The 275,617-nt window shown below is 40.9% G+C and overlaps 12 protein-coding genes across 24 annotated transcripts in view; 5 read left to right on the top strand and 7 right to left on the bottom strand.

The window, feature by feature from the left end:
- The window catches only part of dip2bb (disco-interacting protein 2 homolog Bb), a 40,374-nt gene extending 3,215 nt beyond the window's left edge, over positions 1 to 37,159 (top strand). Inside the window, exons 2-40 of one of the 4 annotated variants that reach the window (XM_068720225.1) lie at positions 10,779 to 10,850; positions 11,555 to 11,707; positions 17,602 to 17,727; positions 17,836 to 18,207; positions 18,468 to 18,614; positions 18,808 to 18,825; positions 19,226 to 19,345; positions 20,090 to 20,287; positions 20,465 to 20,556; positions 20,661 to 20,771; positions 20,865 to 20,988; positions 21,229 to 21,338; positions 21,497 to 21,599; positions 21,696 to 21,760; positions 21,907 to 22,000; positions 22,092 to 22,211; positions 22,310 to 22,424; positions 22,795 to 22,934; positions 24,294 to 24,430; positions 24,539 to 24,619; positions 24,761 to 24,888; positions 25,110 to 25,224; positions 25,519 to 25,720; positions 28,157 to 28,269; positions 28,566 to 28,589; positions 29,083 to 29,163; positions 29,313 to 29,436; positions 29,554 to 29,675; positions 30,287 to 30,398; positions 31,377 to 31,486; positions 31,889 to 32,019; positions 32,121 to 32,289; positions 32,387 to 32,557; positions 32,662 to 32,723; positions 32,916 to 32,973; positions 33,088 to 33,162; positions 33,332 to 33,506; positions 33,709 to 33,832; positions 34,031 to 37,159. In XM_068720225.1, coding sequence (XP_068576326.1) covers positions 10,779 to 10,850; positions 11,555 to 11,707; positions 17,602 to 17,727; positions 17,836 to 18,207; positions 18,468 to 18,614; positions 18,808 to 18,825; positions 19,226 to 19,345; positions 20,090 to 20,287; positions 20,465 to 20,556; positions 20,661 to 20,771; positions 20,865 to 20,988; positions 21,229 to 21,338; positions 21,497 to 21,599; positions 21,696 to 21,760; positions 21,907 to 22,000; positions 22,092 to 22,211; positions 22,310 to 22,424; positions 22,795 to 22,934; positions 24,294 to 24,430; positions 24,539 to 24,619; positions 24,761 to 24,888; positions 25,110 to 25,224; positions 25,519 to 25,720; positions 28,157 to 28,269; positions 28,566 to 28,589; positions 29,083 to 29,163; positions 29,313 to 29,436; positions 29,554 to 29,675; positions 30,287 to 30,398; positions 31,377 to 31,486; positions 31,889 to 32,019; positions 32,121 to 32,289; positions 32,387 to 32,557; positions 32,662 to 32,723; positions 32,916 to 32,973; positions 33,088 to 33,162; positions 33,332 to 33,506; positions 33,709 to 33,832; positions 34,031 to 34,283 — 4,847 coding nt within the window. In that variant the 3' untranslated portion in view covers positions 34,284 to 37,159. The remainder of the gene's footprint in view (positions 1 to 10,778; positions 10,851 to 11,554; positions 11,708 to 17,601; positions 17,728 to 17,835; positions 18,208 to 18,467; positions 18,615 to 18,807; positions 18,826 to 19,225; positions 19,346 to 20,089; positions 20,288 to 20,464; positions 20,557 to 20,660; positions 20,772 to 20,864; positions 20,989 to 21,228; positions 21,339 to 21,496; positions 21,600 to 21,695; positions 21,761 to 21,906; positions 22,001 to 22,091; positions 22,212 to 22,309; positions 22,425 to 22,794; positions 22,935 to 24,293; positions 24,431 to 24,538; positions 24,620 to 24,760; positions 24,889 to 25,109; positions 25,225 to 25,518; positions 25,721 to 28,156; positions 28,270 to 28,565; positions 28,590 to 29,082; positions 29,164 to 29,312; positions 29,437 to 29,553; positions 29,676 to 30,286; positions 30,399 to 31,376; positions 31,487 to 31,888; positions 32,020 to 32,120; positions 32,290 to 32,386; positions 32,558 to 32,661; positions 32,724 to 32,915; positions 32,974 to 33,087; positions 33,163 to 33,331; positions 33,507 to 33,708; positions 33,833 to 34,030) is intronic. The other 3 variants (XM_068720226.1, XM_068720227.1, XM_068720229.1) reach the window with 3 other exon arrangements.
- Positions 37,160 to 37,765: 606 nt separating this feature from the next.
- On the top strand, positions 37,766 to 43,233 carry atf1 (activating transcription factor 1). 2 transcript variants are annotated; one of them, XM_068720230.1, is made up of 8 exons: positions 37,766 to 37,931; positions 38,764 to 38,855; positions 40,103 to 40,225; positions 40,369 to 40,466; positions 40,564 to 40,667; positions 41,097 to 41,279; positions 41,521 to 41,674; positions 42,430 to 43,233. In XM_068720230.1, exons 2-8 carry the CDS (start codon positions 38,769 to 38,771, stop codon positions 42,572 to 42,574), a joined length of 894 nt encoding a protein of 297 aa, XP_068576331.1. In that variant the 5' UTR covers positions 37,766 to 37,931; positions 38,764 to 38,768; the 3' UTR covers positions 42,575 to 43,233. The 2 variants fall into 2 exon arrangements, with proteins under 2 accessions (XP_068576331.1, XP_068576332.1); XM_068720231.1 differs by lacking the exon at positions 37,766 to 37,931 and having other exon boundaries at positions 38,131 to 38,855.
- On the bottom strand, positions 43,122 to 45,263 carry LOC137879485 (thiol S-methyltransferase TMT1A-like). Its single transcript, XM_068720232.1, has 2 exons — positions 44,766 to 45,263; positions 43,122 to 43,727 (listed from the first exon to the last, which is right to left on the bottom strand). Exons 1-2 carry the CDS (start codon positions 45,261 to 45,263, stop codon positions 43,491 to 43,493), a joined length of 735 nt encoding a protein of 244 aa, XP_068576333.1. The 3' UTR covers positions 43,122 to 43,490.
- Positions 45,264 to 45,497: 234 nt separating this feature from the next.
- Positions 45,498 to 47,370, bottom strand: LOC137879630 (thiol S-methyltransferase TMT1A-like). Its single transcript, XM_068720518.1, has 2 exons — positions 46,817 to 47,370; positions 45,498 to 46,109 (listed from the first exon to the last, which is right to left on the bottom strand). Exons 1-2 carry the CDS (start codon positions 47,309 to 47,311, stop codon positions 45,876 to 45,878), a joined length of 729 nt encoding a protein of 242 aa, XP_068576619.1. The 5' UTR covers positions 47,312 to 47,370; the 3' UTR covers positions 45,498 to 45,875.
- Positions 47,371 to 52,599: 5,229 nt separating this feature from the next.
- scn8ab (sodium channel, voltage gated, type VIII, alpha subunit b) lies at positions 52,600 to 104,518 on the top strand. Of its 3 annotated transcripts, none has more exons than XM_068720194.1 (28): positions 52,600 to 52,704; positions 56,734 to 57,071; positions 64,101 to 64,219; positions 64,479 to 64,568; positions 64,659 to 64,787; positions 66,246 to 66,337; positions 69,771 to 69,986; positions 70,203 to 70,266; positions 70,746 to 70,887; positions 71,941 to 72,147; positions 72,230 to 72,511; positions 78,394 to 78,717; positions 80,045 to 80,177; positions 80,665 to 80,903; positions 85,812 to 85,985; positions 86,386 to 86,742; positions 86,873 to 87,046; positions 87,219 to 87,512; positions 88,817 to 88,934; positions 89,117 to 89,271; positions 90,090 to 90,263; positions 94,370 to 94,492; positions 96,516 to 96,800; positions 96,894 to 96,947; positions 97,039 to 97,176; positions 97,658 to 97,762; positions 97,855 to 98,125; positions 98,911 to 104,518. In XM_068720194.1, exons 2-28 carry the CDS (start codon positions 56,790 to 56,792, stop codon positions 100,074 to 100,076), a joined length of 5,907 nt encoding a protein of 1,968 aa, XP_068576295.1. In that variant the 5' UTR covers positions 52,600 to 52,704; positions 56,734 to 56,789; the 3' UTR covers positions 100,077 to 104,518. The 3 variants fall into 3 exon arrangements, with proteins under 3 accessions (XP_068576295.1, XP_068576297.1, XP_068576296.1); XM_068720196.1 differs by lacking the exon at positions 66,246 to 66,337 and adding an exon at positions 65,883 to 65,974; XM_068720195.1 differs by lacking the exon at positions 52,600 to 52,704 and adding an exon at positions 54,943 to 55,034.
- Positions 104,519 to 109,819: 5,301 nt separating this feature from the next.
- si:dkey-195m11.8 (fidgetin-like protein 2) lies at positions 109,820 to 124,256 on the bottom strand. Its single transcript, XM_068720547.1, has 3 exons — positions 124,112 to 124,256; positions 123,111 to 123,340; positions 109,820 to 113,745 (listed from the first exon to the last, which is right to left on the bottom strand). The coding sequence occupies exons 2-3, from the start codon at positions 123,133 to 123,135 to the stop codon at positions 112,580 to 112,582; spliced, it is 1,191 nt and encodes a 396-aa protein (XP_068576648.1). The 5' UTR covers positions 123,136 to 123,340; positions 124,112 to 124,256; the 3' UTR covers positions 109,820 to 112,579.
- Positions 124,257 to 135,123: 10,867 nt separating this feature from the next.
- slc4a8 (solute carrier family 4 member 8) lies at positions 135,124 to 170,980 on the bottom strand. The gene is made up of 25 exons (XM_068720634.1): positions 170,716 to 170,980; positions 153,764 to 153,845; positions 148,707 to 148,859; positions 148,082 to 148,217; positions 146,954 to 147,114; positions 144,657 to 144,833; positions 144,071 to 144,153; positions 143,324 to 143,481; positions 143,140 to 143,227; positions 142,876 to 143,022; positions 142,633 to 142,733; positions 141,903 to 142,077; positions 141,675 to 141,808; positions 141,323 to 141,568; positions 140,963 to 141,068; positions 140,265 to 140,426; positions 140,037 to 140,150; positions 139,777 to 139,938; positions 139,414 to 139,665; positions 139,247 to 139,315; positions 138,564 to 138,737; positions 138,281 to 138,412; positions 138,097 to 138,200; positions 137,732 to 137,837; positions 135,124 to 137,552 (listed from the first exon to the last, which is right to left on the bottom strand). Exons 1-25 carry the CDS (start codon positions 170,758 to 170,760, stop codon positions 137,547 to 137,549), a joined length of 3,273 nt encoding a protein of 1,090 aa, XP_068576735.1. The 5' UTR covers positions 170,761 to 170,980; the 3' UTR covers positions 135,124 to 137,546.
- A 1,555-nt stretch (positions 170,981 to 172,535) lies between these two features.
- ttll3 (tubulin tyrosine ligase-like family, member 3) lies at positions 172,536 to 178,083 on the top strand. The gene is given in 13 exon segments (XM_068720635.1): positions 172,536 to 172,588; positions 172,749 to 172,916; positions 173,011 to 173,129; positions 173,217 to 173,388; positions 173,842 to 173,897; positions 174,065 to 174,193; positions 174,314 to 174,428; positions 174,617 to 174,697; positions 174,773 to 174,953; positions 175,821 to 175,969; positions 176,338 to 176,581; positions 176,742 to 177,177; positions 177,301 to 178,083. Coding segments are annotated over 12 exon segments (2,481 nt in total). The 5' UTR covers positions 172,536 to 172,588; positions 172,749 to 172,900.
- Positions 178,084 to 179,987: 1,904 nt separating this feature from the next.
- On the bottom strand, positions 179,988 to 183,757 carry LOC137879553 (class E basic helix-loop-helix protein 40-like). The gene is made up of 5 exons (XM_068720356.1): positions 183,339 to 183,757; positions 183,151 to 183,214; positions 182,803 to 182,910; positions 182,255 to 182,378; positions 179,988 to 182,051 (listed from the first exon to the last, which is right to left on the bottom strand). The coding sequence occupies exons 1-5, from the start codon at positions 183,407 to 183,409 to the stop codon at positions 181,141 to 181,143; spliced, it is 1,278 nt and encodes a 425-aa protein (XP_068576457.1). The 5' UTR covers positions 183,410 to 183,757; the 3' UTR covers positions 179,988 to 181,140.
- Positions 183,758 to 185,848: 2,091 nt separating this feature from the next.
- LOC137879369 (inositol 1,4,5-trisphosphate-gated calcium channel ITPR1) lies at positions 185,849 to 248,683 on the bottom strand. Of its 5 annotated transcripts, XM_068720016.1 has the most exons (62): positions 248,260 to 248,683; positions 247,187 to 247,312; positions 244,715 to 244,785; positions 236,671 to 236,780; positions 235,945 to 236,031; positions 235,245 to 235,403; positions 234,457 to 234,555; positions 233,610 to 233,693; positions 232,783 to 232,929; positions 232,382 to 232,477; positions 232,062 to 232,106; positions 230,817 to 230,971; positions 229,494 to 229,593; positions 228,267 to 228,427; positions 228,027 to 228,168; positions 227,648 to 227,806; positions 226,878 to 227,050; positions 226,544 to 226,663; positions 226,055 to 226,249; positions 225,647 to 225,898; positions 225,419 to 225,560; positions 225,162 to 225,321; positions 224,881 to 225,071; positions 224,303 to 224,435; positions 224,164 to 224,218; positions 223,913 to 224,078; positions 223,588 to 223,761; positions 223,392 to 223,466; positions 223,149 to 223,286; positions 222,929 to 223,054; positions 222,623 to 222,823; positions 222,273 to 222,524; positions 221,832 to 221,957; positions 221,603 to 221,731; positions 221,290 to 221,307; positions 220,545 to 220,571; positions 220,006 to 220,126; positions 219,608 to 219,792; positions 219,376 to 219,524; positions 219,161 to 219,272; positions 218,507 to 218,542; positions 213,256 to 213,303; positions 211,829 to 211,961; positions 209,922 to 210,109; positions 204,379 to 204,562; positions 203,928 to 204,181; positions 202,994 to 203,194; positions 202,790 to 202,900; positions 202,373 to 202,468; positions 202,099 to 202,242; positions 201,868 to 201,975; positions 201,542 to 201,734; positions 199,413 to 199,535; positions 196,374 to 196,549; positions 194,401 to 194,565; positions 193,533 to 193,722; positions 193,321 to 193,413; positions 191,565 to 191,704; positions 190,426 to 190,591; positions 188,718 to 188,878; positions 187,826 to 187,987; positions 185,849 to 187,134 (listed from the first exon to the last, which is right to left on the bottom strand). In XM_068720016.1, exons 2-62 carry the CDS (start codon positions 247,276 to 247,278, stop codon positions 187,048 to 187,050), a joined length of 8,286 nt encoding a protein of 2,761 aa, XP_068576117.1. In that variant the 5' UTR covers positions 247,279 to 247,312; positions 248,260 to 248,683; the 3' UTR covers positions 185,849 to 187,047. The 5 variants fall into 5 exon arrangements, with proteins under 5 accessions (XP_068576117.1, XP_068576118.1, XP_068576119.1 ...); XM_068720017.1 differs by lacking the exon at positions 221,290 to 221,307; XM_068720018.1 differs by lacking the exons at positions 220,545 to 220,571; positions 221,290 to 221,307.
- A 169-nt stretch (positions 248,684 to 248,852) lies between these two features.
- On the top strand, positions 248,853 to 256,512 carry sumf1 (sulfatase modifying factor 1). Its single transcript, XM_068720026.1, has 9 exons — positions 248,853 to 249,169; positions 251,648 to 251,821; positions 251,989 to 252,063; positions 253,060 to 253,142; positions 253,781 to 253,903; positions 254,009 to 254,123; positions 254,702 to 254,815; positions 254,898 to 254,957; positions 255,804 to 256,512. Exons 1-9 carry the CDS (start codon positions 248,909 to 248,911, stop codon positions 255,903 to 255,905), a joined length of 1,107 nt encoding a protein of 368 aa, XP_068576127.1. The 5' UTR covers positions 248,853 to 248,908; the 3' UTR covers positions 255,906 to 256,512.
- A 483-nt stretch (positions 256,513 to 256,995) lies between these two features.
- On the bottom strand, positions 256,996 to 268,692 carry LOC137879370 (leucine-rich repeat neuronal protein 1-like). Of its 3 annotated transcripts, none has more exons than XM_068720023.1 (2): positions 268,334 to 268,692; positions 256,996 to 260,131 (listed from the first exon to the last, which is right to left on the bottom strand). In XM_068720023.1, exon 2 carries the CDS (start codon positions 259,898 to 259,900, stop codon positions 257,753 to 257,755), a length of 2,148 nt encoding a protein of 715 aa, XP_068576124.1. In that variant the 5' UTR covers positions 259,901 to 260,131; positions 268,334 to 268,692; the 3' UTR covers positions 256,996 to 257,752. The 3 variants fall into 3 exon arrangements, with proteins under 3 accessions (XP_068576124.1, XP_068576126.1, XP_068576125.1); XM_068720025.1 differs by lacking the exon at positions 268,334 to 268,692 and adding an exon at positions 265,028 to 265,347; XM_068720024.1 differs by lacking the exon at positions 268,334 to 268,692 and adding an exon at positions 260,978 to 261,363.
- Positions 268,693 to 275,617: the final 6,925 nt, after the last annotated feature.

Raw genomic sequence — 275,617 nt, 5'->3', positions numbered from 1 at the left:
TGTGTGTGTGTGTGTGTGTGTGTGTGTGTGTGTGTGTGTGTGTGTGTGTGTGTGTGTGTGTGTGTGTGTGTGTGTGTGTGTGTGAGAGAGAGTGAGAGTGAGAGTGTGAGTGTGAGTGTGAGAGAGAGAGAGAGAGAGAGAGAGACTGTAAGAACACAAAGAAAGCCATTGAGGGGATCAAAGACTTGGTGATTGAGCCGGACTGGAATTTGGAGCATTTAACAACAACTGTTTAAGATGCACAGCTCGGGAGTGTGTGGGCATTGTAATGTCTGCAGCTTCTGTGTTTATATTGAGTGTGTGTGTGTGTGACCATGAACAGAGATGATTTGCTTTGTACAGATGCTGCTCACAAAAGACAACAGACAGTGTGTGGCATCGATCATGTGTCTGTCAAGTACCAAAAGTTTGCATTAAAAATATGGTCAGATGGGTAATCTTGTTCACTTATTGTTTAGTCAGATATGTACTGATTTTAATCATAATCTTGCCAATTTTGGACTGTATTTTACTCTGGCAGGTCTGCTTGTGTTTAGACAGCATTCAACATTTGAGAAATCTGACGTCTGCGTCTTGTAGATATAAGGTAGCCGCTACCAACCACCTACATGCACGCACATTCCTTGTAGATTGCTTTACTTTCTACTTTGATCTCACAATCATTATGACAAAAGATAAAATAGTTGGCGCTACAATAATGTGAAGCTGTATTTAGGCACATTGGTGCTTTGAGCTTAATGTCAAAGTCTAAATGTCTACCATGTTCACCTTTTAGTATAGTGTTAGCACGCTCACATTTGCTAAATAGCAGTAAACACAAAGTAGAGTGAAGGCTGATGGGAATGTTAATAAATTGTGAGCGCTAGAGAGCAAGCCAGAGGATCACCAACGTTATTACAATTCATTCTGATGAGAACGTGAATGACTGTACCAAAATGTAATGGCAATCCATCCAATAGTAGTCGACAGAAAGTCTGGTATTGCTGTCTCTAGAGCCATGCCGCTAGCATGGCTAAAACGTATTGGTGTTGAAACTCGGATGTCATATCGGCACTAGTATTGATACATTTAAAACGATGCACAGCCCTACTCCTAATGGTGCGTGCCATCGGCACAGTCCCTATAAATGACTCCTAAATGTATCACATGTCCAGTAAAGCAGACAGTTCTGCACAGATTGCACAGCTACATGTAGTCATTTTCTGTTCTCTGTCCAGGCTGATATGTGGTGTGTGGATTTTCTAGTGACTATAGCATCCATCCCGTCGCCTGTCTGCGATGCTGCTGCTGTGGAGAGGCGGGTTTTCATCTCGGCAGCCTGTTCCACACTGAGAGAGAGAGAGAGAAATGAGAGATTACGGTCCTGCCTGCATCTCTCAATCTAGGTCACAGAGCATCAGGGGGCAACATGCCTGGCTCATTTAGCCTGTGAGTCACAGTGGGCCAGTACTGCTGCTGGGGATCTCTCTCTCTCTCCCACCCACCCTGACACCACCACTGCCTTCGCTCTATCTGTCAGGCTGCCGTTATTCAATACTTTACTTACTGACTGAAAACATTTCCATAAAAAGACCAAAATCTACAATGCATTTGTCCATCTTTCAATATACTGTATGTCAGCTTCACAGCCTCATCTGTGGCATTCAACCTCAAGCCTATTTGTTTGATTTTTCACAATGGTTCACCAACTTATATGTGTCTATATTTATATATATATATATATATATATATATATATATATATATATATATATATATATATATATATATATATATATATATATATATTTGTATATGCATTTGTTGGGGATTTTCAGCTGTGGATTAATATACAGTTAGTGCAGTAGTGAGTATTTATGAAGAGCTGGATGAAGTGGGATCATAGACTAGAGTGTGGTATCAAGAGCTGAAACGATAAGTTAAACAACAAAAAATCGGAAACCAGTTTGATACATTTTTGTGTTATCATTTTCTTAGCACAAATACCTAACATTTGCCAGTTTCAGCTTCTTAATTATGAGGATGTGATGCTTGTCTTTGTCATTGTAAACTGAATATAGTGCTACAGGGATGATGCATTTTTGTAGGCCACCCTGTAAGTTAGCGTCTCATTGGTTCCCTTGACAAAAAGACAGAGAGTAGCTAGTAACTAGTGTTTGGCATGATGACGTTTAGCAGTCCCTTTTTTAAGATGCATAAAAGCTTCAAAATTCACCAGTGGGACTTTTACCAACATATTTTATTTATTATATTATATTTGTTTTGGAAGAAAACTAACTCATTTCCGGGTTCAATGACTCATTTTTACAGCTCTATAGATCTTTGAGTTTGGAAAAATCCTGAAAAATTATAAAGTGGACTTTTCACTGTTTTAGAAAAACACATTTAGAAAACTATTATCAGAAGAATCGATAATGATAATAATTTTTGGTAGTAGCCGTAGTGGGAAATAAGCTACTGTCCATTATAACGAGGGAACATATCAGCCAGTAAACAATGTGGCCCACTGATGCGTTTTTTAAAACTTTTTGGAAAACAGTGGAGGTCTATGGCACAGGAATAAGATATATCAGGCTATGGACACACAGACAAGACTTGTTAGTAGGATCAGTTCATTGCTGGTTTGGATCTTTTCATGGGGTTTGTTGACAATGTGAAAAATGTAAAATATCACCAAATGTCTCCTTTAGGGCTGATGGGCTGGAAAACATTGTGTGTGTGTGTGTGTGTGTGTGTGTGTGTGTGTGCGCGTGCGTGCCTGCGTGCCTGCGTGCCTCCAAGCTTACGCAAGCAGTTATTCACGCATGTGTGTGCACACAGCATTGACAGGGACAGGAAGGAAGCTGATTTAGCCTATCTATTTAAAAGCTCATTAACTGTTGCAGAGGAGATGTACTCTGATCTCAGGCCAGCGCTACAGGCCACAGACTTGATTTTACCCCACAAAAACATGGACACTTCTGCTACCCGTGTCACATGGAAACACAACAGCAGGATTCCCCTTTTTATCTTATGTTTTTGGAAATCAATTACAAGTATTATATAACACCCTGTGTGTCCAATTTCACTGTGCACACACACACACAAACACTGAGGATGCATTGAAGCCTTGTGTACAAAAAAAGACTGAATAATTTAGATGAGACTTGAGCGCACACCTCCGCACATACACGCACTGTCAGCTTGGGAGCTGAACCACCTCACTTTCAAGTTCACAGTGAACTGCAGTTTGGTAATTTGAATCAACCGTCCTCTGATCTATTTGTTTTCTACAGCTTCTAGCTAAAAGAAACACAAATAAATGACAGTGGTGGGTGGGGAAGAGTGAGTAGTGGTAAGGTCACTGTGCTGTTCACTGAATTATTAAAATATGGCCGGTGGAAGTAGCTACAGTCAGACTGCCTAAAACACGTGCTTCAGGCTCTGCCCACCAGTGAGTCAGCTGCCATTTAATCCAGTTGTGTAAATCAACAAGGATCGCAAGTAATGATTATTTCAGTTGTCAGTGCGTTAATATTTCAATAAGTCATATAATCTGTCTGAAACAAATAGTCGAACGAACAAAAATAAATCACAATTTCTTTTTATCAAATAAAAATTCTCTGGTTCCAGCTTCTCGAACTTTAGAATTTTTTTCTTTCTTCAAAATAGTTGTGAATTGAATCATCAACAAAACTGAAGTTGCATTTTGCTCTGGAAAAGTTTGAGGGACATCTTTCATTATTTTCTGATTTGATTACTCTTTCAGTGCTATTGCTAGTTTTATCTTACCAACAGTCCAAAACCCAAATATATATTCAGTTAACAATAAGAATAGAACTGAATCCTCACATATGAGAAGCTGAAACCAGTTAAAGTTTTGCACTTTTACTTGATGAATGACTTCAATGATTTGTTGTAGGGCTGGGCAATAATTATATATCACCATAGCATGTTTTCTGGTAATTCAATAAATAAATAGTCTATATGAAATAACCACATGGTTTTATATACTCTTGTATACAAAACACAAATAAAAAGTGAGTATTTTGTGATTTATTTATCTGATTCCTTTGAAAGACGATGAATTATGATATTGAATTATCGCACAGCCCTAATTTGTTGTTAATTAATTTTCTCTAAATTAACTAGCAAACAGCTTCCTTCTGTAAATGTATTTAATCTCTTTCATTAGTTGCTTCCTAATTCATTTTGGGTGACCTCCCTCATTAAATGGTGCGCGGCCTGTATCGTCACCATGGACTTGCATCTCATGTACCCTCATGTAGCACCACATGGACCCCCACGCCCTGCCCCCAACGCTGCTTACACACACACACACACACACACACACTTTAACTTTGTGAATTCTCCATAAAGCCTTTCCAGATTAGAACGGCCATATGTCGGAGAGGCACATACAGTAACACAATTGAATGCTCTGCTAAGCTGTTAAAACCATTGCAGAGGAAACTCCGACATAACTCATCGACAAGATGTGCTATTCCTCAGGCTGCTTCAAACGTGGTGGAGAAATGTGTTTCTTGCCTGAATTTGGAGGAAAATGCAATGTGTTTATCGTTTGCAGTATCCTAGAAAGCATATAGCATGCGAGTCAAGGCGTTCAGGCGATCCTCATCAACCTATAAAGTCAGAAAATATGTGACCATGTTGTATTTTCTTGATATCTCGATCGGGTGGTAATTCTTTGAACTAATCATAATAAAAGCTACCGATGGAATCCGTCCTGGTAAAAAACTTGTTCTATGATTTAATGAGTTGATGAGGTGGACCACTTTAGTTTTGACGGTGCCCCAACCACAGATCCGTTGACACCTCAGACCTGGAACAAGAACTGATATCATAACCAAGTATTTTTTTTATACTGGACTTTTTGAGGAGGGATTCCTTTTTAAATTTCCTCTCTTGATGTTTCTAACATTTTTTAACTCTTTGCTGTTGTGTTTTTCAAGTTGTTTTTGCGTTGTCTTTATAGAGGGGTTGGTCAGGAACCGTTGCTATTGTCGGCCTGTAACACTGAGACATTGTGTGGAAGTGGGCTTTACAAATAGATTTGACTTGACTTGACTGCAGCATCTGCTCACCAGATCACCTCCAGTGACAGCGACAAACAATAAAGTCTTGATGGTCATAGAAAAACACAAACAATACACGGAATGTTCCTCTGCTTCACGGACATCCATATCTCTTGCTTTACATAATTGCCATGGCCTACTCACAGTGTTTCATACCAGTGTGTAAATCCCACAGGAGAATATGTTATTGTAGGTGTTACGTTGCATTTGTAATAGCCACTAAGTGTTGAAGTGTGTGTGAAGTGTGTCAGCCACGTCAGGTGTGTCAGCCACGCCCTCTTTCATTTTGTCTGCTGTGCAGCGACCGAGAAGAAATATTTGGTAGCAGTAGGTGGAACGGAGGCACTGTCTGAGTCACTCCTTCTTTTCAGTTAACTCACTGCACTCCTTTGCTTTCCTACTTTTTAACACCTGTTGTTACTTCTACTGGCTCTTCAGGCCTGTGTGTGTGTGTGTGTGTGTGTGTGTGTGTGTGTGTGTGTGTGTGTGTGTGTGTGTGTGTGTGTGTGATGTTGTCACTCTTTGTGGGAGGTAAAATGTGTGGAGTGAAACATGAATCACTCTGTTATCTGAGTTGGCCGCACCCTGACTGTTACTCCAGAGGAAGAGAATCACTTGAGACCAGCAGAGAAAGTGTGTGTGTGTGTGTGTGTGTGTGTGTGTGTGTGTGTGTGTGTGTGTGTGTGTGTGTGTGTGTGTGTGTGTGTGTGTGTGTGTGTGTGTGTGCGCGCGCGCGTTTGTGTGTGTGTGTGTGTGTGTGTAATAGGGCTTTAGGCTTTTTTAAAGCACTTCTTTCACTCACCAGTTCCTGTCATACCAGTTTTATCATGTGAGTCAAAATATATGTATATCTTCTCCTTATGAACTTACTGTATGAAAGACTAGTTAGATTAGATGAGATTCAACTTTATTGTCACTGCACAGAGTACAGGTACTTGATGATTGGCCTAACACATACACATTCAGACATAACATATTAAAACATGATTGTTGTGGAACTCAAAATGTTAACTGTGCTGATGTTAGTTTATGCATATTAGATGAGGAGGGATATCAACTGTCAAATAAGAAACCAAAGTATATCACTATGTGAATCCTTAACTCTCATATTGACATGATATTCCACTAATATACTACGATAGCATAATATTCCTGAAATTTCTTTATGGCTTTGGTGTTGGTGTGCCTCCCCAAGATTTTTAGTGGCCCCATCTGGCCGCCCCTAAGAAAAATAACTTGTGCCACTGCAGGTGGAAGGGGGCGGAGTGTCGTGCTGTGGTGATGGGACCTCTCTGTTCATCTACACACATTTTATCTTGAATGAAGAGCTGGAACCAAAGTGTGACATAAGTAGAGTTAAGATTAAAACATGGATGCTAAAGGGGTTGATTAATAAAGATTCCATAAGTTATAAATGTGGTCAACGCCATCGCCCTAAAAGTCACTGACACATTCATCTGCGTGTTCTCATATCGACATGTACTTTGAACCATTGGTTCCTCCACTGATTTTTTTCGCCCGTTAACAAACACACAGCAGGTTTATACATGCATACACACCCACCTGTCATACCACATGCAAATGATTAGAGCTGATCCCAAAGTAGTCAAACCTTTTGGGGGGGGGGGGGGGGGGGGTGCGTGTGAGAGAGATATTATGCATAATTACTCATACAGCATTATAATGTCTAAGTTCAACAATAAATCATGTCAAACATGTTCAGGTGTGTGTTGCGTGTCCTGTAGCTGTGACCAAGGCTGGTTTGTAGTGTGGACACAGTGAGTGGGTGATCTTTGAGGGAGATACTTGGCCTCCTGGTAGGAGGAGGCAGCTGGAAGGACTCAGTAGGGTGTTTGTTCGACAGATAAAATGTACCAGCTCTTAAGGCTACATGAAAATAACACACTGGGACTCATATACACAAATTCAGAGATGTCACTGTACCACACAGAGGCATCCCTTATGTCATTCTTAACCTTTTTAACTAACTTATTACTTTTGTAAGATCTGATTTGGAGCCTAAAGCCGTGTTGTGTGGCGTCTTATCTTCGAACCTTGTTGAAATTGTGGGTTTTTTCTGTGAGATAACAGCTGGTAGTCCCTGGTTTCCCTGAACTATTGTAAGGCGTCTGATCATTTTCAGTGAGCAGGTGTCGACACGTGTTTTAAACTGTTATCCTGAGAAAGCAACTGAGTGAGATATGATGAGGGAGAGGGAAAAAACAGGAGAGAGAATAGAGGTCGGTAGCTAATTACTATTCAGACGGAGTGCCTGTGTGGTAGAAGGAGAGGGAAGTCTTGCTGCAATTCAAATAATCCGAAGCTCGCGAGTGTGAGAGTGTACAGGACTGGGAGAAGACACAGCTTTGATGTTTCTCTCTACACATTGTAGGGAAATAAAACATACGCTCTGAGGTGAAGGAGTCTTCTTCACCAATGCATTTGTCAAACTGAGACGAAAGAGGAGAGCTGTGGCAGCTTCACGCGAAGCCTGTCACATTCGTCACTGGAATGATTTTTGAGTGTGACCTCCACCATCAGGACAGACATGACTGGATCACTGTGAGAAAGTGGGTTTACGAGTGAGGCCCTCCTCACCTCAGCTGAGCCATGCTTTGCCTTTTAAGCAGATCTCTTTGACTGTTTATTTGAGTGTCAATTGTGAGCAGAGAGGAACAGTTTGTAATAATATTAATAAGTCACTGCAAATTATATGTTTTATTTGTAAAGCACTTTTCATGTATAAGATATAGTACTAAAACATGGATATTACAAAGGCTTCTCTCATTAGTCTGATATTCCACTTGCCATATTTGCCACATTTTCATTCCCTGTTAAAAACAATAAAGTCTGGCTACATATTAAAGTAATGTAGACCAAGCGCAGCTGTTCATGAGGTGCTTTTTATGTTCTGCAACTGTAGAATGGAATTATGGTTGAATTAGCAAGCTAGCTAGCTAGCCAGCCCATAAATTAAACAACTAAATGCTTCATCCACACACTGATGTCACAGCTTAGGAAAGTGCATTGCTATTGCCGGATCAGTCATTAGCACAGATTCACCAGATTTTGTGGCAGAAAAAAGAGAGAAATATACTTCTACAGTGCTGTGATTGTAATGCTACACTGCTTACAGAAAGTGTAGCTTTACAATCAAAGTCATCTGCTGCTGCTGGATCTGATGATGCAACCATAAAAAAAACAGATGAATTTAAAATCATCCAGATGGAAGAGTGATTACTTCGAGATTCATTTAATGCCACGACAGCCCCTCCCCCATCACCACCACCTCCCCCCCCCCCCCCCCCCCCCCCTCTCTCTCTCTCTCTCTCTCTCTCTCTCTCTCTCTCTCTCTCTCTCTCTCTCTGTGTGTGTGTGTGTGTGTGTGTGTGTGTGTGTGTGTGTGTGTGTGTGTGTGTGTGTGTGTGTGTGTGTGTACATCTCACTGCAGAGAAACTGCCTGTTCACATGAGCTAAAAATACATCATGTGACTGAGTGAGGCCAACTGTACCGTTCATGCATTACTTATGGAAGTGTTTGCTTTACTTCCTTTTTTTGTGAAAAAAAAAATGTCCCAGAGTAGATATTTTTGTTGGAGTGGGCTCTCAGGCGATATCCCCCAAACATGAGCACTCTCATTTTGTGTCAGCTTGTCTGCAGTTTGTCAGCAGTGAGTTGGTTTAACTGAGTAGATGTTTCAGTGCAGTTTGCTGAAATATTGCTGGGCTGTCTACTCTGCTGTAGAACTGTGACAGATGTAAATATGTTATAATTAAAGCTGAGATGACCAATCAGTGTTGAAATGTTGGATATGGATTTGTTATTTTGTGTTTTCCAAAAGTGAAGATTCCAAGAAAATTGTATTAAAAACTATCAAAAATGTTTTGTTTGATGAATATATGATTTTATTTATATATATTAATTGATAGTGTATATTCACCTTGTTGTGATAAACTGAATATACATGCTCGTACAGGATCAATCTGGTTTATTGCAATTTGGGTCTTATTTTAGTAATTCTATTATCACATAAAATGTAACTCATCATCAACTTAATTGCTGTGATCCGGGAACACAACATTGCAGTTTACATCACAGTTTACAAACCAATTAGTGCTTCAAAGTTGCCATGTGTGAGATATTACTAGAGGCATCGTGTGAAATTTAAATTGAGAGTTCATTCGTGTCTAAACTGTTAGATTGTCTGATTGTTTGACGGCTCGTGTTTTCTGGCCAAAACTAAAAAAATAAAACCCAAGTTGTTAGAACCCAGAATTGTCCCTTATGTTGTGGTGTATTTTTATTAATATCACAACTGGATTCCACTATAACTCCCAGCCCCATGTCTGTCCTGTATGTAGTTGTGTGCTTGGCAGGTGTTCACCTGTGTCAGTGGGCCAAGAAATCCTCATCTAATTTCTACTGTCCAAAGAGTCGACAGCAGCAGCATTCAACCTTTCGTCTCAGCAGCATAATTTTCTAATCAGGGATTAGCTCAGATCTCCAGGAGATGATACAACTACAGAAGAGTCATTGCTGGTCACAAAATGGGATCACCTGCAAATACCATACAGAGTGAAAGCAACCCAGGGTTTTTACATAGACAGTGGTTGGCTTATTTAGTTTTCTGATGATTGTTATTCATTCTGTAAGTCACTGCTAAGTGTCTTCATGATGACGAGGTTTGAGAGCGGCCGGGGCGGACATACTGAATGGATCATTGCTGCTCATCACAGCTATTAGAAAAGTGAGTGCAGGCTCTTTAGATTTTTAGTTTGTGTCTGAAAATGTGACGGCTTTGCCCACAGAGTGGGTCAGTGCATCGCTTCAGGGCCCGCAGAGAAGCTCAGTTGGTCTGTGTTGTGTCTGGTGGGGTGGAGGAAGATGCAGATGGGCTGTCTGCAGGTGGGACATGAGGGGCGTTTGGCTCTTTTACCGCTTATCACCGGAGACCCCTCCTCTTCTGTCCTTTGGATGCACCATGACTCCCCTCTGTCACTTCCTTCTCTGTGCTCTCGTTGTTTTCCCATTTTATCTTATGTGTGTCTCCCACATTTCATGCCCTCAGTTTTCAAGCCTTTCTTTTTTCTCTCTGCATCTCTGAATCATCCCATCTCTTGCCCACCCACGCATTACATTACAGTCATTTTTTTTTTTTACACGCTTCTGTGTATGTTTCCAAATTTAGTCCTGTTTTGTTTTTCTCTTCATGTCATACTTGAAGCTGGAAGAGAGCCACAGCTTTGACGCCCTCAGCCATCTCTGGATTACTGCAACAACTGTGTGCATCCATCTGTGTTTCCATCTTCTCCTTTACAAAGTTGTGTTTGTATTTGACCTGTTTCTCTCCTCTCTGTTGCTCTATCACCATTGTTGTGTTTGAAGATGTGGTGATAGACCGCATTCAAACACATCAGAGAACATAGCTCAGTCCAGGACTGTTATCAATAAACTATTGCCCTAACCAAAGCATTAGTTATTTTTTAGATAGGTCTTTTTATTCTTAAAATTATGCATTTTATCAAGCATATAGTTACTATGTACTGTTATGTAATGCAGAATGGAAATAGACTGCAACTGTATGTTAGTGCGACTGACAATGCGAGTGAACTGATGTTGATTCTGATCCTATCAAATGAAAGTTTGCCTTTACCTCATCAGGACCATCTAGAAGTCACTCATCTTCTCTGTGATCTTTTACAGGTGATATTACACAGAAGGGATATGAGAAGAAAAGGACTAAACTCCTGGCTCCCTACATCATCCATACTCCAGGTAAAAACCCATCAACTCTTCTTTTTTTCCTGGGTTAGCATAATCATTTAAAATATTCCATTGCAGAATTTAGATGTAGATTGTAGTAGATGTTATGTAAATGGGTGTTTCTCTACTATTAATGGCACTGGTGTTGTACATTCAGACCTGATAATGCTCACTGCTGCCTCCTAGTGGAGCCATCTCTCTGCTAATCTCCCCTCATCCCACTGACCGTACAGCACAAATGATAATAAATTGTTAGCTGTATGCAGAATGTTGGAGGCTCCGTTATGTATGTATTGAAGAGTCAAATGGTTGGTTAACCCGGTATGATAATAATACAATTAACATAAGAACAGGAGAGGTAGAAAACAAAATACAAAATGTGCAGCACAGCCTAACCTAAATTCCACAATAATTAAAATCAAAGCCTTATCTATTCCCATACACCAAATCAAACATCCTGTAAAAATTGAGTACAGTATTGTTCTCTCGAAAAAAATTGCAGAAAGTATGCCAAATTGTTCAAAACTCTATTTTTTTTGGCGACTGGGGAATTCCACAGTTTTCTTCAAAATTTCTCTGTACAGTTGATCAAAATGGCGATTTATCCCATTAAGGCAGTGCCTGAGTTAACACTAGCAGAAACAAGACAATAAGCAAGATCCTCATATGTTAATCATACAATTAATGAATGCATGTTTTTTGTGTTTATTTGACAGTTGAGCCACCCCGTCAGAATGACAGGCAGCCTCCCGCTAGCAGCTCCACCTCCAGCCACGCCCCTCCTCCCTCCAGCTCATCCCGTTACCGAGAGCGTCGCTCTCGCAAGACACATCGCAGTGGAGGAACCAGGGACGACCGCTACAGATCAGGTCAGAACTCCAGCATCGAGAAACTACGTTCAGCTCCACTTTTTCCCCAAATGTAAAACACCTGTGATGCACTGAGGACATACACAGAAGTTTCCTCTTATAACTTTGCAGCATTCACATTAGTCCACATCAGCTTCACTAGTTTAGCAGGCCTGCTTTTAAGCTCAGACACTGGGCTGTTTCAAAGGGACCAATTAAAGAAGTGTGTGTGTGTGTGTGTGTGTGTGTGTGTGAGTGTGTGAGTAAGAGCGAGAGAGAGAGAGAAAGACATATGGCAGTTCAGCCCTGCAGCTGGGAAGCCCCTCAGTGAGGACCCCCAGTCTGTGATGTCACTGCCTGGCTATGTGAGAGGAGAACAGAGGGGATACTGATCTGGAGGGGAAAACCTGATGTCGCTGACAGGGATGAAGGAAAACAGAGCAGTAGAGTAGTGGTGAAAGAGCACAGAGCATTATGAAGAGGATGTTAGATGTAATAGTAAATTGTTGGCTTTGTTTTTTTCCTTAATTCTCTCCACTCTGAAACACCCTCACACTCCAGCATGCTACACAGCAGGCTAACAAATCTAAAGTCATAGAAAATCTGACCAGTAACCGAAAATTTTATCAGAATATGTTATTATCTGATTGAAGGATTCAGATGGAGATTGAGGAAGAGAATTCAACACGGAGAGGATTACTGCTTAAAAAATAGATGCAAAATTGAGATTGGGGCAATATATCAAGACTGGACTGATGGAATTGGTGCAGCATTGTCTTAGGCTTTAAAGTGCAGTGTAGAAGTAAAGATTTGCAGGACTGACTGGTTGAAAGAGACAGCTTGGAGGAGAGGAACATAGACCATTGACGAGCGGGATAATGAGCCCTTTTCCATATAATGAGCCATCCATTGTACTATGTTGAATAGTACAGTTTCAAGTGCAGTGAAAGTGCTCCGATAAAGCACTAGGCTGCCTTCAAAGGAAGCAGGAAGGCCTGTCATCATCAGCAAAGTGTCTAAAATCTTTACCTCACTCATTCATTCACTACTACGTCTGGAACAAAAATAAAGAGAGAAGCTGTGGGCTGAACGAGATGTCTGGTCTCCTGACTCCGCTTATTACTGTCTTAAAAGTGTCCCTCATACACGAACCCAGGAAGCTCACAGTCTGTTACACAATCAATGGTTTAGTCTGTGGTAAGCAGTAAATTGAGATTTCAGACACATGAATAATCATCATTTTGCTGCATCCCTCACAAGTTTAGTAAATGATAAATACACTTAATTAATGCAGCTCTAGCTATGGTTCAGGGGGTAGAGCTGCATTAATTAAGCATACCTGTGTTTTTACTACTATCAAAGGGGATGAATTTCATCGTGGTATTTTTTTTAAAAAGCATTTCTATTATTTAGCCTACCCTAATTGATGTAAATGGGGTGGACAAAATAATAGAAACACCTGTCAGCATAACAGCAATACAGCCACAAACTATATTCCCAAAATGATCATTAAGTTGAATAAACTCCTCTCTAAAACCGTTTTGACAAATCTGAACATCATAACCTTCATTAAGGTAGGTTTCTATTGCAGGTCTGTTAGTTTTAGCTTGGTGTACTTTTTCATAAACTATCAATTTGTATTTCAGACACTGAAATGAAATTACAGAAAGTTGTGCAGTAGCTTGCCAATAGGGAATGATTTGAGACACAGCCACAGTCAGCTGGCAGTTAAAACCACAACTCATACTGTGCCTAGCTAGTATAAACCAGCAGGCTACAACACAAAGACCCTGCAGCTCTGTGCGCAGTACTGGAGCTAAATGCTAACCTCAGCATGCTAACATGCTTACAATGACAATGCTAGCATACTGATGTTAAGCAGGTGTAATGATTATCATGTTTTCAATCTGAGCTGTATTTATGCTTAAGCAATTTGGCATGCTAACATGTGCTAATTAGCACTCAACACAAACTACAGCTCTGGTTGATGGGAATGTCATTAGTGTAGCAGGTTTTCGGCTATAAACTGAGAAATCTAACAAATACAAAATTTGACCTGATGGTGGCGCTAGAGGAAAGGTGATCACCGAAGTCTAAGATTCATCCTCCGGGAACTACAGGTGAAACTCAAAAAATTAGAATATCATGCAAAAGTTCATTTATTTCAGTAATTCAACTAAAAAGGTGAAACTAATATATCATATAGACTCATTACATGCAAAGTGAGATATTCCAAGCCTTTATTTCTTATATTTTTGATGATTATGGCTTAAAGCTTATGAAAACCCCAAATTCAAAATCTCAAAAAATTTGAATATTGTGGAAAGGTTCAATATTGTAGGCTCAAAGTGTCACACTCTAATCAACTAATTAATCCAAAACACCTGCAAAGGGTTCCTGAGCCTTTAAATTGTCTCTCAGTATGGTTCAGTAGAATTCACAATCATGGGGAAGACTGCTGACCTGACTGTTGTGCAGAAAACCATCATCGACACCCTCCACAAGGAGGGAAAGCCTCAAAAGGTAATTGGATGTTCTCAAAGTGCTATATCAAAGCACATTAATAGAAAGTTAAGTGGAAGGAAAAAGTGTGGAAGAAAAAGGTGCACAAGCAGCAGGGATGACCGCATCCTGGAGAGGATTGTCAGGAAAAGGCCATTCAAAAGTGTGGGAGAGCTTCACAAGGAGTGGACTGGGGCTGGAGTTGCTGCATCAAGAGCCATCACACACAGACGGATCCTGGACATGGGCTTCACATGTCGTATTCCTCTTGTGAAGCCGCTCCTGAATAACAAACAACGCCAGAAGCGTCTTACCTGGGCTAAAGAAAAAAAGAACTGGTCTGTTGCTCAGTGGTCCAAAGTCCTCTTCTCTGATGAGAGCAAATTTTGCATCTCATTTGGAAACCAAGGTCCCAAAGTCTGGAGGAAGAATGGAGAGGCACACAATCCAAGATGCTTAAAGTCCAGTGTGAAGTTTCCACAGTCAGTGTTGATTTGGGGAGCCATGTCATCTGCTGGTGTTGGTCCACTGTGCTTTATTAAGTCCAGGGTCAACGCAACCGTCTACCAGGAAATTTTAGAGCACTTCATGGTTCCTTCAGCAGACAAGCTTTATGGAGACGCTGACTTTATTTTCCAGCAGGACTTAGCACCTGCCCACACTGCCAAAAGTACCAAAACCTGGTTCAATGACCATGGCATTACTGTGCTTGATTGGCCAGCAAACTCACCTGACCTGAACCCCATAGAGAATCTATGGGGCATCGCCAAGAGAAAGATGAGAGACATGAGACCGAACAATGCAGAAGAGCTGAAGGCTATTGAAGCATCCTGGTCTTCCATAACACCTCAGCAGTGCCACAGGCTGATCGCATCCATGCCACGCCGCATTGAGGCAGTAATTTGTGCAAAAGGGGCCCAAACCAAGTACTGAGTACATATGCATGATTATACTTTTCAGAGGGCCGACATTTCTGTATTTAAAATCCTTTTTTGATTGATTTCATGTAATATTCTAATTTTCTGAGATTTTGAATTTGAGGTTTTCATAAGCTGTAAACCATAATCATCAAAATTATAACAAATAAAGGCTTGAAATATCTTGCTTTGCATGTAATTTGTCTATGTAATATATTAGTTTCACCTTTAAAGTTGAGTTATTGAAATAAATGAACTTTTGCACGATATTCTAATTTTTCGAGTTTCACCTGTATAAATGTGTGTACATGTCAAAATTGATGAGATATTACAGTCAGACAGACAACCAATGCCATCATTGGAGCTACACTGCTAGCATGGCTAAAAAATGGAACGTTTTATAAGAGACCCAGCATAAACACATACTAGTGATAAAATGACAAAACACTGCAACAACAAGGAATTGAAATACTAAAATATTAAAGCAATCATCATTTTATGGCCTGCAGAGAAAGTTACTTTAATTGCCTCTCATAGCCTCCTGCAGTTATTACTTCTCTTAAACAACAGTGTCAGCACTGCGTTCACCAAAATACAATATGACTGGTTTGAGGCTGCTGCCTCTACAGTTACACATTCATGTTTCATATGTGTAATGGTAAACCGAAGAGGTACGTATGAAAGATAATACCAGGTTAAGAGTACATCCACACTACTCCGTTTTCGTTTGGAAACGCATATGTTTTGCTCCGTTTACACTGAGCGTCCACACTACGCCGGGGTTTTCGGGCACCGTAAACGGATAAGTTTAGAAACGATCCCGAAGCCGGATAACTTTGGAAACTCCGGGTAGCGTATTCGTGTGGACGGACGGAAACGCATAAGTTTGGAAACGATGACGTAGACACCCGCGATCGACTACCAGGTTAATTTAACGCGGACAACTGATTACAGGCATTGCTGACCTTGTTGTCTTTACTAGCAGCTGTTGTCCAGTTAAAGTCTGCATGTCTGCGGAGGAAACAGCTGTTATTGTAGCGATCGGTGAGCGGCGTGAGAGAGAGAGAGAGAGAGAGAGAGAGAGAGAGAGAGAGAGAGAAACCCGCAGCGCTGTAACTAACGTTAAGTCTGAAAAATAAAACTTATTAAACTTTCCACGAACTGTATCTGTTTGAGTTTATAGAGGAAGATTTGAGAGAAGATCTTAAGCATCAAACACGTACTTACGATAATTAAAGACTACTTTATTACTCTGGTTGTTTAGTTACAAAATACGACAATCTACTTCCTGTTTATATCGGCGCATGCCCAGTCACGTGATATTCGTTTCCAGGCGTGTAATATGGACGGAGATAATTTCGGAAACGATGGCTGAAACGCCGTGTGGATAGAGATCGTTTTAGTTTGAAAACTCCGTGTCCAAACGAAAACGGAGTAATGTGGATGTAGCCTAAGGCCTTCAGCCGCCCCATACAACAGGAGCCTCCAAACACCCCACTGTACTTATCGCCACAGAGACAGCCCTCATCCTCACAGACATGTGTAAGGAGTCAGCCTCTCCTGACGCCCCTGTGTGAGGGTGGACGATGGCACATTATGAAGATGATTTAGTCCTGAGCAATCTGTTCAACAGAACGAGTTCTGTAATTATGGCCCCTCTGCTGCTGTGTGATGAGCTGTGCTTGATGGTTTATTTAAAAGTGTTGACTGGAAACTGTGTCCCCCGAGTAAATACATGCGTGATTTGTCAGTGAGTGGGCTTTTGTTGCACATGTTTTGTTACGTAGTCTGAATGTGTTCACATGATCCTTTTTAATGTGTCAGTGGGTGTCATCAAGTGAGAGTATCTCTGCACTTATTACAGTGTGTAGGCAAGTGTGTGTGGGTTAAAACACAGCTTGTCTCTCTCATGGTTTCCTCTTTCAGTGGAAAAAACACAGTCATCCTCTTAGGATTTTCTCCTGATATTCTAATGAACTGTTTCTTCATCAACAATATCTCACTGAAACAAACCTTGAATGTTGCTGACTGTCTGGAAAAGAATGAGTCAGAGGTGACCACACTCACCTATGTTGTGATCTTTTGTTTTTTTTAAAGTGGTTTCACCTCAAGTTGTCGTAGGTTGAATGTGTCTATGAGCTGAGAGAAGAGTAACCACTGATGTTTCTTTCTCAGATTATTTAATTTGATTTCTTTCTTTTTTTAAACCAAAAATAATATTACTTTTTCTTCTTATCACAACCTGATTTTCGGCAAAGGCTTTTGGGGTGGCTGATCCCCTTGGTTGGGACCCACTGCTCTGGAGGACTCACAATTAAAATGAAATCATAACACTACTCAAGCAGCAGTTAGGACAATTATTTGTTTTTGGAGTCACTTATCACATACTATGTACTCTTGTTTTCATTGTTTTCTTCATTGTTTCTTTGCTTTGAATCAGATCCAAAGCTGCCATTCCCAACTCAAAGTGTATTTTGTTTTCTGTTGTCTGTGCAGATATCCATACTGAGGCAGTACAAGCTGCCCTGGCTAAACATAAGGAAGAGAAGATGGCACTGCCCATGCCTACCAAACGACGCTCCACTTACGTCCAGTCTCCCATTGAAACCCGCACACCACCAGGTAGGACAGGAAGTCCCCCTGCTCTGCCCTAACAATTTTTGACATTTAGCTAGGAAGATACAGTGCTGAATATTCCTACTTTGGGCTCTTTCTCTTTTTTGCTCTCAGACTCCTCATCAGGATCTGAAGATGAAACGTCTGTGCGCAGGCAGTCATCAGTGGTCCCTCCTCCGCTTATGGTCAATCCCAACCTGCAGAGCCCAGACTCTTGGATCAATCGCACAGTCCAGGGCTCCTCCACCTCCTCCTCGGCCTCCTCCACCTTGTCCCACGGAGAGGCCAAGCCGCAGCCTCAGAGCCAGCCTAAGTCTCAACCTCAGCCTCAGTACAAGCCGCAGTACCAACCACTGTATCAACCTCACTACCAGCCGCAGCACCAGCCTCAGCACCAGCCTCAGCACCAGCCTCAGCCTCAGCACCAGCCTCAGCCCTCAGCCCACACTGCAGCTGTGACGGACATGCTGACTCACAGTCGCATTGGTGAGACACTAATTTATGACTAAGATGTTCGTGGACACCATTTCTGTTATTAGTATGAGTTAATAACACATGTAGCGGCTGTTCAACTGAAAGACTTATACATCCAAAAGAACAATATCTTAAAGTTTTGACTGAAATTAGGTTTTGCTTAGTATTATCCCTGTACTTGTTAATATCCAGTGCCTGGTATTGTAATTAGAAAGCAAGCTGAAAGTTTAGGATGGCATCGTTCAGACTGTTCTCCCTCGCTTCACCTGCAGCCCCCTCAGAAAACAGCGCCCCCCCTCCAGATGTTACAGCTGTGGCCCCCCCATCCAGAGGCCCACGAGTCGACCTAACCTCCAACGCTGTGGTCCGAGGGATGAGCCGTGGACAGAGCCGCTCAAGCATGATGGAGACAGCGGACGGTAACGACTACCCGCATATTATTTTGTATTTCTTTGTGTGTCTTTGCGGGAGTTCGTGTCTGACTCCACTCACAAATCTCTCTTCGAAATAAGTGTTGACCTCCAACCATGACAAATCATTAATCAGACTTTACTGCTTTCTTTTCTTCTTGATCTTTCTCTACCCTGTCGCGTTTATTTGACTGCCTAATAGGAAGAGGTAATATCCAGAGTAAGGAAACACCTTAATGTATAATGTCTGTAGCCTCCTGTGTCTGCTGTTTCACCCTTACTCTCCCCCCTTGTTCTTATTGAATGATTATCAAAATTAATCCTCACGTGTGATCCCAAACCAAAAAAACAACCTTTACCCCAGCTCTCACTGTTTTCCTCGTGTTGTTGCCACCTACGTAAGCTGCTTTTCATTCCCACAAGATATGAAAAGATGCTATTATCAATTCAATCTTCACTAAAGAATACATTTTCTTGTGTAATGGGATGAAGAGCAGCAGACAATGAGATGGTAGGAAGTTTAGATATGTAGTGTTGTGTCACTTGATGTTCAAGCCATTGTGTGTGTGACTGTGTGTTTGTCTCACCACTGCCCCTCTCCGCCTTCATCCACCTTGTAGGAGTTCCTGTGAACAGCAGAGTGTCCACTAAGATCCAGCAGCTGCTCAACACCCTGAAGAGGCCCAAGAGGCCCCCTCTCAGCGAGTTCTTCACTGACGACGCTGAGGAGATCGTTGAAGGTATGCTTCTTCGGGAAACATTTCGACAACAGTGTTCACAAGTGGCCCCTTAAATTTCTACTTAAGTGACTTTGAAGGTTGTTTATATATTTCAAACACTGTACTACATCACATCGTATTTAAAAAATACATTGTGGGTACAACTGACAAGTCAACATTTGTTAAGTGTTTATAAGTTGTAACAAATTGTTTTATTAATGGTTGATAAATTGTTTACTAATGCTTTATAGGTCAATTATAACCCATTGATATGTTAAACTTTTGGGTTGAACTACAAATTAAGTACTATGAAACTTGACCGTATAAGTAATTAGAAAATGCTTCATAATGTGTTATGCTTATCTTATTGTTTAAAGCATTATGAATATTTATGAGTGATTATAACTATATTTTTGCTGTAAGCACATTATAACACATTATAAGTATGTTTATAATGCATTACAGACACGGCGTCATAGAGTCTTACCAAAGTTACCACAAATTATCAGTAGTTTGTTGTGATCTGAAGATTTGGGGATTAAATTGTTTCAACCATTTTCTTTTACGTTTTAGATGATTGAAACAACAGAGAAGAAGACAGATTAGGAAGGACAGAGGAAAGAGAAAGCCAATCAATAGGCTTAATCAGTGAAACCGACTTAGAGTACAGGCCAGCAATGATGTATGGATTGCATTTTATCCTGCTGGCATCCTTGATCAACCTCATTAATCTGTCTCATACATGTTCTGTTGTCTCTCTCACAGTGCCCCAGCCAGACCCCAACACACCCAAGCCAGAGGGCCGTCAGATCATCCCGGTGAAAGGGGAGCCTTTGGGTGTGGTCAGTAATTGGCCCCCAGCCCTGCAGGCAGCGTTGGCCCGTTGGGGGGCCACTCAGGGGAAGAGCCCCGCCCTCACTGCGCTCGACATCACGGGCAAACCGCTCTATACACTGACATATGGTGAGAAACAAGACTCTTGATCTGCTAGAGCTATTTCTTATGAGTTCCTGTTAAGAGCTCATTTGAACAATAGAGAGATGTGTGTACTCTGTGACATGATATTTCTTTTGGCAGTGGTAAGACATATAACCTCCCCTCCTAACTAACCTCCTCCCCGCTCCACCTTCTGTCTGTTAGGGAAGCTGTGGAGTCGCAGCGTGAAGCTGGCGTACACCCTCCTGAACAAGCTGGGCACCAAGAACGAGCAAATCCTCAAACCCGGAGACAAGGTGATCGAGCTGACACACAATTCACACAACAAACAAATGAAGCACAAATGTATACAACGTTTTACAGCACAAGGCGCTGAATGCAAAGTTTAATGTCTTGGTAGGTGGCGCTGGTGTTCCCCAACAGTGACCCTGGTATGTTCTGGGTGGCGTTCTACGGCTGCCTCCTGGCTGAAGTTATACCTGTGCCTATTGAAGTACCACTGTCTCGCAAAGTGAGAAATCCATCAAACATGTTCATTTTGTGAGTACAGTATTTTTTTCTGTTTAACTATGAATGTATTTTTGTGTGTGTGTGGTGTTTTTAGGATGCAGGTATCTGCCAGGTGGGGTTTCTACTTGGTAGCTGTGGTGTTGGTCTGGCTCTGACTAGTGAGATCTGTCTTAAGGGTTTACCCAAAACACCCACTGGGGAAATACTGCAGTTTAAAGGTCAGCTCTTTCATTTATCTTGATAAAAAAAAATGTACTCTTTTATTAAATGTTGATGTAAAAAAATGCAATGGCTAAATCTCAGGTCACCTTCAGACTGTTTGTACAATGTACTATGTGTTTTAATGAAGAAGTGATGATTGTATAACATTTTGAAATGAATACATTCTTTTTGTATTCTGAAGTATAATCCAAGTCCCCTTGATTTTACTTGACTTCACTGATGCCTTTCTCTGATAGGCTGGCCTCGACTAAAGTGGGTGGTGACAGACTCAAAATATCTGACCAAGCCTTCCAAAGACTGGCAGCCGCACATCCCCACTGCCAACACTGACCCTGCATATATAGAGGTAACACAGCTGCTTACTGGTGGGTCAGCTGATTGCATTAACCAGCTTTTAGGGAGATGATATTGTATAATCGGCTGACCTGAATGTTGATAAAGGTAAAGCGTGTTGCGGGTTTGCACAAGTATTCACATGTACTCCCGTGTTTCCTCTCTGTTTAGTACAAGGCGAGTAAAGATGGCACAGTGGTGGGTGTGGCTGTGTCTAAAGTAGCCATGTTGACCCACTGCCAAGCGCTGACCCAGGCCTGCAACTACTGCGAGGGTGAGTGAAGACTCGTCATCGTCCATTACCTGAAGCTTTGCTCATCAACATACTTGTTATGAGTCTGAAGTCACTTGTGTCTTTCTTCACTTTAAGGGGAAACTTTGGTGAATGTCCTGGACTTTAAAAAGGATATGGGCCTGTGGCATGGAGTTCTCACGGTAAGGGTGTGGGGATGCTTTTTACTCTTTCTGTAATTTTAGAACTAAATTTAGTAGAATGAACCAATGTGGGGCTTTGTAATGATGAGAAAAATAATAAGTATTATAATGTATTTGCTGTTTAATCAGGTTTTGTTTGTTTCCAGGCTGTGATGAACAGGATACACACTATCAGTGTTCCCTACGCAGTAATGAAGGCTTGTCCTCTCTCCTGGGTACAGAGGGTCCACATCCACAAAGGTAACACTGCTATCAGTGTGAGTATAGCCATATAAAAGTATTATAATGATAAGTGTTTAACATAACATGACATGCCACTATTCTTGTGCAGCTCGTATAGCTTTGGTGAAGTGCCGTGATCTACACTGGGCCATGATGGCTCATCGGGAACAGAGAGACACCAGTCTGGCGTCATTACGTATGCTGATTGTTGCTGATGGTGCTAACCCCTGTGAGTACTTTGTGACGCTCCAGCTTTGTAAAACGAGGTATTTTCAAACAACACAAATTAGATATAATGCATTGAATTCCCTATCTCTTGCTGTCAAGGGTCGGTGTCTTCTTGTGATGCCTTCCTGAACGTGTTTCAGTCCCACGGGCTGAAACCTGAGGTCATCTGTCCCTGTGCCACCTCCCCTGAGGCTATGACAGTAGCTATACGCAGGTATGTTGACCCGTATTTTATTTTTGTATAGCATTATATTAGAGGAAAAAGACAAACACAAAAGAAGATAGAAACCCCTTCCTTCTTCTAAGTCCCTAGTCCCACCTACCTCCCATTTCATCCTTCTTCCCGTTCCTCATTTCAATTCAAGGCCCACGAAAGGACATTACAATTAATGAAAGACAAAGGAAAAGCATGACACACTGCTTCACTCAAGGTTGATTAAAATGTTTACTGGCGTAGCAGATTGGATGGAGATGAAGACTGTTGTATGTGGTGTTGTACATGGGTGGGTGGGCAGATGGCTAACTGTAAGAACAGATGGGATGGATGGAAATGCTCAAGATTAATTGAACTCTCCCCTGTATAGACCGGGAGTACCGGGCACACCCCTCCCAGCCCGTGCCATTCTTTCCCTGGGCGGCCTGAGCCACGGTGTCATCAGAGTCAACACAGAGGACAAGAACTCCGCCCTGACTGTACAAGACGTGGGACACGTCATGCCTGGAGGTGAGGGTAGAAGGAAAGATAAATGAGTCAAAAGGAAACCATCAAAAACAAATGAAAGAAGAGTGCTTGTGTAAAGAGCTGCCAAAAAATCATTCTTGAGCTACAGTGTGACAGACATTTCAGCCTCAATAAGCAAATATGAATGTCATAGAAAAGATTTATTTGAAATATGTCGGTTGTTTCACTAGAAAGAGTGGTGTGTCACGTAGTCACATCTTGGATTTTTACGCAATCATTTGAACACAGCTACACTTACATTATCTTAAGCATGGACGTAAACCAATTGCAGGAAAATAGTATGCTTTGTAAACCATTAAAAATTAATGTAAAATTAACAGGATTTCTATGATGGTGATGAAGTGTTTTATTACTGTATTTTATCACTGTGTTTTGTGGTCCGGGTCTTTCCTCCAATCAGCACAGCCAGAAGTTAACAGATGTGCATCAATATAAGATATAGGACCAGCTCCTTCCTATCTCCAGGCCATGGTCAAGCCTTACACCCCCGCCCGACCACTTCGCTCTGCTGCCTCGGGGCGATTGGTTGCCCCGTCGCTCAGAGGTCCTGGCGGCCGATCGACCCGGTCACGGCTGTTTTCTGTCCTGGCCCCACAGTGGTGGAATGAACTTCCCACTGACGTCAGGACAGCAGAGTCGCTGCCCATCTTTCGGCGCAGGCTGAAAACCCACCTCTTCAGGAAGTGCTACCCTGAGCCTTCCACTTAGCGCTTATTGCTTTCATACTAGCTTGTTGCACTTATTGTATTTGTACTACTTATAGCACTAACTGTTTTTCTTGTTTCTGCACTGTACTTTGGCTCTGAGTTATGCTCTGCTTCATGCTCTTAGATGCTTGTTTGGAAAAGGAAATGTACTTATGACTTCTGGTGACAAGTAGTTCTTTTGATTACCAATGTTGATGCACTTATTGTAAGTCGCTTTGGATAAAAGCGTCTGCTAAATGACTGTAATGTAATGTAATGTAATGTAATGACCAGATACAAGACTGCAGCAGGCCAGGCACACCTGCTATACATGCAAACCATTTAATGAAATACTGACACTTTAAAATATTCGTGGCACGTATTTACAATACAGAAGAATATGGGACTCACTTTCCATCTCTCCAAAGTTACACAGCTCAGACAATTTATATGCTCCTCCTGAAACCTCAATAGCAAGAGGACGAATACCAGTTTTTAGATGTGCAATTACAGATCTTTGGCTTCTAGACCAGCAAGATTAAACTTTATTGTCCAGCAGGAAAAGGTCATGTAGTCCAAAAAACTGGGCTGAAATGTGCAATGTCAATTTATGCAGTCTATTAGCTGTCTGAATGCGGCCTTTGTGTGTCTCCAGCTCTGATGTGCATTGTTAGGCCAGACGGGCCCCCTCAGCTGTGTAAAACAGATGAGATAGGTGAGATAATAATCAACTCCCGTGCTGGAGGCAACATGTACTACGGCCTGCCTGGGGTCACCAAAAACACCTTTGAGGTATGAAAGTCAAATTACCTTTACAACTCGTCTGTGCTGATACAATCAAACAATTAATTTGTTTCTTTCCGTGGTGTATTTCCATCACTTCTGTGCGGTTGTGTTCAGGTGATACCAGTTAACGCTAATGGAGTTCCCATTGGAGAGATACCATTTGTGCGGTCAGGACTCCTGGGGTTCGTTGGCCCAGTAAGTAGGACCCTTTCATTACAGTACAACATCTGTGGTCACTTGAGCCATCCTGGAAACCATGCTTCTTTCTCTGTCTTTGAATGGGTCTGTATACTTACAGTATAATGACCCCGCTGTGTATCCTCCCGCGACGTACAGGGCAGTCTGATCTTTGTGGTGGGGAAGATCGAGGGTCTGCTGATGGTGAGCGGGCGGAGACACAATGCTGATGACCTGGTGGCCACCGCTCTCGCCGTGGAGCCAGTCAAGACCGTGTACCGTGGGAGGTGAGGAAACCATTAAATTCCTCTTTATACAAAGTGTGAGTGGAAAGATGGTGCTCTGTTGGTAAATTGTGGATTCAAATTCATCACTACTGACACCTGGTGGTACAAGAGAGGAACAGCTGACAAAACAGGGCAACACTGGATGTAATGGTGGCGTTATCTATAGATGTCTGACTCTGAATAGTCTTCAACATTTTTGTGTGTGTTTTTCTGTGTTTCAGGATCGCTGTGTTTTCAGTCACAGTGTTTTATGATGAGAGGGTAGCGATTGTGGCGGAGCAGAGGCCAGACGCCAGCGAAGAGGACAGCTTCCAGTGGATGAGCCGAGTGCTTCAGGTAAATCAGCTCATCATCTTCTGTCACATGCTTTTATTGTGAAGCAGCTTTTGTTCAAGTTACAGGAAACAATATACACATCTTCTTTTGTATTTAAATATGAAAACCAGCCAAACTTTAAAGCACAGTAAATCACTTGTTATTAGTGATAGGTAATAACACTATCATCCAGTGGGTCTGCAATATAGAGACAAAAGCACCATTCTGTCAACCAAGCTCTTTAGTCACCTTCAGTCTTTAAAAAAAATATTTTGTGATATTATTAGTTATTTTGTAAGCAACTGTCCTCTGCAGGCTATCGACAGCATCCACCAGGTTGGCCTCTACTGTCTGGCTCTGGTCCCGGCCAACACCTTACCTAAAACACCCCTGGGTGGCATCCACATCTCTGACACCAAGCAGTTCTTCTTAGATGGCAACCTGCACCCCTGCAACATCCTAATGTGTCCCCATACGTGTGTCACCAACCTGCCCAAGCCCCGCCAGAAGCAGCCCGGTAGGCAACGCTTATCTGCAGATAGAAACCCTGAAGATGAGAGACATTGTTGATGTTCCGCCTGTGAGAGTCAGGCAGGGTTATGAAGTGTTTTGTGAAATTAGAGCGTGGTCAGTAGTGTTACATAAAGCACACATACAGTTGTGGTCAAAAGTTTACATACACTTGTAAAGAACATAATGTCATGGCTCTCTTGAGTTTCCAGTTATTTCTACAACTCTGATTTTTCTCTGATAGAGTGATTGGAACAGATACTTCTTTGTCACAAAAAACATTCATGAAGTTTGGTTCTTTCATGACTTTATTATGGGTTAACAGAAAAAGTGATCAAATCTGCTGGGTCAAAAATATACATACAGCAGTGCTAATATTTGGTTACATGTCCCTTGGCCATTTTCACTTCAATTAGGCGCTTTTGGTAGCCATCCACAAGCTTCTGGCAAGCTTCTCGTTGAATCTTTGACCACTCCTCTTGACAGAATTGGTGCAGTTCAGTTAAATTTGATGGCTTTCTGACATGGACTTGTTTCTTCAGCATTGTCCACATGTTCTCAATGGGATTTAAGTCAGGACTTTGGGAAGGCCATTCTAAAACCCTAATTCTAGCCTGATTTAGCCATTCCATTACCACTTTTGATGTGTGTTTGGGGTCATTGTCCTGTTGGAACACCCAACTGCGCCCAAGACCCAACCTTCGGGCTGATGATTTTAGGTTATCTTGAAGAATTTGAAGGTAATCCTCCTTCTTCATTATCCCATTTACTCTCTGTAAAGCACCAGTTCCATTGGCAGCAAAACAGCCCCACAGCATAATACTACCACCACCGTGCTTGACGGTAGGCATGGTGTTCTTGGGGTTAAAGGCCTCACCTTTTCTCCTCCAAACATATTGCTGGGCATTGTGGCCAAACAGCTCGATTTTTGTTTCGTCTGACCACAGAACTTTCCTCCAGAAGGTCTTATCTTTGTCCATGTGATCAGCAGCAAACTTCAGTCGAGCCTTAAGGTGCCGCTTTTGGAGCAAGGGCTTCCTTCTTGCACGGCAGCCTCTCAGTCCATGGAGATGCAAAACACGCTTGACTGTGGACACTGACACCTGTGTTCCAGCAGCTTCTAATTCTTGGCAGATCTGTTTTTTGGTGGTTCTCGGTTGACTCTTCACCCTCCTGACCAATTTTCTCTCAGCAGCAGGTGATAGCTTGCGTTTTCTTCCTGATCGTGGCAGTGACAAAACAGTGCCATGCACTTTATACTTACAAACAATTGTTTGCACTGTTGCTCTTGGGACCTGCAGCTGCTTTGAAATGGCTCCAAGTGACTTTCCTGACTTGTTCAAGTCAATGATTCGCTTTTTCAGATCCATGCTGAGCTCCTTTGACTTTCCCATTGTAGCGTTTGTGGGCGTTTGTATCTAATGAGCCCTATTTAAATGGCCTCAGAGAAGTCACCAGCTGTAGTCACTCATAATCACTCACAAGAAGTTAAGAGGCCATGCTATGAAGCTCATTTCATTGACACAACTTTCTAAGTCACCAAAATTGCCAATTCATGTTGCTGTATGTATATTTTTGACCCAGCAGATTTTGTCACTTTTTCTGTTAACCCATAATAAAGTCATGAAAGAACCAAACTTCATGAATGTTTTTTGTGACAAAGAAGTATCTGTTTCAATCACTCTATCAGAGAAAAATCAGAGTTGTAGAAATAACTGGAAACTCAAGAGAGCCATGACATTATGTTTTTTACAAGTGTATGTAAACTTTTGACCACAACTGTAACTGAAATTGGGAAAGCAATGTTACTGCCACGTTGGCCTCTGGCTGTGGCAAAGTTCGATGAATGTCACGCAATCGGCATACTTGAGCACAGCCACCATTTAACATCTGTGTGTAACATTCTGACAAGATTACAACTGAGGTTTTCTTGGATGCTTTATTGTGAAATGTGCCTTGTTACGATCATTTGTATTTTTCAATCCTCTTCATATTATTTTCATATTTTTTGCACTCCCATCAGACTGCATAAAATCCAGATAATGAAAAAATTATAAATGTCTTAGCAGAGTTCAAGAAGCCTCAGATTTATACAACGGACTGCCCCTTAACTTTAGGAAAAAAAGTAAAAAATAACAAAAAAAATTAGAAAGGCAAAGATAGAAAGCAAACTAAGCACACATACATAAGAAAATACAGCATAAAATACTGACAACAACAAAACACACAAAATGAGCAGAAAAACTAAGCAATCAATAGACAGCAATCCATTAAAATCAAAGAAATACATAAAAAAAATACAATGAAAAAGAAGAATATATTATTAGACAACATGAATACAATGTGATGACAATTTCCTTTGATCTCTCCTCTTATATATCTCTCTCTCTCTCACACTAAATATTTTTGCTCCATTTCACACTTTACACTGTTCCTCTTGTAGTTGGTGTTGGTCCCGCGTCTGTAATGGTGGGCAACCTGGTGGCAGGGAAAAGGATTGCCCAGGCTACAGGCAGGGACCTCGGCATGATCGAAGACCAGGATCTTGTGCGGAAGGTAGCGTGGCCATAAATACTCTAGCTCTCACTTTCAACCACCCACTAACTCTTTATCTGATTACTTCAAACACATTCCCACTTTCTAAAGAGACACATGCATGTCCTTTAGCATCAGCAAGAAACACAAGATCAGTACCAATGCTCATACTGTGTTATAATGGTGGATAGTTAAGTTTGAAGATTTTCCACTGCCAGTGTAACGATGGTTTAGGCTCAAACAAAGCTCAGTTTTAGAGATGTAAGAAAAAACCTGGACTCTTCTCTCTTTCTGCTCTCATCACTCTCTGGATGTAGCTCTGTATGTGGCCCACTGTGATGGTAAGAATGAAGGCCCCCTTCTGGCATCTTCCCCCACGCCTTTGTTTATTCTTGTCACATTCTTGTATCGTGGTTTTGTTTCGTGTGCTTGTGTTAAAGTGTGACACAAGCAAAGCTTTGCATGTTTATTGTTATTATCTGTGTTACAAGATGCACCTTCTGTAGCTTTCCCTTGTTTTACTGCAAAGGTTTCTTTCACGTCCTAAGTTATTGTTCATTATTTTAAGAGCTGTGTTGGCTCAGAGTATGTAGTGTAAATTATTTGCACGTGGCAAGAGATAATTTATGCCAGACAGCTGTGTACTGAGGTATGCAGTCTCTGAGCCCCACCTTATTTTTGTTTTATATAGGTGTATTAAATTGTTCCATCAGCACTAAACTCCTCCCTGTATAAGCTCTCCATGATCGTGTTTGTAATAATTTATAAAGACTATTAAAGCACAACCTCAGATATACAGTACATACATCTAATTATTATTTCCTTTTATTTCAGCATCAGTATTTGACAGAGGCTCTACAGTGGAGGGCACAGACAGACGCAGACCACGTCCTCTTTGTTCTTCTTAATGCCAAGGTATCAAACTGATCTGTTTATATGCTGAGAAACACATTGTGTATACTTGGACTGCGATGCACAAGTTTGATGATGTTGCTGCATAAATTACTACTTGTGTTGTTGGTGACGTTGTATCCCTGTCTCTGTGTATTACTCCTGTCTTTCAGGGTGTCACAGTGAGCACAGCGACCTGCGTCCAGCTTCACAAGCGAGCGGAGAAGATAGCTGCAGCGCTCACTGAGAAAGGCAGCATCAACACCGGAGAGAACGTAGTTCTGCTTTATCCTCCTGGTGCGTTCTGCTTCTTGCTTCCTGTCTGTGTCTAGCTATTAATCCCCTTACGATTAATTATAGTGAGTTTTCTCTTCTTTTTTTCACTCCACCATTTGTCCTCTATCTTTCTCTCAGGAATTGATTTGATAGCTGCCTTCTACGGCTGTCTTTACGCTGGATGTGTTCCCGTAAATGTCAGACCACCTCACCCTCAGAACCTGGCAGCCACGCTGCCTACTGTCCGCATGATTATTGATGTGAGTGTGTGCTCTTTTGCTCATGCATGTGTCTTATTGCATGCTCGTGGGTTTGTGTGTACTTACATGTGTTTGCATTAATTTAATCCTAGTATTAGGGGTCTTTTCAGTTGTGGTTTATGTGTTAAGATATTATAAGAAATAACTTGGAGACATTGGACATTGAGCCACTTGTGATGACCCTGCTACCTAAAAAAACATGACTGTTATGATCCGTTATGTAATTGAGTAACATTGTTTCTGCAAGGTTAGACCTAAATCTCAACAAACAAAAAAAACACTTCAGTTCACCAAAAATCAGACTAAGGACCTGACCTGAAAATTACATAGACTGAATGTGTCGCTTTTATAAGTTGGATTTTATATTTTGTAACTGTGAAATGTCCCACTTAAAGTCTTAAAAAGGTAAAATGAAGGGATGTTTTGTGTAATGTTTGTGTTTATTCTTAAAAATCAATATTGCATCCGCCTTAAAAATCAGTCGGGCTATGAAAGGTAGATCATGTTATGTGCATTGGTGTATGTGTGATTATGGATGTTTTAATTAGATTACTGGCAATTTGTAGCAGCTTCTCCAATTCAAATGAAACATGCTTATGTTTTGTTCCCAGGTCAGTAAAGCTGCATGTATCCTCACCACTCAAAGTCTCATGAGGACTTTGCGCTCCAAAGAGGCTGCTGCTTCTGTTAACATTAAAACATGGCCAACAATCATTGACACAGGTAAGACAACAAAAGATACAACTTTTTTTCCAGCCGACATTTCGACTCGTCATAGCAGGAAAAGCTCAGGTGTTACATTAACTATGGCTCTGTTCTATAATTGTCCCAGTAAGCCATGACAGTGTGAAGCATCATGACTGAAGCAGCTACATGAAAGTTATCATTAACTTTATTATTTACACCTGTGATTTTTCTACTGCGACACGTCAAAATGTCTTCTGTGAAAATTCTCATGCTCAGGCTAAACTTTACCATGTGTGAATACCATGAGGTCATTTATCAACAGGACTTTGTAATACTCCAAAGTGTTGCAAATTAATTTGATAAAGAAAAAAACCCACTTCTTTTGAAGCCACCATCAGTCCATAGTTCAACATTAACACATATTTTAACCCTAAATACACATTAACTGTGCAGAGTTTCATAACAGATGTTTCGTGAACACTCATGTATTTGTAATAAGACATGACTGTTTTCTTGAATTAAGAATACATGTTTATGGCAGTTGACTTTCTTACTGGTCAAATTCAAAGTAAAAAAGGCTTATCCGTTGCTTGTAGTAGTTGTCATAGTGAATGTAAAGTGAGTCGTGTATAAAGTGCTGTCAGAAGTGTTCGTTATTGTGGACCGTTTGCAGCATTAAGACAAACAGGAAGTGGGGCATTTCTCTGCACTGCTTTCTCCAGTTATTACAGAAATTGTGGTTAGACAAACCTGTGGGTAAATCAGTGCTTGATGCATACTATACGTTTACTTTGTTTTCCTTGAAGTATGTGTGTGTTATCTTCTGTTAAACTTTTAAATGTTAAACAACATTTGAATTGGAATGAGTTGATATTTTACTCTAGTATTATTATTTGAGAGCAATAATTGAGAATATAAAATGCATTTGGTTGGTTTCATTTTGTTGTGTCATTGCTCAATATATTTAATATTTATTTTGTTACCTGTAAAACATGCACTGTCATTTTTTTGCAGATGACCTTCCTCGCCGCCGGCCTCCCCAGATCTACAAGCCGCCCACAGCAGAGATGATTGCTTATCTGGACTTCAGTGTGTCCACTACAGGCATGCTCACTGGGGTCAAGGTGAGACGGATGAGCTTCATTTTTAAATACTGCAGTGTTTGCTCTTGTTCCTAATCTAATAACCTGATGGTATTGCGTATACAGCTGTTGAGCTCCTACTTTAAGGTGTAGAAACACAACAAATGAGGGCTTTCCACACCTTAAAGTGGCTATAATCAATATTTCCAAACAATGTATATTAAATGATAATGTATTGCAAAGCATCGCCAGCAGTGATGAACCTACAGTGATCACATGAATCTGCAGCTCCGCATTCTGCCCTATGCTATATGTTGCACTGTAGCATGTAAAAGTCTTCACAAAGTAGAAGAAGGCAAGCCTGGTTGACAGAAAGAAGTTCATTAGAAAATCATTCCTGGATATGCATAGATAGTCTCTAATATGTCTTCCTGTTTGTTGCAGATCTCTCATGCCGCGGTCAGTGCACTTTGTCGCTCTGTAAAGCTGCAGTGTGAACTGTACTCATCTCGCCAAATAGCCATCTGCCTGGACCCCTACTGTGGTCTGGGCTTCGTCTTGTGGTGCCTCGCAAGGTGCAGTAAACCTACAATACATACATGCTATCTAGTAAGGTTCTCTCTGTTGTGGTGTTCCCCCATCATTCACGTTTTCTCCCTCATGTCTTGTCTTTTAGTGTTTACTCAGGTCACCAATCTGTCCTGATTCCTCCCTTCGAGTTAGAGAGCTGCTTGTCTCTGTGGCTGAGTACGCTCAGTCAGTATCGTATCAGAGACACCTTCTGCTCCTACTCCGTCATGGAGCTCTGCACTAAAGGACTGGGCACTCAGACTGAGTTACTCAAGGTATATATATTATATAAGAGAGAGAGGGAGAGAATCATGAACGATAGATATGTAATATTCCTGAAGGATTTGATTATTTTGTGTGGGTGTGTTTCAGGCCCGTGGTGTGAACCTGTCATGTGTGCGGAGCTGCGTGGTGATAGCAGAGGAACGCCCTCGGCTCGCCCTCTCACACTCCTTCTCAAAGCTGTTTAAGGACATCGGGCTCTCGTCCAGAGCTGTCAGCACTGCTTTTGGTTCACGGGTTAACCTGGCCGTCTGCCTGCAGGTACACCAACCAACTTAACCTGGCTTCACATAGAAATACACTTTGAATTATACCTAGATGAGAGCCAGTGGGACCTGTATGTACCTACTCTTTGTGTGTTACAGGGCACCACTGGTCCGGATCCCTGTACGGTTTATGTAGACATGAAGTCCCTCCGACATGACAGGTAAGAACACATGGATCATTTCAACCGAGATGACAAGTTTAAACGAAGAAGTCGTCAGTGTCCTAAACTGAGCCTTCTAAATTTAAAAAGTATTACATCCGGCCTACTGTTTACAGCAGAGTTTGGGTCTTAGCGGATGTTTCAGAGATAACGTGTGGATTTTAAATTGATTGTATACGTCTTCTTATGTAGAGTGAGGCTGGTGGAGAGAGGAGCGCCTCAGAGTCTTCCTCTAATGGAGTCTGGCAAGGTGAGATGCTTTACATATGTAAACCCATGGATGGTACAAATTCACTCAATTATTATTATTAAGTTAAAAGTGGTGCATGTTACCAGTGTATGACTATTTCTTTTTCATCTACAGATACTGCCAGGTGTTCGGGTGATAATTGTAAATCCAGAGACCAGAGGTCCACTTGGTGACTCTCATCTAGGAGAGGTGAGATGTATATGCTACACAACATGGTGGGTAAAGCCTTGTTCCTTCTGAAACCGAGTTCTGACCCAGTGTGTGTGTGTTTTTTTCTCTCTCTCTCTCTCTCTCTCTCTCTCTCTCTCTCTCTCTCTCTCTCTCTTTCTCTCTCTCTCTCTCTCTCTCTCTCTCTCAGATTTGGGTGAACAGCCCTCACAATGCCAGTGGCTACTACACCATCTACGGAGAAGAGAGTCTTCAGGCCAACCACTTCAACACCAAGCTCAGCTTTGGAGACCCGCAGACCTTATGGGCCAGGACGGGATACTTGGGTTTTGTAAAGAGGACTGAGCTGTTGGAGGCCAACGGGGGTGAGTAGACCCTGACGGAGCTCAAGTCTAGATTTAAAACTAAATAGATTGGACTGAGACAGTCAGTCTTGATGAGTTTATTACGAGGTAGATTATTATCACTTTTTAACAGGAAGCACACTCCTGGCTGCTTACACATTTCCTTTTACTTTGCCTGCATACTTTTCTGGGTGGATTATGTTGCCTGTATTTCTGTTCTCAGATCGGCATGATGCTCTCTTTGTGGTGGGCTCACTGGATGAGACCTTGGAGCTTAGAGGGCTGCGCTACCACCCAACTGACATTGAAATCTCAGTGTCCCGGGCTCACCGCAGTATAGCAGAGAGGTGAAAATGGTCTTGATATACATACCTACCTGACAAAGACTTTACTAATGTTTTTTCGGAAACTACAGTAATATCCACCACTAAAATGCAAACTGCTCCAACGGCACACAGTGATACATACATTTAATTCCACCGTGACGAAAGCGAATACGAAAACTAGTCCTTTTAACATTGCTTCTGGGTTCTTGTTCTTCACAGTGCTGTGTTTACGTGGACCAACTTGCTGGTGGTGGTGTCAGAGCTGTGTGGTTCAGAGCAGGACGCACTGGACCTGGTGCCTCTGATAACCAACGTGGTCCTGGAGGAGCACCACCTCATCGTGGGTGTGGTGGTCATTGTGGACCCCGGCGTTATACCCATCAACTCCAGGGGAGAGAAGCAACGCATGCACCTTCGTGACTCTTTCCTCGCTGACCAGCTGGATCCCATCTATGTCGCTTACAACATGTAAGGGGTTGTGTTGATCTGGGCTTGTTTAGGCATCCACATTTTGGATACTTCTGCATCATCACCCCGACGCTCGACTGCGGCTTTGGCAGAGGGTGAAAAGGAAAAAGCATGAACCACATGTATTGCCACCCAGCCCTGTGTGACACCAGCATATATTGGCCACTGCATGTCTGTGATTGGACCTGCCATGTTTGGAGTTCTTCACTGTGTTTTATAGATAGAATTTTGTAAATGGGACAGAAGCAACGTGTACTGCATACAGCAAAGAAAAAATAAACCCTGTTGCACTTTTTTTATGGAAAGGGTGAAACATACAACAGGACCACTTTTGAAATCATTTCTATGTATAAAAAATTCCATCGTCTTATTAAGTACCTACCACAAACCTCGTAGAATACTTTCCCTTCTGTTTCCATACAAATACCAAGAGCTATTAAACTTGGATCAACAACTTGAAATATTTTTTACACAAACGCATGCCCTGAGCACTTGTCAATTCTCACTACCACGGACGAACAAAAGAGGGCAGATGAAAACAAACCATTATCTCAGTCTGTGTGCATTATTTAGAAAGCTTATTTTGTCCCATGATAATGAAGCCAAAAACTATTTCACAACGTTCCTGCCCTAATATATTTCCTGCCTTATAAAACTTCAGCCATACATTCCTATCTTGGTTTTTAATGAATCTGTTATTAATGGCTGTTTACTCTCCTGTGGTTTTGACTAGTAGTGGAAATCCTGACTGATATCCAAAGGGATCAAACTAAAAGAGGAAAGTGGCCATATTCTGTACTGCACCTATAAAGGCCTGTTGTATTTTAGATACTATGTTACTGTATAGATATATTTTAATTGTATAAATGTATAAATGTTAGACTTGTCTCTCTCAGTTGATGGTTTATGGATAGTTAACCCAGCTGAGGGATTACAATTGTAGCAGAGAGAGGATTGTAAATAAGATTTAACAGTTTTGACAGTACTTTTGAAATGGAATATTAGTTGTATAATGGAGGTTAAAGATAATTAACTTTAAAGCATTGTTAGTCAGGATAGATAGAACATTGCACTTTCTCAAAAATGATCTATTTTATTATAACAATGAGGCATTATAACAAAAGGTTCAGGAGCATCAGGATTCTTGCTTGAAGAGCTTTGAGAGTTTACTAGGAGGACTATCACTGTTAATGACGGGGAACTTTCCTGTCGGCCATTGAAAAAAACCACTTGGCTAAAGACCAATATCATGACTTTTCAGGCTACTGGGTTTTTTTGTAAAAATATTCAAAAATATAAAAAAAATAGGCCCACAACCCTTTATCTAATATCCATTGCCATTGTACTTTGTATCGGTAGACAGTCACACACCTCTCATTTTTGTATTGCAAAATAGAGCTAGTGTTTAAGAGTTTGTCGCTTTCCTTTTCCTTTTCACACTCAAAGTTCATTCGAATTGTAATTTGTATTTGTGCAACTTTGTTAAGAATTACTTTGAATGCTAACAGGATTGTTGTCGGTACTTAAGATGCAAGTCATCATTTATCTGGATACATTTCTTTGTTCTGTCACTGGATTTAAAAGCACTTATAAAGGCAGTTGCAAAGCTGAGCCATATCTGAAACATCCTTGATTGGCAAGTAAAGTAATTGTATAAAAAAGAGTGAAAAAAAGAAAAAATTATAATATTTGCATCAAGATGTATTTGCAAAATGTGTTTGATTTCCTGTTATCTCATGCTTTCCTTGTGCTCCTTGCCATAATTTTTAGGTTATTTGTACTGGATTATACTGTATTTCAGTGATGAACAGTTAATGTAAACATGTAAATAGTATTTGTTAATTTTAGACTTTTGCAATTGTCCCATTATAAGATACAATCATGCCAAACACAATATTGGACAGATGTTTGATCATTAAAGGTAAACAAATATAATCCATTGAATTACTGCACTTTGCACTGGTGGTACTTACAGCAGGTGTCTACTTTGTGGACTAACTATCCCTACTTCATCTTACATTAAATGTGTTACTAATTTTAGATATATAATGCTTGGCATTTGCTTTTGCCCAGTTTAAGTCCACCTAGAGTAAAAACTAATAGCACTTCATCTTAGCTTTTACATTGCATCCTTCGTTTGCAGCAGAACGTTTGCATGATTCTGCCAAGCACAAGAAGAAATCAGCTTGAGGCACAAATGGACTAGATATATATGTATGAAATAATTGTTTATTCAGGGAACAAAACTCATAACACAGGGATGGACCAGGTGGTCCCTTGGTGCAATCTGTGAATAATACCCATAAAATGTAGACTTTTGTCAAAATCAAATCTCCTTGTTATTAAGGCAGACCTAATGAGCAAAAATAGGGGTTACTGACGACCAGTGTCCATATACCATCTACCTGCTTTGCTGGGAAGTCTACAAGGGCTTCTTTTGGTTTCCACTCTTCCGTCAGAGTTGTCACACACTATGCAATCCCAATGAGTGCAATATAATTTCAAAGCTTGCACAGTCTGGTGAAATAACATGATGCTTAAACATTTTGTAATAACTAAGAACAGAGGACTGATGAAATTTAACCGGTAGTGTACTTAAGTCTGGATTAATCTCTCTTGAGCTGTTCTATCTATATTTTGTGTATGCACTCATGGTATGTTGTATATTAATTATTTGGTGAATTCTATACTGCTCCATGAGGGTGTGATCCACTAATGAATATTTAATGTTAGGGAGGTGTTTTAACTCGTATAGTTAAGAAATCAAGGTGGTACACCCCTTCCCATTTTCTCACTTATTTTCTATTTTGGTTTGTTGTACTTTGTTTTATACTTTATGTGAAAGTAATACAGAATAAACAAAACCATGTAATCATTTCAGATGTCCTGATATTCATGAGTTTTGATTATTACACAACTAGCATTCTTACAGTGAAAGCATTTTAAGAATTTGTCATAATAGACAGGAAAGATTTCTTTGTCGCAAAACCCCCATGTATGGCTTGCTGAAAAAGGCTGACAGCTACTTGTAAAATGGGAAATATGAGTCTGAATTTTAAAACACATTTGTTAAAAGATTCGTCTTGTTTCAAGATGAGATGACCAAACACAAGAGGGCAAAATCTGTGACACGAAAATTAGTGTAGATACTACTATGTCAATGTTAAAATATCTTAAGTAAAATCATTCGTAATAACAATAAATAAAAGTATTCACTATGCAGAATGCCCCCAGTGTTATATTATTGGATTATTATTGCAGATGCATCAATGTGGAAGCAGCATTTTAATATTCTAGCAGCTGAAATGAAGACACAGTTACTTATACTTTAAATATAAAGTAGCATATTTTATGTAACAAGTGGGCCTTCGCCACCCTGTCCTTGTACTTCTACCAGTTGCTCAGACTCTTTACCAATCACAAAGCCTAAATAAACTATTACGTAATGCGTCTTTGCCGAGCAGCACCGCCCATTTCCTTTGGGGGGAAAAAAAGTGGTCAGCTATTTTTTTTTAGCTGACATCTTTGTATTTTTAGCCGTTAGCCACTTCTGCTAAGTAACTTTTCAAGGCATTTCTTGCCTCAAAGTATACACACGAAATTGCACGACGTCCACGTTGAGACCAGCAGCAGTTACGCGGTCCTTGAAAAGGTAAATGTTGGCTGGCTTGAGCGGTAATATTGTGTTCGTCTTGCCGTCTGCTCCGCTGTGGCGGTAATGGCGGCTGTTGCTTCGTCAGCTCCTAGCCGTTTTACGAAGAGGGAAGGTGTAGTTAGCTTAATGGCTCCCCGTCTCGCTGACGTCTATTGACGCGGTAACTTGCGTGCCAGTGACAGAGTTGCACATATTTGCTCAACGAGACTAAAGCTCATCCTTCCTGTGAACTAGAGGAACAAAACTCGCCCCGCTTTTAGTTCTTAAAATGTTCTTTTTAACGGTTTAAATTGGTTAACATCCGTTTAAGTGAACGTTAGCTAACGTTAACTAGCAACGCAGATGTTAGCGAGGGCGAACATGCTATAGCACGAGTGACTGAAATGATAACTTTACATTTCAGATGTAGAAATCGGTTAGGATGAAGTCGCCCGCTTAAAATCTTAAAATGTAACATTTAACCCACGAGGGTGAAAAGTTAACAGTATTGACTTTCGGGCCTAGCTGTTTTTCTTAACTCCATGTTATGAGTTAGTTGCATTGGCTAACACGATTGAACCAAAGAGGAAGTCGATTTTGTAGTTAGCTTAAACGCACCCGTTCAAATTTAGAAGAAAGGGTCGGGGAAAAGTATGGATCAGAGCGATATATTGATATCGCTCTGGTCTGTTGCACGTTGTCTGGAAGAGTTGTTTATTATATCAACAAATAGCGCACAGGCCACAGCGGAGTACAGCATGTTATAGGCATGCAGCCACAGACTGTTGTTTTGTTGCATTAGTGCCATTGTAAAGCGGTAATATTGATTTAACTGTTGTTTGTTCCCCAGTTACTATGGAAGAAGTACGGCAGGGCAGCAATGGCACTGAGTTACAGACTACCACCATCACATCCGCTCAGTTCTCACAGATAGCCCAACAGGTAATTAATATGATCTCACAATACTGCAGTTCTTTAATGCCTTTAATGCCTCTGAATCTCTTGTTATGCTAATATACATCTAGTCCATTTTGTTTAGGAATGCTATGCTGAAAGCACACTTAAATGTCTTAAAGTTAGCTTATTAGTAGAGCTACATGTATTTTTATTTAACGCTTGCTGTTATTCAGATGGATCCAAGAAGTTGATCATGAAGAGTTTTTATTTTATCAGCAAAGTTAAAGGTCAACTGAAAATGAAATCATATCTTTAAAAATATCATAAATAATTATCTGCACAATGACACATTAAGTAGCTAAAGTGTTTATTCTCACTATCCAGTACAAATTAAGTCTTTAACTTAATGTATCATCTGCAGTTTCACCTGTCCCTTACCAATTTTGTAATGCAGGCCAAGATTACTGAGTCCATGTTTTAGTGAGACCAGCCTGCTTAATGGAGTCTCACTCCTATGTTGCTGTCTTACTTACTTGTTGATGTATCAGAGGATGTTCCAATTTCTTAGAAAAACAACCTTATGTTCCTGTTTCAGTTCATAGCATCTGATAAGACAGCAGTTCTTAATTTGTATGGATTTGAAGTGTGCTTATAAACTGTAACTGAGGGTATATTAACACATACTGAAATTATATAGAGAGTAAGTTCGTTAAAGTAGAATTTAAATGATCACTTCATCCAAATTACACCTTTTCAACCGTCATGGACTATCATGCAGCTAGTTCTGGTTTTATGAGATACCAGAGATACCATTGATGGGGTAATTCTGTAAAAAAAAAAAAAAATATATATATATATATATATATATATATATATATATAAAACTTAATATGAACTTGTCTTTGCAAAAACAATGTCTTGGTTATTCGAGATAATCGTTAGCCGTCAATGAGAGGAACCCCTTCACAGCGGGGTCCTTAGATCGTCCAGTGTTACCATAAGAGACATTCTTTTTCATTGTATTGGAGTGGTGACAGAAGCATCAGTGGTAGAGCTCAATCCTAGCCGTATAAAACCAAAACCATCTCCATGGCTTGATGCCACAAAAGGTAACTGAAACACAAAAAGTGTTTTGTGTAATTTGGGTGAAATGATGACTCGTTTTAAGCATTTTTTTTTTCTTCTACAGATGAGTTTCAATGAGCTTCTGAACTCACTGCTTTTGTGCACAGAAATTGATGGTAATTGCCACAATAAATATGTTGTGTGGATTTTAAATTGTATTTCTGTAGATGTCACTGGGTGGTGGTTCTGTGGCTGTTGTACAGCTGCCAGGGGGTCAGTTTCAGGTTCAAGGGGTGATCCAGTCTGCGCAGTCGTCGGTCATTCAGTCCCCTCAGATGCAAACTGCACAGGTGAGACCACTTGCTTTCCTTGACACTGTACAATTTCTCAATGTGATTAATTCATCTCCTTAGTTTATTTTTTAAAAACCTTCAATATGCCATTCTGTCCACTTACTCATATGCACTTAGTTAATCCATCTCCCTCTTTCAAGGCCCTGGGTTCAGATAGTGACGATTCACAGGACTCATCGGACAGTGGAGCTGTAGCCCATAATACCAGAGAAATACTGGCGAGGCGGCCTTCATACAGGTAAAAGAAAACAACAACATGTACGCCAGACACATAACAAAAACAGTCTTCAGAAATGAATTCCAATTCAATTGACCTTGCTCCTCTCACTATGCAGAAAAATCCTAAATGAACTGTCTGAGGAAGTAACGGACAGCCAGGTATCCACAGGTGTTACTGTACCCACCACCCAAATCTACCAGACCAGCACCGGCCAGTACAGTACGACCTTTTCTGTTCAATAGTACTTGCATTAAAAATAAGAGTTAGTCATTTGGCCTGTGAAATTGAGAATTTGTTATCAAATGTTGTTAGTCTCTAGACCACAGAATTAATCATAGATAAACATATGTTGAATTTTTTGCAAAGGGAACGTTGGGATAAATGTGATTATGTAACAAAACGTACTGTATGCTTCGTGTTAATATGCTCACAAGAAAATGTGTAGATCAGAAACCAAATTTCTTGTAAAATGGGGGGGGGGGATCCCCAAAAGTAGTTACTAAAAGAGTACTCTGTAGATCTCAGAATTAACCTAGCCAGCTGAAATGTGATGTTCTTGTTTTTGTTTTATTATTTTATTTAATTTTATTTATTTTTTTATAACTTGTGCTTTACCCAATTCTAATGCCAATTTTATGATTATTGTAGTTACTATAAACCCTAATGGCACCATCCAGCTTGCCACTACGGGGTCTGAAGGCATTCAGGGGCTTCAGGCTGTCACCATGGCCAACGCTGGTGGAGCCCAGCAGAACACCACCATCCTTCAGTATGCCCAGACACCTGACGGCCAGCAGATACTGGTGCCCAGTAACCAGGTCGTTGTGCAAGGTAAGCAAAATGTGCTGTTTTAATACAATGAATGAATGTGTGAGAGTGTGTGTGTGTGTGTGTGTGTGTGTGTGTGTGTGTGAGTGAGTGAGTGAGTGTTCACTTAAGATCTCTGGTGTTTTTCATGGGAAATAACACTTTAATGTTATGTTTGTTTATGGTTAAAAAAAATAACAAATTAATGTCTAAACTTCTTAAGTGATGTATCCTGTCAACGTTTGACTGTCATGTCACCCCGCAGGTGCAGGAGGAGAGGTGCAAACATACCAGATCCGCACAGCGCCCGCATCCAGCGCCCTGTCTCAGACTGTAGTCATGACGTCTCCTATGGGGCTGTCTCAGGGCAAGAGTGACGACCCAACAATGAAAAGGGAAATCAGGCTTATGAAAAACAGGTACAGTTTAAGTTTTTGTGATGGTGCAGTTGCCTCCATTACTGGAATTATGTAGAGCTCAGAAACAGGCTAATTAACCTGTGAAAACCTACATAGACCCGTTTGGGTCTTTTTATGGGGGGACAGGGAATCTTTAGAGGGAGATATCAAGTCAACAGTGTGTGCCACATAGAAGTGGTACACATCATCCTAAAGCTGAGATGAAGCTCATGCGTGTGTGTCAAGTTGTTCTACACTGCGTGCACAATTATTAGGCAAGTTGTATTTTTGAGGATTCATTTTATTATTGAACAACTACAGTGCTCTCGGTCAATCCAAAATGTTAATAAACCTCAAACCTGAATATTTAAGAAAGTAAAAGTGAGGTTTTGGCTTTCTAAGGAGAATATCTATGTGTGCACAATTATTGGGCAACTATTAGTGCGCACAATTATTATGCAACTAAATGAATAACTAAAGTTTTCTCATCTCACATGTTTATTTTCATTTTCATAAATCAGGATAGACAGACACTACCAAAACAAGCTTCTCTACAGTGACATCACTAGCGCTTTTTAGAAAAGTTCCACTCACAAAAAAGATGCTGGGTGCAGCCCTTTTTCCTCTAGGCTCTCTCCTCATCGGGAACAACTGAAAAATGTCTTTCTGTAACTTTGATGTATGTAATTTTATGTCGAAGTAGTGAACATACTGTACATTGTGATGTGCTGCAGGTTAATTAATTGCATAATCTAACATTGTTCTCCCTCTTTCAGAGAGGCAGCACGTGAATGTCGACGGAAGAAAAAGGAATATGTGAAATGCCTCGAAAACCGTGTAGCTGTTCTTGAAAACCAAAACAAGACCCTGATTGAAGAACTCAAAACATTAAAGGACCTTTATTGTGTCAAAACAGGATAACCTGTTTGAATCGAGGCTGCGGATTGGGACATAATTTGGGAGCGACTCAGCTCAGCCATTTGGACATGAACAGGGTTTCTGGGAACACTTAATTTCAGGCTGAGATCCTCATGTTTTTTTTACTCTGTTTGATATAAACGTGACAATTGATGGCACTAAGATATACTCGACAAATACATTTTTTTCCACTGCTGTTTTTTAAATTTGCTAACACTATAACATTTATAGTTGTGTACATTTTTAATACTGGGAGGTTCAAAATGGTGAGCTTTAACTTTGAGCCTCAGTTTGTAAATGTATCCCGTGTTTTTAACTTTTTTTTTTTATCCTCTAACAGCATCAGCAGAATGTTGACTGTATAAATCCCACACAGACATAATTCCTGTTTATATTGTGGACCAGCATCTCCCCTCATTTCTCTATAAGGACATGTTACAATCGTCATTCCTATTTGTGCAATGGAATATATAGGATAACAAATGATGACATTGAGTGTGGTTTGTTTGGTTGTTTTTAGGCAGTTACTTAGACAATCAGGGAAAAAAAGCAGTGTCCAGGTAATATTTATTATGTACATCTTGGGAGGGATGGAGGGAAAGAAGAACAAACTGTATGAAATGTTGCTGATTCTGTAAATAAATAAATATATTTTCACTCAATAGATGCAGTGGCTAGTGTATTTTTGTTCAATGTAATTGAAAATGTATAGATTGACATGAAGACTTAATTTGAACTCGGTGTTTTATAACGAATGTTAGCAGTGGAACAATGAAAGTGTTGGCACATGATGGGGCCGAGAGAGAAAACAATCACCATAGTATGGGTTAGCAGCAAAATATCATAGTGACTAATGACTGGGCTAAACTTTCTGAAGCCCATAAGAGGCACAATGATGTCTGCCCATTCTCCCCTGCAGTCATTTAATGGAATATCCCATGATATGTGGTCTTATCAGCCGAGTAACCTCTGGAGCCTCGACATGTTTTAGGTGAAGTTCAGAAAAACCAGCAGCCTCTAGATCTTTCCACGTTGCTCTGGTGATCATGCATCCATCTCCAAGATAGTACCACAGAGGCTCAAACACGTGCTGTAAGAAGTATGTACAGGAGGAGGGATCTGAGACAACATGCTCCAAAAAGTAGAAGGCTCCACCCTGTAAGAGAGAACCAACAACAAGAAAACCAAATCAGGACTGCAGTGCCTGTTATTCGTTAGGACTGTGAAGCAGATGTGTGGGGATTAAGAAGTTAATACTAGAGATGACAATTCACCATTCTGAACTGACTGTGATGGTCATTAAAATGTTTGACACTAAAAACAAACATAGTGCAGACTCCCATAGCCATGTGTGTAATGTAGAAAAACAAGACTCATTTTGCCCTGATAGTCAGATCGGAAATGATTTATGACAGACATCTACAATGACAATAAGTAGCCTAATTTTACCTGATACGTTCTACATACTATCGCTTGAGCAAGGCCGGATTACCAAGCGAACCCTCAGGACCCCAAAAAGCTTCAGATGTTTTTTTTGGACCCGGCAATTTGCAATGTGCAGTAACAACAAAAGGCATAATTTCCTAATGTTGTAGCCTTGTCTTGTAGAAGCGTCCAGTGACAAAATCAAGTTTGAACTTAATTATTTCCACAAACTAACTGACACAGAAATCCTGAGGCCAGGTGGTTTCATTCACTACAAAAAAGCAAGTTTACAGAGACTTCAAGTAGCTTATAATGATGCTATGAGAATTTTACTTAAGAAACTGAGATGGTGTAGTGCAAGTGAAATGTTTGTGGCTACAGGAGTCAATACTTTCCAAACTGTTTTAAGGAATTTAATGTATACACTTATTTGCCGGCGTAATGACTCTGAAAATGTTTGATCAAACATAAGGTTTAGCAGTCCCTGTGGAGGCATTGGTACAGCTGTCTCTTTATAAGGCATTGGTAGGCCTATGTACTTTTATTGTGCACTTGTATGTCATTAAACTTCCTATTTGCAGCTTGTTGTGTGTGCACCAGAACACACAGTACACACACTGCACAGAGGGCGGGAGGAACTAGCTTTTCGTGTTTGTTTTGTGGTCGGGCCCTCCTCTACCAGCCACGTAGCCTATTAATAAATCACCAATGTTCGGGAAACCAGTCATTAACAAAATAGTTCCCATGAAAGCTGCATACCGACACTCACCGTTCTGAGGATGCGTCGGACTTCCTGCAGCACGCACTGCACGTTGATGACCGAGCAGAGAACCAAGGTGCAGACAACAACGTCCACTGACTCGTCCCTCACCGCCTCCATGTCCTCCCCAGACACGACTACAAACGTGTCATAGGTCAAATGCGTGTTCGCGTCCATGCTTAGCCGCAGGTACTTCTCGAAATGCGGGTTGGGGTCGGTGCAGGTCACCGTGCAGCCGTCGGGGTAAAACTTGAAGTTCGCCCCGCTGCCACAGCCGATCTCCAGCAGACGAAGAGTGCCGTCGCTGTTTGCAAATTTGCCCACGTTTCGGAAAAGGTCCCTCTTGGTTTTGTGCATTTTATCGTTGTATGCGAATGTTATGTTGTAGGCAAGCCATGGAAACAAGCGTTTGTACATACCGTACAGGCCCGTGATGTCCATCAGATAGAAGGGTAAAGTCAACATAAAACAAAGCAGTCTGCATAACTTCAAGAGACAAGACGTCATTGTACTCTGAGCCAAGCAACGCGTTAGGGGTATCTAGCTCGAGACTTACAAGATCAAAAGATTACTCTTAATACCTCAGAGATGATGTCTGTGTCTCACCATACGATGGAGCAAATACCCCGCAGAGTGCATGAGGCGCAACTAGGAGAACACTTCCAAGTTGCCCCACATGTTTTAACTTTCTTGTCTGTATCATATCAATACTGGTTTAAAAAGAAAACATGGATCATGTAGCAGGATCAAACTCTTTAATCACCAACATTAGGACTACACAATTAGCTTGATAACAGCAAAAACATATATCATAAGTTATGAATCCAGCAGTAGCACATAAACACAGGACAGATATTGTCTATGGCAGTAACACATTGATTTATCAGTTTTGGAGATGGGAAAAGACAAATAGAAAATCAAACATATTTTTCACTTAAACAGCAAAAAAAATGAGTAATATATAAAAAAGTTTTAGTCAATGTGTTAAAATAATGTGTCTTTACAAATACAAAGACTGAGTGGTTTTTCCATGGCAAAAATAAAATTAGTATTAGACTGACTGGCGTTATTTGTCCCTGGTGGTGATCAATCATATTACAAAAGAGAAGAGAGGATAATTTATTTTACAGCATAACCGACAATGTGCGGTTTGATTGCGAACATCAATGGTGCTTCGATGTGTCTCAGCTTGAGTTCAGAGAAGCCAGCTGCCTCCAGATGTTTCCATGTTTCCCGGATGACCTCACATCCATCCCCAAAGTAGTACCAAAAAGGCTGAAGTACATGCTGGAAGAAGTATGACCAAGTTGAGGGATCTGCAACGACATGCTCTAGGAAAAAGAAGGCTCCACCCTGCACAACAAAGTTTGGTTATGTGTTTACTGTGCAAACTTGTGTTTCCATACTTTTCTCATGTTTTATAATGAATACATTTTGTTGCATGTTATGTTTCCTGAAACAGAGGATCCTTACCACATATACTTGAATATCGACTGAAACTTGACATTATGGATTTAAAGTCTTAGTCTATACTTAATTGAGAGTAGCTCTTGTTTGAGATATGTCATGTTGGCACACAGGTCAAATTTAGCACAGTGTATGCTTGATAAAAGCCTTTGAGAAATCCAGTGGCAACAATTTTACGATTAAATAATTAATACTTTGGCTGGTGCATGTGTAGGGAATCACTTCTCTGCTTTGCTTGTTTTGCTCAATATTTGAATGAAAACAAATACAAACAATTAAAGTAGACTTCTACGCATGTTTCTTAAGCTTAGTTACTTATTTATTCCCACTGGTTAATGATTAGTCCATGAGGTGCACTGCATAACAGCAGCCTCAATAACATGGAAAGCTACGGCTGAAAATAGCCATTTTATGGTGAGAGCATTTACTTCGGGACGAGGATCCCCCAGTCAGAGCTAGCTGATGTGGCCCGGGAAAGGGAAGTTTGGGGTCCCCTGCTTGGAGCTGTTGCCCCCGCGACCCGATCCCGGATAAGCGGACGAAGATGAATGATGAAAAACGAGTGGTTATTTCAGGAGTCACAGATTACTTACTGGTCTCAGCAGGCGACGAACCTCTCGCAGAGTTTGCGGTATGTTGTTGACAGAGCAGAGTACCAGGGTGCAGACAACAACGTCTACCGATTCGCTCTCAACTGACCCCATGTCCTCCCCCGACGCCACCAAAAATCTCTCATATGAGAGCTGGTCATTGTCGACCATGCTTGCCTTCAGATACTTCTGAAAATGAGGATTCGGGTCGGTGCAGATCACCTTGCAACCGGGCGGATAAAACTCAAAATTTGTGCCGGTGCCGCAGCCGATTTCCAAAATTGTGAGCTGCCCACCAGGCTTGTTGAACTCGGAGAGACTGCGAAACAGCTCCTTCTTCTTGTCGTACATTTTCTTGTTGTACATTATAGAGCACCGATAAAAACAGATTGGGAAGAAACGTTTGTATATTGCATACATGCCCATGGCATGGATCAGATGAAGAGGCAAGCATAAGACATTGACGATCAAAGTGCAACATGCCATTAGGAAAGCCATGTTTTTGCTGTTCCAGACCTTCGTGTCAGCCAGCCGAGCGAATTGGACTGACACGCTTGCTGTCAAATTGATAAAGTCTAGCTAAAGTAGGAAGTCCGGTTGAGTTTTCAAAATAAAAGTCGATAAGTAAAGACGCAACTAACGTACCAGCGTGAAATAAGTCGTCATCGGCCATGCTGTAACGTCAGTAGACGATTTCAAGTTAAATCCACCTGTCATTACCAATTCAGTGCGCATTATGCTGTCTTTGTACACCGTGAAATGGGATAATTTCTATAGTTTTAATAACTGTTAGTTTCCGAGTGTTTAACGCTAGCTAACTCAGTGTTTTAGCTAACTAAGCTAACGTTAGCTCCCTGGATGCAGTATGTAACGTTCAGGTCGAGGTAGGTTAACGCTAAGCTAACGCTAACGTTCGTCATCAACACTTTATTGTGTTGGCTCTCTAACGTTAGTTCAGTGTATTGAGTTTTAAGTTCAACAGTAAGTACGCTACATCTTTCAAGTCCTCAACGTTTCAAGAGTAACTGCAGATTCAAACAGGTTTTTTTTTAAAGCTATAAAGTAAATGATATGCAGGTGTTAATATTTAACTACATTTCTTTCCAATTTAATAAAAAATGGCATTTCATGGTTTTAAATGGCTTAAAACGCCATCTATTGTTGTAAGTTATATCAGCTCTAATTTTGCAAGACCAATTTGAGATAGAGTCGACTGTTTGGGATTAATGTCATGACATAATAATGTTATGGTCCTATAGTCAGAAAGACCCCCTCCTCACCACAGCATCTAACGTTAACGTTAGAGTTTTATATTTCTTCAGTAACCACTTTGTAGCATTACAATCATAGCACATCACAATGTTTGCTCTTTTCCATGTAACAAATAAGTAAAAAGCAAAACAAGAATAACAAATTAAATGAAATATACCAAACTGTCAATAAACAAATTATCATAAACAACATAAATTAATAAATATTAGAAAGTAGTCGGGAGAAATACACACATATACCATTCTCCATAACTCAAACGATTAACTTAATATCTATCATATAAACCTTTGTGACAGGTAGCCTATATTACTTTTTTTAATTTCAATTCAAACCTCGGTAATGTGGTAATATTTTTCCGCGTGTGTCCACTTTTAATACTTTATTCCATGGTGGGGACATTTGCAGTGTTACAGCAGGAAAGGGGATTGTGCAATAACAACAAGCATCAGTTAAAAAGGACAAGACAGGTCTGTAATCGATAATTAAACAGTAAAAAGCATATATATCTGAACAGTTGAATTAACATTAGGCCCAAAGGAAATATTTATACGGAACGGACTAATTCATATTGCACATGAAAGAACTGTCAGTTTTTGGTTTGTGATCTACCTGCATTATAGGTGTTGTTAGAATGCACAGGGCAATGTGTAAGGTGCGCTTTTAGTCCATTTACAACGTAATTCCAGTAACGTCCGCGATCGCATCATAATTATTATTATTATTATTATTATTATTATTATTATTATTATTTAAATGTATTTATTGCAAGACAAGAGACATTACATAGACATAACAACAAGAGGACCACAAGAACAGTGAGATACAAAACCGCAAACATCATATAGTCAGTGTATGGAAGAACGATGTGTGTGTGTGTGTGTGTGTGTGTGTGTGTGTGTGTGTGTGTGTGTGTGTGTGTGTGTGTGTGCCTGAGCCTTTTGAAAGGAAAGAAAAAAAACAAAAGAAAGTACATAAATGAGGGCAAATTACATAAATTACAAAATATAACGTCCGGAAAAAATTTAAAAATGAATACGAAGATAACAGCTTCACTTGTACAAGTGGAGCTGTATATAGCCTATTACTTATAATAGGCTATAATATAGATGAATAATATATAGCAACAAAAATAATAATAAATAATAATAATAATATATGTATGCATGTACGTGGGTTTCAATTGGTTGTCAGGCAAAAAAAAGCAACAAAAAAAAAGCAATAATAATGATAATAAATACATACAAATATATATACATACACACACATATATATATATATATATATATATATATATATATATATATATATATATATATATACATACATACATACATATACCTACATGCATCATAATTCATAATTATGTAATGTAGTGAAAAGTATAGTCGGATGCGCTGGGCTCCTCGGTTGTCTTTTCCTAAATCCTTATGAATTCTCCTTCACATCTTTTCTTGACCTCATGAAGTTTTCCAGCGAGGTCAAGGAGAAGGGGTTAGGAATAGACGTTAGGAGGTCATTTTTGGACTTTTCGACCGTAGCCCTCGTCTCATTTGTGGTCTGATGAACTGTCAGATTCAGTGCCCCATGCCATATCAATATTTTTCAACCTACAACCTCATATTTGTCGATGCTATGTTGAGCTTTTTGTCGTACGGAAGTGGCCGTGGTCTCATCCTTCTGCCCCTTGCCCACTTTTTAGCATTTTTTTAAATTATGCAGTGGGTGGACTTAGCCTCAGATCTGGGGCAAAGTTACACTTTATGCAGCATAAGCTGTGTTTTTTGCCATTTGCAGGGTTAAATGTTAAAGGTGCAATGTGTTTAAATTGTTTAAAACATACAAAAAAAATTAACAAACAACATCAACAGAATGTAAAGAGTCTTATTTCAAAGAAGCCTATGTATTGTGTTACAGAGATATCTACTGAAATTAGCCTGCCAGCTATAGCCCCAGTCTGTCCTGTCTTTTTACACTACTTGTATCTTGAGAGTTGCGAGTGAGTCACTGTAGCGTCCAGTCTGCCCTCATCAAAGGATGAAGAAGTAGCGCTGCCCTGAGGGCCTTCAGCTTGCTTCTGCTGCTGCTGGAAGTGAGGTTGATGAGAGCTGTGAGACTGAACCAAACCGTACATTTTCCGGCTGTCGAACTACAACATTGAGCTAAGACAGACTACAAAGGAAGAATTTGGTGATAATTCTTGGTAAAAAATTCAGATAGACAGTATTGAGCATGTTCACATCCATACAAGGGCGCCGGTGTAGGTACCAGATGTGCTTGGCCTGGCAGATTGGGTTGTGGTCCTGCCCTAACAAATGATGTCACACGTTATGATTGGCTGCATGTGGGAAAGACAAAACTGACTCACTGGGGGAGTCTGTGACCCACCCTTACTCTGTTTCTAATCGGCTATACCCTTCCAGGTCGTTGATAAAAACATTAACATTGACAGCCATGATGATAATGCAAAACCACGATACAAACTACAGAGGCCCAGGAGTAGCGCTTTTGTTCCAGGTAGGTTACCTGGTCCAAACAACGGGTAGTTTGTACAATTTTCAAATGTTATTTCATCATTAGATTCCCTTCTGATAACTTTTCAGCTGAGTAATCAATTTTGTAGGTTTCAAATATTGTCAGTTTTACGAAAATTTACTCCGTTTTTGGAGAAAAGAGGCTCCTCAAGACCACAACGAATCCCACCGACCTCCCCTGTGAGATAGCGCCAGGCAGTTGTTAGTCAAGTCAGGGCCCACTCGCAGCAGTGCGTGGACACTGAAGGACAGCCGATAGCAGACACTCTGCTGTGGACACCTCAAACTTTTGATTTGCCATCAATGTTTGTAAAACTGCCAATATTTGAAATCCACACAGTTGATTTTTTGCCTCAAACATCCTCAGAAGTATATGGCTGTAGTCTGACTGACGTCTGATGTCTCTTTGTCCGATTTACAGTACATTCGGCAAAGATTTAATGGGAATGGGGTCATAGGCTATTAAGTATTTCCATTGCTCACTATATTGAAATGCTAAAATGAAAAGTAGCTGAATGAATGAAAATGCATGCCAGCCTTTTGATTTCCTGTAGAGTTTAAGCTGCAGTTCTTAACATTTCCACCAGATAGAGACATTGTTGGGTCAAATTCATAACACCTCCTTTATAAAAACCTCTAACCCTGTATTGTGAAGGGTGGAGGCTTGAGACAAAAGGGTCACAATATATTGAAAGTAATTTCTTTCATTGACTGAATGTGAGCCGTGTGTGCACAACATGTGCTCTGTACTCTGCAAACAAACAAAAAGCTTTCTCTTGCTACTGACAGCAAAATAAATCTGTTATGGTTTAACACAAAAAATTTGCATACAATACAGTCAGCTGAATAATCCAAATCTTTATCATCTGTTTGTTTAAAACAGCATGGTGTGGAGGGAACTATGGTTTGAAAGCTAAGTCGTGTAGGACATGCGTTTATGGGACTGGGCTCACAGGATCCATAGTCATTGTTTTTTGCTTACATCAGAGATCTTATTCTTCAGGGAAATACCAGAATATAGGTAGGATTTAGTCTGTTGTCAGCAGGGGTTTAGTACAAGTGTTTACATAGACAGTTATACGGTGCTTTGAATATGCATGCAGAATCATTTTAATTGTGTTCACTGGGTCTATGCAATGTGGATCTCAATTACAGAAATAGGACCTTTTCCAAAGAAGATATTTTAACATGTCATATTAAAGCAAAGGTTTGACTATTACAATGAGTGAATTTCATTTAGTTGCTTCAGTTTGAGGGTCCTGGTATTGTTCATGCTGGCTCCTTGTCACAGGGACACTTGTATTGAACGCAGCCATCATTCATGTTATCACTAACACCTGTGTTTTTTGCACGTCAGCATGTCTTCTGGAAAATGTGTATATTCCATTTACTTAAAACCAGGTGTACACAGTTCACAATTGGTACAACTTAAATGTCACACATTGGTAAGTGATTGATTTTTAGGTCCACCTAAGGCTGGTTTTAATCAGGAATAAACAATGCAACTTGACCAAACGGCCTCACTGGTTTGTGAGAGATGAAATAACTTTTGAATTCATTATTTTGGTCATGCACCTAGAGCTCTGAAGTCCAATTATTATTACTCACCACACAAATTAAGTGTCAGGAATGTATTTGTTTAGTTAGGCTACCATTGACTTAGTTACATAGAGTCATTATAAGCTCAGAGTCGTCTTTAATGTGTAAAAACTTATATTTCTGATTCTAAAAATAATATGTAGGCTAATTACACTCTAAAATGATTTCCACAGCAGATCAAGATGAAAACAAATATATTGTCAATCGTAATACAAATCCCAACCAGAATATCAATGAGTGTTGTTACATTAACAGTTTTTGTTTTTTTTCTGCTTACGATGCTGCAGTCTCTTGTCCGTTATTGAAACTAAAGGCATTTACCGACACTCCCTAACAATTTGCTGAGAGTCATCAATTATGCAGGGTAGCCGCACGCACTGGGAAGGAAGATAGCAGCAACAATATGGCGACAGCCGCAGTTACTCTCGACTCTTTTCTACATCTGCAGTTCATTGACAGCTGTCTGGATTTCTGTTAATGCGAGAAAAAGTAAGTAGACAATCTGTTTTCTGCTTTGTCCGGTTTTTCGTGTTGTGGGATGGATCGCAGTCCTACTTTGTCGACTGACTGCATCTCAGTGCCGCAGAGCGGTCCCTCTCAGCATCTTTTCCTAGCGTCTGTGGAGGGCTCCTTGCCAGTAGGCTACATGGACAAATATGTGATGCGATGTACCAGGTAGAAGAAGGGAATTATGTTTTCGAAGAGGAAAACGCGGATTTGGGACGCGACGCGGTAGAAAACGGAGAGACGGCAGGTTATTTGGGGTGTTGGCCTGCCGCTGGATTGGAATGACATTTTTACTGTCAGAATGTGAAACATACGCATATGGGATGTATAGAAGTGAGATCACGTCAAACTTCTCTTGAGTGGCGACACCTAGCCTATATTTCCCCATGTGCACGAATAATGCGTCGCTTGCAACATTTCAGCGAGCAATTTCCTCGCTATGCCATTATTTTATAACTATGATAGTTGTACCCCCCACCCCCACCTCTGCGCCCCCTCCCTCTTGTAATTCCGTTGGAGACTGTATTGCGTGAGGAGGTAGGTGCGTCTTTAGTTTGGCAGTCCTCAAACGGGCCGCGCCACCCTTTTCTGGTATTTACACAAAATCGGAGCCATTAAAAACACGTTTTCCCATCGCGGTATTAATCTATAAACCCGCACCACGGGAATCCCCGGGTCTCTGCCGCCTAGACTATCTACACGGGTGTGGTATAGCCTCAAGGCCGTTTTAGTGTCTCTTTTTTTTGCTGTAAATAATTTCACCTTTTTCGGTGTGAAATTGGGATGTGCTGATGTGCTATGTATGGGTCGCTTCGAGTTGAGGCCAGTGATGTGTTGTCAGGACATGGGCTGTGCATTCAACTGACCTACTATGAGTTTGTTAGTGAGAGCATATAGCAGCAGTAAACCACACTGCAGTATTTTAGGCTTTGGCCCTATAGGACAACGGCGCGCCTCGGTATTAAACAGTGGACGTTCCTGGGGACTACATAGGGAACGAATCCCTCTCAGGGAATGAATGGCACTGGCATGACTACACGATGTGAAGGGGAGCGGGTGGTCTTAATCCCGCACGAGGAGAAAGTTCTCATAGAAATAGGAGGAGGTTTTCTTCATGGGTGTTTATCTCTACAGTGGCCTGATGTCCCATGGTTCATCATTTCCACCTTTCTTCCTCACCCCTAGTCTGTCCTTTGAGGAAAAAGAATACACTGAATTGCCATAACTCATCAATATTTCCAGTCAGAACGTTATATATTTACCTTAATTTAACTATGCTCAGGAATAAAGTTGCACCCACCCGTATAGGATATGAAAGGCCTATTCATATATTGACTGCCAAGTTATTCACTTAGTAAATCTTGCGCCTGCTATTCTCGGTGATGTTGGGGATTAGGACTGAGGTGACATCTAGTGACAGGCAGCATTAAAACATCACTGCAGGAGAAGGTGTGTAAGTTATTTACCGACCCATGTGATTCAGAGGCGAGTGCCCTACACACATCCTCCTCACCGCGGCGTCCGGTTAGCTGATGTCAGGTTATCATCACCACGGCGAATAGAGCACAGTAGAATTTTTTTCCCCAGTAAACGGGACGGAGGCCGTGGTCCGTTTGGATGTCTTTCCTCCGCACAGAGGACGCATCATGGTAGCATGTAGCTAAACGCAGCTGAACGGGGACGCTGACCATCTTGTCTTTTTTCCCTGGGAGGCAAATAAGGCTTCCGGAGTTGTTCGTTTTCACGGTCATCAATCCGTTTTTATTTCCGGACCCACTTGACTCGTAACGGATTTCACGGAAACGAGAGCGGTTAAAGGGGCTGCGGGCATTTTGGTGCCGACAATGTGCAGTAATGGAATTCGTTGTTGGCAATTTCTTTTTTTTGTGTAAGAGTGAACCGAGTAGTCTTTCTAAATAAAAAGGTGTTTGTCAGATTGTTGCATTGTATGCTGTGTTGCTCATTTGACATAGTGAGTCAGTGGACACCAAAAGCATTGAGCAACATCTGCAACATTTTGAAGTAGCATCCTCTGGTCGCCTTGTAGTTTTGCTGCCTGTTTTTAGGGTTGTCCCAGTGTAGGCTACATGCACTGCTGGGCATGCTATTGCATCCTGGTTTGAATCACCTTGACGGTAGATCAATTGATGTAGCATTGGTGGAAGGAGACTTGGAGGTTGTGTCGAGGTTGGGTTACTTGAATCGGACTTCGTCCATCTTCTGGATGGCTGTGCTTTTTCTCCAAGATACTGGTCTGTTGGATCTATATCTGCCTGTGGATTTCTTCTGATTTCTGTTTGATATCGCTCCAGGTCTGTACCCATGTCATTGTCTCTGTGTATGTTGCACACACTGACTCATTTTTTATAGTCTAAACTATTACTTGGCTGTCAAATATATTGTATCAAACAGCATGGCCATCAGCCAATTGAGAAATGCATCTGTTGTAGGAGCCTAGAGAGATGCAGTTGATAATGTTATGACAACCTTATTGTTTAAGCAATGAGTCAGAGCCCCAGTGGTTGAATCATTTCCAGTCTTCATGGACTATCTTTTGATCCACTTTAACAGTTTAGAATGCTTAGTTATCAAGCAAGTACAGTAGGACGTAAGACACCAAAATGCACACAGTGTGGCCTGTGTTGGGTGTGCTGTCATATATGATTAACATGGGACGAGTGACATCTGTTTTAATAGGTTTTCATTTTTCTCAAGCCCAACAAAAAAAGGAGCAAGTGAATGGGTTTGTCATAGAACAACAAACACAATTTTGCACATTGTTATGCAACAAACCTAACCCCAACCATTATTTTATTTACCACAAATTCCAGTTACATTAATTTATATTCTTCATCTGTAATGTAGATCAATGGATATGATAAGAAGATGGCCTAAGTAAACTCCAAAACAAATTCAAGCAATGAGCCTTGCTACAACATCAGCTTATTAGGTTCTTATGGTGAACATGTAGCACTAGACTTTTTGCTAACTTATACATATCTGTCTGTTTTACTTGCTTGGCTTAAGATTGTGTGGCACTTTGTCATTTCTGCCCAGGACAGATAGCATTTAATAGCCTGTGTGCTGGGAGCCTCTTTCATACTTATTTTATATCAAAATCAGTCAAGTAGAATAGCTATAGATTTAAGTGTGTGGATATGTATTCTACCAGTCTATTCTATTCTACCAGTTTCAGCACCTTATTTAAGATGAAGCGGTTGTTATCCTGCATATATCTATTGTCAGTGAAAGCTGTTTAGACTAAACCAGAGAGACCTCCATGCTAGAACAATGAGTGTTGCTGTATAGAGCAGCAGAATTTGATGTCTATTCTCAGTGAGACCAGCAGGGCTATCAACACATTCACGTCACATGTAGTTACATTGGGCCATTGTTAGTAACACCATAGACGTTTATAGATAAACATAACTCTAAATGCAACATTTTGGCATGTTCGATAAAAAAGGAAAGTCCTGATAAAGAAAGGAGAGAGTCAGACATATGAGTTTGTTGTGGGATAAAGATCCCATCATTTGTGAGCATTAACACAAGAAGAATAATCATGTCTCCTTGAGAGCAAACAAGGAATTCAAAGCTGTCTACTGTAAGTGCTGGGTAGCTACTTGAGTTTAGCTTTTGGGGATACAGGATCAGCTGTAGTCATTAAGGTTTATGGAGAGCACAGAAATAGTGCCTACTGGCCCATGTTCCAAATGTTTGCATGTTTTCAGCATTATTTTGCTTTGTTTGCGTTCCCTGCCAGAACTAGAAAATTCCCACTGTGAGGCTTTTTAGCAACACTGAACCTGAAAAAGGAAGCAAAGCAACTGGTCTAATATGTAAATCAATTTAATCGTAACTCTTTGTTGACCAGTCAGTATCTTTAATATGACTGCCAGTTTAAATAACTAGATGACATTACTTTTTTCGTTGTTTTATCTATCATTTTTGTTTTTTGATCAGTACCATATTCTCACACGTTCTCACTCTGTGTCCCTCTTGTCCTCTCAGAGCTCGATGTCTGGGATGGAAAACAAATAAAGAGGAAATAGCTGCAGGATGAAAACATGGCCGCACCCATTATTGCAACCCCAGGCCCTCACAGCTTCAAGTATTTCACCCCTGAGTCGCTTGCTAACATCGAGAAGCGTATCAATGAAGAGAAGAACAAGAAGCCACCCAAGCCCAGATCGGACAGTAGTCACCGGGACACGTCTGACGAAAATGAACCCAAGCCCAACCGGGACCTGGAGGCGGGGAAGAGCCTGCCGTTCATCTACGGCGATGTTCCTAAGGGAATGTCGGGCACACCGCTGGAGGATTTGGATCCATACTATGTGAACATGAAAGTGAGTTGTCACAACTGTCTAATGCACCACCCAGTTTCCCCCCCAAACACTGTAGTGAAGAGGCTTAATGTAGTTGAGAGGTTTATGGATGTTGAAAACTTTCACAGATGTATTATTCAGCTGCTATGCTGAGCCATCAAATGTTCATAGTCTTTACCTTTTTCTCATGTGAATTGCAAGCACACCATACACATAGGTAATATGAAATTCACAGGCAAAACAGATTCAGGTTTTATATCAGTTAATTTCAAAATGATTGTAAAGTTATTGTATTTGCTACATAGATAGGGTAATAATAATGCAAAGATGACCTTGAGACATTTAAGAGCTTTTGAGTACTTTTTAGTCACTGCTACAGGGGCTTAGAGACACTCAGTGCATTATTAGATCATATACTAAGGCCTGTGAGTTTCTTGTGTACACTTGTACAACCAAAGAGGAGATGCAGACGGATGTAGTGGCTCTACTCCTGCAACGCTGCAGGGTTTCTGTGGAATGCAGTTGTCGGGGCAGTGGTAATTCTCATAAAGGTTTCTGCAGTGTTGATTAATTATTCTTGTTAATGCAAGATGATGTAACATTATGTTAATGTGCCATCGTTTACCATAGCTAATTCAATTATTTTGTGACAAAACACACGTACAGATGACAAGTGCTATGTCCAACAGTAGGCGTGACTGATGGCTTCCCAGCATGCACTGAGCCAGTGGAATTATTATTATAATTTTATCTATATTGCCACACTGTTATTAGACTTATTTTGAGCTGCTATTATGTTTTGCACATTGTTGTACAAATAATCAATACGAGTAAATGTGAATACACCGCAAGTTACTTTATGCACAATTATTTAGGTTTTCACCTTTTTATTGTAATTATACGATTGTATAAGTTTGCCCCTTGTTAAAGTGTTGCCTCTAAAAGAACAGACATGGTTTGACATTTCTTTGACTGGATAGGATAAGATGATCTGAGCTGTATAAATCTGTCCTCATACTGAACGTTATGACAGACTAACCCACAGAAGCAGGATGGTGATCATGTGACACCTCAGTTTTAAACTCATCCTAAATCCTTAAATCACAGCTAAGCTAATGACACATTTCTAGCAACATGTGCAGCTGTATTATTTCTCTCCACTTTTTAATTTTTTTGGATTTGCTGCAACCATGTTCTCATCAGTAAGTACAGGTAATTGCCTCTAAACAGTTTTTTATCTATAGGACTTTTTGAGTTTGGTGTTTCACAGTACTTTTGGGAGTTTTTGGTGAGAAATATTTGCCATTAGAAAGATATGTGAATACTCGGATTAGCTGGTGCAAAATCTAATGGAATAATTGTGTGATAATGAATAGTTGCTGCAGCAACAAGCAGGGATGTTGTGCCAACATGCCTAAAAAATAATGAGTGTTAAGGTGAGATCCAAAATGGAGTGATGGCGTAGTGGGCTTTTAGCCTGCTAGCTAGTTAGTTTTTCTACTAGTCCTATCTTACCAGATATGTGTATCAATTCAGGTTCTGACTTATCATTAATTCTGCTTAGTCAAGATCTGCTAATCTCATCATACCCATCCATGTGTTGTGTCAGCAAGTTCAATACGACTCACAGGTTAGGACCTCATCATCCCTCTCCATCTTACTATCATTCATGTCAATCAGTTTCCTAATCCACTAATGTATTTGTCCTTCATCAAACCTAAGGAAATGCCTCTAAGTATATTCACGGTTAGGGTCCATTCTTCCTCCACTGTGCTCATCTTTCCAGTCTGCTCGTCTCCTCTACTCGACCGACAGTCATCCTATCGCTCACCATTGCACTGTATGTCAATGAGTGTGTCAGCTGCTGGAAACCTGATCACAGCACTCATGCATCAAAGAGAGGAAGAGGGGGCAGTGGTGAGGAAGAGAAATGCAGCGTTGCAGTTCTTGTTTTCCCCTGTGATCGGGAGAGGACTGCCTGGGCTTTTCAAATGTCTGATGTGATTAGGCAATGTTAAAGCTGCTGTGGTCATACAGGAAGAGCAGAGTGGAAAGGATGGAGGGCATACTAGTGTTTTAGCTGCACCGTGCACGTGGACACATCTGTGCTTAGTTTGTGTGTGTGGAAATACAGTTAAGATGATTCTGCTTGAATTGGCTGCTATGGACAAAAAGCACTATGAACAGCTTTCAGGTTTTGTTGATGCAGAGGCTTTATTCTCCTCCTGAATGTAGCTTTCTGGTGACTTATTACGGGAGTGTGCAGCAGACCAGTCATATCTGCTCAGACTACTGCAGGGCCGCAGCTACTAGTGAGCGCACAAAGGGAGCTCACGGCTCAAGCAGCAGCCTCTGAATATCAGCATATAGCACTGTACACACCATTACATTATGTTCCTGTCCCACCATCTTTGTCTCTGTGTGCGTCTCTGTCCATTACTTTCCTTTTTCCTCTTCCATCCGACACCTCCTTTCCGGCATTCTTTTTTTCAAGGTGTAGTAAATTAGAGGGAGGGCCAGGCTTTAGTGCTCTGTCTGAGTCAACCGTCTCTGATGACACAGCATCCTCCTGTACAGGGTTGAGTGAGGAAGGGATAGGGTGGGGGGTGGAGGGGTTGAGTGTGCTTCCACTGCTAGCCAGGTTGGTGTCAAGAAGGAGGGTGGGGTAAAGAGGGGATAGTGGGGTTTTTGTAGCACAGCTTACAGGTAAAGTAGTGGGACGACGCATTTTTTTGATATGGTATAATATGCTGGGAAATTAGATTGCAGTCATACATATTTTGGTGAGACATTACTGGCTGGGTCCTCACTGCAGTGAGCTTAGTCAGAAGCATGTGAGTTATGTTTTAGGTTATAATGCTAATAGATATTCAACTAAAGTTCCTCATGAGATCTGTGCTGTTTTGTCACAAAGCATCAAAGTTCCACGGTAAACATTGTGGAAGCTGTTGATATTTTTGCGTCTCTGTAAATTGAATCAAGATGCACTTATTCAATACCAGGTGCTCCTTACAGAATGGGCTAAAATCTAGCTAATAGTGTATGTGTGTCATGTTTTCTCTTTCCATTCTGCAAATATGCTTGTGAATCCGGATATGTTCTTAAAAAGATCTGATTTGCTTCTGTTTATGAAGGTAATTTGGGGCTCCAACTGCAATCAATTGAGGAATTGTTTAGTTTATTAAGTATCGTATAGAAGTGATTGTTACAGTTTCCCTGAGCCCTAGATGATGTTTTGAAATGAAAAAGCCCTAAGTTACCTGATATGCCATGATATATTAAAGATGGAAATGAAGCAAATCCATAAACAAGAACCTGGTAACACCAAATGTTTGATCGTTCCACTATCCATATTTTTGGCAATTGTCTAATCTAATCAATTAATTGTTTTTATTAATCATTTTGCCGCAAATTTATTGACATCTTCTATAAGTTTACAGTCAAAATCTGTGAAGTAATAGAGCATTGTCAGTTTCTGTCTGTGCTGCTTGCCTACCCAGTCCTCCTCCTCCCTCCGTCTAACCATCCATCTCAGGTTTGGCTCTCTCCCCTTTGCAGCTCTCTGGCTTTCTGTTCTGCATCACTCTCGCTCCACTCCCTCATCGCTCTCTCTCTCTCTCTTCGGCTTTCGTTGCTGCTGTCCCATACCCCTGCAAGCCCCTCTCCATATCCCTGCTCCACTATTCCTCCTCCTCCTCACACACACACACGGCCACACAAACACACACACACACACACGCCATCCTTGCAGCTGCATTCTGCCTCCTGATTCTTGCATATGTGCCTTTTTCTTTAACGCTCTATGGAGAATTAGGAACATTTTACCAGCTTTGCAGCAAATACGTCTTACAGTGGAGGTTGTTCTGCTGAGTTGTGTATTTATGAATGTGTGTATGGCCAAGTTTGTATGTAAGTATATTTAACTATGTAATTAAATAGGCAGATCAGTGTTACGTGATACGTGTGTGTGACTTCAACAAACCTTGTGTAACATATTGTTTTGTGATCCATTGTACTTATCCACTACTACAGTCACTCTATGTTTATCCATATGAATAGATGCAATTCATCCTCAGTTTCCTTGGCTTACTAGTGCACTACATGGTTGATATGTTGATCCCATTTAAATGTGCGGTGGAAAGCAAAACCTTTAATACAGTCGCAGTAATTTCAAGGTCTCCAATTCACTGCTTTTGTTTTTGAAATTAATTAAACTAGGGAAATAGGTGATTCATCAATTAATGAATCAATGTTAAAAATGTAAACAATCAACAATATTTCATCCAACAGTATGGTGTATGCATTGTTTTCAGTGGTTGGACTACATCTCCGTACAGTTGGGATAACTGTGCCATTTGTACCACAATTAACCCTGATCAGAGCTCATGATGCATACACAGTGGTTTTCTATTCAGTAAGTAAAAACTATACATAAAGGATATGATATAGAATGACTTTTTTTATTACCAGTGATTTCCAGTTAAGTTATTACACGATTCATCTCTGACCACATTGTTTTGCTCATATTCTTAAATTGAAGTAAGACATAAGTGTGTTCAGGAGATCAAAACAATTTTATTTTTCTACTTATTATAGGCATTGGTAGGCTACAGCCCTTTGTTATTGACACAAGAATGGTTTAGTATTTACTTTGTAGTTTCATCCTCTTTATGTCCTTTAGTAAACCTTGTTAAGTTATTCTGTTTATTCAAATACATGTTGTCATTATTTCATTTTAGTCCATTGATGATTGAAATAATTAACTTGTCTTTAATTAGGTTATGATTTAAATTGTGCTGTGAGAACAGCTCATCACAATGAAGCTTTCATTAAGAAAAATTAAAGATTTAGTATTTTACAAACTCTAATGTTTGAACAGTTATCGATTAATGTGGCACAATCAATTAAGGAAATTGCCTGAAATTTGCATCCCTTGTTGTAATTGTGCCAGGTTGCAAAGTTTGCATCAACAGCAGATTTTTCTGTCTCCAAATCGACACAGTACCTTGAGTAAATGAAGCCTCTTTATAGTTGAATTGTAAATATTTATGTATTCTTTTTCACATTTCCATATGCTGTAGAGGATGAAGCATTGAAGCTCAGACTCAATAAGGACTAAGCAGACATGTTTTCTGTAAGGTGTCTATAACATGTTTGTGTCTTCAAATCAGATGTTTTTAAAAACCTCTACAAATCCGAAGCATTTAGCCATGAAATTATTCGTCACATTGATTAACATGTGGAACATATTTATGCATGCTGGGGATCTGTAAAGCGCTAATGAGATATCGCTCATTTCACAGCCTCCTCTTCCATCCACATACTGAATGTGCTCAGTCAGCAAAACATTTGACCTCTAAGAGGCAGATTTACCCTTTGAACATGATTGTAGATCCTGTGTGTTCTGGTATTTGTTGTGTTGATTAAGTAGAGATCATTCTTTCTCCATGTGGCAGGGAAAAATGGGGAAAGGATTTTTAAGTATTGCAGATGCTTTATAGGCAGAAAAGGAGAGGGGAACGGAGGGAGAGAGATAGAGGAGTCCTCCGATGCAGAGAATACATTTTGTCTTTCCCCAGACTGCAGACGCTATTTTTAATTTAATTAGATTTCAGGACACCACTTGTCTCAGGACAGTTGTCGTCGCATCCCCATTTCTTTCTAGTGTTTCCCATGGTCTGAACCAAAATGGTGTGAGTATTTTGCTAGTTGCTGGTGCCATATTCACAATAAAGACCATATGCTTCTATCACGCATGTATGCTCTCCACCAGTGGGTTGCCATCACATTATTATCATTATCATTGTCATTGTAAGAGCAGTGATCATTATACCTGAACATAAAACAGCAAGCAATATAGAGTTGGATTTATGATCTGGTGAACATCATTGTGACAACTTATTTATAAATTGCTGTGTGTTTTTTTTTAATGGATAAACCTAAATTATTTGAAATGTTTTAAAATGTTTACAAAAGCTGTTAACTAATTTGAAATATTTTTTTACAAACAGGATCATGCTATGTCTGTATGTAACCTGTAAATACTGGCAGGTAGCATTATCAGTGGTGTCGTAAATACACATGAGGGGATGTGGCGAAGAAGGAAAAAACAACCTTGCAGTGTAGGCATGCATAACAAACGTGTGGTTTGGATGAGAATCTCAGAGTTGAGAATCCCACTAGTCCATTTGTTTGTAAATGATGCTCATACTTCTCACTCAGACCCCACATTGTCTTTGTCCAAAATTGGGCACAAACATCCACAAACCACACACAGGCACACACAAACAAACACAGTGCTGAAACACACACTGCTGCCTCACCCCAGTGCACAGCCCCACGTGGCCCAGTGCTGTTTATGGGTGGGGAGTGGTTGTTGAGAGCCTAGAGTCAGCAGATCTGCCCCTGATCGATGACAGCATTTGTGGTTCTCTTCCAGTAAGAGCTTTAAACTCGGGCCGAAGAGAAGCATTTGACCACAAAGACGGGAGGGCTTCCCATTCACCTGTCTGCTGCTCAAAGAGCTACTGTCATGGTGAAAAGCTTGCCAGAACAGAGACTCTGTCTGATGCAACCAGAACAGAGGTGTTAACTGTATTCCTGGCTCTCGAATGACTGGCCACAGAGGAAGTGATGTCAGCAGAGTAAAACACAGCCTTGTGTCCTTGTCCCCCTGACTATGATCCCTTATACTTTTTACTCGTTTATCTCGTGTGCTTTGTATAGTATAAGGCCATTACAACCTGAAATAATTTGCTCGCTGTTGTCTCACTGCTATTAGGGTAAAGATTTCAACATGGGTAAAGGGACAGCACAGTGAGCACTTTAATCAAAATGCTATGTTGAAATGGATCACAGTCTCACCTGCATTAGTCCTGTAGTTAGAGTGCCCTATGATTAAGACGTCAAGCTGTAGGCATCATTACAAAAAAAAGAATAGTAGTAATGCAAAGGTTTTCAGACCATGTATGGAAAAGTGTGAAATATAATTAGTTCGGGAAATGTTCTAACTGTCATGTTATCTCTCTCTCTCTCTCTCTCTCTCCACAGACATTTATAGTCATCAACAAAGGGAAAACACTCTTCCGCTTCAGTGCCACGCCCTCCGTGTACATCTTAAGCCCTTTTAATCTACTTAGGCGAATAGCTATTAAGATTTTGATACATTCATATCCTTTTACGTGATTCATTTCTTTGCTTTGAAGTGAATGTAAAACAGTATTTTAAATATTTTTCTGCTGATGTCACAAGTCGTTGGTTAAAAGTAAAATGCACTGTAAGCTCTAAATCACTCTCTTCTCCATGCTCTTCCCTCTTCCTTAAGCTTTACTTCAATACTTAAGTTTGATTTTAGTTGTTGGTGTACTAAAGTGTTTGGGGTGTTATGGGCAGCACTGTTCAAACTTTCCTTGACTTCTGTCCTCTCACGTTATTCAGCATGATCATCATGGCTACGATTTTGACCAACTGTATATTCATGACATTTAGTGACCCCCCAGAGTGGTCCAAACAAGTAGAGTAAGTACTTGTCCATACTTCCCCTCAGTATTCATATCCTCGATTCATGTGCCTGTCAGCGTTTTACTCTCTTCTCTCTTTGTTTTCAAGGTATACCTTCACAGGTATCTATACGTTTGAGTCACTCACAAAAATTGTCGCCCGAGGCTTTGCTATAGATGGGTTCACCTTTCTCAGAGACCCATGGAACTGGCTGGATTTCATGGTCATCTCAATGGCGTAAGTATTTTAACTCATAATTGTTAACAATAAAAGCCTTAAAGAAATTAAAATACAGTAGTTGAAGGCTACATATGACAACTATGATCAAATGTAAACAAGAAAAAGCACAGCAAAAGACAAAAAGCACCAAAAAGGAGATTGCAACATGACAAATAAAAATATCATGACATTTTATCAATTGGATAGAATAAAGTTGTTGGACGTGATTTTGTTATAAGAGATACTAGTTACAACAAAACAGCAGGTAAACCTTGAATGGCAACAGCACTTTCTCTCTGCAGACACTCCTGCTAATTAAACAATACAAGTGTAACTAATCACATGAATAATGACTGCTTTCCATTCAGGCGTGATAACACCAGGGTAATAGTGTGCATGCTGGCTCGCTGGTATGGCATATGAGAACACAAGTTATTAGTGACACCTGTGCTTTTACTTTTATGAAATGAATGTTTTCTGTCAGAAAATTAATTTTCATCAATCAGTCATTTCATTTAAGGTGCAAACATTTCAGATACATATTTTAGTATTCATTAGGATTTGATCATTAACTTACAGATTCTATCATTGTGTAGGTATCATAACATGTCCATCAAACTTTTAATCTCAATAAACTTGTTTTTGCAGTCTGCTGGAGTTCTTTATCAAATTAACAATATAGTGGTATTTTTATTTAAAGATGGACAAAGACAGTGCTCTTATATCTAAAAGCTGCTGTGGGCAACTTTGGAAAAACAAGGAAAAATCGGCACGAGTAAAACCCGAAAAGAATTACAGCAACAAACAAACACACTGTTGTAGATATGCTTTCCTGATTAGGTAATTAAGACTTCAGCAAGGGCTTGCAGAGGCTGAAAACACTCATCAGACATTTTGTCGTGTGTGTTTTTTAATGATTTGTGATGAAATATAAGGTGAATTTGACTAAATAATTCAAAATAGGTTCTAAAAACAATTGCCCAGAGCACCTTCAATCCACATTAGTCCATCATACAATGTTAATAATGCTTATTATATATGATGTAACAATCCATTATTTCTTTCCTCTGTTTGGGATGGCTGCTGAATAATGTTATCTGATCCACCTTGCAGGTATATAACAGAGTTTGTAAACCTAGGCAATGTGTCAGCTCTGCGTACGTTCAGGGTTCTGAGGGCTTTGAAAACAATTTCAGTTATTCCAGGTAAGACAGTCCAGGTTTTTGTGTTTGCGGGTGGGCGAGTCCCGGGGTTGATGTTAGGTGTGGTTTTGTTTCAGTCCCTCTCCTCTCCTCTTCCTCCTTTGTTCTCTTCCCACTGGTCGGACAGGCGTTCTCTCTCTCACCGTGGTGTCCCTTCCTGGTCTTCGATGGTGGTGCTGGTGTCGTGCTCTTGCGCGTACATGCGTGTGTGTTGTTATCGTGTGTGTTGTGTGTCATGGGGTTCTGTTCTGTGTGTCATCCTACCTTGTTACAGATATATAACAGAGTTTGTGGACCTTGGGAATGTCTCGGCGCTGAGAACGTTCAGGGTTCTCCGAGCATTGAAAACAATTTCTGTCATTCCAGGTGAGACTCCCATTTAAACACTAAGGCTGAGCCTACTTTATCTATAACCTGTCTTTATTTCACTGACTTTGTTTTTGTTCTTTTTAAAAAAAAGGATGTTTTAGAATTTCTTCATTTTTTTGTTTTACTTTTGTTTTTATTACGATCAAAAATGGTAGCAATACATTTTTGATAGGCTTAGCAGTCTACTGGCAGTCTTATGGGCTCACATGTCCCATATGGACAGCCAAGCTTATGCAGCACATCAGGATATGCAAGAGCTATCTGTCTGTTCATTTCTTCCCCAAGTTAAATAGAAAAGAATGTCCAAAGCAATGTGATAATATAGGGGTGAAGTTAACATGTTATTTCAGCAGTTGACTTTTAGGATGGTATTATGAAGATGAAACATGAGTAGTTTAAATTTGTCAGTTTTTAAATCTGGTTTGTGTACAGTTTAATTTCACACATTGATCCAAATTGTCATAGTCTATGACCTTGCCTTCTTTTTTCTAAAGACTTTTTGATTCCCTAAGACTGCCAAGCCTAATTTGACAACACATCAACGCTGCATGAAGCTTTGAGACACATGCTTTTACAAGTTTGGCTTTAAGGGGCTTTTCTTTTGGATTCTATCTTTTGGTTTAAAGACTTATTTGATTCAGGCTTCAGATATTATTATTTTTTTCGGAAGATCTTTGTCCATCCTGGAATTTAAAGGGAAACATACATAATCAATAAATATAAATAGGCAAAATTCTGTAAATATGTGTTAGATTCCACACTATTTTTTTTCTAGGGAGCACACAGTGCCACAAGTTTACATTTGCTTATAAAAGATATCCAATTAAAAACAATATGACACTATGAAGTTACTGTATCTCAGCAGATATGCACACACACACACACACACACACACACACACACACACACACACACACACACACACACACACACACAGTCAGTACAGCACAATAAGCTCAGCCTCCAGCATATAGCGCTCAGTTGTGCTCTGGGCTACGCCAGCCTGAGGGCTCACCCTGCACTGCAAGAGCGGGTGAAAGAGGTGCCTGGGATGGGAACGGTTCTTCGGTTAAGGCAAGGTCACCATCACGGTTTACAGACAGGTGATGCTGACACCGAGTCAATTCCTTCAGCCTTGGCGTTTAAATGACCTGCATGCCACCTCTCATTGCCCCCCCCCCCCAGCCACCAACTCTTCCTCACCTGTCCTTTCTTTCTCCTCTTCACTTCCTGCTTCCTTGACTGAGCCTGGTTCTGTGCACTGTTTGTGGTGCTGCTGTGTTCAGTTGATTTGTTGGATGCAGAATAATAATTAACTGCAGCTGGTCAGGAATGTTCTCATAGATGGACACAAGGAGAAAAGGGAAAAAGTAATCCCATGGTACAATTTCTCTTCTCCAGATGGATTCTAAATCCAGTTGCACTCTTAGAAATAAAGCGTCCAAAAGGGTTCTTCCTAGAGGACTGGAGTTCTACGTGAACCGTTTACTTCTGAAAAACACTTTTTGGAAGAAAGGGTTTTGAAGGGTTCTTTGACAGACTTAAGAGTTCAATTGAAAAACGTTTTTAACCAAAGAACCCTTTTTGGAAGAAAGAGTTCTCCATAGACTGTTAAAAGCATGGGTATTAAAAAATCCTCTAAGCCCACACCCCCAAAAAACTATGATTGTGAACCATGATTGTTGTGTTTTGAGCTGCACAACATAAGCCCTTTAAGAGCCTTATTAGGCCCAAGGCTACTGGAGGTGGCTCCCTAACCGAAACAAAAACCATGGTTAAGGTGGAGAAAGATCTCTGGGATATAACAGAGAATTTTATATAAGGGTTCTCGGTAGAACCCTCTGGGTGGGTTTTAGATTAAACCCTTTGAAAATAAAAGGGTTCCAGTTAAGCCCCCTGGGTGGGTTTTTGTTAGCACCCTTAGAAGATGGAAAGTTTCTGAATGGAACCTCCAGAGAGGGTTCTGGGTGGAAGTATTACACCATTGAAGGGTTCTCTGTAGAACTTTTCATAGGGGTTTCTGTTTGGAACCTCTCACTGATGGTTCTATGTACAACCCTTTATGTTGGGTTTAAGGTAGAACCCTCTGAAAGGGTTCCAGGTGCAAACTTTTTCAAAGTTTCTGCTGGGATCCAGAAAGGGTTTTCCTATGAGGACAAGCTGAAGAACCCTTTTTGGTTCTGGTTATCACATTTATTTCTAAGAATGTAGTGCTGTTCTTCCTCAGTGAATAGAAATATTTTCTGAAGTTTATGAAGTAAGTACTGAAAACATGTAAAATGAAAGTGTGTCTTTCTGATGGAAATATCCTGTACAGCTGTAGTTTTTGTTGTGTTGTTATGTGTTTTATGGTGAAAAAACCCTGAATGTGACCTCTATATCTGTGGTTCAACTTGAATGCATCTTGAATGCAACTTGAATCATAGTCAAATCAGTGTGCTATTATTACATACTAGATAATCATGTCTTTGATTTTATTGAATGCTTCTAGAATTATTCTTTTTGTTAAACCATATAGCTAGAAATCTGCTTTCAAGACATACATTCACCAGAGTTTGAATTTGAGAGAGACTACAAAAGTGTTGACATGGTTTGCACGTCTGTTCATGTGATGGCAAGCAGCTAGTTATAGTTTGGATAACGTTTTGTAGTGAGCGTTAATGCAGAATCTATGCACAGCATTTACCCCAGCTACTTTTTTATAGTAGACCTTTGTTGTGGAATATGGTTCTTCTAAAATACAATGCTCAGATCTTTGTAGTTTGGACATACTGTACAGTATTGTAGGCACAAGTGTTTTGTATTTTCTAAAACCTCTGTAAACCTTGCTTTAAATCAACATACATAGCACAAACAAGTAAGACATACAGGATTTTACATAAAAGTAGTGTATACATCAAGTAAATTAATACTCACAAGAACAACATGGCCAGCATCTATCTATTAATTAGATCATTTAATTCAGAGAGCAAAATTCAGATTTCCATCCTGGCAGGAATGACGAGAAGAACATCGACAAGCTCTGTCTGTTTTATTCTCTAAAGAAATGCACGTGACACACTGAGTCAATTTCTGGTGTTGAGGATTGGCAGTGTGGGCGTAGGTGCTTGAGAAATAATTCTAATGTCTGCCAAGTTTAGATTTATATAACAATACAGGATTAGATATGAGTTACCTAACTTAACTTTTTCCGTGCTTGACTTGAGTCAGCTCTGAACTGCAGCTATAAAACCAGCTTATGCACTCTTTTATTTTCTCTATCTGTGTGTTTGTGTGTGTCTGTGTGCATTTGAATTTGTATGATGGTGTGTGTGTATGAGTTTGTCTGTTTTCATGTATGTGCATACATGCACATTTGTGTGTGTGTGTGTGTGTGTGTGTGTGTGTGTGTGTGTTTGTTTGTGTGTGTTTGTTGTTTATTAATTGACAGGCCTGAAGACCATTGTGGGTGCTCTGATCCAGTCTGTGAAGAAGCTGTCGGATGTGATGATCCTGACCGTCTTCTGTCTCAGCGTCTTTGCTCTGATTGGACTGCAGCTCTTTATGGGGAACCTGCGGCAGAAGTGTGTAATCTGGCCAATCAACATTACTGAGCAATATCCGATAAACGGCACCTTTGTCTGGCGCGACTACATCATGAATGACAGTGAGTAATTACCTTGACACTTGATTGAACTAGTTGCACATGATTACATAAATGGGACTAGACATAAAGTGTGTGCATCCTAGTGATTCTTTTCTCTTTGTATTGTTTTGGATTTTAGAAAGATTACATTTTTTTTACTTTGACAGCTCAAGGTAACATATTTTTCCCCAGTGGCTAACACAAATGACTGTTTTTTGTTGTGTTTTTTTTTATAAGGTAATTTCTACATCCTCCCTAATCAGCTTGATGCTCTTCTATGTGGAAATAGTAGTGACTCAGGGTAAGTTAGTGCGCCACTCACTAAGTGCATGCCTCCATATTTATACTTGTTTTCAGCAACTGTCTCCCATTTTTCTGTTGCGCATCTCATTTCAGACTGATGGATCTTCAGGCTACATTAGCTTTTGCAAACTTTACAGCACACAAAAAAATGTTAATAGCATTTAACCAAGAAATTGGGGTTAGTTATACTAACAAAAGCTAATTGTATTATGGGGGGCACTATTTATGAAATAAATCATGAAATATTAAGGTAAATCATATCAATATCCTACTCCTAACAGTGTACATGTAAGCATGCAAGTACAAGCAAACAACAACAAAACACTCTTTTTTTTTTCAGGCCCATTTTCATGGTCCTGTTGTATTTTAGACTGCGAGTGGTGCCTGTATCTGTAACGCCAACTGTGTTGATGCTTAAGTGGCACATTTCCGTCACTTGTTAAGATACAATTTTGTATTCCTGTGTGTTCCTTTCAGACGATGTCCGGAGGGCTTTACATGTATGAAAGCTGGAAGGAACCCCAACTATGGTTACACCAGCTTTGACAGCTTTGGATGGGCTTTCCTCACCCTATTTCGCCTCATGACCCAAGACTTCTGGGAAAATCTATACATGCTGGTAAAGAAGTGTTTTCTAAATTATTCTCTCTTCTCCTTTGTCTCTTATTGGTATGATGTAGATGTAGAACACTTAAGAATTCTGTTCAGTAGTACCAGACAGTAGACATTTGTAATATATCATGTAACCTTAATCACTGACTATTTTTCATTTAGAAATTGCTTTTTACAATTATATTTTTGAATATAAGGATACCTTTTACCTGCCACAGCCAGCATTTATCCTGTGTTTGGCAGGTGGAAGGTGCTAAATTCATTCCCTGGATTACGTTTTGGCCTCATCTTGCAACTGTTTTAGATAGCTATATAAAGCACCTCTAGTCCTACCAAGATAACTAAAACACCCCCTAAGCAGTACTAATGATTTTGTCCTCACTTCCTAAAAAAAAAAAAAATACATCATCATCATCCGAATGGATGAATCAGCAAAGGTGCCTCTCAGCAGCTCTCCCCCATCAGTTAATTTGCCCTCTGGATAAAAGGGAAGGAGGGACAGCTGATCACAAATACTGTGGCTCGGAGTGTGTGAATAGCCACGAGATTTGTGTTTGTCTTTCATGCAGGAAGAAAATAATTTAATTATATACATTTGTTATGAAACAATGAACAAACGTTAATTCATTTTTTGTTGAATGACCTTTAGAACAGTCATGATCTCTGCCAAATGTATTTTTTAAGAGATCACTAAACCAGTATTACATCTGTGCCTTTTTTAATCCTCTCACTTTCTGTTGCTCTTTGGGACACACATGCATGTACAAAATATGCAACATCAGCTCAGATATCTGTAACGTTAAACTCCACTACCATGACATTGTATTAGCATTTATTTCCTCCTCCTCCAGACCTGCACCTACGCAGCTATAATAGATTCACTTGTTTCACTTGTGTTTAAAACTGGGAATACTGGCACTCTAAGGCTTCTTTCCTGTCTGGATGTTTTTCGAGAAAGTCAGGATATATAGAAGCACTAGCAAGGCGGACTTATGTTTTAAAAACATGATTTTTCTATGTTAAATCACTCTAAATCTAACTGTTTGTGTTTGTCTGTCAGACTCTGCGAGCTGCAGGGAAGACCTACATGATCTTCTTTGTGCTGGTCATCTTCGTGGGCTCCTTCTACCTGGTGAATCTCATCTTGGCTGTGGTGGCTATGGCTTATGAGGAGCAGAACCAGGCCACTATTGAGGAGGCGGAGCAGAAAGAGGCTGAATTCAAGGCCATGCTGGAGCAGCTGAAAAGGCAGCAAGAAGAAACACAGGTTGGTCTCACCCTCTCTGACACACATACACCTTTACCTGTTTCATAGTTTAGGGTTATCATGTGTCTTTATTTTCTCTCAGGCTGCCGCCATGGCAACATCTGCAGGCACGGTGTCAGAGGCTGCATTAGAGGATGAAGAAGGAGGGCACTTGTCCCGCAGCTCCTCCGAGGTCTCTAAACTGAGCTCTAAGAGTGCCAAGGAGCGTCGCAATCGCAAGAAAAAATGGCGTCAAAAAGAGCAGGAGAAAGAGAAGGGAGACAGCGAAAAGGTTGTCAAGTCTGAGTCAGACGATGGCAGCAAGAAAAGCACCATTCGTTTCCCAGGAAGCCGGCTGGGGAGGAAGACATCCATTATGAACCAGGTAAAGTTGGCAAAAAAACAAAACTGTACAGTAAATGCAGTCTGCTGTTTGACTTAGCATGTGCAGATACACCTACCAATGTTTTAAAACACATTATTTGCAATGTTACAGGAATTATTGGGTTCAGGTCGATCAACCACACCTTCCCCATGTGACCCAGCTGAGGTAGATCAGGCCTCAGCTTATGCCTAGAAAGAAAGTTAGCTACAGTACGTCCTCTACATGACTCTCTTCTTCTCTTGAGCCACAGCCATCTTGAGGCTCTTTCTGCTGCTTCGGTATTATTGCTGATGGCTTTTCTTTGCCTCCCTCTCTTGATGTTTAGTATGTTGTGAGGTCTGGGCAAAGATTGGGCTGCAAAGCCCCTGCATCCAACTTCATAAGGCAGACCTTACTCTCCAACCATGAGGAACTGCACTTGCTGACCAGTTCCTCGCACTTTGCAAGTTTCCTCTTAGGCACCTTGTCCAAGCAATCTTCTCAAGGGACTGTCTGCTCCAGCTAGATGATTTGTTTGATAGGTCTGACCAGAAAACAATATCTGGTTTCAAAGTAATCACAATATGCTGTTGGAATTTCAGCTGCCTCTCCAGGTATGCAAACCACTTCCAGTCAGGGTCAACATGAATGTTTGTTTAAAGTGAGTCAAATCTGCGCATCCAAAGTTATTTGTTCATGGTTATCAAATAACACTAAAGAGTAAAGTTCATTGTCATGTTGAATTCCTGTTTCTAGGATTATTGAAATGCTAACTTTGTCTTTACCTGCTACCATTTTCTTGCGAGAGCTCAATCTGTACTGCGCTTGTGCAACCTTCAGAGATGAGAAGGAGGAAAGATGGCTTTCTCCTTAGCTACTTCCATCATCAATTCCAGTAAAAAACAATGTGTTTAGTTCTTTTTTTCAGACAAGTGAGTTGCTAGATTGGTGTTTTACTTGCCCCAGGCAATTGGGCTATGCTTATTGTTGAGCCCTGCCAGTCCAGACCAGGATTCTGGTGTAATTTCTCTCTCTCTGGATCTCAGGAGATGTTGGTTGGTCCCCGGCTCTGAGGATGGCCTGGGTAATGACTTTCAAGACCTGGTCATGATGACAGCTGCATCTCCCCTCTGCCAGGGCTTTGGAAAGGCAGCTCAATATGTGTTCCAGGTTTCCCCTTTCCATGCACTGTGGACATGCTGGTGACTCTGCTTTGCCTCTTGTGTGGATGTTTGATTGATTGGGAATCAAATCATATACTGCCTGGACAAAGAACCTGATCCGGTGCAGGTCGGCCTTCCACGACTTAGCCCAGGTCCTTTCACTGCAAAGCATCATTCCATCTTGACTTTGCCCCCTGTTGTTTCATTGCCACCACTCTGCAGGTTTTCTCTTTCTCCACTGCTGCCCTCACCTCCCACAGGTGGTGACACTGGAGGTTGGGAAGGTAACAATTCTTACTAGCCTTGACGCTCTTTGCCGGACCACCTTCTTTGCTTGCCATTTTCTTCCAGTCTTCAACTCAACATCAGCTTTTGTCACTTTTGGGTCTGTTGACTCCCGGCACTGCGGCAGTTCTCTGGTCCGTGCCACCTTGAATTCCTCCTTTGGGGGATCCGTAGCTTCAGATTGTTGCTGTGCTCATAGACTGCTATGCTGCTCAGACTTCTAGGTGGCTCTCCAAGGCTTCAATGGTTGAGGCACTTTGCACACCAGGAGTGGCCACCGGATTCTAAACAGAGTTCCATGTTGGTACAGACATGCATTGACCAGTCTATTGATTTCAGCAAGCCCTGTGCTTTAATAAGATTGTGGATTGGCTGGTTTGAATCTCATCTGGGCTGACATGATCAGCTTCTTAAATCCCTGCAGAATCCATTCACAGCCTGGGATGCATTTTGACGGTCAGTTTCTCCATAAGAGCCCTATATCAATACTTAATATAGACTATAAGTTATATACCTCGATTATTGCAAAAAGGTATGAGCACTTTATAAGTGATATTATAGATGAAGACCAGACAGGCTTCATCAAGGGGCGCCAAACTCAAGATAACATAAGGAGAACCCTACATATAATTGAACATATTAACCATAAAAATATCAATGCAGCCTTAATAAGTCTTGATGCAGAAAAGGCATTTGACAGCTTCAACTGGACATTTCTGTATCAGGTACTTGAGAAATTTGGACTAAATGAAAAAGCTATTCAATGTGTTAAAACACTTTACCAAAATCCAACAGCAAGGATAAAAATAAATAGCAGTCTGACTGATAGTATAGCATTAGAACGGTCTACCAGGCAGGGATGCTGTCTTTCACCGACTTTATTTGTAATTTTTATAGAGCCTCTGGCACAAGCAATTAAGCAGAATAAAGACCTTAAAGAGATAAAGGTCGGTAAAGAAGAACACATCATTGGGCTTTTTGCAGATGATGTGATCTGTTATTTAGAGGACCCTGACACACGCCTCCCTATATTAATTAACCAACTTGAGACGTTCGGCTCTTACTCTGGATATAAATTGAACTTGTCAAAAACAGAGATGTTAACACTGAATTAGAAAACCATCCGAAACTATACAACAAACACTTAACTTAAAATGGAGTTCGAAAAGAATGACATATCTCGGGGTAACTATAACAAAAAGTATTGATGATCTATATAAAGCCAACTATATTAAAGTGGATCAGGACATTAGGAATGATATGGAGAGGTGGGCTGTTCTTCCACTAGATCTCAGTTCACGGATAGACACTATAAAAATGAGCATACTTCCAAGACTCCTCTATTTCTTTCAATCACTACCAATCGAGATCCCTGAGAAACAATTCAGAGCCTGGGATAAAGTTATTTCAAGGTTTATATGGATAGTCAAGTACGAAACATTACAGATTGAAAAACATAAAGGGGGCATGTCATTACCAAACCTTAGGGCATTTTTCCAAGCAGCTCAAATTAGACCAGTAATTTATTGGTGTACCAATGACTATGAAGCAAAATGGAAAAACCTAGAACAATATGTAGAAGGAAGGGAAATTCAAAGCCTTATTGGAGATAGAAATATAGCAAAAGATTTACTTGAGCAGATGGATGTTGTCACCCGATTTACATTAGAGATGTGGTTTAAAGTGGTACGAAAATATGGATTAGAAGAAGAGCTCAGGCTTCTACGATGGATAGCCTATGATAGACATTTTATTCCGGGTACTCTCGAGCTGAGGTTTAAACAATGGATTTCATATGGAATAACAGCAAAATGCACAGTTATTAAAGATGGAAGTGTTGTGAGTTTCCAGGAGTTGAAAGACAAATACTCACTAAATAACCAGGACCACTTCAGATATTTGCAATTAAGGGACTTTTTCAACAGAGAAATAAAGCACAAAATTAACTTGGATGATAGGAGTTTACAACTCAAAGAATAGGAGTTTACAACTCAAAGAAACATAGAATCATATTGACTTTATATCAACATCTGATGGAAAAATTAGGAAATACAACATTTTATGTAAAACTAAAATGGGAACAAGAACTTGGTGTGAATATTACAGAGGATGAATGGTTGAATATCTGGAGGACACAACAGTCTTCAACATCCTTGCATACTTGGAGAGAACATTGTTGGAAGAATATAATCAGTTTCTTTATTACTCCCCAAATTACAAACAAATGTCTGTCTATTGTTCAACCATGCTGGAGGAAATGTGGGGCAGTAAATGTAAACCACTCCCATGTATTTTGGCTATGTCCGGATATAGTACAGTTTTGGGGAAATGTTCATATGGTTATCACCAAAATTCTGGGCTATGATATACCTAAGTCATGTATGTTTCTTTACTTTGGTAATATGACAGATGGTATTGTGTTAAGAGAAGACAGGTATCTAGTGAAAATTCTGCTAGCAGCTAGTGAAAAAACTATTACGAGAGATGGCACAAGATAGAACCACCATCACAAGATGTATGGTTGAAAATTGTGACTGAAATGTATGATATGGAACTGTTAACTCACAGAAGAGGAGCGATGTCGTGAGAAGTGGGACAAATGGACGATGTTTACATAAGAACACCTGAATATTTCTCAGGATTGATCATGCCTTTGAGAGGACAGAACAATCCAGATCCCTTTTTATTTTATTTTTTTTAATTAATTAATTTTTATTTTGTTTTAGTTCTTTTTGTTTTGTTCTTGTACGTATGTGTTCTGTCTGTGGTGAAAAGGCAAATAATAAAGTGTGAAAAAAAGTCCTATCGGTGGTTGGCTACAGCCAGATTTGGTCTTTGGCTTTCGGTATTCTGGCTCTGCTGACTTAGAAATCATGTTCATCACCAGCAAGTTGGATTGCCAACCCATTCTACCCTGGTAGGCGTCTCTCAGAGCTTGTCGCTGTCACGGTTGTCAATAGTAGTGCAGGGGTCGTTTATGAGGTGGGTGCACTACTAGGTAGATGGGATGGTTACTGAGGAGGAAGTGGATATACTCTCCAATATATCCCAACAGTACATAGGTAAGTAAAAAGAGGTGGATATACCCTGTATACCTGTGTATACCCTCCACTACGACACAGCTTTACAATCAGTCTTTCCTAGTCACCACTGAACGGTCAGCTTTGTTTTGTACAAAAAACCTTGTATGCTTCTTGACACATCTTCATCGATGTTCCTGAAATCTACGGATGTTTTGGGTCTCTAAACATACTCCTCCTTCAATTTGACTCAGGTGAGGTTGATCAGGTCTCAGGTTGTGTCTTAATGGCACGTTAGCTACGTCCTCCCCTTGGCTCTCCTCCCACTAGCCACAGCCATCTTAAGGCTCTTTCTGGTGCCTCTTTTGCATTGTAGATAGCTGTTTTCCTCCTCTCTCCCTCAATGACCAACATTTTGAATGTTCTGGATTGAGATCGGGCAGCATTTTTTTCTCCGACTGCCTTGCCTACTACACTCACTGACCAGTTACCCGTCCTACTCAATTTTTCTCTCGAATGTTTTGTCTCACCGATCTTCCCTGGGGTCCGCTCCAGCAAGATGATTTGTTTGACGGCTTCAGACTAGGGCACAATGGCACACAAAGAAACTTAATAAAGTTAATAGCTTTTGTATGTGGCCAGCCCCAATGTCACAATTTGTCCCAAAGACAAATTATGTGAAGAAAGAACATTTTTTATTGTAATGAATGCTTTCTGTAGAACAAAATGGGACAAGCTTTTTAACAGCACTATATTATTAGGATAAAGCAAAACAACTATAGTCCAGATCAAAACATCCCTAAAGCATGCATTGGGCTGAAATTGTGGTCTTTAATTTAATTTAATTTATGAGTTAACAATGTGTTAGAATACTAAGCTTAAACAAGGAGAAAATAACTCAAATTGTTTGTCTTTTTGTTTGGTCAGTTTATTGCTTAAATTGTGTGATGTTCCCATTAGCAATGGATTGATTACTGGATTCTTGTGGTCGTCTTTACAGAATAAAGGGAAAAAATGCATGATTGAGAAGGAAAAGACAATACATTTATGAAAGCATCTTAACTCATTTTGTATAATTTCATTGCTATTTTACAGTGTATTGCAATGATGCAGTTCTCATGTTTTAACAGTGATTGAGCATGGTTACGACAAATGCTCTTCATTCTTCTTATCACTGTTGCAGCTCATCTTGTGATAACACATGGTTGGGTACAAGGGCACTACTGCTAGCCTGTATGTAACACAGGTGATCAGTAATCTGTTTGGTGTGCCTTTATCCTTTTTTGTTCTCTCTGTCCTCTGGTTTAGTTCTTAAGTCTGTGCCCCAGTTGCTCTCTTCACCTTGTCTGTCATTTTTATTTACACATTGCCTAACTCCTGCTGTTTTTAATGACTCCTTAACTCTCTCGCTCTGCATCTGCTTCTCCCTCTTCAGTCACTACTCAGCATCCCAGGCTCTCCCTTTATGTCGCGCCACAACAGCCGCAGCAGCATCTTCAGCTTCAAAGGCCGTTCCAAGGACATGGGTTCAGAAAACGAGTTTGCAGACGACGAGCACAGTACAGTAGAGGAGAGCGAAGACCGTCGAGGCTCACTATTCATCCCTTACCGCCGCAACAGCTACAGTGGCTTCAGCCAAGGCTCATCACGCATCCACCCACTGGCACCCCACTCTGGAGGAAAGAGGAACAGCACGGTGGACTGCAATGGCGTGGTGTCTCTCATCGGCCCTGGGCCCGGCAGACGGCTTCTGCCTGAGGTGAAAATAGATAAGGCAGCCACTGATGACAGTGTAAGGACGTCCATGGGACACCAATACAGTTTAGGCATGATGGTGGTGGCCCCGGTCTCTGCAGCTTCACAACCTCTTCCCCTTGGCTCTAATTAGATCCCTTTTTCTCCACTGAATAACTAGATTCTGTCTTATTATTTCATCTTACACAGACATTTACGCTTCCACCCTGATCTAATACTCTTTTCCACTGCTCCTTTTTTAAACAGCTTTAGAAGGCACTAACCAGCTGAAATATTATCCATGAACTCTATACCTTACCAGCATCATGATGATCATTTCATTGATTAATATATAACAATAATGCAATATGATATCAGCGGCCACTCTCCTAACAATCCTATCAACAAGCTTACCCATATACAGTCATTGTCATTTATTAAAACAATCTAAAATATCAAAACATTTTACAGGTAAAAAAAAACTCACTCCCTACTTTTACTTCTTTGATTTGAGGGGCTTTCCACTTCCAGGCCCACACAGTTTTTTGTTTTTTTATCCCAACTTTTATCTACCCCTCTATATATTTCTGTCTTTTTTGTCATTCTCTTTCTGTCTCCCTCTTTCCTTCTTGTCTTCATTTAGTCTCCACTTTTGAGCCACTGGATGGTGCAAGAACAAATCTGAAACTTTTTTCTATAACAATATATCTCCTCATTCTAGCTAGCATGGTAGACCCCTCTTTTATTCTCAACCACCTGATTTTACTTTTTTGCCTTTCTTAAAATGTAGCATGGTATAGCAGCAAATGATGTCTTGAATTCCCCTGTTCTTGACATGCATGTTATGCATGCTGTTTAATGTTCCTTACTTAAGGGTTGTAGCAATGTTATGCACAGTAAAAGATGAAGGGTTCAGAAACTTTACCAGAAATTCTCAAATGATAGTCAGTACTTCAATAATGGCTGCTTACTAAAATTTAATATAAATGGAAAACAAATCTCAAATAGTTGTTAGTTTCAATAAAGTCCTGGTTCCCTTCTTGGTTGTGGTACATTAAGGCAATTATTTGAGAATTGACTGTATGATTTTGAAGTGTGTTGATATGTCGCAGGAAATGCTTAAATTCAACAAATTAGGTATTTTGGGGGAATATTACATTGTAGAAAATGTTTAATGATCTGATGTGAAAAGTTGCATTCAGCATATTAGGTTTTTCATCTTCTGAGCAGACCTATGGCATCATTCATCATTTAGATAGCTTAAGAGCACGAGTTTTAATGTGTGATGTTTGTGGGAATGCATTCATGTGAGTACTATCTCTGACTGACATTGTGTCTTTCTCTGAGTACAGACTACCGACGTGGAGATTAAGAAGAAGCACTCTGGCTCTCTCATGGTATCTGTGGATCAGCTCAACTCCTCCTTCAAAGAAAAGGACCGAGCCAATAGTCAGATGAGCGTAGTCACCAACACACTCTTAGAGGGTACAGACGTCTCCTTTTGCCTTTTTGAATTTAGACCGTGTACCAAAAAATGATTTGTATTATTCAAATTAATACATCCAATGAGCCTTGCATTTACACGTGTAGTTAAATATGTGTTCTTGTTATACATATGCATGCTGTCGTCATAAGATCTGGATATGGAAATTGCAAGTAGGAAGGCAGTCTGATGTTAACAAACTGATGTCAGCTGTAGTCTGCAATTTGTGGGCAGATTCTGATTCTGAGTTGCATGAGTCTAATTTAATTTTTACCTGGCTGAGATTTGATCACAATTCAAGCCACCTGTGGTCTAGATGTTACACAAGATACTGTTTGCAGTAACCCCTCAACATGATATTTTCATGTTGCAGACAAGGCATCCAGATACCAGAAAGGTTGTGGTAGACACAATACAATTTAAAAAAATCAAAATTATTTTGCTTATCTGGAAAGTTTTGGTTTCTTTTTTCTCCATCTCTTCCTGCAGAGTTGGAGGAGTCTCAGAGGTCCTGTCCTCCCTGTTGGTACAAGTTTGCCAACATCTTCCTCATCTGGGAGTGCTTTCCCATGTGGCTGAAGATCAAGCACATAGTCTACTTGATTGTCATGGACCCATTTGTTGACCTGGCCATCACCATCTGTATTGTCCTCAACACTCTTTTCATGGCCATGGAGCACTACCCCATGACCCCTCAGTTTGAGGGGGTTCTGTCTGTTGGCAACCTGGTGAGAAACTGCAGTTCTTCTTTTGTCCTTTCTTGTACCACTGGCATTTGGTTTTGTAACTGTTTAGGCCTGCATGAACCTCATTCCTCTCTCAGGAGTTACAGAATCACAGCAGGTTTGCCCCACCTACCTGACCTAACCTCAAACCAATACATCAATGCATCATTTGGTATGTGCACTTAAGAATACACACACACACATAGTGTATATAGGACTCTGATGGGGTCTCATTAAAGATTTAGTTCTATTTTATGTAGCCAGCCAGCCTGCTCCCCAAACTCTCATCACGCACACTCAGGTCACTTTCCTGCTTTCATTGCATCCTGCTTACCTCAACTCTACTGACCTCTCTCTCTCTCTCTCTCTCTCTCTCTCTCTCTCTCTCTCTCTCTGTCTCTCTCTCTCTCTCACACTCACTCACTCACTCACTCACTCACTCACTCACTCACTCACTCACTCACTCACACACACACACACACACACACACACACACACACACACACACAAGATAGCAGTCATAGTACAGTTTTTCTCGATTGCTAAGACATATTTCTTGAAACGGTCACCCATTTTCTCAAAACTGTAAACACAAAACCTCATCTTCAAGCACTATTTCCAAAACCTCTGAATCCTCTTGCAAAATGAAACTTTCGCCTCAAAACAGTTTTACCTGTGCTCAAAATCAAACTTTCGCCTCAAAACAGTTTTACCTGTGCTCAAAATCAAACACTGCTCTCAAATCATAAACAAAGTGATCAAAATAATATACACTATCAAGCAGTCAGTAAACAATACACCAATAAATAGAAAACACATTGTTCAAAACATATAGTTCTCAGGGAGAAGTAGGTTTGTAATCTCAAAACAAATTTCATATTTATCCGTCATTGACTTTTGATGAACGAAAACATGTTCTATTACAGTAGCTCAAAATTGATCAGAAATTACTACTCTGCTTTGCTCTTTGCAATTTCTTTTGTTCTTCCTCCTCCTTGTACCCCTATTGTTACAGTACGGTACCCTGCATCTCACAAACGTGTCCTTTGTCTCTGTGATACTGTAATTCTTGTTCTTTGATATGAACCTGCAACCAGTCAAAATCTATTGAGCAGTCAGTACTGTAACAAATAGAAAGCACAATGTTCAAGGCTATACAATTTGTTTATTGTACATTATACAGCCTACAATGCACTGTAGGCCTACTACAGTATACAGTACTACAGTAAAAGGGACACAAATCAAAGGAGTCAACATGTCATCAATGTGCTTCTTCTTGTCTTTGGGCTGGGTCAGGCCAGAGCACTTTGTCAACATCACAAGCAATATTTTCTCTCCTGAGGCAACGGGGGAAGAAGCCTCTAGTGTGCCGTATCCAGCCCTGACATGATTCCTCACCTATATCACCACAGGCTAATTCCATGGCTTGCAGCAGATCTACTCTGGTGTAGGGTTGTCTATCATACACTTTCCATCTCCATGAGGAGAAAAACTCCTCAATCGCATTCAGGAAAGGCGAGTATGGAGGGAGGTACAAGGTCATAAACTGACCATTGATGTTAAACCATTCCCTTACCTGAGCAGCTCGGTGGAAACTGACATTGTCCAACACTATCACATAGGTGGGAATGGGATTCTCATTTAGCTCTTGACCCTGCTGCTCTTGAACCTGCTGCTCAAATAAAATATCTCTGAGATTGGCCAGAAATCTTAGAAGATGCTGGGTGTTATATGGCCCGAGTGTAACATGGTGATGTAGAACACCATGGTTGCTGATAGCAGCACAGATTGTGACATTGCCACCTCGTTGACCAGGGACTTCAACAATGGCCCGCTGTCCAATCACGTTTCGGCCTCTCCTTCTCCTCTTTGTTAGATTGAAGCCTGCCTCATCGACAAAGATTAACTCATGGGGTCTGTCCAAGGATTCCAAGTCAAATATTGTCTGTGTAGGAATACAATATAATGTATGTAGAATTTAGTAAGTTGTACAGAGACAGTGCTATATTGTAGAGTTCAATTAGGCCTACTGTATGTACTTCTGATTCACATACACTGTATGTACTGAAGAGTAATGTCATTCACATAGTATGTGGCAGTACTGTAGACAATCTGGATTACAGTAAATGTGTCTGATTGTACACTTACTTGCACATACTGAGCTCGCAGTTCTTTCACCCTTGGTGAGTTGCGCTCAAAAGGTACTCTGTATACTTGTTTCATTCGCATCCTGTTACGATGGAGGACACGGTCAATTGTGGAAATGCTCACACTGTCGATTCCCTGGAAGTGTGTGTTGTCTTGTATCACTCGTTCCTGTATTTCTCTGAGTCGTATTAAATTATCTTGAAGGACCATGCCCACTATAACGGTCTCTTGCTCCTGAGTGAATATAGCTCTCCTTCCACCTGCATGTGGCAGCCTTGCAGTTCTACAAAAAGTAGATTTGCAGTTACAAAAATTATTCATGCAGTACAATACATACAGTGATGAACTTTACAAATGACTATTGAAACAGCTGCATATAGTGTAGTACAGTAAATTTGCAATTACAAAAATACAGTAGTTTACTGTACCTGTTCTCTTCTGTGAATGTCCTTACTATGGTGGACACAGAAAATCGGCTCAAATTGGGGTGCACTCTAAGTCCTGCTTCCCTCATTGTCAGTCCGTGGACTATAACATGGTCTATGACTGTTGCTCGAATTTCATCAGATATTTCCACTCTTTGTCTTCCTCTTCCTCTTTGTCCTCCTCTTCCTCTTTCTTGCCCTCCTCCTCTTCCTCCTCGTAGCCCACCTCGCATACGCACTTGTCCTCGTCCTCGTCCTCTCACATTATTTCTTCTATCCATTCTCAGACTGTTCTCCTTCCCACCTTCAACCACCTGTTGGCTCTCTGAACTAGCTTATATTGGTTGTGTCACATCATTTGATACAAGTGAAATCAATTTTGAGTGATTGTGTTTAATCAATGACATGTGTTCTCTATTTGTATTTGATTGTTGCCACTTGTGTTTACCAGTATGGATGACATGTGCATTAGAGTGCAGAATGTGTTTTGAGACTGAGAATGTGTTTAGAGTTTTGCTGAAAAGTCTAAGTGAGATCTGCAAATTGTGTTTTACCATGTGAAATAGTTTAAGGTATTGACAACAGACTGCACAAGTAACTAAATGAGTTCAGGCAACTGAGATCTTTGTTCAGCCAATGGGTTTTAGTGTTTTAGCAATTGAGAAAAACTGTAATTGGGCTTGCCACTGATCTGTGCAGGACTAGTTTGGCTGTGTACATACTAACCAGATGTACAGCAAAACTTTTGATTTGTTTGTGCTCTGCCCTTGCTGTCAGATATCACTGTAGCACAGTTGTTTGAGGGTAGCAGAATTGGCACAGTGTCAGTACAGGAAATGAGGTCATAGGGATTGGCATGCTGTCAGGAGTGAAACAGGAACTGAAGTCAGAGAAATCTGTGTGATGGATCATGGTGCAGTATGAATCATTTGGTGTTCTCGGCAGCACTGATTGGATACATGATTATCTGTTGGGTGGACAATATGTCACAGGCTAAAATACTACATTACATTACATTACATTACAGTCATTTAGCAGACGCTTTTATCCAAAGCGACTTACAATAAGTGCATCAACATTGGTAATCAAAAGAACTACTTGTCACCAAAAGTCATAAGTACATTTCCTTTTCCAAACAAGCATCTAAGAGCATGAAGCAGAGCATAACTCAGAGCCAAAGTACAGTGCAGAAACAAGAAAAACAGTTAGTGCTATAAGTAATACATATACAATAAGTGCAACAAGCTAGTATGAATACAATAAGTGCTAAGTGGAAGGCTCAGGGTAGCATTTCCTGAAGAGGTGGGTTTTCAGCCTGCGCCGAAAGATGGGCAGCGACTGCTGTCCTGACGTCAGTGGGAAGTTCATTCCACCACTGGGGGGCCAGGACAGAAAACAGCCGTGACCGGGTCGATCGGCCGCAGGGACCTCTGAGCAACGGGGCAACCAATCGCCCCGAGGCAGCAGAGCGAAGTGGTCGGGCAGGGGTGTAAGGCTTGACCATGGCCTGGAGATAGGAAGGAGCTGTTCCTTTCACTGCCCTGTAGGCTAGCACCAGAGTCTTAAACTGGATGCGAGCTCTTACAGGTAGCCAGCTCCATACAAGTTCTGCTGGAACATAGTGCCACTATGCCATGACCATCCCCTGTCAGAGGAGTCTTCACTCTAAGTAAATCCCAATACATTTTTAATCAGCAATACATCAAGTAAAATGCAATGTAAGAAAGACATTTTTTTCATTCTGCACTGAATTTTCTTCTAGAATAAGGAAAGGATTTGAAATTTCTCAGTTTTTTATGTTTGCCATTAGTGCCATTATGGCATTATTATTGGGACTTTCTAAAGTAATATGAAAGATTCAATAACTGATGTCAAATACAAAATTTCTAATTTTACAAGTCAGTCTAATGAAACAAAACTGCGTCATCCGATACTGCTTCTGTTACTTTCTAGAAACCAGTGTATCTTCAATGGTAACGTCATGCTGCACTAGCATGCTGCTGTAATCCTGTAAATTTCCCCACTGCGGGACTAATAAAGGATTATCTTATTTTATCTTATCTTAGTAGATGTAGTTAGTCCAACAAATAAAGCACTCATAAATCTCACTGAAATGCCATTGTTTAACACTTAAAATTCATCGCTCACTGTATACACCCATATCATCCGGTTTCATCATGAAATACATCACAAAATTTCATGGAACCAATTTAAATTACATTTTGTGTTAAAATTGTAAATTTGATCCCAAATGTATAGAGCGGTTGAGATGTGTATCCCATTTTTGTTCAAAAAGAAAAACCATAAACTTCATGTGATATTCTGTGTGTGTCCACAGGTTTTCACAGGCATCTTTGCTGGGGAGATGTTTGCCAAGCTGGTTGCCATGGATCCCTATTACTACTTCCAGGAAGGCTGGAACTGCTTTGATGGCTTCATTGTGACTCTGAGTTTAGTTGAGCTAGGACTGGCTGATGTGGAAGGTCTGTCAGTGCTCAGGTCATTCCGATTGGTGAGTGGAAGAGGGTAGATACAGGAATGTAAGCATTTATTTACTTCTTATGGCCCTCATGTACAGTCAAAAAAGATTGGTTATTAAAATATGTATCTTTTAACTGTCACATGACATGATTTCTATTATTATTATGAAATTTCTCTCTTTAATACTCCAAATCAAGGCTGATTTTAAGCCTTGAAATAACTTCTAAAACTAGTAAACCATCACTGCGTTTGTAAAACTGTAAACCCTCTTAATGTCTATATCTTGTGCTTGTGCTGTACCAAATGGCATACACATGTTGGCAGTCCGTACATTTGCTTCACATGATCTTTTCAAATTAAATTTAAATTTTTTGATCATTGTCCCAATATGAATAACTGTGTAATAATCTTGTGTCCTGTTCCTCTTTTAGTTAAGAGTGTTCAAACTAGCCAAATCGTGGCCCACCCTCAACATGCTGATCAAGATCATTGGTAACTCAGTGGGAGCTCTGGGTAATCTGACCCTTGTGCTGGCCATCATCGTCTTCATCTTTGCCGTGGTGGGCATGCAGCTGTTTGGCAAAAGCTACAAGGACTGTGTGTGTAAGATCGCCCTGACCTGTGAACTGCCCCGCTGGCACATGCATGACTTCTTCCACTCCTTCCTGATTGTCTTCAGAGTGTTGTGTGGGGAATGGATTGAGACCATGTGGGACTGTATGGAGGTGGCTGGACAAACCATGTGCCTCACCGTCTTCATGATGGTCATGGTCATTGGAAACCTGGTGGTAAGCAAAGACAAAGATAACATAGTGTAGATGCTATTGGATGATAGTAGCCCACTGTAGTTTCCCAGTTGTTAACCATCCATTTAATGTGAGTGCATGGGTTCCATCTTTTGTGGTGTTTGTTTTTGAGGTGCTGAACCTGTTCCTGGCCTTGCTGCTGAGCTCATTCAGTGCAGACAACCTCGCAGCCACAGATGATGATGGTGAGCCCAACAACCTCCAGCTTGCGGTTGCCCGTATTAAGATAGGGATTGCCTGGTTCAAGGCTAACATGCGGATCTTCGTGGCAACAGTGCTCAAGAAGGTACCACCTAATTAAACATCTATATGCATGACCAATTCTTGGTTGTTTTATAACTTGAACTATATCTGATGTTATATGAATGTATGTTTTAGTCAGAGTTCTATTAATGATGGTATTCTTGTTTTCTAGTAACCTTTTTTTGTTTGTTCTATTTTCTCGCTCTGGCAAGCAGCCTGAAGAGGATGAACAGAAGCCTCTGGATGAAATGTACGAAAAGAAGCTCAACTGCATTGCAAACCACACAGTAGACATCAACCGTGAGCTGGACTATGCTAAAAATGGCAATGGCACCACCAGTGGCATTGGGAGCAGTGTGGGAAAGTATATGATTGATGAGGACTACATGTCCTTCATCCACAACCCCAACCTCACTGTCTGTGTTCCTATCGCTGTTGGCGAGTCAGACTTTGAAAACCTTAACACGGAAGACTTCAGCAGTGAATCGGATGTGGAGAACAGTAAAGATGTAAGTAGGAATGACTGGTAAGAGTATGAGAATGGAGGAGAGTTGTTAGCAGAGAGATGGCAGTGATGATGTCCTTGCTTAAGAGTTTGATGATCGTTTGAGTAAATTATTGCTTGAAGAAGGGAGAGAGATATACCACTGCTGTGATATTCCCTGTATTTAATAACTCATTTACCAGTTTAGTAATGTAGCTTTTCAATTTAGATCTTAACATTATCTAAACAAAAACCACAATATAGTTATATAGTTTACCAAAAAGGTGACTTAATCGTGTAATATAAAGTGATGTAATAAGTCAGAGGAAAATGTCTGTTTGTTAGGTTTGTGCCCATGTGGCATCTTTTGATCCATTAAGCAGAACGGCTCTGAGCTGCCACACTGAAGTCATTTAGTTTACTTGACATTTCAGAACATCCATTTAGACATAAGAGCTGTAACACTGAGCCTGAGTGCTGACCCTACAGACAGACAGAGACAAAGTCCTGACGAGACAACAGACAGAGGAACATACTGTATAATATGAATGTGGGAGAAGGGTTAGCCAGACCCAAAGCATGTACAGAAGTCTGCTGCGTGGGTCACCTTGACCTGGTTTGTAGTAGGAAGAAAGGAGATAATGCAGCAGCATTACTACTGTACCTGCACAAGGTCCATATTCTACAGGGCTCCCTCAACCAACCACACAACAATCTTCCCTGCACCACAGCTAGCCCCGGGGTACACTGCAGGGAGTAGCCACAGACAGCGCTGCTAACAGCCAATCAGAATAACAGGGATCCATCTGGCTGTTTGGTAGAGAGAAATAGAAGAGAGAGGGAGCAGAAGAGAGTGTGAATGCGGTGAATTAAATTGGCTGCAATTGTTTGTGTTTACTTTATTGCAATAAGTCTTGTGTGCTGAACTGACTCTTTTTTTTGAGTCATACAAACATTTGTTTCATTCTTTCATCACAAATAAATGAATCCTTCATCACCGAAGAATATATTTATGCATGTATAAGAATGACCATCAATAACAGCGCAATCAATCACTGGTCAAGTTGAATTACTTCCTTCTGAATCTGTTAATAACTCTGCATAATAGGCGGTGGCAGAGGGAAGACCTAGCTACACTATATGGCTACAACATGTATACCTCCAGCAATAAATCATGACATACATATAAACCCAAAGGGGCATTAATGTAATGGCTATACTGACACTGAGCCATGTCCATATGCTTTCAGCATCTCACTGCTGAGCCTGTAATGTTCAGAGAGAAAATCAGAGGTTGAAGTGATCTCGTTGGTCCTCTGTTTGTCCTAGCTTGATGACACCAGTTCGTCTGAGGGTAGCACAATAGATATCAAGCCTGATGTGGAGGAGGTTGCAGTGGTGGAGGTAGTGGAGGAGTATGTTGACCCAGAAGCCTGCTGGACAGAGGGTAGGTGGTGTTTATTATCTGACTTTGTGGTAAATAATAACAATGAACAAACAATAATTATTATTAACATTATACATACTTTATTAATGCCACTGTGACACATTTTGCATTGTGTCCTTGGTAGTATAATGCATCCGTCTCTTCTGTTTATATCAGCTGTTGTGTTTTTATCTGTCATACAGAATGTATTGCCAAATACCAGTGCTGTGATGTTCCCATCACTCACGGCTGGGGGAAACACTGGTGGTTCTTGAGGAAGACCTGCTACCTGATTGTAGAACACAACTGGTTTGAAACCCTCATCATCTTCATGATCCTGCTCAGCAGTGGAGCCCTGGTAGGAGCACAAATGCACACGGGTGTTTCTACTTTTGTATACACTCATAAACATCATACTAATTCCACTACTAGGGCTTCTAATTATTATTATGAAGCGCATATCAAAACAAAGGTACTCAGTACTTAACAAAAGTATGATACATTTAGGAGATAACATAAATAAATAAAACATGTGTGTGCATTCATTTAGAGAAAGCAAACCTCATATGGATGTGCACGAGCAAGATTATCTCTTGCTTTTCTTTTGCAACTGCTCTTGATATGATTGCTGCTAATGGACATCAAAGTGCTGTAATGCACCAGCCTTTCAACCAGCAGAATCTAGCTTAGGTTTGCAGCTTTCTGTCGGGGGAAGGCCTGTGGCCAAATCAAAACACTTATGTGGTGGAGAATGGATACAGGCAATGGAGAATGGAAGAGCTGTGGGAATGATCAGTCTTGTTTGACTTGATGAAAATTTCCTTTATCATCTATTTTTCCTTACTATGTAATCAACTCTTTCTATGAAAAGGTAAACAAAGTTTATAAGCTGCTTTACAAAATATAACACAAGTAAAGATGTTTTTGAACTATAAAAAGCCAAGTCTGCGATTCTTCAGTAAAATAAAAAAAAAACGATAATAGTATTGGTTGATAAAGATGTCATGCAAATTTTCATACCGTTTTTATCAGTTTAGTAGAAATCAAACATCCAACAAACACTGTGAGGTGTGGCTTACCACACAGTTGACTCAATTGCAACATCAACATGTGTAATGTTCATGGTAAATGCTGAAAAAGCTATTGTCCATGTGTTGACTCTGTGCTGTTCTTTAGGCCTTTGAAGACGTGTACATTGAGCAGAGGAAGACAGTCAAGATCATTCTGGAGTATGCTGATCGGGTTTTCACCTATATCTTCATCCTGGAGATGTTGCTGAAATGGGTGGCCTATGGCTTTGTCAAGTACTTCACTAATGCCTGGTGTTGGTTAGACTTCTTCATTGTGGATGTAAGTACACTTGCAAACCATTTTGTTGTATACTAAACTAGTAGTGCAACAAAACAATTTAGATATTGGTTCAACTTTAAATGTCACTTGAAAATGGCATTGGTATTGAGTCAGTATGGTTTAGAAACACCAGTGCGCACAGAAAAAGTGGAAATATAGTATGATATTACTGGTAAATTGATAAGAGGGCTATATTTCCTTATAGCGTTCTGATTCAGTTTTCTAGCCTACCATTACCAGGGTGCCACTTGAAATTTTGGACCCCATAAAGGCAGCACAACAGCAGCCTTGACACAGTAAATAAATATATATAGACCATGGTAGATTTCAGCGCTCCTGTCTAGCTCTGGACTGCTGAGTCATTCAGTGTTTTCCCAACTGACAATTACTATTGAGCACATATGGTCGGTCCTTTTCTGTCATTTAAGTGTGATGAGTCTCTCCCTTGAATTTCTATCTTTGTCTATATTTGAGAAAGAAAAATACGCATTACATGGTATGCTTTAAGGCCACATGAAATGGGGTCCTTAATTCCTTAAATTACAGCCAGATCGACTTTGGCAAGCTAAGCAAATTGTAGAAAATCACGGTATGGTAACCAATCAAGTGTGATGCTCATTAAATACAGCTGCTGACATAAAGCTCACTTTAGACGTAGCTTCTGCTCTGATTTGTGTCATTTGTAAAACTAAACTGTGTACAGTAGCAGTAGCAAGCACTGAACTGCATTTGGATTGACAGCATGATTGATCTTTCCACAAGCAGCTAATTGTGGGAGGTGTTAGTGGTGCCTGTCAGCTTTGCCAAGTTCTGTCTGGCTGTGCCCTTAATGTGATATATTTCCTGTTGAAACAGGAAATTACGTTGGGAAGTAAAACAGCTCAAGTTAAGTGTAAAAGCAAGCCAAGGGTTAACAATAGTAAGGCAGTGGGTGAGCACCAGGGCAGAATTTTATGTTCATACCTACCAGTGCACAACGATGCCACCATGAAATATTCTAGAAAGTCACTTTTTCAGGAACTTAAAGGCATCATTTTATGGTGTGGTAGCACCATAGACTGAAGAAGACTAGGCACATGTGAAAATGATTTAAGTCCAGAGACTTTTGAGTATACAGCATAGCCCACTATTGTGTGTGCAATTCCCAAGTAAAAATAATTGTGCCGTACTATATAGTGTACTCAAATTATGCCACCATGCAAAAAGTAAAGAGTAGTGAATAAGTGATGGTTGCTACCCTGTATCGTGCATGACCTAAACAATGTCTAAATTGTTTCTTGACATACAATTTCCCTACAGTTTAGAAAACTAGTGAACAATTTCAAAAACAGACTCTGACTTTTTTTCTTGTAATTCATATTCTTTCCTCATAATATTGAATTTAATCTGAGATTTTTTTCTTGTTGTACTAATCCTTTTATATGTATTTGATAATATGATTTATGTTGTGCTAAGTCATGTATCTGTTGGTAAGTCGTCCATTATCCCTAGACCACCAATTTTCCATTGTTCTTCACTGTGAGGCGCCAGTCTGTCCGTGATTCAATATTAACATCCTTTGTCACATGATAAGGAGGCACTAATGTATGTTGTGCTTCCTGATGGTTTTCTGAACTTGTCTTTTGGTCTGTACCAATACCCACACTTGCGGTATTTAGGAGTTGCCAAGTGCCTACTTGTGTGATGTGTTTCCTGTGACTCCAACAGTGCCACAGTGCCGGTTAAGACCACAAGCATGAGGGAGTTTATCAGAGCTCACCTGGACACACTTGATGAAAGAAGACATCCTGTGGCTTTTACTAATACATGGCTCAATTAAGCTCAGATGCTTTGTGTTTTTATGTAATTTTCCACATGATGACCAAATAGATATGGATCAACCATACAGTATTACGGTTACATTCAGATGACAGTAAAACACCTCACAGGAGCTGAGAGGGGTAATGCAATTAATAAATCAAATAAACCAAGTTATCTTAAAGCAACTAGGTCTACTATTCATAAAAGAGACATTTTATTGTGAATGGTTTATTGATAACATTTTTTACATTTCTCAAAAAATATTGATTAAAGAATGATAGTCTATTTAATATTTATTCTTACAATGTAAATTATTCAACATTATTTTATCAGTCTCAATCTGAAGAATAGATTGGTCATTCTAAACGATAATCAGGGATAAATTCAAGAGTTTCTACCATAATTGTGCAGTATTTCATTGACATGAAAAATGTCCAGCATGTTACAAACTCCTTTTTCTTTGTGTCTGCTGATTGTTGCCTGTCCTAAAACAATCTTAAAGGCAAGACTGGTATTGCGCAGTAAACCATGATGAATTGTGGGGTAAACGGGCCCTAAGTGGAACTAGGAAAAGAGTGCATCAAGTGTGTGTTGCCATTTTTCAAACATAGGACATGCTTGCTCACTACCTAGGGCTGAAAATGCTTGTTTATCCTGAGGGAGCACTGAAGAAATTACTTTGGGTCATTAAACTTAAAAAGGGTTTATCCCCTCAAGAACAAGCCTGTGTTCAGAAAATGAAATGAAAATCTAGCAGTTAGTAGGAGATTGTGTTGTTGACTTTGTGGGCCGATGGTGGCAGCACAACAGGAAAGCTTTATCCTTTTGGGAGTGTGAAAGTGCTCAGTAAATTTATTAAACAACTGTCCGGTAGAGTTCTGTATTTATTCAGAGCAAGTGACAATTTTGGCTTGCTAGAAGCCTTAGAGCAGTGGTTGTTAAAGCCTGATTTTTAAACGTAACTGTTCATTGAAATTATGCATTTTAATTTAACTTTTCTAGTTATGTGAATTCTTGAGAACATTTAGACATAATCTATCTTTATAAAGTTTAATTTAGTCTAACATTTACTCAAAAACATCTGGATTCATCCTCAGGAGACCATGAATGTGGAGAATTAATATAAACCTTCACAGAAATCTGGCCATTAGTTTTCCAAATACTAGGGATGTACCGATCCGACTTCTTCAGTCCCAAATAAGCTGTACAAATGTACTAAATTGTTATTTATTATTAAAAAATTACAAGCTTGGTATAAAAAAATAATAGGACATAAAGTAATTAACCTTCAACCTGTGTGAGATGGCTTCTCTCTTCTGAAATAGAAATGCAGACATCTTATTTCTCCCATTTATTGTAAGAAATCTAATTCATAGATATAACTTGTAATTGAGGAGAGATGAGTCAAGTTCTCCAGGTTATGTGGTTGTATCCAGTTCTTGTCAAACCCCTTCCTCTTTTCTCCAATAAAAAACCTCAAATATGCAGAAATCTCCATATATTCTACAGTTAATTGGCCCGTGTGTTATGCAGATATCTTATCCTGACTTTCCATCTCTACCCTAATATTGACGTGTCCTCTCTCTCACAGCAGGTGCCTATAACTGTGTCTCTCTTTAAGTTAAGAGAGACATTGCAGCTGTCGAGAGGGACTGAGGGGTCGGTGGTTGAGGGTTCAGGGTAAGGTTTGTGTGCTGTGTTGGGACTTGTACTTTCACAGGTTATCCTTTCTCTTCTAACCCTGAAAGTTGTCCTCAACCTTCTGCGTTTTCTCTTCCCCTCTTTAAGTAAGATGCTCTCTGGTGTGGAAACTGTACTGTTTTGTACTGTGTACTGTGTGTATATGATTGTGTCACATTGATTTAGTGTTTGTGAATACATCTCTCCTCTAATTTTTCCCTTTGTTTGACTCTTTATCTTCTCTCCCTCTCACTGTGTCAACCACAAGTTTCTTTCCAGGTGTGCTTACTGTGCTGTTAAGCTGGTTATCAAGCTAGACTGGCTTGCCAAACTAAACCAAACACAAACATAAGCAAACAAACACATAAATAAGAAAAATGAAAGCTTGGGTCATGTGCACTTTATTGACCTTTGTCTATTGTAGTAACCCCTGTTTAACCTTATGTAGATACATATACTTACACATATAAAACTTATATATGTACTTATATATATCTCTATATAACCGTTCAGCATCTTTACAGTATATATAGGGCCCACCTTTCTCTCTTTATCCCCTCTAACTATGTGGGTCCTCTCTTCCTTTCCCTTTGTCTCCCACTCTCCTTCTGTCCCTATCTGTGTAGGTGTCTATAGTCAGCCTTATAGCTAATGCGTTGGGCTACTCCGATCTAGGCCCGATTAAATCACTCAGGACACTGAGGGCCTTGAGACCCCTCAGGGCCCTGTCACGTTTTGAAGGGATGAGGGTAAGATCTAAGATACCAGACAGCTGGTCCTTCTGCATGCCGATTAAGTAAAAGCATCAACGCATGCTTGAGATGGCAAAACAGAATTTTTTTTTAAATGTTGCTGAAGGGAAATTTTTTAGGTAAAAGCTTTTATTAATTAGAAGCTTTTTGCATGGATGCAGATCATCTCAGATGGTCATAATACATCTGATTTGATTTATCATATTTCATTTCATATTTTATGAATTTAGTACAATGTTATGGCAATTTGCAGTGATTTATCCATTGAAAATATTAATATAACACCTTAAAAATCTCTGCCATGCCTTATGATACACTAGACCATTACAGGGATTATGTCCTGAATGATGCAACCCCTTATGATAATTACTCAGCTCTGAAGTGTTCAGTACCAGCTGAGATAACAACTAGAGGTTGGTATGAACCATCACACAAAACCGAGTCGCTGGACATTGTTAATGAAGACTGATGTTATCCAATCTGAGCAAGCCTGTTAGTGTTTCTGAGCCACAGAGCCCAGTTGTCATGTGATAGACAAACAAATTGATATATAAATCTGTGCATAGGGTAAATTTAACTGTGTGTGCGTTTTTATTTTATAGTTTTTCAGTATGCACACATTTCATTAATCCTTGACCACTTGTAAAGTTTCCAGGTCAACTATTTTGATCTCTGTAATGAGCTGAGAAAGATGTACATTCTTTCTACTATGATAGTTAGGTGATCATTATTTGTTATTGGTTGGATCAGCCTCTGGTTGTTGCTGGGCAGAAAAGCAAATATTTTTAGTTCCCAAGCTCAGCTCCCTCTGACTGTTGCTCTGCCTCAAGTGTCCTGTTATTTGATCTTACCTCAGTTTGGCTTTGGCATTGTCACACTGGAAGATCAACAAACTTCTGGTTGCATACCCCCCCCCCCTCCCCCCCCCCCCCCCCCCCCCCTCGCCATCCTTGCTCACCACTTCTCAGTGACTGTCATTACCATGATTTTCATTATCATCATTTTGCAACAGCTATATTGAATGATCATATTAATGCTTTGTCCATATTATTAGGCAGAAATCTGAAATTGAACACATTTTTAAATTTGATGTTTGCTTATATAGATATGGTTTATTTGGCTTTTTGTTACCATTGCACCTCTGTTTTTGGAAATGCACATTCAAGTGGCTTAAGCTAATAGCTTTATCTCCTCCATCACACACTGCATCAGTGCAGACTAGTTTATAAAAGTCACAATCATATGTAATATGATGGCAATATTTGGCAATATATGGCAATATTTGTAACCCTGTAGCAGTAACACAGTCATAGTTTGGGAATACTCAGCAATATATGTTTTCTTTACGTTGAATAACAAATTCACTTATCACCAAGTGCATTATTAGTCATGTTAGCTTTGCAGATCTAACTTAGAATACATACACATTGCCATTGTCTAAAATTAGTTGTTGACATTCTAGAACATATATATAGATATATAGATAAATGCAATATTTGAAGTTAAAGAATGATGCATTTTCTAGGGATATAACAATATATCGTGATATTGTGATACAAAAATGGATATATAATTGGTATGTGGAGATGAAAATGGATCACAATTATTACAGTAATACCAGTAGTACATTGGTAACTAGATATTTTTATTTTTCAGTTTTATTTTGCGTAGATAAAGATCTTTTTGTAAAAAAGCATCCTTAGTATTATTCTTTTTTTAATCGATTCTATTCATATTTTGCTCAACACTGATTAGGAATAATAAAATAAAAAATCTGAGTCACCATTTGACACATTTAGTTTTCACTCCAACTTGCTAAATGAATGCATCAAACCATGACTATTTTATTATGATGAGCTTCATCTTGTTCCAAGAAAAATGAACACACCTACAGCCTCTAGTGGAAGGAAAGAATGTGCATTTCTATATATGTGACTGTTGATATTCTTATGTGTGAACAACTCAGCCGTTGTGTGATTGCCAAGTTACAGCGGCTCTGTTGTCTTGCTGTTCTCTTCAGGTTGTGGTGAATGCCTTGGTGGGTGCAATTCCCTCCATCATGAATGTGCTGCTGGTGTGTCTCATCTTCTGGCTCATCTTCAGCATCATGGGTGTCAATCTGTTTGCTGGAAAGTATTACTACTGTTACAATGAGACAGCTGAGGAGAACTTCCTCCCTGATGATGTCAACAACAAAACAGAGTGTTTGGCACTCATTCAATCAAACTTTACTGAAGTCAGATGGAAAAACGTCAAGATCAATTTTGACAATGTTGGTGCGGGATACCTGGCACTCCTGCAAGTGGTGAGAAACTTTTCTGTCACTTCACATTTGTTTATCTCTGTTGAGTGTTTATAAATAGCCTGTTTTCTCACGCAATGTCTGCCCACCAAACAGGCAACATTTAAAGGCTGGATGGACATTATGTACGCAGCAATAGATTCTAGAAAGGTACGCTTTTTGCAGTTTTAAAGTCAGACTTTCATATCAACATGTAGTAGTGCAGTTTTCTAAAAAAAAAAAATCTTTTGTCACTTTACAGGTGGAGGACCAGCCTATCTATGAGGACAACTTGTACATGTACATCTACTTTGTCATCTTCATCATCTTCGGCTCATTCTTCACCTTAAACCTCTTCATTGGTGTCATCATTGACAACTTCAACCAACAAAAGAAAAAGATAAGATTTATTTTCCTCACTTTCACTTTAAGAGAACAAGCTACTTTGTAGATTATTTATAAGGAATAGTTTAGGAAAATATGCTTATTTGCTTTCTAGATGTCAGATGAGAAGATCAATACCACTTTCATTTCTGTCAATTAAATAGGAAGCTCTGCCAGGTAGTTTAGCATAAAGACTGGAAACAAGGGAACCACAGAGCCAGGTTAGCTATTTCACTGTTTCCAGTCTAAGCTAGGCAACCTGGCACCTGGTAGTAGCTTCACATTTACTGTTCGAGAGTGGTGAATGATAGCAATAAAGTGAGTAAGCATATTTCCCCAAAATGTTGAATTATTACATTAGGCAAATACATTAACATTTTTTGTATTGCTGTTCTCAAAATACAGTCACATGAAACTTTTAACTGTATCTGGATTAGTACTTGAATGAGAGGTCTAAATCCTTGCAAATTGTAACCAAATTGTTTTTGTCCCTTCACTTTGGAGGTCAAGACATCTTCATGACGGAAGAGCAGAAGAAATACTACAATGCCATGAAGAAACTGGGGTCAAAGAAGCCACAAAAACCAATACCCAGGCCTCAGGTAAATATTGTTTTGCAAGGTTTGTATTTCTAAATTTCAAAAGATTAAGAAAATGACTCCAAATATCCCTCCTTCCCTCCTTTTCTCCTCAGAACAACTTCCAGGGCATGGTGTTTGACTTTGTGACACAGCAGGTGTTCGACATCTCCATCATGATCCTCATCTGCCTTAACATGGTCACCATGATGGTGGAGACAGACGATCAGACAGAGGACACAGAGGTTGTGCTTTACTGGGTCAACTTCATCTTCATTGTGGTCTTCACTTGCGAGTTTGTATTGAAGCTCTTTGCACTGCGTCACTACTACTTCACCAACGGCTGGAACATCTTCGACGTGGTTGTGGTCATCCTTTCAATTGTGGGCAAGTATTTAAAAAATGGCTATTTATGAACAGCAAAAGAAGTGTGAGGCTGCTTAATTGGAATTAGCTCACATCATGCCCATATTAATAGGCTTTAAGAGTAAAGTACACACAGCCGGTTTCAAGGGTCACTTCCCCAAAAATGGAAGACATTTTGTCACTTTCCTCAAGTGGTATGAAGCCATGCAGTTCATTTTAGTTCTGAAATATCTATCTCTTAGTTTCTGGTGATACCCCTTTACAATCTACAGAGCTCAAAAACAGACAAAACTAAAAAGTTATCACATGAGTTAAAAATGTCTTAACAATGAATAAAGTTCATAAATTCAGTTTAAGGGAAATGTTTAAAGCTTTGTATTTATTTTACACGTAATTATACTTATTAAACAGACAATATTATTTGTGAATGTATTAAGTTATGTTTTTGACTCGTCTGATAACCTCTTTCTGCTTTTTGACAGATTTTAGGTTCCATGAACAGCAATGTGTTTATCCAGAAACAATGTTCTCCATTACTCTGGATTATATACAAACTTAACTGTGAACAGTTTTGATTGAAACTTTCAAACAAAATAACTATCCCCTATATAAACAGTTTATAGTGTGTTCTTTGGTTCTCCTGATTTGTTTCACAATTTGCAGAAAAACTATGAATGTGCTGTTCTTGTTTGTAGGCGTAGTAGTGCGATGTGTATTAAGTAAAGCAGCGAGTGATTCAGTAATAAAATTGCGTATATTTTAACCAAATGTATGCTGTTTCTCTTTTTGCTCCCTTTCAACTTCAGGAATGTTTCTGGCTGACCTGATTGAGAAGTACTTTGTGTCACCGACACTCTTCAGGGTGATTCGTCTGGCTCGTATTGGCAGAATCCTGCGTCTCATCAAGGGAGCCAAAGGAATAAGAACTCTACTGTTTGCCCTGATGATGTCACTTCCTGCCTTGTTCAACATTGGCCTACTACTTTTCCTGGTTATGTTCATTTTCTCCATCTTTGGCATGTCCAACTTTGGCTATGTGAGACACGGGGCTGGAATTGATGACATGTACAACTTTGAGACCTTCGGCAACAGTATGATAATCCTGTTTATGATCACGACGTCAGCTGGCTGGGACGGCCTGCTACTGCCCATTCTTAACTACCCTCCTGACTGCGACCCCTTACTGGAGAATTCTGGCACACCCGCCACAGGAAACTGTGGGAACCCTTCTGTGGGAATCTTCTTCTTTGTTATGTACATCATCATTTCATTCCTTATTGTGGTCAACATGTACATCGCCATCATCCTGGAGAACTTCAGCGTGGCCACAGAGGAGAGTGCCGACCCACTCAGTGAGGACGACTTTGAGACCTTTTATGAGATTTGGGAGAAGTTTGACCCTGATGCTTCCCAGTTCATCACCTATTCCAAGCTTTCTGACTTTGCTGATGCACTTGAACACCCACTCCGAGTCCCCAAGCCCAACACCGTTGAACTGATCGCCATGGACATGCCTATGGTGAGTGGCGACCGCATCCACTGCCTGGACATCCTGTTTGCCTTCACTAAGCGCGTGCTGGGTGACAGTGGTGAGTTGGACATGTTGAGGCAACAAATGGAGGAGCGTTTTGTGGCTGCCAATCCCTCCAAGGTCTCTTATGAGCCAATCACCACCACTCTGAGGCGCAAGCAGGAGGATGTGTCATCCAGAATCATTCAAAGGTCCTACCGTTCTTACCTGGCTAGGCGAGGTTTTGTCTGTAAGCGCAAATCAGCCAATAACAAAGCGGAGAATGGCGGGAACAATCAGGAACAAGAAAAGAAGGAGGGCACTCCCTCAACTGCCTCCCTTCCCTCTTATGACAGTGTAACCAAACCTGACAAGGAGAAAGAGGATGACAACAATGAGGGCAAGGGAGGGAGGAAAGAGAAAGGAAGAAACCAAAAAGACATCAAGGAATCTAAATGTTAGAGTTGGAATAATAATCACAGTAATAACAACAAAATTATAATAATGTAACTTCAAGCAAAGCGAGAGGAAACTCACCCACACAGATGTACAGATTATTTCATTTGCAAGTCAGAAAAAAATAATACTCAATAATTTTGTTTACAGACTTCATTCTTATATTGATGCAGAGGGAAGCCGCTTGGTATGTTACAGCTTGAAGACTCTTGAACTTCAATCAAACCAAACATAATCAGCATACTGTGTGACACTGTTGTATCTAGACTACTGATCTTAACAAAAGGGAATGAAAAACAGACAAGGAAATGTCTTTGTCTGCTGAAAGGCAGATTGCTTACTTTACCACTGGTCTACAGATAAGACAAGGAACTCTACATCAAGAGGTACAATGAAAAAACACTAAAGGAATTCAGCGCCTGGACGCGAGTAATGGATTCCTATGGAAGACAGTGTTGTGAAGGAAAAACAAGGATGCTGCTTGTTGCTGAAGAATTGTCCGCTTAAAGCAGCCAATGAGTGCTTCTGTGTCATTTAGTACTGAAATGTATAGAGGAGCAAAATGACACACTCACTCTATAAGAGCAAACAGAAGGATGACTGGTGAGTGAAAGACACAAATGACAGAGAGCGTTGGAAGTACTTTTCCGTTTTATTAAAGCTAGAAATTGTTCATTTGAGCAGCAAAAATGCAAACAGACAAAAAAGAACAATATTCAACATTTTGCCCATGTCACTTAACTCTTCTACTCATTTTATCTTTGTTATACCCACATCAAAATGCTTTTTTTACATGGGCTTTCACACCAATTGGTTAAGGGTCTGTTTATTATGGGGTCAACTCGGGCCAAGGGCTTACATTTACTCAGAAAGATTTCCAAACAAATACATAAATAATTGTGCTTGTTCAATGCATAGAAATGACTTGCATGATGGCATGTTTTGATCAGAAATCTTGCATGAATTATCATAGTCCACAAGACACTAATACTCAGACCACAACAGTGGCTCGACTGTAAGATTGAGACTGTCAAAATTTGAAAGCTCAGAGTTCAGAGTAATTTGTTTAACAAAGATAAGGGATATTGGGGTTGATAATCTAAAATGGATCAGAATTTCTGTCTCATTACTCAACACATTTCAAATGTTTAAATTGTAGCCTCTATAGACAGAAGAATGGAATATGCTGGTCAAAAATGTCACCATAGTGGATCAGTGGGTGAAATCCAAACAAGTTATTTGCTGCTCTGGAGATTTTGAGTGTGTAAGATGTGGTAACGGATGTCTGTGTGTTTCATGGGACTTAAATGTTTGTTAATTTGGACTGAATTGTTTTCAAGGGCACAACACTTTGAAACTAAACTGCTTATATTTATAATTTGTATGCACCTATGTAATGTTTCATACCATCTGCCTTTAGTTTTGTGTGAGCGGGCATTTTGGAAGTCCTACTGTCGGTTATAAGTGGTTTGTGGGGATTTCACAGGTATGGCAAACTCCTATTTCTGATGTTTCTCTATCGGTGGTTAGACCTTTCTGGAAGGGCTGAGAAGATTCTTGATTATTATATAATTTGATGTCATGTAGCTTATTTACATGTGTGTGGGTTTTTTTTCATTATCTGATCTAATTTTCATGTTTTGGTTGGTAATGAGTCTTACTTTACACACTTTTATAAGCCACATCCAAGATGAAGTTGAGGGAAACAGTTTTGTTTTTGGAACATATTTGGCGGGCGTTAGTAGTATCCTATTTTAATGAGAAACAGAAAATAATGAATGGGTAATGAGAACATTGTGTGTGGAGAAGCCAAAGAGATCTGCCTTGTTATCCCTTGTTGCCCTTTGTCCATGGAGTGGGATTGGGATTGGGTGAAGTATGCCCTGCCCATTCAGTTTTTTCACTGTCATTATTAGACAGAGAGACCCTAGAAATGTATGCAATGCTTGAAAAATTCATCCCTTTTTCTCAGGAGATATTATAGATGTACTATTATGAGCTCTGCAACAAAATGCAAGTGAATGTGATGGGAGTATTTATGAAATCATGTTTTACTCTTTTGTGTTTTATGCCATGTTGATGGACAATGATCTTGGCTGGCTGCCTTAACTTGGCAGCCGCCCGGTCAGGGGCCAGTTTGGCGCTTCCTGCTAATGACGCTTAGAATTATAGGGCTAGAAGCATCTCAGTGAAAAAGCAACATTTCGCTCGCTTGTAAAGGCAGCGTTTATATTGATAGCAGATAACATTTGTGGATAAGTCATTATGGACTGTAGTCTGGTCTCAATTAATTTCGATAAAATTCTAATGTTCACCCCCGATAGCAATCACAGATATAGGAAACACTGTGAGGAGATGTCATGAGAGTGAATTGGGATATGTTGGTTTGAGCAGCACACTTAATTCTCTCCGAAGCAGAAGTGGCATACTCAGAGGAAAGGCCCCAGATTTCAGTATTGGACAACAACAAGTGCTCTGAGCCTCTCATTTGCCATTTTTTCGTCATATTGCTCTAATGCATAACAAATACCAAATAACCAACAGAGCACTGGATGCATTCTAATGGTACTGTGAGCCTAAGCACCACACCACAGCTTTTGCACTTCCTGTTGTGCAGTGATGTCACTTCCTGTTTATGAATAACTCCCTCATCCGTTCTCAAGTTCTATGGTCCAGTTGCTGCATGAGATCTCCAAAATCAGTGTGGGTGTTACCTTGAACCAAATAAAACTCTGAATGATAAGCATAAAAGCAACTGCCGTCCATTTTCTCCTAGATCACCATGGATGTACAGATGCGTATTACAGAAAGAAACCTAAAAAATAGACACACATACATCCATTCGGGAAAAAAATAAATAATAATAACAGTTCAGGCTATGTTCTATATGGCACAAAGTGCAAAAGCGAAGAATGGACTTTCTAAGAAACTATAAATAATGTAATATATTATTTTATTTTAACAGCATGTGTAGTTTTTTGTAAATACAGGATTACTTAAAAAACTACAGCTATTAATCTAACACTAAATATTAATAACCGTAAATAGAATGGCTTCCAGCTGACACCCCTTGTCACTTGTTAGGCTGTGACACATTTGTTAGATGGAGTAGATTTTTTTTTTGTCACTTTTCACAAAAAAGAGGGGAGTAAGCGAAAAAAAACTATATTAAAAAGCAGAATTGTATTTAAAACTGTATAAATCAATACATACAGAGCTATATTACATATATATATATATATATATATATTATATATATATATATATATATATATATATATATATTTGACTATATATATATATATATATAAAGTATATATACTCTCCTGTCCACTCCTTGCATTGAGGTGATACCAGAACCACAGAGTGTAACTGATCATGCTTCTTTCTTTGTGTGGTATGGTCAGAGAATAACCAAAACTCTGGTCTGCCCAGGACTTCTGCATACTGGGTACCAGCGTACAAGGCATGGTGTTGTACTGGCTGCTTGCTGAGAATTGTGGAGCCTGCCTTGGTGAGAGGATTGCACTACCAGCATACCCTTTTGTACATGTGTGAAGATGTCTTGCCCCTAGTTTCCTATATTGTACATACATGGATAATACAGACACGGACAGACACACAGACACACACACACCCACAACCACACACACACAACCACACAAACACACACACACACTCATAGCCTTTAACAGGCAACCTGGTTAACCAGTGTGCCCCAGTATGAGCCACAGCTCAATTTGTGTCAATATTTTGCTCGTTTCAGCTCTAACCCTCTTCCATGTTTCCCCTTAACACACTGCTGCAGTTTGGAGTTGATTTTTAATTTTGCTGTCACTTTCAATATGATATATCTAATGATTTAAGGGTTAGTTGTCTTAACTGTCTGTGTGTTTGTTTATGGTGCAATCTCTTAACGGCACGTGCCTTTTTAGCTTCCTATTTAGTCTGTCAATAAAATCAGCAATGAGGATCTCAAAACCCATGGGAATTAATCAAAACGGAGCACGATAGAAGCGATGTATTGAGTTCAAAATTAACTTGTAAGCTGAAAACTCACCACCTAGATTAGACTGTCTGGACTAACATCTTGTAGAGTCATGTAGTACAAGTGCTCTCTCTGTGTGTTCTGTTTACCGGCTCTTGGGCTAGTAAAGGGAACAGCTTGCCTTCTGTTTTTCATTCTGTTCATTTTCCAAATGTTGGTTTACCGATCGGTATATGAGGCCATTCTTTTGTAGCATGACTGAGATAAATTTCTTTTCTTTCCTGAAAATAGGCTAACTGAAAAAAAAAATCTTTTGACTGTCATTATCTCTTGCCACTAATACAGTCAGAGAGAGGACGTGTGTTGCACAACCACATGGGACGATTAATGAGAATCAGTGAAAGAATATCTTCATTTGAGCACGAATCTATTTCCAAACAATAAAGCAGCCTTCCAGTTACGCCTCTGGCTGGTGTCGTTTTTGGTTAATAAATATGACTGTCACTTTATCGTGCAGAATATGTTCCACCATGTCTTGCAATGGATGTTTTTGGTGCTGCTTAACCACCTCATTTCCTGTGATAACTGGGAGTTTAAATGTTTAAGATTTTGAAGCAATATGGTACACAATGCCGCTCTAAAAACGTGATTTTGTCTGTGTTTTTATTTGCCAATATTCACTAAAATTGCTTGTTTGGATTGCAAACATGGCAGAGAAAATGTTTGAAAGCTACACAGGACAGGGAGGGACAGAGACAAAGCAGCAAAAGGTTTGGCAACAATAACACGATATACTTAAAAAATGCCTCGATCACATTGTCTCTGTTCATGTTTTAACAATACTTGAATACGATTTTTTGTTTGAGTTGATGTGGTTGGGTGTGTCATGGTGCAACAGCACTCAAATGACTATTAAAGCAAGTGTGTGTGTGTGTGTGCGTGTGTGTGTTTGTGTGTGTTTGAATGTGTATGTGCATGTGTGTTTCTTTCCTTTCTTCTCCCCCTCCTCTGTGTGTACGTGCGTGTGCGTGTGTAAGGTGGCGCACTGAATGAGGGAAGGCGCAGGGAAGGGAGGGGGGGAGTAAGCAGAGACAGCACTGCAGTGCAGATAGATGAATGCAGTGGCCTGGGCTGAGTCAGCAGCATGTTCCCAATAGGCTCAGACTGTACAGTGCACTGTATAGCACCCTCCTTAACCATAGCAAGCAAGCAGAGGGAAAGCGAGGAGCTACAGCAGCAAGATGAAAAGTAAATGAGAACAATGAACACAGGCACACAGTAGAAAGCTAGTGTGTTGCTATGGATTTATCCTTCACCTCCTACCTGCAGTGCTGCATGCGTTTGAAGCGCATCACATTGTTTTGTGCAGTTTGATATCTGTATCTTACACTGTGTAATCATAGGAGTCTAAAATATTGATAAATGCAACTGTTCATTACTATTGCTCTAAAAAGAATTTGAGATGATTATAAAACATTTATTTAATTTTATTTATGTGTAGGAATTGTTGATTTATTTGTACTCTACATTTCTAATTGTGTGGCTCTCCTCAAAAGACACCATAAAAATGTCACATATATTCTGCAATACACACATACTTTGTCTTTTTCCCCTATAGGTTTCTGTCCTCCTTGCATCCATCTGAACAGCAGGACTTTGTTGCAGTAGTGGTACATGGATTAAGTAGGACGTTGGTGTGATCTGCCGGGCTGTCTGAGCAAGTTTGTGTGAGGGAGGGAGGGAGACAGAGGGAAGACAGTGTAAGGGATACAAAGAGAGGGAGATTGTCTTTAAGGAATCAATAACATGTAACCTGCAGTATTGTTGTGATCAAGCATCTGGGTGAGGTTGTGGTTGTTCACATTCTGTGTCAGGTCTGCTCCGCCATGCAGAAGATGAGAGGAACAACAGAGGTGCATAGATCAAATATATAAATACACGTAGACCTAGTTTCACTCACTGTGTAAAGAGGGAATGGGCCTGACATTGTCTTGAGTTCAACAGTTCTCACAAAGTTCTCACATAGAACTATGTGTGGATGATCAAGCGTAAGTTTCCACATATATTACCTAGCTGAGAAAGGAATTAAAATTAATTCCATTTAGTCAAATTGGAATCAAAAGCTGTGATAGATTCATGCTGATGTATCTCTGGTTTGGCCCTCGATGCCACCACTGCCCCATCCCTCATAGAGCATAGCCCTCTCTGCTCCTGTAGGGTTGGGATTTGTGTTATTCATCCCTGCCGCTGAAAGTATCTGCAGATATCACAGCCTTTATCTACTGTTTATTGCTGTATCCCCTCCAGCAGACAGTGAAGCGCCTCAAAATACTTCTAACAGCTATCTAACACCCTCTAGTGGGACTTGAAGGAAATAACCCAAGACAATGTATCACTTCCACATGTTAAAGGGTTAGTTCACATTTTTCAACAGATGGTACTGAGTTCCTTATTAATGTGGTGGTGGTGGTATGGTGAATTAGACTGAAATGCTACTGGCTTCTTGTTGGGTTTTTAGTGATTAGATCTAATCAACAGTAATTTAATAATACAAATAGGCTACCTGTAGACTCTCACATGTGACCGGTTAGTCGGTTTCTTATCGACATTCGCGGTCCACCGCCGACTTCCGGTCCTCAAGTACCCGATGTAACAGTCATCATCACTGGCCAGGAAGGGTTTGAAATGACCGCGCCAACTGGTAACGACTTTATATCGTCAAAATATTACCAGTAAAGTTTACAAAGCTAAATGTTGACCTAAATTGTTGTTATTGCCACATATTATTATTGCTTCCAGTTTAGACCATGGAGTCTCGAGCTTGCCTCTCCTTTCCACAGTAACTCTGCTAACGGTTGCCCGATGTAGACTACCTGCTTAGCAACGTTACATCATGATTTAGTAATGAGGAAAAGAAGTGTTCAAATACAGAGAGGCATTGTTTGAATGTAGTATAGTCATGAGGAACATTTGAGCTAATTCAAACGTGACTGTATCTGAGTTTATGTCTGCTACTAAGACCAATTGTGAAATGTGCTGCTGTAAAGATGTTTCTCAACAGCATGGCCAACAAATGTAAAGAAGGATGAGGTCATCCTTTTCTTGATAATGATTGCTTTCAACAAAAGTGGAGCACAAAGTGCTCAAGTGCTTGTAGCCTACTTTACTTGTACTTAAGTGTTTTGAGGTATGTGTACTCAAGCATTTCCATATAAGGTGCATTAAATTCCACCCATTAGCCTCTGCATATGCTAGAAGTAACTTTACAGATTCAGATTTTAAAATGATACATGGTCGTTAAACTACCAAACAGGAGTCTACTTTAACAGGGTTGGAGATTAGCACAGGCCACCAGCCAAATGCTGGGACAATATGCAAGTGGTTGCTTAATTTGTTTCAGTCACCAGCCAAAAAAAAGCAATGTTATCTATTAGGTGGATGGTACAATGTGAACATTCACCATTTGCAGGTGGACATAGAAGTTCACTCTGCACCTGGTGGACAATAAAAGTTAATTTATAACCCTGGTATAAAAGTAGATTAAATAAGCAACCGTCTATACCAACTACAACAATATAAGTTTGCGTTCATGTGAATAATACCGCAATAATGTGAAAATAAAAGTATAACAGTGATGGGGCCATTATCTTTGCTTAAAGACCACTTTTACATGTGATGCTTCAAATACATTTTGCTGATAATAATTTTAATGGAGTAGCTTTATAGATTTTATTTTTTATATTTTACTTAATTAAAGGATCTGAATGCTTCTTCCACCACTGCCTCTCCCGCCCAAAAGTTTGAACCTCACTTTAAGTTTGTCCTTAGTTGACTCAAGAGCACATGGAAACAAATACTACTGCGTTTTACAGACTTTGCAGTACCATCCACCCCAGAGCCGGACACACTGACATTTCCCCTCCGCCTGAAGAACGAGTTCTGAACACCAGTCAGCAACAGTACGGTATCACCACCGGGTAAGATCCTGAAACATCAGGGTGACAGTGTTGTCTTAATGAATGAACATGTATTATAGTGCATAGTCCACAGTATATTAAGTAGATACCAATTGTGTAATGCTTTCTTATCCTTATACTTTCTTTGTACAAACGCCTACAGTGTAAACTGTGCTGGCCTTTGCAGAGTAAGAGCCCTATTTGGAAAGACATCACTCTTTTAAAATGGACCTAAACCCAGCCTAGAAGTGACAAGAGGAAAACAGAGTGGAGGCACAAAAGACAGCATCTTGAAATTGAAAAGTAAAAGACAAACAAAGCCTGGAAGCCTAAAAGCAGTAAGTCCTGTTTCATTCAATTAATTATAATGTGTTTAACCAACGTCTGTGCTGATTGTTTGTAAAATGCCTTCATACTCCATCAATAGGTTCTTAATTAAAGGCTTATGAAATCGTATTTATAATCATCTTCACTATATTTTGTAAGTGACTTTGAAACACTGTTTCTGTTAGTTTTTGATAAGTTATAAAATACAATGGGGTATTTCTTAGTAAGACCCTGCAGGTGTCACTGTTATTCTTGTTATCGGGCACTTGTGCGCCAGCTGCTGCTGCTATTGTTTGTGTGAGTTGGAGAAGAAATTAATGTAATTGTTAAACAGGCAGAGACAATGTATTTTGGCAGAGGGACCATAATTGATTCCACAGGTTGAATGAATTGCATTTAAAGATAAACGTTGCCATTTAACACAGTTACTTTTTGATGGTTTTCTGAGCTGGTTGCTCAGAATGAGAAGTGAGTCTGGCTCTGGGCAGCTGCTGAGGTTAGTAGATGGGAATAGAATCTTAGCAAAAGGTTTAAATATGGATGGCTGGTTTATTGTCTGCAGCCAGTGCCAGGAATGTGGTTTAAGGTTTATTTAAGATGCCTGGACTTTAGTCATCATTATAGTTAAAGATACGTTTTATGTAAAACAGTTTTGTGAAATACTTTGGACATTGCAGCAGGGCTAGATTCACTGTGGATAAAAGGACAAAAGTTTCGGACATCTTTCACACGCGAGCGCATGCCCTCCGCCCTCCAGACAATAAAGCTGTGGATAGGGGGTGGTGTCCAGGGGAAGAGGGTCAGCATCTTCTCTGCTCTTCCTGTCCTTTTATTCTATGCTCTTTTGAGCTTCTAATTGGGTCTTATCATAACATGGATGGCCTTCTTATTCCTCACCAGTTTGAAATGAGTGTGAAATAACTGCTCCATTTAAATCCAAGTAAAAATGTGTAATTGTTCATTTATTATGGAAAATTCTACACCTATTATTTGTTGAATTATGTTCAGCTGATCTGCTGTCTACTGAGTAAAAGACTCTAGATTAATTAATTGGAATTAATTGTACCGTTTGAATATAATTAGTGCCAAATTACATGGCTCTTTCTGGGAAACCTCAGAGGAAATTATTAGGAAAATGTCATAAATATATGGACCAGTAAAATAAAGCATTACCAAGAATTGAAATTAGCCATCAAAGATAGTACCCTAGGATTATCACTGGTTGAAAATACAAATAGTGAAACAGATTCCTCCTAAAAACTAAAATAATACCTCTCTTGACAGAAAATGTGGGTATGGATATTGGGTTTGCTACTATCATGCTGCCATATGAAGTTGGACATGGTCAGAATATTTGTAAAGAGAAAACCTTTTGGAACAAACAAAGTATATTTTAGTGAATAATAACGACACTCAAACCTTTAACATTCACAGACAAAAAGACAAAAAGTCAAGGTTTTTTTGTTGTTGTTGTGATATCTTCATTTTTATGATGCAACAGTCTTTAGTGAGGTAGACTTTAACAGGTTAAAAATTTGAAACATTGCTCCTTAAACTGGCAAGTGAAATGACATGAAATAAATATTTCCATGTACAATGTTTTCAAAATGAGGTAGAAATGGTTACAGAGAATGTACAAGATACAACAAAAGTACAACTGAGTTAAGAAGATAACACTGAAATGCCATTTTCCATCAGTTGGACTAATTCAACTCCACTTACTTCAATGAATCAGAGTTACACCAAGAAACAGCAAATACTGTTGTTGCAGTGTGAAAGTTAATGTAGATCACATTTTTAGTTTGACATTGAAGAGCATCTAATTGTTGTAGCTAAGCGCTTAAATACTTTTAAAATCTGGGGGTAAGAGTACATTATTATTTGTGTAACACCTTTTTTCTGTATTTTATTCTCCAGCATAATTTGAAGCTAAATCTTTGTGTGATGCGTTTTTTTATTTTCGTTCAGTGAGTTAAATTTCACAAATGTGTTTACATTTCCAAATTAAAATACTTTTTCAGACTAAATCTGAAGCGGAATTACACTCTAAATCTTTCTATTTATGGGGATCCACTCTCTGGGCATGCTTTTGGTTAAGAGTTTGGTTTTGTTTAATTTTGCAAAAGAGATATTTGTATGGCACAACCTATGTACGGATAGCATAGTGTAGCAACAAAGCTACAACACTGAAAAAAAAGATTTACAGTTGTAACTCTACATATTTTCTGATAGTGCACATACATTTTAAACCTCTCCCTTCTTCATGGTGTCAATTTATGTTTGAGCTCAAATCAAGCTGATTAGTTGTTGACACTGTGTCAAGCGGTTTTAAAATACTGATATTGAAAAATGGAGATTAAACACTTTATTAAGACATTTATTAAACATACCTACTATAGAGCATATACTGTAATATGTGTATATCTTGATATGTCAAAAGTTGTTAATCAGGAGTGCTTTATTTTGACAGTTTGTCCACAAACACTGTTTCCCCACTGCTAACTACACTAACACTTAACATGTCATTAATTTTTCCACCAAAACCACCAAATAAGAGAATTACATCTATACATGAAGAAAATATGTTTCATATATCTAAAAACATCATTGATGTACAATATGGCATGTATTGTCCTTTTTAAGAAAAATATCTGAATTACATTCAACATTTCAGGCCTTGGTACAAAAACCTCAAGTTTTATTTTCCCAGAGCTAAGAAGCAGTGTGTGTGTGTGTGTGTGTGTGTGTTTGTACATGTTTTCTACTGTTAGTATCAAGGCCTTGTAAGTTCATTGTTTCCCTGAAGTGTTCAGAGTATGTTTTGCTCTTAATAAAAGCCATGGCTCCGTTTTCATCTTGCTCCATAAAGCTCCCTACAAACACCCGAAGGTAATAACATACATTCTTATTTCATCATTCTGAGGTAACAATATTCTTCCTGAGTATTCAATAACACGACTATAAATCATCCTATTCAGAGGCAAAAGTAAAGAGAATGCATATCTTAAAAAAAGTAAATCCCGTAGCAGACAAGCAGGTAAATCTTCATAAAGAATGTCATTTTAAAATTGCGGTCCTCTCAGTCTGGGCTGTGCATCCAAACAGAAGTAACAAACAGGCTTATGGACCTTTACACAGTTTACTCTGAGTGAATTTTAGCAGAATGCAGACTTAAGCATAGCATTTTGTTTTTTGGTTGTTCTGTTGATTTGTGTAGTCATTATTTCTTGTAATAGTTTGAATCTTAAATGTGTGAGCTGCACCATTATTCGCAGATACTTTCCTGTTAGTTTTAGGATCAACAAACATAGAAGTAAACAACACGCTTTGAAGATGATCTGAATATACTCTTATGCTGTCATGGTATGAATGCTAAATACATTTTTAAATGAACATAAAATCTTAGATTATTTCCCTACTCTTTCTTTACATCAAAACAATTTTAAAGGGCGGCTTCGTGTATACTATGTAATCATTTGATAAGCAGCTTGTTATGTATAAACAGGACAAATACAAAAGTTGTTCAGCAAGGAAAAGTGTTGAGAACAAGAAGCAGGACACTGGGATAGAATAAGATGAAGAACATGAAAAGAAGGGGTTAAGGAAACTGAAAAAAGTCAAGAATGAGTAAAGGTAGGGGGAAAGCGAGGGATGAGCAGGGAAACATTCATTTCTCGAGGCCAAGTGACACACCAAGCCTTGGAGTCAGCTGTGTAAAGTAGCAGTGATTGTGCTGAAGTAGTATGGTCGTCTCACCATTTCAGTTATTGCTTTCCTTACTTTTTGGTCGGTAATGATTTTTTGTGGTATGGTAGAACGTATTGCAGTCAAAGGCCTTTTTCATACATAATGGCCACAAATAATTACACCAACTTTTACAACAGTAACATTGCAGGTGCAGTGCTGCTGCCGCAGTAGCCAAAGGAAATAAATAGGATCCTGAGAGAAACAGACACTCATACATTTAGACTGTCTTAACGCTATCTATGTAGAGAATGCCTCAACCTCACCCCTAAGACTTACCTCAACCTTAGAGGGCAAAATGCCCCTGTGAATCTTTGGAAAAACATGAATAGTGAACATTTTAAAGATGCACAAGAAATACCAGACTTGTGCCCTTTTGTTGTTCAAAAGTGAAATAAAAACCTTTCATTGACTATCCAATTTTGTTTACCCAAAAAGAACCCTGCTTGGTTTTCAAAGGGCGAGCGAATCCTCTCAAATGCCGACCAGTGCTGTCAGCGCCCTGCAGTGGGGTCTTCAGGTCGTGTGTGCGATGCAGGTATCTTCATAGACATTCTCTGTTGCTGAGGGAAGGTGTGCTCCGCTGATGCGCTCTCTCCTGCTAGGCCTGATGGTGGGCTGAAGTCCCCTGCCCCGCCGTAAGGGGGTGACATCATGGGCTTTCCAGATTTGTAGGCCTGCGGGTCTGAGGTGGAGCCGCTCATATCATAGCCATTGCCGTGCCCGTTGCCGTGACCTTTGCTATGACTGTTTCCATGGCCGTTGCCATACTTTCTGTAGCGTGATCCCTCCACCTCTGCTCCCTCCTGTCCATCCTCTGCCATCTCAAAGGCCTTGCGTTTCAGTGGTACGCCTCCCTCAGAGCTCCCTCCAAGGCTGTGAGATGGGTAGCTGTAACTGCCCCCCACCATGGTGGGCCTAGGGGCCAGAGGAGTGGGGGCACTAATCCCGGGGGGCAGGTAGGAGGCACTGGGGTGGCTGTATCCAGAGGACAGGCTGGTTTGGGGGTAGCACCCTGGAGGGTAGTTGTAGATAGGAGTGCTAGCGCTGTAGCTGGGCACTAGAGTGGGCGCGGCCTGCAATGTGTGTAGAGGGGCAGGGGGAAGTGCTGCGCTGGGCTGAGGGCAGTATCCTGAAGACAGGTAGGTGCTGTTGTAGGCAGGAGGGTATTCCTGAGATGACGGGGCATTGCAGGAGCCAGCACCACTGTAGCCCGGCTCAGACGCCAAGTTACTGCTGACTACTGTCACACTTCCTGTGGCTGGGATGCCCACAGATGCAGAGCCTACCTTGGTGCCGGTTAATGCCTCCAGTCCAGGGTAGCACTCCATGCCCTGACCCAGAGCCCATGGCTCAGATTCAGTTTTTAGGAAAGCTCCAGGCTCTGAGTAGGCCCCTGTAGGAGGGCGTTCATAGGACAGCTCCAACCCTGAGTACTTCTCGGCGTAGCGTTTGAGCAGAGAAGAAGCAGTTAAGGCTGATATGTCATCACTGGCCCACGGGTAACCTGCAGGGGCATAGCCTCGGCGGCCAGCTGTAGCGTAGGGGTCGTGTTTGTGGGCAGACGGTGGTGAAGTGGTAGAGGTGACATCTAGGTGCTGCTCAGGCCACTGAGATAAGGGGGCGGTGTGCTCCGGGGACCAGTGCATCTTCAACAGACCTGACAGAAACAAGACCAAAGCTGAATTAGTCCACACAATCTCAAAATCATGTTTCAACTATATGTAGCATTTTGTCTGGACCAGATATTTGAGGTATTTCGCCTCTTCTGTCCTCCAAAATTCACAGGCAGGTTAAGAGTCGGGCATCATGAATGTCTGCCCTCATAATCGCAAAGGCTAGCTGACCCTTATCCAGAATCATGTCAATGCTTAGCCCTTTGCTCTTCTACACGGTCTCATATAGGCAGAGGACAACTGCTCTAATCTGTATGTGAAGCCGGCAACATAGCCCCCAGCCTGGTCTCCACAGCGATAAGCTTCTATCAGCCCGCAAGCTGCCCTCTACCTTTGCCTCACTCACATTAGGGCCATTGTTGTCTCTCTATGACTCTCTTAGTCCACAAAGCCACCCCCTCCGAGCGTGTGATCTAATTCAGCCCAATCCTCAGGGGTCTGCTGGACGGGGAATAGGAGGTGTGTGTGTGTGTGTGTGTGTGTGTGTGTGGGGGGGGGGGGGGGGGGGGTAGTTTTTCATTATACTACACAGAGAGACTGGATCACTATATCTATGAACATTATTACAAGTGCACTGACTAATTGAGAAGTCAAAAAAGTCTGAATTTGTTTCATGTGCCATGTGTTTATTATTCATTATACATGAACATTTACACAAACAAGTAGTCCACTGGTTTAGTGGTTGTGGCTTTGATTGGCTTTTGCAGGCCTTTTCTTTTTGAACTGGCATTAGGCTGACATTCCAGGCATTGCAGAGTATTATTAAACTGTCCCAACCACAGGCCTGAGCCAGAGGGGTTTCCCTATAACAGCAACGCACAGAGTAAAAAGTTACTGCCTCAGTTTCACCGACAGGGATGGACAAATAATGCCTCTGTCAGTATGCTTTTTTAAAAATATGTTTCAGTAAATTAGCACCAATATCGTGATATATTTTCTTGTGATATTTGGAGATAAATGTATCTTTCCTAGCTCTTCTGATTTCTGGCCTTTTGCCTTCTATGGATCAGACTCTAGTTTTTTACACACTGTCATTTCAGTTGTACAGAAGTATAATTACGTCATGACTTTTGATTAAAAGAGGTATATTAATTTACTATTTATTTTTTAAAATAATCTTTCGAAGCATGTTTTCCACTTCAGTTTGACAGATAACAGCATATACACCATAGATTATTGTCTTGCATTCATAGGAATCGTGTTGTGGTAGTCTTGTAATTTAACCTTTGATTTAAGACTAGGGTTGCAAGTAACAATTATTTTCATTGTTTATAATCTGCCATTAATTCATCAGTAATCTACAGATCATGGTTGCATTACTAAGTGGGTCTACTGAGCACAGGGTTAGGGAGCCCCTAAGCCCTCTAACCCCTAACCGCAGTGCCTACTGTGAAGCAACTGTTTTGAAGATTTGTCATTACAGGCAGAGCCAAAGGGTTCAGGCATTCACTTCAATATCAGAGCCCCAAGAAGTTATTCTGAAAAACTTGAAGGAATAAACTAAAGAGGCCATAACAACATCTTCAGAGGGTTTTCATCCCCTCACGTCTCCTGTAATTATTAAGGCCTTTTCCTCTGTATGAACACCAACATCTCTTCCTGACAGTGGAGATAAATGAGTTGTATTTAGCATTCTAACATAAACATTACTGTGAGGAACATTTAACTGGTCTCAATTTAATACCGATGCCTCTATGTGACCTGCATAAGTGAATGAGACCATCAGCGAGAAGACTGGCAATTCTATATCATAATATTATTATTATTCTTAATGCTTGTTATCAGTGCCACCAGGTCAGATTCAGCAGATTAAATCATGCAAGTTCACCAGAAATTTCTTCAGCTCAGACTCTGCAGCGAACCAACGATAAAATTGACTCGAATGTCAATGAACATACAGTTGTGGTCAAAAGTTTACATACACTTGTAAAGAACATAATGTCATGGCTCTCTTGAGTTTCCCCATTATTTCTACAACTCTGATTTTTCTCTGATAGAGTGATTGGAACAGATACTTCTTTGTCACAAAAAACATTCATGAAGTTTGGTTCTTTCATGACTTTATTATGGGTTAACAGAAAAAGTGATCAAATCTGCTGGGTCAAAAATATACATACAGCAGTGCTAATATTTGGTTACATGTCCCTTGGCCACTTTCACTTCAATTAGGCGCTTTTGGTAGCCATCCACAAGCTTCTGGCAAGCTTCTCGTTGAATCTTTGACCACTCCTCTTGACAGAATTGGTGCAGTTCAGTTAAATTTGATGGCTTTCTGACATGGACTTGTTTCTTCAGCATTGTCCACATGTTCTCAATGGGATTTTAAGTCAGGACTTTGGGAAGGCCATTCTAAAACCCTAATTCTAGCCTGATTTAGCCATTCCATTACCACTTTTGATGTGTGTTTGGGGTCATTGTCCTGTTGGAACACCCAACTGCGCCCAAGACCCAACCTTCGGGCTGATGATTTTAGGTTATCTTGAAGAATTTGAAGGTAATCCTCCTTCTTCATTATCCCATTTACTCTCTGTAAAGCACCAGTTCCATTGGCAGCAAAACAGCCCCACAGCATAATACTACCACCACCGTGCTTGACGGTAGGCATGGTGTTCTTGGGGTTAAAGGCCTCACCTTTTCTCCTCCAAACATATTGCTGGGCATTGTGGCCAAACAGCTCGATTTTTGTTTCGTCTGACCACAGAACTTTCCTCCAGAAGGTCTTATCTTTGTCCATGTGATCAGCAGCAAACTTCAGTCGAGCCTTAAGGTGCCGCTTTTGGAGCAAGGGCTTCCTTCTTGCACGGCAGCCTCTCAGTCCATGGAGATGCAAAACACGCTTGACTGTGGACACTGACACCTGTGTTCCAGCAGCTTCTAATTCTTGGCAGATCTGCTTTTTGGTGGTCCTCCTGACCAATTTTCTCTCAGCAGCAGGTGATAGCTTGCGTTTTCTTCCTGATCGTGACAGTGACAAAACAGTGCCATGCACTTTATACTTACAAACAATAGTTTGCACTGTTGCTCTTGGGACCTGCAGCTGCTTTGAAATGGCTCCAAGTGACTTTCCTGACTTGTTCAAGTCAATGATTCGCTTTTTCAGATCCATGCTGAGCTCCTTTGACTTTCCCATTGTAGCGTTTGTGGGCGTTTGTATCCAATGAGCCCTATTTAAATGGCCTCAGAGAAGTCACCAGCTGTAGTCACTCATAATCACTCACAAGAAGTTAAGAGGCCATGCTATGAAGCTCATTTCATTGACACAACTTTCTAAGTCACCAAAATTGCTAATTCATGTTGCTGTATGTATATTTTTGACCCAGCAGATTTTGTCACTTTTTCTGTTAACCCATAATAAAGTCATGAAAGAACCAAACTTCATGAATGTTTTTTGTGACAAAGAAGTATCTGTTCCAATCACTCTATCAGAGAAAAATCAGAGTTGTAGAAATAACTGGAAACTCAAGAGAGCCATGACATTATGTTCTTTACAAGTGTATGTAAACTTTTGACCACAACTGTATACCAAACACCAGAATTTAATCTACGGAAATAACAAAACAAATTACATTCATTAACTCTTCTTTGTTGAAGTTCAAGAAGTAAGTTAAGTTTGTTCATTTAAAAAAAATAAATCTACGAGTAAACATTGCAAATGTCTCATTGCAAATTTTCTCAAATTGCAGTGCATTCCTTTGCATGGAATGGAAGATGAGACGCTGAAAACAATTATGTGCACAACAGTTGTGTTCAGTGAGAACGATGTGAATGTAGTATTGCAGTAAATGACTCCTTCTAATTTGAACAGAAGTTCGCTCATTAAGAATCAGTCTGCAGCTATTTACAGACTTCAGCTAAATACATATATTAATTTAGTTAGAAATGTGTTAATATATAAATGGTTTTGCAGACTTACAGAACATTAATCTACGATGTGAAGTCCGTCCTGTGGTCTTGTTGCAGTATTTACACACTCATTTGAATCCTGGTATCATTCATGCGGAGAGATAAAGGGTCGTCAGACTGATGCTCACTGGTCATGCTGATTGCAGGCATGAGCCAAACGTTTGCCGCTTTGCCTACAATCTACTCATCTCACCCCGTCTTTACCCGGCGGTTTATAATCTATCCGAGACATATTAGAGCACAGTAATCTAATGTGCCTGGAATCCTCATCAAAATGCAGCGAAGGAATGTGAAAACTGAGGATCATTCTGAGATCAGACGATGGAATAGTGAACTGCAGGGTCTTGACGCGTTAAGAACCAGACCGATAAAACCAGACTAATGAAGGATTAGAGCACACAAGGCTTGTGGGAGTGTCAGTGCTCTGAGACAATTGTGGACAAGAATTAAAGAAGCATCACCACTGGTGAGCTTACTCCTGTGTTGGCTGTAAGCCTGTTACTTTGATGAAGGCTTTATTTCAAAGCGATGCAACAAAACAATTGTTTTACTTGATTGTTCAATGGTTTTTGAAATATTTATAGACATTATGTAAGCAGTTACAAATACATATGGCAACAAAATAAGATAAAAGCAGGAGTGACTTCTTCAAAGAAAAGAAATGTTTAATTCTTACATCTAGGCAAATCTAGATACAAGTATGTATAGTTGCTCTACTTAATAATATGTATATGTATAAGTATTGTACTGCAGCTGCTCTCTGTATCAGACCATTACTTTGCATTACTATTATATTCACTTTGGCAAATACTCACTCATTATACTCGCAAAGATAGTCTTAGTTCTGAAACCTAGACTGCTTCTTAAAACGTTTTTTTCTAAACATTTAAACACTACCATGTTTACCGGGAATTTCTGCGACAGATTAAACCCTCTTAATGTTAACAAGTGCTGTAGCATCAGACATCTGCGTTAAAGTACGGATGTTGGGGAGCAGGGTTTAGGTACTAGGAGGGACGACTGAGAGAGCCCTTAACCCTAATCTAGCAAGTCATATTGGCTCGGGGCTTGGAAACACCCCTTCATTCTTGGCCATGCTTGGCTTACCAAGAAACAAAGATGAGTACTAAGCCGGCTTGGTACTCTGACAGCTTTCCTTAATCATTGTGATTATCATACTGTTGACCAACACCAGTGTTTCCTCTTTGTCCTGCAGCAGTTTGGTTACTGGATAAGATGGAGAAGACTCTGACTGTAGGCTCTGATTGTTCATTGCTCTACAGAGGTGCCACTTCTGATGTTAAGTGATGTTGCACCATGCATCTAAAGATACCTTTTAGTCAAATGTCACTGTAATGAAGATTAACATACAATGTACGGTTGACTTATTAGCACAGAGGGAAAAAAAATACAGAGACATTACCTACACCCCCATAAATTTCTGTTCTCTGCTGTGTTCAATATGTTTCAAACCAATTGAAACACTTTGTCATGATGGCGTTACACTGCATGTGTAATGCCCTACGCTCAGACAAGCAATGCATCTAGAGAGCATGCGGTGGGAGCTTTCTCTCATTTAAATGAATGAGAATGCCTAATCATTTGTACCTATGCACACAAGTTAGACACCATATGTGTAGCTTAGGTGAGTTGACACTTTGATGGAGATGTATAATTCAGTCTCACGTCTCTGTTCAATACCCAAAAGATACAGATACTGTACATTATGTTGTGAGTGAAGCTTGAATAACAAGTTTCACAGTAGGAACTTTTGCGATTATGTATTTTTTTGTACAAGATGTATGTTTATGTACTCTCAAATAAATTTGTTCACGTATATACCAGTAACATTTTTGGTGAAGAGAATCTTTCCATTTTCAAAATGACTTTGCAAGATAAAAAGTAACCAATTTGTGTAGCATTATTGAGAAGAGCAAGATTACATCAGAAGAGGAGATGGCCGGTGAGAGCACTGAACGTGTTGAGGCAAGAGGGGATCAAGCATAACGAGGTTAGAGGGAAATACTAACATCCCAAGCAGACCAATCCTGCAGACACTACATGTAGTTTTATATAAATGAGGTTAGAGGTTGATGTAAGCAAACCAAAAGAAACACCACAGTAAGCTACAGTGCAGCTGCCATGTAACTTAAACTCAAGTGTGTGTGTAATTAATTGTCCCGACACAAGCAAGTATCCTTTTAATCTACCCAGAGCAGGAAGTAAGGTAAAATGACAGCGTCGTAGTAAACTTTTCCTCCTCTCTCCTAATCAAGAACTATAAATGGTTGCTACACCAAACAGCAAAATGTGCAGTATATGTGCACTAGTGTGTAAAGCAGGCAGTAAAGTGCTTGTAAGCAGGAGCCTGATCCACATAATAAAGGTAAGTAATAAAGATGGGCTGAGTGTAACTCTCCCAGCTCTCAGTTGAGCTGACAACAACCTCCACTAACACCAGTTTCAATGCCCTGGCCATCACTACTTTTTGTAATTTTCTTCTTGTTGTCATTGATAGGATGTGAAATAAATTCATCGAATGGTTTTCTCTTTCAAGGAAACACAATTATGCAAGTCATGGATGTTTTCTGTGTGTCAGTGGAGGCTAGCTTGACTCGTGGTCCACTGCATGGTCAGTATGAGTAATTAGGGGTTAATTAGATGAAAGTACGTGTGGGGGAAGGGGCTGACGGGAATGGGGATTTGGGGGTTGTGAGGCATCAGAGGTGGCTTGCTGGGGAAACATAAAATCACCCTTCTGGAGCTGAACGGTCCTCTTTTAGAGCTTTTTACTCCACTCACAGTAAACAAAGAATTACATTTCCTGAAGATGGACAGACACTCAGAAATACACACAGCAAGATGCGCACACAGGCTCAAGCAAACTCCAGTGTTGTGCTTTTTGTGCCGTGTTTATCTCCAGCTGGCCAACAGGCAGAGGAGCTCTTGGTCATCTATCAGTTGAGTCAGGCTGCTGGAATGCTAGGAATCTAACCTGAGATCTATTTACAAAGCACATATCCTCTCCATACACTCAGCACACACTGTCCACTCTCAGGCTAAAGAAAGGGAGGGAGAGAACATGCTTACTTACAGTGCTGATAAATGACCCTATCGGCTGTTTGCACATTATTGGGCGATTTGTATTAGTTAGAGTTAATTCACACCAATGCTTGTAAGATCAATACAGAACACATCAGTGGAGAAATGAGATATGAATGTGGAGTGTGTCAAGATTCTTGTAGAAATAGACAATGGACAAGATTCTTGTAGAAATGGACAATGGACAAGATTCTTGTAGAAATGGACAATGGACTTCACACAGTCACATATCTATCACACACACACACACACACACACACACACACACACAAACACACACACACACACACACACGGTACAGCTCTCTGTGTCTTCCTTGCGTACAGAGTAAGTGAGGGTTAGATTGTTATGTAAGCAGTTACCATAGTATAAACGCTGAACAGTGTGAAGGAGGTTCTGCTGAGGAGAATACCCTCCCTCTCCCTCCTCTTTTCCCTTCCCCCTTTTCTCCAGATCTGCACGTTCCACCAGGCTGTCAGCCAATCAACTACTGTACCATATCTGATTCAAGTTGTACACATCTCTAACCTACAATATGTTTCTAACTACAAATCACATAACAATTCAAGTCAGAATGCGGCTTTTGACGCTCAAACAGACACATCACACATATTCACCTCAAAGCACTACTGAGAAACTATTTTACTTTGAATCATTTTGATGCTCCTTTTCCTCTCATTTCATTTTGTTTTTTACTTTTCTCTTACTCAGATTTTGACCCCCATTGTCTTCCTTTCTTGAGTCTCGCTCTTTCTCTCTGTTCTGTAGGAAAGACAGGGCCGTGTGTCCGAGCCTGTGTGGTCAGTGTTCCCCTCCCCCACTCCTTTAGCTCACACACATGTGGCAGAGGGTGGCCTGGCCCCTCTTTGCTTATTGTGTCCACTCATATATCAGGCTGCAGCTGACCAGTCCCTCCTCACGTCCCCTCCATCTGCCCTTCACTTTGCTCTTTCTCTGTCATTTTACCCCCAGCAGCAGCACAGGTCTTTACTATAACACCTAATGAGGATCTAAGGTGTGCTACAATTTGCTTAACAAGCTGTGATGATTGCTATGGAGGACTAATGTGTGTGTGTGTGTGTGTGTGTGTGTGTGTGTGTGTGTGTGTGTGTGTGTGAATGGAGGGTGATGTTTATTTGTCCCTCTATACAGGACTAATGAGTAGCTGCTGACACCAGGTTACTAACGATCTGGCTTTCATTCACAAAATCGTTTCACCCTGGTAACTGGCGGCTAAAAAGGGCTAAAACTGCTAATCATCATTATAGACAGAGACCATAATGAGGTGTAGCTGATTGTGATTTTATGTTTACTAGTTTGAGAGAGAGTGAGTGTGTGTGTGTGTGTGTGTGTGTGTGTGTGTGTGTGTGTGTGTGTGTGTGTGTGTGTGCGCGGTGAGGTTTAATTTGAGTAGTTGTGGTTGTAAAAATAAATGCTTCATAGGATTGTGTGTATTTAACGTTTCTGTGGGAAGAAATTTAACGTGACGCTGTGAGTCTTTTTCAGGGAGGAATGTGACAGATGTACGTTACGAAAACCTCTGTCCGCTCACAAAACTCCCTCGTTTTCAGTTTTCCAGTTTTTGTCTTTATGCACCTATATGTAGCTCTTTAGAAGAGTAAAACCTATAAGTAAATTCCTGTTGCATTATTCCAATCAGGTTAGCGTTGTAATCCCGTTAAAGCTTGCCCTAATCAATAGCCCAGTCAATCAATATAAGCATATTCATCAGCCTGGATAGCAACCTCTCACATACACAAGTGAGGCCTATACTGCGATGTGTCACAGAGATTTGTGTGATTTAATCTGCCTATACACACTAATGTTCGACACATTGAAAATGTCTTCCACTTTAGATAAAGATACCGTAAGAGTGTCCCCAAAATATCAAGGAAAAATAGTGCTATTATTGTTTGAAAATTAGTATAAACAACATTTTATGTATCTTTCATTCATAAAGAAAAGCTCTGAATACGATCAACTGCTCCACTGCACTCCTTCACTATGTCCATGCTGCTCTTTGACAGACAACGGTGCCTTGGCAAATTGTTACTATACTATATTTACATGGAGGGGCTGAAAAAACAGCGACTGAACACTTTCTGTGAAATTCCTCAATGCAAAGCCTGCAGATTCAGCTGTTAAAGCCATTAGCATATCTTCTCAAAATGACTTCTCAGAGACCCCCCAGCCCCTCGCTTCCCTCTACTGAGACAGGAGATGAGTCCTGAACAAAAGAGGAGCCCACAGAAGAAGAAGAAGTTGTACAGAAAAACATACAATGCCATACAACACATTAGTCCAAGCATTAAAGAATAAAAAGGAAAAAGCAGTGCAGACTTACTGTATGGGGTGACAGGACTGAGCATTCTGCAGCCCCGGCCCCAGGTGAAGAGGAGAGGACCAGGTCCACTTGGTGCTAGTGAGGGCCCAGCTGCATGCTGCGGGTCCTCCTCGGACTACTGCTTCCCCTGCTGCTGGTGGTTGTGTGGCGGTTGGCTCGGCTAGTGACTGGCCTCTTGGACCCCTCCATGGTTCATTTCACAGCTCAACACTGCTCTGACACGCTACCAACTGAAAAGCACACACATGCAAGTGTCAGAGCCACAAGACACAGTGAATAAGAAGAGGATGTTTAGTTCAATAGCAGCCATTAAAAGCCCAGGCGTAGGGACATTTTGAGAAAATTATAAATGTTTAAAGTATTGCATTGATTACATCTTGAATGCAATATCTGTATTAAAAATACTATATTGTAAAAATTACTTTTGGGAAGACACTTGCAGAAAGCAACAGATATTGAGTTTCTCATGCGCTCACTTTTGCTTTCCTCAGTATTTCTATCTGTTTATGTGTACGCACGTGTGTGAGCCACCGATCAAGACAGAGTTTGAAGCTAAATGCCCTGACAGAGAGAGGGGGCTTTTACCCTCTGACCACAGAAACCGCACGGCCAGCGGAGACTTTACTAATTCTTTGAAGCCACCCATGTTTCAACACAAACACTACAAACCACCACAACAGGAAGAGGAACTTTGTACTCTCTCTCTGCAGAGCAAGGAAGCTATCATGTCTAACATAGAATACTTGAGGGTTAAAAACTGAAGAATGAGTGTAGTAACGGAGAGTGCATAGACATGTAACCTGGTTTGACATATAGAGTACAAACTACTGCATGTGCAGTGGAGTAAGCAGCACATAAAAGAGGGCATATCACACATAAAGAGGGAATAGAGAGCATTTAGAATGACAGGAATGTGCAAGAAGTCGCAGAGACATTGTCATTACTGTTGAAAGGAGATAAAAGCTAAATCTTTTTCAGCAAGTGAGTACATTTTTACTGACCTGATCATGCCTGGATTTGCTTGATGAGTGGTTCAATTTGGAAAGTAATCCACTATTCCTCAAAGTACAACAGGGGAGCCCACGTAAATGTGTATGTGTGAGTCTTGTATGTGTGTGTGTGTGTGTGTGTGTGTGTGTGTGTGTGTGAGGCTTGTTCTCTCTTCTGGGACCCTATCCTTCTCTCCTACACTCCCTCGCTCACCCTCCAGCTCCCTTCTCCCTCCCCCTCTTGCTCTCCCTCGCCCAGTGACAACAGAGCAGCACATACATCCCCTCCCCCAACCATGCCTCCCCTCCCCCTCCTCCTTCTCCCTGTCTTTTGTTAAAACTATTTCAGCAGGAAGGGAGAGAGAGGGAAAAAGTGACCAATCATGCAGTGTCAGAGCAGAGCCTGTTTCCCCCTGCTGTGTGTGTGTGTGTGTGTGTGTGTGTATGTACATGAATTTTTTGCATGTGTGCATTTTGTGTATGATCTTATTTGCACGTGTGTGTGCTTTTTCTTTATTGTAGTCCTTCAGTGTGATGAATGAGCATGTGGGTTGCACGCTACTGAAAAATAGTGAATTTTCTCCTTCACTGATCACATGAGAAGTTCAGTTATTGTCAATGACTTCTATTGATCTGGTACATTGATCTTAGTGGTGTTGGGAGGGTGGAGTTGAAACAACCATGTCAATATTACCTAATTCTTGTGGTACCCCATCCCCCCCTCACACACACACACACACACACACACACACACACACACACACACACACACTAGCCTACACACATGCATGGGCAACAGTAAATGACCTCCACATTGGCCTCAACCCTTTGACTAAGAAGTGGGTACATTTTTTCACCTTCTTCCCATTTATCAATAGCTGATATACTCACGTTGCTTTTATATAATTTTCTTTCCAGGGGCTCATTTAAATAGTTCACTTCAGTCCCTATTTTGCTCCCCAGTCCCTGATACATATAGAAACACAGCTGTGGTTCTGCATTTAGAGTTATGGAGTAGGCAGGACAAGCTGGGCCACTCCTCATGTTACTACGCTGTAAACACTCAAGGCCCTGCTGGACACATTGCTTCTGCTGTGGGCCCTAAACACACACACACACACACGCACGCACGCACGCACGCACGCACGCACGCACGCACACACACACACGCACGCACGCACGCACGCATGCACACACACACACACACACACACACACACACACACACACACACACACACACACACACACAGGCACATGTTTGACATGTGTGAGCTGTGTTTCAGAAGGTGGACTTTCACAGCTCAAACTGTAGCTTTCTTTTCATTTTATTGGACTGTAATTGCATGACTATGATTACAAAGCGAGTTTTAACCCTCGTCTTCACACCAACCTTACAGTTGTTGGTGATTGCAGTCTTTCTGATTTATGGAGATAAAGTCATCATCTGAGTACCATGAGTTAATTTTTTGTCAATAAAGCAGTGGAGGTTGAGGTTTGTTACAAGACCTTTCATCAGGTGAGGAGTAATGGCTAGTGCAGCGCTCAGCTCTTTCTCCCTTACCTGCTTTGCTGACGGACACTGAAAAAAAGCCACGCTGTTTTTTTGCAGGCCAGGAAACAATACATCTAAACAATTCCAAATGTGCTGTGGGGGCTTTTCTTTTCATCCCAGATAAAGTAGGCTGTTTGATACAAATTCACTGCAGAGGTGAAGCCCCCAGATGTGTCTCTTGTTATGTCAGCAACACCTCCCCATCTACCCAAGACTATTCACGTACACTGAGCCTGCAGGTGCCGGTGTAAACGGGAAGTAGATTGGTTGCTTTGTTACAGAAAATACGTGCTTGATGCTTAAGACCTTCCTCTAAAATCTTCCTCTATATATTAAAACAGACTAGTTTCATGGAAAGTTTTATTTTTCAAACTTAGTTACAAGGCAGCAGGTCTTGCTCTCTCTCTCTCTCTCTCTCTCTCTCTCTCACACACACACATCAAATATGCTTTAAACACACTTACAAATCAATGTTTTACTAGATTATGGTTCAGTAACTTTGGTCTCTCACTCGTTTCACTTGTCTGTTCTCTAACTTGCAGCTCTGCTGGTGGCTTTATTCCCTGTCGTACTGGAGATAATTTATGCTTTTGTTCATTTACAGTTTCTGTGTCGACTTCACAATAGTTGTGCAGAACAAAATAAACATTAATAAGAAAAGGAAAGTCCTCCATTTTGTGTCCAACACCCTCCTCAAAGCCGCAAACCATGACTTCAAACGCCGCTCGCGAATCTGACAGCTTGCTTCCTCTGCATGTCGGCAGTAGTAGAATTATAAAATTCAGAATTTAACTGCACAACAGCTGCTAGTATAGACAACAAGGTTAGAAATGTCTGTAATCCAAGAACCAATCAAGTAGAGAATGCAGGTGTCTACTTCATCGTTTTATAACATTTTGTAACCCCCGAGTTTTCAAACTTATCTGGCTTCTGGTAACACTTCTAAACTCCTTCATTTTCGGTGCTCTAAGACTCCAGAGTAGTGTGGCCGCTCAGTGCAAACGTAACAAAAGATATGCGTTTTAAAATGGAAACGTAGTAGTGCAGATGTAGCCTGAGACGAGCAGAGGGACAAAGGGCATAGTGTGTGCTAATGACAGGCAAAGAGAACGGTGAGGCTATCAACCGGGTTGGAGAGCAAGTTTACTGGCAAAGACAGAGGAGAGACATTCCCCTACCCACTACTGGAATAGATATAACACACAGGGAGACAGATTTTCACACATACACATAACGGCAATGCTGGAAACTGGACATGGTAACTCTACACGGGGGTCCCTTTGGCCCTGTAGGTGGGATAGGTCACATGATAGCACCCCAGAGAAGCTCAGCTGTTTGCCACTCTAATTCCGTCTCAAGCAGCTGAGCACTGACCCACTGCTCCACTGAACTGAACTGTTATTATCATAACCTGCAAGCTATGTTTCGTCTTTGCAAGACATCTTTCTCTTGCTGCATGCTATCATGTAATACCTCAAGAAAGAAGGAAAAAAAGCTCATCATTGTAGGAGATTCAGTTTAGCTAGTTTAAATGAAACTTTATGATCAAATATGATAATTGTCTGAGTGTGTGTGTTTGTGTACTTGGATGTATAGGAAGAGGGAATGTGGTTCATTGGGGGAAAAAAAGGTTCATTCCTTCAAAACTGCTTTTGTAGCTCAAGAGTTAAATAACTGGATGACAACTTTCATTCCCATATGCCCAAGCATGTTCACATGTACGGGGGTGGCGAGAGAGGGAGAGAGAGAGAGAGAGAGAGAGAGAGAGAGAGAGAGAGAGAGAGAGAGAGAGAGAGAGAGAGAGAGAGAGAGAGAGAAGAGAGAGAGAGAGAGAGAGAGAGAGAGAGAGAGAGAGAGAAAGAGAGAGAGAGAGAGAAAGAAAGAGAGAGAGGGAGAGAGATAGGGCAAAACAGGAACAGGAAATCTTTGGAAAAAGAACAGGAAATGTGTGTATTGTCTCCCATAGGCAATGACACTGTCAACAAAGTACTGGACTTGTACTTAATGGATAATATCTGGTGTTATTTTATATGTTTCTGTCTGTCAACACATTTCACCAAAACTAACTAAGGTTAAACAGAAAACTATTTATCCCTTATTTTTTCTGAAATAATTGAATGATGCAACCCTGGATGTTATTTACAAAAAAAATAAAAGATGTTGGATTTTTTTTCTTTATCCTAGTTATCTAATTATTAATAATTGCCTGTGTGTTATTCCTCTGTGCCGTAGAGCTCCCCTGTTGTTAAAAACACACCAGTGTGTCACACAGTTGCACTGGGTAACATGGGTACACGTCGATCTGCCACATATACTCACTAGAGCACCAAATGTGCATTAATCTGCGGTTGAAAATAGTCCCTAACAAATGATCCATTTACTTCTGTTTGAGTTACATTTGCTAAAACAGTGAAATCATAGAACACTTTTTTATTTTAATTTTTTTATTTTATTCAACTACAAATGTGTGACCTGATTTTAAAGATGTACGTCTTCAGGAACGAATGGGCTTGGGTCTGAGTGTGACAGGGTAAGAAGGTCAGAGTATTGAGAGACAGATTAATGCATTGCGAATTTTATTCTTTTCATGGGTTTTGTTAGAATTCATTCATGTGCTGTATACAAGCACTTTTACACAAATAAACTGGAGAAAGCACTGCACATGCACATAGGAGGATACAGGTATACCGATAGTATGCTATTATTCTTAGTAATGCTGATGTTTTTGTTGTTGCCTTTTCTAGGAAACATGATATTGAATTGAATCCACATCCTTAAGAAAATCAATAAGACAGAGTTGAAAAGCACATTGGCACACACACACACACACACACACACACACACACACACACACACACACACACACACACACACCAGCAAAGGTGTATGCACACACTAACTCATCATGTGTCCAATATTTTCATCAAGTGCAGAATGTCAATTAGCCAGCCTCATATTTAGCAGACTGAAGGCTATGTATTTTCAAAGTTAAATAACAGGTAACTGTCCACTAAAAGCTTTAACTGGTGTGTAATTTTCTTTAAAAATGGCAATAAAGCATAAAGAGCAATGCTGTGCAGGAAAATGTGAACAAAGAGGATTTTTATCCACATGTTTTTTTTAATTTACAAAACAGTTGAAACATCACCCAAGAAAACTTACTGCATGCACACACACACACACACACACACACACACACACACACACACACACACACACACACACACACACACACACACACACACATATGTGCTCTCCCTCTCACAAACACACCACACACAGATGCAGTGCAGTGCTCCATGTTAGAGTGGCTTATTGTTCTCTAGTATAGAGAACACAATATCCAAGTCTAGTAATAGAGGTTAGATTAATTGCTGACAAATCTGTATTCAGCAGTTCCCTTTCTCTCTGCTTGACAGATTTATGACAGAGATTGATGGAGGGGAGGGCCGAGCTGAGAGCCGCCCCTGTTCAGTGAGAAAAGAGGACAACAGCTCAGTAAGTCAAATAGAAACATAGAAAAGGAAAAGAAGACAAACAGAATTATTTGTATGGATCTTACACATGACCAACAATTATGTATTTGAGTTTGTAGGAGGCATACACTGTCAAATATTATATATTATATTGTTGTAACTAGAAAAATGTCCTCCCAAAATTATTGTTTATAATTTTGTTCCTTTCAGACTCAATATGTTAAATGTTAGAGTTAAAACATTTTCAAGTCATATTTTTAAATTAGTAATTTATATTTAGTAAATTTAGTAATAATATTAACAATGGCTCTGTTATATTCAAGCATTCCAATTTCACACCAAACATGTTTTTAAAAGAAAGGTGTAAAGTGAGGAGTACAATGTATTTTTCCACATTGATGCCTAACAAAGAATGTAAAAAGAAAAAACCTGATTATTTTAAAAAATGTAATAAGAGACAAGCACCATTCGAACTTCCATAACTCTATTTATATCTCAGGCAAGACTGACTCCATACATGGACACTTCATGTTGGTTTTAAAACCCTTTGACGTTCAAACTATTTTTCCTATTTTGGTCTGCCTGGTCTCCTTTGTAATATTGTATGTATAACCTCAGAACTGTGATACATAATGTTATTTTCTTTTTTTCAGGAGAAATTGGGCTATCAGAATATGAATGCCACAGTGTTTTCACATGGATGTATAAATGGTTGAATTACCATGAATACAAAAGAAAAAAAAATGGAAATCAAATATCAGATATTATTGAAATCACACATTTTAAGATCTTCAGCTTTTGAAATTTGCTCTTTTAGGCCATGGTGATCAGGGGAACAAAATAAACATTGTAGCTAACACAGATCAAAAAACTATTTACATTACAGAAGCCAAATAAGATGTAACTTGCAATAATATCCAAGTGCAAATGATAATCTACACATTATTCATTACACTCACAATATTGTAATTATTATTTTGGTTTGCTGTCCAAACATACCAGATCTACATAATACTATGATGGGGTGGGTGTCATGTTATTCCATTGTTCTTGGCCTCTGAGATCAGCACTGTTGTGCACACATGACCAGTCAGCAACACAGCCTCTGATTTGTCGACAGACTCGACCCAATGCATTATGGGATAAATCTTGCCCTCACTAGGCTTCAGCTAACAAAAACAAAAACAACAGAGAAAACATGAATTACTGGATTAACCATTTTTACAAAGCTTCTTAAAAAAACACTGTTGTTCAATGCTAGATTACAAAGCTCCAGGAAGGGACACAATCGCACTGCAGCTGACGTTTCATATGAAGCTTCCATTGAACATTTTAAAAGTGGGGTTAATCTGCTAAATAAATGAACTCACAGTTTAGTTATTACGCCTACTCTCAATGCCACTGTCAAGTTTCTTCCCAGTCGACATTTCCCGTTGTTGATATTTTGAAACTAAAAATAGGTTGTAATGATTCAAAGCAACAGTATTGATTTGGGTGGAATTTTAAGGACTTGTGGTGCTGATGAAACCACCTTGTTTTTTCAGTTCTGTGGTTTCAGGTGAGTAACTATGAGTAACTATCCTAGCACGATACGAGTGACGCCGTTTTTCTGCACCATGCCTATGAGCCTGGACGATGGGTGGAACCAGATTCAGTTCAAACTGGCAGACTTCACCAGGAGGGCCTATGGAAACAATTGCGTTGACACGCTGCGTGTACAGGTTAGTGCACAGAGACGGACTAGGAACCAGATGTCTCCAGATGCACTTGTGTGACTGTAGATCCTCATTTCTGATGCTAATTTCTGAACTGTTTTCCTCTCAGATCCACGTTAACTGTTGAATAAAGAGAGTGTATTTCTCAGACAGACTGTACTCAGAGGACGAGCTCCCAGCTGAGTTTAAACTCTACCTGCCTGTCGAACCAGGAAGCAAAGGTGAAACGTGACACACAAATATACACAACATATAACCACACAGTTAATAGGGGAATGAATCTTTTACTCAATTTCTATTCTTGGGGTCACAATTCAAAATCGATTCACAATTCAAAACGATTCCAGATTCAACATCAATTCTCAATTCAGTACATGGGGGTGCTAATTTCAGGATGAACTCCAGTCCACTGTGCGCTAATAAATGCGGTGTGACAAATTATGGTTTTAAAGCAGAATAAAGTGTGTCAACGATTATGACATTGTTATATTTGAAAAAGTTTTATCAACCGATTGCATGTAAACACACAAAGGCAAAATGTAACATTTATTCATGCTAAACTTACACAAATATACACTTTTCTTCACGTATTTCTCAATTCTCATTGACTTCAAAAATATAATGATTACTTATAAGTTATATTAAAAAATTATCGTAAACACTTCAGATGCCTATTGCTGCTACTGTGGAAAGTTTACACTAACGTTATTGAAGTAATATATAGAATATAATTAAAATAAATAAATTTGGTGGTCTTCTCCCAGGACCATGAATTAATAGTTAGATATCAATAACATCATTAAACTCCGCAATACTCAGTGAACAGCGACGTCTCCAGAGCACAACGCTGGCTACGGCTTTAGTGCTGTACCAACTGTTGGTTAATGCAGTATTTGGCTATCATAGGCCTATGCTAGTTCTCCAGTGAGGCGCAATGACTGGCAGAATACACTGTGCAGTCCACTAGACAATCAGAACTCAGCTCTAACAATAATGTCTGCACATTACAGGGATGTTACATATGGGAATACAATTAAATAAGTGGTTTAGAAAGTGGATTGGATTTTTAGAAGGTTGCCTTACACTCGTTCCTTTGTGTGTTTGTTTTTTTCAAAGATTTTATGTGTATTAATATGATGAACTTTGTAATTTTCAATGTATGAGTTTTGAGTGTTGGCCTGTGTTGCTCTCTGCACAATAAAGCTTTTTATGGACTCATCTGTCCTCAAAGTTTTCAATGCTGACTGTAGTACATTCATTTAACTATATGTTGCATCACATAATCATTCAAAAGCAACTAAACATAGTTCAACTTAAAGATGCATCTTCAGCATTTCATACTCATATTCCAAGAGCAGACAGTGCAGCAATAATATGGAAACAGCAAGTGCTACAAAAACACAAAAAGAACTGGGAGATGCAACAAATCCTCAGAAGAATTTTGATAGTCTCGTCTCAAGCTGTGGTGGTGAAACTTCTCATGTTAAACTGCAGAGGTCAACACTCTGTCACTTTATATTTTCTTTTTACTTTTTGGCACTTTGTTATGGCACATAATACTCAACTTTTTTTGGTGTACAATAGGTCATACTATACAATTACATTTTTACAACATTTTATGGCATATTATACTATGCTATGATATATATTTTTTGCTTTTTATGGCCATAATATGACATTTTTTAGGTATTTTATGGAAGGCTATAGCAAGACATTTGTCATTACATTCCATGGCATATGATTCCATTACTTTTTTGGTAATTTTATGGCATACAATGCCGTGATATTTTTTTCGACATTTTTATGGGATGCTATGCTAGGACATTTTTTACAACACTTAATACCTTAAAAATGAAATTGAAATTGCCAAAAAATCATATCGTTTGCACCGTTGTATGAGGATACGTTGCGCTATTAACTGACTCAGTGACCATGTTTGTTCGTGCGGCCCATCTGACTGACCACAAAATTCCCAAGAAATTCCAGTTTGTTCTGTTATTTTCCTTCAGTCTCTCTCTTTTTACATATCGTCCTCCATGAACAGGTTTGTAAGTTTTCTTTTAATTTATTTGGTATTTGTAAATGTATTATGAATTTACCAATTGCTGCACACAATCTTGAATCAGCTCAGACTGTACGTTAAAGAAGTAAGTAGTACATTCACACCACAAATTACTGCTATTCATTTAGCATTTTGTGACAGTCCTGCAGAAAAAAAACATACATTCCTATCTGCATGTCAGCTCCAGTTGGCTCTTCAACTTTCCTTCACAAAAACCACAGGACCTTTACATGAACACAAAGGATTTCTTTGAATGCTTAAGTCTTAGAACAGAGACATTAAGGCCAGGGTCCCTCCTCAGCTGATTGGTCCTTTAAAAAAAAGCCAGCTAAAATATCCTATCCAGCCCCCTCCTTCCACCTGATGTAATAGCCAACAGCTCCTCTCATTGGTCAAGGCCACAGCCCACCAGCTGTTTGTAATAAGGAGCATTTGGGAGTTAGGATCACATGACACCCTCAAGGCACACATGCACACATAGATATATACATACAGGGTGCAGTGCATCTTTAACCTCGTACCCTTCCCACAGGCTACTCCTTTGCAGTCAGAATCACCTCCAGATGTGCACACTGTGTTCTCACCTTAGGATAAAAAAAACGGGGGTGGGGCACAAGGAGGGGGGGAGGGCAATGAAAATGGAAACAGCTCCAAGAGATTGTGAGTAAGGTAAAAGAGTGTGGTTAATCCCCAGAATCCGGGGCTGGGGTCAGTGTTTGTCTTTCTTAAAATTATGATATAGTCTTAAATTGAACTAGTAGGAGGACAAAGTCCTCATAATCTACTTGAAAGAATTGTGACTCTGCTGCCACCTAGTGGACCAAGTCATTCAATATACATTAAAGCTTGAACAAGTAAACACATCTCTTACTGTCTAATCAAATGATATACCCAAAACAGACATGATGCAATAAGTAAAACAATAGTTCAGTTAATTTCAGCTGTACTTATTTATTTTCCATTTTCCATAATCAAAATTAAATTACATATACATATAAAACATGTAGAATTATTTTGCTCAAGACTGATCATTCAGTGGTTGAATAGACAAGGCGTTGGTCTTTTTATGGCTCCAAGACTATAAGATTAAGGTTACTGCAGTACAGGTGCTCTCCTCCCTGAAAGCCTCCCGCTTTCTAACATCTCGTCCTCTCTTTCATCCTTTTCTTTTTCTGTCACCCTGACTTTCTCCTTGAAACAGACACACGTTTTTTTCTATTCATTGGAATTACATAGCTTCACAGTAGTTTTTACTACATTTTACTACATGTCAAAATGAAGTAGGAATTCTGGCAGGAGAGAATTTGAAACACGAGTCTCTTGCTGTGCGACAAAGAAATTATACAAAATCGGACAGTCAGGATGAAGTTTTCTCAAGCAACCCGTGCCTCATTAATGGCTTTTAAAAGGTGTAAGGTGATCAAAAGTAAAAAAATAAATAAAAAATGACAACACAACAGGAAGTGGTCATGTGTTCTATGATGTTATACTCACATTCATTGAAATGTATGACTCTCTCGGTCATATGTACTGTATATGCAGTAAACCTACAGTATATAACTGTATGTTTACCATACATTCAAATATACATTAATGATTTGAAAATCAAGTTGAAGACACATGATGCTCATCAAAATTATTTGAACTATTGCTGAATAGTTAAGTTCTTTTGTGAAAGCACTTCTACAGTCATTGGATGTTCAAAAGTGTTCCCACAATTTGGTCTAGATCTCTAAATGTACACATTATTAGTTTGACCTTACTCATATGAACTAGAATATATTTATTTACACAATGAATAATATTTAGTCATGCCATTTTTAGTTTAGTTATGGGTCCTTGGACACAAAGAATATTCACATTCAAAAGTCAAAGTAGAGGTACATGACAGCAAACACAATGTACAATACTTTCATACGCGTCTTGGAATAGGTATTACTGCATGTGATGTTACAGAAACAGACTACTGTACTTGTGCACTTTTAAGTCACTTGAATAGAAATTATGTGTACTATGGATGATGTAGCCGTGAAAATTGTAATAAAACAACATTGATTGATATTTAACTGGACAGTAAGTCAAGGAGTTTATAGATTTTAAACATGACTAAATGAATGACTTTTAATTAATAATTTATTCCTATTCTCACCTAATAGTAAAGATCCATCTACAAATGAATAGTGAGACCAGCCGGGACCTTTGTTACATGTTATCCTCTCTCTCTCTCTCTCTCTCTCTCTCTCTCTCTCTCTCTCTCTCTCTCTCTCTCTCTCTCTCTCTCTCTCTCTCTCTCTCTCTCAGTTCCTGTTACCTTGCTATCAAAAATAAAGGCATAAATGATTGAATTAAAAAAATAATATTAAGAATGAGTCTGTTCCTTTTCATGTCCAATTTGGAAGCAATCAATAATTGATTTATGAGCAGTTTAAAGGCTCTCTAGGTCCTCGAGGACAAGAGTGTGACATCCGTGGTTTAAAAGACTCCTGATGTCTCCCATCAGAGCTCTTCGCTCTCTTTGAAATAACTTTTGAAGGTATATTATTCATGTCCTGCGTTATTCAGCCTTCCTCTTAGCTCATCTCTCTTATTACAGTATATACAGAAAGTAAAGAGAACACATTGTAATTTTATATCTAAAAATAATTAAATGTAATAAATTATTGTAAAATTATTTAATTGCGCAATAGACTTTTTAAAAAAAAAATCTATCACAAATTCCTTATCTACAGAAAGTGCAACTACAGATGTGTTGTGAAGGTCATTCTTTCACAACATAATCTCTCTGCTTCCTTTGGCTCTCTGAGATTTCACTCTAATAACTAAAAATGAGGTGGAGCACATTACTGTTGAACCTTGTTTATCCAAACTGAAAAATACGTATCCCTTTAATTGAGTGTAAGATTAGTTTTTTTGGCATATGTAAAGTGTTCTAGGCTTCAAATATTAGACTTTCCTGAACCATCACATGGGGAGGATAACAAATGTTGCACTGGCACAAAAAAATAATCCATAATTTGGATTTGGGGTAAATTATTGCTTAAAAGAAAGTCCTGCAGTCCCCCTTTCCTGATACTCAAAGACTCTCTCTCTCTCTCTCTCTCTCTCTCTCTCTCTCTCTCTCTCTCTCTCTCTCTCTCTCGCTTGCACGCACACGCGCGCACACACACACACACACACACACACACACACACACACACACACACACACACACACACACACACACACACACACACTCACACACACACCATTTCTCTGCTCTGGTTTCCCCTGAACTGACGTCATCCAAAGTGCCTTGCAGGATCATCTATGAACTCATCTGAGGTAAAGAAATAAGACACAGTACTAACACATGACAAATATTCTGTAGAACAACCTCTACCGTACACAACCATTAGTTCAAAGACAAACGTCCATAAAGGGAAAAAGATTACACCTTAAAAAAAACGCGTTATTGATGCCGCTGCTTCAACTGAAGTGGGTCTTCTAACATTTACAGTTTTCAGTTTACATCATCACACAAAACTGACACAAAGTTCTATGTTCCAAAATAGGATTTGTCTATGTATTACTGAACCTGCAATGTATTTTTAAAAGAACCTGGTTTGATTTAAAGGAGCATTTACTCTCCAGCGTGAAGTCCAGCTAAGTGTACAGTGGCCTTTGAAACCTGGGTGCTAATGCTAATGCTGCTCCAAATCTGCTGGATGTGTAAAAAAGCAACTGTTTGCTAATTACAGACAATGACAAACAACCAACAGTTGTGTCCCATGAGTTAAAAACAAACCATCCAGATTTTTGGCTGACATTTTTGGAGATAGACAGACCAGTGACACTAAATTACTGACTGTCTAACTGTCGTGGTGTGAGGCTGTTTGAAATGTTACATCTAAATTAGTTTTGATTAAAGTCATGGCTTTCAGGTGTGAATCAGCAAATGTCATCGCATCTCAGTAAAATTACCATGGTTGCCAGCAGCTGTCACAGTGTCTACCATTATTTACTGTCACTGTGGCTGGAACAGGATGTGTTTCTAGATCACATTATTAGATACAAATTAATTAAAACTGAACTATTTGATGCTCACGGGTGAATTCTGCTGTAGAAGAGAATGCCTTAAAGTTTCATCCTTTATATCATCCTTCAATCTCACAACTAAGATGGAAAGCCAAAGGCTAAGGTACAGGCCAGAACTTATCACAAAGGGCTTTCATCCCTGACTGGTTTAGTAGAAAGCTTCAAGTAGAAGATGATGGTTGAGACCAGGGTTTTCTAAACTGGTTAACTGGTCAAAACAAAATGAATGTTGCTGAGGTTGGAGCTAGTTTATAGTCAAGGGATCAGAGTTGGAATTAGTTTAGTTTTTATTTAAAACAAATACGCTTTAAAAAATATTTATATTCCTCGCAAAGATAAAAGTGCATGTGTATGTCTATCTATGTGCATGTCTCTACGTACTCTTTGTCTGTATGCTTGTGGACAGTATTATGTGTTGCACTTAGCTGGTTGAAATCATCAAGACCTTTTTCTCTAAGCACTGAAGTGGCTGACAGTCAAAACAGCCAAATCGCAGTGTCCTGTGGTCCAGAACTACAGTGTGTCAGGACTGCAGACATCTTTTACTCGTCTATGAATGCAATCCCTTCAATCCTGCAGAGAAAAACACACAAACCCAGAATTAACATAGCACGGAGCACAGTTTGGCTGCCCTCAATTTTCAATTACCAATCATTGCAACAATAGCGCAACACAAAAGAAGTGAGTGACATCAATGTGCAGCAGGAATATTTCCAGGTAACGGGGTGAGGAAAAAGAGGGTATGGCCTTGCCTTCTTAGCAGCTACAGGACAAATGTCCTTTTGATTGGAGTTGAGGGATTTCCACACGGTGGTTTTAGACATTTCATCAGATATATTAATATCAGAGGGGTCACACCTGAGGAGCAGGGAGAGGAAAAGGAGGGTGAGAGCAGAAAGAAGAGTGTTGGGAGTAAGTTGGGGCTTAGGGAGAGGTCTCAGTGTGTTAGTATTCACATGGTGCAATTGACAGCAGATCACAACACACCAAACAAGACAAGCGTGCATATAGATTGACAGGAAAGTGAAGCATTTCTCTCATAATCTTACCACTCTGATTATCTGATGTCCATCCTGTCCATTTGAGTGTGTGTGGGGGTTCATGTGTGTGTGCTCACCTGGGGTCATGTGCTTTGAGGGTCTGAACGGGCTTGCTACTCTCCATGGGAATCTGAACAGCAGTTGTATCTTCCTTCATTGTACTGAGCATAATCTGTGATTCCTACAAGACACAAATGTGCAGTCAATAGATGCATGTTTATTTATTTTCATCTGTGTATTTAAAGATTCCATTCAGACTACCTCTTCTATCGATTTGGAGGCATCATCAAGGTTTTTTTTCTTCCACTCAGGCATTAAGTCATCCAGGTAACTTAGCTCTCGGTCGGAGAAACAGCAGTCCAGCAGTTTGCGAACAAAAACCAGAGCCAGCACCTTCAGGCAGAAGAGGAAAAAGTGTTTTAAATGGCAGACATTTGGAAAGAGAGAGAGAGAGAGAGAGAGAGAGAGAGAGAGAGAGAGAGAGAAGAGAGAGAGAGAGAGAGAGAGAGCGAGAGAGAGAGGAGGTTGGCGGTTGCCAGCTCACCATCATTGGGAAGACGATAGCGGCAGGTGAGGTCTTAATGAACCAGAGCAGAAGCAGACAGGTGAGCTGTGTCAGAGTGAACAGGTGCACTTTCCTCAAGGGGACGTGACGCAGGTAGATGAAGTCTGGCTGGTGCTTTGCCGGCATGCCGAACAACTTTAGGCGGTCAAAGAACTGAGAAGTGACCGCAGTTGGTGGAGAAGTTAGAGACAAAGAGGGAAAAGGAGAGAGATGAATTAATGAGAGCAGAGAAGGAAAACAGGTGGTGAATATGGCAAGAGAGAGAAAGTGTTTATGAATGATGAATTTAGTTGGATTAGTCTGACAATCAACTGTCAGGCCTCACTGAAATGGAACGGAATTAATTAGATCAGGAGAGGGCATCACAGAGACAGCCAAATTAAAAAGATGGAGAGGGCATAAGAATAACCTCAACATTTTGTATTTGAATGACTCCCAGCTGAAGCAATAGGTATGAATATAGTAAACGTTTAACACATATGTGTTCATTGCATCTTGCAAATTATTCACAAGTTCCAGACTGTAAAAAACACTACAACACACTACATTACAACTTGGGGGTGCAAAAGTCAGACATGTTCTAATTGTACTACAGTGGCTTTATTGTAAATATTTTTATTTTACAATAAAGGATATTGTTCCTGTGTCACATTTCACGTTACCTGTATGCCTTTTAATGAAGAGACTCCCATGTAAAGGAAAACACCATACAGCACTGGCATAGGAATGAACTGGAAAAAAAAACAAATATATCAATGATCTTTGATGACAAACATTATCAAAAATATCCCAGCCAGAGGAGGACAGTATTATAGCTTGTCTGACTGACCTGCAGAGCTCCAGTCATGAATACAGAGCAGCCCATGAGCAGGAAGATGACCAGGCCAGTGAGCCTCTGTTCCCTGATGCCCAGGAAGCGAGGCTGCTCTCCTGGAGCCGAGCTTTCTGACTCCAGCTTCAGGCTGTTGACATGAGAGATGGACAGCACCGTGGCTGCTACGAACCAGGGCAAGCCCATGATGGAGCACACCGCCAGCATCACTCCGACGATGAGCAGGTCCAGGTGGTACCCACAGCCCTTCTGGCAAACCAGAGAGAAGGGCATTTACGTACACGTATAACTGAGCTACAGTCTGCAGCTCACCAGCTTCAGTTGGAAGCAACAGTGCAAGGCAGATGTATATTGTCTTACCAGCAGTTTGTGCTCTTTGCGGTTGATGATGACGGCAGTTATCTGTTGGTCCATGAAGATGAGGATGGTGCACAGAAGAGCAGGAATAGTTGCAGCCAGGACTGTCCACCATGGATTGCGTCCTATTGGATTGATCAACCAACCTCGGTCATCTCTGGTAGGCTGGAAGATCACAATAGAGAGGAGTGAGGCCATGATTCAAACATGAGCATGTGGTGATCATATTAAGGTCCGCACTATAACCATTAATTCCTCTATACCTGGAATTTGCTGGGCACCTTCAACTTCTGGGAGGGCACTCCAATGATATAATCAAGCAGAACCATAACGGCAATGGTGAGAAACACTGCAAAGTCACTGATCATGGATCGCACCTGGGCATGAGAGATAACAACACCAAGAGATCGGTGGTTACTAATGTGGCATGTCAGGTTGCTGAATATCTGGTGACACCTTTGCTTAGCGAGCAGTCATATACGTCTAATTACCTTGGTGGGGAAATAACGACTTGTCTTGAATTCTTTGAGGAACGCAGACATGAAGAAAGTTGAGAAGAACAAGATGGTGGACCAGAAGAGAACATCTGGGGTGTAGGGGCCATGGTGGCCACATGCTGTCCCAACAAAGTGGCCCTGCTGACTGATACACTCCTGTAGAGATTTACAGATCAGTTACATTAGAGCAAAATTGCCTGAGTTGACTCTAGTAAAAATAGATCAAAAGACTGTTTTATCTAAATGATCTGCTGGACAAGAAGGAGTCTACAAAGCTTAAAGAAACAAGACAAGATTTTGGTGTGCTGACCTTATGTTTTCATGCTTTTAATGGTTTTATGTGAAGCACTTTGAATTACCTTGTTGTTGAAATGTGCTATACAAATAAACTTGCCTTATTCAGTTATACACACAGCAGTGAAAGGTTAATCAATTAAATGTCCTTGTCAGTGTTTGCAAAGGTCCTTAAGAGAGGCGAGCTGCCCACGGGAAGGTGAGTGGGTTAGTTGAATGTTAACAAAAGTAAACCTGTTGGAGCAAAAGCAGTGTGTGCTCATGTGGAAGTTACACTGAGATTAGGTGTCAGAGTGTGTGTGTGTGTGTGTGTATGTGTGTGTGTGTGTGTGTGTGTGTGTGTGTGTGTGTGTGTGTGTGTGTGTGTGTGTGTGTGTGTTTCCACATAGTTACATTACCTTGACAGTAAGGTTGGACCAGGGTACTTCAGCTGCCGTGATGTTTCTTGCACTCCACAGTTGTAAGGTTTTATTACTGGGGTTATCAGGCTCTGCACACCTACAGCTACAGAGAATAGACAGCACAACACAGATTTAAAAAACTGGGCTTGCAGGCTTTTATCACTAAAATTAGGCCAGACATGAAGGGAACAGCAATCTAGGATGTGATCTGAAGGCTTGTAGAGGAGAGCAAAAACGTGGAGAGAACAAAGGTGAAGAGAGGCTTGTAGAGAGAACAACAGCTGTATATTCTTAAAGGACAACAAACAATGAAAAATCTGCCATATGAGCCAGCAAAGTAAAAATTGTATTACTCACTACGCCAGCGTGAGTTTGTCTAGATCACTGTTTGGATTGTAGGGGTAGACTTCTCCCAGGTGGATTAGCTTCTCCAAGGCCTCGTAGATGAAGATGAGGCAGATTAGGGCGGCAAAGGCCTCCTCTGTGAACCGAGTTATGTAGCACACCAGAGAGCTCGCATCAGTGGCAACCAGAATAAAACACAGCACGGCCGTCCACAGGCCGATGCAAGTCCTCAGAGACAGATAGGACAGGTTAGAGTCCCTGATGTGAAAAGAGAAGAGAAGAATACAGGGAATACATAACTAGTTAACCAACGACTATGGTGGTAATGATACAAATGTCACAGACAGGTTGTTGTAATACATACTTGCAGAACTTGTAGAGGATTTTCTCAAAAACCAGCACAGGACCTGTGCTGCCCAGAATGGTGAGAGGCTGACCAGCAAACACAGAGTAGGCTACTCCAGTCATAGACGCACCGAGTAAGGACTCTATGGCACTCTACAACACATGGTGGAAATACAGAGTACTGTATTCATAATCTTCCAATCACACTGCAGTATGTTACTGTGTCTGAGTGTGTTTGTGCCCTTACGATGCGTCCCTCTGTCGCCTCCCCCAGCAGTCCTCCAAAGGTGATGACAGGAGACATGCAGGCACAGTAGAGAAAGAGGAAGGAGGCCACACACTGGAGGCTAAGACCATCCTTAAAGTCACTCAGATAGAACGGAGCTTTCCTCTTGATGTCCAGTATCAGACCACCAAACAACCTGATCACGACACACAGCAAAAAAAGAGAGACGCGGAAGTTTAGAACACAATCTGGTGAAGAAATAGGTACTGTATGTAGAGATATAATATCAAGCTGACACACCCAAGTATCCTAGAGTACAATTCTACATCACTGCATCAAGGTTTAAAAACAAGAGTTTCAGTGATCTTTGAGAAATAAAAGGAAGAGTGTTTTGGTGCATGTTTTTTTCTTTTAGGCTATCACACTTGGGTTGTCACTTTCTTATCCCACGCCAGCTCCTCACAAATCAAATATTAGATTCTTTAGCCCCAGCAACTGACAAACTGGAGAGTGCTAACTCACCCCAGGCTTCTACATATCCCTTCAGTAAACAAAACAGGTGCTAAATCCATGTTCTCCACAGGCTGTTTTGAAGACAGCATGTCTGTCTACATCTATGTTATATCCCAGTTGTGGGGATAAAATATATTTATTTTTTAAACCTGAATTTGTCTAATGTATTAACCTTGTATTATAGAAGTCATTACTGAAGCAACAAGCCTGTGTAATTAACCTGCAGATGACAGCTCACCTTCCAGTTCTCTGTAGCTCTGGTCCGTGGTGCTCAGCATGTAGTTCTTCCTCTACCTGGCAGGTTGTGCCATTAGGGACTCCTGGCATCTTTCTCTTGTCCTGCAGGTACCCAATACCAGGCCAGGAACAGACAAATATAAAAAAAGCTCAACATTTACATACATATACACCCACTCTTGGTTGCATCTAAGTTCTAGCTAAAATTCAAACCTTAAGAGTAAATCTCATCACAGCTGTGTACCTGAGAGGGGACACTCTTTGGGGGCTCAATGCGGATGGAGGGGTCCCACTCTCCTGGTGGGAGAACCGTCACCTGGTCTAGAAACTCATCTATCCCAGCCAGCAGGTCACTTCTGTCCTTTGCCTTGTAGGCTACATCATGGAAGATCTGGTCCAGACAAAAGTGAGGGCAGCTTAACTGCCTGCCATTGCAATACAGATGTTGGGATTTGATTTGTTCTGTGAAAGTTTCTTAGTTAGATTTGACTTGGCAGAGCTTTCTTACTTCATCTGTCATGATGGTCGCCATAGAGCGCCCAATTTCATGGTATTGCTGAGCTTTTCCATCTTGGCCCAGGAGAATGAAGAGGAACCTGATATTTGTCAGCAGATGATTTAGAGTATATCAAGCATTCCCTGATTACTGAATTGACATTTGATTTCATGACTTAACCATTGTGGCTGTCTACCTGGTAGGTATGGGGACCTCAGTGAGTCCGGTGAGCAGCACAGCAGGGGAGAGGCGGACAAAGGCCACAATGGGCCTCTCCAGGAAGTCCAGTTCTCCTACCAATACATTGGAGGCCTCTGCACCCTCTGGGATCTTCTTCATAAAGTGCATGTCAACCTGGGGAGACAAGTCAGAAGTTAACATCAGTTAAGAATACAAAAAAGACTTAATTCCAGTGGTGCACTGAGATTCTTGCATCCTGTAACTTCAGAACTAACAATACATGTCTTTAACGTACATAAAGCTGTCCCACCACAGGTGCAGCCAAATGCCAGAGAACCTAGCTAGCATTTCAGTGCTCGGGATATTAAACTGTACAGATATGCACTAAAATCCCTGTTGAAAATTAATGGCTAAATGGAAGCTTTCATCTTTGCCCTTTGTGGCTGTACTTAACAGTCTTGAAGTGATGAGCTGCTGCTGTGGGATGCACTTTGAACAAATGTAGTTCTCCTATTGTTTTCTAGGGGGCACTGTGTGACCTAATTGTTGACAGCACAGTGCACCAAACATTGATTAAAGAATGCAGGGTGCTACAAGACATGTATAGAAGAAATATACAAGCAAAAAACACTGCTGTTGTCCGAAGTGTTAATCCACCCTTTTTTGTATTCAAGTTCTATTGTGATCTTCACAACATCTACCAGTCAACGTAAACTGTGCACTGAATGAACTGCAGCACATTAATGACAGCATGCTTATTTACTTTGCTTGTTTGAGTGGTGTCCTGTCCACCACCATTCTTGGCGGGTTCTGTAGCTGCCGGAGGCTGGGGAGATGTGGCTGACCCTGCCAGACAGTAAGAGTGTGTGTATGTGTGTTTGAGAGAGAGAGAGAGAGAGAGCGAGAGAGAGAGAGAATCCGAGTTAGTGCAAATATCTATTGGCCTGCCAAGTGCAAAGTAAAAAAAGGCCAGTATGGCTTAGCCGCCAATATATCGGCCATTTGTTCAGAAACAGGCTTTGTTTGGCAGTCAGTTTCTGAAAGCATTAAATGTCACTGCTTAGGAAATCATGCTTTTGTATGTGTCTGTCTGTTACTTAGTCTTGTTGCTTTTAGTCTCCTCATGTCTACTTTTATTCCCTACTAGTTTTTCTACATCCATCATTCTGATAAAAAAAAATCTTAAATCTTACGTAATTATAATAAGTAATTATAAGTCAACTCATATTTCTAAGACTTTCTGTTTCTGTAGATGTACAAAAGTAATTATAGTTTAAATCCATGATAGTGGATTTTTACATGAGTCATACCAAGAAATGAACTGTGATAACGAAATGTTTGTCACCCACCTATCAGATGGGTTTCTGACTGTTTGCGGGTTCCCTCAGCGATGGAGCGCACGATGGGCATCAGGTTCTTCTTCTTCTCATTCTGGTGGTGGTGTCTCTTCAGCAGAGCCTCACGCACCTTCACTCTCACACTGTCGTCCAGCTCATGGGACGCCTCCTGGTGGTCCAGCACCATGTCTGCAACACACAAACAAAGAAACACGCATGATAAGTACAATAACTTATTTTCTCAAAGATATACAAATATTGATTTCAGAGAGCCACATTCCAATTGAGAGAGAGACATCTGATTACCATTTTAAAGCAATACATTTTTTTGCATTGGACAGCAAGATTTCTTTGAGGCTTATTGCATTGGATTTAGTAAAGAATAAACAAATCCCTTGGTCCAATCTGTGCTATTTTGACCAGAACTCCAATCCATTTATGATCAATACAAATTCAATTAAAGATCAATTAAGATTCCCTGTGCTCCAACTACAGAGCCTTCCTTGAACTATGACATATTTGCTTTTTTCATTTTTTTCGGTTTAATTTCTGTCGTTAAAATGTAAAGACACGGTGCTGATAAGAAAGTGCCTGTTGGAGGTGGTCAGTCAATATGTGGCGAACATATCAGGTCATGTGGGACTGCAGAGAATAATCACCATCTCTTTATCCCTCTCACCCCTTCTGCTCTCCTCCCTTCCAAGTCTTTTCTATTTCACTTGCTGAGTCAGCACCAGCTCTTTCCTTCCTTATTTCCTTCCCTCCTCTACACTCAATCAAAGTGTCTGCCTGACACACACATACAAACACACACACACACACACACACACACACACACACACACACACACACACACACACACACACACACACACACACACACACACACACACACTCTCACACACACACTAGCAGTGCCAACATTAATTCTGAGCACGCTTCAAGACCAGCAATAATATGTGACGCTCAGCACCAGTATAATCAGTAAGGACGGTGACAAGAGAACCACCTGAAATTAAATCAAAACACACAAATGCTACATCTAACGTAGCCTCCACGCACACTGGATGGATCACTTCCCCTCTAATTTAATACTACATCAACAGCTCTGCCTCCTCCGGTGTATTACTTGACTGGTGACCATCAGTTACTCATACGATAATGAGATACATTCAATAATACCTGGCATAGGCATTTTATGCTACTTCAAGCATTTCCTATTACATTATCTTGGTCTCAGTTTTTGCCACACTTTCAAAATCAAACAAGTAAAGAAATAAATAACGTTTTTGTCTCCATCTTGTCTACCATCTTGGCTACTCTTGTTGAGTCCAGGTGCTGCTGGCAGGAGTCACATGGACAAGAGAGGGAAGTGAGAAGAGCGCTGGAGAGCTGGAGAAGAGGAATTATTGCAGGCAACAAGGTAAATCATGGTCATAATATGACCATGAGGAAGACTGATTGATAGGGAGCCTTGAACCATGTGATATTTTGTATGTGTGTATGTACATGTACTGTACAAGTGCGTCTGTTTGGTGCATGGACAAGAACGTGAAACCTAAAATTGAATTGCAGAAGCATTCAGCTAACCAATTTGCACTTGTCATTTGTGCATTTGTTTAGTTTTGTGTGTTTGTGGGTGGATGTTTGCATTTTTATATAAATCATTTGTTTATGTCAGTTTTTAAAACTGGGGTCATTCACGTACATGAACAGTTCTTATCCAAACGTGTTTCTGCATGCAAATTACAGGTGCGTAGTTATTGCATACTTGCATGCAAATGAGCTTGAACTGTGTAGGCAGCAGCATTATGTCATTATAGAGTTCAATGCAAATCAGGTTCAATAGAAGTTCAGCTGCAGTATTTTAGGAAAGCACAACCACAGAAAAACCATGCAGCTTAAGTCTTTACAGCCACTGGTGAACTGTAAGTATGGAATGACACTTGACATTGTTGTGCTTGTTTATGTTTACATCTCAAGACAGTCATCCAGGCTTTGCTATAATTGATAGTTGAGTCTGTGTGTGTCTGTTTGTATTTAATTTCTGCATTAAGCACGATGATAAAGCCCCCTGCAGACATGTACTGTAGGTGTGTCTCTCCTCCCTTAGTTAGGAGGATAAATCGATTTGTAGAAGACTTCCAGCGGGCATTTCAGCTGAGATATGGAGCCTGTTTTATATCAATGAATGTAATAGTTGCTCAAGGACAAGACCTGTTTATTCAGACAGAGCTTGCCTTTTTCTCTCGGAATAGATAACGCTCTGGTACTGAGATAAGAATGCATGTCAGTTAGAAAAATTGTCACCTGCAATCTCTTCGATGCTGTCAGCGTGCATGTCAAGCAACACGCTGCCATTGATGATGCAACTGCGGAGCTCAAACAGGCTGTGGAGGGAAAGAGTTGCGACATAGGGCTTGCTCCACCTCTCCCCTCCATCCTCCACGTCTTCCTCAAACTTCAGCCACCTGCGAGGTAAAGACAGGCGAGAAGTTTGCAAGTAGGAGCAAGTGTGAAGTGATTTTACTTTTTTCTTTTGAATTCTGCTCATCAAATTTCCTACAACTTAAAAATGCTCCTAAATTAAAGAGAGCTCAAGAGGTTTCTTAAAAGTAGGGTTGGTAATCTTCTTCTAAAACATTTTTGATATTTTTGTTGAAATTCTCATTACATCCAGACAGCAATCATTAAAACAAATACTCAAAAAAAGAGAAACAAATCTGGTATCTGAGATATATACATACATATATTATTCAATCCCTTGTTTATGAATTAATATTTTTTATTAGAAATATTTTAGATTGTCTCCCATGTTAAATGCTAATGATGACATTTAGGATTTCACAAAAATAAAATTAACCTTTTGAAAAAGCACAAATTATTGTCACTGATTGGCTTCTCATGCATGATTAATAACTTGTTGCTCTTAAATGGTTACTCCTACACTTCACTGTAAGTAGGAGTGAGTTGCTTGATGAATGTGTCTTAAGAACTTTTTACTCTCATGTTGGGTCTTTAGAGCATTTTAAGTGCAATTCTTAGAGTTTTAATCACTACAGGCCCACATCAATGCAGACAGGAAGGATGGAGTAGTAGATTATAAAATAATATGTTTTCCCATCACAAACACATCATGGTACGTTGTGGTTTCGCCATTCCCTCCCAGGAAAGATGCTTTTGACATAAATATCCACACAATATGAGGGAAAGTGAGATCTAGCATGACCAGCATGAATGAGATCACAGCAGTGTTTTGCTTCTCTCTTTGGAGCTTTTCCCTTTGAGAAAACGGACCAAAAAATGATCCACTAAGTTTTAATATAACTATCGCTTGCACACATCTCTCTTCGTAACAATACAGCTGTAGAGCTGCTGGGCTGTCAGAAGCTTTATTGCCAAGCATTGTTGCTAAAAGCTCCCAGGGGAAATCCTGACCTGGCTGTTTCCTTCCACTCAGCATCCTTGCCATCCTTCACACAGATCTCATCCAGCTCAGTGAACAGCTCGTGGGCCACATGTTCAGCATCCTCCTCTGTGCCCAGAATGAACTGGACACGCTGGGACGGCGTGTCTGATGAAGGGAGATAATGTGAGGGAGTAATGAGAGGTGAACAGTGGTTATTTCACAAACACACAACACTGCTTACTTTGTCATAGACACCTTTTAAATGACTACTGGGTCCACACACACACAAACACTCTCACACACGCACACACAAACACACACAAATCTACCTAAGCACATACACACACACATACAACATGCTGACTAGTCCATGCTCATTGCTAGCTAATTAGTGGGCTTGTCAATTTAAGCCTGGGGTGCTGTATGTGTGTGTGCAAGTGTGTGAAGTGCCCACAGTATTGATAAGCTTTGTTTAACAACTACCTCCTCTCTGGTGGATGCGCAAGTAAGCGTGCATGTTCTACACTGAGCCATGACAATATAACAAATACGAATTTCTTTGACTGAGAAATCACTGGATGCGCCTAAAGAAACATTGGATTTGAAAAGTAAAAGACACTGTCAGCAAAGAAGAAGAGGTTTTGTGTGTGTTACCATGACTGGAAGTGGCCGTCTCACTTTCCTCGCTTTGCTGTGTTGCGATGCTTCCCGCCCTTCTGTCTCTCTTGCGGTGGCGAGAGCCGTGAGCCTTGTGGTGACGATGGCTCTGCCTGGGCATCCGAACCCCCACAAACAGAGCCCTGTGGCCTGAAAAAGAGGCGAGACAAGATTTTACTTTCATCACTGAGTAACAGTTCTATTTCATCCTTACTGACCGCCAGAGGCAGTGTTTAACACTGGATATCTTCTGTCTCGCGCATGCGCAGGTCGAGTCTTTATATCAACAAAGTCACCTGTGACCTCGGATGACCCCCGTCGTCTATAAGTCTATCAGTCCTTTTTCATCTTCTTGCTACGCAGGCTAGCTACCGTGGTAGTAGAAGCTTAAAGCGAAAATTCTTTGTCTATGATCAAGACATATTAGAGTTTGTCGCGGTAGCCTTGTGACCACCGGTAGGAATTGCGGATCTCCGCCCTCCAAAGGCTGCGACAAGCTGTCCCTCTCCCTGCTCCCATTCGGACTCTCCCTCTCCCCACAGGTGTTCACAAGGTGCGTTGCTGCTGCCCTTTCCCCCCTGTAATCACAGGGCATGAAAATACTGCCGTACTTGGACGATTGGCTGATCTGTGCACCATCCCGTCTTCAGGCAGCACAGGACACTGCTCGCCTTCTCTCTCACGTGGCCCGGTGGGGCCTCAGGGTGAACATGGAGAAGAGCTCTCTGACCCCTTCCCAGAGCATAACCTTCATTGGTGTGGCCCTGGATGCAGCCACTATGAGTGCCTGTCCGTCACCCCAGTGTGTGGACGACATCCTTCACAGTCTCTTCTCCTTCCGAGGGGGCAGGCGGTTGCCCTACATTCTTTTTCTCCGCCTATTGGGCAAACTGACAGCTGCCTCAGCTGTCGTTCCCTTAGGTTTGCTGTCACTGCACCCCCTGCAGAGATGATTGAACAGCCTTCACTTGGACGCCAAGTTGCACAGACACAGGGCAATAGTAGTAGCAAAACAGTGCCTACTCGCTCTATCCCCATGGAGGGAGAGAGCATATCTTGCAAACGGTGTCCCCATGGGCTCGGTCCCATTCTACCGAGAGGTGGTCACAACAGATGCCTGCCTCTCAGGATGGGGTGCAGTGTGGCAGAACAGGACTGCTCGGGGGCAGTGGTCTGCTCAAGACCGCATGGAGCATGTCAACGTTCTAGAGCTACGGGCTGTGCACCTAGCGCTCAAACATTTTCTGCCAAACTTGAGGGGAAAGCATGTGCTTGTCCGGTCGGACAACACCTCTGCTGTGTTCCACAAAAACCATCAAGGGGGTACCAGATCCCTAAAGTTACTACGGGTATCCCGTACCCTTCTGACTTGGGCTGCCCCTCGCCTTACCAGCCTTCGGGCAATGTACCTGCCAGGAGAGCGGAACCAGGTCGCAGATTTCCTGTCCCGTCACAAGCCTCCACCGGCGGAGTGGCGGCTTCATCCAGACGTGCTACAGAACATCTGGGGTCTCTTCGGCAGGGCAGAGATGGATCTCTTTGCCTCGGAGATGTTGACCCAATGCCCCCACTGGTTCTCACACGTGGCCAGAAGGGCTTCTTTATGCCTTTCCACCGTTCCCTCTGATCTTGCCAACGCTTCTCAGAGTTCTTCAACAGGGTCACAGACTCTTGCTAGTGGCCCCCCTGTGGCCAGCCAGGACTTGGTTCTCCCTACTGCACAGACTCTGCTGCAGGACACCCTGGCGCCTCCCCGACAGGAGGGACCTCCTGTCGCAACTAGGAGGTCGGATTTGGCATCCCGATCCCAGCCGCCTCTAACTATGGGTCTGGCTGCTGTAGGGCCCGACCGGCTGCTGACTGGCTGCATAGAACCAGTCAGAAGAACTATCCTGAATGCCAGGGCACCATCTACCCGTCTGCATTACGAAAACAGATGGAGGCTGTTTTCTGACTGGTGTGCAGTTCGGAACAAGGACCCAGTACAGTGCCCCGTGCCCGCTGTACTTGAGTTTCTGCAGTCCCTCCTAGATAAGGGCCGGTCTCCCTCTACCCTGATGGTATACGTGGCGGCTATTTCGTGGCAACATGCTATGGTCAACAATGACACAGTGGGGAGCCACAGACTGGTGTCCCTCTTCCTAAGAGAAGTTCTGCGATTGCGTCCCCCGAACGCCTTGAGGGCCCCTGCATGGGACCAACATTTTGTATTGGACACCCTATGCTTCCCGCCTTTTGAACCCCTGGCACAGGCGGAACTGAGATGGCTGGTGACCAAAATGTTTTTTCTCCTTGCCATCACTTCAGCTAAATGTGTAGGCGAGCTGCATGCCCTGTCGGTGAGTGAATCTTGTCTGAAGTGGAACTCGGATGGCTCGGGGGTTACTTTGTGGCCTAATGCAGCGTTTCTCCCAAAGGTGCTGACACGCTCGCATATCAACCAGCCTATCCAGGTTGCGCAGTTTGACCCCCCATCAGGAGAGGAGAGGTCAAGGCTGCTGTGCCCAGTGCGGGCCCTCAGAATTTATGTGGAAGCCACCGTGTGCATACAGCGGTCGGAGCAGCTCTTTGTCTGTTATGGTGGGCCTAAGAAGGGCTGTGCTCTTTCAAAACAGCGCCTGTCCCACTGGATAGTGGAGGCCATTGCCTATGCATACAAGGCGACCGACCGTGCTCTCCCATCCGGAGTGAAGGGCCACTCTACCAGGAGTGTCTCCACGTCATGGGCAGCCCTGAGAGGTGTGCCTGTGGAGGATATATGTACTGCGGCCTCATGGGCATCTCCGAGCCAACAGAGTCAACATTGCCACCCCTCACCCACTGGGGAGGGTTCTTTGGCCAAGTTCCTCTGCCTGAGCTATACAAGGTAGATACTTGTGATTCCTCGTGACTCTGTTGATATAAGTCATCCAGTGTTAAACACTGCCTCTGGCGGTCAGTAAGGATGAAATAGAATGAAAGTTATGAATGTAACTACGGTTCTATGAATCCTGGATGAATGCCAGAGTTCTTGGTCACGTGGAATCCCATGAGCTCGCGAGAAGATTCCGTAGGACTGATCTCAGGATGACACCGGAACTTATAGATGATGGGGGGTCATCCGAGGTCACAGGTGACTTTGTTGATATAAAGACTTGACCGCGAGAAGATATCCAGTGATAAACACTGCCTCTGGCGGTCATCCAGGATTCATAGAACTGTAATTACATTCGTAACTTTAGTTTTATACAGATACTTAGTGTCATGATTTATTGTAAAATAAATATGTAAACATTTGAGCTGTTCGATGTGTTCCTAAACTGTGTAAATGTAAATAAAGAAATCTCACAATGAACGTTTCGGCAAGTTATCTTGCAACTTAAACATCACGCCTGTCATTTTTAACTTTGGCTTTGAGAATGTTAAGAGTGTTTTTTGTTTTTTTGTTATTTTTATTTAATCAGATCACGTCTTCAATTTTGGGCTGTACCTTTGAAAATGTTTGTGTTTTTGAACACATTCTTTTCATTCTAATTCTTGGCAACTTCCAAGGAACAAAACCTGGTAAACCCGTTGTTATCATCACATTTTGTTACCTTTACATTTTGTCTGTTGTCTGTATCCTGTACTTTTTTGTTGTTGCTATGCTTTCCTTCTGTTAATTTGGCAGTTGACTGCAGTTTGTCCCATATACTTCCAAAGATGTTTGTTTAATGACATATTACCCCCAAAGCCTCCTCTGGATAGATGGTGTATTCATTATCTATCTTCAACTCTATTCCCCTCCACCAGACAAGGAGACAAAATAACATCGCCATATTCTCAAGACACCTCACACTGTAAACTATCTACACACCAGCCCCACAAGAAGAATGATAGAAGTTACTTAATCATGCTGAACATCTTGCTCGTCATATGGTTTGGGCTGATAAAATATACATGACCTACAGTAAGTGGTCTTAGAAGATCTGCTGTTGGCTGAGTGAGGCCAGGTCACCAGTGATGTGGTGTAAGGTAATTAACTGTAGAGCAAACTGTCATTAAGCAGGTACAACTTTGAAATATAGGTACTTTTCTTAAATATGTATACGTTGTTTAAGATGCCATACTTCTGCTCCACTACATTTCAAAGTGGTATACATGTACTGCACTCTTTACTCCACTCCTTTTAGGCAATTCGATGAATGCAGTTACATTACAAACTAGAAAAGTGCACTCAGTAGAGAGCAGATCTCCCCCAGGCATGTCTGCAATGACCACTGTTTTAATACAAACCACAATTGCTCGCCCTGCATCAGATTAGCAAAATTAAATACTAGCTGTCGCCCTGCCGATATGAGAGTACACGCCACGTTGTAGTCAGTGAGTGGTTGAATTTGTCATTTGCTAAGCCATGGTGAACACATTATCGTTCCTGGTATGATGGGTTGGGAAGTAGTTGTTGATCACTTGTGGCCCCATACCAGTCGGTTAAGGAAAGTGAGGAGTCAGCAGTTAAGTATAAAACATTCAATAAAACATGTTTTTAAAAATGGTGAACCCCTGCTATGTATTTTCTCCAGCTGAATTGCAAACTGCAGTTGTGAATGTTGTTGGTAACACACTGGGCACAAGGAACAATAAAATGCACTGTGCAATGTTAGAAGAAAACTACTTCAGTAATACTACTAGGATTACTGTCATTGCTAATAATAATAAACACAAATTTGTTGTCGAGTTTGCAGTTTTTTTTCTGTGTCTCTGACATACTGGTCAATTGGAAACCTTATCACCCAAAGGTGAAGGTTGAATGGCATGGGAGTGCGTAAGATAACAATAAAAAGAGAAAACATATTCTATTCAATCATGGCATTTAATAACAATAACACGATTTTGTGAAAAGACATCATTCTTCATAAATTATAATCTTATCTTTTGATAAATGCTGCTCCACAAACCCGCATATCTGACCCAGGGCAATAGCAAGAAACAAAAGCTTATCTCATCAAAACCATTTGAAACATTCACATAAATATTCTATACTGAAGGAGTTTAAGTAAAGGGTTTGACAGTATTTCCCACTGCATGCTACTCACCTTCTAGTTCCTCTTTCTCATAGTGGATGTTCAGTACTGAGCTGGTCCCTCCCTGGTCTACCACCACCTCCTCATCTGGCCTCTGATGGATACACACAAAGACACATGTAAATATAATGCCACTGTTCTTTTTAGGAATATTCAGTGCCGATTACAAGTTTCTTTACAATGGCCTTTGTGTCCAGCAGCCAAATTGTTCTTATGGAAAAAGTTCAACTTTGTAGAAAACCTTCAGCCCTTCAAGATCGGTCTGTGAAAAGGTCATTATATACAGAAGTGTCCTGTTAAAGACAAACTACTCACACAGTAACAGAGCCACTAATTGGCCAAACTGGCAACAGCTTTTCAACAACGCGCATCAAATTCCAGACAGTCTATTCTCAGATCGTCTGGCACAGACACCCAGAGAAGGACAGGCAGGCGGCACACAAACACAAACACACACACACACACACACACACATGCCAGAGTTAAGCAGAGCATGAGTCAGTTGGGAAATGTGCTAGGCTCTAATATCGAGGAGGAATCAAATCAAATCAAATCAAATTAGCAGAGAGCCACATCCATCAGGGTTGCTGCTGTGGGGAGACTGCCGCAGGATGTCACTGTGTTTTACTATCCCAGCCATGAGGCGTTCGCAGAAACAGTGGTGTTTGCAGAGGCAAGTGTTATCCATGGTCATATATTGGTCCTATGCTAATGAGGACAGAGTGCTGTGGGAACCTCTACTGTGGCTCTGGAAGTCTGTGCTGCTGCAGCGTCTCTATTTTCAGGATCTATCTTCATCCCTCTAGCGCAAGTGAGAGTAAACAGTAAATCTTTCATTTCTAATCTGTGTAACCTCCCACATGCTGTTAAAGACGGCGAGTGTGTACCACAGCACCAAAGTATGCAACCCTTTGTTTTCTGGTCTAACCTTTGACACAGATAGGATGGATGGTATACACACATCTGGATGCCGGATGCGACATTACCCATGTGAACATAAAGTGTGTGAGCATAGTATATAAAAGCTGGCTTCAGTCATTAGAATCAATATCAAAAATCTATAAACAAATGCAAACAGTTGATGGAGATGCTCACAGGCACACTGGTATATAAATGCAGCTCTCTACATAATAGATGCTTCCGCCCACTCTGAACACACAATCTCTACGTACTGGATGTGTTTCCAAGAGTGTGTGAGGGTGGCGAAGACAGAATTTGTTACAGAAGATTGAAATATCCGCCATGTGGCAAAACTGACACCCACTCTTCAAAAAATGATTAACAGTGTAGAGTGTTGACCTTACATGAAAAAAAAAATAATCAGTTTGGAAATGAAATATTTTTAATGACAGAGAATGGAGAGATAAATGTCACAAAGGAGGATTAGCTACATAAGATTGTTACTGTTCAACAATTAAACTCATAGTTAGCTTACAGTTGTGCCTGTAAAATATATATGTGTATATATTTGTTATGTGCTTGGGTGTCTGTCAAAAGATGGATGTGTAAATAATGACAGACCATTCAATTAGTGTCACTTTCAGGGTTAAAACTGAGGCGCAAATACTGTGATCCACAGTCTCTGTCATGCCGTCTTTGCAGAGGAAGAGCGCGCGGTGATTTTTCTTAGTTCTCCTGGGGTTTGGCTGATAAAAGACTAGGCACAGTTTATTGACAAAAAAATACCTCTTTTGAATCATGCTGGTTTCCGCCTGCAGTTAGGAAATGTGATAAATGGGAAAGGTGCTGTGTGTGTGTGTGTGTGTGTGTGTGTGTGTGTGTGTGTGTGTGTGTGTGTGTGTGTGTGTGTGTGTGTTGTATTTCAGACTGTATTTACACTAACACTAAAGTCCCTAAGCTGTTTCTTCATATTCACAGTCTCATTCTTTTAGCCTCTCATGCTACTAAAACACAACAGCTAAGCATATTAACACTAGATTGTGATAAGAAAAACAAATTAACATGCAGTGTACAGACATAAATGTCGTACCTGATTAAAAGCAAGAAATCAAAGCAAAACATCTTCCTGTATTGCTTTTTTTTTTTATACCAAGCGCTATAATATTAGTACTTATAATTCACACAACAGTTTAAAACAGCTTTGGGATCCCAAGACATACACTTAATTCACAGGTGTGGGTGGCCTGGCGTTGCCTTCCTGCCTTCCTGCCTTCTTTCTCCACCATATCAGTGCTATGTGATTTCATTTTTCTTTCCATGACTGAGCACTTCTTAATCCGGAGACAATTCCGTCCTTGTAAAAAATAAGGCCACTTAATTAAGAAGTCATGCTTGAGCCAAACCCTGAATGTGACTCATGGTTTTATAATTATGATTATGCAAGAGATGGTACTGCGGTGACAGAAAAAGAAGGCTTTTGTGTGTATATACATCAAAGTGCCCCTAAGCAAGGCTCTAAACCAGCACTTGATTTAGAATATAAACCATGCTATGAGAAATGTCTTCTTCATATAAACCAATCTCGTCGTTCTGTTTGTCTGCGTGTTCTTTGCATATCTCGACAATCTCATCCTACTTCACACTTGGCGAATGTATTGCTGAGGAGCCAGGGGAGTGCTGTGTTGAATATGGTCAAATTTGGACATGTGACACGTTCACTATTAATAAACTATGAATAAACAATTCACTTACAACACTAATAATGTCATTTCACCAAACGTTTCTGACCGTGAGACATTGCGTGTGTTTTTCAGCTGTGGATTTAGTGATTTTTGGGCCCATGCAAACGCCATCTTCCTTTACTTTTCACCCTATCTGTAACTGGGAATGTTGGTACTGGCAAAATTAAAAGAGGTACTCAAATTTTTTTTTCTTTAAGATTATTTTTGGGGCTTTTATTGTCTTTTGATGATAGAACCTGGAAGATGACAGGAAACGGATGAGATAGAGGGGATGACACACGGTAAAGGGTCGCCAAACGTTATTGAACCCAGGCCACTGCCAAGGACCCAGCCAGTAGAGTATGCTCTACCTATTTCCTCCTCCTTCAAAGTACAAAGTAAGTACATTGAGTGAGAATAGTAACATAATTCAATATTTTTCATATATAAACATCATAATAAATCTAAAGCTATTAAAGACTATTAGTTAGAGGGGCCCAGGTTGAGTAGCTGCAACTTGAGAGTGTGACGCAACTATGTCATGGCAGGAAACACAGTGTCGAGTGTGACATTGTATGAGCGGTTGCAAGCAGCAGCACCACATTTCACCAGTCTTTGTAAATAACAATGATTACCCAATCACTCTGCTTGGTTAGACTACTGTTGTGAAGTGTTGACACCAAACATTTCTCCTTTCTGTCATTCTTAGAAAAGACTATGACAAACTTAAAAAACTGTACGGGGTGAAGTGTAGCACCACAATGTCCAAGTCATTATTACAGACTTTACTCTTATAGGTAGAGTAAAACCACTGAAAGAAATGTTCCAGAGGTAGAAGAAGAATCATACAGAAGTACACAACATTTTATGTTCACAAGGTCAATGGAACAACTGACTTCTTGGGGGCAGCAAAGTTTTGAACACATTGACATATCATCACTTTTTAAGCTGATATGGTGAGCGTGTTAGCAAACAGTTTCACTCTTTTAGCTCTGTTTTTGAACTGCGTAGGGAAATATCTGGCTCTTTAGCTACTAAATGCTCCACTAGTTCACCATCTAGTGGCTTACAGTGTCTTGTCTGTCATTTGGTGCAGAGCAGGTAGTGTACAGTGAGTTTCTTTCTTGCTGAAAACATCTGCCTGCTGCAGCCTAATCGACACTATGAGAGCAGTAAGTATGAAACATACCATAAAGTTGCTAAACAATGAGCTTAATGCGATAAAGCTCTGTAAAGTCAAGTGGAGCTGCAGATTCAGGTGATGATTGTTGATTATAGCTCTTTAAAAAAGCAAACAATCCTGTGCATTCCAACCCTGGGTGAATCTCTTCCTGCTCTCACATATAATCCTGATTCTCACACACACACACACACACACACACACACACACACACACACACACACACACACACACAGATAGTGTTATCAGTCAGTGCAGCTGTGGCTGGTGAATTAGGGCTGCTATGCAGTGTGTGGGTTTGGGCTCAGGCTGGAGGCAGTTGGGTCCATTAGAACTGGAGCTTTACCAAACATACAGACACACAAGAGAGAAAGGATGAGAGAGAGACTCTAAAAGCTCTTTGCCCCAGAAAGCATTGTAGATCATCAGATCATCAATTAGTTTGGATCCATATGGTGCACCCACACACAAACAGAAATAAGAGGAAAATCAACTCCTCATTCAATTACAAATTAACTACAGAGTGGGTGGATTTTTTTTCCAGAGAACGACGTAACAGAAAAAAGAATCTTCTTTTAGGTCATCTTTATCAGATTACACTACTGTGTTGTCAATGCCATGGATATGATTGTCCTTCTCCTGAGTCCAAGCTCTCCATAACACAATATGACTCACAGCCAGTAGTCACAGTTCACCTTCTTCTTAATGGCGAATGCATGCAGGTATGTGTTTTTCAACAGGTTAATGGTTCCCTGTTGTTCATACCTCACCTCCCTTGTGTCACATTATGTGCTTCAGCTAATTAAAACCTCACATGGCACTCAAAGTTTAGATTGCTCTCTCTCTGTGGGTGAGCACATCTGTGACCCTCAAAGCATGCATGTGTGCGTGATTATCCACTGACAGGGCACAGCATTTGTGATTTGCTGCCTGTTTCTATCACCTGGCAACAGTCCCTTTTTTCTCCACTCTTGTCCTCAAGCTTCAGATCACTCACAGTGCTTGGGAGGGTTTATGACTCAAAATAATTTTCCACACAGATTACTGCCACTGCACCATAGAGGCGGCTCACAACTAGCCCCAAAATGGCTGCCTGTCCTTGAGTTTCCGTCCTCTACAAGCATAACAGTGTTAACCACCCGTGGGAAACGCATTGGAACTGCCTCGTGGTTGGATATGAGAAAAGAAGCACATTATAGTGCCTGAGGATACTGTCATGTGAATTTACAAAAGGAAAAAAATAAACATTACAGTTTAAGAGCACTATATTCTAACTCTTTGATATTTTGCTTCAGTTAAGTTTTGGTTTAGTGGCACGTTGCATGGCCCCAAAATATTCAGTTTGCCCCTTCAGATTGTTCCACAGTGATGCTATGATAGGGTTCAAATTTTCAAGTCTGTCATAAAATAATAATCCGTTGCCCGTATGAGCATAGAAACAGTTTTTCCTTACTTAACTAATTCCTCCTGTTCGTAATGGGCATTAAAAGATCCATTTCCAATGCTCTTTCAATGTATGTGATGGGGGACAAAATTCACAGTGCTCGTTTCATGTAAAAAAATATGTGGCATCAAAGCAAGTGGGTATTTTCCAAAGTTACAGTGGTTTTAGAATGAAATTCCCTCTTTGTGTTTCCACAGACAGCTTTGCTTTTTGAGCTGTGGTGGAGAAACAAGGGAATTTTGTGCTAAAAAGACTGCTCATATAAGCTTTAGATAAACTTTGGAATGTATAGCACAAAAGAAGGATTTTGTCCCACATCACTTGGAAGCATATTAGGAATGGTTCTTTTAATAGCTAATATGTCCAGGAGGAATGATTAGGCTACAGCAAGCAAAAAACATTTACATGTTTATGTGTGCACCTATTTCTTTAACTTACCTATCATTGACCCTATCTTTGAAATGTTTTGTCTATAATGACACATTTTCACATTATTTAGTTATTGATGATAATCTAACATAAACTAATCCTCCTATGAATGCACAATGCCTTAAAGCACCCCAATCTATTGTCACAGCATGTAAAGGCCAAAAATAGAGAGATGCTATCACTCACCTACGTTTGATAACTAAACAAAAACAAGATGAATTTTCTGGCAGGGCAGATTGTCCCAGAAAGACGCTAGATTCCCAGAGCAGAATAAGCTACATCAGTCGCACACAGTGTCCTACTTTTGATGCTGATAAACCTCCAATTGATGCAGAAAGTGACTGTGGACACACACAGGTTCATTCATTGGTTTGATATGTAGAAACTGTAAGTTAACAATCACCTATAGCATGTAAAGAAGGGAAATCCTCATACATTCTCAGACTACTCCTGTATGACCAAAACATTTTTTTCCTGAGAGACTTTGCTGCTCAGGAAACCAATCCAGGTGTTGTTGTCAGTGAGCAGTTAATTCTTACAGTTAAAAATTCCTCAGAGGTAGAACAAGTTGGGTTGTTTTTGGCAATAACTTCAGGCAAAATCAGAAGGTAATGTCAAAGTGCATTACAGTGAAACCGATTGAACTGGTCATCGCCCTGAACAAATAGAGCAGCAATGATTTGCATCCCGGTCTCCGGACTAAGAGGGGCAATCAATGTGCTGCGCCAAAATGTCCTCTCACTCTATCAGGACTGTGAGGGAGCTGTGAGAGGAGCTTCAGAGGGCTGATATGAAGATGTTTGAAAATTAGAGGGACAACACACATGACAGACACCGTGTAGTCTGGCTAAGAAAGAAGCAGGAATTATTTATTATTTTGAATGGTACCGTAGATAACTAAAAGTGCATCATGATTCAGCAGCCCAGTGTGGGCTTCCAAGTCATTCGAGATGTCTGTCACTGGTGACTCAACTGACTGTTACGATGATCTCTTTCGTTCTAACAAAGCACTTGTTGAACATTTGTTTCTGTTTCAGTCCATGGAACCCCCCCCCCCCCCACCCCTTCCCCTTTGGAGGCTGACCCCTCGCTCCTCCCTTCCCAGAAGCACCCTGAACTGACAGCAGGGACACAGATCTTGACTCAGACAACTGGGCCTGTCACTTCCAGACCAGACGGCTTCGTGTCTGAGAGGCATTGTTGGTGCTCGCCGCCAAAGCAGCAGGCTACCTCTGCCCCTTCATTGCACCATCACTAATCTGCTGTAGAGACATGTGACGGTGCTTCACTCAGAGGAGGGGTTATCATGAATGGATGAAAGGAAGAGGTACTGGTGAATAAGTGAACTAAGAGAGGAGAGAGCTGCAGGAGATAGGATGAAAGGGGCGGTTGTTTTGACTGCTTCAGCCCACGGGTAGCATGAGTCATACACACCTTTTTTTTGCCACACATACATTTCTGCCTCTCCACAGCCCTCGCTCTCTAATTGTTTTCTTTACAGACGGATTACTGCAGCCTTAGTTAGTTTAGTGGGTGAATGACGATACAGTATAATTTTAACCAATTTTGGAGTTACACTTTGCAAAATATGTTGTTAAATTGAAACCATAAATTGTTAAAGAATATTCTCAATCAAAAACAAAAACTCTCTTAACTGCATGTGTCTGGATGATTCTCTGGTCATACCTAAAACACACATGTGAAATGCAACTAGACCTACTGTTTGAAGACTTTTGTTAACTCATATTAGTTCTGGTGGGGAGTTTAAACTCAAAGCAAACTAAACAAATCCCGTTAAATGGTGGCTTTGGTCATATGTCGCATTACTATAAACATTTCAAACATCATTTGGAGTATTGAGTACTTTAAAAGATTAACTTTCTCAGACTGATTACATTAGAAGGACTCTTTGTAAAAAACTACAGTATTGCTCTTTAAAATACACAATTATTCATCAGATAGGTGACTATGGATCACTCTCCAAAATGGAATCCAAACTGATTAAAATGAAAGCTTGGGAGGAATACCGAACAGCTACTGTAAAGATCTGAACTCTTGTGTAGGGGGGGTCAAATTTATGAAGCAGAGTGTCATAAATTATTACAAAACTGGAAAGAGAGTCACAGTCTTACAGTATCGGGGCTGATAGTGACACCATGAAAATTTTTTTTTATTTTCCCTCACATCTCTGATTTTGTGCTCTTCACATTTGACTCACTAATAGTACAGCATCGCATAGTCATAGCATTGTACTATGGAATGTGGTTGTGTCTCTGTGCCTGGTTTTGTTGTTTGTATTACTCTTTGATTTCCAAGCATCTCTGTATGGTTATAAAAATCAGTGTAAGAATCAGTGGTGTAACTGAAGAAGTTGTCTTCTATCAATGCAGTGCTCCTCTATGGTGCATGTATACATTTGGCATCAATGGGACTGTAAAGTGCTCAATTCAAACTGAAAATTAAGAGGCTGTCCTGAATGTAACTGTGTACCTGTACTTGAGAAAATGCAGTGTTAGTCAGATTATCACATTGTGAAGGGTGTCAGTAATTCAGTGAACAGTGTCCAACAGTTTCCGAATGATTACATCCAAAGTGTAATATTGACTGTCACCTTCGGAGTTAAGAAGCAGCAGCTTGGCATTAGATGTATTTGCATAAACATTAGCTCTCTTGGGGTTTGTTTTGTATCAGTGACGTGTGGTGAGGTTCATGGCTGGTGAGGCACTGACACTACATCAATCAGATTTACACATATATGAACCCAATAGAGTAGCTTACATCACCATTCAATTGGCAGCTTGCACATTGACTACTGGTTGTTTTTCATATCAGCATTATTTACACACACATATGTAAGGTACATATTTGATTCCACCGGGAGCGTTTCAGAAGCAGAGCGCTCGCGGGCGCCACCCGCGAAAATCGTGAGATTCCGCGATAATGTGTGTAACAACCACGGATGTATAAAGAGAACAACAAACACATAAAAGGTTACTTTACCTGTCCGACGTTGAATTGCTGTTGATTTGGTCATATTTCCTTGTTTTTGAGACATTTTTAAACTTGGATACGTCACACCTGTATGTCAAGTTGGGTTTTTGTCCTGTCTCCACGTTTGTTTTGTGACTTCCTGTTTTATTTTGGAAATTAACTCTCCTCTCGTTTCAGGTTCCTTGCCCTTCCTCATGTGTCACCAGTCTGATTGTCTTCCCTGATTCCTGATTGTCTCCACCTGCTCCCCCACTTCCCTCATGTGTACTTATAGTCTGCGTCTCCCTTTGTCCTGTGCCAGTGTGTCATGTCCTTTTGCCTTGCACACCCGCCTCATGATATTAGCAAATCCAAGCCTGAGTATTGTCTATCCCGTTCTTGTTCCTTGTTTCTTGTTTCTAGTTTCTTCTGTAAGAGCGACCTTGTTTTGCCTTTTGCCATTTTGATCATCCAGCTCTTTGAGTAGAATCAGAGCTTTTTTATTTGTAGCATTTTACCTTCCTTGCGAAGTGATTTTTGGTTTGGCTTTTGCCGTTTTTACTTTACTGCCCTTTGAGTTAAATCGGAGTTTTTTAGTTCTGCTTTGTGAGTTTGTTTTCCTGCCTCGCTAAAAGAGGCTTTGTTTCCAGGGATTTTCCTGAGTCTTTTTGTTGTAAATAAAAGATCGTCAGTTGAACCTTAACATCTGCGTCCGAGTCCTCATCCAGAGTTCCCTCCGTGACAGTACACACTGGCCAGAATGGACTCGGCAGATAAGGACCAGCTGACTACGGCGCTGCGCACTCAAGCCTCAAGGCTGGCGCAGCATGAGGAGCTGGTGGCTGGCCTCGATCGAGGAGTCAGGGGACTAGCTCAAAGCCAGGAGGGGTTTAAGGCCACCATGACCACGCAGGTGGGACTTCTCAGCACCCAGGTGGAACAGATCCTCACCCTCCTCTCCACAAACCCAGCCGCTGCTCCCGAGCAACCTCCCACGCCTTCTGAGCCCTCCCCCGTAGCCACACATGCTGATGCATGCACCAGGCTGGCACCCCCGGAACGATACTCTGGGACCATCGGACAAAGTAGGTCATTCATCATTGAATGCGAAATGCACTTTGAACACTCTCCTCTTCACTTTCACACAGAAAGATCCAAGGTCGCCTTCATGATGTCTCATCTCACGGGAAGGGCCAAGGCGTGGGCCACCGCTGAGTGGGCCAGGAATTCGGCAATCTGTGCTTCGCCTAAGAGGTTTGCCGACGCTCTCAAACTCGTCTTTGACCCTGTGGCGACAGACCGAGAAAGGGCTCGGGAGCTCAGCCGGATAAAACAGGGAGGCGAGCCTGTTTGTGATTACACCATTCGCTTTCGCACCTTGGCGACGGAGAGCGGGTGGAACACCACGGCCCTATACGATGTTTTTCTGAAAGGACTTTCAGATCCGATCCAGAACCTTTTGGTCCCATTGGACCTCCCTCCGGACCTCGATTCCCTCATCGCCCTCGCCATCCGCACAGACAACCGGCTGCGGGAACGGAGGCGGCAGCGCGGGTCCAGGTCGACAGCCACGGCACCTGATTATTCAGCGGCTCTCTGGCACGCCGCATCACGTCGGACCTCTCCTGAGCAACGTTCAGGACCTCCCGCCGGAGGAGAAGAAGAGCCCATGCAGATGGGAAGGGCCCGGCTCTCTCAAGAGGAACGGCAGCAGCGCTATCAGGAGGGCAGGTGCTTTTACTGTGGCGAACATGGTCACCTCATCACCGCTTGCCCCGTGAAGGCCAACCTGTTGGTGAGTCATGTCACAACAGTTACTCTCACCCCACGACGATTAACCACAGTGAAGATTAAATACCACAATGAAGACCTTGAGATGGGAGCACTGATTGACTCAGGGGCAGATGAGAGTCTAATCGACTGGGGTTTAGCGCGGAGACTGGGGCTTCGGGTTAACCCACTGAGTAAGCCTGTTAAGGCGAGCGCGCTCAATGGAAGCGCATTGTTCACCATAACACACGTTACCGAACCAGCAGATCTTCACATCGCCGATCATTGGGAGCATATAAGACTGTATCTTATACACTCGCCTCTGCACCATCTCATCCTCGGGTTTCCGTGGCTAATTCGCCACAACCCACACATAGATTGGCTCACCGGGGACATTCTGGCATGGGGGGAGAGTTGTAGGAACAAATGTCGGGAATCACAGCCCCAAGAGAAGAACCCTACTCTCAACAGTGTCTTCACTCACTCTATCACAGACTCGGAGACCACCGATCTGACCAAGGTTCCAAGCTGCTACCATCATCTCGCAGAGGTTTTTAGTAAAAGCAAAGCCACAGCCCTACCACCTCATCGCGCATTTGACTGCGCCATTGATCTCCTGCCCGGTTCCACCATCCCGAAGGGCCGTCTTTATTCGGTTTCTGGGCCTGAGAGGCAGGCCATGAAAGACTATATCGAGTCGTCTCTGAGAGCAGGTTTGATCCGACCTTCCTCATCCCCAGCAGGGGCTGGTTTCTTCTTTGTGGGGAAAAAAGGATGGAACTCTTCGCCCCTGCATTGACTATAGCCCACTCAACGAAATCACTGTTAAGAACAGATATCCCCTTCCCCTCATGTCTACAGTATTCAACCAGCTTCAACAGGCACAGATTTTCACCAAACTGGACTTACGCAATGCTTATCATCTGGTTCGCATTAGGGAAGGGGATGAGTGGAAGACAGGATTCAACACGCCATCTGGACATTACGAATATCTGGTCATGCCTTTTGGTCTCACCAACGCCCCAGCAGTTTTCCAGACGATGATAAATGACGTGTTGAGAGAATTCTTAGATCATTTTGTATATGTTTATATTGATGACATTCTGATTTATTCCCCCGACCTAGACACTCATAAGAATCATGTTGAACTCGTCTTGCAACGTCTCCTAGACCATGGGTTATACGTTAAAGCAGAAAAGAGTGAATTTCATGCCAATACCGTCTCCTTCCTGGGCTTTATCGTAGCCCCTGGAAGGGTTCAGATGGACCCGGCTAAAGTAAGCGCTGTAGCCGAATGGCCAACACCTGATAACCGCAAAAAAGTGCAGCAATTCCTCGGTTTTGCCAACTTTTATAGGCGGTTTATCAGAGGCTTCAGCGCGACAGCAGCTCCGCTCCATGCTCTCACTTCTCTGCAGGTACCGTTTCACTGGTCCGCCGACGCGGACGCAGCCTTCCGAGAGCTTAAGCGGCGGTTCACCACAGCACCCATCCTCACGCTCCCTGATCCCGCTCGCCAGTTCGTGGTGGAGATGGACGCCTCTAATGATGGGATCGGGGCCATTCTCTCCCAGCGAGCAGAGTTGGATAACAAGCTTCACCCCTGTGCTTTCCTATCACGACGACTGACAGCAGCGGAACGGAAGTACGATGTGGGAGATCGTGAGCTGCTGGCGGTGAAGGTGGCGCTGGAGGAGTGGCGACACTGGCTTGAGGGGGCACAGCACCCGTTTCTGGTTTGGACAGACCACAAGAACCTGCAGTATATTAAGAAAGCTAAACGTTTAAATTCTCGCCAAGCCCGCTGGTCTTTGTTTTTTAACCGCTTTGATTTTTCCCTATCCTACAGACCGGGGTCAAAGAATACCAAGCCTGACGCCCTGTCCCGTCTTTTCAGCCCCGAGCCTGTGGCCATGGAACCTGAGCCCATCCTTCCACTTAACTGTGTGGTTGGAGCGGTTACCTGGCCCATAGAAACTGAGGTGAAGCAGGCTAACGGTGAGACCCCTCCACCTTGTGGGTGCCCAGATAATCGTCTGTTTGTCCCCGTTAATCTGCGCCCACAGGTGATCCACTGGGCTCACTCGTCCTTGCTCACCTGCCATCCGGGCGTACGTCGGACCATGTTCGCCATCACGCAGAGGTTCTGGTGGCCGTCCATGGAGCCGGAGGTCCGGGAGTACGTTGAGGCATGTTCCGTCTGCGCCAGGAACATGAACTCCTCCAGAACCCGCGTAGGCTTGCTGCAGCCGCTGCCCATTCCGTCCCGGCCGTGGGCAGAAATTTCTATGGACTTTGTCACGGGGCTCCCGATCTCCAAGGGTAACACCACGGTTTTGACCGTGGTGGACAGATTCTCTAAAATGGCACATTTTCTAGCCTTGCCCAAGTTGCCGTCAGCTAAAGAGACAGCTGACATTATGATGAACAATGTGTTTAGGATCCACGGATTCCCCCAAGACATTGTGTCGGCTCGGGGGCCCCAATTCGTCTCGCGGTTCTGGAAGGAGTTCTGTAAGCTCATTGGAGCCACCGCTAGCCTCACATCTGGGTACCATCCTGAGGCTAACGGCCAGACGGAGCGCCTCAACCAACAGCTGGAAACCGGCCTTCGGTGCCTGGTGGCCCAGAATCCTGCGTCATGGAGCCAACACCTGACATGGGTCGAGTACGCCCATAACTCCCTTCCCACCTCCGCCACTGGTATGTCTCCCTTCCATTGTGTGTTTGGTTACCAACCCCCTGTTTTTCCCGAGTCCGAACCAGAGGTGTCTGTGCCCTCCGCCCATGCCTCAGTCCGTCGCTGCCGCCGCATCTGGGCAGCAGCACGCCAGACACTAATCCGACAGGGGGACAGAGTAAAGAGAGCAGCAGACCGCAGGAGGAGACCGGCGCCTGCATATCGGCCCGGCCAGCGAGTATGGCTCGCGGCCAAGGAACTACCCTTACAGGTAGAATCACGGAAGCTGGCTCCACGTTTTGTCGGCCCGTTCCCCATCTCGAGGATCATCAACCCAGCAGCTGTGCGCCTCCGCCTGCCCCGGTCCCTCAGGGTACATCCCACATTTCACGTCAGCAAGATCAAGCCAGTCAGGGAGAGCGCCATGATGCCGAACCCCAAGCCACCCCCGCCTCCTCGAATGATCGAAGGGGGGCCTGTCTACACGGTGAAGAAATTGTTGGCAGTACGTAAGCGGGGCCGGGGCAGGCAGTTCCTCGTGGACTGGGAGGGATACGGCCCAGAGGAACGACAATGGGTTTCGCCTAGCCTCATAGTCGACCCGGCTCTCATTCGGGACTTTTATAGAGATCACCCGGACATTCCAAGGCCGTCTGGTGTTCGGCCTTAGGGGGGGGGGTAATGTCACACCTGTATGTCAAGTTGGGTTTTTGTCCTGTCTCCACGTTTGTTTTGTGACTTCCTGTTTTATTTTGGAAATTAACTCTCCTCTCGTTTCAGGTTCCTTGCCCTTCCTCATGTGTCACCAGTCTGATTGTCTTCCCTGATTCCTGATTGTCTCCACCTGCTCCCCCACTTCCCTCATGTGTACTTATAGTCTGCGTCTCCCCTTGTCCTGTGCCAGTGTGTCATGTCCTTTTGCCTTGCACACCCGCCTCATGATATCAGCAAATCCAAGCCTGAGTATTGTCTATCCCGTTCTTGTTCCTCGTTTCTTGTTTCTAGTTTCTTCTGTAAGAGCGACCTTGTTTTGCCTTTTGCCATTTTGATCATCCAGCTCTTTGAGTAGAATCAGAGCTTTTTTATTTGTAGCATTTTACCTTCCTTGCGAAGTGATTTTTGGTTTGGCTTTTGCCGTTTTTACTTTACTGCCCTTTGAGTTAAATCGGAGTTTTTTAGTTCTGCTTTGTGAGTTTGTTTTCCTGCCTCGCTAAAAGAGGCTTTGTTTCCAGGGATTTTCCTGAGTCTTTTTGTTGTAAATAAAAGATCGTCAGTTGAACCTTAACATCTGCGTCCGAGTCCTCATCCAGAGTTCCCTCCGTGACAGGATATATAATTTTACATTTTTGTGGTCAAAGCAAAATATAAGAAGAAGAGAAGTGTTGAAGAAGAGCAATGACAGAACAAGCATAAACCCGACCCGTGGGCTCTCGCATGCCCTCTTCTTTGAGGTAGAGGTACTGTTTGCCTCTTTGTGCTTTTTCACTGCGGTTTAATATCAGATCAGCAACACTAAATATGTTCTACACAGACGTGAAATACATTACATATTCTATGTAAGGAAAGGACATATAATAAAGTGTCTACAGATGTTACAGTGGTGACAAACAATGAGAAAGCAAAAGGCACGCGCTCAACCCAGTTTGTGAGGGATTGCGCAATCTGAGGTGAGGCACAGCTCGTCGCTGCCTCACCTCACTGTCTCCTCTGTTTGAACAGGACATGTGAGTTATTACATATTAAGTATTTTGAAAGTCTAGTTTAGATTCCTTTGCTGCTTTATAAACAGTTGCCAGCCAACAGTGTGTGCTTCATAACTATCTAGCGTGCGCCAGGGTCTGTCATACTAACTTGCCCATTGCACATTGGACTTGCTCATGCTGCAGATCTTAACACCGGAGGTGAAAACTAATTACAGTATTTACTTAAGAACCTATGGAAAGCAGAGGTACTAGTACTTTATGGAGTTACATTACGTGTGATGGCACATTTTGAGCACAGCAAAAAATTTAATTCAAGCACATAAGAGAAATAATTTGTCACACTAAGTTAACCACATAAGTGCACAATGATAAGCACTGTAACAAACATGTTGAGCTCAAAATAGATTTTTGTACAAAATATAATCTTTTGCTTGCAAAAAATATTTTTCTGTGCTCAAAATGTCCCATTTCACCAAAGGGATGAAGCACAGATTCAAGTCCATGAAAATGTGTGCAGTTTTTTAACTGTACTTCTTTAGAAATACAACAATATATTTTGGACAGTTGGTCAGACAAAACAAGGAATTTGAAGAGATCACCTTCAGTTTTGGGATTTTGTGATGACTTTTTGTCAGTAATTACTGACATTTTATAGAGCAAATGAGTAATCTAAAAATAAAATTTTAAGAAGAATTGATAATGGTGTCCTGTACTTACGAAAGCAAAGGGCCACCTGTATCCCCAGCAACATTACGGCTGCAAAGTGCTGCTTACAAATCAACACATAAAGAATGTAACACTCTGGATAGGTGTACTTCAGCATTGGCACCGTAAGTGGATTTTTGAACACAGAACTTTTACTTATAAGCTGAGTATTTATACATCTTCATAGTGCTGTTTTTACTCAAGCGAATTATCAAATTTCCCACTACTTGGGACACCTCAGCAACGCTTTTGGCAAACATTTCAACTGGCTTCAGGTGGGGAGAATGGAAAAGATCCCAGTCCATGCTGACTGACCAGACTGTCACAGAAATAGTGGAGGGACAAACTTACAAGTTTCCTGTAGTGACAGTTAACTGGCATAACCCTAATGTTTGAAGAGTGAGCTTCCCAGGCAATTTCCCCTGCCTGTCAGACAGCTGTCTAATCATATAAGAGACTTCCCAGCTCACCTCTGGTCCTCTTCCATCTGTCTCCTGCCCCGAGACCGGATGTTATTATATATCACCATAATGGCATGACGCTGGGATACTGCATGCATGTTAAAATCAAGCTTCAAACATTACTGTGTGTCAGCTTCAACAGCCAGGTGTGCTCACTTGTTAATTTGTTCACTGCTTTCTCCTTTCCCTCCAACTCACCAGCTGACCCGGGATGTGATAATGAATCACACATCAACAAGACAGTAAGGATGATGTTTACCCTCAAAACCTCACTTGACTGCAGGCTTTCCTCCCCCTGCAGCCAGGATTGGCTAATAACGCACATGTATGAAAGTAGAAGCTGATCAGCACTGTGTGGTACACGGTGTAAGGATGGCGTCAAGGTCATTTGAGGGTAACTGAGAAAATGATACGCTGTGAAAGCAAAGAGCCATCTGAAAACCCAGCAAACTGTCCCGTTCCTGTTATTCCTCTCACTTCAGGACGGTCAGTTGACATTTGAATGCGGTTACAATACATCGGTATCTAATCAATAATCTGCAGCAATCGTCGTGGCAGGAACACAAATGTATGTGTGCTTCAGGAACAGCCAACATATAACTCAGTTAATCGCAATGTCATATACGCTCACCGAATTACTGCACGTGTTAGCGTCCCAACATATCAGTATCAACAACATCCTCTGCACAAAGCGTCATTCTGCAGGGTAAGAAACCTAATACAACTTAGTATCGAGGGAGAACGTTAGTCCGCTTATAGCTACAAGAAAAATGTGCAAATTTAAAACACTGCCGCATTCTAGGACATGCATGGGGAAATACAACAGGGGCAAAGAAAACGGACAGGATCATTTCTGTCATTAAATAGTTCCTGAAATATGACAAATTATGAATTTCTATTGAAGAATTTTAAACTGAGGGCTACAGTTGTTGGAGCTTGAGTACAGGCAGGTCTGTGCCAAAGCACCGCTCCATGCATTAGACATTTAAAGGGCACTTTACCTGGTAGCTCAGGATGCTCTCAGGGTCGTTGACGGGCGTGCTCATGGCTTTTGGGTTAACCTGCTCAGTGTTCACGAAGTATACAGGTGAGACTTGCTCAGGGGGCGATCAGCCACTCGGCGCTGTCTTAGGACCTTTTGAAGAAGCGGTCACGAGTTGGCAACAGCAGCTGCTTCTGTTTCCGCAGACATGGTGAGATTAAACATCTCTTCCTGATGAGGAAATCGGTGAAAAGCGTAATTTTGCCCTCCCCGTGTTATGATGATTTCCCGTCGGCGCTTCCACCTCCCCTCCCTCCTGTCCTGGCTGTGGGAGCAAGATGCAGAGCATCGCTGCAGCATCAGCCAATCAGAGCGCAGAGGCACACAACGGGCTGCAACGCACTGCTGCTACCCAACACAATAAACCAAGACAATTAGCTTGTAAAGGTACGTTGCTATGCACAATGTCCAGTTTAGCAGCTTCTCACATTCCAGCTCCTAAAATGTGCTGGATATGAACATTGTGTACAGCGTTGGTGTCCCTTCTTCTTTTTTACTCGTAACACGTCTCTGCATCCACAACGCTATCCGAATCATTAGAACCATGCTGACAAAACTTTATCTTGCCCTATTTTTATTTTCTTTGGTTAGGTCCTACTTATTTTATTTGGTGGACAAAAGACGTTGCAGAAGACGTACTTAGAGTAGGTAGAATACCACAGTTCAAAAATACTCCATTACAAGTAACAGTCCTGCAATCAAACATTTACAAGAGTAAAAGTAGAAGAACATTAGCCACAAAATATTCTTCAACTGTATATTGAATAATGGTATAAAAAAATCAGAGGTTTATGTTATTAATAATAATAATTATATTACATTACATTACATTACATTATATTATGTAAATGAAATGACGACATAGTCTTCAGTAAAGTAATACATGCAAAGTGAGCTGTGCGCACATAAAATGAAAGAGAGAACAGCGACATTATTGATTTTGTAACACACTAGTACCGTAACCAGAAACCCTTGGATGCCATCTTGTGGAAAAGTAAAGCACCAAAAATGTATGTTTGTAATAATCCATATAGGCTACATGACGTAAAACGTGTTTGACAGAATGACGTTGATACAGGCGTTTATCTAAGATGCAGGGCAGGTAGTTTTTCTTAAACCTCTGCTGATTGTCACTTGTATTCAACAATTTGAAATTAAGCAACCTTCACATTGGCCTCAGCATGAACTCTATTGGTCAAAACAAGGTGAGGCTGTTCACCTGTCAAACTGCTGCAATGTCAAACACTTGGTTGGATTTAGCTCAGCAGGTTTCAATAAGTGTCTACACATATGAATGTGTATCGCTTGGCCTAATGCTTCATTCATGTCGCTACACGTGTAAGCCACACTGGAACTGACAGCGTCAGATGGAGTGAGTGATCCACGTTCTTCAACGCATGCTTACAGGCGGTAGAATTTTCATCACCCCGCACGCAGCGTCCTGTTTCTCCATGGGTACGGTTGTTGTGGAAACTTTAAACATTCTAGTAGGAGCATGCACGGTTGTTATGGGAACGCTCTGTGGGAGCGTGAAGGAAGCAGGACTGAACGAGTTTATGGGCAGAGTGGTCGGGTCACTGACAACGTTAGGTTTGTATAATAATGCTCGAAGTAAAATGTCGGCTGCTTTTGTTTGAGATGTATTTTACGCGCAGTTGTTATGTCTGACAGCTGTTGTAGATGTCATACAGAGAGCTGGTCCGTAAGTCGTTCAACGTGGATAAAGCCTAAGCCTACTGTTGACGTGTTTACAAACCTATACATGCTTTTTTAAATGTTGTGCATGTACTGCGTGTTGGTCCGTGTGTGCGCGCGCGCCTTTGTGGGAATGGGTATGTCAATGAGAAGCTATGACAGCCTCAGTCAGCTCTGTCCAGATTTAGATGCCTGCTTGACCCAAATTATATCCTTCTTCAGTATAGCTACAAAGGCAAAGTAGGTGCAACAAACCATACAGTTTGTGTTATGTTTTCTCTGTTTATTCCTCAACAGCAGAGGACACCTTTCTATCTATCTATCTATCTATCTATCTATCTATCTATCTATCTATCTATCTATCTATCTATCTATCTATCTGTCTGTCTGTCAGAACTGAATACTGTATGCTGGTCAGCTGAAGAGAGAAATATATATATATCAGTAACATGCAACAAATGCCAGGTAAGTGAATAGAGATCTGCTTATTCAAATACATGCACATGTGTTGTGCACACAGTAACTTTACACTGAAATTTGACCACGCGGTTTGTCTCAGTGTTACAATCCACAGTGGCTCCAGTGGAGGGAGGGTTACGTCGCAGTGTGCCAAGCCTGCCAGCGATCAAGCCAGACAGGCTAAAAGCGGCTAAAATGCTAGTGGCAAAAGCAGTGAAGGTGATTATATCTGCAGCCTAGATGTCACTGTAAGAACTCTACATTTTCATGTGACCCTTTTACTGTCTCTCTTCCACTCATTCTCAGCTGAGGAAAGTGTTTTCAGTGCAGGGACCCTACCCTGTGATCCGTGCTGCCTTATGGGCCAGAGGGTGGGTGGAACGTTGTTTGCCCCATCCTGTCCAGAGAGCAACTCATTGCCATGGCAACGAGGAGGAGGATGGTGGTGATGATGGTGCTGTCAGTGCTGATGTTACTGGTGAGACAATGGAGGACACCTTCCTAACAGCCACCTTATTAGACATTTATGGAAAAAACAAGATGAAGTGTCCATGCAACTAATGCGACTGAAATCTCACTATAGGCTCAAAGAAAAAATGTCTGTATAAGTGATTGAGATACAGGGACAAGACTGGATGTGTATTGTGAGACAGTGCACACAGTATTACTGACAAAGTGTCAATCAATCATATTCTGTCGGTTCATTCACTTAAAGATTGTGCAAAAGATCAGAAATACGCTCCGTTTAGTCAGAGCTAAAAGTGCAGGAGGGGCTAGCGTGTATATACATGTGTAATTGAAGCACTAGTTTAGATGGAAACATGATACATTGTGTGACACCAACCTATAACAAAGACCAGTACCCTCTCAACACACCCCTCTACTCATATAAGTCTGCATGCACGCACACTCTTTCCTTTTCTCTTTCCAGAGAGAGTGGATGAAGGCGAGAAAAAGGAGAACCTTGATGACATGTATGACCTCATGGTAAGATAATGATCTAGTGAACCAACATGACACTGACATCCTGCACAGTCCGGAAGCAATCGAATGTGCTAACTGTTTTTCTTGCATTACTTCATTCCCATGTGTATTTTTTCATCACACTGTGTATTCTAGCTCAGCCCCAACTGAATTTCTCTAACCTTTTTTAGTCTCGCCTGGTTCGAAATGAAACAACATATTTCCACTGGACAACACGTCGGGATTACATAGACTGTCGCTCCTTACGGAATGACCAAATGACCAACCACTATGCAAATTCTGGGACATTTACTACCAAGGTCTCAACCCTTAAGAGGTTCTAATGTTTGTCTGGCAAAAATACAAGCTTAAACTTTAGCCATAGGTACAGCAAGTACTCTCTATCTCCTACAGTATGTATATATGTTGGTTTCTTTCAGGTGGGGCTCTGTGTGAACCTGCGTAACCTTCAGTGGTTTGATACAGCAGATCCTGATACCTTCTTCCCAAGATGCTACAGGCTTGGAGCAGAGGATGAAAAGCAGGCATTTATAGGTCTGCTGTACGGCTCTATAACACACATCCAAAGTTTTGCTCTATCAAAGATGCAAAGATAATGCACAGAGTAACAAGTGGAGTAATCACAACAGCTGTCTTAGTTTTATTCGTGATACATAATCAACAAAACTACTTGCCCTTTCTCTCTTTCTTGAGATCTCGTTCTGTTTTCTATGACGATGAAGAGGATTTCAGGAAGACAGCATGCACCAGCCTGCTGCAGCATGTGGTTGAGACAAGTAGATGGAGAAGAGATAGAGCAGAGGGTGAGGAACAAAACGTCCCAAACAGATGTGACCTGGCCATGATTCTATGACACGAAATCTTGTTTTTCTCTACAGAGTTGGATAATGTGGAGCATCGTTTTGTTGGTCCAGGAATGATCGACATGGCTTTGCACGTGTGTCAAGAGTTTCTCAATGTTTTAGAGCACGGCGACATTGATGTTTCTGTAGAAACACCACCCTCAGTGGAGGAACAGCATTGGGCAGAGTTTCTGCAAGACTACTACATGGTTGTGCAGTAAGTATGTTTTCTGGGAGCTTCCTGGGTTTGCTAGAATGATCCTTCTTAGGTTACATAAAATTTCTCTGCAATAGTGACAGCCCAAGTCAGTTTATCAAATGAATAACGGTCATTAAAAAAAGTAAAACTCACTCTAAATGTATCTTGAAGAAGTTATTATTAGATGAGGTTCAGAACTGATTATATATTATTTTACATACCGTACATATATATATACATGGATTTTTATAACACTATATAATTCATGTTAGACTCAGATTGGGGTTAAATAGATATATAGAGTCAGTTGGATTTACGGTTTGCATTAAAAAAGACTTCACTCGAATGATGTTCCAGTTCCACACCACTATTTATACAAATACCATATAATTAACACGATACCGCATGCTATTATTTATAGTGCACTATTTTGACGATTGGTATACAGGACATTGATATAGATCTGCTGTATACACATGTATGCAAACCGATGTTAAGCTACACCATCAGAGCATTCCTGCCTATTTTAAATCTAAAAAAATAAGTAAATATAAAGCTACGCTGCCTTTCCTTTTCTTCTGAACTGCTGGGTGGATTTGTTGCCTCACAGTCGGTCAACAGTGAGTAGCTCCTCCAGCTCCCTTGTGTGTTGCACTGGACAATAATGTCCACGAACATCACACTCAGAAATTAAGTGGTTTTAATATTCATTGGTTGGTATTTTTAATGTCAAATTTTGCAATTTTTTCCACTGGGAATATACAGTATGTATATGTATATGCACTGTATATTGCATAATTACTTTCTGGAGTAAAGCATAATGGTAAGATTTAGTGAATCTGCACATTAATAAACTCAATCTGTGAGTGTAATGTTTGTGTGTAGTGAAGGTGCACTGATCAGGTGTAGCAGTGTGTTTGTGGAGCGCTGCCAGGCCACTTTAATCAGACTGCAGAAGGCTTGCCCTCAGCTGGATACCGATGGACTGAATAACATCTGGATTATCAAACCAGGTGCCAAGTCAAGAGGACGAGGTGAGGTTTAAAAAAAAAAAAAAATGACAGTGACATGAACATCTTATATATCACTCTTTTACTTTCTCTGGACACAATACTAAAAACAATATTGAAAAGAACTATTTGTGTCATAAATATTATGATTGCAACATGAACCGTGATATACAGATGTCACTATTGCTTAATTATTCTACATTTAATTGGGAAAACTAAAATGATGATGCCTACAATTTCTCTTGTAGCCTCTGTATGACCAAGGAAAGTTAGCCTGCTATTTGTATAGAAGGTCGTCAGAAACACCATGTCCTCTTAGTTTGATGCAGTTTTGATTTGTTTAAGCCAATTGTGTTTCCTTTGTCCTTTTCCATGTCACCTCAACCACCCAGGTATTATGTGTATAAATCGCCTGGAGGAGATTTTGGCACTTGTGGACGGTGACAGAGCCCTGACTAAAGAGAGTAAGTGGGTGGTTCAGAAATACCTTGAACGTCCTCTGTTGGTCCATGGCACCAAGTTTGACCTCCGTCAGTGGTTCCTCATCACCGACTGGAACCCTCTGACTGTCTGGTTCTACAGAGAGTGCTACCTGCGATTCTCCACTCAACCATACTCAACAAAAACTCTGGACAGGTCAGACAGTGGGTCAGACCAAAGAGAAAAATAAATGATTTACTTGCACTTGAACGTTCCTGTATCTTGTATCTAGAATGATTTGTGGAGGGATTGATTAAATACTTCAAGTAGACTAAATGTACTAATTTCATTGAAAATACTTCGTTATTTTCCTCAGCTCAGTCCACCTGTGCAACAACTCCATCCAGAAGCACTTTCAGCCATCCTGTGACCGCCATCCAGGAGTGCCTGAGGACAATATGTGGTCCTGCTCTCAGTTTAGGGCTTATCTGCAGCGGCAGGGCCGTGGGGCAGAGTGGGAGTCAGTGGTGGTCACGGGCATGCAGCAAGCAGTGGTCCATGCCCTGCAGACAGCCCAAGACCTGGTCGAGCCCCGCAAGGCGAGCTTTGAGCTCTACGGAGCCGACTTTATGTTAGGCAGAGATCTGAAGCCTTGGCTTCTGGAAATCAACGCTAGTCAGACTATGGCCTGCTCCACAGCTGTGACCGCTCGCCTCTGCCCTGCTGTGCAGCTGGACACACTGAGGGTTGTGCTGGACAGACGGACTGATCCTAGTGCTTACACAGGAGGCTTCCAGCTAATCTTCAAACAGGTTGGCATATATTTACAGATCATGCCTAGAGATAATAGGTGTTCATTTCCAGAGGAATTACTCTGATTAATAGAGGTTACACTAAAAGCATTTATTTGTGTCTTACTTTTTACACCCTCCCAGGCTGCAGTTGAAGTTCCTCAGTATGTGGGAGTGAACCTGCTGGTGGAAGGAGCCCCCATAAGGCGATCCAGACATCTACTTCATAGACAAACTGTTTCTAACCCAACTCTCGTCATGCAGTTCCCACTGGACCAGTCGTCAGAAAAGGTTGAAACGACACGTAAACCATCAGGTCGGAGGTCCTACGCAGTCTCCACTTTTTGCCAATCAGGCAAGGAGAACCGAGCTGCTGGAGAGAAAAAGAGACAGCTGACATCAACATCTTCTAAGAGGGAACCTGAGGAGAGAGCAGATGTCCAGAATACCTCTTGTGTTCGCAGGTCCTGTTGCAGTCTGGCATGTGAACAGCCTTTGGTGGTACACACTGAACCTCAGAGGAAAGTGCAACATTTGGGTTTGAGTCTTGGTGCCAACGGGGCAACTCTGGTCCCACGGAGCCTTTCCTTTTCCCACAGCCCTCCTCACAGCATGTCAGATTGCAAATCTCAGACCAACCCAGGCCATGGATCACACATCTCCAGATCCTTCTTTCCCCAGAGAGCTTTTGAGCTCCAACATAGGACTCCTAACCGGGGCTTTCCTTCACTCCAGTGTCCCCTTCCTACCCTGGAGGTCTTTAGCTTGCAACCAAACATTGTGGCTGGAACCACTGCCTGTCGTAATCCAAATTTGTCCTCTCAGCCCAGTGTCCATAGGCATCAGTTATTCCTCTGCTCTCGAAGGCAAAGCATGGATAAATTTAAATAAGAGTGCACAGGGGAACATAAAAATCTGCGGTATTGAGTGTCAAACATGCTGGAGCCTGATGAACAACACATTAAATATTATGTTAACATACCATAAATTTCAGTTGTAAATTTGAATTATGTTTTAGTTTGGCTGACTAGAATCTAAATATATCTATATGATTTACAATTATGTTATGAATGTAACAGCAATCAATACTGTGTTGAAGTTTATTTGTATTAAAACAAACAAACATGTGTGTGTGCTTATATATATATATATATATATATATATATATATATATATATATATATATATATATATATATATATATATATATATATATATATATATATATATAATGACGTCTGGGATGGCAAAATGAGGTGACCTTTTTATTTATTTACTTTTCTGTTTATTTATTGGTTTATTTGATAAGGGACAGTGCACATTATTAAAAACATTTCTGAGTTAGTCAAGAGGCTATTTTTTATATGTAGTCCCAAATATTAGTCCAAGTACATGCTTTTACTGTATTTATATCTGCCAATATTTCCAAATAAAAAAAATATTAATAAAAACAAACAAACAAACAGAATATCTGTCCAGTATGGCAGATATTCCAAGGTGACTGGGCGAAAAATACTATAACAAAATGACCACTGGTTCCATTTTCTGCAGATAAATAATCAGATTTATCTTAACAGGATATAGGTATTATAAATGGCCAGCAGATGGCAACAAAGGCTCAATGATCTAACTGCATGTTTATGCCAAAGAGGGACTTAAAAGGAAAGAGCTGTCAGTTCTTATCCAGATGTTGCCACACATTCAGCAACACCTGGTATTTGGTCTTTTAGCCTCTTTTTAAACATAAAGACAACATACATTTCCTGAATAACTTCGACATCAATACACACTCACCTGCCACTTATTTGACAAATAAAAAGTTATTGTCAACATTTCTTTTAAACAAAATAAGTCTTGGTGTTTTTATTGAGCTCCATGACTTGAAATAAACTACTGAAATTGGCAAATCGTAACATATATAATTATAAGATTGGCAGAAATAGAAACAGACAGGAAACAATGGGGAAGGGAGACAGGTATGACATGCAACAAAGGTCAAACACCGGAGATGTTGTGGTTATGCATCTTAACCACTAGGCCTCCAGGTCCCAACTACTGAAATGAGTATTAAAAGCACTATTTAATAATAGTAAATGATTAAACTGGCTGTAATAATGTGTTTACTACAGCTTTAAAAGGAACTAATGCCATTTATTGTGCTTTTACGTCAGTTTCAGGACCAAACAAACACTCCTAAAACCCATAAATGATAGTGGAAACAATAATATAAGGTTTAAGAGTTTGTGGTGATAGAAATGTAGAAATCTGCCACACAAGCTGTGTTGATTGTAAGTGCAATCACATAGATAAAAATAATGTGATTGGGGTAATTAGTAGCATTTGTTGAAATGTATGTGTTTGTAGTGCGGGGAGTGTAGTTCCAGAAAGAGATCTCGCAATTCTGGTACAATAACATTTCATATAAAATCATGGAGCCAATAAAAAAAAAAAAAAATGTCTCCCTGTCAAGGCTGTTAACAAGAAGCAGATGGATCCTGATGATTGCCTCAGGAGCTGAACTGAAACTGTTTACACTCACGTGTATTTACTTGTTGTATTATTAGTAGGCACATACGGTTAACCAGCAGGAGAGTCAGGCAACAGATCTGCCATTACATAAGTGTTCCTGGTGACGTGAATGTTGTTGCACTGTAAAAGAATGGATTGCATTTCATTGCTAGAGTCTGTCTGTCTGTCTGTCGCGCACACACACACACACACACACACACACACACACACACACACACACACACACACACACACACACACACACACACACACACACACACACACACACACACTTCTCTTTCATATACATACAGTCCAGGCAATTTTCCACGGGAAAAAAATACTTTATTAATACACTTATATAATGTATACCAACATTTATAGACAAAATATGTACATCAAAACATCTTTCATGTAGGTCCCAAAATATAAAATCTCAAGTACCTCTTTCTATAGAAAACTAGTCTTCTGGTAAAACTTTTACATTCAACTTCTCTCCTCCTCACTCCTTTGACTCCAGTATTCATACGTAGTACAGAGAATAAACATCTGAGATTTATCAGCTTTTCACAAGTAAAAGGCAACAGCAAGAACAAACACCAGGTTTGACTTGAGCAGAAAAAGATGTTGAGTATGCAGACCAGGTCCAGCACAGTGCTACAGTTTGTACACAGTTTTTTGAGTACACAACGTACAATTGTCCGCACTCTGCCCACCTTCTATCTCTCCGGACAGACAGAGTGCGAGAACAGGTATCAAAAATAGAAATGTACAAGAAGGCTATGAACAATAATTACAGGAAATCCATCTGAACTGTCTGGTTTGTCAATGAAAAACCAGACTTCTCATTCAGTGTGGTCATGTGGTGGCCCATTCCTTCATCCATGCATTGGGGTGTACCTTTACTCTGGTCTGTACTCACTTGAGGAAACCCTTGTGTCTTATGGTGTCAGTCATCATAGTGTCTGGTTCTATGGGCATTCCCAGTGATGAGCGTAATGGTGACTTAAAGGACATGGGCAACAAACTTTGGGTGAAAAATTACCTCTAACATCTGGTGCAACACTTTCTAAAGTACAAAGATGACATGTCTCTATTGCAGCTACAAGATGCATCAGTCATTGGTGTTTAAACTTTAACAGCAGCTTCTAAAACGTATCTTTCTTTACATTCAACCAAGTGTGTGTGTTGGTGTGTATGCAGGGAAGGTCCAGTTTATATGATACATTTGCACTGAGTAATACCACTGAGTATTTAACATTCAACCAGAGCTTTGCATCCTTCAAGTGTGGTCGGATGTTGCTCTCTCCTCCATCTCCTCTTGATCATTTCTACAAGTCCTCCAGTTTGCTGTTTGACCTCCAGGCTGAGGAACAGAGAACGGGAATGAGGATGGGTTATGGAAAGGCTCAGTCATGTTTTCATTCCTACTACTGTCTCTACTCCTGGGTAGATCACCTCTTCACCCCTTTTCTCTCAGTCTTTGGTTTCCTGGTTGAGGGGTGGTACCTGCTTTAATGCCTGAAGGAGGGCAGGGGAGTCCATGGGGGTCTGAGATATGGCTGGGGCTGGAGAGCCTCCCCTAGGAGACAACAGTAGCTGAGGTGGAGGCGGTCTTTCGCTGGGCATGGTGGGTGCAGTGCCTCCCATGCCAGGGTAGAGCATGGGCATGGCCCCGGGGTACCAGCATTTCTCCAGCATTGGCAGGTAGGCTGCAGCAGAAGGTGGAATGAGGTAGAAAGGCATGCAGAGGGGATGTGGAGGAGTTGGACGGTTGGGGGATACGCTCATGTAACTGCCGTAACCGCTAGAGGACGATGATGTTGATGATTCTCCTCCTGAGTCCTCTGACGACTCCACACGGGGGCGCTTGTGGCACGGCTCGTCCTCCTCTTGTTTGATAGCGGAGCCCTGCCTCTCGCCGAGTGCTCGCTTCAGATGGCTCTCATGACCGTAGTAATCTGGACGTCCCAGTTGTGTCCCAGATTCAGTCTTCTCCAGCTCTCCACCATAGCCGCTGTCTGTATCCGTATCACTGCCACTCTGCTCACTGCTCGTTGGAGCGTGCGCCCGCTGGATGACGGGCACACAGTTCCTCCCATAGCCTTCGCTGGGTTTAGGGGGCAAGCCGGTGGGCATCTCCTTGTGAGGTTGGTGCTGGTGGTAGGCAGGGATTTCTTCAGGTTGAGGGCTGGGAGGAGTGCGAGGTCGGAGCGGACTTTGCAGCACCTCTGCCGCTAACTTGTGAAGGTAACTGATCACATGGGATGGCGCAAAATCTCCATCAGTTTCATGATTGCCTAGATACTGAAGCATCTCCTTGGCACAAATGTGGAAGCCAGAGCGAAACATCTCCTCTGACTTCTCCTGGTTGACAGCAGGCTGATCTGTAAAGACAACAAGAAACCACACAGTCAGAAATGCTGCAGTTTGAAATGTTCCAACAACTACAGTATTTGCCTTTAGTTCTGCACAATCCCTTCATTGTGTATTCATCTTGGTAATTTGCTCGCTGTCCAACAAAACCATCCTGCTGCACGTGCATATTTGTGTGTGCAGCACGTGTGTGTGCGAGTGATCTGCAGCTCACCAATTTGCATGCCGTTCTGCAGAGCAAGGATCTTCTGCTGCTGCTGCTCCAGAAGAGAGGTGAGGGCTTTCACATGCTTGAGCGTAAGCTCTAAAACCACAGCCTTCTCCAGATGGCCCAGAGTCTGTGGGAAAAACACACAGTCAGCAAATCCTCACCTCTTATATAAAGACACAGAAACTACGCTGTACTGCTCATGTTCACAGGATCACATCATCAAAACTCTACAACAGCAGCCATAAAGGCAAAAGTAATCAATTAGATATATTCAATTTGATATGGGATCATATGCATTTCATAAATATTACGCAGTCTGGAGTATCAATTTGATTGCAAGATCTTGTTTTATTGAGTATTGAATTGAATTTTTTAAATCCCCAGTTTAAACAAAGGCACATGACACACGTCCTCTTCAGTGTGAGCCGTCATTCACTGACTGCTGACGCACTCAGCACAGAGGATGTAATGCCACCTAACAGCCACTCGATGGTGCATGCCACTCAATACAGTGAATCCCATTTTCCCTCCCAGCCACAGCATGAATTTACCGTGAGTTTCAGGTGCTCTGGTAATAAATCTTTCAACTGAGCGATGCACTCGTTTATCCGGTCACGCCTTTTCTTCTCAATAAGTCTGTGAGGCAGCTTGTAGGTTTCCTGGAAGAATAAACAGCATTGTTGGTTAAATTCAGCTGATCCTAGAGCACACATATATAGCTCTTTATGATCAGAGGCAGTCACTCCGACAGGGAGGACTCCAGGAGTTATGTCATAGCAGAAATGCGGTCAACCATTTATGGTACTACAGGACTACTGCTAACTTAATTCCTTCCTTGTAGTTTACACCCTTTAATTAAAAGATGTGGTTATAACTGAACAAGTAAAATAATAACGGACCTTGCTCTCCTCCCCTCTCTTCATTCCTCGCCTGGGTTTATAAACATACATCGGGAAATCCATCCTAAAGAAATACAAAAAGAGAGGATAGTTAAGTGTGGGGTAATGGTTTGGTGAAGCTATAGATACAGAATATGAACAGCATATTAAGTGCGTTTGAGGAAAGCATTTTTCAAAGTATAACTTACCCCTGCAAGTCCGACAGATCAGCCTGGTGTTTAGACAGAGGAGGTGGTTGCGCGCTTGGGATTCGCTCCATTATTTTCAATCCAGTAAACACAAAGTAAATTCGAGGTACTTCTCCAATATAGTTACAATTAAAAACGCATTTATTTACGCGTGATAAAATGTTGAGAGGGAAAAACAAGCATTTAGTAAAATACACTGAAATGCCAGAAGAAACAGTTTCGATTTGTATTCATTCCGCAGGTTTGAAAAGGCAAATAGTCGCACTGATGTAAATAGTTTCAAGTTAGTCCCTGCAATTTCCACGCTGTGGCCCTGCCGCAGAAGGAAGGTAACCCTCTTGGTGGCGCGTTGGGAAAGTGGGGGGAGGACAGAGCTACGAGTTAAATAAACCCTCTGACTCTCCGCTCCGCCTGACCTACCTCTGTCACATGAGGCTCACGTGTTAAACGGCGCTGTATCCTCGGCGGAGGGACGGCCCACTTTCTACCGATAAGGAGCCTCAGTGGGCTGACGGCGGCGGACGTCAGACCGGAGGGCGGCGCGTGTCCTATCTCGTGTACCACCATGCTGAAGTGTATTGAAACAAGCCTGTAAGCGCCACGGCGCAGGGAACGTGCTTGCAACAGGCCTGAGGCACGAGAGTCGAGTGGGTATATGCCCACTGCCAATGACAATGATATACAATAATATAATTAAAATACTATAGTAGGATATACCTGTACAATTAATATCCAGCAGGATTATTATAGAGCAGTGATGCTCCAAAATTTCATCAAGTGCATTTAAGTCATTTTGTAACTGAGGTTTGCTTTTAAAGTTTTACACTGACAATCTCATTGAGTTAAAGTTAGTCTAGATTCTTGCAAAACATAATAATAATAACCGATAATACACAACATTCAGCAGTGTATTCTATTGACCGTTGCCTGCAGCAGGCAGGTGGCCTCTGGTATAAACATTGCGGTCACTGCGGGAGAACCACGTGCACCTAAGCGTGGACGAGTGTGTGCAGTGGGTTTGTTGTCAGGCGATGCCGACTGTCACGTTGGTCTCCTCATGGCCCCGGCAGCCTGCTGAGCGCGCAGGGCATATCCAGCTCATCCAGCACACGGCAGCTGCTGCACCTGTCTGCTGCAGGCTATAAGCACAGGTCACACATGTAGGCCTACACCTTTTGTTAAACGCTGACTTTCATTAATTTCCTTTTGCAAGTGAAAAGGTGCATAAAAACAGAACTTTTGCATTGATATTTTGGTTACATATTTTTTTTAAATCAAAAATGTATTTGTAATCACAAGTAAGCTTGAAGTGCTATTTAGATCATTTTGGCAACTCACACACAATTTACTAGAGATAAATGTTGTATTTATTGGCTGATTTTTAAGGTTTTCTCACCTCACTAATAGGAGCTCAATCATTAAGACTGTCCATCTATTTTCTCTGACAAAAACTAGCAAGGAAAGCAGCAGCTGTCACAGCTCTTTTCACAACCTCAGATCTATCAGCCTTGACATTTTCATAAACAGATTTTTCATAGTTTCAGAAAAAGTAGTATCTTTCACAGCAACACTGTCCTATTCAACAAACGACCAAAAGGTCTGTTAGAAAACTCATGGAGTGTAATAAATTAAATACAAATGGGGAAGGCAGTAGGATTCAGTAATTACAATATTACTTTAACAGTGGTCACAGTGATGTAGCTTTAATTTAATAACAACCATGTAATGCCCCTTGGGCGGTTAATGCAAATGTAACAATTTAATACTGAATTTAATCTTGATATAAATCCTGATTATGGCACATTTGTTTCAGTTCACTTGTAGATCTTGAAATTGTTTTCAGCATGAAGCTAAAAAAGGTATTTTTATTTTTTAACAAGAAGTTTTTCATAATGTTAAAATGTATGCTGATAACATGTCCAACAAGCTTGAGCAATTCTAACAATATTGTATTTACTTATCTGATATATACTGACACTGACAAATGGCAAGATGTTTGAATGCTAATGTTGTCAAAAGTGTTACAGTAGGCTATTAAAAAATATAGGTGATGACATTCTCATTAGGTGCAAAGTGTACGTTTGTTATAATATAGTGTCAGTCTTTAGAAAATAAAGCAGTTTTACAATTTAAAAATTCTACATCTGCTCCATCTGTGCTATGATAAAATCCCAAAAGGTCAAATTAAAACAAAAAATTTGCAACGCCTGTATTTGCTCAACATGCATACATCCTCATGCAACATGGTTATACGACAAGTGTACTTCCTCATTTGTAGAGGACCACAGATAACAGAGTTCATCTGCCGGCAATCCCCAAATTGACTTCCTTTCTCTCTTTCATCTGACTGGACCACGTTAGAAGCATGACACCCCCCTAGTTGTCAACGAATAAGCAGGCAGACAGATAATAACATGCAAACATCCTCATTACCTTTAGTTGCGCATATGTTCTGGTCTTTTCCTCGACTTCCATACTGATGTAGATACTGTTTAACACTCATTAACAGATTATTTTACACACTTGTTTATTTAAATAGACTCCAAGAATGTAATGTACAATTCAGACACAAACCATCTATTAGTAGAAAAGTTCAGTTTGGTCAAGCAGCACTTCAAATGACTAATCTAATATTTGTTTCACCTCACAGACTCTCAAACACTTAGCCATTCTCAAGTCGGTCTTCTACAAAGTGATTAAACAATTATTTGAGTGCTACAGAAAATATCACTGTTTTATGATTAAATGGAAGAAAAAAAGATTACATAATTCAGTGCAGGATAAATCTAATTGAACTAACGTTCTAACATTTCTCCCAAATTCAATTAAGTTTGGTTCACATTATGCTTCCAATGTAACTCCATATCACTACTATCATTAAGGACAACATGGAACCAGCTTCAGAGTGAAGCAGTCACATGATTTGCTCCTTCTCCACAGTAGCTCCATATGGTTTGTTATAAAAAGATTACTTTCTAGTATTCATTTTCTCAAAAACCTTTTTAATCTAAAGTGTCCTGGACTACGTAGAACCTTCATTTGAGATTGCAAAAAATGTGAAAGTGATAATGAATGGGAAAAAAAACTGTATAGATTTTACATTAGCATAAATAGACTTATAAAATCAAATACCAGTTCCCAAAAATAGTTAATTCTTATTTAGAGATTGCATATCAGTAAGTATTCCTATTGCTGTCAGACAAAAGCAAAATGTGTTGTAGAGGTCATACAAACCTTCAAATACACATGTGACCTGAGTTTGCTGGAGCAACACTGAGGATTAAAACCTCAATAAAAGGCCACTTGAGAGCAATACCCCCTTAGGAACAATGTCTGAACTTTGGTATGCTGTCAGTCTGGTACAATGCTGAAGGCATTCAGGGTAATAAAGCCGAAGTCAGTGTTTTCATCTACTAAACCCACAGGACTGGCTTGTCAGGTCCCGAGGCACTTGGTGCACACTCCACCCACACAGACACATCCACTCTACAGGCCGCCAGTAACGTACTCAGATAACTTTCACTTCACACAGACACTCAGAAGCACGCATGTTCTAGAAACACTTATTGTAGGAGTTTCTGGTGAAGTATACAGTCAGACATCGACCTAAATAAATACTGGAGATGGACATGATTTGGCATTCTCCTGTATAACATATGGCGCACTGACAGAAATGCTAAGGCACTGGTGATACTGTCCCCAAGGGCCCTCAGGCAGGCTGCTGGGGATTGATGTTCATGTGAGGGGGATGACCAAGAAGACCAATTCGTTGCTTCTGCTTCCTCTGCTCTGTCATCTGCAAGTGGGAAAAAAAAGTAGTTTAAAGAAGACTTGCAAGCATGAAAACAAAGCAGGCTTTAAACAAATACACAAAAAACCTAAGTGTAAGAATGAAAAGTTGTCAGTTAGTGAGCTTTAGGGGTGCTGGTAGATGTGTTTTGTTACCAGTAGTTTCCTATTTACTGTACGGACACAACGGACAGTAAACGGACAGTAAACGCTGAGTAAACGGACTCAGCTAAAACTCGGCAAGAAAACAATTAAGTGTATTTCCACGAGGCAAAAGTGTGTTCCTTAAGTGTTTTTAACCTTTTCAAAGGACAGCTGTCATTGCATAATGAGACTAAGTATGGTGCATTTTTAACTTGTGCATGAACAAACCCATTCCAAGGAAGAGAGGAGCAGCAAATACTGAAATAAACTACTTTAGGTATTACCTTAGGCTGTCTGAGTCACCAGTTCCATAATGGCAATTGTACAACAGTAAGCAACCAATCCCCAATAACTCTTCCCATGTTATTGTTCATTATAATGTGGTGGTCCTGAGTAATTACAGAATCAAGGTGCAGGTTGTCGATAACCTCCCAATGGCTGAACAAAACAGTCTCAGAAAAGCTATCCGGTTCAAACGGAGGGAAAATAAAAATAAATCATGGGTGATAAACTACAAACTGAGGGTGTGCATGGTTTACTGTCACATGATCTACCTGTTCCTTGAGCTCAGTCAGCTGTCCAGACAGGTTGGAAACCAGCCTCATGGTCGACTCGAGCTTCTCCTGCAGGTTCCTGATTTCATTTTGCTCCCCCTCGGCATCGCTGCTCACCAGTGACATGGCGCGCATCCGTGGGAACCAGTCCAGGTTGTGCTCCTGTGGTCGACCAAGCATATTAGCCACTGGCTTTTGTACATTTACTAGGAGTTAATAAAGCTAAATTATGTCAAAAAAGTAATAGGTAATTCTAACAGGTAGGTGCTACCGTTTGTCAATGGAGTGCTTACATCTGAACTCCAAATGATGCTGGGCTACGGTCTGTTTTTTGAAGAAACTTGTTTGCATGGTATCATTGCCACAGGAGTAACAGTAAAACACCTCAGACTGAGCACCTTATGTAGTACAATGGAAATCCCAGTGAACTGACCATTGATTCCTTTTCATGCTTTGGTCAGTTTAAGGGTTAGACTGCAACTAATATACCGTCTTGTACTGCAAAAAAAATTCTATCAATCTATCTATTCCTGTTTGTCTGCACCAGTCTGTTTATGTCATTTAATGTGCATGACCAGCATATCTGTCAATTAAGATTAGAAAAGAGGAACACATTACTGTATTAAGATGTGTGAATCGTGCCTGTACATGTTTACAAGTCTGACTCAGTAGAATAACCTGATGAAGTCTACTTGATCATAGTTACTCTGCTAAAAACGTGACGCCCATTTTACTGCTCTTTCACTCAGGATTGCTGCACCAGACTATAATCTACTCCAAGACAGCATGCTCGAATGATAATTGTAACCCATTTCAGGGAAAAAAGTAAGCCTGCACTGAGAACGTGGATCCGGATGTGTGCTTTCAGGGTGTGTCTGTGCTTTTTATTTACCTTGATCATCTCAGCTACGTAGCTCTCGGGGCCTGTGTATTCAGTGGAGTCCTTAACTTTTACCAGCACAATAAAAAACAGGTAGTGCCACATGTTGTGCTCCTCTTTGAAGTGTTCCTCAAAAGTCACCGTCTTGTTGTCAAACTTGTCCCGCTCCAGGCCTAGAGAGGGGCAATAACACACATTATTTATGGTACAAAGTTACAGCATTTTTAAGAACAAACAGGAGCCTTTATTACACTAGTATGTTTCGCAATGACATTGGGGAAGGGAACATTCCACTTTGCGTGCTAGAATAACTGCCTCTGCCTATCAGTCAAGTTGCAGTTTGCATCCAAAATGTCACCACTTCTTTCCCGTTTTCTATAAAAGATGGAGAGTGAGGTTGAGCCTGATTCCCTGAACAGAAATTATTTTAGCTACAGTTAAAAAACAAACCTGCACAGGAAGTTAATGATGTAAATCAATTGCTGGCTACAGAACTGAAGACCTGAAAACCAATGCAAGATTGAAAGAAAGATCGATGGTTTATAAAACAGAGCTGGAGGATGGAGAGCCACTTAAGCCTGCGGAGGTCGGCTGCTAATCTCTGCATCTCCTGTTCCCTTGTGGTTCTTGTGGAAACCATAGAGACGGCAGCTCCCCCTGGGCCCTGGCCTTCTTTAAAATGAGTGAGTCAGAGCTGATGGTTGGCTGGGTGACGAACTGTTCTTATTCCATATGCTTACCACTTGTCCTGAGTGCATGACCCAACTTACGCACGCACACACTCGGTCACCTACAGCATGTACTGCTGGGCTCACACACATGTACGGTACAGTTGCGCACACACTCCGTAGCGTGTACTTTTTTTTGGGCACTCACGCATATAATGGACATATAAGGAAATGCAGATGCCCCTACAGAAAGGGTCAGAGTATGGGTAATCTATGAAGTTGCACAACACATATGGCGTGAAAATTAAATTTGTGCTTGTGAGTGAGAGGGAGAAAATGTCTGGGTGTGTGAGACAGACATGAATTATGGAGGCGAGCAGAGCAGTGGCAGGAAGCTCTCATGACTCAGCCTTCTTTGGAACTACAGCTAAGTGAAAAAGAGGGAGAGGGAGGGGGAGGGCCTGCAACAAACTACATGCACCTTAACAGAGATACCAGAAACCACAAACACACCAAGAAATCAAACACTCTGAAAGGGGATTTTGGGACTTTACCGAGTGACATGAGCTGGATTGTGGAAGAGTACTAATGACGCACAGTCTTTGAAACACAGAGCACATCCAACAACAGAGCACTACCGGGCTGGCAGGGTGCCCTGATGATTACAGAAGTAATTCTGGCACTGCAAAGTTAGAGGGTTGATTGCCATGACAATATCATTCATAAAATATTCTAGCACAAGCGGCAGCAGAGAGAGCTGTGCCACATACAATAAAAGTGGGAGTGACACATTAGCAGTAAATATATGAGTATATAGTACAGTATATATATGTATTGCTTATTTTGTGTGTACAACAACAAGAAAAACTGGAGTGTAACCTTTTTAAGCAAAGACAAATATTCAATCAATTATTAAATTCATAATACATTTTCAGGTGATTGACTAATTGATTAAACAATTAAAAGTTTAAGCACTAGTCACCATGTAGCAACTGAAAAAAGACATTAGGGAACCAACGACTGCTCTCTAAACAGATGAAGAGCAGTCTCACCGCAGATGAAGCAAGTAGTCTTCAGGACTTCTTCTTTCTTCTGTTTTTCACTCCTCAGGTCAGCAAAGGTGTCGATGATTACGCCAAAGATGAGGTTGAGGACAATGATGATGACCATGAAGAAGAACAGCAGATCGTATATCACTCTGGCTGCAAACAATGGCTCCTACGAACGGAACAGAAACACAGCAATAACTTCTGTACAGGAAGTGTTCAGAGGTAGTGACTAGAAAATGACATAGTAATTATTAACTTTATTTTGACAATAGAGAACAATTAAGAGTACATTTAAGATGAGATTTTACTGTATTGTGGAGGGCTAATGTAGAAAGATTGTCCCATTTAAATGTATGACCCAAAGGCAGGTCTTCACATAAACATATGTGTAGGATGTTATGAGTTTAAAACGAGGTTAACCTTCATCATCATGGATGTTAATGGAAACACAAGGCCACAGGTGAAACCTGCCAGATGCTACAGTAACAGAGCCGGCAGAAAGCCGGTCAACCTGATGCAGCCTGTTTCTGTCTAGGTAGGACACAGACAAATGTTGATTTTACATCATTAGCCAATGGACTTTAATGTCTACATACTGTGCTGGAAGTACATTGGTGAATTTCATTCCCTCATTTTCCATTTTTAGTTAATCCTTTAAAAGTAATCATCACCAGCCTAATGCAGTGACACACTCAAACATATGTAGGACAAGCTTGCTTTGAAGCAACAATGTACTGAGCCACTCTTCCACCCATTGTGATGTTGTGGGTTGAATATGTGACTTTTTGGCCTGAGTTGCATTGTGTTGTGAATATGTGAGGTGGATAGTCACATCCTCTTTTGACATCATTAGTGGTTGAGCCTGAATTCGGTGGAAATCTATCTTGAGTTTTAACTCTGACACAAGGCGGAGGTTGTACAGCTGCAAGGAAACATTGTGAAACCTCCATTTCTTATTAAAAACAAGTTCAGCACACAGTGGGCTTGCAGCCAGCTCACATGACCCTCGCTGCGCATGCACACACACACACACACACACACACACACACACACACACACACACACACACACACACACACACACACACACACACACACACACACACAGTTTTGTAAGGTGCCTATCTTCCGAGTTGCACATACCTCTTTAGAAGGCTTGCGGAGTACATCCCCTACACCTCCTCCACTCCTCAAGCCATGACTCAGCACAGTAACGATACACATAAGTAGAGAGTCGCACGTCCGCTCCATGTTGCTGTCCTCCTCACCTCCATTCCCCAAATCTGAAGAAGCAGAGAGGAAAGCTTAAATCTAATGATTTCAGAGGCTGTAAAAAGTTACTTCTTTTTAAGGTGTATATTAGTTTACAGACCTTCATAAACAGCCCTGCAGCACCAGAGAACGCCGTTTACACTGAAATGCTTTATGAACTGGTATACCAGGGTAATTAGGACCACTAGGACTAATACTTTTAGGTTAATATAACATCAAACTGTAGCTCATAATACTTATTAAACTAAGTCATGTGACCCAAAGACATTATGCAGGGAAATTTACATTTAAAATAAATGAATAGCATGAAGTACCACTTCAGAAACTCATATTTCTTAAAAGAAATGTAAAATCAAAAGTAATTCAATTTATTTCCATCATAAGTTGTAAAACAATTGTTCTGAATCACCATCATCATATAGGTAGTAATGAGTGTAACACTAAAGTCATTTTTATGATTTAATGGTTTGCGTATAAGACACTATATTTTATTTTCCATTAAAATATCATAAACATCTCCTGCCATATTCATGATGAATTGAGCACATTATGGCATTTGATGAGATTATATTGTGCTTGTAATGTTCATACATAGTATAGACTTACTGTATGATAAACAATCTAAGTAAACTATTAACTTGTTTTGAAATACTCTCTGAATATAAATAAATATTAGACATCTGTTTTAAGAGTAGGATTTGATAGCCTTGTAGTCAGAGTGTAAATACGGTATCATCTGCTATTTTAATATCCTTGGTGTAGTTACAGAACTTAATATCTGTTGGAACCTTGTTTACATGTTTTGGTTCACAGTGTGACGCAGTTAGTCAAAGCAGAAGTGTTTTTGTTTAGATGGAACGTGACAACAGCTTTGGTTGAACTTGTGAGTCAGACAGAAAAACAAAGATCAACATTTCTGAAAGATTTATCTATTTATTTATTTATTTGATAAAGTTTATAGTTAATTGACGAATAACCTCTGACCCAGTCAAATGGTGGTCCCCTGCTAACTGTGTTTATTACTGGCCAAATCATTTTATAGTTTTTATGACTTGGCTGATGGCCATGGTAATAAAACACACTCTTATTACTGAATAAATTGGGTCACATGTTGATGTCATATGAGGGCCAGTGAGGTCACATGAGAATTGTTTGGCAGTTATGTGACAGTCAATGGAGTCACATGAATGAAATTGTGAACTGGTGTGAAGCTGCAGAACAGAAGGAAACTGCAAAAACAGCCAACAATTTTCCTTTCACTTGTTTTTTGCCTCAAGAGGTTAAGGATGATTTCCAAATATTTCAACTCCACAATAAATTATTTCCAGTTCTCCACTTCTCTTAGACATTACCATGGACAATTCCTACGTGAACCACTTCTCTAGTGGACCATTAGTCTAGAAACTTTGACCCCAGGCTTTTCTAACCCTGCAATGAAAATTAACCACATTATAAACTGAGTTTGTTGTTATCACAAGTTTTGATTGACGACAAGTAAATCACAGAACAACACAGCATTCAAATAACTGACTAATGGAGTGATTTGTTTTTAATGATTGAAATATTTAGCTAAAACACATTTCTTAAGCTAAACCCATATAAAACCCAGTGTTGCAGTTCACATTACCTTGCTGCAGGGCTTCTGTGGTGCAATTCTCATCAATCCCTCCCGGACACATTCCTGCAGACAGAAACTCACTGGCCAGACCGGCTCCATTTTCTAGAGAGTAGGAACGAATGCTGCATAAGTTTTCTTGTCTTTTCAAAATGAAAACCTACATTCTGTGATCTTTAAGGCTGTTTGTCAAAAATGATTGAAAGACAGGAGTCTGCCCTCACTCAGAGTTGTGTTGGGGATACGATCCACCTCCAGGATGAAGTCGTCTTTGAAGAAAATGTAGCCAACGATGGAGAACAGGTAGACCAAGATAAGAGCCAGCACAGCGGTGAGCACGATGGAGCGTCCATTACGAGTAACACTCTTGATTACATTCAGCAAGGTTTCTTCTCTGTATACCAGGTCAAACAGCTACAGAGGCAACACACATGTTATGAAACAAAAAGGATAAATATCTAAAAATAGGTTCATGTGAAGTGACTTAAGGACGCAAGTAGTGCATTCATTTAGGTTACATACTACCATCCTCTACATACAGTGAGGCCAGTGTTTGATACAAGGTGAATGTGAGGTTACACAAGAAAGTACAAGTGGCAAGAAACAAATAGGTGTTGGATTAAATTTGCTTGCATTTTGCGGCTTTTTTTCTATTACGCTGAATCCTCAGTTTTCTCTGTCCGACATGAATTGCATGATTTTTCAGCATCTTGTTAATAAAAAATATGGAAATATGTTGCACTGCCTCTGCAGAGGAGCTGCTTAGGCCTGTGTGAATGGAAAACTTTTCAGTTTTTGCATTTTCAGTCTGACACATTATAAAGCAGACCTGAGGCAGTTAACACTTCCACAACAAGAAAAAGACAGAAACACCATTAACTTAAAGCACAATATAAGGCATCTTCTGGCAAGTAGGATATGTCCGTGAATGTACCAAAATGGGAAGCTAAAGCTACATTCAGAGAGACAAGTAATATTTTACTCATGGTTTTATTTAAAACCTGCTGCCCTTTAGAGTAGGTTTGTGTGACTGTTTTGGCAAAGCATCTGTTCTTAGCATCTGTGTGTATTCACAAGGTGTGTTTCTCTCACCAGCAGACTGTAGAAAAAGACATGGACAAACACCCCCAGAGAGCAGATGATGAGGTAAAGGAGGTGGTAGAGGAACTCAAAGTCAAACACCATGGCTCTGTAACCCCGTGTGAAGGTTCCTCGGTTCCCCACGAAACTTATCAGGAAGATGATTTTATTACACACCTGGAAGATTAAGTCAATGTCTCTTTAGTTATAAAATAATGGATAATCAACAATTAATAATTAAAATATTGGAAAGTCAAGGGGTTTGGGACAAATACACAAAATGCTGCACATGGTGGGTGTGGCTTTTCAAGGTAAATGAGGACACATATCGTATGTTTACATGCACATAAGTAACCTGGTTATCATTTGCTTTCTGCAGTAACTTGGTTTCTTAAAAGGTCATTTAAACCAAACATGAGGGAAAGGGATTAACAAAAACCCGGTTAACACGGCCTCTGTGGATAAACCTGAATTCTTGGTCATGTATACACTTAAGCAAGTTTGTGAAAAGGTTTTCTATTTTCTTTTAACAACAGTGCATGTACATAATCAATTTTAATAATGAAATCTTCTGTCTGACTAAAAATATAACTGAAACTATTGGTGGTTATTTGAAAAATCCACACAGCTGCAAAGAAAAAGAAAAGAAAACACATTGTTCAAAAATGTCACACACACAATCAGGGAGACATCTGACTACTGACCAGCTGCATGTAAACTAGATTTTAGAGCAACCAGGTTACTGCAGTCCATGGTAACGTGTACTCTGATATCCTGCATTAACTTGATCTCTCTCAATAACCCGGTTTCTTTTGTACAGCTAAACGTAGCGATTGAGGAGCGAGATAATCAAGGTGTGTGCAAGACTTTATTTTGCGTGTGTGTTTAAGAGCACATCTAGAAAATCTCTAGCGGGTGCAGGGGTTGTGTCGCTCTCTCTAGGGTTCAGTGACGCACTTCACACCCCATAGCGCAGCTAGGCGCTGCCAAGGAGAAGTGTGGGGCCAGGGGGCAACACCACAGGCAGACGGTGCACCGGCCTGCCAAGTGGGCATGAGTGTGAGTGAGAGTTGAAAGAAGAACTGGAACTAGTGCGGTGGAGGTTTCTCAGCACGTGAAAGTACATACCCAGTTCGTGTGAATGGGGAAATAGAAATGGTCTTTAACATTTCTCTGGGGAAAATGACAAACTGCACAAACACACCATTTTACACAGGAAGATAACAATTAAAGGGTTAGTTCACTCAAAATAAAAACATTTTACTCGCCTTTAGCAGCCATGCAGATAGTTTTGACAAAATTTGTCCAGATTTTCAGATATTCTGAGATTTCTGCTCCTACTCCAATACAATGGAGGGGAATGAATTTCATCAGAGGTGCTCACACACGGTCAGTTCTCATAGGGACTAGGCACGTCTGTAGATACTAGTTCCAATACAGACTGTCTAACAAAGTCTTTGGAGTATCCAGGGACACTGTTTCTGGAAAAACACTTTATTGTTAATTTATTCAATTACATTTTTTAATTCTTTGAGCACCTCAAAACAAAATTCTAGTGCTGCAAATTAGAATTGGTATCATTGTGGATTTTCTCAATTAATTTTGAGTGCATGAAATGTTGAAAAATAGGAAGAACAAGCTAACACACAGAGTCCAAGGTGGCATATTTCAGTTGCAATAATGATATGACAAAATAAAAAAGCACAAAATCCTCACATTTCAGAAGCTGGAAACAGAGAACATTTGACAGGATGATTGAAAAATTAAACTATTAATTGATTATGAAAATAGTTGCTGGTACATTTTCTTTGGATCAGTTAATTAACTAATTGTTTCAGCTCTACAAAATTCCATTTCCATCCCTTGAATTTGAGTGGCAACACAAATTTCAGAGACAGATATCTCAACAGCCCGGGGAATTAAACCACAACTAACTGCGCGACTGGTAATTTGGGTGAACTGACCATTTAAAGCAGACTACTCACATTGAAGGCACCCAGAAGGAAGAGGGTGGGCTCCAGGCCAACAGAGAAGATGAGACGGAGGATGGTGATAATGACGAGGGCACGAATGCCCAGCGGTTGGGGCATGATGATTACAATGACCAGTGTTGCCAAGACTCCCATCCACAGCAGGGCAGAAAGGTGGGGATCCAGCATACCTGCAGAAGATAAATGCAGGTATTGCTACAATTGCTGTATTTGACAAGCCTGTAACATAGTGAATTGGTCATACATGGAATCTTAATGTATCATGTTGCGAGGATTACAGTGCAGCTAAAAAAAAAGAGGCCTTGTCTGGATTTGAACTGTTCTGTCTCACAGGCAGGCCTTGGGCCTTCATTAGTGAGATTTTGAACTCAAAGAGAGCCAGTTACATAACACCCAAAAGTATATGACATACTTTTTTTTTGTATACGTGTGCTTTAAGCTTTGGTGAGAGCCTACCTTATGCTTCCCTTGATCCCAAGGTAAATCCAGGATTAGTGTCCTAGACAGGGGTTTCATGTGGCAACAAATCACTCAGGCTAAAACCCTGGATCAGGTTTGATCAGCCTAAAAAATGAGGCCACACCCAACCTTCTGCCTCTGTTAATGACCCCCTTTCTTAAAGGGCTAACATGTGGGCAAGTGTCTATGTTAGTAAGCATTCTATGAGCACTGGTCATTGAGTACTCAGAGAACATAGAAAAGGAAAATAAATGAATCTGTTGATAATAGAAAAGGTAGAAAAAGATCATGAGAAAATGGTGAAAGACAAAGAAAAAGGAAAATGGGGCAGAACTGCAAGGATTGAGAAAAAGTTGTAGTGAATGAGAAGGCAGAAGGAGAGTACTGCAGGTAAGGGAGCCCTCCTTCCCTCCCCTACTTCCTTGACTATCTCTCTCTCCTTCCCTTCCTCCAGATTTCTCTCCCGCCCAATCCCTGTGGAGATCACATGACAGGTGCCACTTACATAACAGCCATCTCTAAAAATACCTCAGCTGAAAGATTCATGAGGAATGGGCCGGGGGCAACACACAGCTCCAGTGATGTGGCAGACTGACAACAGTGGTGCATACGTGCACTCACTAACTGTCTCGCTACCTTGCACTTGCGTTTTTATGTGCAGATGGATAATTGTGTGCAACTGTCTGTAAAATCAACAGTTGAGAAGGCTGCAAGCATGCACTGTCAGTGCGTGAGCATCTGTTGAGTTGATTGGTGCTAACCAAAGCTATTTGTCAAAAGGCAAAACACACTGACCTAGATCCCCTTCTCTTATAACCCTCATTCTAAAGCCCCAAGCAAAGGAGGGAGGAAAGGGAGAGCAATGTCTGTCTGTCTGTCTGTCTGTCTGTGAGTAAGAGAGAGAGAAGGCAGGGGCCCAAAGCCATAAAGTGGCTGTTAAAGCTGGCCAAAGGTATGCTGGAGTCTCACGTGATGTCTTGCACACAAAAAGAATTCCAGTGTAGAGGAGAACCAGTCAGACCTTTAGTCATGTGCACTTTAGTCGTGCACTCAGTGTTTTACAACTTAAATGTATGATTGTATGAAATATTGAATGAATGAACTATACAACTGCTGTATACAACACTAGCAAAACACAACAATTAACACCAAATACATGTTTTTCTACTTCATTACAAAATTAATAAAATACTGCATTTTGTGTAACCTAGCATGGCTCACAATGTCAACAGATAAGTTGACAAGATGTAAAACATCTGTAAAAAGATTTATGCACCCTTGTTCATTGGTACATTTGGAAATCTTTTTTTTGAGGGTTTAAAACGACAGTGACATTGGTATTGTATTCACCTTGTAAGTCTGTGTGTCAGTCATCATGTCAAAATGTGTCCTGGAGACACCTACTGTACCAGGAACTACCACAGAGGCGGTCTATACACACTACTGGTGTGTAGTTGAGATCAAAATGTAGGCAGAGTTCGAAGATAGCTGTGGTCTGAGCAAGCGATCTGGCAGTAGGGGGGTAGGATGTGGGAACTCTATGCCCCTTGTCCGATGTGGTTGCGGCTAGTGTGATCCCATCGCAAGATGGTCTCCAGTATTATGTGATATTCTTACATTTGCGTTCTTATTCTCATATCTTCTAAATAAATGTAAAGGGATACGGTAATTTACATTAGCAAACTTCGTCATTTTGATTACAACACACTCTTTACATGAATCTATGTAGCATGGAGCCGTTTAAGATCAAAAATCACGAGGAGGATTTTGTAGCTGAATAGTCTGCCTCGTTTGACAAATAAAACATGATGCAAGTCTTTTCTTGATCACCTGATAATGTTGTGTAAGATTTTGTTCTTCCTGAGCCAATGTAAGCTTTGTTGATGGGACTTTAAAGGACACAGGGCGCTCCTCTATTTATTGTGGTCTTCTTAGTACTGAAAGTCAAATATGAGCTCAGGCTTTGAGTTGAGGATAGTCTGTGTGGGTGTGTCCTAAACAAAGGTAGAGGGCTTACTTAATTTCTAGTTGTATATTGAGGCCTTCTTACTGTCTACAGAAAATAGTGCTACAATTTCAATATAGCTCATCATTGTAGGAAATCCCCTCTATCTATTCTTTTCCCATCTTTTCAAAAAGCCATGCCAGTGCAGGCTGTGATATGTAATAGGCTGTTTGTAGCAGAAATAAAAACATGTCAGCAAGCCACTTTGTTCCTGTTTTGCATATTTGATGTCATGTCCTTTGTTTACCATGGTTTTAAAAATAGTCTGTATGCAACAACAGTGCATTACATACACATGTGCCGCTTATATGCTGCATCAATACAGAATCAACATGCATGAGCAAATTCATGACAGGAAGAGTACATGTTATGTATGCACGAAAGAGGACCAGGACTAAGCTGATAACTACTTCCCAGGAAAAAGCATACAAATGATTCAAAATGGTTGAGCCACTGGAAAGGTGAAGTGAGATCTTACACTAATGTTAGAGACAGGATGTAAGCATGGTTAGGGTTCCGTTTTAAAAAGCCTGTTCTCACACTCACATGTCTTGTCATATGCAACTGACCTGCATGTACACCCTCCAGGGGGTAGAAGAAGCACACCAGCAGGTTCATAAGCACAGCCAGGTTGAAGGAGACGTTACTCCACACCGACATGTTTCTGGAGCACCAGTACAGCACTGGTTGGGCTGGGGGGGTAAAGTGAGACATTTTCTTTTTCAAATTTGATCACGCACAATATGATTTAGATTCGCAAAGTCAGCAAATTGTCCAACCAACAGTTTAAAAGTAAAAGATGATCAATTCAAATGATATAAAACACAGAAAGGTGGCAAATTCTCACATTTAGACAACTAGGACCAATATTTGATAATAATTATGAAAAAGTAATGAATTAAACCATAAATCAATGATCAAAAATGTTTAACAAAACTTCTGTTGAATAACTGTTGAGTTAACTAATTGTTTCAGCACTAAATTGATAATTACATACCCAAGTTGCTGATTGTAAGAACTTGTGAGAATTGAGCTCAGTTCTCCCTCCTCATACAGGAAATAATGTTACAGAAAGTAATAGGAGGACAAAAATCACAGAAAACATAGACAAAACATAAACCAGCCAACATTGTTAATGTTTGTTGACATGTTGATAGTGAAAAGTAAATTTAAAAAGGTCCAAATGAAGGAAAAGACCCTAAAATATGCCACTTTGACCTTTCACACACAATCTGACTTTTAGTAGAATATTTTCTGGAAGTGGAAAAGAGAAACAGAATCAGGGACTTTTCTCTGTCCATTGCCTCTTCTGGGTGAGAGACGAAATATGGCTTTGTGTGGGTATGTAGTTTTGTACATGGATTAGAAATGTGACCGAGTGTGGGTGCCGGTGCGCAAGCACGCTCTCAGTTGTGATTCATAAGGTTAATGTACAAATGTTTCACAACTCAAAGAATGTGGAAAGCCCCTGTCTGCTTTTAGACAGTGGAAACATGCATAGACATAGCACGAGTACATACACAGGGTGACAATGTTAGCCCTGCTGTCGAGTTGGGGATACGCTTCCATTTTCCATACCCGCTTAGAGGTCTATCCCCGCATGCATTGGGCAAGAGGCGGGTTACACCGTGGACATATCGCCAGTCTGTCAGCGGTACGCGTAATCACACGACAACAACCTTCACGCCCACAGTTAACTTGGACTTTCACGATTCACCTAACCTGCATGTCTTTGGACTGAGGGAGGAAACATGCAAACTCCACACAGAAAGGACCGTCTGGCTGATGGTAATCATTGAGCCACTATGTCGCTACCAATTTGGGAATCTTTATCACATTAATGAAGAATGAAGTTAATTTTAAAAGAAAAAGGCAGTGGAGTTGTGCACACTATCATCTGATTAGCCTCTTAAGAGATGACTCTTAAATCAGTCACACTTCTTGAGACGATAAAGTGGTAAAGATAACCCAACAAGTTCACTAAATAATAATACTGTTGCTTCTCACTGCTCCACCAGCTGTGTGCACAGACTACTCCCTCCACCCCTGTCATCACCTATTGTAGTTTCCCATTAAGATTATTGTCAATGGCATCTCTGGTCTGAAGCATTGGGTAAACTGTTGAAACAATTAAGACGATGGAGCCAATAAACAAAAATGAATCAACAACAGTTTTAGCAATTGTTTGACTAATTTATCAAGCAAAATGCAATTGCTTCCACCTTCTCAAATGTGAGAATTTGCTGGTTGTGATAGTTTTTTAAATTGATATATTCAATATAAAGATATTGAATATCTTTACCAGTTTAGTTAATCAAACTAAATAAGAAATCATGTCATGCTGGGTTGAGTTTTGTGATGTTTTGTATGTGATCACTATTTTCTGATCTAAATATAGAATGAACGATTAATTATATTATTAATTACTTTATTAGCACTAATAATAATGATCATTGTGAATTTAATTAAGATTATCCAATATCTCATTGGGGAGCTTTGACGTGTATTTGCAATTCTCACCAAGTCTTTCAATTAATGCTTCAATTAATTGTGTAGCACCTATAGAAGAGTTTATTCAGCCAAATTCAGGTGAATGATGAAACTCTGTGAATAATCATTTATTTGTACAAAGGTTGTCCTGTATCATTTGACATAATTGACCACTACATGCACTACACATGCTCCAACTTGACCCCACCTCTGAGTTTCTTCTGCCAGTTCATCTCATTAAAGAGGTCCTCTGCACTCAGGAAGAAGTCGTTGATCTTGCTGCCCTGCTCGTCTCTCTCTGTGGTGAAGTAGACTCGCAGCTTTGACTCGGAGGTCAGGAACTCACAGATGTTGGGCACGGGGAACACTATCTCCTCCATGGTGCGGTCCTGGCGCACAATCTGAATAGAGACACACCGTCACCTTGGCATCTGTAGGTCAACATTGTTGTATACTTGCAAGGAAATTGTCACAAAATATTGTAAATGTGTGAAATTCTACTACAGACTAGTGACAAGGTTTGCATGTTATGACCTCTATCTGAGCGGTGTGTTTGGCGTAGAACTCCAAGGCCTCATCTCCCTCTCCACTGGCCCCTCCTGGCTTTAACATCATAGACAGCTCCTTATTATGACGTGCCAACTGTAAGGAGGAACACAGCCAAGAAGTGAGCGTGCCACTCAAAAACAACAACATGGATAATGTGTGTGTCTCATCATATTCCTTTATAAATAGAGTAATTGATTCATGAGAGAAAAAGCAGACCTGGTGAGCTAAAATGTAGATGTTGTGTCCAACATTTCTGGGGGAAGCAGCATCATGTTCTTCCTCTTCGCCGTTATCATCCTCCTCCTTTGTGTCCTCAAATTCTACCTCTCCCTGTAGATAGGCTTTCTTTATCACTTCCACCTGGACGGGGACACACACGAACACAACTCCGTGCTCTATGATACTGAGTAGCTAAGGCAATAGCTCAGTTGTATTTGAAATGTAAAAAGCAACCGTGAAAAGGACAAGATGCACAACATCATCTCCTCACCAGCTCTTTCGGCCTCATGTTGTACAGGATCCTCTCTGAGTTCTCACTGTCGTGACGGCTCTCCATGATTGCAAGCAGCAACTTGGATGCATTGTTCTGAGAGTGACAAAAGAGACAGAGCAGGCAGAGGAAAAAAAAAAGCTCCAATATAAGAACTTAAACTCAGTTTCTACATCCAAGGAAAACAGACAGAAACCCGGGTGCTCTAGAAAAAAGCACTCTGCAGTTATTTGTCTTGGCAGGCAAGCACAAAGGTTACTTTAACTCAGACAAATGAATGCCCAGCTCTTATACTTTTAGTGATATTCCATCCTGCTGTGAAAGGAAAGTATTGCACAGTTGTTTTTTCTAATTTTCGGCCGAAGACCCTAAACCCACATCGAAAGGTATAGATTCTTCCTATGAAGCCTTCCTCACCTTGAGCTCCAAAACCAGGTCCATCCGCTTTTTCCCAAGTGGGTTGATGTCATTGAGGATCAGGGCGATTATGATATCAATTCCATTGGACTCGTGTGTGGCAATGCAATTCTGAATGACATTTAAAAAATACAATTATGAAAAAGACGGAAAGTGCCCTCGTACAGTCACAGAGCTCCCCTCTGGCATAGTCTCTTTCAGTACCTGGTTTTCATGGCAGGGGCCTTGGCAGTACTCTGTTAGACTCTCCAGAGTTTGGTTGATGAGGGCTACATTCTTCTCGTTGATGTACAGTCCCAGTAGACCGAGACCCCCTGTGGTGCTGCCGCAAATACAGTCCAAGAACTGAAGAGTCTCACACACAAGGTTGTAGTTGTTCTTGTTGTTTTGACAGCGAAGAAAGTTCTGAGGAGATGAAAGTGGTTGGGTTTGTGTGACTGGGACTGACAGAACTGGATACAAACCAAAAATAAACCAAACAGTAAATTGTTTAGCTACAAATTAACATTCTGTCATTTACAAATCACTCCTCTGTTAGTCAGAACTCAGAAATACGGATGCTAACTCGCTCTCTTTGGTCTTCTTAAAACTTCCACTGTTTTAGCCTTCATCTGAACTGTTGAACTTGACTTTTTCCATCAGAAACGTGCCAACAGTCACTGGGCATGAATTTTTGCAGGATAGTGTGCTGTAAATCTTTCCAGGTTCCTTTCACCGACAGGAACCTAACTTCTTAAATTCTAATAAAAGCAATCTTAGTGCTGAAAAAGTCAGAAATAACCAGGAACATTTTTTAGACCCACAAAATACAAAAGAGGCTAACAGGATATGTCCTCATAAAAACTAAAGTACAGAGTGTTACACAGAAAAAAGCAGCTAATGAATAATTTTCTATTCCTGAAAGTAAGTAATCTAGAGGAATGTTAGTTCCAAATTTTTAAAGGTGTGCCAGAGAAGCCATTTCCATAGCCTAAAGAAGTCAGGCCTGGCCTCTCATACAAATGACAATGGTGATTAAGGGATTTAGCATTGGTAATAAAACCATGAGACCCGTGTTTTAAACCTGCAGCGAAGATGCAAAAGAATGCATGGATAAGATAATCTAATGGATATCTGTTTGAAAATCAGTCTGTCCCACCTGAAGGTCCCGGTTGTGATTCTCACAAAGCAGCTGGAGGAAGCGAAGGATGGGCTGCATGATAACAATTACAAAACTCATTTCTCCCTCGTCCTGGTTCTTGTCCCCAGTGCTGGGTTGGCCATCGGCTGAGTTGAAGTGCTCCTCAGGGTCCGCTTCACGCCGGTATGAGTTAAAGGCCTTCTTGGTAGCAGTCGAGGCCTCTAATAGCTGCTCTCTCACATCCTCCGTCATGACCACCGCTGAGTCTCTAGCTAAACAGAGACAGGCACCAAACAGGGACTATGAAATCAGTCGAAACCCACAGAAATCCTCTTTCTACTCTGGATTTGCAAACAAAGTTTAATCATCTAGGATATACAGTATATGTAGCTCGTCTTAGCATCCTTTGTTGGTAATAACCTGTAACAACGTAAATTCATACTTCAGATCATAGTATGTAATCTCTGACCTTTTTTGCGTACAGGGACGTCTTTGTCCTGGCTGTCATCATCTCTCTTTCTGTTTCCCAGGTCGCTGGTATTTACCGTCACCGTGGCTTTGATCTCCAGCTGGGCCAGCTTCATACGGTCGTAGAAAACCCTAAAGAACTTTTCGGATTTCTTGTCTTCTGTCAGACGGCAAAAGAACGAACGCTGGACACAGAACAGGGAAAAAAAACAGAGATTGTGGATCTTATGGTCTGCTTAATGCAATTTTGATAATCGATTAATCGTGTCAATCATTCTCCAAGCAAAAACACAAGCTCCTCTGGTTCCAACATCTCAATGTGAAGATTTGCTGGCTGCCTTTCTCTATTTCATACCATTTTATAGACAAAAAGAACTACAACTGATTAATCGCTTGTCGAAATAGTCATTAGTTTCAGCCCTAATATAAATTACCACATGCATTACATAATCAAATTTGTATTATGACACTGATAAGTTATCTTGAGTGCAGTGAACTAAGGTCAAGACATGAACATGATCTTGGGACAGGAAACATAGACTTTAAGGTCTGTTTGTTTAAAATTCATTGTCTGTCTGTGTACACATTTTCTATCACATATGGGGCAAACGATCTTGACTGAACCTTCACAAAACATTATCTAACTATAGTGAAGCAAGTCTGGATTTACTACTATGGGAGGGTTTAAACACTGCAGTTATGGCTGTAGAATGGGGTCATGCAAAATTGGAACACTTTCGAGCCTGTGAACGCAATGCCTACACCATGTTTCAGGGACAGGGCTGTTGTTTTGATTATGTAATCTGCTGCAGCCTATGGAAAGGCTTCGACGAGCAGAAGCAGTCTCATTAAACTTACGTGGTGAAAAGTGACACGAGAGGGAGAAGCCTGGCCTACTTACACAGATAGAGAAACAGAGTTTGGGGGGGACTGGGAAAAATTAGCTAGCGGCGAAAGACAGACACCAAAGAGGGAATAAGGGAGTAAAAAAGGGTGAAAAAAAGCAGATGATTGAGAGAGGGGAAATGGGAGCAAGAGATAGTAAGGGAATGTTATCAGACAGTATCTAGGCCAGCGCTCAAAGTTGTTACATAACCATCTGTCTTTTCAGGTTAGATGTAAAACTGGGCTACTAGAGAAAACAAATAAATGAAAGTCACAAGGAAAGCGTTCAGCAAAATGGACAAAACAAGCCTCGCTTCTACTACTTCAAAGAGACTGTGAGGGTGTTTTTACACGCATTGAAATTTAATGTTAAACACACGGCTAAATCTTTTCATTCCAAATTGAGAATCGCGACAAGCCAATTAAGTAGCCAAACAAGACAGCGTATGCAGCTTATTAACAGAACACAGAGCTAACAGTTTTTCTACTGCATTGTGTTGCTTCCATAAGAAACAATGACATAACTGTGTGCTTGTGCGCCAAAGCAGATTCCTGAGCCTCACTGTGCCCCACCCCGGCCCTCCACCACGGAGCAGAAGCCCTCCCGCACGTACACACTCTGCCAACACTAAGGAAAGAGGAGATAGCAGTGCGGGGAGGGGTGTGTGTGTGTGTGTGTGTGTGTGTCTCTGTATGGGGGGGGGGCGCATGACGCAATTAACAACTTGATGACAGAGTAGAGAGTGCAGGGATGAGGATTAGCTGCACCACTGGCAAAACACTCACAGCTCACAACTCACAGCATGCCTGAGGAGGGAGGTGATGGTCATTCCTGCCTGTCTGTCTGTCTCTGCTCACATAACAGTGTCCTCCTACAGGCCACTAAAATGTGGGCCTGCAGGGGGGGCTGAGGCATGAGGGCCAGGTTAACACACATGGATTGGACCAGAGCAAACAGAGAGAAGCCCCCCTACCCTTTACCATTACATAACTCGCACAGACAAACAAACACACTTGTACAGTACAAGCACACACAAGCATGGAGAGTGCATACGCTAATACACCCGCCAACTTTTACACTCACAAAACTAGGTCAGCTGTCTCCGGCATAGGCACATGCCAATTTTGAGAGGACACACCCACATATCACACATACAGTATTAGATCTCCCTAAGTCTCTGTGAATGCCACATTCATTGTTATGTAACATCACATTAATTTTCTACAGTCTATCCTTTTAATAATGTTGCAGTCCTCGAGACAAAGACTCTAGGGATCCTACATACAGGTGACTACTCGGCCCATAAGTCGGAAGTTCAGCATCAAGTTGTTGCATATTTTTGTCTGAACCTGAAATGTCTCTGGGATATCCCAGGTGAGAGATACTGCATTCAGTCTCAGTGAGCAGTTGGGCTCACAGTGCAGGGTTGGCAGGACTAGCACCATGCCAGCAGGGGTATTTTATCTCATGGATCAGGGTTAGCTGAGCTATTATGTTTCACTGTGGTAGAGGTGAGCTTGTTTGATTGATGGTGGTTGGGAGGTCAACGTATTGGTCATATTAGAGTTATTACTTATTGTGTCCAATGTTGAAAGTCTATACCTGCAGCAGCAAACTTAAAGAGAATTTTTTTAAAACCGTCTGTTTCTAAGAACTGAACTGAGTTTAGTGGATTGAGTGAGTCACTGAAACAAAGACAGAGCCTTGTACATGAAGCTGGAACACTGCAATGAAGAAAAAACACCACAGAAAACTTTCATTTGATTGATTTTTTGAGAATTATATGTGAGGCTGCATCTTAAAATGAATGAATCACAAATGAAAACCTAAACTTTCACGTCTAACCACAATGCTGCTTCTGTAGTGTTTTTCGATGCTGGTCTTTACACACCCGATGACAAAATCTGTGCAGCCTCATCAAGACACCATCTGTGTTTTGATATCACTGGAAAAGCAAGGACAAGAGCAGCGTGGGGAGGGATGACGTTATGGATGAAGTAACACATGGTGGTCAAGGAGAGAATGGAATAAAAGTAAGTGAGGATGAAGGAGAGAGAGAGGAGCATCTTAGCCCCCTACAGTGTTGGGTAAACACAGTGTCTGTCTGTATCCATGGCGACAAACCCTGAGTGGAATGAGACAAAGAGGAGTGTGAGGGGGGGGGGACAACACTGAAAAACAAGGTCATCACGCTTTCCCTTCTCCCCTTCCGTTCCGCCACTTGGCATCAACAAAGGGATGTTATGTAACAGCTATTTATACTCGCGCTCCCTTTCCCTCTCACCATCCCTCTCATGTCAGGCAGCACCACATGCAAACCAAATGCTGCTCTGTTCTCCTCCAAGTCCTTTTCCTCCTTTCCTTTGTCTCTTCCTTTTTTTCCCTCAAAGCAGCCACCTCTCTCTTTATTTTTCCACCTGAAAGAGAGATGGTTTACTGCATTGTGTTGCTTTTGCAATATCGGTTAAATGCACCTGCAATGCAAGACTTATTTGGAGAGAAACAAAACAGCATGCCATGAGGTTACACAACAGATGGCCGACGAGTGAAATGTCACAAGCTGCAATGTCACAACACAATTTACAGCTGTTTTGAGCTCTCTCATAACTGTCACAGAGGAGCTGGCATGCACCAGAAATAAAGAGGAGCGACGAGGAGCCAACAAGTCCAGAAAGCATTAAAATGCACTTACACTTAGGAAATTGTCCAGTAACTCAAACAACACAAATATGTGTACTATGTGGCACGTTTCTAGCACTGCATACAGAGTAGGTTGCCCCAAAAGAAACCTCCCTTTTCAGAACAAACTTAAGAATGCACGGGTGAGAGCAGCTCCAGTTTCTCCTCAATCCCCTCTGTGTTTCCCCGTCCCTCCCCCCTCTCTCCCCACTGCCCCAGTTCCGGAGGCCCAGTATGACCCAGTTTGGGCCGGCAAGAGAGCGCAAGGGAGCGGGAGAGGCTGGTATGTTTTGTAGGCTGAGACATTCCTCATTGTTCATTCACACAGGGCTTATGTAACGCAGACGGATCACGTGACGTAGCTCTGCAGCAGCCGTGGGAAGCCAAAGCATTATCTTCGCCACAGTGGCTTCCTTGCTCTAATCTGATTATGCAAGCCCCGTGCCTACACAACAACACACAGACGGAGGGACAGATGGAAAGACAGGGGGATCAACAGACAGAGCTACAGACAGACAGGGATATCAACAGACAGAGCTGCAGACAGACGGAAAGACAGGGAGATTAACAGACAGACAGACAGGCCAACAGGCAGAGCTACAGACAGACGGAAAGGCAGGGAGATCAACAGACAGACAGAAAGGCCAACGGGCAGAGTTACAGACAGACGGAAAGACAGGGAGATCAACAGACAGAGCTACAGACTGACGGAAAGACAGGGAGATCAGCAGACATAGCTACAGACAGGTGGAAAGACAGGGAGATCAGCAGACATAGCTACAGACAGGTGGAAAGACAGGGGGATCAACAAACATAGCTACAGACAGGTGGAAAGACAGGGGGATCAACAGACAGAGCCACAGACAGATGGAAAGACAGGGAGATTAACCGACAGAGCTACAGACAGATGGAAAGACAGAGAGATCAACAGACAGAGCTACAGATAGGCGTAAAGAAAAGGAGATCAACAGACAGAGCTACAGGCAGATGGAAAGACAGGGAGATTATCGACAGAGCTACAGACAGATGTAAAGACAGGGAGATCAGCAGACATAGCTACAGACAGATGGAAAGACAGTGAGATCAACAGAGAGATCAACAGACATAGCTGCAGAGAGATGGAAAGACGAGGTAAACAGACGGAGCTACAGACATATGGAAATACGAGATCAACAGACAGATGAAAAGACGCTGAGATCAACAGACACAGCTACAGATAGATGGAAAGACATGGGGATCAACAGACAGAGCCACAGACAGGTGGAAAGTCGGGGAGATCAACAGACAAAGCTACAGACAGATGGAAAGACGAGGAGATTGACAGACAAAGCTACAGACAGATGGAAAGACGAGGAGATTGACAGACAAAGCTACAGACAGATGGAAAGATGAGGAGATTGACAGACAAAGCTACAGACAGATGGACATGAAAAAGAGGCAAATTGAAATAGAGGTGTTAGAGTGGCTCAGGTTAAAGCAAATAGGGAAATAACAGTAACTTAAATCGCCTAAGGCACACATCAGCCCAGAGTGAGAAAATTAAGAATATTTTATAATATACTAATCTACAAACTACGGACTTGATTAGCAGCTGGCATGGACTTTTAGCCAAATGATGGTGTGCTAGATATGAGGGGGAGGAGATATGTGCAGCTATGGTGGCCCAGTGACCCACATACTGTCGATCCTCTTGTAATAAAAACCATCCATGGGACGTTGTATTTTTTTCACTGACCAAATCTAAAGATGCACTGCGCGATAAGCTGAGCCTTTACATAGATAACTGCCCATGAACTTTAAAACACTGCAGATCAGTTACAGTAAGTGAAATGGGTAAGTGTCATTTGTATTATTTTACAATAATATAGATTCAAACATGTAGCAGTTGAGTTTTTCAAAGTTAGACAGTTGACCCAAGGATGTCCCTTCAGTTTCCACTTTCCACACGTGTATGGTAAGAGATTCAGGGGTTAACTAACCTGGATGGTGGTGTTTCCACCCTCCAGCAATGCAATAGCCAGGAGGATGCTTTCTTGGAAAACTCGGTCACTAGTGGTGTTCATGATGAGGTCAATGACCAGGTCAGAGGCTCCCTCTTTGTCCAAGTGACACTGTACCTCTGCCAGGCTCATTTCCGCACGACTCAGCCCCCCAGGACCCCCTAATGCTGCAGAGACAGAGAGACAGGCCAGATCAGAATCACATGCATCAGGTATACGGTTTATGAGATTAATAATTTCCAATCATTGTTCCATAAGAAAATCCATTTAAAACAGGAGCTAAAAACGTAATTGTAACTTGCAGGTATATTCAACAAAGAAATTTGCCAAAAAATGCCCACACAATAATCCTGAGTGAGACATGTGTTCATGTTTTTAACAACCCAACGGTACAATGAATGGGGAAAAAAAATCATCTTACTCTTACTTTAGTAATACAGTAGTTGCTACCATCTTACTTTTCAATATCTACAAATGCAGAGGCCTGATACGCTTTATCTACATCTTTATCTAAATATATAATCATTGTTTTAGCTTGCCCCTTTGACTTGAGGCTTTCCCCTTCATTTAATACAAAATAAGTATAATAATAACTATATAATTCTATAATCAAAAAAAAATCACTAAATATATACTCTAGTTTATTTTGTGTTTTTCTTTAATATTTGGTACATTAAACTGCAAAGCTTGATATTGAAATTTGACACAATATTGCACATAGAAACCTAAAATTAAAAGAAGAAAAAGATAGCACTCCTTTAATCATACAATAAATGGATCCATGTTAACGTATGGGACAGATTTTTTGGCACATGCAAAGTCCAAAATCATTTACTTAAAATAGGCCAGATTTCTAACTGTGATGCTAACCCTGTGCTAATTAGTGTAGCTGTACAGTGTTGTGTAGTTCATTGCTCATGACTTTGCCTGCACATTTCCCCTCCGAGGCCTCATCTTCAGGCTACATATGGAATTCTCAGCCTGGCTCTTGTTTCTGCAACAGGTGCAAAGGCTGTTTTCACGGGAGTAGCAGACTGTCACCTAGCAACAGTCAAAAGTGGATCATTCAAGGGGAGGGATATATTTCCTGTGATCAGTTTTCCCAACATCTTGGTGCACATGGGAAAGATGGTGAACCGAGAACCATTGGTGATTTTCTGTATCTTTGAGTTTAGTTAAAAATACAACATCTGGCTCATTCATCTCAACTGTACATTACACATTATATTCATACAACATAGTGTCACACCCATGTTACATTGAATGTGAAAACACTGCCTTTCACGCCACAGCAGACAGCAAGCCGTTCTGGTTACGAGGTTAATATGGAAGCACTGAATTTACATAAAAAAACCCTCACAGCTCATACCATTGGCACCAACATGTCCTCCAAAATCTACATGCAGATAAAATGTTACATCATACATATCAGAACCAAACACTCAAATAGGAGAAACACTGCACAGAGAATCAGTATTCAGTATTTTGACTGCAGATAGTTACACAATAACCCCATTATCAGGCAGTGATAAGAGTGTTGGTGCTCTGCGTGCTCAAAGGGCGGCTCACAGTGCAACTCTGGAGCTGATAACCGGCTCAGGGCCAGACAGATGGAGTCCCATCCTAATATAACATTATAGAGAGAACATTGCTTTACTATGACTTCAGGGGCAGAACACATTTTGGCAAACCAAAAAGTAAGGTTTATCTAGACTGCCCCCTGATAGTAGTTGTAGTCATTACTGGCAGCAAAGTCATGCATCTCTTTGGCGGAGGCCTCTGGTTAATGCTTCACAGAAACATCAGCTTAATTAGAGATGGCCTTGTGTTGAATTAACAACCAACTTCTGTCTTCGGTATCAAAAGCTGAGCAACAGCTGTCCCACCTGATTGATTTTTGCCGGGTCCTGCTGGACTGAGGGGGCCATTGCTAAATGACGTCAGGCTGTCCCTCCTCCCACCACTTCGATAAAAGTTGCCATAGTAACGATTCACCAGAATCTGTCTCAGTGCCTCGCCCTACGAGAGGGAAAGAAAGGGAAGAATGTAATGACGTGCTGTCAGCAACAGGGAGAGAGATGTTGTATAACAGGGATAACATGCATCATCAGTGATAATGTCTGCATTTTAGAAGCACATAAAGACACCGAAACAGACCCCAGAAAATGATAACGACCGTGCTCTGTAACACACAGTTATGGAGAAACTGTCAACATTTCATTTAAATATTGAATTAAAAGAGAATTGCCACATTTCTATGCAGACATAACCTGAAGTTTATATCATTCATCACCCACACAGCCGACACTGTTACGTTTAACAGCAGCAGCGGTGACCCTATGCAGTTACAATGTGAGGTCCTGGTGTCCACCGAGACAGACCTGGGGCCAGCCCTCCCACACTGTGACTCATCCACTGGTGAGCCGTCAGCAGCACGACTTTGTCGTTGTTATGGCAACCGCAGCCCATAGCTACCTGCCAGACCTCTCGTGGGATAAAGTGAAAGAAATGAGAGCGAGAGTGTGTGATCATGTTCAAATCATTGTCAACTGTGGGTGGTCCGTGATAGACGACAGCAGCGTTATGTAAGCTCCGCTGCCACAGTTATGCTCTGGAGGTAGGTATAGGTAGTAGGTGTGAAGGACGATATTCTTATGATTTTATTAGTTAGTCAACTGTATGTATTGTGTGTACCGCATGGTATGATCAGCTGTAGTCAGAAGATCTCACTGGAGAATACTGCTCTTTCACTGAAGTCTTGAGTCATGAACCAAATCCTTATGGTGTCCTGTCATCTAAATTGTTGGCACAAATCTGGCCTGTATCTAGAATGAACAATTTACTGAAACCAGCAAGCACATTTTGAATCATGTTGTCTTTGTGGATTACTACCCTCCTGAAACAAATGCAAGGCTGTGAATAATATGAGAACTGAATTTAATAAACATCTGAACAGCTGTTGAACATACCTGCTTACTAAATAATCTTCTTCTCTTGGAGATGATAATTATATATTGATTAGCTCCAATCAATATTTTTAATCTGGAATATCAATATTAGAGCTTGCCTCTTTAATGGAAAAACCTGACGCTTGAGAAATTTGGTTATTAAAATAGTTTTCTTTTCCTTCCTTCAGTTAAACAGTAGTTAGGTGGTTTGGTGTCACTTAAAGCAGGGAAGGGGAGTGATTAGAAACACAAAAAGCGGGGGAAAAAAGGCACAAAAAGGGAATTTTAAAAACTTGATATCTCACTCTGAATCTCGGAAGTATTGAGGTTTTAAGTTAAGCTGCCATGCTGTTGCAAGTACCTACCCTCTTCTGGTCCTCCAACAACTTCTCAGGCTGGTTCTGATCCAGCTGCTGGGTGCAGTGAGGAGTGTGAGCACAGTGGTCCAACAGATACAAACACAGGGTTAGTATTCATGCAGGCAATTGTCAGGTGAATAACCAAATCGTGAGCTTTAAGTGGCAATGCAAAGGTCTGCTCGGTGTGAATTGTCATGCATTTACTGCAATGTTAGAAACCAGAGAAGCATTATGGTTGTGGCGGTTTTAGACAGGGCAGACAGGAGACGTTTACAAGGTTGACGATTAATACCATGTTAATTTGATGATTTTATTTTTTCTTGTGTTTTTATCCCCTTATGAGTCACTGGCTTTTTTTCCTTAACTTTAGTTAATTATAAATTTTCAAATTGCTGTCTTAGAGTGAGTTAGGGAAATATACTTATTTGCGGTTATTCGGTTGGCTTAGCTTAAAAAAGAAACCAGTATTTCTAAAGTTCCCTGATTAACATGTCATCTAAATTTCTTTAATCCTTACAAACACTGAAGTGTAAAAATGGTAAATGTGTTCTTTTTTTCTTAGCCGGTCACAGTGACTCCCGAGTCTCTGTAGTCACGATGGCGATAAGACTCCAGAAAGTCAACAAAGATAATAAGCTCATTTTCCAAAATGTCAAACTTTTCTTTTAATATTTAAGGAAAACTGAGGAAAAAGCTGAAATCAAACTGGAACTGTCACTTGAAGTCAGGAATGAGTAAACACCAGGTGGAAGGTTCTTGTTTTAAGCCATGTTGAGCAAGACAAAAAGCACAATAATCAAAGCTGGACCCCTGAGATCTGGTGTTTTTCTTTTTCTTTCCTTAATGGTTCACGCAAACAACAGGAATTCAGGTTTGACACCATGTTGCAGTATCCAATTTCACTGCATCCATGCACAGTAATCACCAAGGGTAAAAGGAAACTGGTAAAAGGCAATGTTCTACATAAATTGTTATGTAAAAAGACACACAAGGAGGGACGGGCGAGAAGAGAGGATTGGCGAGGGGCGATGGGGTTAGAGTTACATAATCACACCAAAAGGAACCAGGTCACTAAATCAGTGACACAGAGCTGCTTACAGTAGCCATCTGTCACCAAAAACACAGAGGGCAAGTGGCAGAGCAAGTGAAAGACAGAGAGGGTGAGAGAGAGAGAATAACAAACACAGTAGGATTAAATAACTTTGACAGTTGTTGACTAGTCTCTCTCTGTCAGTCAGGGTCACAGGCATGACGTACTGAATGGATGCATATTCAGAGGGTGGTGACTGTTGCTTCTGTATGCACCAGATATGGTAAGTTACCTTTATTTATATAACGTCATGACTCTGCTGTGTACTTTTTGGAGGTGTGAACTTGAGCCAAGTCAGTCAGACTCAAGTCACATAACCATAGCTGGCCCTCACCAATTTGTTCCCCGAGACAAGATTTGAGCTAATTCCACCACCAATCACACTGACATCAAAAATTGCATTGCTTTGTCTTTGGGATTAAGTTATACCGATGAAGCTGTATTCCTCAAAATTATGTAGTGAGAAGTTCCCCAAACACCTGAAAAGTCTTTCCAACTACTGAATTTAAGATGGGAGTAACTGACATTAACTCTAGATATTTATTTGCTATTAGGGTGATGCTGCGGGCAACCCAGAAAATAGGGCCTATTTAATAGGCTACATGGTTATGTTGATGTTGGCTTTTTTGTAATATTTTGAAATAATAGTATAAAAATATCATTAGTGAAAACTTGTTTTCACTTAAATTTGTTTTTCTTTTCTCATTTAGGGTGCCCACTGGCATTCTTCTACACCATCTATGCCAAGGGCTGACTCTAAAATTTAATTAAAATTAACAAAAATTTCCTTGGAATCTAGCCTTTTCACTTAACCTGACATGTTAAGTTCCCCTAGACCAAATATTTTTTTAAAAGATGCAACTGGACGACGTTCAGTGAGGCCGTTGAAGAGAAAGGAACAATAAGGCTCACCTAAAGTGGTGTCTAAAAACACCCCTCGCTCGAACAACTGACAGCCATGCTTGATAGTTAAATAAGTTAATCCGTGAACTGACAAAAAACAAAATAAAGGGCCTGAACATGACAGCACACGCTACATATAGGTTCCTCAAACAGTACAGTCAAAAGCCGCAGTACAGGCTGGGCCTTACTTATAGAATCCCCTGCACAAAAACAACAGCTTCCATGGCCCCCAGCACGACAAAGAACATCTTCAAAAGGGTAGTGAGACAGAGCGAGAATGTGAAAGTGACAGACATAGTCACAGTGTGAAAGAAGAAAGGGAAAATGAAGAGTAGACTATCATAAACACTTTAGAATACTCAATATTCAAATGACATTTCAGCACATATACATATACACATACATACATACATATATATATATATATATATGTATATATATATATATGTATATATATATATGTATATATATATATATATATATATATATATATATATATATATATATATATATATATATATATATATATATATATATATATGTATATATATATATATATATATATATATATATATATATATATACACACACACACACACACACACACACACACACACACACTGTATATAATATCTAATAGTTCCAGTACTTTTGTTGACAAGCAAAACTCATCAGCTTTGTACTTGTCTTCAAGTATTGACCTGAGACATGACATGATTTTTTTGTGTCAGGACTTCAAACTCACTTTTGACAAGCACAACAATTGCTTTGATCCTGCCTAAAGACAACTTGGTAGGGCAGAGTTCAGCAGCAGGTCAGGGAGCCATATACTGGAAGAGCAACATCTTCGACAAGTCTGTGGACATGGCCTCACTGTCACAACTTCAAAACACAAAGCAATATGCTGATCAGAGTATGTAAGTGCAACTAATCGTCCCCGGTCTGACCACAGACACCACAGGGTAACCCCTCATAGCTGCCACATCCGCCTTAACTATAGTGCATTCCACCAAACTGGAAACTCCCCAGGGCAAACCCCTGATCAGTCTCACACCTCACACACACACACACACACACACACACACACACACACACACACACACACACACACACACACACACACACACACAATCTACTTTTTGTTTCGGTGTTTTTTCTGAAAGTGCGTAAATAAATATGTTTTTTCGTCAGGCTGAGAGTGAGTCGTGTTTAAACCAGTGGTGAATGACATTAACGCCGGGGTTTACCACTCGGCTGCTTGTTATGCAGAGTAAGTTAAAAGACTGCTTCAGAATTTACATGGCAATTGATCTATATCTACACCAGCGCCGTAAAATTATTTTCTGTCTTGATCAGATTGGGCAAAGCATCGATGTGAGTGTTGTAGAAAATATGTCAGGGGGGATATAAAAGTGTGCCGGTCTTAAAATCTAAAAGATTTTTCTTCTTATTTCATCCATCGACAAGCTTGCCAAGGGCCGAGGCAGGGAGGTGAAAGGGATGAAACATGACTTAATAACAACATGGAGGGCTTGCATAACTGCTTTGACTGTAGACCACACACACACACACACACACACACTTGAGGCAAGGTGAAGAGGGGAGCCAGCACTGTGTATCATGAACTTTCGTCTTACATAACTCCAACAGCCAAAGAGCAACACATTTAGCTGATAATCAACTCTCTGACATTCAGCTACGGTGCGGTATGCATGCATTGGGGAGGTCAAAAATGCATCCCATGCTTTCTCAATTTAAAAAAAAAAAATGCTTTGATAATAACTCATTATACAGAATACTATTTTATTAACCTTCTTCATGTGACCCCAACAATTTCACTATCAATCATATACTATCATGCTTTACTCAAAAGGGTGACAGAAGAGACAACAGCCAGCTACACACATTCATATCACACCTACACAAACACTCACAGCCAACCCTATTAAGTTTACACAGCGTGGGTGTGTGTTTGCATCCATGTGAGAAAAGTTGTGAATGAAAGTGGGGAGTATAAATTTGGAGTAGTTGATAAATTGTGTCACAATGATTTAGCGGTTGCCAAAAGGGGAAAAAGAGAAGAGAAATATTAAGATTGGCACATGTGGTGGGGAGAGGAGCAGGTTTCCACTCAACTGACACTCTGCTTTTCATTTGTAGACAGACGGAGATACAACGTTTAACAGGTGTGTGTAGGGATCATCTCCCTCTCACAATCCCCCCCACCCCCATGATTGCAACTGACATTTACACACACACACACACACACACACACACACACACACACACACACACACACACACACACACACACACACACACAGAGTGTGGGTAAACAGCTCCTCCACACTTCTTTTATTGGCAATTACTGCTGAAGGTCACACATCAGCAGAGGGGCTGGGTTCCAGGAAAAAAAAAAAAGCCGGTTCTTATGTAACCTCAGCCCAGAGTTGGCAGGGGCCCAGGAATCGTGCAGCTCTCAGGCAAAGTAAAACTAGGACACAGCCTCAATGACTGCCACAGCTCCTCACAGTCATGCACATACACAGCACGCACAGTCACAGTGCCTCCCATTGGCACCTACGGGAGATGCAGGGGAAACACCCTTCAAAAAGCGGAGCATTGTCAAGACACGATAAAAAAACTATGATGACCTCACCTTTTTGTAAAAAAACAGACACCAACAGTTTTCCCTCAAATATTGGAAACATATATGGAATGTCCCACTATATATTATTGAGTCTCTATTATTGTGTCTTTTTTTTTTATATGCTTATATTTATTTTTTCACATTTGTTCTCTGTTTTTATGCTGTGTGTTTAAGTGTAAAATAAAAAGGCATCAGTATTAAACTGGAATTGATGTTAAAATATACAGTAAATAAGTCCTAAGTTGACTTGTACTTGATGTGGTGCTTACAGCGGCAGAAAGTAGGGCATGTAAATGCAGCACTGGCAGTTTGCCCAGACAGTGAGTGACTCACCTTGGAACCTGGAATAACACAACTCTGTTGAGCAACATGCAGTCAGCCACAGCACACATCTCCCTACCCCCCCTCTTTCACACAGTTTTCAGTTGATCTACACACCGGTTTATGGCAGGAATCAACGCACCACTATTTGTTACCAGCTGTGCCTAGAGCCTCCACCACCTACAACACACAGCCACAGCAGCTGCTACAGGACTATTGAAGAACAACTACTAGTGTTACACAGAAAGCAGCTCAAGGAAACAAGAGCATGAGTAGAAGAAAAAGAGAAACAACCTTAGGCATATCCATCTCATCATCAAAGGCCCTGAGCTGAAAAAGAACAGAGGGTTTAAGGGGTTAGATAACAACACAGGCAGAAGAAAGCTTAAGCAGAGGTCATTGATACAGCATGACATGTAAGACATATGAGTTAAAATTGTGGATATTAGCCACAGTGAGCAGAATTGGTGAAGTGTCATACAGTGGTGAGTGCAGTGAGTAAGTGACCAGTCCTGCCTTACTGACTACAGAGGTGACTGTGACAGGAAGAACAAACCAATTCCCTTCAAAATAAGGGTACTCACTGGGTGCGTGGCACAGTGATGCAGTAAAATTATATACAACTACACCTACATGGATACATAATTTAATCACATAACATATTGTATAGATCTCATATTGCTGTTTCTATGTGAAACCTTCCAACTCAATCTTTGATCATGTGTTTCTTCTATTTATAGTTCCTGCAAAGTTAATATCTATCTCTGATCAGAAATCCAATGTATGCCCCAGCTTCAAAATCCCCCCCCAAAAAATCAAACCTGCAATATATTTTCTACAACTGCATTAATGCATTTCATACAGCACATTATACAGTAAATGCACACTTACACGGTGCACATGAGGTACATCACCCCACCATGTCTGCGATTTTGCAGCTTCTCCTACCTTCTCTCCATAACCACGGTCTTTTGTCATCATTTCTCTCAGTGTTTGTAGAACTTTGATGCACAGTCTCTCCTCATTTTCCTCCAGCAGCTGCTTAGTATGTTTGATCAGCCTGCACGAGCACATTACTTCATAAGTCTAATTTATAATGAGAACACTTACTCATATGCCAATAATAGACATATTATGCTGAAGAAGATATTTACAGTACTTACTTGCATATGAAACCTCCGCTCTCACACTTCTTACGCGAGTCTGTGTTTTCGGGGAAGAGCAGCTCGGGCCGATGCAGCACGTCCACCAGAACTGACAACTCAGCCTGGACCAACGGCCGCAGACGGTCCTCGAGAGCTGACACAATGTCCTACAGTGCAGAAAAAGACACGTCCTTACTACTTGAACAATTTGACACACATCAGTAAGTGCAAATGCTCACAAATACTGTACCTGCAGCCTCTCAATGATGTTCCTGTAGTCCCGTGAAGCGGTCACCACAGAGTCCCTGCGGGCAGCATTGCGCGCAGAAAGTCTCCAGCTCATGGCTGTCTTCTGGACAATGTTGTTGGATTTCACAAACAGGTTGTTCACCTGGTTGTCCAGGTCCACAGGGATGGCTATTGCTCTGCCTTTGGCTGGCGGGTACACACAGAGATGCACACAATTAGCATGTGAAGATAAATCAGCTCCAGTAACTGTGCTCAAAACTCTCTCCTTACTAGTAAATGTGATAAATAAGCATGACTCAAAATACAAACTGTTAAACCAACTGTAGATGGTGGACTGATCTAGACATTAAAAGTAAGGGCTTGTGAGAGAGGCGTCGACATAAGTGAGAAGGATCTTACCAACATCAGAGAGCACCTTGATGCAGTTCTCAACAGAACCCTTCTGGACTGGGACCAACCAGTTACAATGGTAGACCCTGAATACTGCCTGCAACAGCTGCACAAAGACTGGCTGCCTGGTCTGAGAAGAGGATGCAAGAAAAAAAGCGTTTGAGCATGTAGATTATCATATTCATCTATCTGGACTATCTGCTCTAGTCTTTAAAGAAAGAAACAGGTCCCTCGACAACATGTAAGATATGCATCTGTCATTTACAGTGCAGCACCAACAATCTGGACCAGCGGCTTTGTCTTTTAATAAAACAAACATACACCTCTCCACACAGTGATGTAGATTAGCTTGTGTGACAGCACATGTAGTCAGAACAGCATGCTGACTCAGTGATGGTTTGTTACTTAAACAGGAGACCCTGAGCAGACATACTTCCAAACTTAATCCACTTAAAATCAGTTCCCTCTCAAAATACTCACACATACAAAAATACCGAATTTTCTCTCACACCCAACTCTGTGTTTTATCCACTGAATTGAACAAATACCTGAAATATTTTCCCCAACAGAGAGGCCTGCAGCAGAGGATACAAGCAGTGAAGACATAAAGCCTGCATGCATCACAAATATACATCCAAATACATTGCTATACATTTCAGAGACAGCTGTCATTACTGGAGACATGTTAAGTGCTCTATAATACAAAGCTTTGAATCGTAAAACAATGTGATATTTGTAAAAAGTGTAAGACGATAGTCCAAAAATGTTTCTTTTGTAATTGCATCAGAGTTGACCAAAAGGATTGCCATTATTTTACTGCTCAAAAAGCACTGAAAATATATATTTTGTGAATTAAAAACAATTTCTGTGAAACTGTGACAGTTTGCTTAAATTGAAAAAGAGAGCACTTTGTATGTATGTCCAAAGGAAATGATTAATCATCACAACAGGATGCTAACAACCACAATCACGACTAACTGGTCTTAACTTTGTAATGTCTGATTAGCTCTTCAGGATCATGACTAACATTACTCTGATAAACACAAACGAATGGGAAGAGAAAGAGAGCATTCATTCTCCTTCAACTCTCGCAATTATGTTAATCAGATGAAAAAGAATTCTGAGAAACTCCATGGAAGCATTGATTTGACCACTAAGGAAGCACTTAACGTGAAAACACTGCAGTGTTAGTAATCTTAAAGTTAGACTTTTGAATAAGGGGTTTCTCTGGAGAGTCATTATATTTGATTATAATTATATGGGGTACCTAATACATATTCTATTTGTACTTACATTATTTCTGATGGACACCTACAGCATGACACACAGTGTGTACAGTGAGGTTAGCAGCTATTTACATGTAGATATTAAGAGACAGGACACATTTCAGACATACTGTATACTTCTGAGATCATGACAAGTCTATAGGTAAAGTTCATAGCAACAGGTTTCCATTACACCTGCAATCGTCAACGTGCATAGAATGCAACACTGCATGTGTGACTGACACTCAAACTACAGAAAATGAATACTGGATTCATTTTCATTCACTCAGCACTTTCCAGCTATTGTATACGCTTTTTTTCTTGCTTGCAGGTTTACATACCTGCAGGCTGGTGCTCTGGTCAGAGAAAGGTGAGCTGAAGAAAGTCGTTACGATGCTCATGACCGTCTCCGTCACATATCGCTCCAGAATGATGTCGGCATGCTTACGGTCGCTTGTATTGTTGCACACCTGTAAACATTAAAAGAATTACATAATTGCTTGTGTTTTACCAATCCTCATTTCCTAAGTGAGGTAAAAAGTTGCCATAGAGCCTCCCGGTGTTGCTTACTCTACAAATGTCAACCAGGAAGTTCTCAAAGAGTTTCCACATGTGGTTAGAGGTGTAGATCTCCTTCATTTCCACCTCGGTGTCCACATAGCAGTGGTTCAGGAAGTTGATATAGGCGATCTTCACCTGAGACATTAGGAAAAAGGTCAATGTTATAATGTGGTGCAGGTCAAGGATGGTTGGCATTCAAACAAAACAAAACAATACCAGTGGAAAAATGATCACACAAAGCGTCATTGATGCACAAAACTTTTGAAAGAAACAACATTTTTTCATTGGTAACAGAATAATTAAAAGCGTGAAATATAGCTGCATTGAGAATTGTTTTGTAAGCCTCTGTATAAAAGAGTGCTTCCTGCATCTGCTCCATAACTGGCTTGTTGTTTTCTCATACAGTTGTTGTCAAAGTCTCAGCATGGCTCAGTCTGAAGCTAATCTCACCTCAGGGATGCAGTCCTCATGGGTCACCACCCGCACTATGTCATCCAGTGGTAACAGGCTGTTACACTTGATCTCTGTGTAGACATTCTTGCCCTCAGTGCAAACAGCCAACAGCTCCACCAAGTGTATGTGGTACATCAGAGGACTGTTCTCATCCATGCGGTCCCGCTCTGATCGCATCATCTGGACCAGTGTCTGGAAGGAGGCGCGGTCATTATAGAAGACCAGAACATCTTCGCCAGCATTCACCAGCTGTAGGAAGAAACCAATATACACGATTACATCAGTATATCAGGAGACGTAGCAGTAGCATAGTTCAAACATTAAAAAGGTGATTAACAAGGCATGACCTCTGCCATGACGATGTCCTGACACTTTTTGATGAATTTATTCTCTGCTTTGACAATAGTCTGAAGGAACTTCAGGTACTGGACATTGCGTCCATGTGTTTCGATGCAGTGGACAAAGTGCTGAACCACGCGCTCATTGATCTCACTGCACAGCTGGAAGTTGTTCATGAAGATATGCTGCATGGTGATGGCTTCTAAAATCTGAACAAAAGAAGAAAAAAGAGAGGAGCACCAGAACACAATAATGTTGTTTAAAAAGTAACACTGTGGATATTAAGTGGTGTGTCGTCTGTTAGGACTGCTCACCCCTGGGTTGAGAAAAAGATTGATGTGCTTGTGCAGCAGGGCTTGGTTCTGCTGGTTTCCTGCACAGAAATTCTGTAAAAACTGGTGGGCTAGCTTCATGATATCCTGCATACGCAAATCTTCTCCCTGGAGGGGAAATGGCTGATGTGAAGGTTTGTCCACTTTACGCACGCACAAAAAGCATGCCATTGAACATTTTACTGAGAGTGATGATTAATACCTTCTCGTAGGGAATCTGTAGGAGCTCAAGGACGACAGCATGCGCCCCCATGTTCCTTAGCAGCCTCTGCTGCTGTTTCTTGCTCTTCCTACCTGACAAACCTTCTTGGACACACAGCCTGCTGAGCCGCAGCAGGATCTGATGAAGAAGGAAGAAAATGGGAGGGGGTGAGGTATGTGGAAAAATATTTGCTACATAGGCAGATAAGAGCTCGTTAACTATACTTATAAGTGAGATAGTTACCTCCTTTACCACCCTGTAGTTGTAACTGCTGGTGCTTTCTGCTTTCTTTGGTTTGTCTGTGCCCCCTGAATCTCCCTACAAGGTTCACCAGAGACAATACATCAGAGAAAAGGTCTTACTCCAGTAAAGATAGTGTTAGTGGCGAAAGGCTTTTAAGTGTCTATGTGTGGTTCTTTTGGTGTCAAATATAATGCACCCTTTTATTCTCTTGGTCAGTGGAGAGTCCCTCTCCCCCATCCATGCCCTCGTCTGGCCCCTGCCTCTTGTACACCCAGAGCTCAGACTTTTCTACAATAGAGCGCAACTGGTCCAGGTCTGACTTTATCTGCTTGTAATTTTCCACATCTTGGCTGGTGACCAGCAGCTGGACCTGTGAACACATATAGTATGTTACAACATAAAGAACAGAGCAGAAAAACGGCCAGATGATGCTGATCCCACATGCATTTTTGTTTGTATGTATGTTAAAATTGTATGGTTTTAGTTTCTTCCATTGTGAGCTGTAGCTGTAAACTGCATACCTGCTTAAAAGCCTGCAAGACCTCCTGCCTTTGGCTGAAGTGCCTAAAGAGTAGGTGGAGGGCTCTGGACACCAGAGGAGGATAGTCATGCATGGTCAAGTGGAGAAGGACCCTCAAGAATGTACGGCCACCATGATCGTCCAGGTCCAGTGGAGTGTTTTCTTCACTAGACACACAGAGCACACACTGATGTGTAAAAACATCTTCTTTCTTGTATTTTGTGACTTTTCCTTTATTGAAACTGGGATTACCTTCCACCAAATATCCCCTCAGCCTGCTCTTCTATGTTCTCAAAATCCAAAGCTCCTGGAATAAAAAAACATATTCGTAATCAACAAATTTCATTGGCCCCACATTTGTATAATATGCAGCAACTGATGTTACCCTGACCTGGCATGTTGTTAGGTCCTTCCACTGCTCCAGTTATAGATAATTCACTCTGAGAGTTACTCTCATCAAACTCCCTCTTAAATATAGACAGCAGACAGGAGATCCTGTAGTCCAGGCGGACATTCAAGATGAACTGCAGGGCAGGACAAAAAGTTGTGTGCAAAGTTTTTAGAGGATAGAGGGACTGTGTATGCACTGTATGTGTACAGTAATGTGATCTATGCTTGTACATGCCTTTAAGTTTAAATTAGGGCTGAAACTAACAATTATTTTCATTGTTGACTATTTTCTTGATTAATAGATTAGTTGTCTGGTCTATAAAATATCAGAAAATTGTGAAAAGTGTCGATCAGTGTTTCCCAAAGCCCAAGATGGCATCCTCAAATGCCATCTTTGTCTACAACTCAAAGATATTCAGTTTACTATAGAGGAGTAAAGAAACCAGAAAATGTTCACATCAAAAAAGCTGAAAGCAGAGAACTTAAACCGATTACTCAAACCGATTAATCCCTTATGAAAATAGTTGGTGATTCATTTAATAGTTGACACCTAATCGATTGATAGTCGCAGATCCTCACCTGCAGGATCTCAATGATCTTTAGTTTGGTGTCCATGACCAATATGTCCTGTTTCTCAGGCTCAGTTTGGGTCTTGACTGTGACTCCATTGGAGCTGGTGTTTGAAGTTGTGGGTAGGAAGCCCCCTCCTCTTAGGACCACTTGGGACATCAGCTCTCCTACACCATGGATGGACCTCATCACATTGCTGCCTGGAAACAAGCACACATTCATAAATACAGACATCAACTTCATGTCCATGAGATATTTGGTCCTCCACTGACCAACCGTGATGTTCATACCTTTACTCTCTTCTTCTTCTTCTTTGTCCATCTTGTTAAAAGGGAACATTGTGCTCACATGGACACAGTCTAAAATAGCCAGCAGGATCTTGGTTAGTCTCAGCAGGTCACTGAAGTTGTAGAAACCAAAATAAATCAGGTTCCTGGCCAGATTCACCACCTAAACATGGAAGATAGATCATTCAAATAGGTTTTCGGGTTTTACCATTAAAATGTGACATGAGTGGGATAAGATATCAAGAATGTGCCAAACTGACCTCAAAGGTCAGCTTGTTCTTCTCTTTATCTGCAAAAGGGAAGCTCTGACACACCACGTCTCTCAAGTAGTTCTCAACAAACTCCATAGTCAGACAGAATCGCTCCTTAATTTCATCTTTAGATGTACCATCATTGTCGTAGCTACAGTAAGACAACAAAAAAAGAATTGGATAAATCTACAATATACAAAATACTCTACATTGAACAACATTTATTCATTTACTCACTCATCAATGGCAATCTCTGAGGGGATTTCAGACCAGAGTCGAGCGTATTTGACAGGTGTAACCTGCTCCTGAGGATCACGATCTACATGCATGTGCAGCATCATGCGGCAGAAGGAGGCACGCAGATCATAGGGCAGGTCTTCATCTGACATGCATCGCAAGATCAGGTCCACATCCAGCTGGCCAGAGATCTTGTTGATTGCCAGGTACTGGCGGTCCAAACACATCCTGGCAAACAGGTTCAGCTGGTACCTATTGCAGCACAAACACACTGTAATGTAACGACTTACATTTGAAACAGCAAAATGCTTTTTTTTACGTTTTACGTTCACCACATTGCTGCCTCTGTGCCGGATCAATGTTCTCCTTTCTCCCAGACAACCACATAAAAAATAGAACAGTAACTACCTGTAATAACTGATCACCTCCTGGTCCTCCTTCTGGCCCTCCTTGGCATCCTGAGCCAGCTCCCTAATGCTTTTACTGCGGATCTCTTTATTGCTGTCTTTCCAAAACAACCACACCTCCTCCTCATCTTCCTCTGACTCCACAGAGTTCTCCCCGAGCGGCGCTCCCTCGATCTCAAATCTCGACAGTACGAGTCTGCAGGAAAAGGGGATTTTTTTGTGTTTAAAGGCTGATGGAAATAAATGAGTAAGCTTTTTTGACAATTTTAAAATAAAAACATACAATGATTTCCAATGTAATTGCTGTCACCTTCAGAAGCTGTAACAAAAAGGATGCTATAGAGATGATTCAGCTCATTAATATATCATGACTACCGTTTTCATTATTGATTAGTCTTCTTCAAGAACTCGATGCCTTCAAATTAGTGCATGTTGGCATTAAGAGGAGAATAGGACAGAAGTATGTGAAGGCAGAGGGGGGTCTACTCACTTAGTTTCTATGAGGATGTCTGCGTTGACTGGATCCAGCACTGCGTTACAGATGAGCTCCTGTGTCACAGGGATGGACTTATTCATTGACACACACAAGTCTGACAGGTAGTCCAGGAACCTGGACACACACAAGATATGCAAAATTCAGTCATCCATGACATAAACAACAATTCAAGATCACATTTACATATAAGTACATATACACAAATATATAAATATAAAAGTTCTCACCTAATTATAATATTAATACATTATCTTGAAATTAATTTTCTCTTTGATTCTGCCTATTTACCCAGTTGATTGTGTTTATACAGACAGACGCGCACACAAACCTTGGCTCACGGTTCTTGCGGACCAGGCTAACAAACGTGTCGATCTCTGCAGCAGTGATATGTTTCTCCAGCAGCTTGCGGTTATTATGGAGCAGAGCTGTGATTGTGTCCTCAGCCAAGACATCATAGCCAATCTGTTTCTGCATGAAGCGAAACTGTTTGGCGATGTACTCCTGCGGAACAGACAGAGACAAGCAGTCTAACCATACACAAACCAAAACAAGATAGCACAGACTCACTGTGAAAAATGTCATTATTAACTTTACATTCTCCAGGGGGACCAAGAGGCATAACGTTGTTATGTCTATATCCATTACTTATATTGACTGAGGCCATTTTGGTCCTTGTTCATCTGTGTGCGGGAAGACAGAGCACGTTCACAAGAACCAGGCTGCCTCTTCCTTCAACATAATTAAATGACCCTTCTAACAATTACACTCTAATGTGCTTAAGAGAAATTGATTTTTCTTGGGAATTGGGAATGTTGTATTTCACATTGATAAGCATTTGTTATAGGATGTGCTCGAATCACTGTGTGGCTTTGTATCACAGACAATTTGATTAAGGGCTGAGCGTTGCAAAATGCACAGGACATTCAGCTATCTCTGTATAATATCAGAGCTGCTACGGAGCAAAGGCCTCTTTCACTTGCTATTAAACTTAATCAAGGGATTTTGGAAAGCACCTTCGCACAAACTCCAGCAGCACGTAGACCATGTCACACAGTGCTGGTGCTCATAAAACAGGCTTTCAGGCCTGACCAATTGTACCTGGTTCTTGCGGTAGTCCTGCTGAGAGTGACGCAAAACACGGTAACACAGGCGGCAGATGTGTCTGAAGGGGGCATGACGCTGATCAGCCAGCTCCTCCAGTCGCAGCATTGGGCCGTCCCCGCTGTCTGTGAATGGAGCCTGCAGCAGCTTGAAGATCTGAATGTGAGGATAACGTTACAAATGTAACCATACTGAATGAAAACCCCAAAAAACATGCTGATACAGATAGCAGGCCTGACAACTGTGCCCGTTTGAGTCGTGATAAAGATTTGAGGTTATGTGGCGTTCAGTGAGGTTCAAACAAGTTCACGTTCAACGGAAAACGTAATCTAAAGAATGTGTTAAAAATGTTACATTCACTGTATGAAGGAATTACCTGTTTGAGAATATTCTGTTCTCTCATGAGTTTCTGTCGTTCCCTGTTGGGTTTGTTGACCATGATCTCTAGAACATCCTGTCCGTTGTTAGGGATATCCACCACAAAGAACACCAAATCCTCCAGTAGCTTGGTAACGGCTCTGATTGTACATACAAAAGAGAGCGACAAAGCCATAACACACAACTATCTTGTTTCTTGATAGAATATGTCAATCTGGCACCACTATGCATTGTATACCTCCTCTCATTCTGTGTGATGGTTCCTTTTTCCAGCTTTCCAGCAATAGAGGCTAGCACTTTACTGGCATCGTTGGCAAAGTCAAGGTCTCTCACTTCAGCAGGGGAGACGGGCACAATGGCAAATGCCTCTTTGTCCTCTTTCAGTGCCGAGGTGCCGATCTTGAATCAGAAAAGAAATCTACAACTTTGTCATCAATCGATATGATATATTTTTTAGTACTTAGAATTGGTCTCTGGGCCCACTTTCGATTCCTTCCGAAATACTCTAGAAACCCATAACTACAATTGTACGTTTACTGCGAAAAAAAACATAATGTAATGTAAAAAAGCGATTAGTTGCTGCTACTTTTTTTTACCGGTGTTGGACTATGGTGATCTTCGTATGGTGGACACAGCTTACCATGCTTCACTGCGGTTCATTACCAATTGTAAAGCTCTGACTCACCACTGTGAGTTATACTCTCGGGTAGGATGGCCCGCTTTGGCCACCCGTAGGCTCTGTCATTGGTACACCTTAATTTATAAGGCAATCCTTGGTCTGCTCCCAAACTACCTGTGTGTCTTCATCATGCAGAAACGTGTCGGACAATACTCCTTGCGTTCTCAGGACTTCTTTATGCTCACTGTCCCAAATGCCAGAACGGAAATGGGAAAAAGGGCTTTTGTGTACTCTGCACCCTCATCATGGAATATGTTGCAGAATGATTTAAAATTCAAAGAACTGATACCACTTACTGCTTTTAAATCTAAAATGAAAGAAATAGAGGCAGGTTCCCAAAAATGTCAATGTTTTTTAAATTAACTCGGTTTCGTCACTGTCTCTTAACTTTTAGTTTCTTTTAACTTGTCTTGTTCTGTGTTTTCTGTCTGTAACTATGTGTTTCTTATGTTGCTGCCTGTCTTGGCCAGGTCTCCCTTGAAAAAGAGATTTTTAAATCTCAATGGGACTCTCCTGGTTAAATAAAGGTTTAAATAAATAATAATACAAATATAAAGGAAACTTAATATTCAATTCTGAAACACTTCCATAACTTCACAGCAGGGAAGAAGAGGTTTGCACAGAAGGTATTTCAACAGTTAGTTTAGATTTTTATCACTGGAAATTTGGTAATTCAAAAATGTTCATGAACCCATAATTTCTCCTCAGCATCATGCACAGAGTCAATTGTGTTCACAGTTTATTAGATATACTGTTGCATATTAGTGCGAATGAACAGTCACTCACGCGCAGCATGACAGGCTTTTCCTCCTCCTTGTCAATTGGTTGGTTGGTGCTGTGAACCCATGTGTTTGTGCACAGGTGCCTGAGGCGCACATAGGAGTTCCTGAAAAAGCATTTTAATATTTTTGATTGATGATAGTTGATAATGTTTGAAATTACAAACAGCAACAATATTCTTAGGCATCCCTGAATTTTTTTTTTGTAAATTACAATATAAAGCAAAAATATTGCTTGGACTCAGGGACCTCATGTTCGAAAAATAAATTAAAATGCTGCAAAAGTGCCCCATATGTCGCTAAATAGGCAAGAAAACATGATAAAAGTGCCCTTCCACTGGAAAAAAGTGAAGTAGTGCACTAATGGGCGCCATTTAAATCTTTATTATTTTCACTGTCTGCACAACTCATAAACATGTTGCAAGAAAGGAACACACACATGATGAAACTGGGTATGGCTCATCAACTTTTCATGTTTAAATCTGATTAAAGAGACCAAATATTTCTTGCTTTCATTGGTTAGAACAAAATTAAATTTGTTTGTGCTTAAATTTAAGTCTTAAATTAATTTGTAATTAATTTGTTGTTCGTTCTTAAAAATACTAAATCATTCAATTCCTGTCCAATACCTGCAGGTTATGATGGAGACCACAAAATCTTAAATTTAAGTTCTAAGTTTTTAGACAAAAGATAATATGATGGTCTGTAACATTTCCTTCACACGCCTCTTCAGCAGACCGACTGATCACAATAACCCATTCAAGATACACAACAAGCACAACAACTTTTATGTCAAGTTCTAACAAGACATGCTCACATGAACACATCGCACACATTGTCGTTTATAATCATTTATATTATAATTAATTATAATATAATTATTACTATTATATAATTACAATTATTTGTCACTGATGCAAAAGAAATCCATCTTTCCCACAAACACATTCGTTCATGCACAAACAAGGATCATGCCGGAAAATTTGTTTGTCGCAATTTATTAGTATCAATATCTTTATCTGCGTAACCACTATGAAAAAGATCTCTACCTGTCAGACCAGCATGATACTGTCTACTGTGAGTAACTGTGAGTAACACTAAGTCACACTCTCTTACATTACATTAACACACACATACTCCTTCCATGGTTTATTGTTCTGCAAATATAATAAGATGACTGAATCTACAGCGGAAGTCCCCCGACTTATAATGTGTCTGCTTTTGCTTTTCGGTGGAAAGAGTGATGCACCAGGGAATGGACCTCCTCTATGTAACACATGTCTGTGCAGGTCGAAAACACTTCCCCACTTTTACGTTACGGCATTCCTACCTGGGTACCAGTGAGTCTCCTCCTCTTAATGTCGTAGGGTCAAGCTCAAATATGGAAGAGATGTCATTCCCATCAGGTACAGACACAAGGGTGTACATAACTTTGTCCTGGACATGTCTCAAACGGGCTCTTAAGGTTTCTTGCTCTGAGTCCAGCTGGAGGGAAAAGTTAAATAAATAAGCAAATTATCTGTCTCATTTGTGTCAAGATCAATAAGAGTGAACCAGTGACAGGGTTAACTACAGTATAACTGAGGATAGATTTCTAAGTTCAAAGACCCCTTTTCTCAAAAAAGCATAACTTTCTTTTTCTTTTGCAAGTTGAACCAGATAAATGTAACAGTCTTTATTCAGTTAGCCAATAGTGGTGGCCAGAAAAGACTTACCTAAATGACATCATCAAATCAGTCAGAGCTTTAAATGTATTTCCTGCTAGGTTTGTTTAGTTGAGTCCTGTTTTTAAGGCTCAACTATAATGAAAAAAGTCATCACAATAAATAAGGGCCAATTTTATGTTGCCTCGTACCTCCGCCATACTCAGTCAACAGGCCATACTTCAGATGCTTTGGTTATATTTTTAAGTTGTCTTTTTGGTTGTTTTTTACTGTAATAGCAAGGCAATAAACTCAGGAGCAGACAGTGTGAGATGGTTCTCTTGTCACTACCTGGTCAGCAGATGTGAACAGCCTCACGTTGACCATAACAACCAACTCAGTGAGCCATGGCAAACAACTAAAACACAAACCAGGAAGATACATTCACAGTGAAAGGCTTCCATCTGCTGGTGACAGAGAAGTAATACGACCTCAAGCTGCAAAAATACATTTCAGCCATACTGCTGGAAATACTAGTACCTGCTACAGTAGCTGTACAGCTTTCACACTTCACAGGACATTTACTCTCTTGAGCTACACAGACTATATTTTAAGTTTGTTTGAAGGCAGTTTAAGCCAGGTGAGTTTCACCAGTGAGTAAACTAGCAACATAGTGTAAATAATACATATAGTCACTATGGTTACTTGCATTTTACTGACACCTTGGCTTTTCAACGGTAGTTAAAATATTTTCTGGAACTGGGTCTGAGGTGTCCTGATATATTGTGTAATCTGCCACCCAATCAGAAACAAGTAATTTCCTGCTCATAGTGTTAAACCAACAAGTTAAGTTAGGAAACCAATAATGGACAAACATGCTGACATATAAATGTTGCCCACTATAAACAAGTCTTGGCTCGTGGCTCACTTACTGAGGAGCGGTACTCCAGGCACTCCTCTTCATACTCTGGATTCACCTGCAAAAAGACAAAGTGGTTCACCACTCAGAGTATATTTGTTTAATTTAATATTGTTTTCTGTAATATCCATGTATCGTAAATTTAATTTTGATCTGTTGTTCCCTGGTGTTAGAGGCTGCTTTACAGTGACAGCGTTTTTTTATTAGTATAAATGCAGCCAAAATTGCAATAGAAATATCTAAAATATAATCAAAATACATATTGACAGTATTTGATTTTCTCAATGTTACCCGGTTCTAAACACAGTTACATAGCATCTGTGCTCCACTGACCTCTGCAGCCAGGTAGTGTCCAGTAGCCAGGTGTTTGAATCGGAACAGGCTGTTCCAGTAGCCTGCCCCCCCTCGACATGGATCATGCTGTACAACCTGATACCAGAACAAACAGCAGTAACATATTACACTTATGCATAGGGTGACATTTATTTAACAGGTGCTGTGGACTTAATTACCCGATATGCTGTAAAGTAAATGATGAGAAACGTATAAATGGTTTCCCTACAAAACTGGAGAAAACTGACAAAAAATGTATAATAATAATAATAAGAAGAAGAATAATCCAGCAAGGCTTACTTTATGTTTACTGGTAGTTATACTTTTACTTTATTTCAACACCATACTGTACATTATATACCACAATCAGTAAAACCAGCTCTGAATATATTCTTCCTCACCTCTATTTCCCAAAGGGCTTTGCTGCTGGTTGCCGAGGTAGCTGACTGCCGTCCAGTAGTGCGAAGAAAAACATATTGTTTTTTTCTGTGATCATCACAGGTGAGGAATTTCTCCTGCTCTGCATGAAATAACCGTACCACATCTCCCTGGAGAGAGGGAGAACATGTGTTACTGACAAAAATAATCTGCTGAACCTTAAAACCAAATAATTACCCAAAATTAAAAATAAATTATATATCTATATACTCTATTTCAAATTCCACAAGATGCAATTCTCCGATTGAATTTACAAAATAATTAAGATCTCATCCCATCAATGTGGGCTGACACCAGTTTTACTACTTCATATGTTCCAGAAGTGCCCCAAAATGAATTTAATGTATTCACAATTTTGCCAAATATTTTGATGAGACCATTAGACCTACTGTAGTTGTGGCTATTTGTGGTGTTATAGCTCCTAATGTAGTGTTGTTGAATAACCAACGAAACAAAATCTCATCTGAAAGCACATACTGTACACAAATAATACTGAACTGAAAACAAACAAAGCAACCCGCCCACTCAGCTATGATGAGGGACATTATACAACACCTCTTGTAAGAAAATGAAGTAGATGTAAGTGAGTTTTATAAATGTTGGAAAGAAACATAATAGACCTTTGCTAGTATTATATTTCCCCTTGTTTTCCCTATATTGTTTTACTGGACTTTCCATTTATTGTATGAATGTTTATACATATATTGTTTTAGATATAAATGTGTTATGTACCAAGTTTACTTATTACCAACATAATAAAAGATTTTTTTTTTTGCTTGTAGCTACAAACCCCTTTTAGGATGATCTCTTGATTGTCGCCCCATTTCATAAACAAGACAATCTTCCAGCTGGTGTTACAGTTGACCGAGTTCACCTGAAAAACAAACAATCAGAGCTCGACGTGACTGCAGGTATAATCTCCTTGCAGCACACAACGACCATGGCAAGATTAAATTGTTTTATTGGAGTTTAATTTTTTCCTCAGTACCTGCTGAGACAAAATCATGGATGACTTTTTTTTAAGAGAGGCTAAGAGCACAAAAGTGTGTCAAAAGATTGATACAATGCCTAATAAAATAAAAAAAGAGTGTATACAAAATAAATCCACCTTGACTGTGCCACAGTCAAGGCAGCAGAAAGAACGGTTTAAGAACTTTACCATGTCTGTCTACTTCACGTACTTGCACGGAGAAGTATAATAAGTTGAACATTGAAAAATGTGTAACTTCTTTCCTTTGTTAAGTTGCCACTTGATGTCATAAACATCAATGATTTGAACATAAACATATCTTTAAACTGCTGGTAGAGCCATTAATAAAAATGCATGACTCACGCTTGGTAAACAGGAAAAATTGCACAACTGTCCCAAAACAGACCACACTGTTAGGCACTTTGATAAAATACGTTGTTAGTAGCTGAGAGCAGTTTAATTGTATGAGAGAGAAACAGGACGACCTTCCAAATGGCCCAGTCCTTAACTGTGCTAAATTTAGAAGGCATGAAAACAATGTCATAGTGTTTCACATCAGACAGCTAATAACCAAGCAGTGGTTATCAGAAAAAAGCTATGATTAGTTTCCAACACTCCCACAGAAACATCTGAGGAGTGACGAGGAGTTGCAACAGCTCAGCCAAACCTCATTGCATCCTGGATTATCCACTAGCTGGTGTGTGCTGGCATGGAGCGGCTGACCGGCATTCACTGGGTTAAGGACCACTTTGTCCCCGATCACCACCTGCAATCACACGCAAAAACAGACACAACAAAATACAAATATGTTAATATATAGAGGAATGTACTAAACATTGAATCTGTAATGGTTCAGAGAGCATCAGTAATTATTTGCATGCTACTGTCCCTGTGTCTTTTGTCAGCAGGGATGGAGTGCCTCCAATTTTAGTTTTTATCCAAGGCCTTCTACTTAGGCCTTGTGCCATGCCTAATTTGAGAGGAGTTTAGCAGAGAAGCCCGGTCTCGGCTGTGGTTCATTTTGTCCTTGGGCACCAGCCCACTACTTCCTGCTTGAGGGAAGACGAGCTGGTGTCAACAAGAGCTTTGTGATCAGATAAAGACCAATTGGGGGCTGGCACAGGTCCATCCAGGGATATATGTGATCAGTGAGAGGCCTCACATTGAGGCTTTGGTAAAGAGGACTTGTGTTCTTGAGGTCTGGACCTTTATTCTGCAGTCTTAACCTTATCATACTCATTTACTGCTGTATATATAAATGAGCAATTTAGAGCATTTTAAAAAGAGAAGTGGCCTACTGCTACTATATTTAAAAATGTACACATATTTTAAAATGTAAAATATGTATCATCCCAGGCATGATTTCATCCTTTGCTTTGCCTGACGTTGATGACACACAGCATGGTGATTTCCACAATGCACCCCTCCCACAGACGTCTACATATGATGACTCACACTGTCCCCGATGGAGCGTAGTTTGTAGAATGGCTGGATGTAGAACCAGGAGCCCTCATTTCCAGCGGTGTCCAACATCACCCTCATGGCATTCTTCTCTAACAGTGCAGGCAGACGTTTGTTCACTGTCAGGTATTTGTTGCTCTTCAGGTGGAGGAGCTGAGCAGAAAAAAATCAAGATAACACAAATACAAACAAACAGACATGCAGAAATGTGAGGTAAGAAGTAAGTGCTTCTAAAAGTGTACTGCCTTGAAGAAAGCAGCTTGTATTTAGGGCACTCGTAGAAACTAACTGCCATAAGGGTTATTTAGTAAACCAATGTCACACAGGTAAGATAAATCCAAACAAGGACATGCCTGCAGAACTTTCTTACTCAAAGTTACTGTGAGGAACTCTTAACTGGTTATGAAACAGTCTCAATTTAATACTGATGCCTCTATATGACCTACATAACTAAACAAGACCATCAGCGAGAAGATTGTCTATTTCTTTGTAGTTATTTTTTATGCTTGTCATCGGGACCACCGGGTCGAATTCCAGCATGTTCATATTTCAAATTTAAGATAAGAGGTGAGATTAAATCACCTCCATGTCCATGTCAGAGCCATCTTAGTTTAATCAAAAAAAATGTTGCAGTCTAAACAAATCTTATCTGAATAAATACCAAGAAGATGATGACCATTTCAGAGGAACAAACCTGAATGACATTCCCGTACTGGATTACTGTTCCAAGCAGCTTTTTGTTTTCAGAGTCATTTTGCTTTTTCTCCAAGTCAGCTGCATGCTGGAATGCAGAATGAGATAAAAAAGGAATATAAAAGTAATTAATTCTCACACCCACTAACTGCAACATTGTTCATTGATAACAGTTATACACAGTGATGTGGTCAGAAGTAATCCGATGGGTTAGCAGCTAACAAAAAGTATAAGAAAGTTTGTTAGCCAAAAGCATAAGCTTCAAGAGAGGTTCAACCAAAACTTCTGGCTCAGGCCTCCATGGAAACACAGGAAAGATTGCGGCCTTTCATTTTATGACTGAGTGGTCAGATAGCAGATTGCTTTAAATGGTATTGTATCAAAGCAGAAAGAGAGAAAGTAGATTGTAGAGGGCAGAAAGGTAGGACAGTAGGAGGGAAATGTCTATAAAAGGACTTTAAGAGCAGGTTTCAAAGTTATTATGTATATTTGCTGAGGTAAAATTTTAAACTGTAGTCCAGAGTGAACATCTCTACACATTCACTGTGCAGCTTGGCATTCAGTTTCGACCAAATCTACCATTTCAATTTGAAGATCAAAATCTACACTTCTGAAAATGTGCCCGTCTCTTTACCCTGTGAGTCCCGACGACAGGTCTGTATGTGGTGTTAGTGCACCAGTGTGTAGTGTGACTGAAGGGAGGGGAACATGTTGTCACTTCACTTACATGGAGCTTGTTGAGCAGCACCGTGTCCGTGTTCCCTCCAGGCTTCGCCGCTTTCCAGAACTGCTTCTGGGCAGAGTAGCGGTTCATGGGACACAGTCTGAACAGACAGTCTAGAAAGAGAGAAAAAAATACAAAGACGAAGATGCATGGATAGAGATTAGTACAGAGAAAAAAAAAGAGACAGAGGAAGACAGATTGAGAAGTATTATGTTGATGCACTGTTGTGAATGAAGCCTGAAGATGTCGGTGCTACAGTGTGGGAGACGAGTCACAGCAACAGCTTAGTTGCTAAAACAAGACTATACAAGATGTTCAATAAACATAGATGAAAAATACACAACAGGCTTAACTTAATGAATGACCACTCTCTCACATGTCAAATGGTGTATTTAAAGACCTCATAACCAAACAGTATAAACACACTATTTTCACTCACACACACACACACACACACACACACACAATCCACAATCTAAGTTCACAATGAAAAGTGTGTGTGTGTGTGTGTGTGTGTGTGTGTGTGTGTGTGTGTGTGTGTGTGCTTGCCCTTTAAACAGATATTCACTATTCTCCTGAATGGCTTTGTCTGCCTCGGGGAGGAGTAATGAGGGACAGGAAAGCATGTGTTTGTGTTTGTGTTCATGTGTGTGTGTGCACTCGGCCATATATACAAGTATAGTAATATGTAGTTACATCCTGTGGTTAGACTAAGGGAGAGCACACAATAACCTGTGTGTGTGTGTGTGTTTTGATTTGACACAGTATAAATCATGGTTAGTCAAAGTCCGTAACTGCAGCAACCATGAGACGATACTGTCGTCAGCAAGACTCTGATTATGCTGCTCATTTTCATAGATACCGTAGAAACTAGCCAGCAGGGAAAACATTCCCTCAATTTGCATGTGGACACAGTTCTAGAATAACAGAGTTCCTCTTCTGTCCCAGAGGACTTCCTCTTCTGTATCAAGCTGCATAACGAGTGCAACTGAAGCACACAGACACTTTTACCCGTGGCTGAAAGTTTAGTATCGCTTACGGTTAACCAGAGCACATTAACTACAATGACAATTTCCCCCACAGAGTTAAACTTCTGCCCGTCAGCGACTCCTCCCTCCGAGTCCTGACTTTCCTCTGACTTCATCTCTCATCAGACCAAAGCTCTCTATTCTGAGAGGGCGAAAAGAGAAGAAAAAAAGAACAATCCGTCCATCCTTCCCCCTTTCTCTCTCTCTCTGTCCTCCTGCTATAGCCGCAGTAACATGACCAAATAAGGCCAGCCAAGAGAAGGGGAGTGGGATGACAGAGGGAGAGAAAAGAGGGTGGGGACTCCCTAGCTTCTCCCCTCCATATTCTGTCATCCCTCCTTCTACTTTCAGAATTCCTCAAACCATTTCACACACCACCCGCTCCCTCCCAGTTAATAGCCTATATCTTGTAAATCTTTACCCCCCCCCCCCCCCCCCTCCGTCTTTCAGGCCTTCATCAGATATGGTTTACTTTAGTCTGACCTTAAATACAGCTACAACAACAGGGAACAGGAAGTGAAAGAGAAATGAGAAATACAGGAAGACAGTGAAAGAATGTAAAACAGAGAGAGGGCATACAGAGGGTGATTTCATTTACTTTGCTGAGTAAATGCATTTTAGTGCGTCCCACATATGTTCACACAAGTAGTTGAAACTCAAGTTAATTTACACCAGAACTGGATCAAACTAGCATGTGTAAACACCAAATGCCAACATTGCCCTTCTCTCTCCACTACCTCTATCAAATTATAGCATACAATGCTCAGAAAACAATCTAAAAAGAAAAATGAACACACACGTACACTAGGAGGTTTTGTCTATCAAGTGAGCTTTCCTATCATTTGACGCAGCCGTTTCATCAAACTCTAACACACAATCACAGCTGCAATATGAGTTCAATGTCTGACAGATGATCAGCCGGCACTGAACGTTTGCCTTTAATCCTAGTCAGCTGGGAGAGAAAACATGTCAGTTCAGTGAAACTGAAATGTGGGTTGAGAATTCCTTCTGGGATCACTGGGCAGCAGAAGTGGTGGGGTTGGTCCAGAGGGCAGAAAACTCGAATGATTCATTAACATTCCTCCAACTTTAAACAGTCTTATTTTACCGGAACCCCCACCCCATAAACATCAGGTTGAGCACTCAAATATCTATTTGAGTTCATAAACAAAGAACATCTTTGATAGTAGCTGCCCCACATGCTCTTACAAATGCTGACCTGAAATGATGTGCATGATGAAAACTATAAACATTACAAGTGTTTTTTGTATGTCTTTTGTCTTTTAGGGCAAGTCACAAACATTTTAAGGAAATTGCAAGCAAAGTTTTTTAGGCCTCAATATGCCTATCTATGTTTATAGTCTTTTCATTGCATAGGCCTACAGATAAAAGGGGCACTCAACCAATTTCACATAGACAAACTGTATAATGTCTTCTGTGTCTCTGGAGGGAGTCTGAGAAAATAATCCTGATGATGTCATCATCACTGAGTTGCTTTGTGGCTAATGTAGCATCAAACGTTTTTTTGGAACTTGACCCAAAAAGTTGTTTTCCACCTGTGCCACATACATTAGGATGTCCAGCGTATGAAACACAGTACCAGTAAGGAGTGTCTGCTTGAAGTTACTATAAGGATTTTTTAACTGGTTATGAAATGTTCTCAATTTGATACTGATGCCTCTTTATGACCTACTTAAGTAAACGAGAACAACAGCGAGAAGATTTGATTATTTCTATATAGTTATTCTTAACGCGTGCCATCGGGTCAGGTTCACCAGAAACTCCTCCAGCTTAAGACTCCAGTAGAGCCTGCAGGGCCTATGGCAGCCTGATCTGGATCGAGATAGACCCAGATCAGGCGGGAGGTAAGAGATCAGTGCCCGTCAGCAGCGTCTCTTCTTCCGGCCAGAAGCAGAGCTTTGCCTTGCTGCTCCACTGGTCCCCGCTTGAAGCAAACACAGACACCATGCTACTGGAGACCCAGGCCATATTGCTGGGCCCGCTGAAGGGACGGGAGGGATGCGAGAACCACAATCAGGGCTTACCCTGCTGCAGTAGAAAAAAAAAAGAAGAAAAAAGGGGTTTTCTAAAGGGAATCTGGTACTTGAAACACTTCCACTTTTGTTCACAGAGACTGCCAAAATTAACACAATATGAAAGTCGTGCATAGTAGCTTTAGAGCAAAAGTTTGAAATTTTGCAAAAAGTGAAGTAATAAGATCGACTCTCTTACTCTAATGTCTGTCTGTTCATTATGAAACTACAGCCAGCAGCCAGTTTGCTTGGGAATAAAAGGCCTGGCTCTTTCTGAGGGTAAGATAATTCACCTTCCAGCACTGGTAAAGCACACTAATTATCAGGTTATGTCTAATTTGTTTAATGCATTAAATAGCTGTTCATGGGTGGTTATGGAGACCCATTTTATTTTTTCTTGCTCTGCAGTCAGGTCAGCTTTTCAGGGAGTCCAAGTCAAGTCTCAAGTACTCATTTTTTGTGACATAAGTATGACTTAAATGTTTGGATGGAGCTTTAAATTAGTTAGTAGCTTAGACCTTGTCTTTCAGTGGTATGCATGCAATACTGCTTTGAGTGGTCTTGTACAAGGCCTGCAGACGACTCAGAGAGATCACTAACACCAGCTCTTTCAACAAAAAGCTAATAAAAGAAATCCTGCAGTCACTGACAAACTTCACCAGATATAAGAGGATCAGGAGGAAGATGCTTGTAGCCAGGGCGACCACAAAAACTACTGAGCCGATGTTAAGTCAACAGAGATGATTTACTGAACCTGTGGGGCAGTTATTATTAGAGCATATAATAATAATCCGATATTGTAAGAGGAGCAACAACACACACGACAACTTTCAATTAGATCATCTGTGAGACAACACAGGGCTGCATAATTCACAATGGTACACAACTTTATATGGTCATGGTTTCAAGTGCAGAACAAGTAAAGATCCTGAAATTCAAATTTGGATCTCATCGACATTGTCTGCTATCCTGATATAAAAGCAGCGACACAAAAATCCTGACGTGCAAATTACGAAAAAGTCATCAGTGTTCAAACACGAGCAGGGAGGCCTGCTGTTACCTCTGCAATACAGAAACACTTCTTCTATTCGGTGTTAAATCAACAATGATCTGGCTTGTATAAGAACTTCCAAGGTTCTTATCCTGTTGAAGATATCATAGAGGAAGCAACTAATCACCTAGTAGTGCATCTAAGACAATAAATGGGTCTACTGACAACAGCTTCCCTGTTTCCTGCAATACCTTTTCTCTCGCAATAGACAGGAATGCAATATATGTGGTTATAGAGGAAGGGACTAAAGAAAAAAAACTGTTCCTGGTGTTTATCTCAGATGAACCACCTAACTAGTCTGCAGTGTGTCTCTGACAGTGGTTTGGGCTGACAACGGACGGGGGTGGCAAGGAGTAAATGCTTCAAGGTTTATGAGGTTTAAATGTGTTTTTCTCTTTAAGATTTTGTATATGCATACCTATAATGTTCACCTTCTAAAAAAATAAACAAAATAAGCCAATTACCAACATTATAATACTAAGTTGCATAGAGCTTGGATATTTATTGTTATTTTTGTTATTATTAATTGACTGCTTTATACATTTTGCAACAATAAACCACTCAGACAAAGTATGTTATATTAATATGTGAACATACCACAAACAAAAGCAGGGATGGTGATTAATGATTCAGTAAAGGACAATTAAAAGCGGATGACAATTTACACCGTCACGTCATGACAGAACCGAAAGAGCTGCCACCATCAGCAGTATGTCAGTATGTCAAACATATAAAACCACAAATTATCCAAAAGAGGATTATTTTAAACAACTAATAAAAAGTGTATTTTCTGCTTACACTGAGTGTGTATAGGTTAGTGTGTGTGATGACAATTCAAATACTGTGCGAGTGAAATACAAAGCAAGGCTCCTGATGTCTCAGCGTATGCATACAGACTACATGAGTGAGAGTGTGATTTTGTGGAGGGTGCTTGTGTTTACATTCGGAGGAAATGTTATGCATACCTCAGCAATGACAAAATAAAGCCTTGCATGTGGACATGGCTATTCTGGCCTTGAGCCCTTATAGCGTCCACTAAGGAGGATTATCTCTGCACAACTCTCTCACTCTCAAACACCGGAGGAGGCGTCCCAAACGAGGAGGAAAAGATGACGGTTTGCTCTACCAGAGGACACTGAGGACTCAAATTAGAAGTTCCCAAAGAAGTTTGAAGAAATAAATACAGATATGCAAGTACAGTTAACTGTATTTGAGGATGTTTAAACAAGGAAAAACCTGTTTTCTTGTTTGGTTGTAGATATGTTTTACACATCTGTGGCAAGTTCAAGTCTGTAAGGCAAATACTGAATACATAAACAACGTTCTCAAAGTAAACTATTTTATTGATAAATTAGAGCATGTGAATAAATGATGAGGTGTAATATCTACAGACTTCAAAAGAAAATCTCACATGACTTCCTCGCCTGACTATGACTTGGCTTTTCTGTGTATTGTGAGCACTCATTGCAAACAGTATGTAAACATCTGAAACATGATTCCTCATCCACACAGTGGACACACTACTAACGAAATTTAACTAGAAAAACAAAAAGCCCAGAATAAAAGTGACCACATCAGAGCAATCGAATCATCAAAGAGGCTTAGAAGCACCAAATTTCCAACACTTATCAAATCAATAACAATACTTGTCAAATATGTATTATCTATAATCAAATGGATCCACGCAACCCATCACCACCACACATGACTTGGTATAGAACAAACCGAATGCCAAGACATAACAATCACTTAAGATTATTTCCCATAATGCAACCAAAAGCATATTCATTAGATCCTCCATTCCCGTTAAAGGAGACATCTCTGAAACTCCACACCTCCACTTTGTGTCGCAGGCTTTCAGTTATAAATGTTGCAGTCTCCAGGTCCAGGCTGAGATACGACTGATGAAATCATCAAGCATTAACTTTGTCAAACTCGATGAAGCTCAATCAGAGCCGCAGACATTACACAACAAGTTTAACATGCTGAGTAGTACTCCCCATGATAAGTATACTGCCATGCATGTGTAAAATAAAGGAGCTGGTTACTGTCCCTAAAAATGTCGATCTCTTATTACATTACAGACTATATGGCTTCACTGTAACCTCTTCTAGTTATCCTTGTCCATATGATCCTATAGTACCCATCTTCAAATCTGGTAGACATCCAGAGACCTCTCACAGTGACATGAAAGCCTCTTCTGGTCAAGACCAGCTGACATGGTAAAGGACTTACCAACGTGTTGTAGAGACATGCTGTTACAATTACAAATACATCTCTTGAACACACCGCTTCAGCCACAATTTCATTTTTGTGTGTATTTGTTGCCCAAATATTGAAAAACACCTCAATTAAAAATGGCAAATCGAAACTTCTACAACATCTCTACAATATCCTGCCATAATTTAAAGACATTCAGTGCACTGCACTGGGTCAGATTGAGAACAGGACTTTTACTTTGAGTGAACTGTACCTTTTGATGAGTTTTATAAGTGAGTCGAGGGAAAACAGAGTGTGGGAGGATGAAAGATTAAAGGGGACAACGTACTTAGTGAAACCCTTCCTGCATAAGTGAGCCAATAGGCAATAGGCACATGTTTGCTGCTGAAATTAGTCATACAAAAAACAATGAGTTTGGATAGTGCATGATATAAACTCCCTCTAGTCCCATACAGTAAATACAAACATGCTGTCAAAGTCCATGTGAGTTAATCTACATCTAATGGTTTCAGAGCCCTTTTACAGCAGAGACAGACAAACACAATGACTGCACACTGTAGATTTTTATGCTTGTATGACGATGACCGATGTAGATCATAGTTTGGATGGAAAGAGAGACGTTGGAAAAGTATATGAAACTTATTCTCACCCCTTGGTCCAGGTCTATGGAATAAACTTGACAGTTGACAGAAATACACAAAGCAACAAAGACTGAGAGCAAAAGGCTCGTCCTTCTTGTTGCTGCAGGAGGTGGAGGTTTCAGTCTGCAGCCGGTGTTTATCGTGGTGACAATAATTGTCTCTAGGGGGTGATAACCTGTCCTGGTACACCAGAGAGCCACTGAAGAAGCGGTGTGGGCACTGCTCAGATCAAAGCCTTCAACTTTCTAAATACGATGCAATCATTATACTCTAGCGACAGCAGATAGCATCCTAAATGCAAAGCGTGAGCATGCCTGTGTGGAATGCTCACTCTCCATCAAGCTTCAAAGTCAAACTGATACAACACTTTGAAGTCAAGCTGCCTGACATCGCAAACTCCAATGGATTTGACAGATCTTCAGCCAATAAAAAATTAAAATAAAACTATCTATTAACCATAATTTACCCACCAAAAGTCCAATAATGTTGCATTTTTGGATTAGAATATTCAGCAGTGACCAAAAAAACAAATGCAGTTTTTATATTTTGTACCATAAAATATACCACACAAGCCTTCAATACCCTGATATTATCTGTTCAATGTCGGGCCAGGCCTCTCCACAGAGATATAAACCTCCAGCCTGAGAACCGAGGGTCATGAGTTCCACTTCCTGTATGGGAGCTAATAATAGCAGGTTCATCCAAAGAGGCATCTCAAGGGTTTTGTTTAAAAAAGCAGCTTTTCAAGCGTGTCGTTTTCTAACAAATCAACATCTGAGCTGATTCTCTATCAGCCTCTACCTCCACAAGGGAAGTGTGCACACACAGCTATAAAGACATGAGTGGATGCATAAGCATGCACGCTCAACAAGCACACACACACACACACACCATTAACATTGTCAACGACAGTCCTGTTTGAAGTCCAGTGGGCAGATATATTGTGGCTGTCACCAAAGAAACACAGCATAACACATTCAGCAGCGTCTCTCTCACAGAGCCAGCATAAACAGACAGCAGTTCGTGATGATGTCAGGCCTCAGGAGGACGAGGGGAGTCAACTGGGTTTCTTACCTCGGAACTTCTTAGGAGGGTTGTTGAGGTCTCCGGCGTCAGGTTGGACAACACAGCGGTCATCCACCAAGCTGTGTATATAAAAACACATAATAACATTAATATCAGAGTTATGCGTTCCAAAAGTCTGTGCATTTTATTTAACATCTTGTTAACATTCACGTATAAGTAGTTTAAATATATTAGACACATTAATTATAAAGTACAGTTGCAAGTTATGATGATGTTTTTGTTATTTACTCTTGAGCTGAAACAACTAGTCGACAAACAACATAAGAACATCAACTGCAAAAAAGAAAATCAAATAATCTTAATCTGTTCATTAGTCATTTTCTTTGGCAAAAATGCTAAAGATTGTCAAATGTCTTTCTTTGCATTTCATGATAGTAAACTGAAATTTAAAGATATCACCTTGGCTTTGACTCTGGAAAACTGTGAGGTGTGATAGACCAGACAATGAGTCAAGAAAGTAATATTCAAAAAAGCAGAATATTTAAGAAATAATGATTTTTTTTACTGTAGTGGTACCCCTAAATTACTCATCTCTGAATTATTTTTTGATAATAATCCAATGTAAACACAATTCTAAAATGTGATTTAATTAACAACAATATCAAACAAAAAATAAATTTAAGAAAGCGAGGATCTCAATATTAAAAAAAAGCTTCAAGTATTACTAAAACTACTAAATTGATCAATGATTTGACGAACAAATGAATGAATCAATAAGCCAACATTTTCATCAGTGAAGCACCATTGAAAACATTTATGGAGATGTCTTGAGATTGTAATTTTACTTGGGTATATGAGCTACTGTATGCCACTGCATCTGTTTTACTGAGACCTCTTGCATAGCTGCAGAATAAATACTCCTTTGATGCTCGACACAATAATGAAATCATTCTGGATTAGATGACCTGTGGGCAGGCGGGAATGTCTGGTGACAAATTTGACTTTTACTGGCTTAGAATAACACTCGGCTGGACACAGGCCAAATCCCACATCCATTTCAGGCCTTTTCCCGGGAATGTCTGCAGTTGTCCAAACAGACCTGTCTACTGCTCCAGTCTATACACCTCAAGGAACAAGGCTGCAGACTTGGATAAAAAGTGAGAAAATATCTGGGAGTGTTCAGAAGAAATCAAACAGCATGTGTGTGCCGTCAACTGCATTAGCAGACTATGCACATCATTTTCTAATCCAGCGAGTAATTAACACCAGTCAAAAAAGGTCCTGTTGCAGGCTCATTGTACTAAACAGGATTTTTAACATTTTTAACCTCACAGACATCTCTCTCCAGTTACAAAACAGGAGCTGGGAACACTGCTCAGCTGGAGAAGTTATAGAACTTTCTTTCATCAAGGTGCCACCTGCCCATCAGGACCATCTAAACATACAGTACATACCAATTCATACACCGCAAGCCTGGGGGAGCAATTTGGGGTTAAGTGTCTTGCATCGATATGGACTAGGGGAGCCGGGGATCGAACCGCCAATCCTCTGACCGAAGGACGACCCTGCTCTACCACTGAGCCCCTATGTGCACTCGTATGTGTGAGTGTCTGTACGTGGGAAACACAGGAACTTGAGAAAGGCCGCAATGTCTCTATAGTGTCTTTGCTGGAGGTCATTCCATAATTCATGAGAAGAAGGGGGCCACCGGACACTGAGCTGAGTCCTGATAGCATTAGAGATGCTAGACACAATATACGGCACCTTAATATAAATATATTGTAGTTTCTACCAGCAATACATTAATGCAACCTTACTTTCTGTTTACATTCACAACAGAAGAGGAAATGCAACAAGTGCGAGTCATTATGTTATAAGTTAAGACCAATATATCAATGCTCTAGGCCATGTATGTGATCAATATGCATCTTACATGGAAAAAATCAGAACTGCTTTTATTGTGTTTCAAATATGAGGTAGAACTAATGCACAAAAACAACAACATTGCTGCGACTGTGTGGGTGATGGAGTGGCTTGTAAAAAGAGGTTTACCATTAACATTGTACACAGCATCACTCGGATATTTTTCCTCCAAAGCTGCCCTCCACACCCACTCGTGTCACTCTCACAAACACACACACGCACTTTATCATTAACTGGGCATTTACCACCCCTGTATTTCCTTTTCTCCCAACACTATCAGTGGTGGGGTCAGCTATTGCCTAAAATGCAAACTTGCATCTATGTATCTCTCCTTAGCTTCTTAATCCCATCACGTCACTGGCGGTGGGAAGGGATGCCCAAAATACATGCAAACGTTCATCAGGCACACACAAACACATAATCCAATGAAAATGCCATTTCTGATAGCACCAAAATTTAGTTCTCATTAAATCAAATGTTCTATAAAAAAAAAGCGAACAGTCGCTACTTGTGTGACTTCCTCAGCTTGCAGTATAACAGAGAAAAGTGTGAAGCAGGCCCACACACATAATGTTCGGCCAGCGAGAATGGACATACCCCAGGGTGCTGATGAAACCATTGGTGGATCCTTCTGCGTACATGGAGCAGATGTCCCCGATGTGTAGGAAGCTTGACATCTTGTCCGACATGTTTGACACACACACACACACACGCAGGGAACAACTACAGCAGAGGAAAGGAGAACAAATTAGTCATATAGTCCCAATGTCAGACGAGCTCTCAAGTCTAAAGAGCAGCAGAAGCATCCTTGTGTTGAATTCAGTGAAGATATTACCTGTAATGTTTGTGATAATGATCTACAATTACATTTATTCAGCTTCAGATATGCAACACCATCAGTGGATTCTCATAATTACCTGCGACAACAATCAGTTTGCATTTGCATTTATGAATATCCACACACACAAATCTATGTAGCCAATGAGTTACCAGTGAGGTGGCAGTGCAATATTAAAAAGAAAGGGTTCCCTGAGAGGTTGCGACAAAACACTGATGCCACTCTCTACCTGCAAGAATTTGCATAGAAGCTGCAGGGAAATTCTGTGACGCCACTGTTACCTGTTTGTGTTGTGGCTAAGGGCTGGACCGTTAATGAGTAGGAGCTGCAGCTACCAGGAAGGTGTGTGCACCTGCAACAGGTCATCGCCGCTGAAGCTGATATGTGGGCACTACAGGTCCACTACACTCAAGTTATCTGCTTGTTTCTGAGGCACTGCCTCGATAAATCATTTAAACTATTGGTGGGCGCTTTGTCTGTTGCTCACCTAAAATAATGGCGTAAATCACGTTATTTGGTCAAGTACACAGAAGTGCACATCTTCCTCACAAGCCCGTTTATCTGACCAATAAAACGCACATGAAACTTGAGAAAACGCGTTTAATGGTGGGCTGTCATTTGATGCGGCATCCGCAATCACACTGTTTCACACTAATCCGAAATTATCATCGGACTCGTATCCGTGATTGTTTTTGGTCCCTGTTGTGTAAACGACGACATCATGATGAGATGTGAGCATTTTGTTAACCATTTAAGGAGAGCGAACCTAATATTTTGTTTCTCTCCGCTACGAGAGGAGATAGAAAAGAGGATGGTAAACTTTAAACTTTACCTCGGCCGTGGTTAACGCTCGGGTGTTCAGCTTTCTCTGGACGACATGACTGTGGCTCTCCTCTTCACCGCCGAGCCGAGGGGGAGATCCAGCCTCCAGCAGCTGTTACAATCCAGTTATTTACGTCAACTCTTTCACCTTTCCGCGGCCGTCGGTGCTCCGGGGCTGTGTTCGCTGAGGCAGGCAGCACACTGGTTCGGCTGAGCTACCTGGCTCGCTGCCACTTCTTCTTCTTCTCAAACGGCCGTAGTGTTGAAAGCTGGGAAATGATGTCCATGTAGTACCATCCCACCACCAGGGGAATCCACGATGTGTTATCACTCACACCGTGGAGCATTCATTTTTACGGTGCAAAAAAAAAAAGTTGTTATTTGATATAAACGTTCAAACACATGTTTGGTTTTGTTTGAACAATTACTTGAATGGTATTTTAAGGGGTGTTATTTTATTTACATCAAAACATGCATCTGCAATATTTGCAATCCCTAAATAGAATTTGCATTGTAACAATATTCTTTTAACAGAAATTAACAGATATTCACTTCGGGCAGGAAAGAGTTACATTGCACGCAGCTGACTGACCACGTGACTTTGCGGAAGTGAGAGAGTATCAACAAAATGAGCAGCTCTTGATCCGCGTCCTGCAAGAATGGTGCGCTGTTTTGCTTTGTTTTTCGTCTTTGCTTGTGTGAACAGAGTGTTGTATATTCAGGGTTCATGCGGGGCTCAGTCGGAGCCCACCGTCCCGCAGGGAGCAGCGGGCTGCGGCTGTGACAAGCTGAAGAGAGACGCTGCTGTGGAGCATGTGGAGGACAGGACAGTTTCTGCAGAGCCTGCTAACAAATACTCAAGAGGCACTAATGAAAGGTCGCCCGAGGCTCAGGGAGATGAGAAGAAAACGCAGAGTCAGGTAATCCATCACTGCCGTCCTTTTTTGACTTTGTTGGACAGTTCACAGTAGAGCAGACGTGCGACAAAGGTCCTTTCTCAATTAATCACCAGGGGATCCTGAAATGGTGTCCAATATCATTTATACCTCAACTGAAAGATAAGGTACAAAGATGGATGATAACACCCGTTTCAGTCTGGGCAACATGACCATCACGATTTAAGTCATTTCATATTTAATATATGTATAACAATATATATCACTATATAGCACGTTTTCTGGTAATTCAATAGTCTATAAGTGAATTAAATACTTGACAAATGAAAAGTACTGAGTATTTGTGTTTTATTTCTTTATTAGGAACTTACAATTAACATCAACCGTTTCAAGTGAAATTATAGGGAAAAAATAATATTACCAGCTAATCACTGACTATGTTTACATGCATGAACAAAAGTAGAGTAGTAGTAGTAGAGTAATCAGATTGCACCAACAGTTTGATTTAACTACACTGGGGTATTCCTATAGGCAGAATTCTTATCAAATCCGATTTTGTAAGATATTTGAGTTGGTATGTGCTTGTTACTGTCAATTTAGATGACGCCATTGTGTATGACAATATCTGTACATATGACTTCATCACGATAACATCCTGCTGAAATACGATAATTTATCACATTGAATTAATGCCCAGTCATCATTTCAGACCACATTAGATAAACAAAACATGCATTTTCAAATAAAACTTGAAAAAAAGGATTATCTGATCTCTTTAATTATTGACATCTTGCACATAAGGGACTCTCCAAACAAGTTCCCATTTCCATCAGTCAGACAGCAGGCTGATTTAGTATCACTTGCCTCGCTGAACTGCCCTTAAACAAAGACACGGAAACCGTCAACTGCGCAGTTTTGCACTGCAAATCAGTTGTTCAACTCTTCTCACAACACATTCTCAGCTACCGAATATGAATATCCCTCTTTAGTTCTTCCTCATTCCAAGTGGGCCATGGGATGCGGAATAACAACATATTTTGCAGCTGTGACATCAGTAATAACTACAGGCTTATTTCACGCTATATACTTAACTTGGATAGGAAGAGATAGTTTAAAATCTGTAAACTTTTCTTTCAAGACTACCATGGTAGTTCTATTTCCTTGTTAGCAACAAATTACTCTCAGCATGAACTAAAAAATGTGCTTTATGTTACAGTGTCCTTCAACAACCTCCATCAAATCAAATTTTTTTTTGGCTTTGGTCAAGGTCATAATTTCGTAAAACTTGTGCAATCGTGTCACAGGCATGAATGACAAACTGTCGCAACACATTTAATTTCTGTTGGAAATGTGAAAATTCAGTTGAAGTCAGAAGCGCTCTGTCGCATGCTCATATAGTGACAGCTTCTTCTACTCTACTACTGTTAGCTTCTGTACACTTACTAACTTATTCTTTTATGCCATAATCAAGTATACTTAATAATAATAATGAACACCTAAATGCTATTAACCACTCGTACAGAATTACATTAACACATATTACTATAATTGTATTTTCCTTTCCCAGTGTACTTACAGTAATGACAATTGAAAAAAAAATACTGTTTTAAGTCTAAATGTGTAAATGTGATGTTACCGGATGGTCTTTTAGTTTAGCTAGCAGATTTAATTTTTCCAACGCCCCTCATTTTAACATTTACAGCTACGATCAAATTCAATGTCTCTGCGTGTTACACCTACGAACTAAAGCTACTGATCCGCGACTGACGACCTAGTGTGATGCATAAAGGGAGAGCGCCATCTACTGGTAACGATGTTCTTAGCAGGAATAACACAACCATACATCCCAGTAAAAGCCCTAATACAGAGTAATCATGGGTTCCGAGATTGAATACAGAGTGACAAAGGTATGTTGTTGAGACCTTAGCTTTGACTGAATTAAAAAAAATATCACCTGTGCCAACCAACATTGGCTGACGGGCCCTACACAATACGCAGTTGATGTAATGTAGGGAACATTCTGATGCCACTATGTAGGACAAGTTGACAATTCAGCCATGTTCTAAAAAGCAGCATTAATGCTGCATTTAAATAGCACAAATATGTAAATAGCCATCTGTCAATGTGATATCATCTATGAAAACAAATTGACCTAATATTGATCTCCTCTCCTAGGGTGTTTTTTTTGTTGTTATTTAATACATTTACTGATTTTATTTTATTTCTAAATGTGTTATATTACCCTTATATAGCTCTTGATATTATTTCAAACATAGTATCTACAACAAAAAATAAAAACTATATATATGGCCTTTGATTGTGCTTCTGGGGTTTATTGTGCAGCCTAGTGATCTGACTATCTTTGCACCTGGAATAGATTAAGTTTCCATTAAAGTTTCTTATTGCTTTTCATTTTGTCACCTTCCTCAAACTTAAGAGGCTCATAGAACCACCTTTCTGCACGAGGAAAAAAACAAAAAAAAGTTTTTTTCTTCCATACAGATGGTGCTGATTTCTGGAGGACAGTTCCTGATGGGAACAGACAATCCAGGCATCCCTGCAGATGGTGAGGGACCTCAGAGGCTGGTGCATGTTGACTCTTTCTACATGGACATCCAGGAAGTCACTAACCAACAGTTCCAGAGCTTTGTAAATGCCACAGGATACATTACTGAGGTATATATGTAAAGATTAAACCGCAAGCTATATTTTTGAATTCATTACAAATGTATTTAATCAATCAAACCAATCACTATGAAAGCAAATCTGCAGCAGTGGTTATTTCAGTGTCACAAGGTTAATAGGCATCATTGCTCAAAACGTTTTTGACCTCATGCTTTCAGGCAGAGAAATTTGGAGACTCATTTGTATTCGAGGGGATTTTGAGCGAGAGTGTGAAAAACCAAATCACCCAAGCAGTAAGTATAAATAATCAACTGTTGCCATACCTGTACAACTCACTTCTTTATGCCACACCAGTGTGAAGCATTGTAAGTGCCATGATTATTGGCCTCAGCCTTTTAGAGCCCTGTAGAAACGCTTCCAAAATGTGTACACGTTGATAGTTGTTCTTCATCAGGATACACACACACACGTACACACACGTACACATCACACATACCACACACAAACCACACACAACCATGAAATTGTTCACAGATTTATTGCTCACTCTTTGAGGCTGCCTTGGACATTTTTACCAACTTGAGGCCAGGGGGAGAAGTTTACATGACTTTTCTGCTTCCTGCTCTTAGAGGCTGTCTGTCTGTCTGTCTGTCTGTATATCATTTGAATGTTGTTACTTCTTGTTGTTACATTTATTTCCAAACAATAACAAAAACAATCTAATAAAATAAACATTCCTCAGTTGTGATGAAATTGCACGTGAGCGGTGTGAGGAGAAGAAAGACGATGTTTGTGTAATGTGTAAGAAAATGCAATTTTGTTATTAATATTGATATTATTATTATGTCCTCCCACCATGATTTTGACATCTTTACAATAATATTTGTGTACTAATCTTTATCTGGAAAACCTGTCAGCCTGTGGTTGCACATATTTTCGTCTTTATATAGACACAGAGACACTTCTGTTGTTTAAGAGTCTTGAGAATGTTCACAGATTCGTTGTGAGAGACCTGAGGACAACAGGCCTCCCACAGACGAAAGCCAGACATCAGGGAACTTGCTGCTTCATCTCAGCTGTCATGTGCAGCCTGATCATGTGGCTGAGAAGGCGCTGTGTACCCATTAGTGTGGCAATACTGGAAACCATTAGTATAATTGCAATTCTTCATGCCAAACACCATTCTAGATGAACCCTGAATTATGTGTGGGAGAGAGAAAATGGAATGAAGAGTATGAAAGAAGCATAATATCAGTCAGTAACCATTGTTTATGTCACTTTGTTTTTAGGTGGCTGCTGCCCCCTGGTGGCTTCCAGTGAAAGGGGCCAACTGGAGACACCCTGATGGTCCAGACTCCATCATCACAGACATGTAGAAAGATGCCACATACAAGAAACCCCCAAATACCCAATTTTACCTGTTGTTTTTATTTATTGTCCCCCTGTTCGATAGTGTTTAAAACCTCATTATAAATAATACTTATATATGTGATACAAAATAATAGTATTCTACACACATTAAAACACTGAACACTTACCAATCCTATATTGACGATGAAGACACAAAATATAAAGCATACTTGCATATTAATTGACGCACTTAACCACCTATACATCCAACAGGACAAACTTCCATCCAACACGTATCTGTCAAACTGAAAAACTACAAAATCAAACAAGCAAATATACTACTTACGCCGCTGATTGGTTCCTGATATGCTCGTACACATGCTCTCCAATGAAATTGTTGGGGTTTCTGTGCCTATATGTGGACTGCAAGTATTCTCAACACTCGCCACTGCAATTTTTAAAACATTTGTCAGTGAAAGTTTGGACAAAACCTACTTGATTAGTCTAACGCAGACTGCTGTAGTCAAAAGGCATTTTTACACAGAACAACTGTAGGTTTTGTTCCTCTTTTATTTCATTATGTCAGTTCTTTATTTTGGCAAAGCAAACTGATAAATCAAATACAAGCTCAGTCATTAACTTTAAACCTGTTTTTTGTAGTCTGGACCATCCTGTTCTACATGTGTCCTGGGCGGATGCAGTAGCCTACTGCTCCTGGGCCAACAGGAGACTTCCTACAGAGGCAGAATGGGAGTACGCCTGCAGGGGGGGCCTTAAAGACAGGTACGATATTTACTCATTATGTGACTGTAAAATAAGCCAAAGTGCTTGCGTATGTGAAAGGTTTTGTCACATGTCAATTTCCTGACATACTGCCCCTGTATGTAGACTTTATCCCTGGGGAAACAAGTTGAACCCTAAAGGACAACACTACGCCAACCTCTGGCAGGGGGATTTTCCCAACCATAACTCTGCAGAGGACGGATACATCAAAACTTCACCGGTAAGAAAATGATAGATGGAGAGATGCCGTTGTTATGGGTGTGTTAAAGGTGCATCATGATTCAGGTTAGGGAGGAATTGGGTGACTGTGATCATGAGCCATTGCCACAAAACTGGAAACATGTTTATAATTGAGCCACTGTCTATAGAATCGGCAAGAAATGAAAGGTGCTGGAGATAAGGGCTCATTTTAAGAAGCGGATAATATATAATATTGAACCAATCTCTTTCTCTACGGGGGGGGGGGCTTTAAAGCCCAGCTTTAGAGGTATACCAATCATGAATATATGCACTTAAGAGTATGAGTTGCTTAAGTGCAGTGCATCTTTCTGATCACACTAGCTGAAAATACAGGGATGTTGATGCCTCACTGATTATAATAACACAAATGTTACATGTTTTTTTGTATTACTATCTCATTTCAGCAGCAATGCATGTTGGGCAATAGAAAAAACAATAGAGAAAAACAGATGGGACCACCTGTAAATCCAGATTGAACACTAAATGATTTGTTTTTGTCAGTAAGTTCTTGGAAGTTCCCTCAGAATCACATGCTCATTCTGGCAAACACAAATACAGGTGAAGTCGTTTCCCGCCAATGCTTTTGGTCTGTATGACATGGCCGGGAATGCATGGGAATGGACCTCAGACTGGTGGACTGTGCATCACACCACAGATCAACAACACAACCCAGTAAGAACACAAGGCCTCTGAGCTTTTGAGTTGTCCATGTTTAGTTTTTGCCCTGATATCTGATCATTTCTGTCTCTTTCAGACGGGTCCTCCGTCAGGCACAGACAAGGTGAAGAAGGGAGGCTCTTACATGTGCCACAAGGTAAAAAAGACAACCAATATTATGCTCTATAGCACAAAAGCACAAAATCAAGATCAACATCTAAAATATTTAACATGAAACTAGAGATTGTCTACTGGCATATTTGAACTGGTAAAATAGCTCACTGGGTGGTTAGATTTTATGGGCAGTTAAGTCTTTTGTGATGTGAGCGGATCAGTGAAAACAAAATAGTTTTAGCTGGTTGTGCAAACCTGTTTCATAGCAAGTATTGGATCCAGTCAACAACAGCTCTGACATCAGCATTTCCAAAGGGAGAAGAGGAGCTCTCTATTGCTCTCTAATTGTTTAATTACAAAGGGGAAATATCGCCTCTCTCTTATTCTCTCTTTTCTTCTGGAATGTGAAGTCGTTTCTGTGCTCGTGAATATTCAGTCGCTGTTGTTCAGTGGCTCTGTTTGTTCTGAATTTAAGTGTGAAATGGAGAGGACAAGAAAACTCATGTTAATGCATATAGTATATTTACTTTATCTCCAAAACCATTTTAGCCGCCTACTGGATACCATTCCAGTTTGCTTACCATAAGCATTGGTTGCCATGGGAATGTGACTGATTGGATGCAAAATAAGTCCTCGGCACAAAGGTCTAGTTTGTTTCATATGAATAAACCATGTGAAGGAGGAGAGGACAACAGTCAGCCAGGCTTAGTGAATGTGCACAAACAGGTGTAGGAGCAGGATGATCAAAGAAGAAATCAGAAATAAAGTGGTGGCTCTATGATTGTCTTCCTTATGTTTTTTTTTTAAGTATACTGTAACAAAGCAGTTTCCGTTGCTGAGAAAATGAATTCCACAGTAAATTTCACTGTTTTTTCCCCCCCTTCTTCAGTCTTACTGTTACAGATACCGATGTGAAGCCCGTAGCCAGAACACTCCGGACAGCGCAGCCTCTAATCTCGGTTTCCGCTGTGTCTCTCAGAGGCAACAGTGACCTGAACCGGTCGTCTTAAACACAGGGTTCCAGTTGCTCTCTTACACCAGTGTTGGTTGTGGAGTAAACCAAGGACAGGAATTTAATATGTGCCATCTTACTGATGGGAAGTTGAAAATGTCTTCCATTCCAGCAGATATTCCCAGAAATGTAAAATTGTCTAACTTTTTTTTACAAGAAATTATTAGAAAAAGCAGTTTTTTCTACATCTGTTCTTTTTACGCCTTTGAGCACCAGTGGAGAGAGCACTGAATAACTCAGCATCTTGTAAATGTAAAAAAAAATCTCTGCAAGCAGTTGTACAAGTTGTCATTATCAACAAAAAGGTTGGCTGAGCTACAGACTAAAAGTCTATGTAAACTATACAGCCAATGTAAAATTACACTGTGGATTTGCTAGATTATTGTAAATTATTGTAATTTTTACAATCACTGATAAATCTGTCACAAATGGGATCATAACCAATTCCATTCTTCTTTTCTTTGTGTGTTCTAATTAGTTAAGTCAATGACTTCCTGATTTTTCTTTCTTTCAAGATTTTAGGTTTACATTGTTTGTAATGTCCGTGGCCTGAACATGACTTAATAAAAAGCATTTATTGGCTTAATGTGACTCAAATTTTACACTGAATGTGTGTGTAAAACTTTAGGTTTAGTTAATTGATGCTAAACCTCAAGGTGCTACTTTGCTATTACTCTGTGTTTTATCATTACTGACCTATATGACAACCATTTAAAGGTTTATTATGTAGTTAAAGTGTAGCATCCACCAGAGGGCAGCACATGCTCTAATATCTATACATCTGTCTGTCTATTGGTCTCCAGAGTGAATGTACAGTATGTGTTTCTTGCATACGCATATTGAGAAGTTAAGCTGACAGAGTATAAGCTCTGTCAGAAACGATGATTCAGGGCAGTGAGCACTGTGATGGTGTGAAGCTGATTCAGACAGTTATGAGTTTAAGTTCTTCAAAGACATGCGATTAAGACTCCAACCAACAGCATGTATCACTGGGAAGTAAAAGTGCCAGCCTGAAACAACAGAATAATAATATAGATTAGAACTGGAATTGAAAAAAAGACCAACTGTCTGCAAAAGAACCAAACAGTATTTATTGTAACTTCTTCAGCATACAGATCGCATGTGAAAATAATAAAATAAGCAATTAGCAAAAAAGTCTAGCAAAATAAGTGAGTAAACAGGGAAAGGGTCAAAAGGTTTCTAATGCACCTTAGTAAAAAGACTCAAAATGTTTTAGCAAACATTTATATTTCTAGCATTAACATCACATTTATCAGTAAACTACTAATCCTATTCTCTTGCAATTTAAATCAGAATCAAGGTATAGTTGATACAACGTTACTGCACAATTGCTAACATTCAGTAGACAGTTTAACAAGTCTAAACCCCACTGTCAGCTTTTAACTGAAGTTTATACAAACTCCATTATCTATCAGTGCACAACAGATTAACTGTTTTACAAAACAGAGAAAGAAACACTTATTGCTACTACTGCTGCAAGAAGACCATCGGACCCTGCTGCTGTATTATTTACCCAAAAGAAAGTGTATCAAAAATGCACCACGGAAACAACAGCATAGCAACTAAGACAAGCTGGAGGCTAAATACAGCTTCCATCGTGGAAAGTCCAAAACAATTAAAAGATAGTAAGAATCAAACAAAGGCGATACGCTATACTAATACAAATCCAGTCCTTGATCACTCTGCCTCTTATTAGCAAAGCTAAGAATACAAAAAAACATTTGCAACTTCGACTTTTGCACCAAAATGGCAAAAGTGTGTCTTTTGTGCTGCTGGAGAGGTAGCCAGGCCTCCTTAGTGAGTCCTCACCACATGTAATAACTGCGTGTGGTGTCAACAGGAGAGGGTTTTCCCTCTGCACTGCAGTCTTTGTCCTTCTCCCCATCAACCTCCCACAGGTTGATGAGCGGAGGGTAAAGCTCATTCAGGGGGATGGAGGAGGTCTTCAGCATGTATTTCTTCAGAGAGTGGTGGTAGTTTTTTCTCTTCCACCTGCGAGCTATGTAGACGCCCACAGTGGCCAGGCTGAGGAAAGCCAGCGTTGATGCCATGACAGCCAGCACAGCCGCACTTGGGTGCTGGTCTGACAGGTCCAGGGCGAAGGTAGCGCTACGTGTTGTCACATTAACACACGACTTGTGTGTCTGCAGGTGGATGTTGGAGACAGTGAGGCACACCTCATACTCTGTGGCAGGTTGAAGGTGTGTAAGGTTGTACTCATGGACGTCTACGGGGACCCGAGCAGTGTAGGTGATGTGCGGGTTGTCAATCTTCATGGTAGCTGAGGCCCACTTCAGGTTGGAGGACATGATGTTAGAATTGATTTTCCAGGAGACCAGGATGGAGTGCGACTCGGTCTGCTTGACGTAGATTTTCATCACCTCGGCACTGTCGAGTAGGGTGCCATTCACACGGATGGTGGCGACCCGTGTGTCAGCTCCTTCTGTATTCTGGGCCACACAGGTGTAACGACCAGAATCCTCCACCTGAACATGAGACAGCCGCAGGGTCCCCTCATTGTTCAAGTGGTACCGCTCTGAAACAGAGTCCGTTGTGATTTTGCTACCAAGAGGAGTCACCCAGTAGATCTCAGGCTCTGGCTCAGCCATGGCCCTGCAGTCGAGACTGACACTCATGCCCAGCTCGAGGTTCAAGTGGCTCTGGAAGGTGTTGTGGGATATGAGGGGCAGGCATTGCTCCGGGGACTCCAGCAGCCTTAGCTCTCGAACCCGCTGGCCTCTGAGTTCTGGTGGGGAGGTGCAGAGCATGGCCAAGGGCTCCATGAAGCGCACGGTGGTCCTGTTAGAGCTCATCCACTGAATGACACAGTCGCAACGCAATGGGTTGCTATGCAGACTGATTTCCCGCAGATTAGGCAACGCCTCCACAGTGTGCTGGTAAAGGGCAGTGAGGGCATTATTGTTGAGCATCAGGCTCTCCAAAGAGGACATGTCCCGAAAAGCCAACCTATGCACATAAGACAGCTTAGGGTTGTTGGTGGCCTCCAGCTTTGTCAGCTCTGGTAGGTTGTCCAGAGCATAACGGTCAATTGACGCTAACTCCATCATATTGTTGATGCCCAATTCCTTCAGACGTAACATGTTCCTGAAATCTCCTTCCTGGATTTTGTGAACTGGATTCTTGTTCAAATCCAAGAATTTCAAATTGGGAACTCTTTGAAGGGCCAGTTGAGGGATTCTGACTAATTTGTTGTCATAGAAAGAAATGCTTTCAAGGCTATCCAAACCTACAAAAGCATTTGCTGGAACGTCAGTGAGGTCCATGCCAGCCAGGACCAGACTCCTCAGGCTTCCGAGAGGCTTAAAGTTCATGTCTAGGAGGCCAATAACTGGGTTCTCCCCAATCATGAGGATCTCAAGGTTAGGTGTTTCTTCAAACCAGCGGCTGTCTATGACATGGAGCCTGTTGGAGTTCAGATGAAGGCGCAGCAGGCTGTCCATGCCTGCAAATGCCCGAGGTGAGATGGCGCTTATCTGGTTGTGGTTAATGTAGAGCTCCTGGAGGTTGGAGAGGTTTCCAAGGCAGTGGTCTGGTAGCTGGCTAATCTGGTTCTCCTCTAGATGCAGGGTGGTCAAGTGGTTCATGCTTGTGAGGCCCACAGCTTCCACAGTGCTGAAATTGTTCTGGGATAGGTCCAACTCTGTCAAATTGAACAGCGCCTCCAGCTCTCCACTGGTGTGAGAGATGGCGTTACTTTGGAGCAGTAACACTTGAGTATCCGCGGATAGGTTGGTAGGGATGTGCATGAGCCTCAAGTCATTGCAATCCACCGTGGTTGCCTCCTTGTAGGTCGACTGGGGCGTGAACCAAGGGCGGATCTCGCAAACACACAAATGTGGACATTCTTTGCCATATACGGGTGCCAGAAAGGACAAAAACAATCCCATACACAGCCAGAGTAGCGGAGGCCACGGCTGCAAACTGAGCACCATCTTGTCTACTCTGTCAGCTCACACAAAGCTTAGATGAGAGCTTCTTCAGAAAGGCTTGGAGGGAACGTTCATGAGCATTAGTCTTCTTCACTGCTCGCTGAATGCTGTAGGCACTTTCTACATTGGTGATTTCTAATACAGGAGAAAGCCAGGGCAGAAGATCATCTGGTCCAAACTTGACCTCTGCTGATTGTTTTGTTTGTTCTCACTTCCTCACCTTGAGGTTTGACCCTAATAAAAGACAGAAAGCAAGTACAATGTTAAAGCCTGTAACTTATTTGATTATCAGTTTGCAAAAACGTACTGAATAAGATGAACAGAAAAACAGCTGAATAGAGAGTGTGAAAAAGTAAGAGCGACATATTTGGTTTCCTTGGAAGGGTAACAAATGAGGCAAGTGGCAGTTTTCCACAGTGCCACCCCGCAGATATTTAGGGGACTAAGTTGTCGTGTCCAACAGGGCAGAATATATCTGTCAAATTTGTCTTTTTGCCCAGCTCTTGTGTAGACATTCATTCCCTACCTTTTAATGAGCTCCTACACAGCCAGACACAGTTTGAAAATAAGAATAAGTTTGAGAAGTTACTTTTGGATCTTGACATAAAATTGAGTGAGGCCATGCATGTAAAAAAAAAAAATACTTTTAACCTCTTCGAGACGAGCGCCCCCGCCGGTGGGGGCAACGCATGCATCCAAAAATGAATCCACTCATAACGTGCACTCATCAGTAACGAATATAATGATGCCGCATACCTGCTCAAACTGCAGCTCCTGCGCTACAAAGTCATCTCAGCTGTTTGTACAAACTCCAAACACAACATATGACAAAGCTACGTATAATACCAAGTATCACAATCTATATAGCGCCACCTAGGCAGTCCCACTCACCACATTTATGCCAATAACGTTTTGAAAAATGAATTCAATGCTAACACCCGTTAGCTCCGGAGATCGCTAGCGACCAGACGGCAGCCGCCATTTTGTCACATTCCGCTACGATACAGCCTCGCAGTATACTTAAAACAAAGCCATCATCATAATCCGCATAATCAATCACATCATAAACCAGCTCCTTACTTTGAGATGTTTTGCAGCAAAAAAAAAAATGAATCCATTCATGTTTACTGTCTATCTGCGCAGCTCATCATCCATACTCATCCTCAATGTGAATTCAAAGCTGGCGCTGCCTTCATGTGCCTCATGTGCTGCTAGCAGAAGGGGCAGAGTTATATGTCTTAGCAAATCGGATTTGAGAAATTTGACACTCGGGTAGTTTTTATTTTATGATTGGCTAACGGATTCTGTCATTCAAAGTCATGTTGGGTTGTTTCAACAGAGCAGGCTGTGACGCGTCTATGGAACGTTCATTGGGTCAAATCGGCCCTTCAAACGGTCTGAAAGGCTTTGGAGGGTAAAAAAACTGGAATTCAGATGATAAAATCCCATGGATGACAAACATTAACAGTCTCAGAGAGGATCCAGGCTCTCAAAATGATTCCAACCTGCTGCATATGGATAGATTGAACACTATTAGTGATAAAAGAAGTGAAATATATAATTATATACTATATAAAATTACAATGAAACAGCTGGAACAAAATTACATTTTGGTTGACCTCGTTTGACCTCTCCGTACTAGATCAAGATGTACTAGATAAAGCTTCATTTTATCAAAGTAAAAATTAGTTTAGAGACCCTCAACATATAGTTCTATGATCTGGGAGAGCTGGAAAGCTTGGACCTACATGATTTCTAATAAAGAAATATCCTGAAATTGCTTTTTTTTTCCATTCTAAAATTTGAATTTTCAATTTGTGCTGTGTTACATCTTAATCTACTCTTAACCAGTAACATATATACTGATATTTACACATATCAACACATCTCACAAGTGTTGTTACTGCCAAAAGTATTAAAATAGCCCTTACAGTTGCAACGCTACACTCATTATCGTATGGGCATGCTATTTTCGAGCTGAGGGCCTAAAAATCGGTCTAGGGTCCAAGAGGTTTTTAAACCATTATGCCATTCGCTTGGCCATTCTCTGTTTAATGAGTGAAAATTTCTGGCACTATTTCTTCATGTAAAGATAGCTATAATTTGGATATTCCATCACCAAAAATGTTAATTTACCTTTGAACACCATGAACTAGCGGATAAAGTGAAGCAAAGTTTTGGACTGTTTTTCTCATTATCTAAGATGATTGGGTTGATATTAGCTCTGCTTCCCTGATGTATTGCGTATCTGTCTCCTCAGAGATTACCAACATGTTTTGCGCTCTTGTGCCAGGTAGATTATCTCCATACCAGCTTGGTACCAGTGATCCTCTTGAACGAGTGTGTGGTGTAGGCACAGCCGGCAGCTCTGGCTGTGAGCCCATTACACAACAGGCTTAATAAACAGGGAGTGTGTGCTCTTCACTGTTAATCACTCACTACTTATGATACAGGCCCATGGGAAGCAGTCATACACATGTGAAATGAATTAAGCATTTTTTAAGAGTCAAAGCTGCTACTGATTCATGCACACCATACTATTCCAGGTTTGGTCAAAGTGAGACAAGCAGAGAGCGATTGGAGGGGACTGACATGCTGGGCCCCCAAAGGAATTGTTATATTTTACACTTTTGCTCTCTTTTTGTCGATTTCATGACACTAACTCCCAGAAACGTCTGTAAGGATGAAAGGTACTAACTCAGTTTTCACAAGAAGATAGGATATCATGAGCAATGGGGATGAAGAATCAGTCATCAGTTTCTTTGAACAAATCCATAAATATGTATATTAAACTCTTGTGTGATCAAAAACATATGTAATGACTAAACATTCCTGCCAGTGCAGGCATGACTTTGTCAGCATGTGTGTGTGCGTGAGTGTGTGTGTGTAAGTGAGTAATTGTGAGTGATGAGCGAGCTGTCAAAAGTGCCAATTATTAAAATAAACAACCAAAATGAATATTCAGCTTCTTCTTTACATTAGCAAGAGAGAAAAACAGAGAGACTGTTGACTTTCTCTCACTCACTAAACATCACAGTGTCGGCTTCTAGCTTGACTCACACTCTTAAATTCACATTTATCCTCATAAATATAGTGACATTGAGCATCCAATGTGTGTGTGTGTGTGTGTGTGCAACAGAGAGCGATAGTAGGGTGTATTTTGTTTGACATAAAAACTGCCAAGTTTCTCCAGTATTAACATACAACAGATACACATGTTTTTCCTCTCCTGCTGTCTGTTCGTGCCTTGCAATGTGTTGACACCTCCTCACAGTTTCTTTTCCACATTTGCAAGTACAATAGTATAAAAGCACCTCAACAAATACAAAATGGAACACAGAAACTTTAAGCGTTTAAGCATGACAGCGCATCCATGTTTCTTTCTTTTTAAGTAAAAACACATATGGTGTCTGCTATCAGGTGGCCTCTCTTTAAAATGACCCGGTCAGACTGATTCTCTTAGTGTGACTGAAGTGTGGCAGCAGAGACCTCAACCTTCTTTTGGCTCTATTCATAGATTCTAACTGCTGAACATGTGGCTCCTCTTTCTACCTTTAATCATCCATCATTCAGTTTCTCAAATAATCCATTCCAATGTCTTTCAATTAAACTACGATCTACTGTGGCTTGGAATATAGAGATTAACTTGGGGATACATTTGTCTGTCCTCTCTCTTCCCCCATGTGTTACACTGCTCGGGTATTAAATTGGAGGAGACAGGCGGAGTAATCACTGCTTTCATGCTGAGCCCATAAAACTCAGACACCTGGCACCAGGTTTCTGGCAGACTGGCAGCACTATGGGGCTCTGCATCCGTTCCCACCTTCCTCTCACTGTGTGTACGTGCCGACCTTTTTGACCCAAGGAAGCTCTGCTGAGCACATATGCTCTTTTTTACTGATGGCTTTCTTCATAATCACTGCAGTATACAAATTCATACTTACAAGCTGCCCAGTAGACCCACATATTGCCTAATGTTGGCCACAGACCAGCTCCACTGAAGTGGTTGTAGTTAACTGTTGTGTTTAACCCACAAAATGCCTGACCATTTGTATATCAATTACTTACCCTGAGTAAGCCTGCGCAAGTGTTAGACTGATTTGTGTTTTAAATAGTTATGTTTTAGTGAAGATGCATGTGTCCGGTAGTAGTGAGCATACGACTGGATAAATGAGACTTGGATTATACTGCACGAGTTGTGTGAGAGTTTGTTAGCGGATGTTTTGAAATAGTTTTAAAGTTATTTCATCGAGACTCTTCATCGTTTTTTTTTCTTTGCTCGACTTTTTTGTGTAACGTATTCCTTTAAAGATACCTCTGAGTTTTACGGGAAAGCTTTGCAAAGCACATACATGACCTCTCACCGACTTCCCACCTGTTTGCTTTGCCACTCGGCTACAGTGTGTGTGGGATAGGTTTCCATATAGGCTATACCGAGACATCTCCATCTCACATGATTTACTTTGTGCAGCAAATAGCTTTCATGCAGATGACATACTATGTATCCATGTGTTTAAAGACACTTTTAAAGCACACTCCATCCATCCATTTCCTACACAGCATCTATCATATATCTGAATCAACACACATATTTATTGATTGCCCCAACTCATTCACAATAAATTTTTCACCTTTTGAGTGTCATCTCCTACAGTACAGTACAGCACCTCTGACTTCCAATTTCACAAAGTGGTTTAAAACCGATAGATGTAAAAACAAACTGATGCATACTGTAAATGCATTTGGTAATGTCTGTGTGTATGTGTGCTAGAAGGACTACATTATTTAGATCAAATAAAACAAAAGATTAATGTCATGATAAGGGCAAACGGTGGGAAACTGATTACTTTTCATACAGTATGTATAAACACTGCAGCCATTTCCCATCTCCACAATGCCAAAAAATACACATTTGGTTTCCCCTCACATGCTGTGAGATGCATGCATATGCAGACCACTGGAAGGAGGCAGAAAAAAATCCCTCAACAGCTTGGGATTATCCAGTTGACTGTCTGAATTGAAGCCTCCAGCAGGAGGGATTTACTCTCTTTGCTCACCCAATCCTTATGAGGCTTTAATCTAAGCACACATTACACATTTAAAACACACACGTCGTCTCCAAATACACACCTAGTAGCTGATGTTTCCACTGGAGGATCACTGACCCTGATGTTTCCAACATGACAGCGAGATATAATTGTGGGACATAATGAGCTTTGTCTTCTTCATGTTAAGGCCTCATAAATCCAGTTATAAGACAGGATCTCTGCACAATACAGGGAGCAATGAAGACAATCAGAGTCACTTAAGAAACAAAGACCTGCAGTGCAGTCAGATGCGAGGACCATTCCTCTTTAGATCTGTGAAATGTTGGTGTTTGTGTGTGCAGGCGGCAGTCATTGTTTACAGAGCAAGATGTAAAAAAAGACAATTTGCTTTGAAGGACTTGTTAAAAGGATGTCTCTAAGGTTGGTCTGAGGACATATCGTTCTACTTGATTTTACACCTTCTAAGAGATGCAATGCTGCTAATACTACATTTCACCATGTGCCACTGGTGCTGCCGGGAGGGACCTCACTTGATAGCACACACTGCATCATTTTTCATAGGAGGCTTTGCTTTTACCCCCTCTATTTCTAAGGCCCTTTTCACTGGGTGCAAAAAGTAAGCAGTGTTTCTGAATCAGCAGCCGCACAACAGGCTCTCAGACATGCCATCCCCATAGCAACGGCTATGCCACGGGCATGTCTGTTTCATAACCAAATGAGAAGACATGAGTAGAGCTATCAGTGCCATCAGGCAGCTAAAGGAACATGTCAGTGAGAATTGCTACTGGTGTGAAACCATATGATAAAACAACAGTAAGCACAACCATTTAATGCACAAATGCTCAGAAGTCTGTATCAGCATACAACACATTGTAATAATGTATTTCTAGATTTCTACACTGAAGCGGCAGTATTTCTAGACAATCAGAGCTATCATGTGGTGCTGGGAAGCTGAGTGGTGCTGCCTGATGTTTTCTCCATGTCTCCACTGTGCTGGCCTGCCTCAGAGACATCCTGTTTCTGCTCCATTAGTATGCAAGTGTCTCACTTCACATCACACAGGGCTCCGTTGCAGCTGCTGATGGCAGAGGTGTAGAGTCGAGGAGGAGTAGGATGCCTGTCCACTCAGTCAGAGAGACGAGAGAAAGTAAGGAGGGAGAGGATGAAGAGCTTTGCTTCCTTTAATTGGAAGGCCACAGGAGGAAATTGATGAACTGAAAACGCAGCAGAGCTGAAGGTACAATGAGAAAATTCAAAACAACGTATGGAATTAAATAAATGTATGCTCCACACTTTTACAATGTCTCTTCAGACTGCATTAAGGTTTAAAAGTCACAGCATGGCAAATTGTCTCTGAATTTCTGCTTACTGCAAATCCATATGGTAGCTTTATTTCCCCGTGGAACTGAGATGGATCTTGAAACAATTTTTCTTCGCTGGCGCTCAATTGTTTCTCCCTGATTATGCCCTCATCGTCCCCCTCCACTTCATCTATCCTTACAGTTGCAATGTCTGTGAAAAGCCAATTTGTTGGCATTGGAGCATCAATCAATCACACTGACGGGGCAGGTCTCTAATCTCAGGGGAATCACTATTTGAAACAATGCAGAGGTCAAGGAAGATTAACTTGCACAGTTCAAACTGGCTTTTAAATCCCAAAAGATTCTGTCATTAATAATGCTTTTAAAATGGATTTTCATAAAGGGCACAATAGCATAAGTGGGAATGTGATTTTTTTAACGAGTTTTTACCAGGTTTTTGTTCAACTTTAACTTTTATATTGCATGATCACCTCCAAAAACGTTAAAGTTTCTTACAACCTGTCTATTTAAAATTAAAGTTTATTTTCAGTTTATGGACATAACAGCTGATTCAGTCATAACATCTTGACTAAACCTTACAATGGCCTGTCCTGTTTCCATGTTTCCCTTCAGATCATGCTCACAAAGGGAGAAGGTCAAGCTGTTACACCCTTGTCTCCACTGCTGTGGGAACCCCAGCACTGACACATGCTACAGAGTTAGGCCCTGTGGCTCACAATGGCTTGTACCCAAATATGCACAGACACACCAAGACGTGTCTTTGTTTTGGCAGGTTCTCACACTCCTCATTACCAGCTGAGGAGATACGTCACTGTGCCTTGTGAAGATTGGGGGAAGGTGCCATGGCCTCCTATACATATCATTGGCTCATTGGATGACATCTGTATCAATTGTCTGCTTTTACTCCCAAGACAAAGTAAACACAAGCTGTGTGGTTGCGGTTTCCAGAAAACAAGCATGCAAATCATGCAGTGCCTAATTTTCTTCCTTTCCTAATTAAACATATGTGATAACCTATCTACCACAGTGTACTGATATTGGTGATTCTTTGTGGTGTTAGTGGTCTTAGTAACAGGTGCTGCTGTGCAGCAGCTGAAACAACAGAGCCCATCGACAAAGGTGACCCTAACAATACACACTCCCCCTGCTTTCTCCAACTTCTGAGTAGAAACCCTGGAACCATGTCTCTGTCTACTGTGTCTTCATTTCAGACATCTGCCAATTTCCTGAGTCTTAGGCAAATAGGTTTGATGGAGCACATTAGCCCATTGCTGCTACTCAGCTGTTTCAGCAGCACTCTGCACTGGCGAGTGATGCTGCAGTTTGTGTAAATGTTACACTTCACTGTTAGTTGAACCTGGTGTCACAGTGTAGTGAAATGTCAGGGCTGCTGGTAAGACTGCAGTTTTAATAATGAGCCCTTTAGAGACTCAGAGTTCACATTAATGCTTGGCTTTTCATGGCTAGTTAGTAAGTATGAGCAGAGAATGTCTCTAAATAGTATCACATGATTGCAATGCACGGATTGTATTTGTTGATATGTTTTGTTTTTGTTTCCTTTGATCATCAGTTCAAATTTTTCATAAATTGTCTCGACTTGAGAAAGGTTCATAATACTGTGTATCGATGCACTGCAGAGTACAGTGTCCTTGCAGATCTAATACTTCTATACATTTTATTGATAAGACTGACCCGACGCACACATAGCAGATAAATGATGAGAATACATAAATAAATATACTCAACTTTTCGGATCAATCTTCTGTCTTTATAAAAATCTTTGTTTGTTGAAGCACTACCATTCCTATTTGCGGTGATAACATGCGCTGCAGGAGGACCCACGCCACGGAGAGAGAACGCGTTATTGTTCCATTTCATCTTTGTTGATCCGTGCATTTCTTAAAATTCAATGATGACTTCATCTTTACGAGTTTAACACTCGTTCACACTTTCTAGACAGGACGGATACCCCCTTTCTACCGAGCAGGAAATGAAGAACAGATCAGTTGCTATATTTCATAAACATATGTATCACAATTTCAGCAAAATAAACACATTGCTCTCACCTCTGAAGCGCTGTATCCTCCTGCTGCAGGCTACTGTATCTGACCCATGCAGTATCCGCAGCTCCAAGATGATGCGCGAGGGGTTGAAGATTATGTGTCAGAATGAAAACAATCAGCGTTGTTAACGAGGACGAATCTTATCGGTGGAAAACACCCCCGTGGTTGGAATATCTGCCCTGATCTCCAGCGCTGGAGACGCGGTGGTACTTCAGAAGTGGAAAAGCTGCATGCGGCGCACAGCTTCCAGTGACGAGCAGCTGCCTGGTGCAGGTCAGCTCAACTGAAACGCGTCTGACACCAACAGCGGTGCCCAAACAGGCAACCTCACCATCTGTTCTGTCATCATCACAAACCATGGGAACAAAAAAAAAGTCCCACCCTACCGGCCACAAGCTGCGAGTTTTGTGGTGAATGTGCTGGATGAACCAATAGGCAGCCCTCTGCACCGATGAGAGCTCATTGTTCGAATGTTTCTGTTGCTGACCTCTTTAAAATGTGTTTCTGTCGTCGCTCCTCACGTCAACATAAGTGAAATGTATTCATCAGTTAGGAAAAGGCTTGTTTGAGGGGAGGACATCACAAGACTTTTTTAGTGCCATGGACACAGTTGATATAAATTTTAATGACTTGCTAATTAATAATTTATATAATTATGGTAATGAAATGGACGTTAAAGTGGATCATGTGAGTCTCTCTCATTCTCTATGTGTCACACGTATACAAACATTTGCACACAGGAGTCATGTTGGAAGGAAGTCTTTTCTCTCAGAAGTGTCACTTGTTTGGATTCTTACTCTCCCTCCTCCCCCTCCCCCTCCCTCCCTCTGTAAGGGGAGCAGTGAAAATGACAACGTTTCATCATTTGCTGTTTGAGCTGCTGCTTTGGGAGCTGCCTGACAGGTTCATCATCCATAGCTACAAGAAGAGACGTGATCAACTCTGTGTTGAGACAAGAAAGTGTTGCATGCAGATGCCACATGCATGTTTTGGCTGTTCATGCTGGAATTAATCAGAATCAGAAACAGCATTATTGGCCTATCGTGCACAAACAAGGAATTTGACCCATTTTCTGCATCTCTCATAATGTACTAACACAAAAATGGAAATAACAGCTGGGGTCAAGAACAACAAAGCTGAACAGATAAGCAATTTTAAACAAAACAAATGAACAAATACATTCTGAAGGAATGAATATACATGATTATAATATAAATTAAGAATTCTATGTACTGTATATACAGTGTGTGAGATTGACAGTGACAGATTAAATGTATGTATTAAGCAACACGTTGTGCTTTTAAAACTAAAATTATAATCTATAAAGGCAGCATTTGATATTTTGGTGTTAGTGGGTTATTGACAGTGTATGACTAATCCTAAGTGTTCAGAGAGACGGCCTGTGGGAAGCAGAAAAGTAACATTTTTGACTGAAGATCCAGTAACATTTTTGTCATTTCAGTGTTTCTCTCTTCTATAAATTCTACTCAGACGGCCTGTGCAGGTTCATATGATGTTCCACAGAAAGTTCTCATGTGTTTGTGTTGTTCATCAGGCAGAAATTAATCTAGAAAACTATGAAGCTTGAACACATTTATGCAGTTGCCTCATTAATGAAATGCATGAAGAGTAAACAGCTTTATGCATTTAGCCTAAAGGTTGCTTCTGAACACAAACAGCCAAACATTAAAAGGTTCAGCAAAACAGACTGCTGACAGCTTTGAGTAAAAAAGGGTTTAATAGGCAACAGTAACTGATTTATTTACATTTTTGATTGTTTATGACATTAACTGTACTAAATTCTCTGTAATGCACCACCTTCAACCTTAGTCTAGTAGGGCCAAACTGTAATGTATGCTATAATATTTAACTACAAATGGAAATCAAGTTATTGTAACCTTCTACACTCTATGATCTGAAATATTTTCATCACACGGTACAGTGTAACACAGAGTTTAAAAAACACTTAAAACCACCTGTTTGAAGAATTCCTTTTTTGAGATTATTATGGGCGTTTGAGAGATTATGGTAATCTGATTTTAAATGTTTTACTTCAAATTAAGGATTTAGTGCTGACTGACTGCATGGAGCAAATATAGAATAAAGCCTTTCTAAATACAAACACATTAGTGAAATGTAATTCATTTTGCTGGAGGCCAACTGGAACTCGTTCAAAGAATTTTTTGGTATCCGAAAACTGCACTGTGGGAGCCTCTTGTGTCGTTGTGCCACCACAGAGAGCTCAAAGTTGATTCAGCAATCACCCTGTGTGTTAGTTGTAACCGGCAAAACCTAATTTCCCACCATTAACCTGCAGTGCTTGTGGTGTGGTTGCTATGGCAACAACTCCCTCCCAGGAAAGGCGATGCAGCATATCCACCGGTTTATTAGATCTCTGATCACACAGCTCGCTCCAAATGGCCATCTGGGAAAACACACAGAAACGTATGCCCCCTGTTTTACCTTTCGCAAGTCTTCTCATCCTTTTGCTGCTTTATACTCCACTGAGCAGATGTAAGGTATGTCAGTTTTCTCGTTGGTGCTTGTTTTCGGTCATTTGACGGGTAGAATATTAAATGAGAAGTGTTGAGGAGTGATGGGATGAATGTTTGAAAAAAAGAACAAGTAGGCAAAGACACACACAGACACGATCACTGAAAGTGAACTGGTGATGCCGCCATCTTTACCAGAAGCATTTGTCTGAGTCCACCCACAGTTAATGTGGGATAAGTTAAATAATGTCTATCAGAGCAAAAGAGGACAGAGGATTTTGTTTGTAAGATAAATGTTTTAGTTTTTAATTTAGATTTTGGTGATTAGATAAAATCTGATCTTAACTGGCATTAATATGAACAGCTTGATGCTGTCTACAGCTGTAACTAGAGCAGATGCCTGCCTCTGAACATGTAACGCGTTTGTCACCTTGTTGTGACATTATGTTACTAGCACATTATTCCTGGTACCATCACTACCTTCTGCCAGGCTAGAGCAAACACTGCTGACAAACTGCAGATGTGTCACGTTCACACACGCACACACACACACACACACACACACACACACACACACACACACACACACACACACACACACACCCACATGCTTGTGTGTACATGACAAACACTGTCACTCTCAAGAACAAAGTGACAGTTCCAATTTTATTTCAATTTCCTTTTCCCTAACCTAATACCATGCTTGTCATGGTCGAAATCTCTGTCTGTGTCTCCCCTCATCAACTGTAGAATGATAAACAAATAAAGCATGTGCTAGCTGGTGGACACAGAAACAGAAACACGGTACAATATGCAGCACAACAATAGCACAAACTACAGCCTCAGAAAATCCCCTCTGAGTTGAGTCAGCACCATGCTCAACACAAATTGAACATTATGAGCTTCACTGTGGTTGAATTTATTGCAGGGCTGTTATATGGGATTGCAATGGAGTGTTCAGGTGGTAGGCTACTTATATTGTTTACCATCTAGCTTTCACCTGTCTTAGAAAGAAATAGTTTTAAGACATTTTGGGGAATACACTTATTTCCTTTCTTGCTGAGAGATGAGAAAATCAATGTTTCTCTCGTGTCGCTAACTAAGCTACAGACAGGAGATGATTAGCATAAGGCCTGAAAACAGCTTGTCTTGCTCTTTCCAAATGTAACAAAATCGACTTCCCAGCTCCTCTAAAGCTCACTAATTAACACGTTATATCTCATTTGGTTGACAACAAGTTGTATCTGCGGGTTGTGTGTCTTGCTGTGAGGCTGCCAGACAACCAGTGAGGACTCCCGTATCCGCGCACATATTCCCCATTAACACCATCATTTTTTTCACGTTTTTTTGTATGTAAGGAATAACATTAATGATCTTTAGAGATCTTTAGAGGTGCTGGTAGGCCAGCTGTTTCCAGTCTTTATGTGATGCTAAGATAACCGTCTTCATGTTGTAGTTCATATTTAATGGTCAAACATGACAGTGGTATAAATCTTCTCATCTAATTCCCGGAAAAGAAAGGGAATAAAAAAAAATAAAAAAATGTCAAACTATTACTTTAAGTATTTTCTTACACATCACTCTAATAAGATGCCTTGAATTCCCCTGCATAGTACAATTAATAAGGTGTGAAGATTTGTCTAATTAAACGAACATATTCCGAACAATGTGCAGCTGCAGAAGACGAAGAGGTTTGATATCAGATGAGGTTAAACTTCAAATTTGCCCAAACAGTGGTGACAGTGTCAGCTACGGGCCAGTTTTAGAGAGAAGGGGTTTGAGAAGGTCTGGAACCAGGATGAGCCACATATATGTGAATTTTGAAAGATTACTTTTCTAGAGTATGTTAAGTTTTAATTTAAAGTTTTAATGTGTTAATCATCATAGAATAATCATTATAGAAATGTAAGGCAGTGCTCTTCCACTGGCATTGACTGTTTACATCTAGTGGCACTGCCAACGGCTCAAGGTGAGCGTGAGTGGGAAACGTCTCATCTGAATTGGTCTTAATAGCCACCGAGGTGATGAGGTCCTGAGTCCTGTTACACATGTCACTTTGCATTAGTGTCCACATTAGAGCCTGCCACTCCGCAACCAATAAGAGGCACTTAACAACAAAATCAAGAGATCCCTTTATAATTGCTCCTGAGCAAAGCAATTTAGCAGCGGCTCTTGGGGATTGACTTTCATTTGGATTTGTCAAACACAGGCCTTGCTTGATTTGTTTTGGCCCAATCGAAATCAAAATAGTTTCTGAAATGTGTGTGTGTGTGTGTCTGTCTGTATAAGTGTGTATGTGAGGAAGCCGTTTGTACTTATTCGCTTTTTGCAAAAAATATTAATAAAAGTAATTGTTCTTGGGTGTACCGCCCAGAAAAGAATAGTACTCAATAATGGCCTTGTGTTAATTAATTTTATTAATCCATCTTTCTTATGTTCCCATGTTAAAAACATGAACCAGAAAAGTTTTTTCTTCCTTTCACAAAAAGAAACCCAGACCATCAATATTTAATTGACATGTGGCATCCATAGCTCACTGATGTTTGCAAAGGAGGAGAAGAGAATTGTTTTAATTAGTCTACTAATTTTGTGGGGGGTTTTAAACTACAGATTTCAGACACAGCTGGGAAAACATTATTTTCCATGCAATCTTTTGCAAAGTATGACAGCACAGAGTTAAAGATGTCTTTACCATCTGCGTCTCATGATTAAATAATTATCAACAGTATGTTAGGACCATGAAACCATACCGACTGCGTTGAGGAACGGGCTCAAATGGTGCTTCAGATTACCACTTTGGAACTGGGCCTTTATTCAAAAAGGAATTCATATTAAATTTACTTTGATGCCATTTGCAATATTTTCCCACGAAAAGGAAAACTCATCTTCATCATGTTTTGTTTTGTGAAATAGTCAGTAGTGATCACAAAATTATATGCTTATTGTGTGTCTGTGTGCTTCATAACTGGTAGAACAAGCATACCTAGGGCATAATTGTATTAACCTTTTATGGTTGCATGGCTTTTCAAATTTGTCCAATACTAAATATGACGACTAAATACCTGCAAAATGAACAACATTGCTATCTCCCTCAGCTGTAGTTTGTGTTGAGCATTTGTGCTAATTGACAAACATGCTAGCTCACTAAGCTTATGTCTCAATTTGGATACTTCCATTACAATTCCATATACTGTGTACACTTTACTTGCGTAGTGCATGAATTTTGACAGGGTGTTGAATGTGTGTGAATTATCGGCTTACCGCAAAATTTGACCACTTCTTTTTCGTCTTTTTTTAATTGCAAATTGCAACTAGACAGAGCATTACCACCAACATTTGACCGCAGTTGTTGCTCACCAAAATATTTGCCGACTTACATCTGGCGTTCACTGGAGCAATCGCAACCACTGCAGATTCTTCTGACACCATATTTTCAAGTTTGGTGGTTCCTCTTCTTCCGATGGTGACCATTGAGAGTTTTCATCCAGCATTCCACACTAAAGTTTTTGACCGTTATGAGTACACCATCCAGTTAATTATAGCGTGTTGCATTTTGTCATACTTATCAGTGTAGATGCTCTCAACATAGCAAGTGTAAACTACGGAAGAGCACAAATTGAGAAACAGCATAAGATGGTGAAAATAGACATTACACCTGCTTAACATAAAGCATGTGCGCATTGTCATTGTGAGCATATTAGCATGCCGATTTAAGCATTTAGCTCAAAGCACCACTATATCAAAGTACCGTCTCACACATCAGCTTGCATTGCTGGAGCCTAGTCTTGTCAGCATTGATAAAGCTAAACTCTTTCTTCAAGAGCAGAGATACACTGCATGCTTAAAATGAATAATTTGCATTATATTATACACCAGTAAGATTAAAAAATATATTTCATAGTTATTAAACCTACCTGCTTAAGCACAGTAAGTGTTTGCAGCTCAGGACTCTAGATCGGAACAGGTAGAATTGTGTATACGTGTTTGATTAGTGGGGGACATTTTTTTTGTCTGCTGTTTTTTGAGCTCAAACAGAAAAAAGAGAAGTCGGTGTCTCTCCCCATCCTCCATCCTTATCCCTCCTTGTTCACGCCTTCCTTTCCTGCACCAGCTGAACAAAGACAACTGCTCTTTGTTAGCTACATGCTCTGTCTGAGACTTGGAGTCAGAATGTGTCTCTTTACTGATGCTGCCGGTATAGAGATAGTGGCACTGCTGCTGATGTGTGTCTATGTGTGTGTGTGTGTGTGTGTGTGTGTGTGTGTGTGTGTGTGTGTTTACCTGTCTATGGGCAGCTGAGATGGGGGGAGGATATAATCCTGAAGATAATGTTAGGTCTTGTGCCCACTGGTGTTCTGTTTAGAGCATCAGCGCCTTTTTTCAGATATTTTCAATAGAGACAGAATGCGTGTGGAGCTGAAGCAGCTGTCTTTGTAAAAGTGCTTTTCACAGCACCTTTTCTTGTTCAAAACACTCCTCGTTTTTGTTCTGCTGCTCTCGGTGCTTCAACTTGAAAATATCTCAGATTTTGAAAGAAGAAACACTGCACTTTTCCTGTCAGAGGATGAGATGTTGTCAAAGATGCAGTACTCACGCGCAGCACTTTTGTTTACCCTCAATCCACCAAAGCACTTCATCCCAGCAGCCAGCTAATGCTTATTTGCAAGAAGAAGAAAAAGATGGCCAGTGAGCACAAGGTTTAGCTTTGGGTTAAATGACCGGGTTGTTCCACATGGGAAGAAGCAAGGTGAATAAGTACACGTTGGAGTGATTAAGGATAGGATTTGCATTGGGA

This window comes from Cebidichthys violaceus, unplaced genomic scaffold (genome assembly GCF_023349555.1).
Source record: "Cebidichthys violaceus isolate CVI_PGR_0920_01 unplaced genomic scaffold, fCebVio1.0.p SCAF_25, whole genome shotgun sequence".
Lineage (NCBI taxonomy): Eukaryota > Metazoa > Chordata > Actinopteri > Perciformes > Stichaeidae > Cebidichthys > Cebidichthys violaceus.
This window is presented reverse-complemented; position numbering and strand designations above follow the sequence as displayed.

Coding starts and splice junctions, on each gene's coding strand:
- scn8ab (XM_068720194.1), top strand. CDS start 56,790: ATGGCCGCACCCATTATTGCAACCCCAGGCCCTCACAGCTTCAAGTAT. Junction 57,072..64,100: donor CATACTATGTGAACATGAAA/GTGAGTTGTCAC, acceptor CTCTCTCCACAG/ACATTTATAGTCATCAACAA. Junction 87,513..88,816: donor ATGTGGAGAACAGTAAAGAT/GTAAGTAGGAAT, acceptor TGTTTGTCCTAG/CTTGATGACACCAGTTCGTC.
- slc4a8 (XM_068720634.1), bottom strand. CDS start 170,760: ATGAGCACGCCCGTCAACGACCCTGAGAGCATCCTGAGCTACCAG. Junction 144,154..144,656: donor GTCAGAAACCCATCTGATAG/GTGGGTGACAAA, acceptor ACTGTCTGGCAG/GGTCAGCCACATCTCCCCAG. Junction 139,666..139,776: donor GCAAAGAGCACAAACTGCTG/GTAAGACAATAT, acceptor CTGGTTTGCCAG/AAGGGCTGTGGGTACCACCT.
- LOC137879630 (XM_068720518.1), bottom strand. CDS start 47,311: ATGGCTTTCCTAATGGCATGTTGCACTTTGATCGTCAATGTCTTATGC. Junction 46,110..46,816: donor TTCGTCGCCTGCTGAGACCA/GTAAGTAATCTG, acceptor TTTGTTGTGCAG/GGTGGAGCCTTCTTTTTCCT.
- LOC137879485 (XM_068720232.1), bottom strand. CDS start 45,263: ATGACGTCTTGTCTCTTGAAGTTATGCAGACTGCTTTGTTTTATGTTG. Junction 43,728..44,765: donor TCCGACGCATCCTCAGAACG/GTGAGTGTCGGT, acceptor TCTCTCTTACAG/GGTGGAGCCTTCTACTTTTT.
- LOC137879369 (XM_068720016.1), bottom strand. CDS start 247,278: ATGTCGGACAAGATGTCAAGCTTCCTACACATCGGGGACATCTGCTCC. Junction 224,436..224,880: donor AGATCATTGAGATCCTGCAG/GTGAGGATCTGC, acceptor CCTGCCCTGCAG/TTCATCTTGAATGTCCGCCT. Junction 221,958..222,272: donor ATGAGGACTGCATCCCTGAG/GTGAGATTAGCT, acceptor CTAATGTCTCAG/GTGAAGATCGCCTATATCAA.
- si:dkey-195m11.8 (XM_068720547.1), bottom strand. CDS start 123,135: ATGCTCAGTCCTGTCACCCCATACA. Junction 113,746..123,110: donor CAGTCCTGTCACCCCATACA/GTAAGTCTGCAC, acceptor TGTTTCTGTCAG/GTCTGTTGAAGATGCACTGG.
- LOC137879370 (XM_068720023.1), bottom strand. CDS start 259,900: ATGGTGCTCAGTTTGCAGCCGTGGCCTCCGCTACTCTGGCTGTGTATG.
- atf1 (XM_068720230.1), top strand. CDS start 38,769: ATGGAAGAAGTACGGCAGGGCAGCAATGGCACTGAGTTACAGACTACC. Junction 38,856..40,102: donor TCTCACAGATAGCCCAACAG/GTAATTAATATG, acceptor GTATTTCTGTAG/ATGTCACTGGGTGGTGGTTC. Junction 41,280..41,520: donor TAACCAGGTCGTTGTGCAAG/GTAAGCAAAATG, acceptor GTCACCCCGCAG/GTGCAGGAGGAGAGGTGCAA.
- LOC137879553 (XM_068720356.1), bottom strand. CDS start 183,409: ATGGAGCGAATCCCAAGCGCGCAACCACCTCCTCTGTCTAAACACCAG. Junction 183,215..183,338: donor GATCTGTCGGACTTGCAGGG/GTAAGTTATACT, acceptor GTATTTCTTTAG/GATGGATTTCCCGATGTATG. Junction 182,379..182,802: donor CAGAGCACCTGAAACTCACG/GTAAATTCATGC, acceptor TTTTTCCCACAG/ACTCTGGGCCATCTGGAGAA.
- sumf1 (XM_068720026.1), top strand. CDS start 248,909: ATGGTGCGCTGTTTTGCTTTGTTTTTCGTCTTTGCTTGTGTGAACAGA. Junction 249,170..251,647: donor AGAAGAAAACGCAGAGTCAG/GTAATCCATCAC, acceptor TCTTCCATACAG/ATGGTGCTGATTTCTGGAGG. Junction 253,143..253,780: donor GACTCCATCATCACAGACAT/GTAGAAAGATGC, acceptor TGTTTTTTGTAG/TCTGGACCATCCTGTTCTAC.